The sequence below is a fragment of the Panthera tigris genome, chromosome F2, assembly GCF_018350195.1.
Source record: "Panthera tigris isolate Pti1 chromosome F2, P.tigris_Pti1_mat1.1, whole genome shotgun sequence".
In the NCBI taxonomy this organism is placed as follows: Eukaryota; Metazoa; Chordata; class Mammalia; order Carnivora; family Felidae; genus Panthera; species Panthera tigris.
Window position 1 is genome coordinate 53,890,233 of NC_056676.1, and position 214,048 is coordinate 54,104,280.

The following is a 214,048-nucleotide window of genomic DNA, read 5'->3' on the forward strand; positions in this document are numbered from 1 at the left end:
GGCTCTGCACTGTCAGCACAGAGTCCAATCGATGCAGGGCTCAAACGGTCAAACCATGAGATCATAACCTGAACTGAAACCAAAGGTCGGATACTTAACCAACTGATCCACCCAGGTGCCCCCTAGAGAGATATTTGTCTTTAAAGCGATGTGACAGTCTTATTAAACAAAATTATAAAGAATATTATTAGGACACTTGGTAATTTTTAAACATGGGCTATAATATCAGTATTTTAAATTTCCTGAATGTTACATTTGTATTAGGAGGAATGACTTTGTCCCATGTTGTAGTATTTAGGGATGAAGTGTTACATCATAACAAACTTTCAAAGCATTCAACAACAAAAACAAAAGTATATATACTTAATATGGAGAGAATGATAGACACTGTTAATCTAAGAGAAGGATATACTTATCACAAACAGCCTTGAAATTTTTCAAAATAATATTTTTAAAAGAAATAATGGTCACAATTCTCAAATGAACACTTTTCGCTGCCCCCAAAATTCTACTATACTTCCCTAGCCTACACTTCCCACTCCCCCAAATGCCTGTTTCACACTCCTCTCCCACAGTAACAACACTACTTCCTGCTTTACCAACAAACAGCAGCAATCAGACAAAAACCCAGCATCATCATATCACCAAATCTGTCAGCCTTCCTGAATCTGAATCCACTTTCCCCACTTTCCTCCACTTGTGCTCTGGATCCCAGCACTCTCTCTTTCTTGATAATTTATTTCCTGAGGTTACTCCTCTCCAAAATTTTCCAACAGAAGTTTCTCCCTCTATTTCATCAACGCTTACAGCAGAAATTTGGCCTGGTAACTTGCATCTTTTACAAAAAGCCATGTCTTGGTCACAAATCTCCCTCAAGGAACAGCCTCATTTCTTTGCTCACATTCAAAGCAAGGAAGACTTCTTAAAGAAATTTTTTTGTTGTTTAATATTGAGAGAGAGAGAAAAAGAGAATGTGAGAGGGGAAGGGACACAGAGAGAATCCCGAGCAGGCTCGGTGCAGGGCTCGAACCCACAAACTGTGAGATCATTACCTGAGCTGAAATTAGGAGCTGAATGTTTAACCAGCTGAACTACCCAGGCACTACTGTAGGAAGGCTTCTTAATTGAGTTGTCTATACCTCCACTTACTTCCCACTCACTCACTCAATTTGGGGTTATGGAAATTGTCATTTCACTGAAGCTATTCATGTCAAGGTCAAGAGAAACATCTACCTTAATAACCTCTTAGCAATAATGGTAACAGATGACCACTCTCCTTGTTAGACACATTCCTCTCTTCTTTCCCATGTTGCAAAACTCTCCTACTTTTCTCTTAACTCATGGCTGCTGTCTCTCAGTCTTTGCTAACTTCTCAAACCCCAATTATATGGCCTAAGTTCTTCTCTGTCTCAGGGTCCTTACTGCTTTGTGTTATTTTGGCACTCAAGTGAAGCCTATCAATTCTTTCTCATAATAATATATTAAAATGCACAAAATAAAATTCTTAGAGTTACACAGGAAACTATATTAAAGTATAATTATAAATATCTTTCAAAATAAATGCACAATATTCATCTTTATTAACACAAAAATAATGCCTTATTCAAATATAATTCAAATTATAATTCAAATATAATTCAAAAATAATGCATTTCAAATATAGGTAGGCTTAAAATCACATCTTATTTTTAAAATACCAATTTAAAGGCTATTTATTTCTTAGCTTTTATAAGAACATTAAGTTATGAGGTGGTGTTTAACCAAGCATATATATTACATATGATATTTATATGATATATTGGACATTCCATCAATTTCAAATTTTTGTTTTAATGGTTATAAGTACGGAAAATATTGATTACTTAAGAGACATTTTTTCCTTTTTTTTTGCAAATGGAATGAAAGCTTCTTCAGCTCACTTTGCAAAGCCAGGAAATCTTGTCTCAAAGAACACCAGGATTCTTTTTGAGTTACATTTCAACTATAATAAGATTTGGTCCTAAGATCAAAGATCACAGGCTAGGACAATATCTTCAATAGAGTTTATTGAAAAGAAAAGGATTATGGATCTCTGGTTCAGCTTTAGTATTATCAAGATAAAAGTAACTTCTGAAAGAATCAATAGTTTCCCATTGTCCCTAGATTTCTCTTTTTGAAGAAACTGACAGCCATCTGAGGACGAAGCACCTTCTCTAACATTTCAAGGTTTGGAGGGTGTCAGCCTTGCTTCTGGTTGCCTTGCTTCCTGATCAGTTGCTAATCCTAGTCACCTTATGATTTTTTTTTTAAGTAGAAGGCACAATAGTCTTGAAATGAAAGTTTTATCTCATTCATATGGTTAAAAATAACTGCCAGGGGAGCCAACTCATGGATAAATCATTTTTTTTCAAAGTGTTCCAAATGTGGAGTGTTTTGGCTTTTAGAGAAATTAAAGCCAATGGTCTTTAATTCAGATAAGCATTTAAGTCTTGTTCTCTGGGAATGCCAATGAACTATTTGGTAAAGGTGTCCTTCTTAGTCTGATCCTCTCTCTTGACCAATTTTTTTTTTTTTTTTTTTTGTTAACGTTTTATTTATTTTTGAGACAGGGAGAGACAGAGCATGAACAGGGGAGGGTCAGAGAGAGGGAGACACAGAATCTGAAACAGGCTCCAGGCTCTGAGCTGTCAGTACAGAGCCCAACGCGGGGCTCGAACTCATGGACCGCGAGATCATGACCTGAGCCGAAGTCAGCCACTTAACTGACTGAGCCACCCAGGTGCCCCATCTCTTGACCAATTCTTAAATGCAGTTAATTATTCAGAGTAATTATCAGAGGATAGTGTTGATAACTTTTACAGTTGTTGGCAAAGGATTTTAGGAATAGTCTTAATTCTTAGTGCATGTCTATGTTAAAAAACAAAAAGTGATGACATCACAAGGTTCTTCCTTTCCCATTAAGGTAAGAATATTGGATATATTACCAAGTATCGCTGCAATCAGGAAGGAAAATAATGCTTTTTTTTTTCCAATTGAAGTTTTGTTTGGAGAAATAATGTTTACAAAAAACAGAGCGATAAAACTTTTCACAACTTCAAACCTGTCAACAACCTTGCCCATTTCCAAAAGAGACTCACAGAATAAGAATTCTTCCAGCCACATACTCAAGGGGAACAGGGAGGCTGTCAATTTCTCCATTTCTTGTTTCAAGATGTTAAGATATTTTTATAATTCTACCCTGAATGAGAACATTTGACATGAGAACCTCTCCTAGATTTCTGCTGGTTTGGGAGCTTCTGGGTAAAACCTGAAACTAGCCCCTGTACATGGAGGGCACTTAGAGACGGAAGAAAGAAGCAGGCCACTTCAGACAGAAGTTTTAATAAGCGGGGAACTTACATATGAGGCTTGCCTTGGGCAGCAGAAAAACAAGCTGATTTCTGCACTACCTGCCATAATCTTAAAAGTTCACATAGAGATCTTAACTTGGTTCAGTGATATATTACACAGTCCAGATGGTCTCAACAGTAACTCACTCTCTCAAGGCTGCGTTCCTGAAAATAGTTCCCACTGTTGGAAATGGTGGGCAGAGTGTGCATTCCAAGCCTCTGATTGCCTGGGTTTAAATTGTGGGTCAACTGGTGGTCACATCCCCTCTACCCACCTACTCCAACAATTTCCTCTGTTCCAGTCCAAAAACCAACTTGAACATTTTCAGTGAATATGGCTGAACCAGAGTCTCTCCAATTTTATAGGATGTTAGAAACAAGAATTTTGTTAAATGGAAATTCCAAATTTCAGAAGTATCCTAGCTTTCATCTTGAGATTTTCTTGCATGAAAAAAAATAATCCCTCTTAAGAATTTTTACAAATAAAAAGTCTGGTGGCATGATCCATGAAAGAACTAATCAATAAACATGACTTCATTCAAAATTTAAATTTCTGCTCTCCAAAAGGCACTGTCAAAAATTGAAAAGACAAACTACAGACTGGGAAAAAATATTTGCCAAAGGTTTATCTGATTAAGGACTGTTATCCAAAATATAACAAAGAATTTCTTAAACTCAACAAGAAAACAAAAAAACAAAACATGGGCCAGAGACCCCACCAAAGAAGATCTACAAATAGCAACTAAGCATGTGACAAGATGATCCACATCATATATCATCAGGGACATGCAAATTAAAACAATAAAGAGATGCCATTATACACTTATTAGAGTGGCCAAAACCCAGAACGCATTGAATGCTGAGGAAGATGTACAACAGGAACCCTCCTCATTCTATTCCTGGTAGGAATGCAAAATGGTACAGCCACTTTGGAAGACAGTTTGATGTTTTTTTACAAAACTTACTGTACTCTAAACCATGCAATCCAGCAATCACACTCTTTGGTATTCACCCAAACGAGATGAAAATATCTACATAAAATATCTACATAAAATCTACATAAAAACCTGCACATGGATATTTATAGCAACTTTATTCATAACTGCCCAAACTTGGAAGCAACCAAGTTGTCCTTCAGTAGGTGGGATGGATAAATAACCTGTGGTACATCTAGACAATGGAATATTATTCAGCACTAAAAAGAAATGAGCTATTTAGTTCATTAAAACTTAAAGGTATACTACTAAGTGAAACTTAAATGCATACTACTAAGTGAAAGAAACCAATCTGAAACCCAAAGAATACAAGGTCAAGAGTGAACCCTAAATTACAGACTTTGGGTGATAATGTATCAGTGTAGGTATATCACTAGTAACAAATGTACCACTCTGGTGGGGGATGTTGACAATGGGGGAGTCTCTGCATATGTGATGGCAGGAGGTATATGGGAAGTCTTCATACCTTTTGCTCTACTTTGTGAAACTAAAGGGCTCTAAAAAATAGTCTGTTAAAAAACAACTACACTGTAGCCTTTGTGTCCCTTACATGAGGTAATAAATACACAACTAATACACTAGCATCTGAGATGGGAAGAGTATACTTATGTTGTTATGGGTCCAATAATTCCTTTAAGTAGTGATGAGCATAAATGATGTTTCAAGATACCTCCAACAATTGTTAATATTATAGAAGAATATCTATGATTTCCAGTGATATCACAGACACCAACGACACTACTGTGGTTTGCTGTCTACGTTAATAATTGAAGGGAATGCAAAATAAAGCTGTAATATTTTTCCCCATCAAAGTTCACAGCTATCTGCCCTCTGAGATCTTAGCCACTCTTGTGGCTTCCAATTCCATCTATGTGCTGCTGAATAAGTCCCAGGTTTTATTTGTTTACTTAACTAGGCATTTACACTTGGTCTATAAGAATAGTTACCATTGTTGAGGGCTTCCTATATGTTAAGCACTATTATAAGCATTTTACATTTACTAAGTCATTTACTTCCCAAAGTAATACTATCAGTAAGTTCTATTCTCATTTTACATAACAAGAGACTTGAGGACAAAGATGTTAAGTAGTTTGTCCTGGCTACTGAGTAGCAGAGTGAAGCATAGAGCCCTGGAGGGCTGCCTTCAAAGCCTGTGCTCCCAGCCTGTAAGCCAACCCTTCTCCTAATCAGTACTTCAAACTCAAGTTGGAGAAAACAGGGGTGTGGCTCACTGACCTCAGAATGCAACTCCTCCAGCCTTTCGATAACAAAGTATCGAACAAATGATCCACCATCCACCTAGGCATTAATGCCCCAAACTTAAGACATCATAGGTTTCCCTTGCTCCACCAATGCATTCCAAAATATAATTCCAAACGTAAATAACAATGCTATCTTTAACCTATACCCAGGCATCTGTCCATTTCTTAACAATTCCAATACTTCCTTTCTTTTTAAAAAAAATGTTTAATGTTTATTTATTTTGAGAGAGAGAGAGAGAGAGAGAGAGAGCAAGCAAGCAGGTGAGGGGTAGAGAGAGGGAGACAGAGAATCCCAAGCAGGCTGCACACCGTCAACACAGAGCCCGATGCAGGGCTCAAACTCACGAACTTTGAGATCATGACCTGAGCCAAAATCAAAAGTCAGACACTTAATCGACTGAGCCACATCCAGGAGCCCCTCCAATACTTTTTTTCTAATTTCATCCTCATTATCTCTAGTCAAGAACACTACAATAACATACTAACCAGTCTTATGTCCATTCTTGTCCCCAATTTAATCCCTTACTGCAAAGCAGGTATAGTGCATTTTCTGAAACATAAATTAAGGTTTAAAACTTGAACAACTGCTTCCTTAGGTTTTAAAAGCCTACTTTATCTTGCCCTCATATCGCTTTCCAAACTTACCTCATGCTTCCTTCCCCCTCATTTGCTATCTCCAGTTGCACTGGCTTTTTGTTCCTTCCCAGTTATTTATTTAATTGTTTGTTTATTTGTTTTTAGTTTATCCTTATTTGCCATTATTTTGAAAGGGAGAGAAGAGGGAAATAGAAATAAAATCCAAGCCATCACTTAAAAATGTGGCCATAGGCACTGTTATTTATGTGTCATTGCATCATGGCATTTGATAAAAATGTTTCCTGATTTTCTTGAGATATGATGAACATATAACATTGTGTTAGTTTAAGGTGTACAACATGATAATTTGATATATGTATATATCACAAATTGATTACCACAATAAGATTAGTTAACACGGTCATCTCTTCATATTATTATAATTTCCACAAAAATCAGGAACAAGACAAGGATCCCACTCTCACCATTCCTATTCAACATAGTACTAGGCGGCACCAGGATGGCTCAGTTGGTTAAGGATCCAACTCTTGGTTTCAGCTCAGGTCATGATCTCACCATTAGAGAGACTGAGCCCCATGTCGGGCTCTGCGCTGAGAGCATAGAGCCTGTTTGGGATTTTCTCTTACTCCCTTTCTCTCTGCCCTTCCCCCACTCATATGCATGCATGTGCGCGCGCTCTCTCTCTCTCTCTCTCTCTCTCAAAATAAATGAATAAACTCAAAACAACAACATAGTACTAGAAGTCCTAGCCAGAGCAATTGAGCAAGAAAAAGAAGAAAAAAAGGCATCAAAATCAGAAAGGAAGAAATAAAGCTGTCACTATTTGCAGATGACAAGATGTTATATATAGAAAACCCTAAATATTCCACCAAAAAAAAAAAAAAGCCTATTAGAACTAATAAGCAGATTCAGTAAAGTTTAGGAAAAAAATCAACATATAAAAATCAGTTACATTTCTGTAAACAAATAATGAAATATCTTAAAGAGTAATAAAGAAAATAATCCCATTTACAATGGCTTCAAAGACAATAAAATACCTAAGAATAAAGTTAGCCAAGGAGGTGAAAGATCTGTACACTGAAAATTATAAGACATTGATTAAAGAAACTGAAGACACAAATAAATGGAATTTTGTTTTGGTCTCATAAACTGCAAGAATTAATATTGTTAAAATGTACATACTACCTAAAGTCATCTTTAGGATGACATCTTTAGGGATTCAAAGCAATCCCTATCAAAATCCCAAAAGCATTTTTCACAGAACTAGAAAAAGCAATCTTACAATTTGTATAAACTACAGAAGACCCCAAATAGCCAAAAGCAATCTTGAGAATTAACAGAGTTGGAAACATCACACTTTCTGATTTCAAACTATATTACAAAGTTATAGTAATCAAAAAACAGTATGGTAATGGCATGAAAACAGACACATAGATCAATGGAACAGAGACCCCTGAAATAAACCACTGAATATACAGTCAACTAATATTGGAAGAGGGAATCAAGACTACTCAATGGGGAAAGAATGATTTCTTCAATAAATGGTGTTGGGAAAACTGGATAACCACATGCAAAAGAATGAAATTGGACCTCTTACATCTTTCCAGTTCTTACTCATTCTATGTTTGTTCCTTATTTAAGATAATTGCTCTAGATGTTACCTCAGTTGAAACTTTCTTACTTGACTGTAAGCTCCATGAGGGCAAGGACTTTGTATGTCTTCCTCATTGACACATTTCTATTACCTAGAACTATTTTTGATGATCAAGCATCCTTAATAAATATTTGTTGAATAAATGCATGAATATATATATATATATATATGAATATATATATATATATGCTTCTTAGTGAAAATATAAATTAAAACAATATTTTATTTGAGTTTATTGGAGTTTAATACACTTAACAGAATGCTGGGCAAATAGTAAGTGCACAATAAATACTTTTTTGATGAACTGAATATGACCATTATATTGTTAACCTACTTTCAAAGTAATACAAATTGCTAATTATCAGCAATACTTGGCCAGGAAATACTGTGGAGTGTTTCAAAATATAAAGTCAAGATTGAAAGCTTTTTGTTTACTTCAAAACAAATAACAAATGGTTATTACCATTTGCCAAGGGCATATAAGATGTTGATTTGTTCTCAGTTCTGTCTAGGAAATGTCTTCTCAACTAGGATTATCCTAGCATGTAGATAGCTATTTGGGGAAGGGAGGCTTAATAACGTTGTGTCTAAAAAAAATTGGGGTCAATACAGTTTCCATATTTAAATCTCCTATATAAGGTTTTGGGAAAATAAGAATTGCCAAATGACTCAGCCCTCTGAGAACACTGCCCCACTGGTCCTTCACCTTCACCTTATTAAATATTATACCCAGTGAGGCATTTTTCAAATTGGCCTGTATCATTTTCCAGGGCTTTGCCCTTGACACAAAAGTATGATTTACTAATAAAAATGTTTTCTTAATTAGAATTTGGAGGGGGGGGGTTGCAAACAAAAGTAACTAACTGGAAAACTTAAGCAAAAGGAAATTTATATAAAGAATAATGGAAGCTCCATATTCTCACAGGAAACGTGGCAAATCAAAACATGGAAACAGGTAGGAACCAAGCCACTTTCTTTCTTTTTTTTTTCAATGTTCATTAAATTATTAATGTTTATTCACTTTTGAGAGAGAGACAGAGTGTGAGCAGGAGAGGAGTGGAGAGAGAGGGAGACACAGAATCCGAAGCAGCTCCAGGCTCTGAGCTGTCAGCACAGAGCCCAACGTGAGGCCCAAACCCACGAATCAGGAGATCATGACCTGAGCCAAAGTCAGACTCCCAAGGGACTGAGCCACCCAGGCGCCCCTGTACCAAGCCACTTTCTAAGCCTTGGAGGAAGGAACCTCAGAACAGTCCTGTGTGAACAGACCAGTCAGGGCACCTCTGAGGCAATGAATGAATTCCAGCATTTACTCTCTCAAGGCTCCTCTGCCCAAGGTTCAAGCTCCAAGGAGAATCTGATACTCTGGGTTCCCCCCACCACACATATACACACCTTGGGTCACCAGACTACATTTAATTGGGAAAGAGATTATTCCACAAAGGAGAAATTGGGATGATGTTTAAAAGGGAGAAAAGATAGTGCTCCCCACATAAAAACTGTCTACTTCAAACAACAGAAACAAAATTCTCAAGGCATTAAAAAACAAAATAAAACCCACATGCTTGCCTGAGAACAAAGGTTTGTTCTATCAGTAGGTTTTAGTCTCTTTACCCCTTTACATTTTTCTAGTTTCCTGACTTTTTATTAGAGAATGCTGCCAACAGTGTCACCTAGTGCCGGCAAGTGCCTTAAAGATAAGTGAGTAAAACTACTAGCTTTCCCAAATTGCCCACTCTCATGCCTGCACATGCACACCTCCAAGTAACTGGAGAAAAGACACCATTCTTGTTGATTTCACTTTAATTCAAGACTGCTATGACCACTAGTCTGATTGGCTGCCTGCAGGGAGTATTTTCCGCTGACCTTTTGACTCTCCAACTCTTCTATCTTGTGGTGGATAGAGTCTAAGATGGTCACCAAGTAGCCCTATTTTTTCAGGAATCTGCTCCAATCAGGATTTCACTCCTGCCATTTTACTATAACTGTTCTTAGAGTTTCCAATAAGCTCCACATTGTTAAATCCCAGGGTAATTGATAGCCATTACTTCTTCCTCCTTGAATACTTCTCCACGTGGCTTCCCAGGCAATACTCTTGCCTGATGTCTCTGCCATTTTTTGGACCACCCTTTCTCAGTCAGTTTTGCTTGTTTTTCCTCATCTTTCCTACTACTCAATATTGGAGTTTCCCAAGGCTCTGTCTTTAGATCTTTTCGTCTATATTCCATTCACTAGATGATCACATTCGGCCTCATTATTTTTAAAATACATGCTCATGTTTATCAGATTAATATTTCCAACCTGAAGTTTTCCCTGAGCTTCAGATTCAAAAACCAAACTGCCTATTTTACATCTCACTTGGAAATCTAATAGATCTTAAACTTGATATTTACAAAGGTGAGCTCTTGATACACTCTTCAAATATACTCTTCCCACATTCTTCACCGCCTCTTAATGACCTCCATACTTCTAGATGTTGTGGACCAAACCTTGAAGTCATGTTTGCCCCTCCTTTTTTCTCTTACCCTACATATTCCTTGTCAGCAAATCCTATTGACTCGGTTCTCAAATATACCCACAACCTGACCACTTTTCACTACCAACACTGTTACCATCCTTTTCCAAGATACCATTATTCTTGCCTGGATTATTTGCATTCATCTCTGAATTGATGTCCCATCTCTGAATTGATGCATCTGCTCTTGCCCTAGTGCAACTAAATAGTATCTGAGTGCTTCTTTGAAAACATAAGTTTAAATCATGTCATATTTTAGCTCAGTATTCTATGGGGGTTCCCATCTAACTCAGAGTCAAATACATGATCCTGCATGATCTGTCCCACCTCCCATTACTTCTCGGTCTTCATATCTTATATACTTTGACTTCCCTGTTCCTTACACATCAAAACACACTCCCTCCTCATGGCATTGGCATTTGTTCTAAAATGACTGGAATGCTCTTCTCCCAGATGTCCACATGGCTAAGCAAATTCCCTTTAGACCTTCAGATCTTTACTCGAAATTCACCTTCTCTGTGACAATTTCCTGGTCCTTCTATTTAAAACTTCATCATACTCAATCCACCCCCCTCCCCGCAATACACATGTGATATACTTCCCTCCTTATTTTTCTCTCTCCAGCATGTATCACTTTCTAACATACTATATATTTTACTCACTTATCTTGTCTATTGGCTATCTCCATTAAGAATGCAAGTTATGTGAAGACAGAGCTTAAAAACAAAACAAAACTAGTGCCCTATTCCTACTGCCTACAATACTGAATATTTGTTGAAAGCATACTAAGAGAACCACCCTATTTTTGTAGGTACCTCATTTTGTTCATCTCTCATAATTAGTTCTATATTCAAAATCAGGCTCTCACACACAGCTCATTTTCCAAGTAAGGTGAATTCATAGTGAACCCTTTATTCCTTGTAGCTCTGCAAGAGTTCTTACTAACTCCCTATACTTTCTCATTGCTTTCAAATTGAAGGATAAACAAGTTTATAATCTGTCTCTTTTTCACCATCAAGGCAGGTAGGACCAGGCAAAATGAAAATGAGGATTCCCTCATTCCAAAATTATTTAGGACTTCACAATGGTGACAGCATGGATTAAATGCATGGGACCTATGAGACTGCACGAGTCATATGCCCATGATGCTGGCCCTATTAGTGGGGCTTTCTTAGAGCTGGAATTTTTTTTAACTTAAAAAAGCAGCATGGGATTTAGTGATCAGAAGTCACCTTCCCCTGTCAATGGTCCATGATGAATCTGTATTACAAAGGTTTAAATATTCTAAAGATAAATACAATTTAAATCATTAGTTATGGAATCTACATAGTCATTTTTTCTGGTTCTAAGTTGACTTTTCATTACATAAATTTTCATCTAGTTATAATTATTTATTGTCACATTATCCTATCCACTTATATTAATATTTTAAGATAAAAGTATCACTGGTGAGGGGCGCCTGGGTGGCTCAGTTGGTTGAGCGTCTGACTCTTGATTTCGGCTCAGGTCATGATCTCACAGTTCGTGGGTTCGAGTCCTGTGTATGGCTTCATGCTGGGCGTGTGGAACCTGCTTGGGATTCTCTCTCTACCTCTCTTTCTGCCCTTCCTCCCTCTATCTCAAAATAAATAAATAAAAAAAAATCACTGGTGAGATCTTTTGCAAGACATTGATTTATCATCTAAATAAGAACTTTTAGTTATTTATTTATTTTTATTTTAAGTAGGCTCCACAGCCAACATGGGGCTTGAACTCACAACCCTGTGATCAAGAGTCACATGCTCTACTGACTGAGTCAGGCAGGTACCCCATAAATAGGCACTTTTAAAGTGAGAAATGTTAAAGATGCTCATTTATTCAACAAGAGTTGAGTATAAAATCTATATATGCAAATTACAGTGCTTGGCTTTTCAAGAAATTTAGGCATTATGTGGCAGAAAATCAGGCTTTTTGTTGAAATATCAATTTTCCTAAAACAAATTAGCCAAATGATCAATTTGCTAAATGACCAATATGCCAAATTTACCAAACTAAATGAATGCAATTTAACATAAATAATTAGCAGCTTGAACAAATTGATTTTGGTTACTGATGGTGAAATATATAGAAAAATTATACACACATTTTTGAGTCTCACAACTGGGTTATGAATTATATATGGATATGTGTATTTTATATTTATATATACTTGTTTCATACATACATGCACTTTTCCCTATTCACTTTATTGATATCCAAAACATAGAACAGTATTCCTCCTTGTTATAAACAATATGGATTCCTTCTATAGGAGGACTTTCTATAGAAAAGTCTGCCTATTTCAATGGTTCCTGGTTATAAACTATTCTAGTATAGGATATGGGACAAAGTTTTTCATTAACTTCTGATTTATTTGTTAACACTTTTGAATGACATTTACTACCTTTTTAATACTAAAACCACTTAAAATATTTTAGTATTATTTCACCTATTCCTCATATTCTTTTTTAATATATAAATTCAGAAGCATCTGAAAAAAATAAAAATTTTGAATTAAATTGTATTTAAATTACTTTTTAATGAAATCATCTAAAGTTTAATTTAGGTTAACTTAATCTAATTCTAATTTAAAAGCAGCAGAAAGAAATCAAAATTAACCAAGCAATTCCAACTTTTATTCCCACAGTATATTTTATTTTGGTTTTTGATATTGAAATATATATACACTTCTACACATTTCACAGCTAATAATTTAAAGTGAGTATTTTTGAAAATGCTGCTAAGCAATTCTTGATAAAGCTGGTAATTATTGCTATATGACATTGCAGTCTTCAAATTTAGTAAGTTTGGCAAATAATTAATCAGCAAATTGGCATTCAATGAGCTGATTTTCTGCTAATTGACCAACTTCCAGATAGAGGAGGGAAGGGTGAGTAAAACCTGCAGAAACATCAATTTTCAGGAAGAAGAAGTAAGAGAAAAATAGAAGATGGAAATGATTGGAGAGGTAGGAAGAAACCCAAGACTCTTCAGAGGAATGGAATTTCAAGAAAGATGTTACCAGTGTCACATGCTACAAAGAGTTCCCAGAGGCAGTGGTACCTTGCAGGCACTAGTTTCTGTGGGATGGTGACATGGGGAGTCAGTTTGCAGAACATTATGAGATGAATGTAATTAACCGGATCTAACAACAACAAAAACATTCAACCCCCGATGAGCTAGGTATAAACTCTTGAAGAGCAAGGGCCTAATATTATTATTTTTCATATTTTAGAGTTCTCGCTTCTATTTCTTCTCTCTTCCCTCCCAGCTAGAGTAGTCAGGTTTAGTAAACACAGGATACTGAGTTAAATGTGAATTTCAGATAGATAATGAATAATTTTTAGGATGAGTATGTCCTAGGCATTGCAAACCCTCACTAGAGGTGTGCTAAACTGGGGGGCAGTGGAGGGGTTAAGTGCATTGGTTCTGGAGTCACTGCTTGGGTCCTCACTGCACTTAGCTACGTGGCCTTGGGCAAGTCACTCAAAGTTTGGTGCCTCAGTCCACAGCTTGGAACAATGGGGATAACAATAGTAATTGTCATTAATAGTAATCGTAAGAGTCCTTTGGGGATTATTGTGAGTTGAAGTCTCTAAAGCACTGGGCATGGCGTTTGGGACATGCAGAGAAATCGATACATATTAGTATGATTGCCAATTAAAGGATCAGCACTAATTTATATGAATGTGAAGGGGGAAAAACGTGTGGGGTTTGTGCATTAGGTGGACTTTTAGGCCCACCTGGTGATAATAATTAAAGCAGACTGGCAAATGAAAGTGTGTAGGCCTAGAATTGAAGGGGGGTGGGGAGTGGGGCAGGATTCATGGAAAACTTGCCCATTGATCTCTGTTGCCAGATGAAGTGGAGTCATTACACTCATGGGGACAGCCTTCAGACGTCAGCACCCAGGTTTGCCTGTGGAGGTCTGATCACCACAGACCGGTCGGGGCGGGATCAGTTCTCCCGCGCAGGGGAGTGTATCTGCGTGCAAATCCCAGAGGTGCGGCGGGACGGCCCGGGGCGGGGCGGGCCTCGGGTGGCTGAGTTCGTCTGCGTGCGTGGGAAGAGCGTGGCGCGCGAGCGCGTCTCCGCCCGGACCCGAGCCCGACACTGGCTGCAGCTGCGAGTGAGCGGCGCGCGCGGACTCTGCGGGGCTGGCGCGGCGATGGGACACCTGTGGCTCTTGGGAACCTGGGGCCTCTGGGGGCTGCTCTTGTGCGCCGCGGACCCCCGCACAGGTAACTCATCCCGGGCACGGTCCGTGCAGACGCAACCCCTGATCCCAGGGGTGGCGTGGGAGAGGCGGGACTGCCTGCCACCAGCCCTGCGCCAAGGCTGCTGCATGGCGATCCTGCGGACCTGGGACCTGCAGGGCAGGCCTAACAGAGAGACAGAGACAGAAGAGAAGAGGGATTGCTCTGAAGTCTTAAGAGTTCCTGCGTGAATTATGGAACCTCACCGCCCCCACCCCCAAGTGACTCCATTGAAAAAGACACTGAAACTTGGCTGGGGGTGGGGATGGGGGACACAGTCTGAGTCCTCTCTCTTCTCACTCTTTTTGGGTCCCTTTTCCCCAAGGTATGGAGAGCAGTCCCCCCCCCCCCCCCCCCCCTTAGGACAGGAATGGATCTCTGTGACTGGTGTCAGTCACTTTCAGGGGCAGCTGCCCTGTGCCTTCAAAGTAATACTCAGGAGAGAGTTGGAAGAGATGATAAGATAAGAAATTGGAGTTGTCCGTGGAGATAACAGGAGGATGAACCTGAGATAGGTGAGGAGCAGCACGGTCTTGGAGATAGGGTTCAGAGTCCTTACTGGAGTTTCCTACTCTTGGCTGTGAGCTGGTGGGAGTTATAAATGTGCCTGAAGCAGGATCAGTCTTGGAGCTCTTGGCAAAGTCAGACCTAAAGTACAGACACATCTGAAGTCCATACTAAACTTTTTGCATGCAAGAATGGACTATACGATTATAATTTCTTTAACCTTTTCTCATATATCCATTTTAAACAGTAATTTGTGTGGCCTTTCTTTTTGGTCTCCGCTTAAATTTTTCCACCTACTTTGAGAATTGTTACTGAATCTTATAAGTACCAGATTTGTATAGTTTAAGCAGAAAACGAACTCTTGTAGCCAATGTGTATCTTTGAGTTGTTTTAAAGCATACTTCCAGTTCTCCAAAGAAGCAGTCCACTCAGTGACCTTGTGTATGCAGAGGCCCCTCCCTGTTTCTAGACCTCTTTATCTTTCCCAAACTTGGTCCAGGCCAGCTATTCACATTGGCCCTGCAAGATGCAGCCGGGGTGCCCCTTCTTTCAAGAAGCCAGTATGACCCAAGCAGTGTGGATGAAGTGCCCCTTCTTAGTCACCCATGGCCCCTGTGCTGTCTTCTGTGTGCCGTCACTCTGTGCTGTCTATCCTAACTTTTGGAAAGTTGGGACTGTCAATACATTTGTATATCCCCAGGAACCTTACACCATTCATTGAATGAGTTAGGGACCATTAGAGTAAGAACTTACTATCATCAGGAGGCTGAAAAGATCCCAGAAATTATCTTCCCTAAAGTCTTACACTGTCACAGAAAACAATTTCTTCTTAAGACATATCATTACCTTTTGTACCTGGACTATTCTTTCAATTGACCCAGCTTTGCACTTCTTCTGTGCTCTTATAACGAACAACCCGTTTCTCCACAGTATTATTTCTGCAGCATTGTCTGCTGCTGTGTGGGCTGCTAACTGTAGTTATGGAACTGTAGTTAGTGAGCACTACATGAAATTAAGGGTTGGAATAAATCTTTTGTAATATGATAGGTAAGAGTGATGAGAATGATCATGTATTATTCCCACTCTTTGTGGCACCTAAGATAGTACTTTGCATAAAGCCAATGGGTATTAATTAAGTTAATGACTTAGTTTCTGTCAAATCATTGGTTAGTAGTAGAGCCACAAATAGAATATGGGTGTATTTACTTTCAGTCCTGTATCTTCATGATGTTTTTCTTTTAACATTGTAATATGTGGTACCATTTGATGCTTGAAATGAGTACTTGATGCTTTTACTTCTGCACTGTAATATCTTTCAGGTGGCTCCAAAATTATTCCCAAAGTCACAGAAATAATACCTAAATATGGCAGCATAAATGGAGCGACAAGGCTGACTATCAAAGGAGAAGGTAAGGTTGCCTCTTTTTTTCTTTTTTTTTTTGGCCAAGGTTGAAGCATTTTAAAGACTATATCACATTTAGAGATTTGTGGTTTAAAAAAAAATCCATAAGAGTTGTTTCTCCATTTGGCCAGAATATTAACTCTACCCCTTTGACAAGTAACAAAATCCCCAACAATCTCTACCATCCTGATCATCTGAATTCATATTATAATTACTTGCTTAATTTAACTTCCAAGATCTGGATTATAATGACTGAACTGAAAGGAACATTTTTTAAAAAATGTTTATTCATTTTTGAGAAAGCATGAGCAGGGGAAGGGCAGAGAGAGAGAGGGGAACAGAAGATCCAAAGCAGGCTCCTCACTGACAGCAGAGAGCCCAATGTGGGGCTCCAACTCAGGAATGGTGAGATCGCTACCTGAGCAAAAGTTGGACGCTCAGCTGACTGAGCCACCCAGGTGCCCCCAAAAGGAAAATCTTGAATCCACCTTTGCAGTTATTTGCTTTGTTCTTCATGGGTCTAATAACATTTATCTTTATCAAATATAACATTTGGAGGGCTTGGGAAGTAGAATGTTTAATAAGAGGCTGTGATGGATAACTAGAATGTTAATGAAGGCAGAAAGGCAATTAAAAGCAAAACTTTGGATGGCTTCTCCTGCCACCCAATCCTTCATATACTTCATCAAAGCATGGGTTATGTATGATTTTCTCCTTGCCTGGTCATGGGTGGAAATATAGTAGGCAATCGGTGAACTTCTTTAATGAACAACTGTTCCTAAGATTAAATATATGGTTCTTTTAGTCCTAAGGCCTTTGCATTCTAAATAATAGTAATATTCTGTTCATGGATTTTTGAAGGATAGGAAAGAAAAGCATTTTTGAAAATACAAAAAGCTATTATTTAGTCTTTAAAATAAAAAGACAAATGAGAACCTTTGGGAGTTAGAATGGACAGAGCAACACATTTAATTATTCTGTCATACATACTGAAATGTCTTTCGATACTTCTAAGTAACATTTCTGCAGAATTCGATCTCTCAATGACATATTTAAAATGGTTTATGCCTCTAAATTGTGAAGAATATATTTTGGACTAACGTTTGATTGTTGTTGTTTAGAGCTAAACACCTAAAGCCAATGTATTTGCTGAAGACTAATTTAAAAGAGGCTTTATCCATAGTTTCCTTGTATTGTAAATTGCTGTTAAGATGTGCTTGAAAGCTATTTGGTTCTTAACAGAGTTTTCAAAGCCATAAAGAAATGCCCAGACTAAAACAAAGCAAAACACAACAAAATAAAACAGAACAGAACACCACTCAACTATTTCTTTCTGCCTTGAGACCTAAACTTTTTCTGATCTAAAAACCATTCTTTGAGATTAAGGACGTAGACCCAGATGGCCCTTAGTTATAAATACAAAACAAAACATTCTATTCTTAAGGTGTTTTGGAAGAACATCTTTATGAATTTAGCTGTAACCTTTGCTCTTACATGGACTTTCTGAGTCACAGTGTATTGTGTGCCACTCGTGTCATGGTGAATTTCTAGTTTTCCCATCTGTCTCCATTGCTGGATGCTCTTGCTAGAGATAGAGGATCATGGGATAGTGAAATCCTATTTGAGCTGCAGATACCTGCATCCCCACCTTGATTTGTCTTCCCTCTTCTTACTTTACCCACGTACTGCAGGTGACTAAAAATGTGTTAGCATATATCTTTCTCAGAGGCTGAGTCCAAATACTGTTTTATGTAGGTTTTCAGGGCCCATGATATATACAGAATGTGTATAGAGCAATGTAATGAATTTACAAAACACACCAGACTTCCAAAGCTAAGTGAATGTGCTACTTGAACAAACTTTTTTGAAGAACTACATACACATACTCCATCAGTGCTCTCTAGCCCATATTTCATGTTTAGAATTGCATGCAGACCTAATTTATTAATCACACAAGAACACTTTCTAAATGGAATTGTCACTGCTAGATGATTACCTAAATGTTGGTCCCATATGACTATATAAATACTTTATTTTTGTAAAAGTCATGGTGAGAAAATTAAATGTTATAGAAATGTTCGACTTAGAAAGTGAATTCCTGAAATTCCACCATCTAGAAAGGTCTACTGTTAATATTTTGGTGTATCCATGTGACTTACGGCTATTTCCACATATCATATTCACCACTGCAGGCAGAAATTTGCTGCTGCATTACTTTGTTCTAAAGGCTAGGCTTCAGGAGCCAAAGATATAATTTTACAATTATGTGGCCTAAGTAAAAGTGTTTTAAATATTTTTGAAATATTTATTTATTTGTGAAAGAGAGAGAGAGTGAGACAGAGTGCTAGTGGGGGAGGGGCAGAGAGACAGGGAGACAGAATCCGAAGCAGGCTCCAGGCTCTGAGCTGTCAGCACAGAGCCCAACGTGGGGCTTGAACCCACGAACCACGAGATCATGACCTGAGCTGAAGTCTGGTGCTTAAAAACCCCTAAGTAAAAGTGTCTTGAGCAATGGCATGATCATGGAAATAATTGTGTCTCTGTCTAGGAGGCCTACTTTGATGAGGAGTGTTATCATTTTGATTAGTTCTGGAGTGTTTCTAACTTTCTTGGCCTTGTTACTTTATATTCATACCTTGTATTTCTCAAACGTCTTTTTTTAATATTTCTCTTAAGAAAGTGAGTAAGATGGAAGGAGTAGTATTTTACTTTTGGCTTTTTTTTTCTAGAGATTTCCCTATTACATATATTTTTGTCTAACCGAAGTATTGAATTATATAGTTTTTATAATGTTATGAAAACACAGGGACTTTTTGGTCCAGTCTGACTGGCTTTTGTCCCATCTCTGCCCCTTCCCACTGTGTGACTGGGGCTGGTTACTCCTCTAAGCCTCAGCTTCCTCATCAGTAACATGGGATATTAATTCCTACCTGTTGGGGCTGTTGTAAATATTGAAAAGGATGATGTATCTAAGGTACCCATAGATACTATCAGTTCCGTAAATTAGAGCTATTTTATTTTTATTATTTTTATTTTATTTTTGCATTTATGTTATAGGTTTGGTTCCATTCTTTAGGAATCATCCTTCATCACACTGCACCTTTCCTTCTCATTGTTTTGAATGTTACAACTTTGGAGTAGGTTTATATGCTTTCAACTCTGCTTTGTTTTTAACTAGAGAAACCCAAATAGCCTGCATTGTGCAAAACGACTACTGGCCTTAACAACACTGACATTTTCCATGATAGCAGCACAGGCTGCTATCAGGAGAACCAGGTTTGTGTGCCTGGCAAGTCTTATCTCCAGTTTTTCTGCAAAAGAAAAAAATACATCAACATGCCAGGAATTTCCATCTGAAGCTTCAACGTTTTCTGTTTCCAGGGTACACCCAACCCTTCCTGTAATCTTTGTGCTTTGGAGTACTTCCAGAGGTATCTTCTTCATACTCAATTATTTTTTAGAATTATACTTTTATACTGAAATTCTTTCCAGAGGGGATTCTTTTTAACTCTTTGGAGTTAGCTAAAACATTAGAAATATTTCTATAGTTTTTTTAAGGAGAATTTATGAGGATATTTACAAATCTTACAGATTTGGCCTATGCTTTCCTATAGATTTTACTCCTGGGAGATATGTCTATATATGTGACATAAATACTGTATAAAATTTATGTATGACATATATGACATTAAAAATAAATGTGACATTAAGCATATAGATGACATTAAAACAACTCCGAAGCAAAAAAAACAAACAATATCTTCTTTTGTCGGTTTTATTTTTTACAATTGTATTTGCCTTAAGAATGCTTATGAACAGATCTGTGTTACCATATCAATTATGTGACATGTGCCTAATAGGAAAATAAATACATGCATCACATCCTGAACCACACCACTAGTAAAACTTTCCATGCTTTAGTTAGTTTCCAGCAGCCCTTCTGTGTATTTCAAACTCAACAGGAACTCCAAAGATAAGCATTAGCTGGCAAAAGGAAAGAACACGTTTTCAAGTAGCTAGCTTTCCTCTGTTTTCATGTATCTTTTCAAAATTCCATTTTAGCAGTAACTGCCATCCTAGAATCAAAGCTTCAGATTCAATGCAGATATCTTTTACATGTTAAATTGATACTTATATTTGTACTTTAGCCTATGTTGGATAAGTTCTGTTTGTTTACGGTTTATGCTTAGAGGAAGAAAGCGGTATTTATTGAAATCCCTCCCCTTTGTTGAGTTCTGCTTATGTTTTCTATGTTTAAAGGACAGGAGAAGAGCTAAGAACATAGAGTCTGGAGGAAGTTATGTATGGTAATGGGTAATAGCTTTGTAATGAACATTTTTTAATGTTATTTTTCTCCCAATATCATGTGTGCCAGGTTGCAATCTACAATTAGATTCAAATCCTAACCACCCACTTATTAGTTCTGTGTTATTTATAAAAAGGAATATTAATACTGAACTTAAACTTCAGGATTTTTGTGACCAATAATAAGAGCAAATATCATCTGAGCTCTTAACATGTGAGCCAAGCACCAAGCTAAGCAATATATACAATCCTTGGTTAGTCTTCCTACAATCTAATAAGTATGTTATTATGTTCATTTTTCTGATGAGGAGACTTAAGAATGAGAGAGTTTATGTCTAAAATTCTAATGCCCAAAGTCATACAACAAGGACATGTGGAGCTGGGATTTTACCCAGGATGTCAGGGTTCCTTTAAAAGCGCTATCTCCTGGGGCAGCTGGGTGGCTCAGTAGGTTAAACCCCAACTCTTGATCTCAGCTCGGGTCCTGATTTCACTGTTCATGGGTTTGAGCCCCGCATCGGACTCTGCGCTGACATTGCGAAGTGTGCTTGGAATTCTCTTTTCTCTGTCTGCCCTTATCCTGCTCGTTCTCTCTCTCTGTCTCTCTGTCTCTGTCTCTGTCTCTCTCTCTCTCTCTCTCTCTCTGCAAATAAATAAACTTAAAAAAATAAAATAAAATAAAAATAAAAGCACTATAGTCTAACATGTAGCTTTACCAGAGCTGGGGCTTTGGGGCTTTGGCATTTGATGAACCTCTGGAACAGTGTAGTCCTACTTCCAGTCCTACCTTAGACAAGGCAATATTCATATTTTCTCATGGACTTTTTAGAACACCGAAAATGTTCAATACTTTAAAAAGAAGTCACGCCACAGATATCTGTCAACCCCAATTCAGCCACTTAAACTATTAAAGGTTGTTAATTGTGAGCACTTGTGGTAGTAGTGATTGTTTTCTGAAACAAGCTGCAAAACTACTGACAATTTAAAGCAAGTACTTAATATTTATTTTTTCTAACATTAGTAATATATACACAGGATTTAGAGTTAAATCTACATCTTTGGGTTTAATATTTTTCGTGGCTTGCAGATTTTAAGTTTATTATGGTACTGTGGGACAATATGCTATGTAGGTGATTAGGTTCTGAAATTCAGATAACTTATAAATTTACATTAATGACATGTATGCAAAGGAAAAAAATTCATAATTAAAAAATATTAGTCATCAATTTGGCAATAGTGCTGTTTTAATGTTAAGCACTTGTGATAGAAAAAAAAATAACATTTAAAAACGCACATACTTTTTAAAACTAAGAATTTAGGAATTTTAGATTTTGAAGTGGTCAACTACTGCTCATTTACTAACTTAACTTTATTCCAGAAAATATTATAACATTAACAAATTCATAGATTCACTCTGCATGTTAGAATACTAAGTATCTTTTAAACATTTTTATTAGAAGAATATTTAATTATAGGACTTAATCAATAGAACATTATCCAATTAATCTTAACCAAAGATATTATTTCTTGGGTTATTTTCAAAATTGAATGTTATTCCAACTATATAAAATACTTACCTGTGGCATAAAATTACTTAATGGATATTTAACTACTTCCAGATCTAGTCTGGAATTTTCATATTTATAGTAAGATTAAAATAATTTTCATCAATTAAAAAATAATTTTCTACTCTGTTTCACATCATCTATTTCTCTGGTTCTATTGAATCACACCCATTAGCATGCAAACATACTGTTATTTCACCAACCTAAAAAAAAACAAGAGCAAAATCATCAAGTTTCCTCTTGCCCCACAACCCCCTTCTGGCTACCACCCACGTCTCTGCTTCTGTGTACCGTAAAACACCCCCGAAAGGTATAAGTTTCTCTTCACTGATTGTCCTCCAATATTCTCTTGACCCCATGCCAATTATTTATCCATTGATCACTGAAATAGCATCTTCACTGCTGCCCCTCGTCTATATTCTCAGAATAGAAGCTAGTGAATCTTAGAAAATGTAAGTCACATCACGCCCCTCCTCTGCTATGAAGCCTCTAGTGCTTTCTCACTCATAAAAATAATCTAAATGCCTCAACTTCTGGTCCCATGTCCTGCCACTCTTCTCACACATACTTCTCCAACCGTGCTTGCTAATTCTTGAGTCCAGAAACATGTTCCCAGTATAGGACCCTGAACATCATGTTCCCTCTATCTAAAATGCATGCGCCATAGATAGTCTCCTGGCTTACTCCTTCCAAAAAGCTTTCTTGACCATTTATGTCACATGCCTCCTATATCCCAGAAACAGGGTTTGAAATCAGAAACAAGAAGGTCTTGGAAACAGGCACGTGAAGGGGCTCATGGTATGAGCACAAAGTATGCAAATCTGTATGTCTCAAGTTAGTTCCTGCAAGAGAGGATCCCCCACAGAGGAAACAGAGCAACCACGTTGATGGAGTGACTCATTCAGGAACTTCTCTCTTTGTCCACCTCAGTGCTTGTGCAATGGGCCCATGAACAGAGGGGCCATGAGGTGAAGGCCATGGGCCAATACCATGGACTCCCTTTTCCCGAGGCTAAGCTGCTCGCTGCAGTTGCTGAATACCTGACCTGCCAGTAGCAGAGACCAATACTAAGCCCTCAATAGGGTCCATCCCTCAAGAAGTCCACCACCTATTTAGTCACAAGTTGATTGCATTACTCCCCTTCTTTCATGGAAAGAACAACGATCATTATTGCAGGAACAGACACTTCGGATATAGATTTTGCCTTCTCTATCCACAGTGCCTCTGCCAGTTCCATCTTAGAGCTTCCAGAGTCTGAGTTATTGCCATGAAATTCCACAGAATAGTGCCTCATAACAAAGAAAACATTTTATAGTGAAAAAGTTGTAATTATTGGCACATGACCACAAAACCTGTGTTACCCTGAAAGATGTGGCCTAGTAGAATGATGGAATGGTCTATAAAAGATAAGTCAGCTATAAAAGGGGTCTATAAAAGATCCCAGCTAGGAAACAACGTTCTGTGGGGTGAGATGCTAGCCTCCATCATATGCCATATGCATGGAGCCATGGCAGATAACATGCTGCTGTTTCCCAAGAGACAGAATACTTGGAGCTGGGAAAAAATGGTTACTCTCTGTCAGTATTGCTTCCAGTGATCTGGAAACTGAATCTGTGCTTTCTGTCCCTACAGTTTTAGATTCTGCTGGATTATAGAATGCTTTTTCTTTCTTTTTCTTTTTTTCTTTTTTTAAGAGAGAGAGAGTGTGTGCACATGAGCTGGTGGGGTAGGAACAGGGAGAGAGGGAAACAGAAGATCTGAAGTGAGCTCCATGCTGAAAGCAGAGAGCCCAATGAGGGGCTCAAATTTACGAACTGTGAGATCATGACTTAAGCCAAAGTTGGACACTTAACTGACTGAGCCATCCAGGCACCCCTAGAGAATGCTTTTGCCAGGGATCCCTGTATGGCTTCCACTGAACTGAAACGACCACTACTACTTGATCTGTTTGAATTCATCAAACATAATTAGCAGACTACTAGAGATAATCAGTACTGATGATCATGGAGAGGTAGGGTTGCTTTCCCTAATGGAGATAGGGAGGAATATGTCTGGAATTCAGGGTATTAATGGAGTATCTCTTGGCTTGTGTCCAGTGATAACTGTGAATAGGCGATCGTGGTAACCATAGCCTAAGAAGGGCAAGGCAATTAAGGGCTCAGACCCTCAGTATGAAGGATAGTGTCACTCCATTAGTTGAAGTACTGGTTAAGGGTAAGGAAATCTATGTGTGGTAAAAAAAATAAAATGGGTATGGTGAGTATTCATTATAGCCTCAGGAACCATTGTGTTAGTGTGGCGTGTATCTTGCCCCACTAACCTTCTGGTATTAAATCTTTAACAGAGCTCTTGGCTTGAAAATGGATTGTACTTAAAATGTGGGGCATAAGCATGTCTATATGTTGTGAAGAGTTGACTGTAAGAGGTGTCTTTTACACTGAGCTTCACATCCTCTTGTTCTCACCTCTAATGCTAGCCACAGCCATGGCAAATAGTCCCTCATATACTTTGACAAAGTCTATGCTTGTAGCTCTTGCCTTCTGTGCCCATAGCATGTCTTTGTCTATTGTCCCAGGGCTTCACTGATGCAATGACTTGGGACATTGGAATCCATATGGCATGTGGACATATGTGCAGCCCGAAAGTGCAGGAAAAACCCTTTTCCCCCAGGGAGAACTCTCAACTAATGCGGACAGGATTTGATGAAGTGATGTTTCTTGCCATTGATTCTTTGATTCCGAGAGGTAGTCTGTAGTTTCCTTGGAAGTTTCCAGCAAGATTGAACCCCAGCTGTGCTTTTGGCTCAGGTTTTCTTTCTTCAGGTTTTATTCTTTTGTCCCAAAGGGGTCATCACTTGAATAAACCATTTGCTTGCAAGTTCTCACCTCAGACTTTGCTTTTTAGGAACTCAAAGTAAAGATTCCATCCCTTATAAAATAGTGTTCGCCTCATCTACTCTTCCTACCCCATCAGGCCTGCTTGGTTTCATAGCAGTTATCCCCAGCAGATATAGCAATTGGTGCACGTCTGTTTTCTCCAGCCTTTCACACCCTACCACTGGAATCTAAGCTATTTAATTCCATGCCTAACAAATAATACGTTCTCAAGCATTAGTTTTGTGGAGAAATGAATTGAAAGCAATTTTTTATGCTTCCAAGGAGGATTATAATCTTGGGATAAATACAAAATAGGTTAACTGCTTACTTTAGTACTATTCCTTATTATTTATTGATGATTCAGTACTGAATGACAATTGTTAGATCTTTGAAAACAGAATTCCATTAATAATAATTCAGTGTTTTTACCTTTCCAGGTTTTGCTCAAGCAAACCAGTTTAACTATGGAGCTGATAATGCTGAGTTGGGTAACAGTGTGCAATTAGTTTCCTCTTTCCAATCATTTTCTTGTGATGTAGAAAAGGATTCAAGTCATTCAACTCAAATTACATGCTATACTAGGTATGTTTTATACTACCTTTAATAAGAATATCTTTCTCATATACATATTAGTTTTATATAGTTTTTTATATAATCTGGATATTAATAGTATTTTCTGATGATCAGCTGTCTTTATTTCATGTAGTTTAGACTATTTTATAACTTTATTATATTGAGTTGTAATGCTCTTTCCACGTATTGGCACAATAAAATATATTCTAAATCTTCTCCCAGGTTATTATAGCTATTATCTTATCATTGTTGATCCCTTTTAGAAGATAAATGGCTACTATTAAATCATAATGATGCTCCTCAAAATATCAAAATTATGCTTTCCTGTCTGATTTGGTTAATTTTGTTCCAAGTCTTGACATAATCATTAAGATTAAAGATGATCCTTTTGTAGAGTGACATTTCAAGTTCTTTACTATCAGCCCAAAATGATGTTTGTTATTAGCAACTTAGAGGAAAAAATTAATCATTATAAATGGCAACTTTTACTAATAAGACAGGTAGCATGTATTCTAGAGGATTTCATCTACATTGAGCTTGTTGGCTATTTTTCAGCAGCAAAAACTTTCTTAGAAATTTGATCAAACTTTTTAAAAAGCAAATCATAGCATAACTGTACCAAGGTGACAATGATAGCGTTTCAAGTTATTATTCTTACATTTGTTAATACACTTGTTTTCCTCCTCAGTAAGCACCAGTGCACTTAGAATAAGCATTTGCCTGAGGTCCATGATGCTAGAATCTGCAGTACAGAGTTCAGGATGGACCTCTATCCATAATATAGAATGGAATTCTAATAATATAGAATGAAATTTAGCTGTACGTCAATTAGAATTTTTGACACTTTGTTTTCAAAAATGACTTGTAGTCTGGGGCAGTATTTTTTATTGATGGTATACATGAAATAAAAGGGTCATTGCATTCCTTATATGTTCTTCATTTGCTTTGCAGAGCAATGCCAGAAGGTTCCTACACTGTGAGAGTCAGTGTGGATGGGGTTCCTGTTACAGAAAGTAATACCTGCAGAGGTCGCCTTGACAGCTGGGCATGCACCTTCAATGTACATGGGATCTCCTCTTTAGCTTAACGGATAATCGATCTCGTGCTTGCTCTCTTGCAGAACTGGGCTTTTATTTTTTAATTTTACAGATTGTTATCTTTTCCACATTTAAAAAATATACTAGCAGGTAGCTAAGGATAACTTCACTCAGTTTTAATTATCTTCTATAGTAGTGGAATCTCTTTTATCATTTATTTGTTTCCCTCTTTAATTTTACTATTGAATTAAACTTTTAAACTTTAAATTGTTTCCTCACTCATACTCTGTTTTCTCTTTCTCCATTTCTACTCTTAGTTTGATTTTCCTTTTCTTATTGTCATTGGATTCACCTTCATTTTAAATAGCCTGTTTTTCCTTTCTTTATAATTTCTAATGTAAAGAGATGAAATATAACTGCACGTACCATAGAAGTCATGCAAAATGTAATTACCCTATATAGAGCTATTTACAATAATACATCTCTTCTAAGGATAATCCATATATTTTTAAAAATTATGTGTGTCTATCAAAAGTATTAGAGTTTCCATCACCCTTGTGGGCTCCCTGGACTTCTGCTCTCTCCCAATTCCAATCATGTTTGTCACAATTCTTAAGAATTATACCTGCATTGCTCTAGAAAGTTATCATTAGCTTAGTTACTAAAGCTTACTTTGATGGACTTTTGCCAGGTTTTGCTTCTGTTTATGAAATATGCTTTGTTATTTTTTCTCCATTGGCTTAAATAAAAGGAGGCTTTCTGTAATTTTATTTCACCAAATTCCTAAAAGTTGTTACCAGAGAACCTTATTACTAGGGTTTGACTTACACTGATAACGAAGGATGATTGAATATGAAAATTCCAAGCTAAAAACATTTTGAAATGAAAGAAGATTTTTAGTGGCTAAGGAAAAGATCTTGAATCATCAGAATAATATTCTAAACTTTATTTTCTTATATGTAAAAAGATATATTTTGTCAGTCATATTATGGATATTGTTTAAATGTAAATAATGTAAGGAGCAGAGATATTAGCTTATTGACAGTATTATTTTACAGGCAAAAAGTTTCAGAACCCCAACAATAAAGAGCATCACACCTTTATCTGGAACTCCAGGTCTGTTATAAGACAGCCGAAATATTTTTTTTGGTTTGTGGTCTTTAATTTTTAGTATATAAAATTATTATATCTGATAATTTATAAGTAATATCTTTTTTATTAAAGTATTTATTTATTTTGAGAGAGAGAGAGTGCACATGTGTGAGTGCGGGAGGGGCCGAGAGAAAGGAAGAGGGAGAATCCTAAGCAGGCTTCTCACTGTCAGTGCAGAGCCCAGCGCGTGGCTCAGACTCACAAACCGTGAGATCACGACTTGAGCCAATACCAAGTTGAACGCCAAACCGACTAAGCTATCCAGGTGCCCTAAATAACACATTTCTGATTGTACAATAGCTCTCAATATTGTCTCAAAAATGATTTTCAGTGGGTGCATATGAATCTGCTATAAAGTATTTAACTATACCCCTATAGGACATTTAGCTGGCTTCCACTTCATTATAGTTATAATTATACCAGTGTATAATCCCAACAGGAATATGTGAAAATACCCTTTTCTATACTCTTGACAATTTTAAGTACTAATTTTTTTCAAGTATTTATATGAAAAATATAGTAGCTTATTTCTAATTTTTCCAGTTCTTGATTTATGCAGTTAAATTTACTCATTTATGGGGCGCCTGGATGGCTCAGTCAGTTGGACGTCCAACTTCGGCTCAGGTCATGATCTCTCAGTTTGTGAGTTCAAGCCCCACGTCGGGCTCTGTGCTGACAGCTCGGAGCCTGGAGCCTGCTTCGGATTCTGTGTCTCCTCTCTCTGCCCCTCCCCAACTGTGCTCTGTCTCTCTATGTCTCTCAAAAAATAAATAAATGTAAAACAAAAATAAAAAAAAAATTACTCATTTATGTATATTTATTGACCATTTGTATTTCTTCTTTTATAAATTACTTGTTCATCACATTGGTTTAATTTAATGCTAGTCAATTTTTCCATATTAAGTTACAAAAATTCTTTATATTTTAAAGATATATATATCTTTATGTGGAAAGTATTTTTTTTAATTTACCATTTACTTTTAAATTTCATTAATGGTTTTTCCTGTCATTAAGACATTTTTTATTTTCTAAATTAAATCTATAGCTCTTAACCATTGTCATTTCTTCATTCATTTTATGCTGTTGAAGGCTGTACCACCCCAAATTATATAGATATTTTATAAATTTATACTTATTTTTCAAGAGTTTTTATGGTTTTAGTTTTATATTTAATTTTTATTTCTCTTAGGATTTATTTTTTTTTTTTGGTAGAGATCTTATTTATTTTTTCAAATATGTCACTCATGACCCAGGCAGTATTTATTGAATAATTCATTCTGTTTTTCATGAAAAACTGCTTTAATAAATACTTTAATAAATAGTATCTATAAATACTTACAGATAGTGCTTTAATACCATAAATACTCATGTTTTATTGTATTTGCTAGAACTTTCAGAACAATGGTAAACAATAGTGATGAACATGGGATATAAGTATCTGGATGCCTGTTTTATTGGGAATACCTCTGATGTTGGGTATTAAGTGTATGGGTGTATGGATAGATAATCTTACACAGATTTTTTTGTTTGTTTGTTTTAGGCACACTAATAACTATCCAAGGCAGAATCTTCACTGATGTCTACGGAAGTAATACTGCATTAAGCTCAAATGGGAAAAATGTTAGGATTTTGAGGTGAACTTTTGATATGGAAACATATGCTTATCATGGTATTTCATGATGTGATATTCCAAAATTAATGGGTCCAATGATATTAAAATCACTACAATGTGATGGGATTAAGCAGTGTATTTTCAGCCATATTATAGGAAGAAAAGTAGATTATTAGGTGATTCATCCATCAGCATGGAAGCAAAGGGCCAATATGCCATTCTTTTTTGGTTTGATGTAACTCTTTTTTTTTCTTTGATGGATATTATTAATGGAAGGAACATGGAGGCAAGTTCAATAGTAATTGAGTTAGTCATAGAACTTTATTACTGGATAACTTGTTACCTAATCTAACTGCCTCAATTTGTGTATATATGTAGCTGTGTTGCTTGGAGGTTTATAGCTTAGTCAAGATCAGCGGGATGGGGGAAGACGGGGGGAACCGAAGCCTCCTAACATGCAGTTTGGCCCTTTTTCTTCTACACCATGGTGCATGGGAAAGTGCTGAAACTGAAAATAGTTAATAACTTATAAGTGACAGTGTAGGATTTGAACACTGGTTCCTCTGTTTACCAGCTATGGACCAGATGGTAATATTGGCTACTTACCTAATATCAAGAAATAATTGTCCACATTTTGGACCAGAAACTAGCATTATCTTTCTGTAGCATAGGTGTGCTACACCTATTTCAGTCCTGCCTTGGAAGACATAAAGCCCTCTTCATTTGCTATAGAAGGAAGTACAGAATCAGTACTATGGCTTTGAAGAGGCTCCATGCTTATCGAATACATGTATAAAATGGATAAATAAATTAGATAACAGTTCATACAGCAATTAGAGGTTTTTTTAAATACTGAAAAGGTGATATATATGTATACACACATATGAGTATATAACTGTGTAAAGCAAGTAATTTGAAAGGTTTTACTAAATGAAACAAAGGTAATTTAGGTAGCATTCTGTGAGGTAGAACTCAAATCACATTTGTGTGTATGTGTAATACTCTGAAAATGTTTATATTGTTTCCTTACATATAATAAAATAAGTACTAAATAGAGAAAAAAGTACTTAACATTTTATATAGATAGTTTAGCATAAAGATTTTGTTTGCTTCCATATAGTTGAATGCATGAATGGCTTATATTCTAATTCTTAGATGGTATTTTCTAAGTCATCCTTTCGTATAATAATGCCAGGAAATAGAAAGCTTAACCTTCAAGAAGATTCCTTTTTTCGCAATTGTAGCTGAAATTTCTTGTGTTTAGTACAGGGGAATGGATAGAAATTATTTCATGAAATCACAGGACTGCAGTCAGCAGCGACCTAGAGATCAGGCTACCTAGTCTTTATATTCTGGAGACCCTGAGATACTATATATAAATGTAGAAAAACTTTTCACACATCTATTGATGTGAGAGGTGAAGAAGGTCTTAGAACTGCATCTATCTCATTTCTACCATCTTAATTGTGACACCAAGTACCCCCAAAGCAGTTTACTGGGCTTGATTCCCTTAGCAGAGAGCAGTGGCCATGTTCTGAGCAGGAAGTCAAGACACCAAGGTGTTTAAGCTGCTTCTGCTTCTCACAGGTCTTGTCAATTCAGCCTAATCTCCAAACTCAGACGAGGTACAAATTATAGAGGACACACAAATAACTAACGGACTTGGTACCCACTAAGGAGATTTTGGTATAAAAGATAAGATGGAACAAATTTTATATATTTAAGGCCAAATAGGGTAGTAATCCCACTGATAGGCAAATCCAGATCACTGTGGGAATCACTGGGCATGGTTAAGAGCACCTGCTGGAGTCCAACTGCCTGGGTTTGAATCCCGAATCTATTCCTTATGGCTGTACGCTTAAGCAAGCTACTTAACCTTCCTGCCTCAGTTTTTTCATCTATAAAATGGAAGAGTAATAGTTACTAACCCATAAGATGGTTGTAAGGATTAAACATAGTAAGTGCCTATAGGTGTTCGCTGCTAAATTTATTATTTAGATGCAATAAAGTGGGAGGTTAGAAGGAGAATATGAATCCATAAATCTCATACTGGGTACAGTAATTCAGTGTACTTGTATTACAAACCTAATGTAATGATAAAAGATTAGTGTGTAAGAGTATATTAAAAAGTGTAAAGTTCTCTGCAAACTCAAGTCCTAACTTTAAGAGTTCATGTTTGTATCTGCACTTACTTTGAATTTGGGATTTGTTGGCACGGAAGCTGGGTGGTTTGTTCTGAGTGCAGCAAAGAATACAGTACCAGTCATGCCTGCAGGCTTCCAATAGCATCGGGGTCTGTCATCCTTAAAGCAGTAGGTTGACCTGGTCATCTAGGGAAATGCACAGGCAGATGTTTCCCTCAAGCCTAACCCTGCCTCTTCTCAGCTTTTTTTTTCCATTCCAGTGGCATTGAGGATGTTAGTTCTTCTTTTAATCCTGATTACTCTGTGGGGTTTCTGCTGTGGACCTTGTGTAATTCCTACCTGTAGGAATTAAAGGAACATACTTTGTATTACAAAACACAAAATTCTGTTTTGTATTTGACTTAATTGAACTTCTGATGGAAGAGTTCCCATTATCTGTTTCCACATTTTCTGTTCCTGTGGTATTATAACTTTCTAACACACCAAATGTATTATGATTATCATGTTTGTTATCAGGTCTTTCCCAGTTAGAATGTCAGTCCCACAAGGGCAAGATTTTTGTTTTATTCCCTGATGTGTGCCAGTATCTACAGCAGAGACTGCAACATAATAGATGTACAATAGGTGTTTGTTGAATGAATGAGCGATGGATAATAATAAGTGATTGTGAGAAAAATATAAGGTGTCAGCGAGCTTAGTCGGAGGAGAGCATTTTGAAATGACTTACTAAACATAACTTGATCTTTTCCAATAAAATATTTATACAGAGTTTATATTGGAGGAATGCCCTGTGAGCTTCTCATACCACAATCTGATAATTTGTAAGTAATTCAAATAATTTTATTTAGAATATGAATAGTAGGTATAAACATGCCAGTGTAAATAGTAATATCTAGCAATACTGTATAGTTGAATACTCTAAAATACAGTTAAAATTATAATATTTTGTATGGTAAATCAGCAGTCATTTATATAGTTAGATGTAACCTGATATCCCCTATTGTCTCCAGTACAGTATGATATGAACGACTATTTAGATTAGTATGTTTTAGGATATTTTGAGAAATATCTGTGTCAAATGACTATTTCATTTGGTAGTATTTAAAAATATTTAAAAGGAATATCAATGGGGATAGCCAAGTTAACTACAAAATAATTATAAACTGAAGCTCTATTCAAGTATCTTCAACCAAGGCTGGGAAATATTTTCATTTTACAGAAATTTTTGTTGTAGCAACAGTTTCTGTCCTGAGATATTCTAAAGTCCATAAGATGTTTTCAAGGAAACACAGTTATTTTATTTTATTTTACTTTATTTTATTTTATTATTTATTTGGCAATAAATGGATCTTTATTATATAGATACTTAAGGGAAATACAGTATTTAAGAACTCTATTCTCAATCTAAACTTTGTAATTAACATATATATTTTATTAGGTATGGTCTAAAACTAGATCATCCAAATGGAGACATGGGTTCTATGATTTGTAAGACGACTGGAACCTATATTGGTAAATGTTGATCATCATTCTTCATAATTCTCAGAAATGCCTGACTGACTCTGTTTCCTTGTTTCATATTCTCTTAGACCTCCCCTGCCCCTTCATCCCTTTCTTTTCAACATTTCCTCTTTACCTTGGCTTCTTTTCAGTTTCATGTAGGCATGTATAAATTACCTTTTTCCTAAGGTTTACATTGAGGGTAAACTTCTTCAGATTTCTTTTTTTTTATTCTTCTGTCATCCAGAAAATTCCATTACTAATTTAGCTGTTTTCCCTTTAGCCTTAATTTTTATGTTGTTTTTTTTCCCCCTTGGTCTATGTACTCCAGGCACATAAATCTTTCAGTTCTTTTTTTCCAGTTTTATATCGACATAGATCACTATGTAAGTTTAAGGCATACAACTTGATGGCTTGATACTCACATATTGTGAAATGATTGCCACAGTAGGTTCAGCTAGCATCCATTATAATCTTTAGTTCTAGAATGAGCTTTACTTCATTCTGTCTCAGAGCCTTAACAAGCCTCCTCCCATCTTGAGAATTTCCGATAAAATGTCATGTCTTCAAAACAGCCTTCACTGATGCCCTGCCTTCCACTCTCAAAGTTCACTCTCCTTCTCTTTGATAGCTTTATCACAATTTTTAGCTCTCTGTGTCATTGCGCTTGGCTCTTTCCTCTACTGCACAATATGCTCAGTTTGGAGAACCGAGAGCTCACCCTGCGTCTCTCATCTCCCTAGCAGAGTGTCTCCCCCAAATAAATAGCTGTTGAATGAATCAAGGAAATTTGAGGGGTATATGGTTATGCATATGTTCTTTTATCATCCTTCATTCATTATTATATTTCGTCAGGTTTTTCTAGTTATATTTTTAAAAAAATTAAGTTTATTTATTTTTAAGAGAGAGAAAGTGTGTGAGTGGGGCACAGGCAGAGAGAGAGGGGGACAGAAGATCTGAAGCAGGCTCTGTGCTGACAGCAGAGAGCCTGATGTGGGGCTCGAACTCACGAACCATGAGATCATGACCTGAACTGAGGACAGACACTTAACCGACTGAGCCTCTCAGGCACCCCTCTAGTTACAATTTTGAGACATCTTAGTGTGTATATTTTAAAATACTTCTTTCAGATAATGTCTTTGAGGATTAATAAATGGTTGTGTAATTACAGTTTTAATTTTAAATGTCTTTACTTTGGTTTTAAATCAGCTTTATAATGTATAGTTATTGTTCTCCTGTGATTGGGAATTTAATTGATTGTGTATTTTAATTAATTCCAGGTCATCACAATGTCAGCTTCATCTTGGATAGTGATTATGGAAGGTAGGTCATTTTGTAAATAATAATTTTCATAATTGAGTCAACTGGGTAAATAAAATAAAAGTATATATTTACTTTGTGCTATAGATCCAGAGATTAAAGAACGGCTAATCACTTTCTTCTCCCAAATTAATGTTTAAGGGGTCCGTAACTCCCTTTCTCCAGTTTGTATCTCAGACACAGCCTTTCAACTGTTGGGAAATCTGGCATTACCTAAAACAACAAAATAAATCTTTGTTTGTGATATTGAAAAGGGTTCTTTTATGTCTTACGGCTTTTCTGACTTAATTGTAATTCTTTTGATAACTGAATAGTTCAGTTTTGATGTGAACTAATGTAAGAGTAAATAAAATCCCACAGTTAATATTATCGCATAAAGGTATTCATTTAAAGCATCAAGACATACAGAGTGATGAAAGATGGCAGTTACAGCTCTCAATTGTCCATCTTAGCACCAATGTTAATCACTTATAATCATGATTTTTTATAAAGCTAGAAGTCATCTTGGAATCAATCAAGATTTTGTTTACTCTTAACATTAGTTCACATCAAAACTGAACTATTCGGTTATCAAAAGAATTACAATTAAGTCAGAAAAGCTGTAAGACCTAAAAGAACCCTTTTCAGTATCACAGTCAAAGATTTGCTTGTTGTTTTAGGTAATGCTAGATTTCCCAACAGCTGAAAGGCTGTGTCTGAGGCACAAATTGGAGAAAGGGAGTTATATGTAGATATCCTACATCCTAATTTCACTAAGAAAGACTACCATATGTTTATAGAAATATCAGAATATGCAAATCTCAACACATGTTGCAAACCTCATATTACAGATAATAAAGAACATTTAGTCGCAGGCATGGTACTAAGCACTTTACATATATTGTCTAGTTGAATTCTCCCAAAGAACCTATGAAATTGAGTGTTACCATCTCCCCTGTGTTGCACACTGGGAACAATGAGGCTCAGGAATGTGGAGTAATTTGCCCACGGATATTCAGCCAGTTGGAAGGAGTGCTGGAATGTGAACCCACACAGCTTAACTCCAGCCTCTGAGCATTCCGTTCCAGTGCTCTGCAAAGAGTGGTGGAGGGTTACAGCCATAGAACCACCATTGGATCACTACGTAACATCCTGATCCAGAATTCTTTGACCATGGCAGGATTACCCCACCTCTCTGTGCATTTGTAAATGTGTGGGACATTTGTTGGCTGTCACACTAACTGGGGCATGCTAATGGCCTTTTATGGGCAGGACCAAGATGTGCCAAACCTAAATGAATTATTCTGCCCAATGTATCATAGTGTCTTCCAATGAGAAAATGAGCCAGTTAACAGAAATCCAAATAAATCATACTATCAAGCCATCCAATACTAACATAGCTGTAGTAGATCAATAATAGGATAAGTCTTTTGATTTCTTTTTTGTTTCTGAAGAGAGATGAATGATTAGAAAAGATTGAAAAAAGATGAAAAAGATTGAAAAGAATGGCAATATTACAATCAAAGTAGGTGTTATTCCTCACAGACTGCAAAATAAGGATGATGTTTGATCCTTTCATGCATAGAACCGTAATTGAGTTGGTGAGACCAAATCCATAATCATTGTATTTGAGGATCATCTGGTTCCAGACATCCAGAAGGAATAGGTTTATAACAAAGTGATGATTGGATTGCATACTTTATTATAGACCAATATAGACTGGACCAAAACCATGAAGAATATTATTCAAGGGCAGACCATAGTGGATGGCATGTAAATGGTACTATGACTCACTGTTGTGATTTCCATGGGGCAAATGACATAGTGTCCCATGATTTACCAGCTTTTTTTTTCAGCAGGGACAGTACCTACATATGTATATAGGCAATAGGATTTTATTGAAAAAATTAGAAAATCATGTTAGAAGCAGTAATTACGGAGTTTTAAATGATTTCTTGAAACGTATTTGCTTTTTTTTAATGCCACTGTCATTCTTCTTCAGGTGAAAAAGATGAATTCTTAGTTCTGAGTCTGTGTGAAAGGTATTAATTACCAAATCCATCATAGATTTCTCAGAGAAATAATTATCTAAAAATAGGTTTGAGTGATCAAGCTTGAATGTGATTGATAAGTATATATAAATCAGCATGTTGCATTAACATGCCCTGAAACTTTCAATTTTAAAAAGCCAGCAAATTTGCACATAATATAGGCAAAAATATTGCTTAAAATAGTTGATTCTGTGATCTTGGTGTATAATTCCTTTTTTTTTTTTAAAGCCAGTAGCTTTTCTTTTGCATTAATGTCTCAGAATTGAGGAAACTGTGTTTCTATATAAAACAATCTTAGGACTTTAAGATAACTGGTAAAAATATGGCATATACTTTTTAAAAGCCCAGTTTTATGATTACATGGCATTAAAAAGTTAAATCATTTTATAAATTAAAAAATCCATATTTTACAAATTTCAGGAGTCTTCCTGAATATCAAATGAACCAATTAAAGACCATCGTGGCTTCCATTCTCTATTTCTTTTAATAGTTCACCTTCTCTCCTCTATTACCCCAAGTTCAAACAACAGCTGTTCCAAACTGATAAGGTTCAGATGAGGCTGCCTTAATTGAGAAATGCCTAGTCATTATCAATGAATTAGTGAAAATCACCTCAGTGTCATACCAAATAAATTACATTCAAATTTTATTTCAGGAGGCAATTTTCCCACCAACTTAAGAAGCAGGGTTAATTTTTCAGATGCAGGATCTGGCCACAGACAATATTTTTGGAGCTGGCATCATTTCAGATCTTTGAGAAATCAATTGAAAGGCTTATAGCATACAAACATGAATCCAGTATGAACTTCTTAAATAACTAATTTAGCATTCAGTATTTGCAGAGACCCTTTAGTCTTGCAAATGTGGATCATAGTGCTTGGGTCAGATTTGTAGTTCACTGCTGGTCTCAACCACAAGATTTGCCTTATCCTTTTAGATTCTAGTTTGGTGTGTTAGAAATATAATGAATGGGCTTTCAGTCTTAATACTTGAATTTCTTAACTTCTCTAATTATGAATTACATTGAGGTAATTAAGGGAACAGCATTTAATTTCTAGGATCAGATTCCTTACCGTCCATGCTCTCCAGGCTATGAAAGTGCAAATCTTATGTCTGTCAAAAAATGTGAATAAGTTCTATGTTTGTGAAGGGTGACTTAACTCTGGTGCGTTACTGTTAACCTGCTTTCATTCATTGTGCTTTCATGCAGATTAGTGAGTGGCAGGAGAAGAGAACTGTGTAGGATACAGGATAGGAGCCAGAGGTCAGGACTCAACTTGCCTGACTTCAAATTCTATTTCTACCACTTACTCCCCATGTGATTTTGAGTAACAGAAGTAGATTCTCTGACTTGTACCTACCTCATGGGGTTAATGTAAGGATAAAATGGCATAATAAGTTTAAAGCTTAAAAAATCTTAGATTAAAAGCTTAAAAACCTTAGCATGATATCTGATAAGTGTTCAGTAATGTTAGTTACTCTGTTGTCAAATGGGTTATAAGAGAGGAGAGACAAGGGCCGTCAACACAAGAGCCTGCATGAAGGGTGATCCTATTTTTTTACATTAATATGAATTCTTTACTGAGGTATAATTTGCATATAATAAAATGTACATAATTTAAGTGTGCAGTTTAGTAAGTTCTGGCAGATGACTACTTGATTTGTATACTGTTATATTTATGTAACCAATAAGTACATCAAGATATAGAACAATTTTTATCTTCCCAAAATGTTCTGTCCAGCTCTTTTGCAAATTATGACATGATTTATATCACTAAAAAAATAACATTTTCCTAAAGTAAAGTTTATTTTAAAGTAAGGATTTTTACTTTTTTTTTTTACACAGGAGTTTCCCACAAAAAATGGCATATTTTGTTTCTTCTCTAAATAAAATTTCAATGTTTCAAACATATGCAGGTATGTGACCTGTGTGTGTGTGTGTGTGTGTGTATGTGTGTGTGTGACAGAGAGAAAGAATGAGAGAGACAGAAGGGGGATATGTGTGCTTTCATCAAATCGAAGATAATAATGATTTAAGGGTACTATATTAATTTATGTATTGCTAAGAAAGGAAAAGCACACAAGATGGGGAGCCTAATAGGAAGCCCTGACATTAAGCTAAGTCCCTGAAAACTATATTTTAATATTTATTTATTTTTGAGGCAGGGAGAGAGAATGTGAGTGGAGGAGGAGGGTCAGAGAGAGATGGAGACACAGAATCTGAAGCAGGCTTCAGGCTCAGCACAGAGCCAACGTGGGGCTTGAACTCACGAACCGTGAGATCATGACCTGAGCTGAAATTGGACGGTTAATGGACTAAGCTACCCAGGCACCCCTGAAAACTATATTTTAAATAGAAGGTTGAAAAACCAAGGGAAAGACAGAAGAGAAATTTGCATGTCTCTGCTTGGGCTGTGGGTTGAGGGAGGAAAAAAAATTCTCCACTGTCAGTTTAATCTACGAGGCAGTACTCTCAGATTTATGGTCTCGGTATGGTCCAAAAGAATCCTCAAGCAGATTATAATTTATTGTAATTTACAGAAATCTCAGGTTGGTAGACTCCTAGGAGAGTGTCAAAAGCAAACACAAACCCTCCTGGAAGAATTACACTTCATTCCAGGTCAGGAGTGATTGATGGAATGGCACATTCAGATTTCAGAGATGTTCAAACGTGAAGAAAAGTGTCTTGGAATCAATCACATATGACATATCCTGGACTTTTCTATTTAATGTGAAACTCACATGTAAAAATACAAAGAACTTTGATAGATAGAACTAATAAGAATAAATTTCAATAAGAATCTACCATATATCATGCACTGGCTGTTTTACTAATGTACCTAAAATTTTTATATATGAAGCCAGAAGACTTCCAATCATAGTTAATGCATTACCATATAAGAAAAATACAAATATAAGATGTTGGCCCAGAAATAGAAGAAAAACTTATTATTTAAGAGCATAGGGGTAAAGAGGCTGTTCTCTCGCCTTCCTGTGTTTTTTCTTTGTTTGAATCAAACAACTCTGCTCAGCCCAGGTTTTCCTTAATTTCTGCATCCTCCATTACCAGTATCTCTTTAGTACCAGTCAGCACTAAAGACTGGTTCCCACGAGATGTAGGTCTCTGTGAGAGCCATATTAATTGTCCTTTTTGCAGGGTTGCACCAGAGACCAAATTGAAACATTTAATTCATTCATTTAGTAATTCAGTGCCTGTGCTGTGCTATGTGCCAAGGCTAGGTAATCTAGAAAATTTATAAAACTCAAGCATTTGGGTTTATGTGTAATGTTCATGAAATTTTATTTAATGTGTTTCTCCTCCCTCTCTCCAGAGGTCACTATGATTTCCCCATCACGAGGAAGCATTCAAGGTGGCACCATGCTAACAATAAGTGGACGATTCTTTGATCAGACAGATTTCCCAGTCAGAGTTCTAGTTGGAGGTATTTTTTATGACTTTTAATATATTACATTATAAGAATAGATCCTGGCTTTTAAATAATTTGTAAGCAGAATAATAGTCTTTTTTCAATTAATGTCTTACATTTATTTAAGTTTATTTATTTATTTTGAGAGAGAGCGCGAGCTTGAGCCAGGGAGGGGGAGAGAGAGAGAAAGAATCCCAAGCAGGCTCTGCGTTGTCAGCAGAACTGTGACATCATGACCTGAGTAGAAACCCAGAGTTGGACACTTAACTGACTGGGCTGCCCAGGCACCCCCTTAATGTCTTACTTTTAAAGCTGAGTATTTTCACATGGGCATTTGGTTTTGGGGCTTGATACTTTTCCCATTGCTACTTTTCAGTGAGGGCTATTTCTTGCAGCCTTACCTGACCAGGACTTGGGCTCTGAGTTCATCACCAAAGGACATTGTGTGGGAGCATCGTAGTTGCCATCCACAAATTCCCCACCATACTTTGAGACACATATACCCTCTATTTAGCAAACTTTTAAATGCCTTTCTTGAACTGTTGTATAATTCTCAGGGGGTTGGTTATGGGGAAATGTAAAGTACATGGGGATACTCTTCTCATTCCCTTTTCACTGACTGTGTTTTATCTGGACATCAGGAATCACTGATGATGTTGGCTCTGGAAAGAGCATGAATGTGTTCTATCTTTACAAATGTACATAGGGCTTGGTTCTCTCGTTATACATCATTTTTATGTGTCTGTCTGGTTGAGACCAGTTCAAGGCAGGGAGCTGTGTAGCTCAAAAGGAGATAGAGGATGAATGTAATAGAGGGGATCTGCCCACTTGGTCATAATGATCTTACCTACCTTGATGAGCAGAGGACTACATGTCTGCCCATGCAATTGGGTACATACTTTTTCTGATACAGCCCTCTGCCATGGTACTTTCTACTTGTAAGGAATATACCCATGAGCCAACCAAAATGTGATTTGAAGAAAAGAAATTAATATAAAATAACCTCATCTAACATTTATATCTCTATCTCTATGAATCCTTACTGGTCACCTGCATAAATATTAAAACTGAGGCAATAAGATTTTTAAATATCATGTATGTTATTTTGAAGTTTATATATAAATGTTTCAAATATTAAAACCAAGAACATAAAATATTTTTAATTTATATACTGTGTTTTAGGATCTGATATTGTGATACAGTTGACATACAAATATAACTATAGCATGCTAAATTTTTATGGTACTTCATTGCCATTAATGTGGCAACCAGGTTTAAGATTTTAAATCCTCAGTAATTCCTTTTTCTTTTAACTTGTTACTTTTTTTAAAAGGTGGGGTTTTTTTGCATTTTTTTAAATATAATTTATTGTCAAATTGGTTTCCATACAACACCCAGTGCTCATTCCAACAAGTGCATGCCTTAATCCCCATCAACTATTTAATCCATCCCCCATCCACCTCTCCTCTGGTAACCATCAGCTTGTTTTCAATAGTTAAGAGTCTGTTTCTTGGTTTGCCTCTCTCTCTCTCTCTCTCTCTCTCTCTCTCTCTCTCTCTCTCTCTCTGTTTTCCCTTTGCTTGGTGGTTTTTCTCTTAAATTCCACATATGAGTGAAATTATATGGTATTTGTTTTTCTCTGACTTATTTTGCTTAGCATAATACTCTCTAGCTTCATCCGCGTCATTCCAAATGACAAGATTTCATTCTTTTTATGGCTGGGTAATATTCCATTGTGTGTGTGTGTGTGTGTGCGTGTGTGTGTGTGTGTGTATACCATCTCTACTTTATCTTTTCATCACTTGATGGACACTTGGTCTGTTTCCATAATTTGGCTATTGTAGATAATGCTGATATAAACATTGGGGTGCATGTATCCCTTTGAATTAGTATTTTTGTATTCTTTGGGTAAGTACCTAGTAGTGCAATTGCTGGATCATAGGATAATTTTTTTTTAACATTTTGAGGAATCTTGTTCTGTTTTCCAGAGTAGCTGCATCAATTTGCATTCCCACCAACAGTGCAAGAGGTTTCCCCTTTCTCCACATCCTTGCCAATAGCTGTTTCTTGTGTTGTTGATTTTAGCCATTTGACAGGTGTGAGGTGATATTTCATTGTAGTTTTGATTTGTATTTCGCTGCTGATGAATGATGTTGAGCATCTTTTCATTGGTCTTTTGGCCATTTGTGTGTCTTCTTTGGAAAAGTGTCTATTTGTGTCTTCTGCCCACTTTTTAATTGGATTGTTCATTTTTTGGGTGTTGAGAAATCGTCAGTAATTTCTTGAAAATAATGATTTGTTTATGTATCTTTCCCTTGCTCCAAACAAAATGGGCTAAGTTGGTTTAATATACTGTTCAAATGCACTGTTTTCTAGTTCAATTACCTTGCATTCACAGAGCGTTCAAAATCATGACAGGTAGTGTTGAAGTATGTTTTCCGGGCCACCAGGCAAGACTTGGAAAAGATACCTTCCTCCATTTGCTAACCCTTGCCTCACTTTTCATGGGCTGTGATTCCCATGTCAGTAAATACTTAATGGACTCACCTTACATTAGGCTCTGACTGTGAGGGACACTTGGAAGTCTAAACCATAGACTCTTTGTTCAATTCAAATTGTGCTTTTGTATAAGTATAATCATCCTCATTTAGACCCTGTCTGTTTTGGTTTCAGTCTGCCTGTGAAAATACCATTTACAAATTATTATCTCTGTTGTTTTCATTTGGAGAACTTGGACTATAGGGCCATTTTATTTATTTATCTTACCTAAGAGGGCTGGGATCATCTGCTATTGCAGATTCTGAACATCATGAGTTTATTCAGCACCTTTTCTGTAGGAGACAAAATAGAAAGCTTCACTTTGGACTCAGAGTGAAATCTCTTACAGTGACATAGTTTTATCATTTTTTAAAAATTTGTTTCTCAGAAATTACAAAATTTTCTAACTCGGGCTTGTGATGTTTTGCCAGGAAAACATTACCATGTAAAAGTATGACAATTAATGAGTGATAAGCTTTCATGGAGAACATATAAAGGAAATGAAGAACCCCAGCTTTGTTTCTTTGCTTATGCAACTTGGTTTTTATCAAAAAAGTATTTCAAGATAAGCTGATTGTGATTTACATTATGGAGCTCTGTAGTAATAGCTTTACACCTTGCTTCTTTCTAGGCCAAGCCTGTGATATTTTGAATGTCACAGAAAATAGCATATGCTGCAAGACACCCCCTAAACCTGATGTTCTCAGAACTGTATATCCAGGTAAGTTACCAGAAGAGAGAACAGCCATTTCTGCATTTATGTAAGAAGACATATATCATTAGGGCTTTAGTACATTCAGGCTGCTAAAACAGAACACCATAGACCAGGTAGCATATAAACAACCAACATGTGTATCTTACAGCTCTGGAGGCTGGGAAGTCCCAGATCATGGTACCAGCAGATTGGATGAAGGCCTGCCTCCTCATAGATGGCACCTTCCTGGGTCTAGAGAGCTCTGTGGGGCCTCTGTTATAAGGACTCTAATCCCATTTATGAGATTAGGTCCAATCTCATGACCTAAACAACCTCCCAAAGGCCCCCCCTGCTAATAACATCACATTGGGCATTAGGTTTCATTATACAAGTTTTGGAAGGGATACAAATATTCAGCCCATAACAATTAGTAACAAAAAATATTTGAACTATTTAGAATTTGTGGTGAGAATTATAATAAATTTCTTCCTAGTTTTTGGATCAGGAAATATTTGCATTAAAATAGCTGCATCAAAGCTGCACCATGCCTAAATTCCTCAGACACCCTACTGAAAACAATACATCTCTATTGAATGAGTTCAGTGGTGAGTTTATTTAAAATTAAATGAGATTACTAAATGTTGGTTCAGGCTACATGGAGATTGTATAAATGCCTTTCTGTGGTTAAAAAATAAATGGGAGAGGTTAAATCCTTACTTGTCTGGAATGTTTTAAGAGTGATAATGGGATGGGAGAAAGGGGACTCAAAATTCTTTCCAGACTTTGGCCTGTGACCAAAGTGACATCTGCAGTGATAGCACTGAGAGGCTGTGCCTGGATCTGAGGGTGTGTTTCTCATATCTTGTGCACAAAGTGAAATTGGTTTATAATTGTATCACTGGTTGGTATTTGGAGCCAAGAAAATTACATTTATCAGCCTCTTAAATTTCCTTGTTTTGGATGACATTAGAAAAAAATGACCAGTTTCAGAAGAGAATTTTGATAATCACAGTTGGTAACTTTAAAGAGAGTTGTGTATATCAGAGCACACTGCTGGTGCAGAAGTTTCAGACGCACAAACTTCTCTCTGAACAAACTCCGCTGAAGAGGAGGAGCCTTTGTTTTCTAGATCCAGCCGCTCCAGAACAGCTTAAGGCTGCTGAAAGAAGGCATGTGTCTGATTGTTGTGTTTCAAGGAAGAGAAAAAAAAAAAAAAGTGAGATGGCTCCCTTATGATTAGGAAAAAACTTTTAATTACAGAGTTTACATTGGCAAGTGTAGGTTAACTTTAATGATAATTCTCTCTGATTCTGTCCAAGAAGGAGATGAATTCATAGCAGATGTAATGTCAAAAAGAAGAACAAATAATGACAAATCTTAAAGCCAACACTGTCTGTTCCTTGATTACTTGTAAACCATTAGTAGAGTAACTTTTGTTAGAGTAATCAGGCAAAGGTTTTGAAATCAAATGGTCTGAACCGTGAAGTTTTGAGATTTAACTATATAAAACAACATGAGTCATGTCATAGGTAATAATTATTATATTATTATCTTAAGTAAAGCACTAATATCTAATCCCCATAGCAACCACACAAATAGTAATATCACTCCTATTTTACATATGTAGAATCTGAGGTGCAAATATATGAAGTAATCATAAATAAATTGTAGACTATCTTAACAGCACTCTAAACTGTGGATACAGGTATATGTACAGGTATGTGCAATTGTTTCGTTAACATGCATGCTCTAAAAATGTGAATAACAGTAGAATAATCTATAACTACCACCCACATAGAGGGCCATTGAGACACCACATCAAAATTCTGATGAGAATACTTTTTTGTTACATTCAGGTGGGAGAGGCCTAAAGCTTGAGCTCTGGAATAATAGTAGGCCAGTACATCTTGAAGAGATACTTGAATACAATGAGAAAACACCAGGGTACATGGGTGCCAGTTGGGTAGATTCAGCTTCCTATATCTGGCCTATGGAGCAAGATACATTTGTCGCACGCTTCAGTGGATTTTTGGTGGCTCCAGAATCTGATGTCTATAGATTCTACATTAAAGGTGATGACCGTTATGCCATTTATTTCAGCCAAACTGGACATCCAAAAGATAAGGTAAGGAGGCCACAGAATACTATTCAACATTACAAAAGCGATATGGCAACCTTTACATGTATCTCATCTATTCTAATCCAAACCAATGCATATATTAAAAAGTTTATGAGAGATATTTTCATGTGATTGGGTTCTTGGCTGTTTTAACATGTGTTACATGAACTATAAAGTCATCATAGAAAACCCATGGCCTAAAAAAAAATGCTTTCCTGTATCTAAATTTGCTCTAGGAAGGGAAAAACATGCATATTTCCTTTAAATATCATTTTAATTATGGAAGAATTATAACCATACTTAGGCAATTTGGGAAAGAGTGAAAATATTTCACTATTCTACTACATCTATTTCACTGTTACTTGGTCATGACATTAAAGTCTATCATTTCTTTTTGTGTCTATTTTGGTTTTTTTTCAATAAAAAAATTTTTTAGCATTTATTTATTATTGAGAGACAGAGAGAGAACATGAGCATGGGAGGAAGAGACAGAAAGAGGAGGAGACACAGAATCTGAAGCAGGCTGCAGGCTCTGAGCTGTTAGCACAGAGCCTGATGCGGGGCTCGAACTCACAAACCGCAAGATCATGACCTGAGCTGAAGTCAGACACTCAACTGACTGAGCCACCCAGGCACCCCAACTTTGTTTTTTATATACATAAGATCACACATCCAATTTCATAGTCATTTTTGTCACATATAAATATTTTCACATTTTATTAAATAATTTACACAACACAATTTTTAATGACTGAAAAGTGTTTTATTGCATGGGTTTACTAAACCTGTATAACTTTGTGCATGTGGATAAAGTTTTTAGTTTACTTCTGACTTTTCATGACCACAAATAATACTACGTTGAACATTAGTGTTCATTAAATTATTCTGCATTTTTAAAAAATTTTTTTTCAACGTTTATTTATTTTTGAGACAGAAAGAGAGCATGAACAGGGGAGGGGCAGAGACAGAGGGAGACACAGAATCTGAAACAGGCTGCAGGCTCTGAGCGGTCAGCACAGAGCCCGACGCAGGGCTCGAACTCACGGGCTGTGAGATCATGACCTGAGCCGAAGTCGGACGCTTAACCGACCAAGCCACCCAGGCGCCCCAAATTAGTCTGCATTTTAATTATTTCTTTAGGAGTTTTCATAAATGTGAAACTAATGAACCAAATCAAAAGAACATTTTATGACTCCATGTACATGGCAAGATTGCCCCCCAACCTGGAGGAACAAATTTAAATTGTTGCCTGTAATATATGACTTCTAATTTTACCATAGCTTTTCAGCACGTTTCCTCCAAAGATAGTATAATCTTTCCTGATGGGAAGCCCAGAATTTTCTCAATCTGGCATGCAGACCCATTTAGTGACCTTGGCATCTTTCAGACCTACTTTTGGTGATCTCTTGTAGATTAAACCCCTAAAACTTCTCCACAGAGCAAGAGGATGTTTTATTTAACAATATCAACCTTCCTCCTGGTATATATCTTTCTATTTTCCATCGCAGTACTAATTGTGGAAAAGCTGTGGTTTGTGTGTATTTATGGTATAGTGGTTCTGATGTTAGGGTGGAAAGTATGAAGTGAACTTTGATAATTTTTAAACACTGGATTTCACCATGGATAACAGATCTTAGAAGAAAAATATGTAGTTTCACATTTTCTGTTCATGAAAGTTCTAGGACTGACAGAAATAATAAATGATAAACAAATGCTGAAAAGTTTATTAATAAGTTCTCCTCTCTCTCTCTCTCTCTCTCTCTCTCTCTCTCTCTCTCTCTCTCTCTCTCTCTCTGGGATAAGGTGAAGATTGCGTATCATTCTTCCAATGCCAACAATTATTTTTCCAGTCCAACACAAAGTTCAGATGACATTCATCTTCAGAAAGGAAAAGAGTAAGGTTTTTTTAATTTTCATTAAACTGTTATGTGGTATTTAAAAACTGTAAGTTTATATCTAAAAACATTGTCAATTTGTTTTATTGGTAGAAATGATGTTATTTCATTGGCTTAATTTATAATTGGTCATTCTCTATAATTTTATTAAAAATTGCTTCTGTAGTTCCAAGAATATTGACATTCATTTAACCAGGGAAATTTGAAATCTAAATATTTCTGTTGCAGAAATTATAATTTTGTGAAATTTACTTGATCCTGTTCTTAGTTTCTTACTAGGACCTTTCAGTCAATTCAGCCATCTAAGCTGAGCTCTTGAATATTTCTAGAGAAGAAACATAAAACCACATGAATTATTAACACAGCTAACATATATTTAATATTCACTGATTTAGATATTGGGCCAGGAAATTTAATACAAAAATATTCAAATCTACTCCCTACCCTTAAGGAGTATATCACTTAGTGCTGAAAGGCCAAGTCCAGGGAGAAAATGAGAGTTTCATTCAAATATGAGATACCATTCAAAAAGGCATACAGGATTCCTGGAAATCAAGAGGTAAAAGACATGATAAATTCAAAGTAGCTAAGTTACACGGAGATCTAAAGACTCCGTGATATCATCTTCCATTTATCATTTGTATGTGTTAGGTTTTGGTGCATAAGATACCACCCCGCCCCCCCAAATTTTGTAACTTAAGCAACTCAATTTTGTGATTGGCCAGGCAGTTCTTTTGGTTCTGTCTACTCTAGTTGGTGATGGATGGCCTAGGATGGCCTCACTTATATATCAGGAGCCTCAGTTGGCATGGCTGGAACTTAGATATTTGGGATGTCCCACTCCACATGGTCTCTCGCCTCCCAAGAGCTACCCCAGGCTTGTCAAATTTGTGAATGGGTTTCCAGCAGTGAAGAAAGAAATTCCTACTGTACATAATCTTTTTAAAGACTCTGCTTGTATCACTTTTGCTAATATCCTATTGGCCAAAGCAAATGGCCAAATCTAGATTCAAGGGGGGTGAAGAAATAGACTTCACTTCTAGATGGAAGGATATTGTTGTTTTTTTCCCCCTTCATTCTATCACACCATCTTTCCAGATATTGACAGCACCATGAAGATCTGTTGGAACTAGACAGAGAGGGTTGGGATTAAAGGTACCTGAAAGCAATTACGCTCAGTGTTCTCACTGAAATCTTAGTAATAATGACATGGGGAAAGTGTTCCATTCTTTCTATCCTCCTCCTTCTACTATCACTTCTTTATGTACTTAAACACTTGCTTTTTTAACCAGGATCAGTGGGCCAATTCAGGGTAAACGGAACACCTAATTAATCCCTACTGCTATTAAGTGTTAATACACTTTCAGGCTTTGCCTTGGCCGTGGAAAATGCATTTAGTTTACCTGCTTGGCAGGAGCGTAGAGCTTACATGAAAGTGAGCCCTAATACATCTGCTGTCTGCTTTCTGCAAGGCAGCTTGGAATTTACACACTGATACTTATAATGATGGCTGTGAATTTTGAAACTGAGGCCACTGTACTGGGCTTATTGCACAGTGGTCCCTAGACCTTTCCAAAGGTAGCTGCTCATTTGCCAAATTCATCCTACTCAGATAATATAGCCCCATCTCTAAGTGAATTTCTTTTTCATTACCCTGTTCTACTTTGAATCAGTTACTAATTTTTAATAATCCTTTAATCTTTAAAACTCTCTTGGTCTCTGTTATTCATATGAACAAAGAGAATTATATTTTTTACAGGATTTTGTGAAGATTAAATATGATGTCTATAAAGTGCTCAGTTTAGTGTGTGATACATAGAAAGTGCCTAATTAATATTTTTAAGCTGCTAACAGGGTACAGAATTTAATGGTTCTTCTTTGAGCCCTACTTCTTTTTTTTTTTTTTTATTTTTTTTTTAATTTTTATTTTATTTTTGAGACAGAGAGAGACAGAGCATGAATGGGGGAGGGTCAGAGAGAGAGGGAGACACAGAATCGGAAGCAGGCTCCAGGCTCTGAGCCATCAGCCCAGAGCCCGACGCGGGGCTCGAACTCACAGACTGCGAGATCGTGACCTGAGCCGAAGTCAGACGCTCAACCGACTGAGCCACCCAGGCGCCCCTGAGCCCTACTTCTTAGTATTGCCCACATTCATTTGGTAGAGCTGGCAAACAGATTCTCAGAGCAGCCAAGAGCCTGATGGAATCCTCCTGTATCAGTTCTATGAGGAGGATGACCCAGAGCCTCATCATCCTAGAAAGATGAGAGGTGATAAATGTCCCTCATTCAGTCTTTCATGAATTGTGAATATTTATTCTTCATATACAAAAGGGTATCTGTTAAACGATGTGAGGCAATTTAGAGGAACTCCCAGCTGGCCTCTCCAAAGATGGGAGCAATGGTGACATTGATTGAGATTTAAGTAGGTAACCAGTAGCTTTTCACTCACCTGTAACAGCCAGTCAGCAAATGCCTTATCCTGGACATGCAATTAGATGATCCAGCTTGTTGGAGAGGCCATGATCAATCTAATCAGTAATAGTTTCCTGAAGCAGTGTTTTATTTCCCCAGTTATAACTGGAGTCATTATTCAAGGAACTAGAAAGGAACTTCCATCCCTGACAACATTTAACCACTCAGATACAAAACATGATATGTCTAAGTTTGCCTGTTATTTTCTTATACACATTAGAGTATTTAAACTCTGTATGCCTTCTGTGTTTTATGCCAGGGAGTTTGCATTATAATCTACAATGTAATTTTGTTTTAAGCTCCTTGAGGATAGGATAGGGGAATGTATCTTTTTTCAATAAATATTTATTGACAAAACTGAATGAATTAGTCACGAATGGGGACAACTCTGTATCTCTAGTGCAGATACCCTACATAATTCATTTTATTTTAAAAAACTGCCATGAAAGTTTAATATTTAAAATCAGGGATACTACAACATAAATCATTTAATAGGCAGGTATTTTATATAGTGTTGAAATTTTATTCATTGGAAAAAATTTCATATTTTTCAGGTACTACATTGAAATCTTGCTGCAGGAGTATAGACTGAGTGCCTTTGTTGATGTTGGCTTGTACCAGTATAGAAATGTCTATACTGAGCAACAAACAGAAGATGCAGTAAATGAAGAACAAGTTATCAGATCCCAGTCGACAATTGTCCAGGAAATACAGGTTTGCTGTGAAGATAGATCTGCTTTGTAGAAAGTTAACGTTCCAAGATAGCTCTATTCAGTTATTAATTTTACTGTGGAAGATACTACTTGAGGGGAAAGCAGTCATGGAAAATTATTGACTTGTGGTTAGAAGTATCTGTATTATAAATGAAAGAGGCTGTTATTTGATAAGACTGAAACTTTAAAATATTTTATCAGTTGCAGTAAAATAGAGCAATAAAGAAGCATTGAATAATTGACTATCATGCTTTTTAAATGTGCTTTTCTATACAGTGAAGGTTTTTTCTTTAACTGGGAAATAGGTTATAACATTGGAAAACTGGGAAAGAACTACTGCAAGGAGTGAAGTTCAAAAGATAACAGTAACCAGCCCATGTGTGGAAGCTAATTCATGTTCCCACTACCATTATAGATTAATCTATAACATGGAAAGAACTGGTAAGTTGCAAATAATAAAGGAGATTTCATGTCTCTTCATTTAGAGATGAAATTATAAAAATTTAGTCTAGTCTAGTTCTTTATGGAAAATATTGTTTTAATAGTGTGCTAGACAAAGAAGCTAAAAATGTATTATGAAGAAAAACCTTTGGACTGGGATAAAAAATGGTATCAGTAAAAACAACTTCCTGGTATATACTATCATTTTCTTTTGTAATGATCACAATAAATGTATATCTAAGTGCATAGAAGGATTTTATGTATCTGTGACTCACAGGGATAAGTTAAGATAATAAGAATTAAATTCATCATTACAGAGAAGTAAATATTCCAATTTCTCAAAAAAAAGCTATGAGATACTAATTTATCTGTTAACAAAAACATTGAGTCTCTATATTTTATAATAAACCTGAAAATATAAGTTTTCTATTTCTGTTAATTGTTTCAATAAGTAAATATTAATGGGTGATTACTGTTTTCCAAATAGCTTATATAACAATAATAACAATGGTAATAACAATGCTTATTACCATGGGAATATTAAAACAATAAAATACGATCCTGATCTTTAGGAAATTACAATCCAATGAAGTAGTCACTATTATTGAACTCAAATTACTTTCAAAACACAATTTTATTAAATGATAATATATGATACAGACTACGGGTGCTTTAAAAATTCAAATATAAGACATCAGTGCTGGCTGTGGTTAGTGCAGAAAGATTGCAACTCTTTTCTTTTTTTTTTTAAATTAAGGCCCCTAATCATTTGCCTTTTTATTTTTATTTTTTTTTTTAATTCATCCAAGTCTTGGTACCTGGTGATGCTTCTGACTTCATACTGCAATCAGCTTTAAATGACCTCTGGTCTATAAAACCAGATACAGTTCAAGTAATAAGAACACAAAACTCCCAAAGCTATGTTTACATGGTAACGTTTATATCAACTAGAGGTAAGCATGTATCTCATTTTGTACTTCTGTAAATTTTTCTCTAAGAAACAAATTTATATTCTCTAAAGCTCCACTGAAAAAATTAAAAACTCCATACTACGTGGCAATGAGAAAGAATGAAATATGGCCCTTTGTAGCAACGTGGATGGAACTGGAGAGTGTTATGCTAAGTGAAATAAGCCATACAGAGAAAGACAAATACCATATGTTTTTACTCTTATGTGGATCCTGAGAAACTTAACAGAAACCCATGGGGGAGGGGAAGGAAAAAAAAGAAAAAAAAAGAGGTTAGATTGGGAGACAGAATCAAAGCATAAGAGACTCTTAAAAACTGAGAACAAACTGAGGGTTGATGGGGGGTGGGAGGGAGAGGAGGGTAGGTGATGGGCATTGAAGAGGGCATCTTTTGGGATGAGTACTGGGTGTTGTATGGAGACTAATTTGACAATAAATTTCATATAATAAAACATTAAAAAAAGTAAAAAAAAAAGTAAAAATTCCATAAAATGGCAGAGAAAGAAGTGGATTCATAGCCTTGATCACTTTTAGGAGAAATAGAAAATAAATGGTCAATTTTTTTTTCTATTGTAATTAAAATTTTAGTCCTATTTCAAGGAATGTACAGCTTCAATGCATGAGAAACACTATATATACCATAAATGCACTATCTGTATAATAGGCTACTTCATATTTAGAAAAAATAAGCAAAGATATGAATTCTGGAAATGAGCTTTAAGTAGTTAGCATGTCTTGGGAGACACTAGTCTAACCAGATCTTGCCTGATGAAAGGATTCTGTGGTCAAATCCACATGGGAAACTGCATAACCCAGCTTATCCTTGAAGATTGACAGGTCTCATTAGAATAATAAAATCCCTGAGAATTCCTACAGTGAGAAAAAAAAAAAAAACATACAAAAACAAAAACTGAAAGAAAACATTTCACCTGTGTTTAAGACACCATTTACCAAAATTATTTTTACCTCTCTGTCCTTTTCAAGCAATAGCTATTAACTTCCTATTAATGTTTTGCATTTTCAAGTCTTAAAGTCAAGTTTAACGACCAAATTTAGTATTTGGGCTATGTAGTTCAAAAATAGGTCCCTGAATATGTATGTGTTTACTTTTCTTTGGGCAATAATTATGTTCCAATTCATTGTTTATTTCTCATTTTATAAAATTGTTTAATTTGCTTGTTGGATGGAGGGCAAAGAATTTCATTTAACATGAATTGAAATTCTAAAAATTTCCCAAAGTTTAGATTGTCAAAAATGCTGTATAAATGAAGATATGGTGATCCTTGTTCTCCAAGGAATACATCTATAGTTCAGAGAGAAATTTTACAGCTTCAGCAGCCTTAAGAAATATAGTACCAAAATCATAAGTACCAAATCAAATTCTAGGACTCTACCCACCAGAGGTCAGTGGGTTTCCAATGGTGAAGCATCTTCCCAAAGCAGAGATAAATCTGAGGACAAGCCCTTATTTCTCTTAAAGTGAGATTGTATTAACAGGCCTCCCAGGCCTCGGGCTATTTCCTGGAATTCAGTTTTGTACTGTATTCATGTTTAAAAAAAATAGCAATATCCCAACCTAGCCCTCTATACTATGATAATGGTACTGGGACAAAACGAAAAGAAGTTTTGGAATATCCCACTGGTCGTTGATCTTTACCTCATGGTCCCAATACCTCCTTTTGTTTATCCCGTAATACTTTATTTTAAGCCATGGATATCAAACCTTAAATGAATAGCACTTTACCTGCTATTTTGCTGTTTCTGCTACGGCTAAATCTTTAGCTCAAATTCAAGGATCCACATCTTCCCCATTCATCCCCCCTTTTTTTGTGATAATACAATAAAACCAATTTTGTTACTCATGGATATATTGGTATTTTATTAAATTAACATCTTCAAATCCTATTTGGTACTTCATCACAGGAGACTTTGATCTGCTTGGTTATGAAATGATTGAAGGGAACAATGTCACCCTGGATATTACAGAACAAATCAAAGGAAAACCCAGTTTGGACACATTCACACTAAACTGGGATGGAATCACTTCGAAACCTCTGACCCCATGGTCATCAGAAGCTGAAGTATGCTCTTAGCTAATTTATTAAATAGAAAGCTATTTAAATATCACCTTTCTAGTAAAACAAAAGAAAACAAAATAAACCCCACACTTTAAGGAGCGGTAATATACTCTTTTACTTGACATGATGTGTCGGAGCCAACCCATAGAGAGTGGAGAAGGGAGGAAACATCACAGAGACACAGGGGATGAAAGGGGGGGTTCTTAGATCTGTGCCAACAGGATCCATTGTATCTCTGTGTGGGGCAGCTGTTTTTGTAGAAAGAATGTTTGCTTGGGAGTTATTGAATTTTGACAACTATCTACACAATGAGTTTAGGTTAATATTTGTTTGATGATTAACATCTTACTTTATCTCCTTAATTCTAAATGCTAATTATATCTGTGCTTTGCAAGAGAAGTAGATGTGGAAATTACAGGAAAACTTGTGAATAAATGTGTACCAATTCCTGTGTAATCCAAGATCATTTATTATTTTTAAAATAACCATCAATACAGTCTTATAGTATCTGAATCTCTTCTTTTGAAAAACAGAATACATTGTATATTTTGTATATTGTATTTGCATATTTTGAAAAACAGAATACAGTGTATAGTTTTTTCCAGTTAATTTTGAGCTAATGGGGAAAACTATTCACTTGGAACCTGTTTAATTGAGTGCTAATTCATTTAGGTTTGCCTCATTGCCCTCTTTAAAAAAAACTACTAAACAAGTATGTCTACCTTACATAACAACGGTGTAAGCTAATGTTACCCAATTGGGTGTAACTATTGTGATTCTAAAATAAAACTCTTGAAAAAGTCACTAGACACTAAAATTATTACATATTAACTTAAAATTATTTAGGAAATGATCTCATAATGATGGCTGAAGTATGGGAATTATGCAAATGTTCAATTATAACTAATTAGTGGAATGAGTAGTAATAGTATAAATGCTCTAACTCTTCATGAAAAAGAAGTTACTAAAGCTCATATTTTTAATTTAGTTTCAGGCAGCCATAGAAGAAATGGTTACTGCCAAGTGTCCACTGCAAATTGCAAATTTTGAAGAAGGATTTGTTGTGAAATACTTTAGAGATTATGAGTCTGATTTTAACCTGGTATGGAATGTAAATGAACAGTGAAACTGACCAAATAAGAATTTGTATAAATGCTTGGAATCTTGTGATTCTCTTTGGACTAACATTAATTCCTATTGTCAAATTGCAAAAATAATTTGTTACACATTTATTGGTAAGGTCTGCTTTATCATCTCCTTGCATTATAATGTGATTCATTTGTGAAATTCACCACATATGAATTTTCTCGATCAAGGGAAAGTAAGAAAGATGATGGACAATATAAGATCTATAGGGTGTTTTACTTGTTTACTTGGACGCAGAGTATATCCTGTTTCCTCATTGGCTTCTGAGCATATAATTTGTAGTAGAGCTTCCCTTGATTTTTGAGATTACCCTCTGGTCAATTAGTAAAATACTTGTCCTTATTTCTCTCTTGGTGAGGTATAAGAACTTTTCTTTGATGTACAGTAAAGAAAATTTCAGAATACTCTTATCTTCCTAATTCTTATTTTGAAAATCCGAGGAAGCCAGATATTCACCATTTCCAAATGAATACCATAAGAATAAGGACTATATAGGCTAGTGATTTGATTCAGATCAATACCTTAGAAATAAAAATGAATCCTTAAAGATATTTATCACATGCTTTAAATCACATGCTTTAAATCTGTTTAAATGAGCAGATTTATTAGTGAAAAAACAAGGAAAATCTTTCCATTTAATTGGCTCTCATTTCAAATTAATTTAATAAACATGCATGTACTTGGGTTCTCCTATCCTGAATGTAGTGCTAGCAGCCTTGGGAATTGCACAGTAATTTACACTATGCTCTTTCCTTTCTTCATTTCCCATCATCATCCTGGCACACATTCTTTGCTCTATCTTACTTTGATTATTTGCATTTCCCAGCACCATCTTCTTACATCCCTGCTTATTTCACTTATTTTACCCTCTCCCTGAAGCTCCTTAGTCCACCTTTCCTTTGAAATGAGTCTTGTTTATCTTTAAAGACAACTCATGTAATGCTTCCTCTGAGTTATCTTTCTTGATGCTTTATATGTGAGTTAGAGGCCTCTCTTCAACCTCATAATTATATAATATATGTATAATACTTCAACATCAGTATTATAATCCTTAGTTCCTTTGTCCCAAACTTCATGGGATAGGAAATATCCCATATAGGGATAGTGTTCTTCACCACTTGAACCTTGAAGATTCAACAAAAAACAAATTAACAAACAATAACCTGGCACATAGTGAACACTGAATGAATATTTGTGGAGGGGTGCCTGGGTAGCTCAGTCGGTTGAGCATCCGACTTCCGCTCAGGTCGTGATCTTGGGAGTTTGTGAGTGTGAGCCCTGCATTGGGCTCTCTGCTGTCAGCACAGAGCCTGCTTCAGATCCTCTGTCCCTGCCTTTCTTTCTGTACCTCCCTCCCTCACTCTCTCTTCGTCTCCCTCAAAATAAATTAACTTTAAAAAAATTATAAAAAAATATTTGTGGAAGGAATGAATAAATATCCCTAAGAGTTCATGATATAAGGAGAAATAGGGGCGCCTGGGTGGTGCAGTCGGTTAAGCGTCTGACTTCGGCTCAGGTCATGATCTCACGGTCCGTGAGTTCGAGCCCCGCATCAGGCTCTGTGCTGACAGCTCAGAGCCTGAAGCCTGTTTCCGATTCTGTGTCTCCCTCTCTCTCTGCCCCTCCCCCGTTCATGCTCTGTCTCTCTCTGTCTCAAAAATAAATAAACGTTAAAAAAAATGATATAAGGAGAAATATAAGATTTAGGAAATAGCCAAATACAGGTACAAGGGATTATATGATTGTGGAGCCAAAGGAGTGATACGGGATGAGAGCATTAGACTTTCAAAGAAGAGAGAGAATATTTCAAGTTAAAGTGGTGTGGGAAGCAATGGATCCAAGTTGGAACTTGAACAAATTGGGTGGAGATGTGGGGGAATAAAGCAGGACAATAAGTCATGTTTTCATTTGAAATATTACTGTTTCTGTAGGAACATATTAACAGAGGGCAGAAGACAGCGGAAACTGATGCTTACTGTGGTCGTTATTCCCTGAAAAACCCAGCTGTTCTCTTTGACTCCACAGATGTTAAACCAAACAGACTACCATATGGAGACATTTTATTATTTCCTTATAATCAGGTGAACTCAACAAAATGATATGCTAATTTAATCTGTAAAATACCTTGATAATAAAATTTCCTGAAATATAAGACAGGGAAAACTGCTTGTCATGTGAAATCATGTCACATTAGACAGATACTGTGGTTCACATTCTGGGGGCTTGTGATTTCCTCTTCTGTTGGTTTTCAAAAAAAAAAAATGAAAAAAATATGTAATATCATGCACACTTATTCTGCTTTATTTTATAATTTCAGAGAAAATTACTTGCACATGAATTTAAATATTAAAACAATTAAAAATGTATAATCTCCTCAATATGTTTTATTTATTAAGAAGAAACAAAAATGGATAGCCATCATAGAGTGATCTTGGGTATCCAGTCAAGGAGAAGTGAAGGGAAAGCATGAGTAGAGATGGGAGTTTTAGGATAGGTATTTAAGATTAGCAATCATAGTCTTGTTTACCCTTTCTCTGGTTTCAAAATTCTCAAGTTGTGATATACATCCTCAAGTTCTAAGTTCTAAATATATTTGGTATGCTTAAGGTGTTGTAGACCATTAAGATTGGTATTTAACTACCATTTTACAGTGACATGCATCTTTACCTCTAAATGCTTAGCTGCATTCACATCCCAATTAATCCACTTCAGTGTTTATCTCCTCTTTGTGTGTTTGGGCTTTTACATCCACTGTAGAGTTCACTTAGAGCTGGATTTAAATTTTACATTGCTACATGACTAAAGGGAGTGAATTATTTTCATTTTTTAAGGAAACCATATCTAAGAAAACAATAAGGAATTAATCCTTAATTGTAAGGTCGTTCAACTCCACTTCCTCTTCTAGAAAATCTTTCACAATTCTTCTATACCTAATTGGCTGAAATTAATTATCTCTGTCTCTGTGTTCTGAAATATTTTGTATGGAAAATTATCAATATTTATTTACTGGATTAGGTTGAGTTAACTTGAATTGCTATAAAACAACTTAAAGCTAAGATATTATTACTGATTTCTTTTTTAATTTTCTGTGTAGTTATGTTTAGCATACAAAGGATTCCTGGCAAATTATATTGCTCTAAAATTCCAATACCAAGACAGAAGCAAGATTACTAGAAGCAATGATATACAATTTACATATAACTTTACTAATGGAAACAAGTAAGTTACATTCTGTGAATGTAAAATGGAAGTTATAGTACAGTATATAACCTGAACATAAAACAAACCCACTCTTTGTTAACTTTTTAAATTTTTTTTCCACTTTTTGTTAGTTTGGGTTTTTTTGTTTTGTTTTCGAGAGAGAGTATGTACGCACACGAGCAGGAGAGGGGCAAAGAAAGAGAGGGAGAGAGAGAGTCTTAAGCAGGCTCCACACCCAACATGGAGCCTAACACAGGGCTCAATGTCACAACTATGAGGTTATGACTTGAGCCAAAAATCAAGATTTGGACGTTTAACTGACTGAGCCACCCAGATGCCCCACTTTTTGTTAGTTTTTGACAAATGCTGTGCAGCATAGATCTGACTGCCGTTTTCATGCCCTCTACATTAGCATCCTAACAGAAATAATTGTGGCAAAAATAAATAGATTATGAAAATAAGAATTGGTCTAGTGTTATCATCACCCATGACCATTGGAAAGGTAAAACAATGGTAAACCTTATAATTTAAATCATGTATTATTAAATCTAATAATGTTCCCACTTACTGAAGGCAGGTAGAAAGAGACTCCTTTATCACAATATTGTCATTAAGCTTTGATCACTGAAAACAAGGTGCTTTCTAGGTGTGAGCAGAGCAAATAAAATATTTCTTTTTTTTTTTAATTTTTTTTTTTAACGTTTATTTATTTTTGAGACAGAGAGAGACAGAGAGTGAACAGGGGAGGGGCAGAGAGAGAGGGAGACACAGAATCTGAAACAGGCTCCAGGCTCTGAACTGTCAGCACAGAGCCTGACGCGGGGCTCGAACTCACGGACCGTGAGATCATGACCTGAGCCGAAGTCAGACGCTTAACCAACTGAGCCACCCAGGCGCCCCTCAATGAATATTTCAAAATTAATGGAGAAGAGACACTTTTTAATGCTTGGTTTGCCAAAAGTTAGACACATAGAAATGCAAGCAGAGAAATATAAGGGAAGAAGGTAGATGTCTAAGAAAGCTATCTAATGACTATAATTGCCACACCCTCAAGCACAAGTTAGTTCTGCATAATTACGTTTTGTTTTTTATTATTATATCTTCTGAAATTTGTGTCAATCCACTTTTGTATTTCCACATAGAACACACATACAAATTTCACACACAATAGAGTCATAATGAAGACATACACATGCACATATACACCTTTTTTATTTGAAAACGTGTTCTCCAGGTACATTTTGCTATAAACATTCCCTGCATTCCTGAATTGAACAGATTAGATTGACAATTTTAGTTTTGGTGAGCATCACCTGCATGCGTTTGACTCATTCACTGTGACGAGATTTTGGAACATTTTACAGATCTCGGTTCTTTCATATTCGTCAAAGCATCACTCACCATACTGCTAAATAGGTCTTTCCTTTTAACCTGCAATTTATCTGCTGTAAAATACATTTGATAAGACTGATGGGCTTCCTTTACCCTAAATGCTATGATATCTTTAAACAAGAATGTCATGATTTTCAGAGGAATAGGGTTCACTGGGTAAAATTATTGCCAGTCAAGGCAAAGTAAACTCCCCTGCTCCTATTGTGTATTTCTAAATTTGCTTTGATTTAGGTTAGACAGGCCACCATCAAGTAGATGTGTTAGAGTTAGATTATTTTTAGTACAATGTTAGTGTTAGAAGTGCCATTGCCCCCCAAGAATTATGGTATAACCTTTCCAAAACAGTGATTTTTGTAGCTATAAATCGGGTTTCAAAATCTGAAAAGTGAAATATGATTTTCTTTTAGAAAACACTGTTATCTAGGGATGCCTGCATGGCTCAGTCGGTTAAGCGTCAGACTTCTGCTCAGGTAATTTCACAGGTTGTGAATTCAAGCCCCGTGTCAGCTCAGAGCCTGGAGCCCACTTTGGATTCTGTGTCCTTCTCTCTCTTTGCCCCTCCCCCGCTCATGCTCTGTCTCTCTGTCTCAAAAATAAATAAATGTTAAAGAAATAATAATAATAAAACACTGTTATGTAGCCACAAAGACAGTGTGCTGTTCGCTTAAGTTTTGATAGCATTTGTAGTCTCTTTTTGTCTGATAAAGGGTCCTGTTCAGTATACTAAATTTTCTAAGTAGTTTCTTAAACTTTAGAATTATATAATTAGGGTAGAATTCTCCTGAGACCCTAAGTGTTTTTTTTTTCATATTTATTTAAAGAGCACTTTATCTTGCTGTAGTTCCACACACAGTTTTCTAAAAATATGTTAGCTTAAGCTAAGCTTTGAGGCACTGAGGTGGATCCCATGATGAGTTTGGGAACCATGAAGGAAATTAAAATAGTAGGTGCTCAAACAAACTAGTCAGTTAATAATTACAGCAGTAGCTGATATAAAGATTATTGTTAAATTGTGTTTAGTTATTTTGATGGCAATATTTTTCTCTTTGTTGCAAACGCTCATAGCTGAATTGCTTAACTATAACTCATAGAATTCCAATGCAGTTAATATCAAGTGCAAAATCTGAATCTAAATTACACATTTAAGGGGTAATGTGCTTTACGTAAATCACTTACCACTTTTGTCTCATATTAGGAGACAGTGCAACTCTAGGGAGCTCTTTTGGGAGTAATAACAAGTTCCAGTTTTGCTTCTTGGTATTGAACTGAATTTACTGTTCTATCCTTGACATTTTTTACTAAAATAGTTTACTTTATTCTTGTGTCTCGTTTTTATTTATATGCTTGCTCTACACCAAGGCGCATACTCCTTAATTTCCTTACCTACCACTACAGAATATTTCACCTTCCTGTGGCTATTGCCAAGGCTACAAATAAAAGAAAACCTATATTTACAGTATACAACATTAAGTCTATTACTACCAGTTCAAATTTCTGTCTGCTGTTTCTTGTTATGGCTGCACCTCTGCGCTAATAAAGTGTGTTTAATGGTCATCTTGTGGGAAAAAAAACACTTTTACTCTTTAAGAATTTAGTGCTTTTTTATAGTGTATTGGTTTACATTAATCAACCATATTTCAGCTGGACCTACACTTGCATAGACCTTCTGGACCTCATACAAGCCAAATACACTGGGACAAATTTTTCTCTTCAGAGGATTGGTTTACAGAAGGCATCAGAATCACAGGTTTTCTATGTAGATACAGTATACATTGGACAGACATCTACAGTGTCTGCGTGGGATGGTATGTTGTATCATTTCATATCGATTCAAAACCTCTAAATCTATCTTGTAGAAAAATCTTACCATGGGAATTATTCTTTACTTTACATAGAAACATTAATCTCTAAATATTTGACTCATTTTTTATCTGAATATTATTTAAATAATATTATTTTTTATTCTAAGGATAAATGTATCCTTAATGAAAACTTTGTCATTATGGCAAGAATTAGTCTTTCTAGTCCTGGATTCTGTTTATAGATATATAAACTGTGACAAATATTTTCATTTTGCTTTGTTTGATTTTTGAGAAACTAATCACAAAGATATGTGTTCCTAAAAGGCAGCTATTGACATTGGCATCTGTTTGGTAGGATTAAACTGAATATTTTCATGGACATCATGGTGATAATTAATAATACTATAAATGAAAAATTTATTTCTGGTAGTCTAAGCATTGTTTTATAGTCATGTCAGTAGACTCCTACATATGAGCTGTGATAATAAAATAATTAAAATTAAACTGTGATCTTTAAAAAAATCAACCTAATTCTAAACAGTCACCTTTAACAGTGACTGCTCACATTTTTCAGAGAAATTTTAAAATCCTTTCCTTTGGAACTACTTTCAAGTACAAGGTCACGAGTCAACTGGTTAAAATTAAATGTACTACTTTAGAGTCACTTCTTTTGAATCTGCTCTCACCAGAATTTACATTCTGATCAGTGGAGCACATATATAAGACAGCTCACTTGGGCTCAGATGGATGTTGTAGTTCAACAGATAGCATGCATTTAGTACCTACTGTGTGCCAGGCACTGTACTAGCTACTAAAGAAATTGCTGTGGACAAGACAGCCCGAGTCCTGTCCTCATGCAGTGCACGTCTTAGCACTACGTTCAGGAACCTAGGACAGAGCAGAGCTAACAGGCCCACAGAAGGCTACATGAAACCCAGGGTTTGGTGGCTTTTAAATATTTTCCTTTACCTGATAAAGCTCATATGTTGACAGACTTTAAAGCTTTATATTCTAGAAGTAAAAGTTTGCCAAGCTCCAAAAACTACTTGTCTTAAGATCTTCTTTCTAAAATTTGATTCTAAACAGCTATTCCTATTCCATGACATGGATATTATTTGATGATTTTCTTTTTTAGCAGCAGAAGCTATGAAATTTTATTTTCCATTTATTCCATGTTCTTTAGAAATGCCAAAGAGAAGACTTCCAGCATTAGCAAATAAAGGGATATTTTTAAAGAACTTTCAGGTGAATCAGACCAAAATTAATGGATCAAGTATTACCAACCAATATTCTGTCACCATGACTTCATATAATTGCAGTTATAATATACCCATGATGGCTGTGAGCTTTGCACAGGTAAGCTTAGAATGTTGCAACTTACTGTTTTCAATTTATGGAAAATTAGCTTTGATCTAATAACCTTTTTTAAAAATTTTTATAAATGGCTGACATTCAGATGGAATATCTTTTAATAGGACAAGATAATTATTCTAAGCATAAATGAAGAGTTAGAGGCTTGTTAGACTTGAGCATGAAAATTCACTTTAAGCATTAAAGTCTTTAAGAAATATATCTATGGGAAAAAACAAGGGGAAACTGTCTTAAGAAACAGATTTAACTAGAATTTTCTCTGTTGACTTAAAAGGAAACGCTATGGGCTCTTTCAGTAAAAGTTTTGAACAGAGATTATTGAAAGAAAATTTGAAATTCTGCAATATGTTCTTAAATTGTTTCTGTTAGAAACACCACTTTTTGCTTGTATCAAAATTGGTACTGGGAGGAAAAAGATAGCTTTCCAGAATTCCAAAAGGACCTGAATAATTTTTGTACTGCTTGAGTTATTTATAGTAAGATCAGTATTAAATACTATAAATGTAAGTATTTTAAAATGTAACGTCCTCCAAAACTATCCAAGGAATTAATATAATTTTCCACAGTGAATCAAAAACAAGTATAATAAGCTCTAGATTGGAGTTAAATAGTAATTAAATATTTTTGTGAAAGTCTCAAAGAGTGTTTTGCTTAATGATAGTCTGATTCTGTGATTAAAAATACAGGAAAACTCTTAAGTATTCCGCAAAATTTGCTTTACCCTATGCTGGCGCAATGTTGTAATCTTAGTATCTTCAAGATGAAATGTCTTGTAAATATGTTTCAGTCGTTTACTCTTAGCTGCACAACAGAATGTAGTATCAGGGGTTTGTGTTGTTAAATAATCAGTGACATCAGCTCCCATTTTTCAAGATTCCTCATTAAAATTGGTAATTGTATCCTCTAGCTTTTGTTATTCAGTCAAAGTTAAATTAAGGAATATGGGACATATGTTTGTGACCTTTTTTAAAAAATTCCAGTGAAAGATACACGCAGTAATATGCACATCTGTTAAATGTTATTTGTACTGATAAATAATCCAGTATGTGCTCTTTTGCATCTAGCTGCTTCTGTTTGATATTATGAGATTTGTGTGTTACATGTAGCTGTAGTTCATTCTTTGTCATTGCTTTACCGTATTCCGTGGTGTGAATATACCACAATTTAACCATCCTGTTGAAGGGCTTTTGTCTTATTTCCAGTTTGGGGCTATTATGAATAAAGCTGCTGTGAACTTACGTCTTTTGGCAATTATGTTTACTCTTTTCTGTGGGCAGTGAGGCTTAAAGTTTTAAATTCCACAAGATTCACAGACAACCGTGAGGGATCTGAAGCAGGAGGATGTTATCATTTTCACTAGCACAGTCACTGTGTATGAATTTTTATAGCATGTGTCGCTTTTGTCAATTGATTGGCACTCAACGTTAGGCAGGTTTTTCTTGAGTCTGGATCAGAATCTGTGCTGATTATATACTTTGGTATATTGTTAGTTTTCTAGTCCCCATATGTTATTTCTCCAAAGAGATTTCCAGTTTTTTGATAGCGAAGACTTCATCTTATGTTTCTTTGCCTCCCCACAGTGATTAGCACTGTACCTTGAACGGGATGCCTGTTCAATAAATATTTGTTCGTTGAGTGATGGAGGGTACACTCTGAATTAATGAGGTATTACTAAGGTTCCAGCTGATTGCTGCACAGATGACTGAGTTGACTTTGGCCTCATTATTGCAGCTTTGTAGGTATGGCCTGTGTTGATTTATGTGTCTCTCCTTAATGTTCTGAGGAATCCTGAATACCTGAGGCTCATTTATGTCATGTCACAGGATTATACGATGGTGAAATAGAAATCATGTTAGCTGTTGTTATGTTTAATCATTTTATCAATATTTATTTTGGAAATTAGATAATCACAAATGAGACAGAGAATGAGTCTGTTTACAGAGGAAATAATTGGCCAGGGGAGTCAAAGATTCGTATTCAGAGAATTCAAGCCGCGTCTCCACCTCTAAGTGGCAGCTTTGACATTCAAGCTTATGGACACATTCTCAAAGGTATATGACAAAAGTTCAGAACGGTTGGACAATGCCAATCTAGGCAGCCATAATAAAAATTTTGGTGTATTTCTTTCTAATATGATTTCCCTACATAATTTATATCCTTGAGATTATGTTAGTGACATAAAGCTAAATTATCCAGAACAAATTATATTTTCACTTTTTCTTTATTGCCTCACCAGATATACCAGGTTACATTCCCAAAAGTTTGTTTTTCTTTTATGTCCCCAGCTTACAGGTTCTCTATAAAGTTAATCAATAATCAAAAACAAAAGTTTTTGAGCCAGAGCTATCATCTGAGGTACGTTACTCATGTAATTTTTGCTTCCAAGAGATTCATAAATTCTTGGCCTAAATAAGACACAAATTTCATTTTTACTGTATTGGAGGAGGACAGTTGGCTTACAATATGTAGCACACACTTCATGGATTTTAAGGGTGAAATTGGTTTGTGAATTTTTGACCCCTGCTATTTGCTGTCCCTCTGTTGAATGCAGGCCTTCCTGCCACTGTGTCGGCTGCAGATTTACAGTTTGCTCTCCAGAGTGTGGAAGAAGTGGGACGAGTCTCAGTAACACGGGAGGGAACGTGTGCTGGATACTCATGGAACATCCAGTGGAGAAGCACACGTGGAAGGCAGAATCTTCTACAGGTTCCCTCCTCTGGCTTGGCTTTTGTTTGTTTGTTTGTTTTCCATGTGTTGCTGGCTTATTGCATCTTGCCTCATTTTTTTTAAAGAATTGGAGACTGTCTATATTTAAAAAATGCAAACTATAGACTAAACATTAAAAAAAGAGAAATTGAGGGAAGATTGTTCTAAGTTAAGTTGATTCGATGTTCTCTTTCATGGGGAATTGCTGTTGGTACTTTATTTGCTGTCCCCTCTGGAAAGAGACCAGGGATATGTGTTAGAAGACCCTTGATAGGGGCAGGAGGAGCCCAGGCAGGGCTTATAGGTTATCCTGTGTACCCCCAGGTAGCTCCTGTGGTAAGCTGTTATCTAATTACCTTTGCTTAGTTAGAGTGTGAAGGGGGTCAGAGGAGAGGAGTTGGACCCAGAGTATGTGAAGGAGAGGAATCTAGAGGAGTCTGGGAGCTCAGACTGTCAAAAACATTAAAAAGATGATGCTTTTGAGTGATAGTAAGAGTGTGAGGGAGGAAACGGTCTGTCTCATGCACTATTGGCGAGAAAGTTGATTCGTATGATCATTTTAGGGGATTATATAGTAGAATCTGAATATAGATACCTTCTGATTTAGCAATCTCAGCTATATAACTGTATAATACTGAAATAATAACACAAATATGAAATGATGTAGGCACAAAAGTAGTCACTGTGATAGTATTTGTAATAGTAAAAACCTAGCAACCTGGCCCCATACAGAAATCTACTTATGGGACCATTTTGAGAAAAGAAAAAAAAATGAGGAGAGAGGGGAAAGAGGAGACCAAAAAAAAAAAAAAAAAAACCCGTATATAAATGTAACATATGATGTACCTTACATAGACTATGGGTGTGCAGAATAGTAACAGTCATAAAGATATGGAGGTAATTTAAGAAAACACATGGTCTGGAACTAGAATTAGCAGATTCTGTAGCTGAGTGGCTCTCGTGACTGGTCTTCCTCTTGGTATCATTGCTGATGTCTGTGCATTTACCCCCTTGTCTCTTTTCTGACCAGTCCTTCCCTGCTTGCTCATCACTTCTGCTTCTTATCACCACTTTAGCACACACAGGGCCCAGCGTGGAGACTCCTGTCTCTTTGCTAGCCACTGTATATATGAGAAGGCTGCCATATTGGCAGAGGGATTTTGAAATAACCAAGTTGTATGTATTGATTTGATTTGATTCATTTTTATCATTGGCAAAAAATATAATTCCACAAATGGATGAAAAACCAGGATAATCAGGGGTGAAAAATGCTGAAGGGGAAAAGTTGACTCTCAGGTGGAAAGAGGTATAACTCATTCAACTATTCAAAAATCGTTTATCATAATGGTCACATTTAGGACAATCATAGAACATTTTGAGAAAATAAAATTTAGTAAATTGATTTTCCTTAGACATGCTTTATTCTAACAATTCAGTTGATTTTAGTCATTCAGTTCAACTTGTAATTGATGTAATATATTATAATGCAATCATGTTAGCCCTTTTTTGGGGGGGGGTAGATTATGCTCACTTTGAAAGAGGCTCCTTTTTCAAAAAATGTGACTAAAGTGCTTTTTTGAATGATTTTTTTCATCTTTGACTTTTATTCACTTTCAACCTTGCTTAATTAAAAAAAAACTAGTACAGTCATATTTATCATAGCCTTTCTAGTAAAATAATTCTGTGTAAAAATAGATTAATGATTCCAATATTATTGGAGAAAAAGCTAATATGACAGTTACGAAGATAAAAGATGGTGGCTTATTCAGACGGCGCATACTTGGAGACCTACTTCGTACACCCAACCGACAGCCACAGGTATTTCTGAAACTTTTCTCATGACCTGTAACATAATTTTAAATATGTACCAAGTTTGTAATACATTAAAGACCTGTTGAAACAGCAGGAATGATGTCTTTATTTTCATCTGAATATTAACTCGATAATATTATTATGACTTTTGGGAAAATTACCTTCCTTATGATAAAAGTGTGGATTTCTAAGCTTGACTACTACATGTTAGAATTTGAAAATATGCTTTTTAATTTAATCTTTAGTTATTCTGTGAAATAATTATTAACATTCCTACTTTAATGATGAGGAAATTAATATGTAAAGAATGTAGGTGACTTTCACAAGAGCATCCTTTATTGTCCTTCATAGCACTAATCACTGCTAGGACGTAATATGCATTTACTTCTTTTTCTTTATGCTTATTTATTTATTTTGAGAGAGAGAGAGAGAGAGAGAGAGACTGAGAAGGGAAAGCACATGTATGTGTGCACAAGCACAGGAGGGACAGAGAAAGAGGGAGGGAGAATCCCAGGCAGGCTCTGTGCTGTCAGCGCAGAGCCCAATGTCGGGGCTCCATTGCACAAACCAGTAGATCATGACCTGAGCTGAAATCAAAAGTCAGACACTTAACTGACTTAGCCACCCAGGCACCTTGCATTTACTTAAAAAAAAATGTATAGTGCAACTCTCTGTCTCCCCCCCCCCCACTAGAATATAAATTGAGTGACAGCAGGGATGTTGTGTTTAATGTTGTCTTAATGCATTTTAACACTTAGAACTGTGCCTTTGCATACGAGGCACATGTGCTGAATGAATGGTCAAAGCAGAGAGTATAAACAGAATAGACTAATTTTTTAAAACAAACAAGCAAACAAACAAAACCCAATCATTTGTTTAAATCTTATGTATATTCTCCATAGCTGTGCTACCCGTTCTCTGTTTCTGTGTTTCATTATTTGAAGGTTGAAGTCTATGTCAACGGAGGTCCAGCTAAGTGTTCAGGTGACTGTGGGTTTACGTGGGATTTCATGGCGACTCCAGTAGTCCGGGCCATAAACCCATCTCAAGGTAATCTCCCGCTTTTTAACTTGGAGTAGAGTGTGGAAGACGAGTAGCAAAATTGTAAACTAATAATGATTTTTAAATATACTGGTTTCACCACCTCAGGCATGCAGACATTGCTACATAGTTTAAAAAAAAATCTATCAGAAAGCTGTGGAAAGAGCATTAATTACTTACTTTTGAAAAACAAATGACACTTGAAGTTGGACTCGCCAGTCTACTTCTCTAGTTTCACCATGTTAGAGTCGGGTCTCTAAAATTTCACTCTGACGAGGCATTTTTGTGAAATTCTGCTTGCTAGGGTATTAACAGGAATCTTTCGTCAGATGAGACCACTTTTAGGAGATTTAGTACTAAAAAGCTGGTAATGAGACAGCTGCTGTTGAGTAAAAGAAAATAACTAGGTCCTAGACTTGAGAATTAAAGGAAAAACACATTGCCAAGAACTCAGTCTTGGATGACACATTGTACCATATCTTCATATTATGTAATTACTTTAAAAACGTGATTACTCTTTGTGTCTGAACTCCCCAGCACGGAAGTAAACAGCAGGGGCTAAAGATTGTAAGGAGTGGCTTTTCTTTTCAGTCAGAATGCTAAACTCAGATGGTATAATCACAGATTTAATCTTGGTAGCTAGTAGGAAAATTCATTTGCTAATTATATATAACCAAAAAAAAAAAAAAGAAAATTTAAAAAATAACTCATCTTTGTGTTGAAAGAATATGTTCTTCAGACTTCTTTACAGTAATGATATTACTTTGGGATAATTCATGTTACATGGGATCAAAACTATAAAGTATAAAAATTTGAACTTTAATTTGGTTGTGGTCCCTTGATATTTATATTTTTACATCTATCCTTGTATCTTATAATGAATTTCCACTTTTATATGTACTTCCTGAAAAAAAACTGTTTCTTACTCAAAATAATTAACAATCTAAATTGTTTTTTTGCCATATTTTGATAAATTTTAAAATAATGAAAAGATAAGTATAAATAATGCTGTAAAAAACACCTATCTTCTCTTCACTGAAAATTAATGCATTTAACAGTTTGTCATATTTACTTCCAATTATCAATTTAAGAAAGAAAATTTTATAGGAACAGCTAAAGTCCTCTTGAAACACAATCTCTGGTTCTAGTTCCTAAAGATCTCCCCAGAGACAGTCACAATAATTAATTTTGTGTGTATTCTTCCATGCCATTGTTAATACCTTTTGTAAAGAACACACACACATAAGGTAATTTTAGTGTTTTTAAGCTTGTGAAAGAGATGTTAAAATGTAAACATCAGAGAAATTACACTGTAAATATTATTTGCATCTGACTTTTGTCATTCAGCATTCCTTTTGAGAAATATATGTATGTTTTTATGCATATCTAATTTGTCATTTTAAAATACTTCATGAATATACCAACTTATTTTTGTCTCTGTTGATGGACATCTAGACTGTTTACAAACTTTTGTTTTTACATATAATTGCATTGAGCTTTGTTGTACAAATCTCCTAAGGTGTACATGCTAGAGCTTATTTAGGGTACATGCCCAGAGATAGAATTGCTGGATAATAATTGAGTATGTGTGTATTCAGCTTATTAGATGGCCAAATTTCTCTCCAACATGCCTGTACTTCCAGCATATGTGAGAGCACTGTATTCCTCACATCGATGTCAATACTTAGATTTATCAGCCTCCTAATTCTGGTCAATCTGATGGGTGAAAGAAATTGTCTCATCATTGTTTTAATTTGTCTTTTCTCTGATGAGTAATGCATGTAAGAATCTTCTTATTGGTTCTTGGACATTTAGAGTGTTTCTTCTGCAAATTACTTGTTAACATCCTTTATTTATCAGATTGTCTTTTTTCGACTGACTTGTAGCTGTGTATTTTATATTATGTTTACTGATCCTCTAGCACATCTTCTCCCAGTATGTCACCTGCACGTTGTTTTAGTATCTTGTTTATGGGAACAGTCAAATCACTGATTTATTCCAGTTTACTTATCTTTTCCTTTATGGTTAACCATGATTTTTCAATGTTATTTAAGAAAACCATCTGTACATTAAAGTTAAGATGTTTGATTATGTTTTCTTCTAAAATTCAAGAGGTTGACATTTTTCATTCTTAGCTATTAAAATCCATGTGGAATCCATCTTGTATGTGATGTTATATAAGTAGGGTGACTATACCACTTATCGCCCAAATCTGGACACACTTTTTTTTTTTTTATAATATGTGAAGTTTATTGTCAAATTGGTTTCCATACAACATCCAGTGCTCATCCCAAAAGATGCCCTCTTCAATACCCATCACCCACCCCCCCATCAACCCTCAGTTTGTTCTCAGTTTTTAAGTCTCTTATGCTTTGGCTCTCTCCCACTCTAAACTCTTTTTCTTTTTCCTTCCCCTCCCCCATGAGTTTCTGTTAAATTTCTCAGGATCCACATAGGAGTGAAAACATATGGTAGCTGTCTTTCTCTGTATGGCTTATTTCACTTAGCATAACAGTCTCCAGTTCCATCCACGTTGCTACAAAGGGCCATATTTCATTCTTTCTCATTGCCACGTAGTACTCCATTGTGTATATAAACCACAATTTCTTTATCCATTCATCAGTTGATGGACATTTAGGCTCTTTCCACAATTTGGCTATTGTTGAGAGTGCTGCTATAAACATTGGGGTACAAGTGCCCCTATGCATCAGTACTCCTGTATCCCTTGGGTAAATTCCTAGCAGTGCTATTGCTGGGTCATAGGGTAGGTCTATTTTTAATTTTTTGAGGAACCTCCACACTGTTTTCCAGAGTGGCTGCACCAGTTTGCATTCCCACCAACAGTGCAGGAGGGTTCCTGTTTCTCCACATCCTCTCCAGCATCTATAGTTGGACACTCTTAAGAATGAATGGAAAAAACAGTTATGAGTAAAATGCTGAGACAGAGGGTGTACCCTGGAAATATCTCAGCCACTTGAGGATGCATATTACCCCAGACAGAGGAAGCTTATTTTATCACAAGTGGAAAGTGCCCACAAGTATTGTGCAGTTCATCTTTTTTCTCGTGAATTTGTGATGGCAGTTCTGTCATACGATAAGTTATCATATAGGGATGCCTGTTTAATTTGTCATAATGATAATTTTCCTTATATCATTCCATACTTCAGACAGATATTCTGCTGCTAATCTCTATCAACACAGATTTACAATATGAACAAAATATAGAGCAATTCAATGGGAAAAAATTTACCATTGGTAAATATGTGTCTGTTTTCCCTGCTTATTTACCAGCTTATTGTTTATAGCCTTTAGATGAAAATAGGCTTATTTGTCTCTGCAAAACATTTGAATTCATAACAACAGATTCTTTGGTTTTTTTCTTTTTCATATTGTTATTTAAATTGATCATTTTCAGGATCCTTTGAAGAAAGCACAATTCTAACCATAGTAGGCTCTGGATTTTCCCCCAGTTCAGCTGTATTGGTCTCTGTTGGACCAGTGGGTTGCTCTCTTCTTTCTGTGGATGGTAGGTCCTTTGTAAAATTATTATTATTACATTTAATTGTTTTTCTCATAAGAGAAATTAGAGTCAAAGAGCAGTATTAAAATAGTCCTTCTGTAGAGTACCTCTGGGGACATGTAATTGGCAAACTTCTCTGGATAAATGCATTATGGTTTTTTTTTTAATTTTTTAAATGTTTATTTATTTTTGAGAGAGAGACAGAGTGTGAGCAGGGGAGGAGCAGAGAGAGAGGGAGGCCGAAGCAGAATCTGAAGCAGGCTCCAGTCTCTGAGTTGTCAGCACAGAGCCCAATGTGGGGCTCAAACCCAGGAACCACAAGATCTGACCTGAGCTGAAGTTGGACGCTTAACCAACATACCCAGGCACCCCAAATGCATTATCTTTTTAATCTTTGGTTATGACCACAAACTAGTTCTTTCAGTGTTGGACAGTGTGTTTTATCCCTTAACTGTTGATTTTTGTTCTTTTTCCCTCATAAAGTGATTATATAAAAGCTTTCCTTCTTGAGGTGCCTGGGCGGCTAAGTCAGTTGAGCGTCTGACTTTTGATTTTGGCTCAGGTCACGAACCCAGGGTCATGGGAGCCGCATGTTGGGCCCTGTGCCTAGCGTGGAGTCTGCTTAAGATTCTGTCTCTCAATCTCTCTCTCTCTCTCTCTCTCTCTCTTTTCCTCTGACCCTCCCCTACTCACATGCACATAAGTGCACAAACTCTCTCAAATTTAAAAAAAAAAAAAAGCTTTTTTTGGTGTGTCTCTGGGACACAAAAATATAAGAGACACCACTCTGGTATTCGATGGTGCCCATGCTTTGACAGTGTCACATTAATAATGCAGCAAAGAGACATGGTCATCCTCCCTGACTTCGAGTCCAACAAAATCTCTATCTGTTAACATAAAATTTCAAAATTATTCACATTTTTTACTCTTGAAAAAGTGAGAGCCATGATTGTGTATTTCCCTAAATATTACCTTTCATAATTAATCCTAGGTGTTTTCCTTAATTTTAATAGGATTATATAAGCAAATGTGTCTTTCATATAATTTGTTTTTAATTCAGATACTCTATGCATTCTTGAGATCTAAGTCAGTAATGCATCTGTATTACAAATGTGCATATATTGTTCTAAATGAAGTGTGAAGGATAGATTTTCATTTAGTTTTTGATCACCTTTCTTGATGAAACCTGATATTTTACTTAACATAAATCACATATTTGACCAACAATTTTAGAATTATTGATATAAATGATTTTCCAGATTAGGATTTTAAAATTACTAGTACAATAATCCCCTCCCCACTTTTGGGGGGCCACAGTAGAAATCAGGAGTAAATTGTTCACTTTGCTTTTATTATTATTTCACCTACCTTTTTCTAACAGTGTCTGAATCATAACATCAGGTAGTTGGTAAAAACTTTCACCCCATTCGTATATGAGTAGTTTTCCTCAGATATATTTCTTGGGATGTAAAAATGAAGCCCACTATTTATATTTGCAAATGTAAACTTTCAGTAATTTTATCTTACAAAAACATTTGTTTTATCATGTTTTTCTTTTGTTTCACGAGAAAATGAGATCAAGTGCCGGATTCTGAATGGCAGTGCTGGACATTTCCCAGTTGCTGTGTCCATAGCCGATGTTGGACTAGCACGGAACATAGAGGGTGAGGTACTCTACTTCATTTATCAGAATCAGATCTCACACATCTGGCCTGCTTCTGGGAGCCTAGCAGGTAATAGTTAATTGTTCTAAACAAAGAAAATTGCATACATTTCCATCATTTCGTTGTACTGTTTCTAGAACAGGGTGGAGGGAGAGGAACCCAAAGCCCCCTCATATAGAACAAAGGAGACTCCCCTTTTGGAAAGCACAGTAATTAAATGGCTGACCAATTCTTTTGTTTCTTATGAAGCACAAGTCAGGGTGACTGCTTATACTTACATCTTAGGTTATTGAATTAATATCATCAATTATTACATGTTTCTATAACAAGCTCATCAATTATGTCAAGATAAGATTTATTAGTTATTATTCTGCTTACCAGCTGCTCCATTTGTAACCACAGTCTCAATGGAGCTACTTGACCCAGAAAAAGTTCCAGGAACAAATCGGGTAAAGGAAGCCTGACGCAGAAGATGAAAAAAAAATAACACATTTTTCCTGTCCTGCTTCATTTCCCTTAGTTTGGGATTTTTGCCTTGGTCTTGATTCTTTTGGTGTGTTTTGTGTTTTTATTTCACTGTATTTTTATTTTGTTGGGATTATTTCTGAGTTTCCCTTTTACTTAGCGATAATAAAATTTGGGATTTGGTAAGAGTCTTAGTTGACTTTAATTTCATTGAGAGTCTTAATTCACTTTCAGAACACAAAATGGTTGAGCATATAAAACCAGCATAATTTCTCTTTAGAATGAAGAAGACACTATAGAAAATAGCAGTTGATAGTAATGCCCCAAAACAGATGTTGGTTTGCAAATCTGTTATTTCATTAAATCACTTAGCCTAGTTTCCTTTATGGTTCCGGACTTCAGAGCTCAGGCTATACTATGTGGCAGTGATTACACACACTGAGCCTAGTCCTTGATCTATTTGACGACCCATCCATTGGATGATAAGAAAATTCTTGAAGGATGAGTTAGATTCTTCCCAAAGTTTCCTTTTGGTATTGTTGACCTGTTATTGTTGTTGTCATTTCCTTATGAAGGTGGTACTCTTTTGACTCTGTCTGGATTTGGTTTTAATGAAAATTCAAAGGTGTTAGTTGGAAATGAAACCTGCAATGTGATTGAAGGGGATTTGAATAAGATAACCTGCAGAACACCAAAAGTAAGACATCTGATTTTAGTTGTTTTTTTTTTTTTCTGAAAACTAATGAATTAAGGGACATCTCAGGAGAAGTTTAAACAAGTGACATATTTACCTAGGAACTGCAGCATTATAGTAACGTTCCTTCACAATTATTTCTTCAGCATCTTTCTGCTAAGATCCAAATAGGTAGTATTATATCCACATTCTAGATACCTAACATTTAGAAAGACAGACATAGAAACCAATACTAAACAGTGTGTTCGATTTGAAATAATAGAAGTAGAAACAAACTGGGGGCGCCTGGATGGCTCAGTCCGTTAAGCGTCCGACTTCGGCTTGCAGTTTGTGTGTTCAAGTCCCACATCAGGCTCTGTGCTGACAGCTCAGAGCCTGGAGCCTGCTTCAGATTCTGTGTCTCCATCTCTCTGGCCCTCCCCCACTTGCACTCTGTTTGTCTCTCAAAAATGAATAAATGTCAAAAAAAAATTTTTTAAAAAGAAGTAAAACAAAGTAAAAATAAAATAGAGCGAGGAGAGGCTGTCAGAAGAGTTTCACAGAAAAATAGATGGCCTATCAGAGCTTGAAGGATGAAAGAGAGTTGATCAGGTAAATCTAAGTATGAAAGAACCTTAGCACTAACAGTCTAAAAAAATTCAGAGAAGCAAATCTTTTGGTTTTTTTAAGGACTATATATTTTAAATGTGTTAAAGTTTCAGTTTGTTGATAATAAATAAATACATAAATCTAATACCAAAAAAACACCCCCATGTGAAGTTCCTTGTGGAATATTGCATCTTAGCACTAAATTGTTGTTCTTTCTCTTAAAAAATAGTGTTTAAATTTAAACCAAGACTCTTGTTTGTTTATTATGTGCACAAAGATGCTGGATACGGTAATTAACATTAAAAAAATTTAGCAGACTAAGTGGGGGTATTATGTAGTTGAAATCTATAGGAAGAGTAAATTAGAGCATGTGTTGGACCGAATGATGATGAGAATCTGGAGGATAGGGTAAGTGAAAACATTGTTTAGATTTTGTGTTTCAGCTAAAGGCTGAGTGTGCATTAAGCAAATACTACGTGCTGGAAAAACTGTTTTTCCTAATTGGGAAATCTGTAGGTCCTCTATCAGTGAGAACACCAAACGTTTTTCTTAGGGGTCCAAGTATTCGTCTTGCATTGTGAATCCAAGTCAGCAAAAGATATAATAATGTGATTTGTCAATGAAGAGGAATAGATTACATGAGTGTATTTTAAGAGCAAAATGTCAAAACTTTTAGTATCTTATGCTTTATTAATTTAAAAGAGTCACTTGTCCAGAGCATCTTAACTATATTGCAGAGCCCTTAGGAATCCAGTAATATAGATACATTTAAGTTGGTCATAACCTCCCTCAAAACCAGTACATCATATACCTTTATCTAAAACATTAAAACACGTAGCCTGCATTTGACACCACAGCTTTCTAAATATCTGAAAATTGATTCTGATTCACAACTTTGAAACAAAACATCTTCAGCAGTTTATTTTGAATGGTTCTAGTTGTTTTTAGCCATCAGATTTCTTCATCTCAACATTGAATATTTTCTAATTTTTTTCTTCTTATTTCAGAGAACTGAGGGTACAGTTGATATTTCAGTTATTACCAATGGATTTCAAGCCTCAGCAAAGGATGCTTATAGTTATAACTGTTTGCAGACCCCGGTTATAACTGATTTTAGTCCAAAAGTACGAACAATACTAGGTAAGGAAAATTTTAATGAGATCAGTCATTTGACATGTGCATGAAAGATATATATGTATATGTAAGATGCATGTTTGTAAGATATATATACATACGTCATCACACATACATATACATCACATATATAAATGTAAACTATTTCTAGAAAGGTTTTTGAAGTATAGTTTCTCCTGCAGTTTTTTTTATTGTTTATTTGTTTTCAAGAGAGAGAGAGGGAAATCGAGCATACATGGGGGTGGGGTAGAGAGAGGGGGATACAGAGGATCCAAAGAAGACTCTGTGCTGACAGCAAAAAGCCCAATGCAGGGCTCAAACTCAGGAACTGCAAGATCATGACCTCAGCTGAAGTCGGACACTTAACCAACCAACTGGGCCACCCAGTTCTTTCTTAAAGCAAAACCAGCCACAAGTTCTATTAGTCTATTATTATTTCACTTTGAACATGTGTGATAAGGAGAAAAATATTAAGTTTTTTAGAAAGTACTTTGCCATCTTTTTTTCCTCTGTGAAACAATTAGATATGAATTTTATCTCCATATGGCAGATATCAATTCTTGCACTGATTTTTCTTTTGCCCCTGCAAGCGTTAGGATTTCCTAAATCTGATGAAAGATAAGAAATTAGTTCATTTACTTAATATGCAAATTTTATGCCACATAATAAGTGGAATCTTCTTCTAAAACTTCTGTTCTCTTTTAAAATAATAGGAGAAGTTAATTTAACAGTTAAGGGTTATAACTTTGGCAATGAACTCGCACAAAACGTGGAGGTGTATGTTGGAGGAAGACCCTGCCAGATTTTTCACTGGAATTTCACAGATATTAGATGTCTTTTGCCCAAGTTGTCTCCTGGAAAACATGATATCTATGTAGAAGTCAGAAACTGGGGTTTTGCATCAACAAGGTATAGTAATGACCATAAACTCATGGGGTTGTGGGACACATGGGGCTAACAGCTTTGGGATAAGAAAAGAAGTAGCCATTCATCTTCTAATATTTGCAGTTGCTTTCTTCACCCATCTCTATCTCCTTTTGCAAAAGATTCTGAAAATATAAAGTGCAATACGTGCTTAGTTTTGAGAACAATTCAGATTATGTTGTAGGATTCTCTGTAGAACTAGATTTGTGTATATATCACATATTTTCATTCATTCTGGAAATACTTACCGAGCAGTTAGTTACTTGTTCACTGCTGAATTCATAGTGCAGAATAAGAGGGACATGTCCTCTGCCATTAATAATACCCACAATTTTGTTGGGGAGGCAGATTTCAAACACATTACATCAATAACTTAATTATAAGTATGAAAGAGGCTATGAATAAGAGGTTGCAGATCTGTAAGAGCATATAGTAGAAGCACTGACTTTTCCTGAGGGACAGGAAAGCATTCTCTAGAAGGTGACAGTTAAGCCAAGAAATGGGTAGGAGCTGGCCATCTGAAGGAGAGGATGGAGAGAATCTTTCTCCAGCTTTTTCCTGTAGGTAACTTCTCACTATTTTCTTCCTGGAAGCTGTTTGTTAAAATTTTGAAGTAAAATTTCAGTGCTGGCCTAAGGAAAGTACTGGTTTAGATACTTAGAAAAAGAGAAAACTAAAATTTAGGAATTAAGAAAAAAGCAGGTAAAGCTGAAGTCAGAATAGGAGGAGAGATTATCGCAGCAGAATCTTGAGGTGAAGGAAGATGAGCAAGAGCAACCACGAACGAACCCCAGAACTACATCCCCCCTTTGATTAACAGGGCAGCTGGTTTGTGCTTTTGGCGTGATGGAGATAATGAATAGAATTGATAGCATACACAGCTGGGTGTTTCACTGGCAGTTTAAGAAATACCAATCCAGGGGCACCTGGATGGCTCAGTGGGTTGAGCATCCCACTCTTGATTTCAGCTCAGGTCATGATCCCAGGGTTGCGGGATTGAGCCCCATGTTGGCCTCTGCACTGGGCATGGACCTGCTTAAGATTCTTTCTCTTGCCCTTTGCACCTCTCCCCCAACCTCTTACTCAAATAAAAAAATAAAAATAAAAAAATAAATAGCAATTCAGTTGCATAGAGGAAGTGAAATAAAAGTTAATACAAAGACTCATTTTACTTATGGTGAGAGCTAGGATGTAGGAGTCTACTTCTGTGTATCAGGTCAGAACAGCATGACCTCCTCGGAGACACATCGTCTGTAACAACGCAAAACAAATTTAAAACTCTCTCATTGAAATAGTGGGAAGGGAGATCATGACAAGTTTCCAACATATATAGAATAATAAATTCAAATTAGTTGCATACAACTTTTATTTCTTTTTAAAAATTTTTTTATATGTTTAATTTTTGAGAGAGAGAGAGCATGAGCAGGAGAGGGGCAGAGAGAGAGGAGACAGAATATGAAGCAGGCACTGTGCTGACAGCTCAGAGCCTGACATAGGGCTCAAACCCACGAATGGTGAGATCATGACCTGAGCCAAAGTCGATGCTTAACCAATTGAGCCACTCAGGCGTCCTATTTCTTAAATGAAATGTATGGAATTTCATTTCTATACTCTTACAGATCATGAATGCTGCCTTTATGTTTTACTGTAATGAATATGTAAAATATTTTAAACGATAGCATATATTTCTTGTGACCTCAGTTCTCATAACCATATTTATTTCACAATATTTTAAGTTCCTCCATCTGAAATTATTCTGCCATGGGGTTTTCAGAAAACTAATTTTCATTGTTAGGGAAAACCTATTATTATATACATTATGATTATATATATAGTATGTTGTTACATATGTTATATGATTATATTATTATATATATACACACATACATACAAACCATCCAACCAAATTAAAGCCATGATAATTATCAGATTATCTAGTTTGAAAAAGTAATGTCTAATTAAATATTCAACTTCTTCCTCCTTTGAAATGAGTCCTATTCTAATAAGAGTTTAGCAACAGGGCGCCATGGAAAAGTCACTGAAACATCTACCAATTTTTCTTTTGCAGAGATAAGTTAAATGCTTCTATACAGTATATTTTGGAAGTGACCACTATGTTTCCACAGAGAGGCTCTTTATATGGTGGAACTGAAGTCACTATTATGGGCGTGGGGTTCAGCACAATACCGACTGAGAACACTGTGCTCTTAGGTAAGAGTTTCATCCTCACCAAAGAGTGTTATCCCTTTTTCTCACTGTAAAGGATGTGCTTATAGGTGCTGAGTTATTACACAAATACTGTTCAATCATGGAAACGTTATTTTTCTATTAGTGTATAAAAAGTTAAGTGTGGTTAAGGTAGTAAAGAGAAATTGAGTAACTTTTTTAATTTTAATAAATATTTTACATTTGATGCATATAAAACACTTTAAAAAGCTAAGGTCTCTGTTGTAAAAATAATCAGTACACAAACATGATAACTATCAGAAAAATATCAAAGATCCTGCTACATAATGTGGAGTTTTTGTGGCTCCTTTACTGTTTACTACTTATACTTCATTTCTATATTTTACAAAAAACATTTGAGAAAAAATTTCCCCCATCTTTTTTCTTTCTAGGGTCCTTCCATTGCAGTGTGATTTCATCATCAGAAAATGTCATAAAATGTATTCTTCATTCAACAGGGAATACATTTAGGATTACCAACAGTGGAGAAGATTCAGGTATCAGCCAACATTTGTATATTGTAAATAATGGAAGCACTTTACCCTGATATTGATTTTATTTTCATTTATTTAATACTTCAAAGTATTCAGAGAATAAATATTGCTATTTCTTTCTATAATTGGTCAGTAATTTGTCTATACTTTATCTCTTTGACATAGGGGGCTACATATAGAATGAGCCAGTGGTAGACTTGAGTCTAAAACGCTAGACTACAATTGCCAAGATGAGGAATCGCCATTCGATTTTATTGCAGTCCCAAACCTACTGAGTGTCTGTTGTTTGTTATTGGTCATAGGTCCCTAAATAAATATTCAAATTGACGTTATATAGATTTTCGCATGCCTCTATGCCTGAGAAAATTATGTTTAAAAAATTGACCATAGCTTTAAAAAAACATTCCATGTGACATTTCTGAACAACTTGTTATTGACTTTCTGATTTTTTTCAAACTGTTTCTTGATCATCAGTTTTGGAGGTGAGTGGCTTATTTTTTTCCTTAGCTTCTCATGATCATACTTTCCATTATTTCTGTTTATTTTTGTTACATGTTTAAATTATGCACATAAAAAATTTAGGATGTTAGCCTAAAAGAGTTTTTTGCTAGTAGCTGTACAAAAATGCAATATTTGCAAAGATAATTATTGAGAATTTTTACTCCTTTTCCTTTTTTCTTTTAAAAATGTGTCTCAATTCTTGCTCCTAGTACATGGATTAGGTTATGCCTGGTCACCATCAGTCTTAAATGTATCTGTGGGAGACACAGTGACATGGCATTGGCAAACACATCCATTTCTCAGGGGAATAGGATACAGGGTTTTCTCTGTATCCAGTCCTGGAAGTGTAATTTATGATGGCAAAGGATTTATGAATGGAAGAGAAAAGTCTGCATCAGGTATGTTTCCACTTTGTTGAATTTTGTGTTATGTTTCTTTTTCCTAGATATAATAAAAGGATATTGTTTATATTTAAAATACTTTTGTATAAATAATATGTATAAATACACAAATGATTTATTTGACATTGTATTGCTATAGTAAAAACATTAAAAATTTATAAACCTATTATAAGTGAATGTAAGCAATGTATTTTGTATATCAGAGATGATTTCTGATATCAGAAATGTCTTTCTTCATTCTGGAATAACCAACCAATTGAAAAAGTATTGAGATAAGCAAAATACAAAGAAAACTGGAGTATGTTTTAATCACACCAAACTAGTAGCAAGTAACAAACTTCTGTCGATTGGAATCAGCCTTAAAATCAGTATTTCTCCTAGAACAATTCAGTGTAAAGTGTACTGTTAGACTGCCTGTTTTGTTTTATATATATATATATATATATATATATATATATATATATATATAATCACTTTGAACTTTTTCTCATGAACACAAAGTATTGTTTATTTTTCACTGCATGTTGAGTTTTTCTTTAAAATTTGGTAAGTTATGCCATACTTAACGTGGTTTTCTAGAAAAATTAATGCTGGCTCTTGTCTTCCTGGAATGTAATTTCATTATACAAGATGGTTCTTTTATAACCAGTGAATCATTTTTTTACTACTTCCTGTTGAAATGTCATGTGCATGAAAAATAATAAACCTGTCATCTGCATGTGTGTTTGAATGATCATTTGAAATTTCTTTTTGAGGATGCATTAATTGCTTGTATTTATTACATACAATCTTATTTTATGGCAGGTTCATTTTCTTACCAATTTACTTCACCTGGAATCCATTATTATAGCAGCGGGTATGTTGATGAGTCTCGCTCTATTTTTCTCCAAGGAGTCATTAATGTTTTACCAGCTGAAACCAGGCACATTCCCCTGCACCTGTTTGTGGGTAGCACTGAAGCTACATACGCTCCAGGTAAGAGGGTTAAAGATGGAAACTCTGTTACTCCAGTGACCCAGGGTGTATGTGACCTTTCTGGAGGAGGAGGCTGATGACTAGGTCTAACACTGCTTCTGTCTCTGACCAACCACACGACCTTGAATAAATCTGGACTGTTCTAAGACTGGAATTTGTTCTATAAAATGAGGCCCATGTTAATGTTGTCCTACCATTCTCCCAGAATCCTTGTGTGCCTCAAATGAGATGTAGTGTGAAGAAGTTATGACACTCTGAGGGCACCTGGATGGCTCAGTTGGTTGAGTGTTGGCTCATGTCATGATCCCAGAGTCAAAGTCTCCAGCCCTGCATTGGGTTTCACACTGAGTATGGAGCCTGCTTGAGATTCACTCTCTCTCTTTCTCTCTCTCTCTCTCTCTCTGCTTGTCTTCCTCAGTCCGTCTGCCCCAATCATGCTCTCTCTTTCTCTCTCTCTCTCTCTAATAAAAAAAAAAAATGGGCCACCTGAGTGCCTCAGTCGGTTAAGCATCCAACTCTTGATTTCGGTTCAGGTCATGATCTAACAGTTTGTGGTTCCAGCTCCATGTCAGGCTCCGTGCTGACAGTGCAGAGTATTCTTGGGTTCCCTCTCTCTCTCTTTTCTCTCTCTCTCTGCCTCTCTGCCACCCACCCCCACTCACACTTTCTCTTAAAAATAAATAAACTTAAATAAAAAATAAGGTTCTGACCCTCTGTATGTGCCCCAAAATATATTAAGATGTGAAATGATGTTAGTGTTTTATTTTCCCTATAGAATCTGGCTTTAGAAACATTGAAAAGGAAATTATTTTTATATTCACTTTTCTCTCTTTACTGCACCATCCTTGTCCAGGTCTTTAGTTTAACTTTGTATTTCCTGAGCCCGTCTTGTCATTAAAACAAAAGAAAAGAAAAAGTTTTAATGGAGTATAAGCCACCACCATTAAAATAAAGAGTAATGCATTCTGAGAACGGTTCTTGTTTTAGAATATTTATACATGACTTACAGGTAGTTCTTTTTATCTAAAGGACCTGTGAGTTTGCACTTGGGAAGCTCTGGGACAGACTGCCTAGCAACAGAACCCCAGTGTGGCCTGAACAATACTGGGGTTAAAAATTCAGATAGATTGGTCTTTGAGCTTTCAAGTTGTTTTTCACCATCTATAAGCAACATTAGTCCATCCGCTGGAACACTACATGAATTGATAACAATTACTGGATGTGGCTTCAGTAATCTCACATGTGCTAATAAGGTAAGAATATAATGATCTCCTTTTTACTACTGTGTACTCAATAAAAGGAAAATGTTTCATCCATAACCTCATAACGTAATTCCTAACAGCTTTATTGCAATATAATTCATATACCATACAATTCACCCATTGAAAGTGCATAATTCAATAGCTTTTAGTATATTCACAGAATTGTGTATCTATCCCCACACTCAATTTTAGAACATTTTACCTTAACCCTTAGACATTATCCCCAACCTCTCCAACCCTTCTAGCCCCAAACAACCATTATCTATTTTCTGTCTTTATGGATTTCCCTATTCTCGACCTTTCTTATAAATAATTGAGTAATGTATAAATAATAGAATGATAATAATAATAAAATAGAATGTATAAATAATAATGTGGTCATTTGTGACCAGCTTTATTCACTTAGTGTAATGTTTTCAAGGTTCTTCAATGTTATATACTATGTTTATCAGTGCTTCATTCCTTTTTATGGCTGAATAATATCCCATTATATAGTATACACATTGTATTTATCCATTTATCATTTATGGGCATTTAGATTGTTTTCACCTTTTTGGCTATTATGAATAATGTAGCTATGACCATTCATGTATGGTCATAATTTAGTTTTAAGATTGATCCAAGAGATGCTTTAATCAGCCCCCCAAATCAGTTTTATGAGGAAAAAAGTTTGCACATGATTAAATTTTTAAAATTCAGTTGCTGTTAATATAAAATTTAAGTTCACTCCAGAGTAATGTATTGACTTGTTTCCATATTCATCTTATTTTCAGGTTACGATTGGTAGCTACCCCTGTATTGTAGAAGAAAGTAGTGATAATTCCATTATTTGTCATATCGACCCTCAAAACTCAATGGACGTTGGCATCAGGGAAATTGTCACATTAACTGTCTACAACCTGGGCACTGCTCTCAATATGCTGTCCAGTGAATCTGATGGGCGTTTTGTACTTTTGCCAAACATCGACATGGTGCTGCCAAATGCAGGATCAACTAGCGGAATGACCAGAGTGACCATAAAAGGCTCTGGATTTGCGGTTTCTTCTGCAGGTGCAGAAGTCTTTATGGGTCATTTGCCATGTAAAGTTCTGTCCGTAAATTACACAGCCATTGAGTGTGAAACATCTCCCGCTCCCCAACAGCTGGTGAAAGTGGATCTTCTAATACATGGAGTGCCTGCCCAGTGTCAGGGAAACTGCAGCTTTTCATACTCAGAAAGTATCACTGCTTTCATAACAAGAATCCTCCCAAACTCCATCAAAGGACCTGGAGAAGTTCTTATTGAAGGAGACGGTTTTGGCACTGCCTTGGAAGACATTGCTGTTTTCATTGGAAACCAACAGGTCAGAGCAATAGATGTTAATGACAATAACATCACCGTGCTGGTGAGTCCTCTCCCAGCTGGACTTCATCCTCTTAGTGTTGTGGTGGGAAGTAAAGGTGTGGCTCTGGGGAACCTTACTGTTAGCAGCCCAGCAGTTGCATCTGTCACACCCATTTCTGGAAGCATTGCTGGTGGAACTCCTTTGGTGATCACAGGAAATGGCTTCTATCCAGGCAACACCACAGTCACTGTTGGGGATGAACCTTGTGAAATTATTTCTGTCAACTCCAGTGAAGTCTCCTGCAGTACCCCAGCAGGGATGGTTGGGAGGGTCGATGTGAAGATCTCCGTTAATACAGTTGCTTATCCAGCTCTGTCATTTACATACACCTTGGAGGATACTCCGCTTCTCAGAGAAATTGATCCAAGGACAGGTACTCCAATGCCTTCCTTTTATTGTCTTGATATGATATTATCAGTAATATTTACTAGTGTAGAAATGGAATAATGTTTATCTGTGATTATTAAGATGTGTTCTTAGACAATCCACTTAACTCAATTAATACATGGGATTTGAGTTCTGTGTAGTTTCCGTTTTGTGATTATTTTTTGCACATTCTTACGATGAAATTTTTAGTCAAATTCCAACTTCTATTTTGAAACAAAATCCCCATTAACATGACCTGAATTTCAAAATAAGGAAGAAATAGATGGGTATCTAGGAGTTGAATTGATAATTTATGTCATTAATGCTGGTATGGCACAGGAAACAACTGTTAAAATTCAGGGGTAGGTGATCTTACTAAACATTGAGACTTTTTCTATGTATCTTGTTTCCATGAAGCTACAATTGAATACTAACTTATTAACTCAACAGAGTACTTTTTAAGAAGGTAATTGGCCCATTCAGATGGAAAAAATATTATGAAATAAGATTTGCATAAGGATTTAGCATAACTCATTTTTCTAAGCTAAGAATAGATTGAGATGTCTTCTTAATTTTTTTTTGTCATTATTCTATGCTGTTTCTGATAATCAAGGTGTTGGAATGCTTATCATCTACATAATGAATTCTGGAGAGGCAGCTATAGTGTAAAGGTGAGAACATGGCCTTGATGCCTAGGTTCAAATCTTGGTTCTTCTAATTTATAGTAATACAACTTTGGACAAATTTTTTTTAAATATTAGTTTCCTTATACATGCAAGTACCTACCTGATAAGGTTAAATAAATTCATTCATAAAATGTAACTTAGAATGGCAACTTTAATAAGAAAATAATTAAATGTTAGCCTTAAAAAAATTTTTTTTTACATTTATTTATTTTTGAGAGACAGAGACAGAGCATGAGCAGGGGAGGGGCAGAGAGAGAGGGAGACACAGAATCTGAAGCAGGCTCCAGGCTCTGGGTTGTCAGCACAGAGCCCGACACGGGGCTCGAACTCACAAACCGCGAGATCATGACCTGAGCCAAAGTTGGACGCTCAACTGACTGAGCCGCCCAGGCACCCCTAAATGTTACCCTTTTAAAAGGCTATTTAAAAATAATCTTTTTAAGTTTATATTACCAGAAAATGTGCCAGGTTTGGGTAAGATGTATTCTCTCCCTTCGAGAAGTTTGCTAGTGAAATTTTCTTTGATACATTAAGTTTTCTCATTTAGGAATTTTTTTTTAAAGCGAACATTAATATAGCAATAACATACATTTCCCCATGTATTTGTAATCATTGCAAATGATGAATTGGATATTGGCATGTGTTTGTATTTCTGTGAGCCATTTCTGTTCCATCTTTTTGCCTGAGTGTATCCTTCTTTAAAAAAAAAAAAAAAAAAAAAAAAAAAAGGTTTATTTAGGGACACCTGCCGGGCTCAGTCGGTTGAGTCTGACTTTGGCTCAGGTCATGATCTCATGGTTCGTGAATTGAAGCCCTGCATCAGACTCTCTGTGGTCAGTGCACAGCCTGCTTAGAATCCTCTGTCTTTCTCTCTCTGTCCCTCCCCCAGTTGTGCTCTCTCAAAAATAAATAAAACATAAAATAAAAATTAAAAAATTAAAAATAAAGTTTATTGATTTTGAGAGAGAGAGAGAGAGAGAAGGAGAGAGGCAGAGAGAGAGGGAGAGAGAGAATCCCAAGCAGCACAGGCTCAAACTCTTGGAACCGTGAGATCATGACCTGAGTCAAAATCAAGAGTCAGACTCTTAACATACTGACCCACCCAGACACCCCTGAATGTCTCTTTCAAGCAATGTATTTGAAGTTATGGAACTTGCAGACAAGGGAGAACTGAGCTGCTTTATTTACCAAAGAGATAGGCAATAGATCAAACTTAGAACAACACTTCCATTTGAAAGGTGAAAATGCTAGACAAAATTAAAAATTTAAGACTAAAAAATCATTTTTTTGGCTTGTATCTTAAAACTGTTCCTAACATGAAAGATCTTATTAATTTCTGTGGTCTTTAAAATGACCATTTAAATGTCAGTGGTCTTTACTACGGTCAGTTATATGGCCATTTTTACCATTACTACTTGAATTAAAATCAGCCTACTATTTGATGACTCTATGTGTAACAAGTTATGTTGGTTAATATCTATTCACTTATTCTTTAAATATGAAGGCATTCATTTGGATGAACTATGAAAAATTCCATGTGTTTAATGCCCTTAATGCATTTTTGTGAAAAGGAAGAAGGATTGAAGTACTTTGTTCTTTGTGCATTTATTCAAGGCATCAACATTCATCTATAATTCTTTAAATTAATTCCTTGTTTCTGTATTTACTATCTTACCTATCATAATTTGTTTATCAAGTATATATATTGAAAATATTTAAATTAAGAAAAATAATCCATCCTCAAAAGAGTTGCCAATATCAGGAAAGTACTAAAAATAAAAAATTCTAAGCCTCATTCATAAGATATACTCCAACTCACCACCCTGCTCAGACATTCATACTTTTTTTTTTATTTTGAGAGAGAGAGAGAAAGAGAGAGAGAGAGAAAGCATGATCAGGGGAGGGACAGAGAGAAAGGGAGAGAGAGAGAATTCCAAGCAGGTTCCACACTGTCAGTGCAAAGCCTGACGTGGTTCTTGAATCCATGAAGCACAAGATCATGGCCTAAGCCGAAATCAAGAGTCAGACACTTAACCCACTGAGCCACCCAGGTGCCCCAGGCATTCATACTTCTTAATTCTAAATCTTTTTCTTCTCTCTTCCCCTCTTCTGCAGTAGCCTGAATTAACATTAACAATAGCAGAATAACAATGTGCTGGAAAATAATGAATGTTGAGATAATTTATAGTAAATATACTATAGATTATAATATATGGTATAGCAAAACTTTGTATTTTGTTAATATTTTTTAAGCTTTAAAATACTGGATATTATTTTGTTTATGGAAGTAATTAAGTATATCTTTCAATGCATATATAAGTACTGGATATATTGTTTTCTTTTTTTTTTTTTAAAGGTCCACCAGGAACCCAAATTCAAATCACTGGATCTAATTTTGGTATTGATATCTTGGAAATTTCCGTGATGATAAACAACATCCAGTGTAATGTAACCATGGTCAATGATAGTGTATTGCAGTGCATCATTGGAGATCATGCTGGTGGCACCTATCCTGTCATGATGCATCATAAGACAAAAGGCTTTGCTGTGTCCACAGTTGTATTTGAGTACCCACTTACTATTCAGAATATTCATCCAAGCCAAGGTAGCCATGAATGTGTAGGAACCTAAAAATATTTTATATTGTTTCAGTAAACACTTAATCTTATTTAAAAAAATATTCTTTAAACACTGCTAAGATTCGTAGTTCCTATAACGCATTGAAGATAGTTTGGTTTATCCATCAAATAAACATGTGCATGTATCAATGAATCACTTCAAAATATTCATTTACTGCCTATATTTCTCTTAGTGTTAACATAATTTTATAAAATCATATTTAGACGTCACTGACCTATAATTACGAATACATAAATATTTTTTTCTATTTGAAAATTATTTTAGTGGTTATAGAAAGTATAATCAAGGTACTCTTAATTAAATAGTAATTTTGCATTTATGTTTTGACTACTCTGAAATTCCTTTTGACATCTCTGGTAAATAAAATTTTAGTTCCTAGAAGTAGTTGAAATAAATGACAGGATGTAATGTTTACTCAGTAAAGGTTTTAAATTAATACCATCAAAAGGAATTCTGTTGCATTAATATAATATATACTATATAATTTCAGTTCTAAGAATCATTTCATTTATTATAATTTACTTCCATTTCAGGTTTTGAAATATGTACACAGAGGAGGTTTTCATTTCATTAGCTGTGTTTTTCCCTTTTATTTTTCTTTATTAGGGAGCTTTGGTGGTGGTCAGACCATGACTGTGACAGGCACTGGGTTTAATCCACAGACCTCAACTATATTAGTGTGTGGCTCAGAATGTGCAGTTGACAGGCTTAAATCCAATTACACAACACTATTATGTAAAACTCCACGTAATAATGGTAAGTAGTCAGAAAAAAGAGTGGCAGTCTCTGAGAAATGGCTAATGTTAAAGAAATCAGAGTCTAAATTTCTTCTTCTAAGATTTGGAGGCAATTGAATCACCTTTATGACTGTCCTCATTTAAAAAATTTCTTTAAAAAATTTTTTTAACATTTATTCATTTTTGAGAGACAGAGAGAGACAGAGCATGAGTGGGGAAGGGACAGAGAGAGAAGGAGACACAGAATTCGAAGCAGACTCCAGGCTCCGAGCTGTCAGCACAGAGCTCGACGTGGGGCTCAAACTCACAAACTGTGAGATCATGACCTGAGCCGAAGTTGGACGCTCAACCAACTGAGCCACCCAGGCGCCTCTGACTGTCCTCATTTTAAACAATTTCTGTAGAACTTTGTTTTCTAGGTTTATATGTCTTTCAAGACTCATGACCTTTGGGCTAGATTAAATTGTTTATAATAAATTGTGGTTTTTCAGTTTATCAGGTAAACTGAGCATGCCTAATGGAGAACACATTTTTAATTCCTATTGAACTGTTAGATTTCCGTTAAAGATAGGAAAGTATAATGGTTATGAGTGTAAACCGTGATAATGCATTGCCGAGATTCAAACCCAAGCTGTGTCTTTGGGCAGGTTATTCAACTACTCTGTGCCTCAGCTTCCTCATCTATAAACTGAGAATAATCACATTTTCCTACTTTATTATTGTAAGGTTTAATAAGTTAATGTATGTAAAGTGGATGGAATGATATCTGAAACATGAGATGTGATTTGCTGTTGTTATTATTATTACTCTTATTTATTTTTATTTGGTGGTTAAGAGCCCGGGCTCCCAGGAGCCCCTGAATTTCATTTTTCCACTTACTGTGTCACCTCAGTTAAGTAACTGAACTCTATTTCAGTTCATGCATCTATTAAGTGGAAATATTATTAACCCTAATTCTTGGGTTATCGTATTATTGTGAAGTTTAAACATCTGGTATTTTAAGTACACAACACATTTTAATTATCCAGTGAAATTTAAGATGAAACAAAAGGAATGCTCTAGGTGAATAAAAAATATGGTTTATACACATTTAAAAAAAATTAACAAAATTTGAGGAAGTCTTTATAAACATTTTTACTTCTTCTCTGACTTTTTAAAAAATGTTTATTTTCGAGAGACAGAGGGAGACAGAGTCAGACAGAGTCCAAGTGGGGGAGGGGCAAAGAGAGAGGGAGACACAGAATCCGAAGCAGGCTTCAGGCTCTGAGCTGTCAGCACAGAGACAGACATGGGGCTCAAACCCACGAAACATGAGATCATGACCTGAGCCGAAGTTGGACACTTAACCAACTGAGCCACCCAGGCACCCCTGACTTCTTAAACAAAGAATATTGAAGAAAATATAACACTTTTATGAATGAGCTTATTTATCATTTCAACATCAGTTTATATGCTGATTTTTTTTTAATGCAACAGTGCTGTCAAGATTTGTCGAGGTTTTTGGGGCTGTCTTGATGCCAGCTCTGCTTCTTTGTACACTTTCGTACCAGGTGTCTGTGTTCTTTCTGTCTCTTAGCTCACTTCCAGCTGTCAGTCCTTGCTGCTCTCAGCCTGTGTGTCTTACCAGTTCTCCCTCCCTTCCTGCTCTGATTTGTGGTGTCGCATCCTCTAGGGCTGGAAACCACAGGGAGGTTTGTACCATCATCTACAGTAAGAGTCTCCAGTAAAGGGTCTAAGGGGTTTTCTCTTTGACTACATGCATGAATTTTGACATTTTTTGGCTATTGCTAGAGATCCTTATTAATTGAAAAATAGCCTGTGTATATTGGAAGTGATTACAGGGAAAGGAAGATGTTATTGAAAATGGGAGTTTTGGAAATGAATAAGGGCCTGATGGCAGAGCTGTCCTCAGTTTGATCCTCTTCTCATAGGCAGAGGACCTGAGCAAGCCTGTGAAGTGAGTGTGGTCAATGGGAAGGATTTGTCACAGTCCACGACCCCTTTTACGTATGCCATGTCACTGACTCCACTCATCACGGAACTATCTCCCAAGAGAGGCAGTACAGCAGGGGGCACCACACTTACCATCATGGGATCAGGCTTCAGGTACTGTCTTCACACACACATACATCGGTGTGTATAAGCTCAAGGCATCACTCTTCCTTTCTCCTATGCAAGGACAGTGCTTAAAATACTCACGTAATGTGTACCCATCTGCTCAGAAGTCATGCTTGAGGCACATCCTAGTACTAATAGCCAACATTTATCAACTACTTACTCCATGTCAGTCACCTTCCTACCCCACAGAAACTTCCTGCCTTACCATCTTAGATATTTTTATCCCATTTTATGGCTAGGAGACTGAAATTAGGTTAAATAACTTGCCCTAAATCCTAGTCAGACCCCAAGTATAAATCACATCTTGTTATGTTTCCCCCACTATCTCATCACCAACCATGATCTGCTTCACTGAGTTGATGAAACATGTCTTCCATCATGTCCATTTCATTGTAAGTGGCCGGATTCCTTCTTCCTAAACATATTCATTATTTGGCTCAAATTTATATACTGCACTGTCATTATTCTTCAAGTGGATAAGGCTGACTTCAAAACCGCAGATCATTTACATCATAGAAGGCAATTTTAATTTCTCAAGTACTTAATTTCTCAAGACCTTGGACTTGAATTTTTACATGGATATTAAATTCTGAAGTCTTTGAATTTAGTGAAAATAATCACATAAACAGAAGGATCCCTGAAAGTCTCTACCAAAAGTGGCTCTTTAGAGACCAACATGGATTCTTTCAATAAATTGAACCCAGGCAGTTTTTCTCCCAGCACTGGAATGCCTGCTAATTTGTACAGCTTTATGTCCTGTCTTCTTAATCTCTGTTTACTTTTTTTCTTAACACATAGTTTGAAGACTTGCTATTGAAAAAAGTGTCAGTCTGCACTTTGATGGATCATAGAGTATTTGCATTATTTTTGCAGTAGTGCATATCATTAATAGGGTTTGAAAATGTCACCTAGAAATTTGAGGGAAGAAAGTCAGTGTTTTGTTTGTCCCCTTTTTTATTTACAGTGAAAATATGCAGGATGTTCACATCACCATAGCTGAAGCCAAATGTGATGTTGAGTATTCCAACAAGACGTATATCATCTGTGTGACAAATGCCCACACCCCTTCAGGGTGGGCTCCAGTTAACGTCAACATCAGGAGCAATGGCATGGCCAAACTGGTAAAGGTGCTGTTGAGTATAGTACTAATGACAGTAATAGAAAAGTAGAAGAGAAAGGAGAAATAGAAAACATTATGGGAGATGACATAATTGTTAATGGACTTTGTACTCTGTTAATGTCTCCAAAAAATAACTGAAATGTAACTATGCTAAATTTAAAGTAACATGTTTTTGTTGCTTGTTATTAATATTTTATGATTTCAGGTTTTTACTTATTCTGGATTGTAGGCTAATTGGTAATTGATTTTTCACTTTATAATTATTGTGAAATAAACCTACAGACAGCTGTGACATATTTAAAGTAGATTAAACTTGGGGCACTTGAGTGTCTCAGTCAGTTAAGTGTCTGACTTCAGCTCATGATCTCACAGTCTGTTAGTTTAAGCCCCGCACTGGGCTCTGTGCTGACAGCTCAGAGCCTGGAGCCTGCTTCAGATTCTGTGTCTCCTCTCTCTGCCCCTTCCCTGCTTGCGCTCTGTCTCTGTCTCTCTCTCAAAAATAAATAAACACTTAAAACTTTAAAAAAAAAAATCAGGTAGGGGCGCCTGGGTGGCTCAGTCAGTTAAGCGTCCGACTTTGGCTCAGGTCATGATCTCGCGGTCCGTGAGTTCGAGCCCTGCGTCAGGCTCTGTGCTGACAGCTCAGAGCCTGGAGCCTGTTTCAGATTCTGTGTCTCCCTCTCTCTCTGACCCTCCCCCCCGTTCATGCTCTGTCTCTCTCTGTCTCAAAAATAAATAAACGTTAAAAAAAATTAAAAAAACAAAAAATAAAAAAAAATCAGGTAGATTATACTTTGTTACTAATGAAAATGTTTCCTGGTTTAGGTTCCTTCTTGTTTGAGAAGTTGAATGAATCATTCTGATAAAACGTCTGTATTTAAAAGCTTCTCGTATTTTATTACAGGATGATGCTGACTTCCTGTATGTCGATGCCTGGTCTTCCAACTTCTCATGGGGAGGAAAATCTCCCCCCGAGGAAGGGTCTCTAGTTGTTATTACAAAAGGACAGACAATTTTGCTGGATCAAAATACACCTATTCTGAAAATGTTGCTTATTCAGGGTAAATTTCTGACAACCTGCTTATTAGATTCTGTCTATGGAATATTTCTGTGAATAAAATTTAATTAAAACTCATGATTATGAATATTTATAGTGGTATGATGTTTTTAATACAATATGGAATACTGTGTTCTTTAAATTGAACATTATAATCCATTTGTGGTATGCTGTTATTTAGTGTGTTGTAACCATAATCTTTTGATGAAATGGAATGGAAAATATCAGAGTGTCTTGCCTTCTTATGGGTAAGCACCTTCTAAAGTTAAATGTTGTTTTGTGAAACTTTTGTTTCAATAATAATGTATGTGCATGTGCCTATGCCTCTCCACATGTGGTGAATCACAATAGTAAAAGGTATTTCCCATTCAGAAAAGGACTGGTATAGTGGGCCCCAGGGGTTATAAAATCAGAGAGATTTGCTAAATTCTATGCTAAATGACCACCCCAACTCCCATTGGGTGCCAGGTTGTGACTCTCACCTTTGTCTTTCAAACTACTTTCGTTGTACTTGGGCTTTTCTCTGCTTCTTGATATTCCATTAGTACAGAGGAGGAAATAACCAGAACTGTTACAACTGCATGTAAAAGCAACAATGTTTGGTGAAAGTAAAATGTTTTGGGCTTTCAGGTATCAACTTTGCCATAATGGCTTTAGCTGCTCAAAAACCTTTGTATTTTGTTTTTGTTTTAACTTCCAGGATAATAGTGTGTTTCAAGTATTTGAAGTTATTAACTCTTGGACCTTTGGACAAGTAAAGTTTACTGTTCACAAATTTACATCAGTCTCATAAAAATATATCTCAGCACATTCTTTCATAATGCTAGTCAGGCTCTAGGTGTTGCTGGTGCAAATTAGTGGATAGGAGTTCAGAGCTAATGTCAGCATTGTAATGATTTCTATAAAAAGTGCTTTTCTTTAATTTTTAGTTTAATTTAATTTGACTTTTTCTTTTCTTTTTCTTTTCTTTTCTTTTCTTTTCTTTTCTTTTCTTTTCTTTTTTTTTTTTTTTTTAGAGAAAGAGAACACAAGCAGAAGAGAGGGGCAGAGGGAGAGAGAAGGAGAATCTTAAGCAGAATACATGCTCAGCATGGAGCCCAGTGCAGGGCTCAATCCCATGACCCTGGGATCATGACCTGAGCTGAAATCAAGAGCTGGGCGCTCGACTGACTGAGCCACCCATGTACCCCTAATTTTAATTGTTTTTGGCCTTAATTTATATTTTGAAGACTTGTGTTTATAGAACATGTAGCTGCACTATTTAAAAGCGTAGAAAATAACAGTGGTCAAAGGAAAATAATCTGTCTAGGGATTTAATTTTCCATCAACTCTTGGGTCTTGTCTGAAATTTTTGTATTTTATATTGCTAAAAAGCTGAAGTGAAAGTGACATGCATAGTGATAGCGGATAAGAATAAGAAATTAGGGCTGGCTCAGTCCGTTAAGTGTCTGACTTTGGCTCCGGTCATGATGTCACGGTTTGTGAGTTTGAGCCCTGCATTGGGCTCTCTGCTATCAGCACAGAGCCTGCTTCCTCTGCTCCTTGTCTCTCTGTCCTTGCCCCACTCACGCACATGCCCGCTCTTTCTCTCAAAAATAAATAAACATTAAAAAAAGAATAAGAAATTAAAATTTTATGTGTAATTTGATAAATAGCTTTTAATAATTCCTTTGTTATATTTCAAAATTGTATGGTTCACAGGTGGAACTCTAATATTTGATGAAGCTGACATTGAACTCCAGGCAGAAAATATTCTAATTACAGATGGAGGCATTCTTCAGGTATACGAGAGAAACTGATATGGAATCCTTGCTAACCTCTTTCCATCTCTTTGTAAAATACCACTTGTAAAATGGATGGTTAATTATAACAAGCCCTCACAAGTTTATCTTTATGTAGGTCTCCATTACTAGTGTAAAATCCCCTTTTTGGGAAAATGTCTTCCAGAGTGTTCTTGTGCTTTTAATGGGAAGAGAATAGCATACTATCATAGAGCCAAATTTTAAATAGAACAGAAAAAAATAATAGCTCTGAAATGTGGCTAAAGTCAATCAGTATACTTTCCAAAGATCTGACTAGAAAATGTAAGGTTTATCTTCTGGAAGAAAGATACTAACAACCGAGCAATCAATTTCTCAAAAGAAAGGGTTACTTTTTAAGTGGTTAAAACTGTGGATATTGACTTAACTTTCCAAATGATGCCTGTGAAATCCCTTGCAGATTGGGACAGAAGCATCCCCGTTTCAACACAGGGCGGTCATTACCTTGCATGGGCACCTGCGATCTCCTGAGCTCCCAGTATATGGCACCAAAACTCTGGCTGTGCGAGAGGGAATCCTGGATCTGCATGGTAGGGCAGCCAAAAGGGCTCAGGGAATTGGTCCAGGAGATACTAGGCAGGAAACAAGGGATAACCCTCCTGACAACTCTCTAAAGGAAAACTTGCCAAGCTTCTCCTGTCTTTACATGTCCCCTCTTTGTTCCTCTTTATCTCTGCCCTCCCCTTATCCAGGGCAGGTCAGCCCTTCCTACTACCAAAACTCACAACCCAAGTCACTCCTGGGGACACCATTCTGGATCTTCTCTACACCGTTCTGCTTCTTCCTTTGTATGTGTTCCCACAACACCTTTTGCCTATTTCAGCACCTACCAGAGTACATAGTGATTATTACTGCTTTCATTTGTCTATATACAAAGGCATTAAGTCTGGAAGCAGAAGATTGTAACTTCTAATGTTTGTATTTTAAAATGGGCTCTTTCTAAAATATAAGTTTATAGTTGTACTTCTATATGACTATATTCTGGAAAATTACCAGCAAATAAAAATGATTATGATCATGTTTGAGGTATCAGGCTTACTTATTTAAAGGAAGCATGGTGTGAATCCTTTTTATGTTAAAGTCTTCTATGTTGCAATAATCTGTTTCTTTCATAAATTTAGAATGTATAAACACAATCCCTATTATGATAATAACTGTCACCCTGCATTGTGCTAAATAAATAATGTAATTTTCAGAACTTTACACATTTCATTTGTCTCTAGATTATCAATATAAGCAATTTATATCAACAATGGCAAAGGTAATAGGCTGCTGCCTGTTTTAACAATAGTATCAAATCACATTTATATTGTGTTTTTATAAAGATGATTGTTTTAAATGGAGTATATCATTGCAGAAGGATGATTTTTAGTTTTATAGACCCACACATGTTATCATAATGTAATTGTTACTTTTATAAAGCAAGCATTCCAAATATTTCTTTTTCTTTTTTGAGAAAGGTATAAAATGCCAAGGTAAAATGAACCTTTCCAAAGTTGATTCAATCCAGGCAAATATGAAAAATACATAAAGCTCTCACTATGCAAGAAAACACGTCTTTAGACATACTCAGTCTGGGGGCACCTGGGTGCCTCAGTTGGTTGAGCATCTGACTTCAACTCAGGTCATGATCTCATGGTCCGTGAGTTCAAGCCCCATGTCAGGCTCTGTGCTGACAGCTCAGAGCCTGGAACCTGCTTTGGATTCTATGTCTCCCTCTTTCTCTGCCCCTCCCCTGCTTGCGCTTTGTGAATCTTTCTCTCTCTCAAAAATAAACACTGATTTAAAAATTAAAAAAAAAAAGAAAGAAAGACTCAGTTTGTCTGTTGGCTCCAGGTCTGCCTGTTTCTGTGATCTGGACTCGTCTGGCTCATACAGCAAAGGCGGGGGAAAGGACTTTGGTTTTACAAGAAGCAGTAACTTGGAAACCAGGCGATAAGATTGTAATCGCAAGCACAGGTCACAGGTATGATGTCTTCTGGGCATGATAACTTTGATTTAGAATAGAGATTTTTTTTAACTCTGCAAAAGAGGGATGATCCAGAAGGTCTACAACTATTTGATTTAAATTTGAAACCTCTAATAAAGAAATATAAATAGCCAAGTACGTATTTGCTAAATGTTAGCATCAGGTTGAACACCACTGTGTTGTTTTAATTGGTTAATTTCTAATAGGAAAAAGTATAAATTTGAACCTATAAAATGTATACTAATGAAATATTTTAGTTGTTTTTCACAGATAGATTCCCATGTAAGATTTTGCTTGAAAAAAGCATTCTGCTATTAAGTCATTTAAAACCTCTGACTTAGAGCTTTAGCTAAATACATTAATGAATGCAAAAATGTAAACGAGCTGCTTTATTTGGGGTCACCAGAGAACACGTTGTCAGGCTGCTGGGGAACTCTTTCATATGTTACAGTCTTAGCAGTGGTTCCCATGGAGCAAGGTTGTTAGTAATGATTGAAACAAAGAGAAGAAATTATTACAGATTGAGTGATGATTAACACGACCTTTTACATGTATGACATTTTACAATTGAAACGGCCTATGACCCTGAATTTCTGCTTAATTATATGTATTAGCAAACGAGAAATAAAAAGAATAAAAATAATACAGCTACACCAAGAATATTGGTGGGGAAAGGGAGCAGAAAGAGCTTTATTTTTGCTTTATTGTACAAATTATGGGTAATAGCAAAATTGGGTATGGTCATGCTTATCAGGTAACAAGTAGTAATTTATGGTAAGAAACAGCTAAATTATGTTAAGGTCGTGACTCAATTTAGAATTAAAATTCAAGATGGCATTTTGATTTTGCCATTTTCCAAGTTAAAAATAGACTTGCAGATGTTAGGAAGAGTTAAGTATATACTTAGCTTTATAAGTGCCCTTTTTTTTCCTGCCTTTGGAAGAAATTTTCATTACATAATGGCAAAATAAAAAGCAGCAAAATGAGAGGGCTTCCGAGTAGAATAGAAGGTTCTTGTTTATAGCTTTTCTGTGTGAAATAACAGGGTAAATTTAGAATTTAGCTTAGAGGTATTTAATTTTAAGGAACAAGAATTAAGAAGTTTCCCACCAAACTGAACTCATTGTTTACTATTTCATTCATACGTTGTATTTAAGAATTTGTAAAAGCAAGTGGTTGAGAAAACTACTAAAATTAGTCAGCCTGGACCCATTTCCCAGCAATACCACTTGCCAGGTCTGCAGCCATAGTATTTCATCTCTGTACTTCAGGAAAACTAGAATGCTAATAGTGTCTATGTCAGAGTTATTGTAAGAATTAAATGAGTTAGTATGTGTAGGCACTCAGAGTGAAACTGGCTCAAAGTAAGTGCTGTATAAATGTTAGAGATTATTACAAAGGCATAAAAATTGTGTTCAGGTGCACATAACATATTAAAATGCTTTGTAGAACCTTCTTTTCTAAAGAAATCTGTGTATCATCTGAATCCAAGAGAATTTGGGAGAGGCCATCCTAAATCCCTTTCCTATATCGCCTAAGGGATCTTACGCTCTTGGTATACCCTTAGCTCAAGCATCATTAATCCTCACCTCCCCATGGCTTCCTTTGCCCACAGTTCCTTCTCTGAGTCTTTTGTACTTTGGCTTTCTCCAACCACTCACTGTCTTGAAAAATAACTTTATTCTCTTATCTTTTCTAGCTGCTTCCATTTTGCTTAAAAAAATGATTAATTTGCTTAAATATTATGCCCATTTTTTTCATTGCATTGTTGTTATCCTTTTTTTCCCCTTAAGCCCTTACAGTCTAGTTTTGATCTTCACAAAAACTTTCCCAGTGACTTTCTGACTATCAGTATCTGTCACTTCCTGCACATCACCACGTTCTTTGGGTCCTGCCCTTGAAATGTCTCTTCCATCAGCTTTCCCTGCCCTTAGTTTAATTTAGACTCTGTCCCTCACACCTGGAATATTAGATCACCTTCCGATGTGGGCTCCACTCCTCTATTTTCCTCCCCTCACTAATTCGTTCTGCATTAATTTATTAAATCAATCAAACACTGTTCCTGAGTTGTGACAGGCACTGTACTAAGCGCTCAGCACACAAAATGACTTAACCTCTGGGTGCCTTACCTGCAGGAGCAGCCAGGTGGTGGAAAGGACGAAGAAGCAGATAGGAGAGCCACAGCAGACATGATGGGCCGGCAGTGTGGCAATAGTGGGCACTGACAGGGCATGAGGTAGAGTGTGTTGGGAATCCAGAAGAAGGGCTGGGAAAGTTGAGAGAGGTGTCTTTTTACCCAGTTTGCATGTGACGTTGTCATTTGAACTAGTATTTAAAAGAGGAAAAAGATTTGCCAAGGGAGAGATGAGTCAAAAGGGAAGGTCAGGAAGACACAGAAATAACTCCCCTAACCTTACCTCTGTTGAAAACACCAGTCACACACTTCAGTAGATAATACACAATCAGGCACGGGCACACACGTCTCTGTAAAGTCAGGGGTACTTTCTACTTGGCATCCTTCGCTCTGTGCCTAGAAAACCAGCTAGACACTCAATAAATGTTTGCTGAATGACTGAATACATGAGTGAGTATATTATAGAATCGAGAGGTCCTTTCGCTGTGGCTGGAATTGGAGGTGTTTTGAAGAAGTGGTAGAAATAAGACTTCATATACTTCCCCTCAGTCTTGTCTTTCCCCTACTCAGAAACTTCCAATGGCTTATCAACCTCAGCACTGTTGACACTTTGGGCCTGACAAGTCTTTCTTGTGTGGGGTAGCCCCTTGTGTTATAGGATGTTTAGAAATATCCATAGCCACTCCCCACTAGATGCTAGTCGGACCCCCATTTGTGACAGCCGAAAATGTGTCCAGGCATTGCCAAATGTCTCATGGGCAGATATAATCATTCGCAGTGGAGGACCACTGAGTGTGATCTTCAAAGTTTTAAGTGAATGGCTTATTTGAATACTTTATAGGAATTAGTCCAGTTCTCTCTAAACAACTGCAGCACTGGGAACATATTTATTTAATTGAAATGCATTTATAAAATTTGCTCACTCTAAGAAAGAGTTAAACACCATTTTCGAATTCCTCTTCAGAATATTGTAAGACATTTAAAAATTTCCTAGTTTATAGATGGAGTGTTCAGAGAGCATAAAACAAATGCACTGAAACAAGATTATGTTGATTTAGATTAATCTGGAAGGGTTTTTGTTGAAATTTTTACAGACACGGTCAACGAGAGAATGAAAAACGCACCATTGCATCCGTATCTGCTGATGGCACAAACGTAGTGCTCACTGACCCGCTGAATTACACACACTTAGGAATCACTGTCACACTCCCTGATGGAACTCTGTTTGAAGCAAGAGCGGAAGTTGGAATTCTCACAAGGAATATTTTAATAAGAGGATCTGATACTATGGAGTGGAATCACAAAATTCCAGCATGTCCTGATGGATTTGACACTGGTAATTTTAGCAACCTGAGTGTGTCAGCTTGTAAATTGTTTCCAGACATTGTAAAAGTGCTCCCTGGGAGAAAAATCACCCCCAGTTAAAAACTGCTATTGAAAGAGCATACTAGGTTATGCTCTAGTACTAAATAAACCTCAAATGGCATTTCTCTTTAAAATGAGAAAGGTTTATTTCTCACTCATGTGCACGTGTCCAATATGCTCATTGTTATGATTCTAGGATATAGGCTGATGGAGACTCCACCTCAACATAGGCCTCTGTGATCTCGGGGACAGGGCAATGGGATGGCCAGGGAGTCAAGCAATAGCAGTTAATCACTTTGGTCCTGAAGAGACGTGTCTCTTCCACTCAAGTGTCATTAGACAAGAAATGATTCCACAGCTTACCTCAGTTCTTATATGTGTGCCTGTGTGTGTATGCGTGTATATATAGATAGAGAGATAATAGATAGATGCTTTTATGTAATAAAAATACCATTACAATATGATGTATAGTTAAATATTAAGAAATATGGTTTAAAGATAGACTTTTCTTCAGTGGGTTATATTAGAAAAGGTTCTCTGGATTCAGTGTCACATAACCTACATTCTGATTCCAGTTCATGAAACCTAATATCATCCTGTTTAAAATAAGAATGTTTCCTGTTCTGCCTACTTACTGTAGTTATAGGAATTAAGTGGCAATATGCATATTCTAGTGCTATACAAATATAGGATTTGCATTATGTTAATCTCCAAATATTGGGGCAAAGCTTCAGAGATAGTAAGAAAAAAATGTCTTTATTAGTGTTAATTTAACCAGTCAAATATTTATTTAGTATCTTTGAAAAATGCTGAAATATGTACCTTAGGGAATGCAAAGGTGAACGAGATAAGGTACTTACCTTTCTTACTCTCTAGAGGAGGAAATGATGTGAATGCAAATAATATCCCAGGATGAGATTAAAATTATGTATGAATAAAAAGGTATAATTAGGTATGGGGGATCTATATAATTAGAGGATTTTGCCATGGTTTTTCTTTATGATATCTTAAAAAATATTTTTCAAGGTGAATTTGCTACACAGACATGCTTCCAGGGAAAGTTTGGAGAAGAGATAGGAAGTGACCAGTTTGGAGGCTGCATTATGTTTCATGCTCCTGTCCCTGGTGCTAGCATGGTAACTGGAAGAATAGAATATGTAGAGGTAAGACGCATTATTAGTAAATCACAGTGGTTTGCCAAAAGTTATCCATGGCAGTGACTAAGCACTGAACTCCTGCTGTTGACCAGATGCTGCTTATGATCTGGTAGAGGAGACAGAGAAGTAAACAGACAATTTTGATATACCCAATTATTCACCCATTTAAATCATGCCAAAATTTTGTTTATTTTTCTCACACCCCACATAAAATTCATCAGCAAGTTCTACCCACACAGCCTACAAAATATAATGACCTGCATCCACTCTCCCTCCACTACTGCCACCCAGTCCCTCACCCAAGCCGTCGCCTCTCACCTGGACTACTATGATTCCCTCCTAACTAATCACCATGCTTCCACCCTTTCTCCAATAGAATCTCCATGCCACAGCCAAATAAACTTTTTAAAGTATAAATCAGATCTTGCTGCACCCTGTTCCAATGGCTTTATATTACACCTAAAACAAAAAGCCCAAGTCCTTCCCATAGGACCCACACGATCTGTCCCCCAGCTCGCCTCTGACTTTCTCTCCTGTGACTCTACCCTGGCTCATGCCATACTAGCTGCATGGGCCTCCTTGTCAAGCACATTTCTGTCTCAGGTTCTTTGCATTTGCTCTTCTTTTTGCTTGGAATGCTCCTCCAGCAAATGCTTGTATGGCTCACATTCATTTCGGTCAGGTGTCTTTCTCAAATGTCCTCCCTTAAGAGAGGCCTTTCCTTACTGTCTTTATTTGAAATAACTGCCCAAACCTGTTTTCCTTCATTTACTCATAGCTCCTGACATATATATATCTATTTTCAATCTCTCTCCCTAGAACATAAACTCAGTTAGTTCAGAGATTTTGTCTTTCTGGTTTTCTACTGATTGTCCTGTAGCTGAAACTGTGCTTGGCATACAGCAGGTTCTCAACTGATTGTTAATGTAACCAATATGTGAAAAAATGAATACGCAAGTTATCCCCAGGAGATTAGGAGCCCCTCTGTAACTTACTCATATTCATTCTATATAATCAAAATTTAGCACAGTTTTTATCAGATGTTCAGTAAAAGGGAGGAGGATAGGAAGGATGAAATGATGAAAGGAAGGAAGGGAGGGAGGGAGGGTGTGTGTGAGAGAGAGAGGAATAGTAAAATCCATAAATCTATTAAACTGGAGACACCCAGACTGCAAACAACGTATTGAGGGTGGTAGAGGCAACACCTGTATCTCCCTCTTTCTAGGATATGTTACACATATGTGACATCTGAGATATGGACTAAATAAGGTCAGGGTCAATCTGTGTATTGATTGTTAGTAATAGTTTTTTATTTTTAGATGAAAAATGAAAATAAATAGATGCCCTAATATTTTTTCTAACATTATGGGATCATATTACACCTGCACACTTGCACACACACTCCCACACACTGGTATCCTCTGTATTAAATTAATGGATTATAGACCTACTGAAAGAAAGCACAGCACAGTGGTTAATAAAAGCACCAACCTAGAATCAGACCACCTTTAATGGAGTTTAAATGGAGTTTTATGACCATGAAAAAGATTCTTAGCCATCGTAAACTTCATCTGTAAAGTGAAGTTGGTGACAAATGGCTACCTTGTAGGACTGTGGTAAAGATTGATCATGCATATAGGACACAGCACAATATCTGGCAATCGGTAAACATTCAAGAAATATTTGTTATTATTATATAAGAATCAGAGTGAAGGAGAAAAATAAGTCTTTGAAAGGTTTTATATTGCCAAACATGGAAGTTTAGTAATAGATTGAGGTGAAAAACAAGATTCAAAGATGGCTTTTGTTCATTCATTCATTTGGTAACAAGTATGGGCTGTTATATATTGAATAAAACAATGTGGATTGAAGGTCAAATAACAGATTTGAAGGATAAACATGAATAATATGGCAGATATAAATGTATCGATAATAATTAATGTAAAATTAGAGATTGTTATGAAACAAGAAAATATAAGCCAGGCAAATTATGAGTCTTTGTGTATCACTAAATAGCTATGATTTCTGGGCTTGACAGATATTCCATGCTGGCCAGGCTTTCCGCTTGGGGCGATATCCAATTCATTGGCACCTGCTCGGAGATTTGCAATTTACATCTTATGTAAGAGGCTGTGCAATTCACCAGGCCTATAACAGAGCGGTTACTATCCATAACACACATCACCTGCTGGTTGAGTGGAATATTATATATGATATCAAGGGAGGAGCATTTTTTATAGAAGATGGTATTGAACATGGCAATATTTTGCAATATAACTTGGCAGTCTTTGTGCAGCAAAGTACTAGTCTTTTGAATGATGATGTGACCCCAGCTGCATTTTGGGTAACCAACCCAAACAACACCATACGACACAATGCAGCTGCTGGAGGCACTCACTTTGGCTTTTGGTACCGAATGAACAACCATCCTGATGGGCCATCCTATGACCGAAACATTTGCCAAAAAAGAGTTCCTCTTGGAGAATTCTTTAACAACACTGTTCATTCTCAAGGCTGGTTTGGACTATGGATATTTGAAGAATATTTCCCCATGCAAACAGGATCTTGTACTTCTACAGTGCCAGTGCCTGCGATATTTAATTCACTTACTACTTGGAACTGTGAAAAAGGAGCTGAATGGGTCAATGGAGGAGCCCTTCAGTTCCATAACTTTGTGATGGTAAATAATTATGAGGCTGGAATCGAGACCAAGAGGATTCTGGCTCCATATGTTGGGGGATGGGGTGAAACCAATGGAGCAGTGATTAAAAATGCAAAAATAGTTGGGCATCTTGATGAGCTGGAAATGGGGTCTGCATTTTGCACAAGGAAAGGCCTGGTTCTCCCATTTAGTGAAGGCTTGACTGTATCTTCTGTACACTTTATGAACTTTGACCGTCCCAACTGTGCAGCTTTGGGAGTGACATCCATCACTGGAGTTTGTAATGAAAAATGTGGAGGTTGGAGTGCAAAATTTGTTGACATCCAGTATTTTCACACACCAAACAAGGCTGGCTTTCGATGGGAACATGAAGTGGTACTGATTGATGTTGATGGTTCACTTACAGGTAATGTTATATTCTAATTTCTGATAATATACATTGGAAATATGTTTATGTTTACACAGAGAGTTGAACTGTCAAAGCAGACTCACATGAGTCACAGATCTTACCCAGCATCAAACTTTGGCAATGATTTAAAGATATAGGTCAGCACTAGGCACAGATGAGACACTCTTTTTGTGGAAGAAGCCCAAATTGTCAGGTGTAGCCTTTAAAAATATCCTTTATCCTTTTTTTTTCCTCTTGCATTTGCACTTTGGTTTGGATTAACAGCAAATTTTGAGGAATATTTATGGGAACTTTGACCACAAAGGGAAATTTTTTGCTTATTCATTTTATATTCAGTTAATTATACAGATAAGAAACTGTTTACATGATTACCCAAATTCTCTAAGGTAATCATGCCCCATCAATGTATATATTCCAGGTTTATTTACATAAGCAATGTAAGCAAACTAGAAATATCCTGCTAAAATACTGTAAAAGAAAGGAATAAGTTACAGGGCTACTGTTAACTCTTTCCTCTTTTTTTTTTTTATTTTTTAACGTTTATTTATTTTTGAGAGAGAGAGACAGAGTGCGAACAGGGGAGGGGCAGAGAGAGAGGGAGACACAGAATTTGAAGCAGGCTCCAGGCTCTAAGCTGTCAGCACAGAGCAGGATGTGGGGCTCAAACTCAAAAACCATAAGATCGTGACCTGAGCCAAAGTCAGACACTTAACTGACTGAACCACCCAGGCGCCCCAGTCCTTTTCTTACCACTCTAAATTCTGAATTTGAAATTAGTTCAAAGAATATGTTAACTGTAGTACAAAATTCAACATAGAGCATGCCACATTTTCTGTAACTATTCATAATTTCTACAGTTTAGTATCTGTACACATTTTAATGATATATTTGTCTAAATAAGATCACAAGGATTATGTGTGGGATTCTGCATAATTCTTTAAGAGATCATTGACAAGTAAATCTACAGATATTAACAATTTACTTTTGAAAGACTTTGTAAGATGGAAAAAGATTCATCTCAGTATTCAAATAGACTTAGTTCTCAACTATAGTTGTTGACTTTTGACTGTTGTTCTAAATGTGGCTTTTAGAGGGAGAACATTTGGGTGATTCTCATTTATAAAAATTTGTATAACCTTTATTAGTTTATCGAATTCATTCAGCTTGGGTATTTAATGGTAGTTGGCAGTCCATTGGTTAAGAGTACAGGCTCTATGGTCAGACTGCCTGGATTTGAATCCTTCTGTGTATCCTTGAGTAAGTTACTTATCCTATTTCCCATCCTTATTTGGCTCTCATGGATTCTTCAGATCCTGTGTTTCATCTACATCTACAATAATCTCCCTAACCAAAGAATCCACTGCAAAGCTTCCATATGAGGTCCTATTCCCCCATGCCAAAAAAATAAATTACCAGGACTTTTAGATTTTGTTACTGGTACTATGGGTCACAGTAGCTATATGTTGTAGACAGTTTGGGGTTTTGTTGGTTTTTTTAGTTTTCTAACATGATACAGGAAACATGCTGTTTATGTCCATCTCCTAGGTCACAGAGGACACACTGTCATTCCATACAGCTCATTGCTGGACCCTTCCCACTGCACACAAGAAGCCGAGTGGAGCATCGGGTTCCCTGGGGCTGTCTGTGACGCCTCAGTCAGCTTCCACCGTTTGGCATTCAACAAGCCTTCTCCAGTATCTCTGCTTGAAAAGGATGTGGTTCTCTCAGACTCTTTTGGTAAGTGAAATACAATAGTTTAAACTAGTAACTTAAATATTTTTCTATTTTCATCATCATCTTTTTGAGTTGTCACTCACTATTTGGAACATGGAAAAATTATAATATTTTTATTAGTCATTATCAGGCAGGAAACAAAAAACCACCCAAAATGGGCATGTGAGGATATGGAATAAATGCATGGACCAGCATGATGTTCTGCTGCTCAAGGAACCTCCAGATAATATTACTACAGAGAGTAGGAAAGTTGACATAGTCCTTGGAGCAAGACGGTAAAAATACACTGTTGTCCCTGCTAGTGAAGGCAGAGCCTTTTGATTATATTTGTTGATTGAAATGGGTTGGAGGGGCATTTGCTAGGTCAATAGCTGTACACCCAGGTGCCAGGGATTATTGGTTCACCGATTTGTTTTAGTAATGATATCATACCTGGAATATCAGATGAGCTTGACATCATTACCTGACTAGGTTGAATTAATTTGCTGTCATTATTCATGATCCCTCTGGCATTTGCACCAGCCAAACAAGTTAAATGAGAATGTGCCCTTTGGTCGAAAGATGCAGGAGCCCACCGAGAACCCCTTACTTCCTCACAGGGAGAGAGTCAGGGGACTAATGAGCTCATTACACGTTCCTCTCTGCCTCTCTTCTTCCTCTGCTCCCCACTGTCCAAACTCATGAAGAATAGTGGACAGTAGATCTGCAGGGGAAACAGTAAGTACGAAGCAATTCTTTTATAATTTATTACGATGTTATCAGCTATTATATTTAACTTTTAAAACATTCCTACTAGAGTTTCTTCCTCCTATGAATTGAAAAGGTCATACAGCAACTCTCTGGGTAATGGTTATACCCACTATCTCAGTGGCTTAAAGACATGAACCCAGCAGCCATTCCTTTTCTTGTGATTACCAGATGTCTGGGATGGAGCAACATCACTTAAACTTTTAGAGACTGTGGTACAATAAACAATATTTTAAGCAAAGTATCTATGAATGTTTTCTTCTGATTAAAAACTGAGAAGCTAAAACAAAAAGGAACCAAACACCAAAAGCAAATGAAGCTATTTTGTCTGATGAGATAACACATTAATATTTCCCATTATTATGTTATCAAATAGTTACTTATGATAAAAGTTTTAATCATATCTTCAAATACTTTATGACTGAACATTGGCTTTTTATAAAACGTGGTCTAAGATAATTTTCCAGAGGACTCAGAGATGTACAAACCACCCTGAGGAAATTATTTTAAATATACAGCATAATAAAAAATATATATGCCTTTAACAATTTTTCAGTAGTAATATTTAAACATTTTGAGTCTGTAGTTTAGGGTTTGTTTTTTGTCATTGTTGGTTTTTTGGTCGTGGTGGTGGCGGTAGCGATGATTTTAGAAGTTTTTATTTGTGTTATTATTCATTTTTTAAAAGTTTATTTATTTTGAGAGAGGAAGAGAGTGGGGGAGGGGCAGAGAAGGAGAGAGAGGCTCCCAAGCAGGTTCCATGCTGTGAGCATGGAGCCCAACTTGGGCTCAAATCCACAAACAGTGAGATCATGACCTGAGCCGAAACCAAGAGCAGGACGCTTAACCAACAGAACCACCCAGGTGCCCTGTTTGTTTTTATTTTTGATTTAAGAAGTCTAATATTTCTGAATTTATGAGACTATAGCTTTCTTGTGAAGTCTCTCTGTGCCTTTTTGTCTGATCCTTTCAGGAATAAAGATTTTTATTTAATTACTAAACTGAACACCTTGGTGGCAAGATCTATAAATTTATCTTTCTGTCACCCACATAGCTCAACACAAGACATTGCGATAGTGGAGACTCAGTAAGCATTGAATTACAATGGAATTAGTTGTAGTACCCAGACCAAATTACAGAGTAGAGAAAACATCATGCCAGGTATTTTCCTTTATAATGTGACATAAAAAATAAATCAATTTTCATAGTCAAGCAAATTTGACTATTTTTATTTTATCTCCATTAAATCCAGATAAAATTACTTAGTACTAAGAATTAAAAACAAAAAAAAGATCACTTGTTCTCATTTTATATATATACTAAACGAATCAAAAGTTCAACAAATATACTAGAAAAGTGGGAAATAAGATTTGATATAACTTTACATATATCTTTAGATATCTTTATCAAAGGGTCTTATACATGGTGATGTGTGTATCTTTATGTATATATGTATGAATATACATATCTTTATGAATTCATATGTAAAGTTAGACCAGATGGCAAATTAATTTTTGACACTGTTAGTGATACTATAGACCAGATGGCAAATTAATCTGAGACACTTACTTTTAATGATACTATTTTTTTAAATATCAATTTCAAATTTCAGTCCAAGATGCTTAAAATCAACATGCTGAAAATGAATGCATCTGAAAAAAAATTAAGAAAACAAAAATAACTATTAAAAATGATAATTAGTTTTATTTACAAAACAATCATGAAGGAAGTTCAGCTTAAAGTATAATTCCATGCATCAGAAAAACTTTGGTGGAGGTTGGTTCTGCCAAACATAGAGCAAATTCTAGGGGTTGTGGATGATTTTCATGAACTCTTATCTAAGTCAGCTATTGCTTCCTGACAGACTGTCCCCAAACTTAATAGCTTAAATCTACAATCATTTGTTTTCACTCTCGTGTCTGAGGACTGGGGGTTGGGTGGTCTTGGCTGTGCTCGGCTAGGATGCTTTGCCTGAAGGTGAGGAACCAGTGGGCTCTGCTCCTCCCCAACAGTTGAATTCAGGTTGTTCCATGTGTGTTTATTCCAGAGCACATGCTGAAAGGAGAGCCAGCTCCCTGGGGCAGGATCTCTGCATTGCAACCAGAGGCTCAAGATGGCAAGGCTCACTCAGCTAGCACTTTTCAAATGGTTATGAGTGTCTGGTCCCCCAACATCAATAGGCCTGAGGAGTCTACACTGCACTTAAGGAAGAGAGAGGAATAAATACTCACTGAATAAAATTGAAATCATCATAGTTCTTCTCATACATTGGAGGTCATTTGGAACTGTATGTTTTCAGGGTCTCTGCTCATGACCTTTTTAAATGCAGTGCTAATTAACAAGCTTAAGAATTAATGAATTTGTTCCTCCTTAATATTGGAACTTTTTTGCCTCATTCTCCAAAGAAAAAGGATGAGAGTTTATTTTATAGTCTTTCTTGTAGCTTCCTCTTCCTAAATTTATAAGGGAAGAGTTTGCAAATTTAGCATAAAGTTCAATCAGAGATGACAAGAGAGAGGGAAGGGAATGGAAAAAATAGAATGTAAGCAATTAATCATAGATCTCTTCTTTACATTGTAAGAATTCTTTTCAAATCTTTAGCTGAAGTTGTCAGGCACTCTCTCATGAACAAGAATTACCAAATTAAATATTTTTTTCTCATAACAGGTAGTTTAGGTCCCAAGTTTGTTGTTCACAAAATTTAGGGTATCATGGCCACTGTTCATGGTAAGTCTGGTGGCAACCTAGATCCTTAAGAGCTTTAAATCAAATCTTTCCATTAGTACTTGTTACTCAGATTTTGTTAACTCAACAAATACAGGAAATCTAATAAAGAATTAGAACTTATATTGACATGCCCTGCAAATGAAGCATCCTGAAGAATTAAGTTCTTAAAAGAATAGCAACACAGTACATATTTTTAAAAAATTTTTATGTATTTATTTATTTTGAGAGAGAGAGAGAATGCACGCACAGCGCAGGCACAGAGAGAGAGGGAAAGAGAGAATCCCAAGTAGGCTCCACGCTGTAAGCACAGAGCCTGGCACAGGGCTCAATCCCACGAACCATGAGATCATGACCTGAACCAAAATCTAGAGTCAGACATTTAACCAACTGAGCCACCTAGGGACTCCTCAAAAGAATTATATTTTAGACCAATAATACTTAAAGAACTGTGTTAATATATTTAAACACTTTTGCCATAGTGGTCATAATCATCATCATGTTTGAATTTTATCTTTCCCTAAGGAATAATGATGTCATCTCAGTTCAGAATTCTAAGTGAGAAAGCATTTTGTATTTTAGTTAAGTGGAATATTAAACATTGGGGCCTTCAGTTAACAAAGACATTTAGAATATAAGTAATGAAATGCTATGTTGACTTCTTCAGAGACTTCCGTTGACTTGTCTAATATTTGACATTTGCACTTCTTGGTAAAAATAGGAATTTTCTAGAGATAGAGATCACTATTATTTGTTTGTTTTGCATTCTGCTATAGGCACAAGCATTGTTCCATTTCAGAAGAAACGACTGACTCATATGTCTGGATGGATGGCTCTGATTCCAAATGCAAAGCACATTAACTGGTATTTTAAAGATGTAGGTCACATAACCAACATATCCTATACATCAACATTCTATGGATTTAAGGTAAAGAGCTATAAAATTCATCTTCTAATAATTATGATTGCATATAACACGAATGCAGCATGGAAGGTGCTTGCCTCACATGCTGACCTGCACACACTTCATGACCCACCCTGAATCTAAGCAGCCAAAAAAAAGGAACCTTGTGTAGGAATCGAAGTCAACAATCTCTGCCATATTCCCATAATACTAAGCTGGTGTCCTTTTATTATCACCGTAATAATAACTAGCATTTATTGAGTGCTTATGATGTTCCAGGTACCAGTCAAAGGCTTTATAATTTGTATTATTAAAAATTTTTTTAATGTTTATTTATTTTTGAGAGAAGAGAGAGACAGAGCACGAGTGGGGGAGGGACAGAGAGAGAGGGAGACACAGAATCCAAAGCAGGCTCCAGGCCCTGAGCTATCAGCATAGAGCCTGACACCAGGCTCCAATCCATGAACTGCGAGATCATGACCTGAGCTGAAGGTGAACACTTAACCGACTGAGCCATCCAGGTGCTCCTATAATTTGTATTTTCATGTATCAAACACAAAAAACAACAGGCCAAGTCCTCTATGCCTACCACCTAGATCTATCTGAATCTAACATTCTGTGTATATTTACTTTTGATTTTTTTTAAAAAAAATAAATATTTTTAGATAAAATGGAAGTCCCCTGTTTGGCTTACCCTAATCTTATTCCCCCACTTTCCACCTCTGGTGGTAAACAGTATCCTGAATTGGGATTCATATTCTTCTACTTATACTACAGACGTGTAGCCAAAAACAATACCTATCATTGTTTTAAATGTTTCAAACATTATAGAAATAAAATATTCTCTAGATATGTGTGTATGTGTATGCATATACAGAGAGAGAGAGAGAGAAAGAGAGAGAGAGAGAGAGAGAGAGAGAGAGAAAGACTTTTGTTGCCTTAGGATATAGTTAGCATTATTTCCATAAATGTGTAAATGTTACTAAACAAAATATGAATGCAAAATGACAAACTAAAACCACAACTTAGGTCTTAATATAAGCTGTATCTATATGTCATCAAAATTAATGTATATTATGTAGGATATTACCATATAAAAGAAATTATATTTGGGGGAAAACTTTTATAGGAAGAAGACTATGTAATCATATCTCATAACTTCACTCAAAATCCTGATATGTTTAATGTTCTTGATATGAGGAATGGCTCTTCAAATCCGTTGAGTTGGAATACTAGCAAGAATGGAGACTGGCACCTTGAAGCAAACACAAGTACTCTGTATTACTTGGGTATGTGTTCATTGGGCAGAAGTGATTCTTTTATCTAATGCTTTGTCTAAAGGAAGAGAAAAATAGCTTAATGAGCAAATATGCCATACAGTGTCCTGCATATAGCAGGAATCAAGAAATGTTTGCTGAGTGAAAGGATTAGAGACTGAATTTATGTTGAAAAGGGCCTTGACAAAATGAACAAATCAGGAGACTATAGATGCTGGAGAGGATGTGCAGAAACAGGAACCCTCTTGCACTGTTGGTGGGAATGCAAATTGGTGCAGCCACTCTGGAAAACAGTGTGGAGGTTCCTCAAAAAATTAAAATAGACCTACCCTATGACCCAGCAATAGCACTGCTAGGAATTTACCCAAGGGATACAGGAGTACTGATGCATAGGGGCACTTGTACCCCAATGTTTATAGCAGCACTCTCAACAATAGCCAAATTATGGAAAGAGCCTAAATGTCCATCAACTGATGAATGGATAAAGAAATTGTGGTTTATATACACAATGGAATACTACGTGGCAATGAGAAAGAATGAAATATGGCCTTTTGTAGCAACGTGGATGGAACTGGAGAGTGTGATGCTAAGTGAAATAAGCCATACAGAGAAAGACAGATACCATATGGTTTCACTCTTATGTGGATCCTGAGAAACTTAACAGAAACCCATGGGGGAGGGGAAGGAAAAAAAAAAAAAAAAAAGAGAGGTTAGAGTGGAAGAGAGCCAAAGCATAAGAGACTCTTAAAAACTGAGAACAAACTGAGGGTTGATGGGGGGTGGGAGGGAGGGGAGGGTGGGTGATGGGTATTGAGGAGGGCACCTTTTGGGATGAGCACTGGGTGTTGTATGGAAACCAATTTGACAATAAACTTCATATATTGAAAAAGAAAAGAAAAGAAAAGAAAAGAGCCTTGAGTTGAATTAAGAACTTACATTTTATTTTTTACAAGAATTTTTTAACGATTTTATTTATGTATGTATGTATGTATGTATGTATGTATTTATTTATTTATTTATTTAAGAAAGTGAGCTGGTGGGGGGAGGGGCAGAGGGGGAAAGAGAGAGAGAGAGAGGGAGGGAGAATCTCAGGCAGACTTCATGCTCAGTGCAGAGTCTTACACTGGGCTCAATTCCACAACCCTGAGATCATGACCTGAGCTGAAATTAAGAGTTAGACGCTGATGGGGCGCCTGGGTGGCGCAGTCGGTTAAGTGTCCGACTTCAGCCAGGTCACGATCTCGCGGTCCGTGAGTTCGAGCCCCGCGTCAGGCTCTGGGCTGATGGCTCGGAGCCTGGAGCCTGTTTCCGATTCTGTGTCCCCCTCTGTCTCTGCCCCTCCCCAGTTCATGCTCTGTCTCTCTCTGTCCCAAAAAAAAAAAAAAAAAAAAACGTTGAAAAAAAAAAAGAGTTAGAAGCTGAGCTGGCTTAGCCACCCGGGTGTCCCAGAACTTACATTTTATGTTTGAGATAACACCAACACTGTTACACATGGCCCTGACATTTATTTCACAAAATTAGAGGAAATGAGTACAAAGGAAGCTGTCAAATATTTCGTTTCCATTTTTATTATTTTATTATTTGGGGCAATTATAAATATTTAAGAATACATTTTGAGTTCCAGAATACTTGTTTTGTCAAGACAGTTTGCTTCTCAATAAGACATGTGCATTTCATCAGAATTTTTCCATATGTATTGCATACGTTTGAGCTCTACCAAGCTACTATCTAAAGAATATTTTCAAGTTGCCATGGCTTTGTCTACATTCAAGTTCTTTAGTCATCTTATGAATTTACTGTTTTTAAATTTTTTTTAAATGTTTATTTATTTTTGAGAGAGAGCACAAATGGGAGGAGGAGCAGAGAGAGAGGGAGACAGATGATCTGAAGCAGGCTCCACACTGACAGCAGACAGCCTGATGTGGGGCTCAAACTCATGAACCCTGAGATCAGGAACTGAGCTGAAGCCAGACACTTAACCACTAGAGCCACCCAGGTGCCCTGATCATCATACTAATTTAAAATACTTTCCTTCACCTCCAGTGTCAGGAAGAAATGAACTTCAGCAGAGCCAGCCCATTTCTGGGACCCTGGATCCTGATGTGAAAGATGTTATTATTAATTTCCAAGCTTACTGCTGCATTCTCCAGGATTGCTTTCCTGTACATCCCCCATCAAGAAAACCAAATCCCAGGAAGCGACCAGCCACATATAAGTATACAGGCCTTTTGTTTGTTAATACCTTTGATAGCACTTGATGGTTTTCACACCCCACTCTTGGTTGAGAAAATAATGCCCTGGACCTGCACAATGCCTTGTAAGTCACCAGGCATGTCCACACTCATTACTTCACTTGGGCCTTATAACCACCCTGATGAGAAAATGGAAACGTCTCACAAAAATTATGTGTGAATGTTACTGGTAATCTCAAACTTGCAGAATGTTAGATATGGATTGCTAGGCCAACTCACTTATTATATATGTGAGAAAGCGGGCACCAATGACCTTTAGTGAATTATGCGACTTCACAAAACTTTTGATGACACTTTCAGAATAGCACCAGAAACTAAGTCTCCTCATTAATCCAATGCTTTCTTAGCAGGTCATGTCTTCTTTGTCTAGAATAACTATCATGGCCAAATCTTGTAATACAACTTATTTTAGTTCAAATGTTTGATTCCCTAATGTATGTTAATTCTCCTAGTTAAAAATGATTTTTCTGTCTTTGAAACTTACATAGACCTTTACCTTTATGTCTCATGTGAAATGTCATCTCTACCTTGTATTATAGCAATTACCATACATCATGGAACTAGTATGTGATGACTGTACTAGCCTTTAAGACCCTTAAAGGTATGATCCTGATTTTATGTTATTTTTGTCCTTTATGGACAAGTAATCATAAAAATAATGTTAGTGATGATAAAAGCTAACATTTAGTGGGCACTTAAGAGCCTACTACTATGCATCAAGTATGCCTCAATATTTCTTATTAGGTGAATTACATTTCAAAATAGAGACATACTACAGTAGCTACTATACAAAAAGAATAATTGAATTTGTTTATATATTAACCCAATCATTAAAAAAAATGTGCTGAGCACCTGCTATGCCCCAGACACTGTGCTGAGCATTGGGGAGTCCATTGTAAACAACAAAGATGTGGTCCCTGCCCTCATTGCACTCACATTCTATCCAAAGAGATAGATGCCAACAAAAGAAAGCAAAGAAACAAAAAAGTAAAGAGAAAATAAAGCACATGAGTGTAAGTTGTAATAAAGGTTATAAGGGCAATGGTTAGGGGCTGGGACAGAGAGCAACATGGCAGGGACCTCCTTTGGGTGGAATGGTTAGAAAGGATGGGAAATTCCAGCTGAGAGCCAAAGGGTGAGGAAGAGAAGACCATGGGAAGGGTGGGAGTGGAGTGTTCTAAGCCAAGGAAGCATCTTGGCCCTGAAGTGGGAAAGAGTGTGGTATATCTAGAAACAGAGAGAAAATCAGCATGGCTGGACCCTGGTGAGCAGAGGAGAGTAGCCTGGAAATATTGTTGGAAACAGGTAGACATCAGACCATTCAGCTCAGGCAGGCAGTTAGTATTAAGAAGTAGAAGCTTTTAAATGATTTTCAGCTGAGAAGTAACATACTCCAAATTGCATTTTGGAAAGACCACTTTTGCTACTCTGTCAGCATTACAGAGGGACAGTGAAGAAAGGCTCATGAAAAGACTCTAGAGAGCTTTGTAAGAGACATGGGCCATCAGGGTTATTGACCAAAAAGCCCTTATGTAGTCTAGGGTAGAAAAAATAGTTGAAAATTTAATTAATATTCATTATGACTCACATAATAGGTTTAGATTGGTCTAGACCAGAATGTGATAGAGGAATATGTTGTTATGCTACGTGAATAGGTCTTAGAATAGGGTTTTTCCCTTTCATAGTATGAGTTCTGCTCTCTAGAAATGGCTATAATTGGATTTGTTAATTAGTATTATGCAGATAATGCTATCAGTAAAAACAAACAGAATCTTGATCCAGAGCTGGTACCTCAAGATTAGGATGTAAAGCTCTAGCTATTCAACACACATGTGCTTAGTTTAAGAAGTATTAGGCTTCATTTCATTGATTATAACGATGGGCAGTAAGAAGAAGAATGTATAAAATGCATGGTATAGTGCTGGTAGGGGTAAGAATGAAAGGCTATTAATCTTGAGAAGAGCTAGATAAAATCAATTATCCAATCTGTACAATGCTGGCCAGGTTATTTAGTTAGAAAGATACAACCTTAAACAAACCTTCCCTAAAATTGCTTCTTGAAAAATAATGTATTATTGTCAGTCTAACTGCTAACCTCACTTTTAAAACTATTAAAACAAATTTTTGTAACAGAATTTTTGATTAACACATTTCTTAATGATAAAATTAGTAATTCAAATGTATACTACAAGTACACTTTTAACCAAACTGTATATTGACCCTTTTTTAGAATTCCAGAATTAGTATCATAGAATTTTTAAAGTTTTTACTAGTTAAGGAAGCAACCACTGATTGTGAATGTTTTCCAGTAGGAAAATATCATCAACTTTATAATAATATTCTTTACAACAATTTGGACTTGAGGTGGTTTCTGGAAAGTATAGTGATGAAAAGAGGAGACTGCCTCTCCCCCAAAGCACTTTTTATATCTATTTCAGTTTAACATAACCCTCACTCTGGTTGTACACCTACCATCCCTGACTCCAGCCCAGGAGCTTAACCTCATTGACTCATCGTTGCCAATTCACATCGCAAATTCCATCCCTCCCTTCACAGAATCTAACTGACCATATCCTATTTCCCCTTTCCCCATGCAGTAGCACCACATGTAAGGGTCTTTAAATGGACAAAGGATGCATTCCTTTTCTTTTTAAAAAAAAATATTTTATTTTATTTTTTGAGAGAAAGAGAGAGAGTGAGCCAGAGACGGTCAGAGAGAGAGAGAGAGAGAGAGAGAGAGAGAGAGAGAGAGAGAGAGAGAATCCCAAGCAGGCTCCATGCTGACACAGAGCCCAGTTGCAGGGCTCAAACTCATGAATTGCAAGATCATGACCTGGGCTGAAATCAAGAGTTGGGTGCTTAACTGACTAAGCTACCCAGGTGCCCCAGGATACATTTCTTTTCACTTTCTGTCATGTGAAATCTTATAAGGAAATTAAGTAATTTACATCTTAGCCAAAATGAGGGTATTACAATGAGGATTTAGTGGGAGAAAAAGTGATTCAGATTGTAGATGGAAAGGAAGTTTTCTTCAATGGAGAAAAAAAAAAGCTGTATATGTAGTCATATGTGTTAAGTGTCCTACCAATTGCACCTATCAGCTCGCCTGCTTAGTGACAATGTATAAATTCTCTAATTTACATTCTGTCATCCCCGAAACATCTAGTATAGTGGTACACCCTAAGGAGATGGTCATTAAGTATATAGAGATAGTACTTAATGGAATCATTTCTCTTCTCTTTTCAGCTTATGGTCAAATGATTCTTTTTGGCAATCATCTCGAGAAAATAATTATACCATACCTCACCCAGGGGCAAATGTGGTTATTCCTGAAGGTAAGTATATAAATGTAAGTAAATGAAATGCCTATATTTATGTGACGTTAGGATAGATACGACAATAGTTACATTCCACCTTTAAGCAGCACACCTTGGGGAAAGAGCAAATGTGAAGAGATGGATTCTATTATTGTGTCCTGGGTACCAGACCTAGCCTTCTGGGTTTTATGTGGATTTCAACCTGAAGATTAAGGATAACAGATTTCCTGGGAGAGATAAGAATAAGTCATTGTGTGGAAAAAGGGTTGCAAACTTCAAAACCAGGGCTCACTGATAAGGTTGTCATTGTTTTTATCTACAGGCAATAGTTTATGGATTATGTTATATTTCTCATAATAAAGCATTGTTTTATAGGAACATGGATTGTAGCAGACACAGATATTCCGCCAATGGAAAGTCTCATTATTTGGGGAGTTCTAGAACTGGAAGATAAACACAGTGTGGGAGCTGCAGAGTCTTCTTACAGAAAAGTTGTTCTAAATGCTACCTACATATTGCTTCAGGTAGGAGGAAGGGTCTTACAATTTATACCTTTATTAGTCTAATTCTAGGATGTTGGAGATTTACTGAAAAAATTATAGGGGTGCCTGGGTGGCTCAGTCGGTTAAGCGTCAGACTTCAGCTCAGGTCATGATCTCATAGTTTGTGAGTTCTAGCCTCGCGTCAGGCTCTGTGCTGACAGCTTAGAGCCTGGAGTCTGCTTCGGATTCTGTGTCTCCCTCTCTCTCTGCTCTTTCCCCATTCGCTTTCTGTCTCTCTCTCTCTCTCTCTCTCTCTCTCAAATAAGTTAACATTAAAAAAATTATAAGAACATATGTTCCATCGATGTGAATAAAAAACACAACTGGCTCTAACCTATGATATAAGTCCAATATATTTCTGCTGCCCTTTAAACTGGTGGCCACACATTCCTTAGGGAGTAATTATGCTACTTTTTACTGTGAAGTTTGCCCATTTTTAATCCTACGTAGAATATTTGTATTATTGTTAGGTAAAGCTAAACCCACAACTTGCTCCAACAACCAGAGAATCCGATTCCAGGAGTTGTGGAAAAAAAATAAAAAATTTAAACCTTTTCTTTTTTTTTTGTTTTTTTTTTATTTTTTTAACATTAATGTTTATTTTATTTTTGAGACAGAGAGAGACAGAGCGTGAATGGGGGAGGGGCAGAGAGAGAGGGAGACACAGAATTGGAAGCAGGCTCCAGGCTCTGAGCCATCAGCCCAGAGCCCGACATGGGGCTCAAACTCACGGACCGCGAGATCGTGACCTGAGCTGAAGTCGGACGCTTAACCAACTGAGCCACCCAGGCGCCCCATAAACCTTTTCTTTTTTTAAGAAAACAGTGTTTCTTAAAATGAATGGACATAGATGGAATTATGACAACAGGAGAAGATTACTAAAAATATTTCAGTTGTTTGGAACAATCACCTCATTCTCTCATAAAGCTCAGACTGTCTTGAATATGTAACAGTATAATTGGTTGAATTGTTCTGTCAGTTTTTATTGTTAATTAAAAACAATGGCCTAGCCAAAAAGCTGTTAAGTGTCCTAAGAAAATAAAAGTAGTAGTAACTTTTCTTTGCTAAAACTAGGCCTTTACTGCTTTAAAGATATGCAGTATTTTAGTATTTAGATGCATGAGCTTTGAGGTAAATTAAAGGTACGACTGAGTCCTTACCTCAGTTGGGAACCTTGGGTAATGACCGCTTTTAGCAACAGTTTTCTCCCCTATCAAGTGAGAATAATAACAGCAATTCATGGGCTTAGTGTAAAGGTCAAATGATATAATGTATGTAAAGCCTTACACATTATGCCTGGCAGAGAATCAGCAAGCATTTAGTAGTAGCTATTATTATCAACAAAGAGGGCTCCTTAAGAAACGAAATAGATGAACATAGGGGAAAGGGGGAAAAAAAAAGAGGGAGAGAGGGAAACAAACCATTAAGAGAACAAACAGGGTTGACAGAGGGAGATGGGTGGGGGGTAGGCTAAATGGATGATGGGCATTAAGGAGGGCACTTGTAGTAGATATTGTATGTAAGTGATGAATCGCTAAATTCTACTACTTAAACCAGTATTACACTATATGTTAACTAAAATTTAAATAAAAATTTGAAAAAACAAAACAATGAGGCCTCCTAATGGGCACAGCTTGGAATTGTGAGGAGTGTACTTCATATATGTCATATTGTGCTAAAATAAAACGTCATCTGTCCAGTAGCACTAGTTTAGGTCTAAGCAGGTCTCAGCTTTAAGACAGTGCTGACAATAAGTAGCTAGTAAGTCCGACTTTGAAAAATCATTTAAGCAGCCTATCCCAAAGTGACAGGGTTAAATCAAGGTCGCTTCCAGATACAATACTGTTCTTTGTATAACAAATTTCATTCATTTTTACTAGAGGAGGCTACCAGTATCTTTCTAATTCCATTTTTATGGGTGAAATTTTTTTCTGCCCAATTTTTAAGTATTAACAATTTTCTGCTTCACTGCAGGGAGGTAGATTGATTGGTGGCTGGGAAGATAACCCTTTTAAAGGAGAATTACAGATTGTTCTTAGAGGAAATCATTCTACTCCAGACTGGGCACTTCCAGAAGGACCAAATCAAGGATCAAAGGTCTTAGGTATGTGTTTCCAGATACCAAAAGTATCATGTCAGTTTTGAGAATCTATTTTTTTTAATTTTTTTAATGTTTATTCTTTTTTTTTTAATTTTTTTTTTTAATGTTTATTTATTTTTGAGACAGAGAGAGACAGAGCATGAACGGGGGAGGGTCACAGAGAGAGGGAGACACAGAATCTGAAACGGGCTCCAGGCTCTGAGCTGTCAGCTCAGAGCCCGACGCGGGGCTAGAACCCACAGACCGTAAGATCATGACCTGAGCCGAAGTCGGACGCTTAACCGACCGAGCCACCCAGGCGCCCCTAATGTTTATTTATTCTTGAGAGAGAGAGAGAGACAGAGACAGAGTATGAGCGGGGCAGGGTCAGAGAGAGGGAGACACAGAATCTGAAGCAGGCCCTAGGCTCTGAGCTGTCAGCACAGAGCCTGATGCGGGGCTCGAACTCACAAACCACAAGACCATGACCTGAGCTGAAGTCAGACGCTCAACCAACTGAGCCACCCAGGTGCCCTGAGAATCTATTTTAAGACATATGGCACTGAAATACTTACCAGTTCATGATGTTATGGTATCAGAAGACTTTACAGACATTTATTTATAGTAAAGCATTATAAAAATAAATTTTAAAATGTTTAAATAAATCATGTCACACTAAAATAGGTATAGATGTGCGTATCTGAAACCAAAATATAATTCATTGCAAAACTAACATTAATCTCTCCATATGTGTATTATTTCTCCAATCTGGTTTTCTTTATAACTGTCTCTTTTTATAAATAATCATACTTTCTCATATCTTAGTGCTTTTCCCTTAAAAGGTAACTTTTCTACACATTATTCTACTTATAGTGTTAATAATCTGTGAATCAGTTGACTGCCATCAGTTATCCTGTCACAACTGTTGCTGAACTTTATACTTTCCTGTTGGATGTGTATGGCTGTACGTATTCCTATCTGAGCCTGGAAAGTAAAGGAACTGAGAGGGTTTATTTGGTCATGATTAATAACCAAGTTTATTAACACTGCTGCATATCTGTTGGAAAGATACATACAAGCATGTGCTGCAGTCGCTTTGCCATACAATTTCTAAACAGTGACCATCAGTAAATAGGGGCATAAAAAATGGCTTTGACTGAAGGAGTCAGCTCTCCACTGGTAAGTGTTCCAAGGCAGACAAATTCCATCTTAAAAAGAACTTGCTTTTATGTGTTTATTTTTTTGTTTCAAAAGTAACATTTCAAACAACATAAACGATATCAATAAAAAATATTAAGAAAAAGTATACATCTTTCCAATACTACCCCATCATGAGGAAACTAGTATCTAGTATCATGTAAAAAATTAGCAGTTTTTATATGTCTTCTCATGTTCTTTATATATGTGTACATTCATATTGCATATATTGATTTGTGGTTATAGTATTGTGCCTTTTACAAAAACATGGTCAAACTAAATATATTCCTATGCAGTTTTCTTTCTCAGTTAACATGTTATGGATATCTTTCTACGTCAATATTTACAGATAACACTCTTTCTTTTTATAGCATATTACCCTAATGTATTAGTATATTATAATTTATTCCATCATTCTCTTATTGATGTACATTTAGATTTATTCCATTTTTCCAATATTTTATAGGATTATGGTGGGCATTCTCATTCATGTATCCTTGTGCGCTGGCTTTAATTTCTATGGACCAGATTCCTAGAAGTGGCTCAAAGAGCCAAAGCCATCTTGTATAACCCTGAGCAGATATCCAACTTCATTCCATTCATTCTAAAATATCCAATCATTTATTAAAATGAATGGTTTCATTTTATCTTAGCACCTAACTCAGTACTATGTGGTGAATAAATAGAAGCTTTTCTATTTCAGGGGTGTTTGGTGAGCTGGATCTTCATGGATTTCCACGTTCAATATATAAAACTAAGCTCTCAGAAACTGCAGAGGCTGGTTCCAAAGTCCTATCTCTAATGGATGCTGTGGATTGGCAGGTACAGGAAATATTATGTGGTGGGAACTGAATACACACAGTGGGTCAACTTACAAAGGTTTCTTTTTTATTCTCATGCACATTTTTTTTCCATAGGATTGATCAGATAAGAAACATATATTTTGCATTAACTTGCACTCAGAAGCTGACCTGATAGTAGGCATTTAAAAATTGGGATTTTAAAGGTCCTTCAGAATATATAAAGAACACTATTTATCTTTAGTTATGAAAGGAAAATATGAAAGTTTTTGAATGGAAAAAAATTTTTTATGTGTGTCTTTCCCATATTTCAGGAATATCAAGTAATAGTTAATTATATTAAAAAAACTGGCAAAATTTAAGAATATTGTACTGACCAGTTTTTAATATAAATATGAATATATTTGCTTTGATCTATTTAATTTCTTAAAAGTATATTGCCTGTGATTTTATTTAGTGACTGAATTAAATTTGAGGAGATGTTGAGATAAATCATAATTTAGAATTCTTAATATCAAACACAAGCATATTTATTTTTAGAGACCTCAATGTATGTTTGTTCTTTCCGATAATACCATGTTGCTAATCAGATATAAATTAAATTAGAATTTTAAAAGTTATTATTAAGAAATAGAAACCTATTTTGAAAATTGTTCTTGAATTTGGCACTTGAATTTTTCTAAGGAGGGAGAAGAGATTGTGATAACAACTACAAGCTATGATTTCCACCAGACAGAAACTAGAAGTATCATTAAAGTCCTGCATGACCAGAAAATTCTGATTCTCAATGATACCCTTTCCTACACTCACCTTGGTAAGTAGCTGTTCTTTAAATAGATATGTAATTAACATGCCTTGAAATGTCCACATTTTTAGTGATCTCCTTTGTAATTACAACTATTTGATTTAAAAATCTAACATTTTTGAGGAACATTTCACTCTGATTGGTACTAGTACCCAAGGGGCACTACTGTATTGGCTTCCAATAGTCCCTGCTATATGCATTCATTCATTCAGCAAATATTCAGCAAAGACTAACATGTAACGTCCCATGGGGGTAAAGTTAGCACTTTCTGTTTTAAGCAAGCTTCTAGGTGATTCTCATCCACGTGAATTTTGAGAACCCTTGAGCCAAGAGAATCTTTGTCCCAATTTGTTTTGTTAACACATTTCTCACCTATAACTGCATTTAGAAAAGCTACAACAAAATGGTAGAACCATAATTCTCAAGGATAGAAGGAATTCATCAGAATCATCTGAAGATGATCTTTCAACTTACAGGATCAGGGCTATCCCAGCACCCACTCTTTCCCCATTTGACATTCTACTTTCATCTGAATCTAAGAAAGTGGTAGCAGACAGGGGTGTTATGTTAGAAAAGCCATACAGATGCTTCTGGTACTCATGAGAACTTCAGCTATAATGTGGCATGATTGATAGGCAGATGTTTGACGTTCATGGAAAAGAAACTTCAAAGAAATTTTAATGCCAGTATTTTGATGGAAGCATATGTATCTATCATTCTATGTCACACATTTTTTTAAATCAAAAGGAAAAAGCTTGTTGACCAACACTGTAATTATAAAACAAGTTGTTTTTATAAGTTTGACATTATAGATTCTTTCATTTAAACTACCAAACATTTATTTCTGTTGAAATACACCTGCTTGCCTTAAAATTTTGAGTAAGAGTTCTAGAAGTGTAGAATGTAATTTAGATTATATTTTACAAATCATTAAGATATAAGTGTATAGACTGCGCTTGATATGCTACTACACATTTGTAAAAAAATGTGATCAGTATAAAATATGCTATAGGAAAATTGGAACAAACCAAAGTTCAGGCATCATAAAAGATAATATCTGTGTGCTTCTGATTATCCATATGACCTTGGACAAATTATTTTACTTCTCTACTTCATTTTCTCAACTTGGCCTTACAACAGTGATTTAATTTATAATTTGAAGTTATTGTTATTGTTACTACAATATTGGTATTGTTACTACCAAGTAAACAATAACTTCATAATTGCTGATTATAGTCATACTTTTGGTGTAAACAGAAGAAATGCTTTTTATTTATTTCATTTTATAAATTAAAAAGTATTATGGGGGGATCTAAGATGGCAACGTAATAGGAAGATGCTATAGACTCATCGTGTCCCTTGAACACAACTAGATAACTGTCAAATCATTCTGAATACCCAAGAAATCAACCTGAAGACTGACAGAACAAACTCTACAACTAGACAGAGAGGCCACATGGAGAAAGAAAGTAGGAGGTGCAGAGACATGGGTTAGAAGAGAAACGAATCACTGTGGAGGTGCTGTGGAGAGGAGGGAGCCCTGGTCATGGAGAAAGGCAAGAGAGAGCATAGCACACAGGGGTAAGCACAAGGAGAACACTTCCTCAAAGTTATTGCCTAGGAAAACAGAGGGGCTGATTTTCGTGAGTTTTTGCAACCAGCAGGTCTGGAAGACTAGAGTTTTAAAGGTATGTGGGCATGGCTTGTATAAAGCCCTGAAGGTTCTACCCTGCTCCTGGAAAGAAGGCAGGCAAACAACCTGGGAGGCAGCTGGCAGAATCTGAGGAATGCCTAAAACACAGGGAGAGACTGTTCCCTCTTCTTGGAGCAGTTCTGTGAAAGGTAGAATTCATGGAGATGCGTCTCTGTCTCAGCCATCCAGGGGCCTCGTTTCCCTTCCCTGTCCCTCAGCATAGCTGCAGAGCCACATACAGCTGGTCTCTGACACTGGCTGCCTGGCCTGCCTCTTCCGAGTCCCACACCCCTGTGCTCTGGCGGGACTGCCCTTCTTGGTCAAGCCAGCCTCAGTCACAGGGCGGTGGGCCTCTCCCTCAGAAGACCAGTGCAGGTCCCCATCACACCATGTTCCTAAAGCCTGGAGTTTTAAAAGTCAGCAGGCTTGCCTGGGATAGAGCCCTGAGGGCACTACCCTGCTCCTGAAGTGAAGGCAGGCAGACAACCGGGGGGTGGGGGTGGGGGACAGACAGTGTGGAAACAACAATCTGAAAAATGTCTGGGACATACAGCAGGGAGATTATTTGCTGTTTTGGGAGTGCTTCCCTGAGAGGGATTGTGCCTGGAGACTCCTCTCTGGGGACAAAGGAGCTGCCTAGCACCATTTCCCACCCCTGTCCCTCAGCATAAACACAGAACCACCTTCAGTAAACAGCACAGCACCAACACTGGTTGCCTAGTCTACTTACACCAGCTCCCACACTGCTGTGCTCTACCAGTATGGCCCTTCTCAGTCAAGTGTGCCCCAATCCCAGCATGGTGGGCCCCTTCCTTAAAAGACCAGCAGAAATTCCTGCCCATACTATGTCTCCTGACCAGAGACTTCTGCAGGGCTTCAGTTCTAGTGGAAGTAGCATCAGGTCTCACTTAACAGGCAGACCAGAGCAAACCTACTTAAAACCCGGCACACTATGGCCAAGTACCAAACACTGCCCACTGCAGGCAAGGACAACTAGCCTGAAGGATAGCAGCCAAAACACTATAGCAGTGTACATCCAGCAGACACTAGAGACATGATCTTTTCCTCATAAAACCATCTAAGGAGCAGGACACATAACAGACTTTTCTAACACAAAGAAGAAGACAGAAATTTAGACAAAATGCCAAGATGGAGGAATTCATCCCACATGAAAGAAAAAGATAAGGTCACATCCAGAGATCTAAGTGAAACTGATATAAATAACATATCTGATGGAGAATTTAAAGCAACAATCATAAGGATACTCACTGGGATTAGGAAAAGAATGGAAGATGTCAGGAAGGGACTTACCACAGATATAAAATAGTTAAAAAAAAAATTGAAATGAAACATGCAATAACTGAAATTTGCAACTGACTGGAAGCAATGAACACAAGAATAGAAGGAGAAGAGGAATGAATAAGTGATATAGAAGCTAGAATAATGGAAAATAAAGCTGAACAAAAGAGAGAAAGAACTATGGATCACAAGAATAGATTTAGGGAACTCAGTGACTCCCATCAAATGTAACAACATTTATATTATAGAAGTCCCAGATAAAGAAGAGAGAGAAAAGAAGGAAGAAAATTTATTTGGGGAAATAATAGAAAATTTCCCTAATCTGGAGAAGGAAACAGATATCCAGATCCAGGAGGCACAGAGAATTCCCATCAAAATCAACAAAGCAGGCCAACACCAAGACATATTGTAATTATATTTGCAAAATATAGTGATAAAGGAAAAAATTCTAAGAGCAGTAAGACAAAAGTGGTCCCTAACTTACAAGGGAGAGTTCATAAGGCTAGCTGCAGATCTCTCAACAGGAACCTGGCAGGCCAAAAGGGAGTGGCATAATATATTCAACATGCTGAATGGGAAAAATCTGCAGCCAAGAATACTCTATGACAGCAAGGCTTTCATTCAGAATAGAAAAAGACACAAAGAGTTTCCCAGACTAACAAAATCTAAAGAACTTTATGACCATTAAACTAGCCCTCCAAGAAATAGTAAAAGGGACTCTATGTGGAAAGGAAAGACCAAAAGTGACAAAGACAAGAAAGGAACAGAGAAATCTCCAGAAACAAAACAAAACAAGTAATAAAATGACACTGAATACATACCTATCAATAATTACTCTGAAGGTAAATGGATTAAACAGTCAAATCAAAAGACATAGGGTGTCAGAATGAATTTAAAAAAAAAAGACCCATTTATATGCTGCCTACAAGAGTCTCATTTTAGAACTAAAGACACTTGCAGATTGAAAGTGAGGGGATGGAGAAACATTTATCACACAAATGGATGTCAAAAGAAAGGCAGAGTAGCAATACTTATATCAGACAAACTAGATTTAAAAACAAAGACTGTAACAAGAGATGAAGAAGAGCACTATATCATAATAAAGGGAACACTCCAACGAGATCTAATAATTGTAAGTATTTGTGCCCCCAACATGAAAGAACCCAAATATATAAAACAAGAACAAACATAAAGAACTAATTGATAATAATACAGTAATAGTAGGGGCTTTAACACCCCACTTACAACAATGAACAGATCATCTAAGCAGAAAGTCAACAAGGAAACAATAGCTTTGAATGACACACTGGACCAGATGGACTTAACAGATATATTCAGAACATTTCATCCTAAAATAGCAGAATGCACATTCTTTTCAGGTGCACATGGAACTCCAGAATAGACCATATACTGGGTCACCAATCAGGCCTCAATAAGTACAAAAAGATTGAAATCATACCATGTATATTTTCAGATCACAATGCTATGAAACTTGAAGTCAACCACAAGAAAAACTTTGGAAAGACCAAAAATATATGGAGGTTAAAGAACATCCTGGTAAAAATGAATGGATCAATACAGAAATTAAAAAAGATATTAAAAATACATGGAAACAAATGAAAATGAAAACACGATGGTCCAAAACCCTTGGGATGCAACAAAAGCAGTCATTAGATGGAAGTATATAGCAATACAGGCCTACTTTAAGAAGCAAGAAAAATCTCCAATAAATAACCTAACCTCGTACTAAAAGGAGCTAGAAAAAGAACAATTGAAGCCAAAATCCAACAGAAGGAAAATAATTGAGATTAAAGCAGATATAAATGATATAGAAACTAAAAAAATAGACCAGATCAATGAAGCCAGGAGCTGGTTCTTTGAAAAAATTGATAAAATTGATAACCCCTAACCAGACATATCAAAAGGAAAAGAGGAAAGGGCCCAAATATATAAAATCACAAATGAGAGGATAAATTAACAACCAGTACTACAGAAATACAAACAACTGTAAGAGAATATTATGGAAAATTATATGCCAACAAATTGGACAACCTAGAAGAAATGGATAAATTATTAGAAACATATGTACTACCAAAACTGAAACAGGAAGAAATAGAAAGCTTGAACAAACTGATAACTAGCAAAGTAGTTGAATCAGTAGTGAAAAATCTCCCAATAAATAAATCTCCCATCCTGAGCCAGATGGCTTTATAGTTTAATTCTGCCAAACATTTAGCGAGTTAATAACTATTCTTCTCAAACTATTCCAAGGAAACAGAAATAGAAGGAAAACTTACAAACTCATTCTACAAGGCCAGCTTTACCCTGATCCCAAAACCAGACCAAGACTCCACTAAAAAAGAGAACTACAGGCTAATATCCCTGATGAAGATAGATGCAAAAGTCAACATACAGAAATCTTTTGCATTTCTATACGCCAATAATGAAGCAGCAGAAAGAGAAATCAAGGAATCAGTTCCATTTACAATTGCACCAAAAACCATAAGATACCTAAGAATAAACATAACTAAAGGGGTGAAGATCTGTACTCTGAAGTATAAAACACTGATGAAAGAAATTGAAGAAGACACAAAGAAATGGAAAAACAGTCCATGCTTGTGCAATGGAATAGCAAATATTGTTAAAATGTCTATATTACCCAAAGCAATCTATACTTTTAATCCAATCCCTATCAAAATACCACCAGCATTTTTCACAAAGCTAAAATAAACAATCCCAAAATTTGTATGGAACCACAAAAGACCCTGAATAGGCAAAGCAGTCTTGGAAAAGAAAAGTAATGCCAGATGCATCATAATTCTGGACTTCAAGCTATATTACAAAGCTATAATTATTAAGACAGTATGGTATTGGCACACATACAGACACATAGATTAATGGAATAGAATAGAAAATCCAGAAATGAACCCATAACTCTGTGGTCAACTAATCTTCAACAAAGCGGGAAAGAATATCCAATGGGAAAAAGTCTCTTCAACAAATTATGTTAGGAAAACTGGAAGCACCATGCAAAAGAATGAAAGAGGACCTCTTTCTTATACCATATACAAAAACAAATTCAAAATGGATTAAAAACCTGAATGTGAGACAGTAAACCATTAAAATCCTAGAGGAGAACACAGGCAGTAAGTGCTTTGACATAGGCCGTAGCAACTTCTTACTAGATATATCTCCTGAGGCAAGGAAAACAAAAGTAAAAATAAACTATTGGGACTTCATCAGAATAAAAAGCTTCTGCACAGTGAAGGAAACAATCAACAAAACTAAAAGGCATCCTGCACAATGGGGGAATAATGGCATATCTGATAAAGGGTTAGTATCCAAAATATATAAAGAATTTATACAACTCAACACCTAAAAAACAAATAATCCAATTAAAGCATAGGCAGAAAACATGAAAAGACATTTTTCCAAAGAAGACATCCAGATGGCTAAAAGACACATCAAAAGATGCTCAACATCACTCATCATCAAATCAAAACTACAACTGGTGTGATATCACCTCACACAAGTCAGAATGGCTAAAATTAACAATACAGGAAATAATAGGTGTTGAAGAAAATGTGGGGAAAGGGGAATTCTCTTGCACTGTTGGTAGGAATGCAAATTGCTGCAACAACTCTGGAGAACACTATGGAGGTTCCTCAGAAAGTTAAAAATAGAACCATCTATGATCTAGCAATTGCACTACCTGGTATTGACCCAAAGGATACAAAAATAGTAATTCAAAGGGATACATGTACCCTGATGTTTCTAGCAACATTATCTACAATAGTCAAATTATGGAAAGAGCCCAAATATCCATTGACTGATGAATGGATAAAGAAGATGTGGTATATATGTATATACATACGTACATATATACACAGTGAAGTATTATTCAACCATAAAGGAGAGTGAAATCTTGCCATTTGCAACAACGTGGATGGAGCTAGGGGGTATTAAGCTAAGTGAAACAAGTAAGTGTGAGAAAAACAAATACCATGTGATTTTACTCATACGTGGAATTTAAGAAACAAAACAAATGAATATGGGGGGGGAAGAAAGACAGGAAAAGCAAGAAACAGACTCTTAAGTATAGAGGACAAGCTGATGGTTACGAGAGGGCAGGTGTGGGGGGGGATCGGTTAAATAGGTGAGAGAGATTAAGGAGGGCACTTGGGATGAGCACCGGGTGTTGTACGTAAGTGTTGTATAACCAAATTCCACACTTGAAACCAATATTATGCTATATGTTAACTGGAATTTAAATAAAAACTTGGAAAGAAAAAAATTAAAACTATCATAATTTCAGTCTGCCATCTATGTATGTTTAAGCATGCAAATCTAATTAATTCACACATTTGTGTTGACTTTTGGCATATTAGAAATTTATGTGGCCTGTGAATTACAAAGGAACTGATAAACACAGGTATTTCTCAGCATTGGTAATAATCTAGCTGTCCTTTCTGTTGTAGCTGAAAGATACCATGTTCCTGGAACAGGTCAGAGCTACACGTTAGCAGCTGATGTTGGGATACTGAGTAGGAACATCAAAATATTTGGTGAAGATTACCCAGGTTGGTTCAAGGAATCTTTTGGTGCACGTGTCCTGGTCAGCTCATTCACTGAAAATATGATGACATTTAAAGGTTGGTACAAATTTGAAAGATAACATGGTCTCTTCTATGTTTAGTCATTTCTTAAACAATTGTCACTTCTTTTTAGGATCACACGTGTTTAAAAAATTCAAGTGAGTACATTTTAAAGATCTTACTGGCTTTAATCAATGGGTTGTGAATCAGGCAGTGTCTGATCTAGCGGATAGAAAGGAGCTCCACAGAGCTGTGCAAAATGAAATACTTTTACAGGCAGAAGGGAGCAGGTTACTTGCCTCTAGGGGACGTCAGGGGCTAATCAGGGAGATTACCTAACCAGTGCTGATCAGGTGATTCCTGACTGACTGGTTTAAGATTCCATTTCTGGGAGTGGAACTGTAATTAAGTTCAGTCTCAGTTTGGTGACATGGGGCCGAGCATAAGCAACTCCCAATTTGGGCCTGTTGTCTTGTTTTTAACACATGGGAGAATGAAGCCTTGAGAGGGATTATGTAAACCCAGGTGCTACCCTCAACAACCAAATCCCTAACATTTTTCTACTTATTTTATCTTCATAGACAATAAGAATTATTAAATTAATAATGACCTTAGGTAACAGCCCAGCTTCTCACCCAAACAGAAATCATTTGATAACAAGCACAATAGATCTGTTAATTTTGTTTGAAGGAAAATTTCAAATATATACAAAATTTTCAAACATAGAGAAATGTGTAATGAACCCCAGTGTACCCATCACTAGGTACCACAATGGTCAACTTTGGTCATTCTTGTTTCAACTATACGACCACCCACTCTCTTCAAGCCCCTGGGTTATTTTGAAGCAACCACATACATTTTTTTATTGAGATATAATTGACATAACATTGTATAAGTTTAAGGTGTACACTGTATTTATGTTGATACATTTATATATCCCAATATGATTACCATTGTAGTGTCAGCTAACATCTCTTTCATGCACATAATATGTCTTTTGTGTGGCGAGAGCAATAAAGATCTAGTCCCTTAGCAATTCTGAAGTTACAATACAATGTGTTGTTGACTGTAATCACTACGTTGTACATTAGATCTCCAGAATTTATTTAGCCGCAGGCTGCAAGTTTATACCCTTAAACAACATCTTCCTAATTCCCCACCACTACCACCCCAGCTCCTGGTAACCACCATTCTACTCTGTTTTTATGAATATGGCTTTTTTAGATTCCACATATGAGTTTCATACAGTATTTGTCTTTCTCTGACTTACCCCACTTAGCATAATGCCCTCAAGGTCTGTCTGTGTTGTGGCAAATGGTAGCAAATGGTAAGAGTTCCTCTTTTCTTAAATGGCTTAATAATGTTCCATTGTTCATATATGCCCCATCTTCTTTATCCATTCATCCATTGGTGGACACTTAGGTTGTTCCCATATCTTGGGTATTGTAAATGAAGCAATCACATATTATTTCATCTAAAAATATTTCAGCATGTAACTTTAAAAGACTTTAAAAATGTTTGTAAGAGGGGCGCCTGGGTGGCTCAGTCGGTTGAGCGGCCGACTTCGGCTCAGGTCATGATCTTGCGGTCCGTGAGTTCGAGCCCCGCGTCGGGCTCTGTGCTGACAGCTCAGAGCCTGGAGCCTGTTTCGGATTCTGTGTCTCCCACTCTCTGACCCTCCTCCGTTCATGCTCTGTCTCTCTCTGTCTCAAAAATAAATAAACGTTAAAAAATAAATAAATAAAAATAAATAAAAATGTTTGTAAGTATCAGATGCTAAAATATTAATGTAATTCCTTATATCAAATGATTATTCAGACTCCCCCAATTTATTCTTTCTCTTTCCTTCCTTCCTTCCTTCCTTCTGCTTGCATTCCCTTTGTTCAAATCAGGATCTAAATAAGACCATGCTGCAATTGGTTGTGAATTTTATAATTTTTTTAAACATTTATTTATTTTTGAGACAGAGAGAGAGACAGAGTATGAATGGGGGAGGGTCAGAGAGAGAGGGAGACACAGAATCTGAAACAGGCTCCAGGCTCTGAGCTGTCAGCACAGAGTCCGACGCGGGGCTCGAACTCACAGACGTGAGATCATGACCTGAGCCGAAGTCGGACGCTTAACCAACTGAGCCACCCAGGTGCCCCTGTGAATTTTAAATCTCTGATTCATGTATCTCTTCTTGCAGTTTATGTACAAAAGAACCTAGATCACCTGTTCAGTAGTATTTCCAACAGTCTAGAATTTAGTAATTCATCCCTAGAACTTCACTTGTTCCTGTATCCTTTGTATTTTCTATCATAGGTAGTTTAGAGCTAAAAAATTGATCATACTCAGACCCAATTTTTAGGCAAGAATTCTTCATGGTTGACGGTGTACTTTTCCACTAAGTAGACATGTAATGTATGATTATTCCGTTTGTGTCTGATAAGCTTCTTTTGTGAAGTTAGCAGCTATTAATGATCATTGCCTGGATCTGTTAAATCACTGAGGTTTAAAGTGGTGATATTTTAATTCTACCACTCCCTTCTTATTTGTAATCTAGAATATTTCTGTAAAGAGAAGCTTCCCCAGACAACTATTTGACTACCCTGAGAAATAGTTTATATACGAAGTGTAGGAAAAATGCCTGATTCTTTCCTATTATTACCTAGTTCTGAAGTAGTAAGTTGGTGCCCAACCATTCTCCAAAGGTGACAAAGCATCTTTAATTTTTGTTTGTTATTAGTGTCATTATGAGCTCTGTGGATTTAAACATATTTGGTGTTTTCTTTTTTTTTTTTTTTTTTTTTTTTTTTCAACGTTTTTTTAATTTATTTTTGGGACAGAGAGAGACAGAGCATGAACGGGGGAGGGGCAGAGAGAGAGGGAGACACAGAATCGGAAACAGGCTCCAGGCTCCGAGCCATCAGCCCAGAGCCTGACGCGGGGCTCGAACTCACGGACCGCGAGATCGTGACCTGGCTGAAGTCGGACGCTTAACCGACTGCGCCACCCAGGCGCCCCAGGTGTTTTCTAATCCATATATGGATTGTGATTGTTAATCTTACTGATATTACAAATGCCCAGTTGCCATTGACAAATGAAAATGGCCCATCACTGACCTTCAAAACATTTTCATGTTGATGCCTAAGTCCTTTTGATTTAGGTTTCGTTAGCTTCTTCAGTTTCTGATGTGACAAACGCATGTCTTTTGTTTTGTTCTTCCGAGCCTGAGACTAAGTCATTCCTCCAAGTAATGCTGATTCTTTTATTTGGAAACTGATATTTTGATCCCACAATCTGGGTTCCAGGATTCACTCATTTATTCTTGACTTGAAATGTTTAGCAGGTCTTCACTTGTTCATAATTCTGCCTATTATGTTTTGCAACAGTTCTAATTTTAGAAAGCTTTTAAACTGAGCAAGAAGTCATCCCAGTATAGCTTCTACCTGTTGGCTATAATGTCAACAGGAGCTTAACTGATGGTAACAGTAATGATGATCATGGCACAATATTCCAGGCACTGTGCTAAACATTTAACATATATTATCTCATTTAATCCCCATAGTGCTATGCATAAATATTGTCCCCTTTTAAAGACAGATAAATAGATTATTAGAGGGATGAAATTGCTCTGACCATGGATACTAATCCACACCTGCCTCACTTCAAATCCATGATGGATCCAATACTCATGACAATTTTTCCTTGCTCCTATAAATTGTTTTGTGATGTTATACACATCTATGGCTTTTATAGGCCCAGATGATCTGTAGTAACCATTTCTTCTCTGTCTCTAGCTTATGATTATGTTCTTCATCGTACATCCAATTGCTGGCTCATGGGTTTTGAGACAGGCTTTTCCCTTGCAGTACAAAGTAACTCTTCTCCACTGCATTTTATTAAATATCAGTTTTTGAAACAGGAAATATCCTCTACTGTTGCTTATGAGCCATGATTCTCTGTGGCTCTATTTTCTTATATAGAATATAAGAATAATAAAACTTCCTAACTCATAGGATTTGAATTAAACCACAAATTGTCTTTTAAGCCCTTAGTGCAGCACTTGGCAGAGTAATCTCTCATGGATTGCTATTGCTGTTATTACTAATCTGTGAAATTGTCTCTTGTCACCTCAATGGTACTTATGACAAACTGATGAGCAGATACTTACAATGCTTATTCTGGAAGGGATTATGTAAAGATAATGCCCTTAAAATCTCTTTAGAGCATCAAAATTGAACTGTTGGGTAAATTATATCTTGTGCTTTATGTCATGCGTTCTCAAAAGGGACAATATCACTACCAAGGGGATGAAAAATGGCTCTTAACAGGACCAAAAAACTTACATGAGCAATGGTTTGTGGCCCCCAAAGAGCCACCATATATTAACAGATATATAGTATATCTGAGGTATTGAAATTTCATGGGGAGGGGAGGCTATTAGAAAAAAGTCCAAAAAGGCCCTTGTGGAGGGCAGTGAAAAAAAGTCCAGAAATACTGCCTTATTTAGATTAAAGGAACAAAGAAGAACAAATGAAATTTCAATGAAAAAGTTAAAAACAAATTTGTTATTTGGAAAATTACAATTCTTATAGCTTACAAAAACACAAATTTTATTATTTCAAGAAAAAAAAATGTAACTCTTTCTTCCCTACCCTGCCAGGAAATGCAAGGATAAGCAATGTGGAATTTTATCACTGTGGTCAAGAAGGCTTCAGGGATAGCACAGATCCAAGATATGCAGTAACATTTCTTAACTTAGAACAGGTTTGTACTTGAATTTTTGTGTATATTCAAAATGAAACATTTTGATTTTGATTTGATTTTCATTTAACTTTACTAAAAATGCCATATCTTAGAATTGCTAAAACTATGATCTAATGTAACTTCCTTAGATACATTTCGCACCAACTTTTTTAGACTCATAGCATTTGATTTACCCACGTCACGTATTTAAAGTCAGTAAAAAAAAAGGCAGAAAGAAAACACAGAAAAAAGGAGCACAAAGGTGAAAGAATTAAAGATCTGTGATATTATTTCATATCTCCACTTTATATTGCAGTGACCAAAAATACTTCCAAATAGTTTCTATTAAACATAGCAGGGTTTGCTTGTATTTCCCAAGTGAAAAGTATGTGTGCATATCCAAGCCTCTGTCAAAATAGATGTGCTTAGAAGGCTGGTGATTGAAGAAAAAATGAGAGAGAACATGTTTCTTCTGGAAATGAAAAATAATGTTGCAGGTTTGAGGTTGCAGCCCCAGTCCTACTCATTGACTGGTTCCTACAGACATTTGACTGTAACCCCCTGCCTAGAGCATCACCTTTTTTAATTAAAAGAAGTCCCTGCTTAATCATATAATAAATTATTCTGAAAAATACTTTTTAGTTCCTTAACATTTTATAGGTAATGATAGAAAATAAATGCATAGAAAAGTACTTCAGAATTTTTATCTACATTTAAATATGCATTTTTGCTTTACTTAATCATAATTTGAAGACATGGAAATTTCCAGGATTAAAAGATATACAGGGAAATCATCTTCTTTCATGGAAAGTAAATTGAGTATTTTATTTATGAGCATTTATTCCCTGAAAATCACTTACTTCAAATTTTTTCTTCAAATATATTTAATTTTATTTGTAAAATTTTCACTGAATCCTGATGTTTCATAGATTCAAGATCATGGCTCATCTTATATTCGAGGCTGTGCCTTTCATAATGGCTTTTCCCCAGCAATCGGTGTGTTTGGAACAGATGGAGTGGACATAGATGACAACATCATTCACTTTACAGTGGGGGAAGGTAGTGTGATAATATTTTTGTCCAAATAACATGCTTCCTGAGACAATCTTATCTGAAGACTCTAGAGCCATGCTGTTTAATTGATCTTCTTGTGAGCATGGAAATGGCCTATATCTATGCTAATACGGTAATTACTAAACCACATGTGGCTACTGAGCACTTAAAATGTGGCTACTGTGATTGAATAACTGGATTTTTAATTTTAATTGTACTTTTTATTTTTTTTTATAGTGAGAGAGAGAGTGCGAGTCAGGGAGAGGGCAGAGGGAGAATTCCAAGCAGGCGTGGAGCCTGTCATGGAACTCACTCCATGATCCCGGGATCACGATCCCAGCCAAAATCGAGAGTCACATGCTCAACTGACTGAGCCACCCAGGCACCCCTAATTGCACTTAACTTGAATTGTACTTACTTTATATTGAAGTAGTTGCATGTGGCTATGGCTATCATAGCCATAGCAGTACAACTCTAGAATTATTTACCAGACCATGATATCGTGTGAATCATCTAATCACCAATAGTTTAAATTACTATGACTCTTAAAATACTCCTCACATATCAATCAAAAAGATTATTCACAAATAAAGGTTACTATTTTTTAAAAATTGGACTTGGTTTTAGGGGGTTATACTTTCTTGAATATCAATATAAAGCACAATACAAACTCATTAATGTGTATAAAATTGATGTGTTTGGTAAAATCTGAGGCAGAGCCTGTCAACCCACATATTTAATAGGCACCCCAGAAGATTTTAATGCAGGTAGTCTATTAAAGAGGTAGAGTTCAAAAGGTGTACTCTAGAATTTAGGAGGTTGATTTGTCAGGCTCAAACTAGAAAATGAATTTCATGGAAACATGAAAGACATTCCCCATAGGACTCATTGCAAATTTTTACGTATTTGAGGGGATTTTATTAATTTTTTGCAGGAATAAGAATATGGGGGGATGCCAACAGAGTTCGAGGAAACTTGGTGGCACTTTCAGTTTGGCCGGGAACCTATCAAAACAGAAAGGATTTAAGTTCAACTCTCTGGCATGCAGCAATTGAGGTAGAGTGATCAGATTTATAGTTATACAAAGGTATACAAAATTATAATTTGTAATTTCTTCACTGAAGATTATAAATTCTGTAGAAACTGTAATTCTCAAAATACTGAAAACTATTTCTTCCTTAAAGATTGGTGAACTAATAAAATAAGCTAAAGAAAGGAGAGAATAAACTTTCTTAAAAGATGTGGAAAGCTCCCACAGCCATTGGATTTTTCTTTGTGTTGATGTCCAGTGGTTTAAATATTCTCTTATTTCCTTGTTTCTCCAACATTAGTTATCACTTTGAAGTTCTGGTACAGGGTCTCTCTGCTGTTAATTGACTGAGTGCCCTGTCGATATTACTACTTTGAATTTAGTTTTCTTCTTCGTAAGGAAAATTAGAGTAATAGACTACAGAATCTTTAAAATCTCTTTCTCATCTAAAACTCTAATGATTCTCTATGCAAAGTTATTTAGTCTAATCGGTATTCTTAGCTGAACCCTTCTTGTTGCTCATAAAGTTTCTTCAATCACTGTAGGTTGTTAGGGGTAGGATGAGAAGGCAGGCAAGCAAATAGAAAGTACAGAGGAAGGGTTTGGAGGAAATAAAGCTCCATCTTGTTTTTATTTTACTTACCTATGCCATAGGAACCAAAAGGAATTTTAAAAATAGCTCTCTTCGGAATATGGGGTAAGGATTGAGTTTTGTTTTTGTGCAACTATTAACAATTACCTTAAAGTAAAACCTAAAATCCTGAAACATATACATTTATGATAATGTTCTCTTTCATCTATTTATAGATGTGAAAATGTCATCCAATGGCAATTCTAAATCTTTAAAGTTTTCTGTACCTTTTGAAAGAAAAGACACTAATTTTACTTTTATGGATTTCACTTGACTCTGTTCTCTTATCATAATATTTAAAAATAAAAGTGCTTAATATACTTTAAATAGTTGAAGTTTTGGCTGTTTCACTGACACCAGAGGCGAAAACTAAATCTTCTGTACTATATGCATTTCATTTTTTGCCACTTTGGTCTCATAAAATAAAATTGTTCAGTGACTGCCTAACCAGTTTTTATTATAGCAGATTTTATTTAAACTAGTGAGTGCTTCTATTGAATCTTATGGTCTACTGTAATTGCCTTAGTTGTTTTTTTCTTAATAAGTTAAATTGGTAATATAATATAACCAAAGAGTGATAAAATCCTACTAACCTTGCTGTAGTACTGAATTTGGCCCTTGGCTTATAATTATTGAGTGATACCCAGTGGATTTTGTGACTGAAATAAAAAAAAATATCTTTCATGTAGTTTTCTAATGAAATCTAAGGCATAGTATCTAGTGATGATTTTATACCAAGAACCTAAGGTAATTTCAATACTTCATTTATAATGTAAATTTGGACAGGGTGAATAATGAAACACATTTTTCCTCCTGAAGAGTAGTCATAATTAGTTTTCCTATATATGTTGATACTTGATCTCTTTGTATAGTTGTATAAGAGCCTGACCCATGGCATTTTCTTTATCACTGTGCTAGGTAAACAGAGGGACCAATACAGTCTTACAAAATAATGTCGTGGCTGGATTTGGAAGGGTGGGATACCGTATTGATGGTGAACCTTGCTCAAGTAAGTCTTTTGGCACAGAGCCACTAAAACTAGGAAATACCGTGTTCAAATTGGTTAGAAAGAAATAATTATTGTTTGTTAGTTCAATATATAGTATCTCCTTCTCCAGGACACTAAAAGAAGTCAACAAGCTAAATTATTTGAAGATACCATTGGGTCTAAAGAAAAAAGGAATAGACTTTTAAGGATAATTACTCTTCCATGTTTATGATTGAAAAACTCTAGCAGTCACTTCAATTCTTGATGTGGCTGGTGTTGGACCAGTGAGTGCCTCATCCCACTACTACTTTCACAAAAGTAACACTTTCAAGCATAGAGATACATATCTCTAGGGATATGACACTGTTTCATGCTTCTTCTTTAGAGGAATTAATGTTCACTTTTCCTGTGTTTAAACCTACAAGCATGAAAAAGTCAAAGGGCATAAACAGTTCTCGGATACATTTCTATTAGATGAGTAAAAGTCCAAAATTAACCAAACAACTACTCTTTTGGCAAGGCTGTAGGAAAGCTAGGACATCTACACATTGCTGGTTGAATGACAAATATAACCAACTCCTATAAAGGGGACCAGGGCAGTAGCTGCCAAAATTATAGGAGCATTTGCCTTTGGCTCAACATTTCCACTTCTGGCAATCTAACATTTGCCTCTACAACACTTAGAAAATGACTTATGAACAAAGTGATTCATCACAGCATTGTCTGCTAGCAGGAAACTGGGCCCTGCCTCGTGTACAATAACAGTGGACTAGTTTTATGAAGCCAGACATTGGAACACTAGGGACCTCTCAAAAAGAAGGAAGAAGATACATATTGATGTACTGATATGGAGAGAGAAATCCCCAAAGATATTCTTAAGTGATAAATGGAGATTGCAGAACAATATATATACAATATGGTTTTGTTTGTGATATGCTTTATGGAAGAAAGGAAAGAAAATATGAATATGTAGGGTATTTGTGTTTAAAGAGACACAAAGTGTAAAAACAAACAAAGAAAAAAACAAGGTGAGTAAGATCAGGGTGACTGGTGACTTATTATTGTATAATTTTTTATAACCTTTTGGTTTTTCAGTTAGTTAATGAATTATCAGATCAAAATAAAATAAATACTAGAACTGCAGGGTTCACCTCTTGAGAAACTTAGGGGAAATGGGACTTTCTCTGAAGACTTTATATCCCTTGTACATCTGGTTTTTATATCTCAGTATGGTTGTTTTTAAGATTGTTTGAGTCAGTATTTTTTCTGTAAATTCAAAAATCATTGGGCTTAAGCTAATATTATTCTTATGCAAAATACATTTTGAAGGAATAAAACAACTTCCAACAAATTCCTTATTATATGCTCTTATTAAATATTTTAATTCCCAACAACTTAAAGGTTTTCTTTGACTAAAATTTTACAATATGTAGTTCTTCTGCAACTTGTTTGAAGTAGTCCTGGATTTTTTTAAATCAAAATACTACCTGTGAATATGAACATTTACTAATATGTGTGTTTTACCAACTAATTAAATATTTAGGAATATTTAATTAGTGATATTCCTAAATAATTGAGAGTGTTTACAAGGAAGTTTGGGATTTAGAGAAATTGAAATAGGAGACATTACTGAGGAATTGAGGGTTTATGCTCATGGAATGGGACACCAACCTATCCAGTCCACCTCCCAGGCAAGTAGGAGGCTGGCACCAAGAGGCCCACAGTGAGAGGCCAGGAGGTGGGGAGGGGAACCCTGACCCACACTGGGTCCCAGGGGCAACACTGCGTGGGACCAAGGGAGAGACATGTGAACAGCTTCTTATGGAGAAAACAAAACAGAATCCAGGCAGTTGATAAGTAAAATGTCAATCCCAAAGCATTAGGAGGAAAGGAAAGTCAATAGAAGATAGGAAGAAGTCAAACACCAGGAGATTTGGACAAGAGAACTGGTACTAAGTAAAGTTCAGGAGGTGATGCTGCTGTATATAAGGAATCCTTCAATGTATGTATGCATGGTTGGGAGGGAGTTATTAAGGTTGCTGATCTGACTTGGACATAAATAAAGTTTCATAAATATCCACCTCAATTATCCTATATATTTAAAACAAATTTTTTTAATGTTTATTTATTTTTGAGAGAGAAATAGAGCACAAGCAGGGGAGGGGAAGGGAGAGGGGGAGACACAGAATCCAAAACAGTGTCCAGGCTCTGAGCTGTCAGCACAGAGCCCAGCGTGGGGCTCAAACCCATGAACTGTGAGCTCATGACCTGAGCCAAAGTCAGACACTCAACCGACAGAGCCACCCAGGTGCCCCATAATTATCTTATATATTAATAATGAGTATAGCGTCCATTTATTGAGGCACTTTATGTGGGTTATTTAATTTCAGTTTGAAACTACTCTCAGGCATTAAAACATTTTTTAAGTTTATTTATTTATTTGGAGAAAGAGGAAGAGGCAGAGAGAAAGAGAGAGAATCCCAAGTAGGCTCTGCACTATTGGTTCACAGTCCGACATGGGGCTTAATCTCACAAACCATGAGATCATGGCCTGAATCAAAATCAAGAGTCATATGAACACTCAACTGACTGAGCCACCCAGGTGCCCCCAAAGTTTTTATATATGAAGACACTGAGGTTCTAAAAGGTTAAACAATGTTTCCAAGGTCATACATACATTAATTCAACAGGTAGTTAAATGAGCACCTATCTCTGCATTACCCTCTAGACTCTGGGAATACGGTGATCAATGAGGTAGACAGACACAGTGTATTCTCTCATGAAGCTTACATTCTAATAGGACAGAGGAGATGGACAATTCATGAATAAGTAATAATAAAATAATTTTAATTGCCATGTGGAGAAACTGAGGTGCTACTTTGAATCAGATAGTCAAGAGAAAGCCTTCTAAGGAAGTGACACTTAACTTGAAAATGGGGTGACCGGAAGGAACCAGCAACAAAAAGGTGTGTAGGGGAAGCATTTTATAAACAGCATGTGGTATCACTTGTGTTTCAAAATTAGCCTTCTTTGAATCCAAACTTCATGTACTTTCTCATGAAATTCATGTTTGGTTTAGTCAGATATGGTAAATTCAGTGTGCTAGCAACTAAACCAAACTTATGCAAATGAGTATACAATCATTCTACTGGTAAAGGGACAAGTTAAATAAGATTAAATACTGAGTAGAGTAAGCCATAAATGGCCAAGCCATAAAAATATTTGATCATGTTTAAATTTGCATAAGAATTATATATAGTAAAACCTTGGTTTGCAAGCATAATTCATTCCAGAAACATGCTTGTAATCCAAAGCACCTGTATATCAAAGCAAATTTCAAGAACCATGGGCTGAGTCGTAATCACGTGACATTTGGCATCATGTACTACTCATATTGCAAAACATCACTCATTTATCAAGTTAAAGTTTATTAGAAATGTTTATTCCTCTTGCAGAACACTTGCAGAACAAGTTAATCGCAATCCAGGGTTTTATTGTATTTAATTTTTAAAAAATTTAACTTTAACCTGTACTGTTCATAAAGCTCTAGGACATGACTTATAATATTCTCCGTTTTCATATTTCCTTCCAAGGTCAGTCTAATCCCATGGAAAAGTGGTTTGACAATGAAGCGCATGGAGGTTTATATGGTATTTATATGAACCAAGATGGCCTTCCTGGATGTTCTCTTATACAAGGATTTACCATTTGGACATGCTGGGATTATGGAATTTATTTTCAGGTAAATGTGATCCAATATGGTGCTTGTTTATCTTGTTTTATGATTGTATTTTGTGCTATGTGACCTACAAGTTGTTTTACAGACCACAGAGAGTATGCATATCTATAATGTGACTCTGGTTGACAATGGAATGGCCATTTTTTCAATGATTTACACACCAGCTGCTGTATCTCACAAAATTTCCAGTAAAACAGTGCAAATTAAGGTAAGAAATGAATACAGCCACAATAAGAAGAAAAGGTGAACGTTTCGAAGTTCCAATAAGAACAATCTCCTTGATGGGGCACCTGGGTGGCTCAGTTGGTTAAGCATCTGACTTTGGCTCAGGTTATGATCTCATGGTTTGTGGGTTCAAGCCCCACGTTGGCCTCTGCACTGAAAGCTCAGAGCCTGGAGCTTGCTTCAGATTCTGTGTCTCCCTCTATCTCTCTGTCCCTCCCCCATTCACAGACACTCTCTCTCTCTCAAAAATAAATAAATGTTAAAAAAAAATTTTTTTTTAAAGAATGATCTCTATGACTTCATAGCTTGGCTAGTCCAAACATCCTCCCCTTGTTCTCATTGTCTTCTGCCAGGAAATGCTGTATCCTTCCCTCTCCTCCATGTTCTCTTCACCCCTTCTTGCTTGCCACCTGCTAATATTGCCATAGTTAAATTTTCATTTCCTTTGTGAAACCTTTCCTGAATTTGCTTAGATAGTATTGACACTTTCTCCTCTTTTTGTTTCTACTTTTTCCCTGGGCATATTTCTGTCACAGAAATATGTCATTATATATAAAAATTTATCTGCCTGTCTTCCCCCTTCCAATTTGACTGTAATTCTATTCAGGGCATAAAATCACATCCTTTCATCTTGGTTTTATGAATGATCCATTCCTCAAACTGAAAGGCTGTGTTTTGCTACAGTGGAATTTAGAATTACCCATTATAATGTTTTTCTTGAAGAAAAGCTATTATTTAAGCTGTACTGTTTGAATTTTTTTAATAGAGCTCATTAATTGTTGGAAGTAGCCCTGGATTTAATTGCTCTGATGTCCTAACTAACGATGATCCAAATATCGAACTTTCTGCTGCCCATCGGAGCACCAGACCTCCATCAGGTGAAAATTTTAGAAATTTAATTTTGGTGTTCATATGAATGCATATTTGAATTTTATTAACTTTCTTTCTTTTATAACAGGTGGGAGAAGTGGGATTTGCTGGCCTACCTTTGCTTCAGCACATAACATGGCACCCCGGAAGCCCCATGCGGGGATCATGAGTTACAATGCCATTAGTGGCCTTTTGGATATCTCAGGCAAGTTTAAACATAGTCTTGAAAAATCTACTTAATCAAGTTCTATAAAGAATATGTAGAATATATCTCATAATGTTTCACTGTAAATAAAAAAAAATAATGATTAAATAAACTTATATATGAATCTGCTCAGTATGAGAAGCAAAGAAATCAGATTATCAGTCAATTTGAAGAGTGGTCCCCTGCCAAATTTGTATATGTTAAAGAAGTCCCATTTATTTTACCTTCTAAAACAACAGAAATAACACTGGTATAGTGATTTAACATTAATTAGTTTCTATCAATTATAAAAGCCCTTTTATGTAAGTAGGGTTATATATTATTATCTCTCTTTAGAACTGAAGAAATTTAAGCTTATAAAACCTAAGAGCATAGTAACATCTACTGGCTATATTATTCTGTTCCCTTATTTCTTCAGTGCTTCTTCCATAGTTGATACTGCTTTGTGATCATTTATATGCTTACTCCCATTGACCCATACCCTTGCTTTTCCCTCAGGCTTCCTTTTACCCAATCATCCAGTCTTATTCCTTCCAGGCCCCTGACTAACTAGCTGTGTCATTTACCACTGCCTGTAGTCCATGTTTATCCTTACCTCAGACCACTCCACTCTTCACACGAAGTGGATCACCCTGTGTACTACCCAAATTTCTATCCCATAGCAGAATCCACCCACACCATACTCTTTCAAGGCCATCCCCAGTTTGAGCTGAAATGCACAGGCATTATATAATAGAGTGATTCCAATATTGTCCATTGCTCAGAATCTTTTGAATCCTTCTTCTACAGTCTGCCATGACAATTCTTACCATTCTACTTCATTTAAGGTGGAACATTATTTTTCCCAAACTTGGAAAAGCCATGGCAGCAACATGGGAGAATACCCTCATCCATATTGACACTCTCCCTTGTCTAGCTTTATATTCTTTACCCCTGATCTAACACCATCACAGTTTACTCTCCAATATATACTCCTAATTCCTGCCAGTACATGTTACTCAGCTTGTGCAGTTCCTTTGGTATATAACTCCTCTCATCCCATAGCATGCTTAGAGCTTTCCCAGTGAGGCCATGTTGAGACTTGACCAGGCTTACTGCTCTGTTTTCTAGAAGGGGAGGCAGAGACAGATCCTGAAAAAGGCAAGATTTTCCTTATAAACAACTACCTCTTTTGAAGTCTTGTCAGGATTTCAAACAAGTAGGGCAGGGCAGCTAAGCTCTAATAAGGAAGAAGTGGACCACTTGCACAGATCTGGACATTCAAGGGGAACCCAGAGTTTCAAGGTTGAAGTTCATCTTCTTCTATATTCCCATCCTAACTCAGGGTTCCATTTCTTTTCTATTAGAGCCATGACTTTGAAGTAGGAGACTTGCCAGTCTGAAATTCCACCTTCTAGGAACGTTCTGCTGGTTTTGTGATTAGATCCTGAGGTTTGCTTTGAATTTGTGATTGATCACCACAACTTACATTTTCTTTCTTCAAAGCATCAGTGAGGGTCAACAGTTGACTTCTTCTAGTTTCCTTGTAATTACTATTTCCCCTCTTCCACTCAAATGCCAAAGTTACTGTACAAGCCAGAGCAATTCTTTCCACTTTGATATTATCCCAGTTTACCACAGGTGAAATCTTAACAATTGCACTGTTACAGCATTCCAGAGACTGTCAGTACTACACCTGCCACCAGTAAGGGTGTCCTCATTCCCATCTAGACAGCAAGTGAACTAGATTCATCATTGCATCATTACACTATATGGTTCCAGGACCACTTATGGTTCCAGCTGTCTAAATCAGGTGGTCTAAAAGTAAAGCCAGAGATAGGATTCTTGTGCAGGTGGTTTATGAATGATACACGTTCACAAGAAAGGGAGTGAGGGAAGTAGGACAGGGCAGAGGAAGGAGTAAGCAAGGATATGGTCCCAGCTGGAGTCTAGCTCCTTCTTGAAACCTCGCAGGGCTGTGCAGTGTGAGCTGTACCACTTAGTTTCCCCCTCTTGAGGCAAGGGAGCCTTCTGTATCACTTGCCAATCAGGCATGGTAACCTTTTGGTGGTGGTGCTAGGAGTGCATAATCTCTTAAGAGACAGAGCTGTCATCTGATCTGATCGAAGGCAATTCTCCAGAGAAGGGGGCAGCTGTGAGTAGTTAGCAGCCAACACAGGAACTAAGGGGCAGTGCACTGGGCCAGGAAAGCAGATCTATACAGCTTACAAACAGTATCCACTACTTTGCTATTTCATTAATATTCATCTACAGGCTCATATTCATGTATATACAATATCATCTTAGGAAAAAAGTATCAGGAAGAGTAGTAGATAGCACGTAACTGATTTAAGAATTCTGGAGTCACCTTTTTTTTTCTCCTATTTTTGAGTTATTGGATTTTAAGTACAATGGAGATTAAGTTTTGGATTCAATAAATGTTATCTTCTGGTCACACAATATATGAAATAAGGCCAAAAAAACCCAAAAAACAATGTGTCCGTTAGTCTTTGCTGCATAACAAATTACCACCCAAAGTTAGAGTCTTTAAACAACCATTTATTATCTCATAATTCTGTGGATTGGCAGTTTGGGCTCTGTTCAGCTGATAGTTGTCTGCTGGTCTCATCTTGGATTATTCCATAGGCTGCCATCAGTTTACAGGATGGATAGGGAGTAGTTGTCTAAGACAGTCTCACTTCCATGTCTGGTGGTTGGTGCTTGCTAATGGTTGGGCTGGTCTTTGACCAGAGTAATTGGGCCACATTTCTCCTAGTCTCATTCACATTCTGGAAATCACAAGATTCCCCAAGAACACCAAAAGAGAGCAAGCCCTAATACACAAGACTTTTCAGATCTACTTAAATCACAGTTGCGCTTGTCCCATTAGTCACAGCAAATCACATATCAAAGCTCAGAGAAAATATGAGAGGACTATTCAATGGTATTGATATAGGGAAGCAACAATCTAACATAACTAGTGGAGGACTAGCTACCACATAAGGAAAGAGCTCCCTGTTCAAGGTGGTGTTAAATGATGCGTTTGCTGGAATGTACATGAAATGAAACTGATTCTATTACTTTCTTCATAAAAAATTATTTATTATTTTTTTGTTATTTATGTTTTAGGTTCAACATTTGTTGGATTTAAGAATGTTTGTTCAGGTGAAACTAATGTGATATTCATTACTAACCCTTTAAATGAAGATTTACAGCATCCCATCCATGTGAAGAACATACACCTGGTTGATACCACTGAACAATCAAAAATATTCATACACAGGCCTGATATAAGGTATAATATATGAAATCCCAGTTTTTTTTCTTTCCTGTATTTATAGCTTTGCCTTGTCTTTTTCCCCCATCATAGATCTGAGAAAGTTGCTATATTAAAGTAAATATTAATTTCTATAAAATTTTAATCAGCATCATGAAAATTAAGGCTAATGCATCTGTATTTTCAGTTAAATTGAAAAAGTAGGCTTTGATGTGTATATTTTCTCACTATGTTTTTTCCATGCATGATAATACCATCATTCAACATAAAATATTGAGACCAGGTTAGGAGCGTGTTGTACATTAATATCTCTCCATAAATAATCATTAGGAATGAGAGACATCTCTATCATTTCTTCCCTTTTCCTTACCTCTTTTGTTTCCCGTTGCTTTCCAAATATCTTATCATGTTCACTCCATCATGCACTTTGAAATTAAATGTCAGTCATTATAATCACTGTGACTGAGAATATGCAAAAACTTAGCCCAGTGACTTTTTAATCACAAAAGTCAGTGTCAGACTATTTCTAGAAGCTGAGCCACTTAGATTCTAAATCTTAAAAGAAGATAGCCGATAACTGCTACACTTTGTAGGAGATGCAAATCAGGAATTTAGATGTAAGACAAGATTGGAGGAAAGAAATATTTTATGAGAGATCTTTGACCATTTTCAGTATAGGAAGAAGACAAGGAATACTGCTAATTAGATAGACATCTCTTCACAGAAATGCAGTGTTTTCATAAATAGTTTGACTTCATCTGATTTTGTGGGGTTTTTTTTTAATTTTTAATTTTATTTTAGAGAGAACACACGAGTTGGGGAGAGGGGCAGAGGGGGAGAGAGAATCTTAAGCACTTAATCTTAATTTCCATGCTGAGCGTGGAGCCTGACACAGGGCTCGATTCCACAACACTTTCATGACCTGAGCTGAAATCAAGAGTCAGATGCTCCAAAGACTGAGCCACCCAGGTGCTTATCATCTAATTTTGTTTTGATGATAACTGCACACCTCTTCATTTAGTAATTAATTATTGAACTGTAGTATTTTTGGCTCAATAGAGCCTCCCCCCACTAGCAGATTATTAGCTCCTATTTAGTTATCATTGAATCTTTCAGATGTAATATATAATTTTAATAACTAGGTCATGAAGAAAATACATTTTAAAATAGTCTTTGAGCTCTGTGCTTTTATTAGGATGCTATTGATGTTCTCTCAGATCCCCTTTACAAGGCCCTAGTGCTTTAAATGTTGGCCAATAATAACCTACAGTTGCCCACTTTTCCAGAAAATTGCTGTTAGCCAAACAGGAATAGCCTTGGGGGGCTAAAACCCTCCCTAACACCACCTTTTTGCAATCCATGGAAAATGACTAGTTTATACAGGAGTTCAAAAGGGCAGCCTCCTTATCTCCAGGTGGAAGCAACTCTCAGTACAGTTAATGATCCAGAGGTACCCCTGAGATAAGATTGAAACTAGCCCACAGACCACAGTCACCTTGTTTTCTTTCCCTTTCCCTATGTGGCTTCTCTCCTTCTTTTTTGATGGTACTCCTTCAATAAATCATTTGAACAAAAATCTATATTTCAGCCTCTGTTTCTTTGCGATACGAAGTAAAGACAGAGCCCTAATCCATAATATAAGTGTGCCACTGGGTACTCTTCCCACAGACTTGCTCACAAAAGCACTCTTCTCATACTTGAATACAGAGAACACATGAACTATGTATTCACGTCATCTCCAAAACTGTTATAGTACAGTAGTATAGTATAGTAACTTACCCCACATGTCCCCCTTACAGCAAAAAGGGAGCAAGATGCTAAACACTATCTAATAGACCTGAGCTTTCCATTATTATTTTGTTGTTATAACTCTGGAATAAGATGTATTTCCCCATACCATGTAGCACGACATAGTGTAACTACACAATATACCATGTATACTATGCAGTGTGCAGTATTTTGCAAATTAAGCACCTATTTTACTATTAGAAACAGCTAACAATCAACACTCCAGGTAGCTCAAGTTGAAGGCAGAATGCCATGTATGGTTGAACTGCATAATGAATGACTTTATAGTATTTCATCTCTTACAGTTTGGGTATTTACATAACGGTTACTGAAATATATAGCATAACAATTATAATCCAAGTATATCTGTTTCTATCTACATAAATAAAAGTCTATAGGAATATATACTAATCTGCAATTGGTAATGGCCTAAGAGCTTGAGATAGGAAAGTGAAGGAGACTGAACTTTTATTAAGTATTTGCATTATTTTATACTAAGCATAGAATACTTATAAATGTTAAAGACCCATGAAAAAAAAATAGGAAGGGAAAAATAATAAAGACTTCCCTGCCAGCACAGGGATTTTGTATGTCCTGCACAACAGAGTAACTGTTCACCTGCTTGATGGGACAGTGTCAGTACACTGTGAGCAATGTAGAAAGATGAAATCTTCCCAACAAAATATGGAATAGCAAAATGGAATTCTAATTTTATATCCTACAGGTATAACTTGTACTTTTGAAATTCCAGTGAATTAATAATAATACCAACAGAATGGAAAAGCAGACCTCATTACAATACTAATTATATATGCTACTTGGTCCTACTTTGAATCCTTTCTGAAATGATAAGATTCAATCAATCAAAAATTCTTTTGGATACTCTTTTTTTTTTAATTTTTTTAATGTTTATTTATTTGTGAGACAGACAGAGACAGAATGCAAGTAGGTTAGGGGCAGAGAGAGAGGGAGACACAGAAGCCGAAGCAGGCCCCAGGCTCTGAAATGTCAGCACAGAGCCCAACACGGGGCTCAAACTCACGAGCTGTGAGATCATGACCTGAGCCAAAGTCGGACGCTCAACCAACTGAGCCACCCAGGCACTCCTGGATACTCTCTTATCCAACACTCAATTGAGTGTTCCCCTAGAAACAGGGGAAGGATACTTAATCTAAATATTCATCTGTCTTACTTTTTCTCCACAGTAAGGTGAATCCATCTGATTGTGTAGACATGGTTTGTGATGCCAAAAGGAAATCTTTTCTCAGAGACATGGATGGCTCCTTTCTGGGAAATTCTGGTTCAGTGATACCTCAAGCAGAATACGAATGGAATGGAAATAGTCAATTTGGAATTGGAGACTACAGAATTCCTAAGGTGATGCTCACATTCCCAAATGGAAGTAGAATTCCTGTCACTGAGAAAGCGCCTTACAAAGGTTCGTTGGATATTATTCTGTTAGTCCTCAAGTTTGTGAAACAAAGTACATATGTTTTTATGTTTACTAATTGGGGTACTCAATCAATAACATATTTTCTACTTACTAATCTTACGTAAATGAAAAATATAGTCTGTTGATGCTTTTGCAAAGAGATTGCTTTTCCTTACTAAAATGTATATATCTGTTTTTCTAGGAATTATTAGAGATTCAACCTGTAAATACATCCCACGATGGCAGGGCTATCGGTGCTATGGGATGGAATATGCAATGATGGTTATTGAAAGCCTGGATTCTGACACAGAAACTCGAAGACTCTCACCAGTGGCTGTCGTGAGCAATGGTTATGTTGATCTCATTAATGGTAGGTATTCAGTGTAAACAAATTAGAGTTACTCAAACATTTGCTATTTATTACATGCATGGAGACATCACATATAAAACTAGCAAACATCAGGATTGCTTTACTTTCTGTTTGTAAGAAAAGATACGTGTGCAGGAGAGATGCTTGACACCTAAACAGTTTCCCATATTAGAAAGCAAGGACAGTTATTGCAAATTGACCATCAGAAGAAGAGGAAAGTTATTCCTTGAGTGATCTTCATACCTGTATTAATAAGGTGGCATAAATATTTGAAGGAAAAATTGGCCTGTCTCCAAAAAGACATTTTGCCTTACATAAATTAAAAAACAGACAGTGTGAAAAAACAACAACAACAACAACAGATAATGTGTTATTTGGAATACTTGAGAACAGGTATTTCCAGCCCACTTGTTTTTCATTTTCATGAATCTTTATAAGGCTTAATCTTGAAACAATGTGTTTTGGGTTTTTTTTTCTTTTCTTAATTCCTTTGACTGTCAAGAATATCTTGACAAGCTCCAGAGTTTAGGCTCCTTACATTCTGGTCATGGGTGGCTCTAGTACAGAGGGACGGCAGTGGCCTCCATAAGAATTCAGATCAACTCAGAAGTCCAGGACTTTTTGAATACCTAAGATGAACTTCTAACATCTGCAGAAAACAGAGGGCAGAAACTCGTTGTATTACCCTGAAATAGTCAGGGGCCCAAAGATTAGTCCCTAAGAAGGCTTAAGAGTCTTTTAAGTGCCGAAGGGGCCTGTAACCTGCCTGAGAAAGATTTCTGTGCCCTGGCACTGTCAAAACATGTACTGAAATATCCCACGATTCAACAAAGTGGCCAGTACGCCACAAAAATACTCATTTTTCAAAATGAGTCGAAGAGAATACAATGAGCTAAATCAGGGGTGTCCCAAAGTTACATGATTTCAAGTCTTTCCCCACTTCTGTGGCATCAACAATTTGCCTGGTTTCTCTGGCCTGCAATCAACCCAGTTACAAGTGTTGCCTTTAAATCTTACAAAGCAGAGAGCTTGTGGGAAGAATTTTAGACCAGTCAGTGAATAATGGAGATGTTTTCTAATTACTCTTTTTAAATGGTGGAGAAAGATTTTATTCTATTTATTTTTACATTTTTCTTTTCTGAAAGACAATACAAGCTTTCTACTTACAATAGTGACATGACATTTCTCTTAAAAATAAATTTAAATTTTCATTAAAAAATTTTTTTTTAATGTCAGTTTATTTTTGAGTGGGGGAGGGGCCGAGGGAGAGGAAGACACAGAATCTGAAACAGGTTCCAAGCTCCAAGCTGACAGCACAGATGCGTCACATAATGTGGGGCTCGAACCCATAAACCGTGAGATCATGATCTGGGCTGAAGTAGGAACCATAACCGACTGAGCCACCTAGACACCCCAAAAATAAATTTAAATTTTTAAAAGTGACTGTCAATTTGAAGAAGTCTTAATTGATAGTAACATTGCAAAAATTATGATGATATTGAAAGAATCACGGAATCATGAGATACACTACATTAGATTGGAAAAAAAATTTCCAAAGATAAAAGTTACTGGATACCACTAAAGTTTCCTTTAAAATTTTAATACTCAATTTCATCTATTTTTAAAATATGGCTTTTGCTACTCTAAATTTTTCATTTAATACATAGAAATTTCTTTCTGTTCGTTTTCAAAACCCACAAAGAAGGTTTGTTTAAAAGTAGAATTTATATTTTGGATGCTAAGAGAAAGTTCATATTCTACATGAGATTCAGAAGTTTATACTGATTCAAAATTTGATTGAAGTTCAGTTATAAATATTGATTAGAATTCCAAGTAAGCCAGGAAATTGAGCAAAGCTATTGAATAAATACATCAAGAAAATTTATCATTCCGTATCTCACTCAACGTTTTGTAACCCAGCTGAAGTGAAATAGTTTGCTACAAAGGTCATATTATGCCTGTTCTGGAAATGTCTGGATTCCACTGTCTTTTGGCTTTCTAGAAGGATTATTGAAGTATTATTTCTCAGATCATTAATGATGTTGACCCCCCAATGGTGCTTATAATCCCAGTCTTTAATAAAAAATGTATTAAAACAACAATGCAGGAAGATTAAAGACTTCATAAAAAACATACTTAAGAGTGTGTCAAATGCACAAATTAACTGATGAAGATGAGTGACTGAAGGAAAAAGTTAATGAATCCATGGGTTAGCCATGTTTCCAGGTACAAGCTCTGTTTTTAACAAATTAATGGTTAACAGCATATTTCTCACTAAAGAGGCTCCCCACCTGAATTCACATTTAATAAGTAGGAGAAAAGATCAAGCACTTTCTTACCATGTGGCCTTGACTTTAATATGATTATTAAAGTAGAGATTCATAGAAACCTGTTTCCTTCAAAGACCTTCCAGTGCAAACTCAACACACTAACTTACCTTTTTTCACCCTGTGCAGTATAAAAGTATGGGTAGTAGGGAGAAGTGGCTTCCCTGCCTTCCTTTTTTTTTTTTTTTTTTTAATTTTAATGTTTATTTTTGAGAGAGAGAGAGAGAGACAGAGCATGAGCAGGGGAGGGGCAGAGAGAAAGGGAGACACAGAATCTGAAGCAGGCTCCAGGCTCTGAGCTGTCATCATGAGATCCATGAGAGCGTGACCTGAGCTGAAGTCAGAGGCTTAACTGACTGAGCCACCCAGGCGCCCCTCTTGCCTTCCTTTTTTTAAGCTAAGGTTTGAGAAATGGCTTAGATCGCTGAATAGATGGGTGGATGGATAATGGATGTAAATGCTGAACCTGACCACTGCAATTTGTTTTTAATACAATTAGTCTTCAGACTTTGCACTAAATATATTCATAATATGGAACATGAACGTTTACTTATGTGGCTTTAGGCCCACAGGATCATGGCTGGTGTGCCGGATACACATGCCAGAGAAGATTGTCCCTGTTTCATAGCATTGTGGCTCTGAACAAATCTTATGAAGTTTACTTCACTGGCACCAGTCCTCAGAATCTTCGACTGATGTTGCTTAATGTTGACCATAAAAAGGTAACACGAGATAGAAATAATTTCTTGAGTTATTGGTGTTGCCTATTGACATACATTCTATGTGCTAAGGACTTTCTGTCCTCCCCTGTTCTCTTGAACATTGTCAGCCCTACAGCTCATTTTCAAGGGTCATCAGCGTACTACTAAAAATCCTGTCAATCCAGAAGGTTTCATCAGCCTGAGAGCATAGATGCACACCAAACACCCTTCCCCCATATACACTTGATTTTCTGCTCTACGTCTGAGGCATGACAGTGAGGCCTACGATTTGTGTGATGGGCAAGCAAACCTGAAATTTCACATAAAAATAGTGCACATCCAGAATTGGTCACTGGAATTATATATTTATTTTTCCAGGCTGCTATTTATATATTTCAGAAATACACCTTTGGAATTTACCTGAGAGATCACAGCATGTTGTTTTACATATCTTCAATCATATCAAATCTTGGCTATAAACTGAATTCAGGTGGGATGATTACATTTATATATATATACCGTGTCAGTGGAAAAGAGTATGAGGTTAAGCAATAGTCTCATAGTTGAGATTTTCTTTTCTCAGAGTACAAGACTCGAACATCCCAAAGTATTAGGAATGTGAAGAAGGGATGTAGATAAGATAAAGCAGAGGAGTAACAAAGAGAGACACCTGCCTCTTCTCAGATGATACCAACCTCATCCTTTCAGTTGCTGGAGATAAAACCTTGGACCCATTCTTGATTCCTCTCTTTGGGTCATATTCCTCATGCAGTCCATCTGCAAGTCCTGTTGAGTCTCCCTTCAAAATATCCAGAATCTGGACAACTTCTCATCACCATCACTGCTACCACCCACTTTGAGCCACCATTATTTCTTCCCTGGATTAAGGCAGTTGGCTCCCCACGCCTGCTGCTGCTCTGTCCCTGCCTGCTCTAGTGTCTATACTCACCTCAGCAGCCACAGAGGTACCTCCAAAATATAAGTCAGACCAGGTCACTCCTTGCCCCAAGCCCTGCAATAATTTCCCCATTGGGCTTTGTACAAGAGCCAGAGTCCTCTGACTTCTCCTCCAGCCACACTGGACTCCTAGGTGTTCCTGCTACCTACCACCACCTGGGCCTGTGTTCCAGATGTTGAGTCTGCCTGGAACATTCTACCCCAGGTGGCTAACTTCCCCTCTCTACAGACCCCCTCCAATCCCCCAATGGGCCTAGCCTGTTCACCCCTCCCCAGCTGGCTCTCCCAATTATCCATACTCTGATCTCCCTTTCCTTTTCCCATAGCACTTACTGCCTTCTAACATGCTTCATATTTTACTTTTTATTATTTCTACTGTTTATTTGTCTCTCTCCTCACACTAGAAGGTAAGCTCAAAGAGGGCAGGGACTTTTGACAGCTCCTAGAATAGGGCCTGGCTTAGAAAGGCATTCAAGTTTTGAATGAAAGAGAGTATTTTTAATTTTAAAAGTAACTGCAAAGTAATGTGACTGTTAATGTTCTGAGATGTTGAAGATAATTTCAAAAGAAGATTCCCAAACTATGTATAGCTTATTATATTCCTTATTAATTTCTCCCTGCCCTTGTGAAAGCTAGTCTCCTTACTTTATGATTACATCTGATATTATGAGATGTGAAGAATATAAACATGGAAAATGAACAAAATTGAATCAGAGAGTATAGTTATGTTGACTAATTTTTTAGTCTTACTACCAAATTTGTCTCAGAGGTAAGCATTTTTTTTCAATGTTAACTAAATTTGTTTGGTTGCATTATAGAGCACTGCTAAATTCCCTATTTCCCCCTGCCCCTGAAGCTCAAAGCCTATATTGAACTTTTTTACCTTTGAAAGGAAATGTTTCTTTTAGAGATACTCCTTTACTAATTCTTTCTTACATTATACTTTTCTACTGAGAATCATCAATTAAGAGTTAAGCTATAATGTCAGTATGAATGGTTGAATATAAGACCATTTACAAATTTTAACTCAGTATTTATCATCAATTCATAAAACTTAGTTTTAGTATTTTACAGAAGATATATATAGTTGAAGGACATTTTAAGTGCTAAATTCTAAATATTGTTTCCTTGTTTTCTTAAGAAATAAAAATGTTGTTTATTTTTAACAGGCTGTCATGGTAGGGATTTTTTTTCACACACTTCAGCGTTTGGATGTCTATGTGAACAATACATTGGTTTGCCCCCAAAATACAATATGGAACCCTAAAAAGAAACACTGTGAACTTAAAAGACATCTGCACACAGGTATTTCCTCAGAAAAATATTTAATTATGTATAAAATTCTTTGTAATGTCTCATTATTAATATTTCTAGTTCCTTAGCCATTGACAAATGAAAAGAGAAAATATTTTTTGCCACGGTCCACCAAATTCTAAGATGTATTCATTTATAGCATATGTGTCCTGAAAGATTATTCCTGATGGAACTCTTATCTATCTGTACACATGTGGATTTTGTGTATGAGGCACATTCGTTGGCCCCCCTGAGAACATTTACATTCTACACGTAGTTCAGTTAATCCTATATACAGAAGAGATTTTGCTTAGAATGTTTACCCTATTTCTGCTTTACTTCTATTTCATAGAGGTCAGAGCCAAAATTAATTGGCAGTCACCAGAAATATTGCCAAGAAAGCTAGTATAACATCAACCAAACACCATGAAGTCAATATAATAAACTGGATTTAAATGAAATATAGGGAAAAGGCTAAACGTCCCTTTATCAGTATTTTCAAGGCCAGGATTTATATCTTCTCATTGAAGTCTTTTTGTTAAACAAGGTACTTATAAATCCAATACCTTCCATTCCACATGTGCTACTTATCATTTTTAGATGTGCCCCATAATGTTGGTTAACAATTCCTCAAGTGCATGCTGTAGGTCATAACATCACCTAGACTTCAGAGTATGAATGGATAACCCATATCTATTACTGTCTATGGAGCAAGTCCTGTTTCTACTAATAGTCTGAATAGCTAATGTTTCCAGAAATGTTCCTGTGTGCCAGGCACTGTTATAAGTGCTTTGTGTATAATACCTCATTGTTAAATATTCTAATAATAATCCTGTGAGGTAGGCAGAGATGAGTAAACTGAGACAACAGGAGGTGTCTTTGCCACAGTCTCTGTCATAGCTCTGGCTGCCATAACAAAATGCCACGAACTGGGTGGCTTAAAGACAAATTCATTTTCTCTGAAGGCTGCAAGTATGAGGTCAGGGTGCCAGGAGGGTTAGGTTCTGGTGAAAGCTCTCCTTCTGGCTTGCAGATGGCTGCCTACTCACTGTATCTTCACAGCAACAGCAGACGTTGGGATCTCCTCTTATGAGGGCACTAATCCATCATGAAGTCTCCACCCTCATCTAAAGCTAATTACCCCATCTCCAAATTCCCTTACACTAGGGGTTAGGGCTCTAACATGTGAATCTGGGCAGGGGGCGGGGGGCACAGTTCAGTCCATGGTAATGTCAGAGATGGTAAGGGCAGAGCAAGGACTTGAACACAGACAGTCTAGCTCTAGAAGCCATGCACTTAACCATTAGGCCATATTGCCTCCTTGTAAGCTAAAAGAGTCTGTGTTATCACTTTCTATATGTAAACAGCTACTCATATTTGCAGCTTCATTTCATTATTTTTAACTCTTTTGAAAAACAACACTTTGGGTACCAAGTACTCTATCATTCAAGTTGGGGAAATAGAAATGATCTCAACAAGGACTATTTAATATAGGGAATTGATTATACAGGTGTTGAAGGGCTGAAAAACAGTATTACCACTGCCTTCTTACAAGATTTTTTTTCTGATATAGCATTGTTTATAAATGAACATTTTTCCTTTGGCACTTAGAATGCAAAATAATTTCCCTGTATTGTGAATCTATACATATTGTTTTAGATTACCCAAAATGTTTCATTATGTATGTCTCTGCTTCCTTCCATTACTGTGAAGACATGAGGAAGTTACCTGAGATAAATGGTGTATGCACCTCTAAATGTAGTTTGAGAGAAGTTTCAATTTATAATACAAAAGCATATTCTTCATATTCATAGAATGTTTAAACCAAATTGTATCTAGAACTTACACTAGTAGCTCTGAAAGAGATACATAGTGATAATGAAGTGGCTTCTTAATACCAACTGCTATGAATGTCTATTACATTCATAAGAAATATCTTCTTCTTTCTAAAACTTTATTTTTTTATTAAGCCTCACTATGAATGTGGTAAGAAGCTACATGTCTCATTCTAGTACTATTATATAATTCCTTTGGGCTCTGTTAGTGGATTTATTAGCTTAGACAGTTTTGACGCTCTGCCATAAATATATGTGTGTGTGTATATATATATATATATATATATATACACACACACACACATACACACATATACATAAACACATATGTGTATATATATATATATATATATATATATTCACTCATTTTATATATATAAAAATCTCAGTCACTTTTCCAAAAGTCATTTCCGAAGTAGAATTTGTTTTGCATTAAGCAAAGATTTTTCAGGCTGAAATGTAAACCTGTTTCATTGGTATAAAATCCTTCTGAGATATTTTTGTATATACTTCATTTGTATTATATACTTTTCTCCTTAGTAAAAATAGAAGCACTGAGTTGTAAAAGCTCCTTAAGAGTTGATATATAGCACTGCATAAACTAGATAGCTATTAAAGTTAAATTTACATTTTTAAATTACCAAATGCCTTTGGTAAAGCCTTTAAAATTCTGAACATGTAAATAGTGTTCCAGGTACAATATAGGCTCTTGGGTTCATAATTGAATTTTATTTCTCAATTATACTGTATCTATGGCTAATTGTTTTTAAAATAAATTTAATGTATAATGATGATTAACGGTATTGTTTAAAGTGTTGACTTTAACTTTGCATGTCAGTTCTAGAAGTGTTTTTTTAAAGGTGTTACTGTTTTTAATATGCATACTTTCCTATGGAAGAATAATGTTGAACTTTTTCAGAATTTCCTAAATTTAACAAATATTAAATACTACTAAATACATGGTTATTATGATAATATAAAGATTTTTACTGTGCTGTTTTGGCTTTTTTCCTTCATAGAGCAATTCCTTCCTCACCTGAATTCCACTGTCCTTGGTGAAAACTACTTTGATAGAACCTACCAGATGCTTTACCTTTTGGTTAAAGGAACTATACCAGTTGAAATCCACACCACCGCGGTCATATTTGTTTCTTTCCAATTGCCTGCTGTTACAGAAGATGACTTCTATAGCTCTCATAACCTGGTTAGAAATCTTGCCTTGTTCCTAAAGATACCAAGTGACAAAATCCGCGTCAGCAAAATAATACAAGGGAAGAATCTGCGGAGGAAGAGATCCACGGGACTCACAGTTGAATTGGAGATTGGAGATGCTCCTCCTCAGTTCATAAACAATGATACCACAGGTATGAAGAGTAGGTGTTTGAGAGAGAAGAATGTAATGCTAGACCCACGATGACCCTACCAGGGCCTGGTAAACCTGCCCTCAGGAAATCCCACCAACCCCACATCCTGAACCCTGTAAGGGCCTAGAGACCCTTTTCCTACTCTACCCCTGTAATCCCAAACTGTTTTGGAATTATGAAGGAACTGTAGCCTCTATTTTGTTATTGTAGCAATTAGTAAATTCAACAAAAGGATTTGAGCTAACACAGAAGATTTGAGAGGTGACATAAGGAAGTGACTTTATAGCTGAGAGATTAAGCATAAAAAGAATCAGTCTATGAAAAGAGAAAGGTAAGAATGTTCAAGTGTAAGGAAATGGGAAACCAAAAGAAGCTCTCCTCTTCATAAGCTGAAAGGACTGTGGATGTTTCCTTAAGAAGAGTAGATCTTTGGAGATGCTGAGCTGTAGTAAAGTCACAGATTTACCCTAGCAAATGCAAAGGTGCGAGAATATGTTCTGTCTTTAATTCCTGTGACTGATCCAATCAGTGTCCCTAGCCGTCACCCTTTTCCCTGTCCCTTACTCTCCATACCCCCATTTTCTAGGTATCAGATGAAAATCAGCTCAGCTGTCACATCAGAGGTATCTTTGCTGCTTTAAATTATGTCCTTAGAGTGACTCAGTTTGGGCATTTGGGTAAATGTTCAACCCTTCAGATTTTTTCCTTTCTATCTGTTTAATTTGGTATCTGAATACCAAGGGGACTTTCCTGTCTTCAGACCCCCATGTGGCCTCTTGCTTTCATAGTCGCTGCTATAGGGTAGGTGGTCGCAAGCCTCTCTTGAGGTGCAACTGTACCGTCCTGGCCTCTTGGCATGCTTCTCCGGCATGTATCCCCAACCATGCCATTGCCTCCAGTAATCAAGCACAAGTCTCAACTAGGCACACTCATCTCCAAAAAGATGAGATGTAGATCCCTGTCAGAGGAAGATTAGCATCGAGCTAATGAAGCTTAAGCTTCCAGGCCTTTCAATTGTACAAGTCATGGGAGGGACTTGAACTTTTAAGACTGGGAGAAGGGTCCATTTAATAATGTGGTCTAATCATTGTTATTATAAAAGTTGCAAAAGTAAGCACTTTCCTTATTCTTTTTCTTAAAGAGAGCCTCCAAACTATATAAATTTTAGACCCAGAAAATCTGGATCTATCTGATCTCTGTCCAGCATCTTTTTCATACACACCTGGACTCTATCATGTATAAACCTGGGTACTGGGTAAAGTTCTCACCTCTGTCTCTAGGGGACATGACTCATGGCTCAAGGAAAGCCCTACAACTTGGCAAAGAGGAATTTCACAGCAAAATATTGGGAAGTGGCAAGAAAGATGTGCACGTAGTAAGACTCCTGGCTCTCCATGTCCTTCACATAGTGTCAGGATATCCAGGAATTCCCAGGTGTCTAGAAAGGGGTCCCTCAAGGGATCCCTACAGAGGGGACCTCTCGACAGACAGATTGGTCAGGAATAAAAGCTCTTCAGGTTAAGGACTTTGGTTTCTTAAGGTGGCAGTTAGCAGAAATGGGTGCCTTCATGTGTCAAGCAGCCAGAGAAAATGTGTAAACAGTGCAGGCAGGTCGGACCTGCCACGCTGCACCAAAAACCAGCGAGGACGAGTGGTAATAGTAGTCTGTGGATATGAAGCACCTTTGTACTGCTACCCCTGGGTCACATGAGCCCTCATGCCTGGGAAGCCATCTTGGAGGAGAGTATATGGAGGGAATGGGGGGGAAGAAGGAGTCTGAAAGACTGAGCATTTATTCAGAGGGTCTAAGTCAACCAAAAGAGACCTGTTAAACTGACAGGACTGAAATTCCCTAGGACCACGATTTTGAAAGTGTTCTGTGAGATCAGCTGTCTCCTTCTTCGTGAGCACACTGAGCTTCATGGTTCAGCCTTAATGGAAGAAATGCAGTGCTCCTCGTCCTCAAGGCAGGACTCTGGATCTAGAAGGCACTGGATACCTAAGCACGAGGTGTTGTCAAGATTCAGAGTACACCAAAAATATCCTGCATAGAGTTGTTTTTTAAAAGATCACCCTGACTACAGTGTATAGAATGGAGTGGAAGAAGGAGAGAATGGATACAAGAAGCCAGTTTAAAAGTTGTTTTAGTAACCCCCTTCCCCCAATGATGGCTTTGACTACGATTTTGACAGTGGGGACAGAGAGACTGAGAAATCGGTAACTGATTATACGGTATGGGGGAGAAATGAAGTAGAAGAAGGGATCAAGCCAAAGTAGCAGGCTCTGACAAATGGGTATGATGAATAGAGGTGCCCCTTCTTAGGTAAGGAGCTCTGTGGGGGCAGCAGGTCTACGAGGACCCGCCAAGCTAGACAAAGACAATAGAAACTACCTGTAGTGTTAAAATTAAACTTGAAAATCAAGGTCCAAAGCAAGTAACAATTTGTGGGTAATGTAGTGTTAATTTCAGAACTTACTAGCAGACATTGTATAGATTCAATGACGCTAATTATCCTTACATTAGAATTCTATTTTAATGGGGCGCCTGGGTGGCTCAGTCAGTTGAGTGTCCGACTTCGACTCGGGTCACGGTCTCGCAGTCTGTGAGTTCGAGCCCCGCGTCGGGCTCTGGGCTGATGGCTTGGAGCCTGGAGCCTGCTTCCGATTCTGTGTCTCCCTCTCTCTCTGACCCTCCCCCATTCATGCTCTGTCTCTCTCTGTCTCAAAAATAAATAAACGTTAAAAAAAATTAAAAAAAAAAAAAGAATTCTATTTTAAAAAAATGCTATGTGGCAATAAACTTGCATGACAGTGCTTCACTTCTTAACAAAGAAGGACATGGGAACGTATTAAATTAAGAAACATATTTCCCACTATTCTGTCATTCATTTTTCTTGTGTCTATTTTATCTACCTTTGGTTTTTCTTTAATTGCAGCTTAAAAACATATTCTCCAGAGTTCTCCATTTTCCTAAGCTCATTCATATGACTTTGTCATGTTGAGCTCATGTGCAGAGAAAAAGCTAAAGCATTCCATAATTTGGATGGAGGAGTGCAAACAAAAACTAAAGTGAAAAACTCTCATAATTCTATATTCTTAGATCCCATATGACATATTACTGTTTCCCCATAGGTCAGATGCAGTTATCTGAACTCCAAAAAATTGTTGGTTCTCTTGGACAAGCTGTAATTTCAGGAAAAACCAGTAGTATCCTTGGATTTAATATTTCTTCCATGTCTATCACCAATCCCATCCCCAGCCCAAGTGACTCTGCCTGGATTAAGGTAAGAAAGGGCAACTAGAAAAATATATCTTAGGTATTTAAAACATTGCTGCTTATTTCTTATTTTAACTCTTTATATTTCAATGCAATAATTTAGAGAGCATGTCTTTCTAATTAACGTTGGCTATTTTTAATGGTATACTAAAATGATAAAGTAGTTGAAAAAGGAGCATATCTTCTAAAAAATTATTTATTGGTATAAAATGTGATTTTCTTTGAATATTTATAACAGTGCTTCATGAATTTGATCAGGGGGAAATATTTTAAGAAAATTAATTTCACATATTAAGCATATTTTTACGCTTATTACATATTACACTTGGCTTAAGATGAATTTGCTACTGACTGTAATTTATCATGTGAAAACCACTTCATCACTCATGACCGTTAATTTACAGGTGACTGCCCAACCAGTTGAAAGGTTTGCATTTCCTGTTCATCATGTGGCCTTTGTGTCCTCGCTCTCAGTGATCACTCAGCCCGTGGCAGCACAGCCAGGACAGCCATTTTCTCAGCAACCTGCAGTAAAGGCAGTAGATTCAGATGTAAGTTATAACCCAGAGCTTTAACTGAGTGAAGGAATTAAGCTATAAATTCTGGAAGGTGAGCCAACTTCTGTAATCCTGGTATGCTGGCAACCTGAGGATTTCACTACCCCTTGAAAACTGGACTAAAACCTGTGGATATCATATTTTACTGTTTTAAAAGTGTTCCTTTTCAATGAACTTGTTCCACTGCCCACCCATATTTGTGAACTCCTTGTACAGGAGAAGCTTCTACAGATTTCAAATTTGTATTGAGGCATTTTAAATAATATAGTTTGGCATATCTTAAAAAAAAGCATGGGAACAGGACAATTATAATTCTCTATTACTTTTTTATTTAGGGTGATTGTGTATCAGTTGGGATTACTTCACTGACTTTGAAGGCCATACTAAAGGACTCCAATAATAACCACATCACTGGTCTTAGTGGAAATACAACAATTCCATTCAGCAGCTGCTGGGCCAACTACACAGACCTTACTCTTCTTAGAACAGGTGAGTGTACTATTTTGGATCTTCACATATACATCCACAAATAGGGATAATTATAATTGAACAAAGCATTCTATAATATTCTGATCAATAAATTATAGAAATTGGAACACTATACCTGCCTTGTTTCAGAGAACATTTCAGATAACATCTAGCTTACAAAAGTATCCAAAACAAAATAGAAATTAAAATAGGTAATTAAGGAAATTAAACAGATAATCTGAGGCTGTGCATCAAAATTATATCATGATTCATATTTTTATCCATTTGTTGATTTTTCTAAATTTTCACTAAATATGCATTACATTTATAATAAAAACAAGCAATACATAGATTTTCAAATTGAAGAAAAGGGAGGATAAGATAGGCTAATATAACTTTAATGCCCCATGCAGGGGTTCAGAGTTGGACTGAAAAGTGGGTTCTAAGCTTTCTGAAAGCCATTACAAAGGAGAAAACATAAGCATTATGATTCCACAGTGCCCATCAGGAAAAACCAGTAAACAAACCAGTTGTTGCAGAGAATTATAACTTGCTCTGAGATCAGAACAAATGTGTCCTATGAATTTTCATAAAGTATACCAAATGAATCTGTATGAAGTGATATCTTCAATATTACAATAAATAGTTATAACTTCCACTGTGATGTTTCTTATATTATCGTTATACGGGTTGATGGCATAACTCCAATTGGTAAAAGCCTTCCTACTGAGGCCAAAACAGATTGTAGACTATCTACTGGTGATAGATTGTAGAGTATCTAAAAAAGAGAAATAGATAAATTACTTATACTTGAGACAGGCTTCTGTTAATCTGTTTACCATTAGTCTAGGCCCATTTAAGAACTTTATAGGCCCTAACTTCTGAAAAGTTATATTGGTACTCCCTTCTTACCACTGTTCTCTCACACATATATACATACTAAAGGTGAGAATAAAGGTAAAAAGTGAAGAGTAAAATAAGTAAAAGAAATTCCAATAATAGTCTGATTTTTTTCATATCAACCAAATATCAAAGACAAAACTCATTCCCCCTAATATCTTTTTTCTTATTTTTTACTTCTTCTTGCTTTGATGGTACCCTAAACCAGACAAGCTTGGTGTGCCTACTAGGCAGCAGTATCTCAACCCAGTGTTCGGTGGGACTCAAATGAAAATGAGTTGTGATCCTAGACAGGTACTTAGAATGCCCTATACACTTGCTGGTTAAGGGCAGAGCCTAAGTCTTTCTGAGTCAGTGTAAATGGTAGTAGAACTGGGATCCTCTTCTGGGAAGTGAGGCACTTAACAAGAACCCAGGTGAAGAGAAGGTTGCCCACTGCCTCATGAAGGTGGACCCAAATGGTACCCAGTGGCAAAAACCCAACCTGGATGTTATATTCTTCAAAGTGCCACTTCCAAATAGCAATGTTCCAAAATAACCAGTATCACTGGAATGCTGAAACAATAATATAAGTTTTGGTGTTTTATTGTGATAACAAAATATCATTCCCCTTTTATACACTAAATTTTCCTTCCTAGTGCAAAGCTTCCCTCGAAGTATTTATCTGACTGCTATGGAGAACAGCCATTGATTGCTTCTAATCTCTTTCTTGCTTGCTTACCTGCTGTCCTACTTTCTTACTTTCATCAAGTGTACGATCTCAGTTCTCTGGTTGTATATAGTAAGGAACACCAACGACAGTCATCTCTTCATTATCTTTAGATCAGTTATCTAGTTTGTAGATTAACCACTATAAAATTGTAATAACAACAAAGCACATGAGAAAAAAATAACAAAGCATCGTTTTTGTAACTCTTTCTGGTAGGCAACCCCCATAGGTACTGGAAGTGGGAAATCCCCTTGCAGATCAGCCGAGAGCCTGACAGTGTGGCCCCACACCCTCTTCTACTTTTAGCTCAATAAGAAGCAAAGCAGGGGCCAAGATAGAGAGGAGGTATGGGTTGTGGTTTCTCACACAGAAAATGGGGATGTGAGAATTAAGTGAGAAAAGGGTGGAAGAAGAATAAAGTAAACAGTTGAATCTGCATCTTTGAGCAATCTGGATAAAAAATAGTATTCCTAGTGGATAACAACATTTGGGACATGTTTACCTGGCAACCTATATGATATAAAGTGCTTGTTTCTGTTCTTATTGCTACATAACACACCAGCCCCAGATCTAATGGCTCAAACAACAACCATTTCACTTGCTCACAACAGTGTGGGCCAGGAATTTGGACAGGGATGGCTTATATCTGCTCAGTGATGTCTGGAGCTTTAGCTGGGATAGCTTGACTGAAATCATATCCCTAAGGTTTTGATTCTGGATTTTAGCTAGGTTCTTCAGTTCTCCTGCAGGGAGTGGCCTCTCCACAAGGCTCTCTTGGGCTTCCTCACAGTATATATAAAACATACTGAAAATACAGTACATTTTAAGAAAAAAATACGCCTGGGGCGCCTGGGTGGCACAGTCGGTTAAGCGTCCGACTTCAGCCAGGTCACGATCTCGCGGTCCGTGAGTTCGAGCCCCGCGTCAGGCTCTGGGCTGATGGCTCGGAGCCTGGAGCCTGTTTCCGATTCTGTGTCTCCCTCTCTCTCTGCGCCTCCCCCGTTCATGCTCTGTCTCTCTCTGTCCCAAAAATAAATAAAAAAAAAACGTTGAAAAAAAAATTAAAAAAAAGAAAAAAATACGCCTGCCACGAAACTTCAGTTTTTTTCAAACTGAAAAAAGGAAAGACTTAAATACACCATTGTCATGGATTGTAATGGTGGCAGAAAATTCTATAGAACAAGGACCGTCTGTCTTGAAAGTTACAGAATGCACTGGCATTGTTTGTGAAAGCACAATGAGGTCAAGATCTAACTATACTCTGAAAGAAAGGAAAGGAAAGGGAAGGGAAGGGAAAGGAAGGGAAGGAGAGGAAAGGAGATGGAAGGGAAGGGAAGGGAAGAAAGAAGGAGGGGGAGGGAGGGATGAAGGGACAGAGAGGAAAAGAAAGAAAACAGAAATGATTTTTTTAAAAAAAGATAATAGAAGGAGAGGAATGAAAACTTCAGGGTTGGACAAGAATTGCAAACTCGGTGTGGTAGCCATTATTAATGACAGCAGGAGTTGTAGAAGCAATTATGTCAAGGAAAAATATATTGGTTATCTCATGTTCAAAACCGGGGAGATTTAACATATGGATTAAAAAATATTTGGATAAGCTTTTTATGTTCCACATTCTAAAAATATCTAAAAAGTTTCCTTAAGCTTGTCTGCATGGAAGTAAGAAGAAAGGGTCACAATCGTGCAACACAAAAATAGCATCTGACTTAAAGGAAGTGTGAAAAACAGTAAAATTGTTGAATCAAAATGGAGGGCATATGGTTTTTGTTGTACTATTCTTCCAACTCTTCTGTGATTGAAACTTTTCAAAATAAAAAAGTTTAGTATTTCGGTATCCACCCCCATCTCCCCCAGCTGAGGCTGAGGCTTCTCTACTGCAGGCCAAGTATCCAGGGATGGAACAGAGGCTCAGTATTTTTACTTCCTTTCCCTACTGTCCCTCATTTTAAGCAGCCTCTCTCTAGTCCTGAGCACTAGGAAGATACCCCTAAGAAGCAAGTACTGATGCTACAGAAAGAAAATCTAGCCAGATTTCCCCTGCCCACAGTTGATGGGCAGTTGGAACTCTGACTCTGAGACCTCCTCTATGCGTGTTTATACTTCAATGAATCTATTTGGCTCAATTTCCAAAAATACTTCATTAGGAATTATACAGTACGTTTAAGTCAATGAAAACTTAACTGGGTCTGTGTGAAAACAAACAAATTATAAAAGGAAGTCAATTCTATAATGATGTTTCTTCCTAGGAAAAAATTATAAGATTGACTTTATACTGGATGATATCGCCCGGGTGGAATCTGGGACTCTGAGCCTACCAGCACAGTCTATCGCTAGTGGTGTTGGCACCAATGGTGGCAGCAGCAGCAGTGGCAGCAGTGACAGCAGCAGCGGCAAAGCATCGACTGTGGGCACAGCTGCGCAGACAGTGATTGTAGTAATTAGCTGTCTGATGGGAAGAGTGTTGCTCTTGGAAACATTTATGGCCACAGTCTTGATTTTGAACATAAATCTAGGTAAGCATAGTTCAGTTCTTATGTAATGTATGTATATGTCTCCACATACTGAGGTTCCAGTAAATGGTTACTAAACAGAGATCAAGGGCACAACCATTGTGCATGACACCACTGGGAACACAGAGACATGGTCTTGGCCATTGAGAAAGTAATAGCTTCAGTGGTGGAGATAAAGACAACCTTACAGGAAATGTTATTCACATTACATGACGGCATATGGGAATGTGGGGAATGAGAAGATAATGGTGGGCTCTCTTTCAGTTACAAGGGGCAGAAGCTCAGCTTGAATTGGTTTAGGCAGTAAAATGAACTCACTTAACTGAGAAGTCCAGTTGTGATTTCTGCTATAACTAGACCTAAGCACTCACATGATGTCATCCAAAAATTATGTCTCTCCATCTCTGGGGTCCATGCTCCTTGATGGTAGTAGATTCACTCTCGGGCAGACTGACCACCCCCAAACCTCATGGCAGGGGTACCACCTGTGTCTTCATGTATGTTCTACCAGCCCGGCAGCTAATGCAGAAAGAGCAAACGTCTTTCTCGACACTTTCAGCAAAATCCCAAAGCAGTATCATTGACCTAGTTTGGGTCACACATCCATTCTTGAACCAATCACTAGGGCCACCGGGTGCTGTGTACCCCATCCCAGCTAATGCCAAGGTCATTTTTCTCATCTCTCAGGCTGATACTTCTTAGGCTTCTTTCCTTCAAGCTCCATGTCCCTTCAAGTTGCCCTATGTCCATCCATAATGTTACAGATCTGTTCCTCCTTTAAAGTCTTGGGGCTCCACTTACAACTTCTTCTTTTTTATTACTTCTTTCTTGACCTTTTATAATAGCCTCCTGAATTCCCTGCTTCCGAACTCCTCACTTTCAGCCTATCCTCCATATAGCTGTCAGATTTATGTCATGTAGTGATTTGTCATGTCAGATCCTCAAAGATTCCTCACTACATGCAAATTGTAATCAACACCAAAGGTCCTGAAGTCAGTTTTGAAGATTTCCTCCTGTAACAAATCATTCCTAGAAAAGATTCTTACCATCCTACGTATTCCCTCCCTTTGGGCTTTCTCTGCTCATGGCATCCTGCCAGGCCTTGCTGAAGATCCAGCTCCTCCACCAGGTTTCCCTTCTTTCTTCCCACTCACTAATACATGTAATTCTCTTCTCCCTTGTTCTCCAGTTATGCTTTGTTTCTACCATTATTATAGCCTTTCCTGTGGTATACTTGTATTAAACTTACACAAATTCAAATCTACCTTCCTTCACTAAATAAACTGTGAGTACTCAGAAGATAAGACCACATACCGTATTTATCATAGGTGCTAAAAATGTGATTTAGTTGATTTTAAATATTAAAAGGGGGACAAGTCCTGCCTGCCAACATAGGAGGAAATGTTGAGTTGGGGTAATATAGGCAAACAGTAAAAAGCTTAGATTGGCAGGTATTAATCAGTTTGCAGTTGATCTAATAGGGGAATGATGAAGAGTTTCTGACAGATTAATGAGATGAAAGTATCACATAAAGAATACTGATAAGATTTAAGAAGATGAAAACGGTTCTAGAGATTGGTTGCACAGCAGTGTGAACATACCTAATGCTACTTGTCCACTTTAAAAATGGTTAAAATTTGGGGTGCCTGGGTGGCTCAGTTGGTTAAATGCCCGACTTCGGCTCAGGTCATGGCCTCACGGTTTGTGAGTTTGAGCCCCATGTTGGGCTCTGTGCTGACAGCTCAGAGCCTGGAGTCTGCTTTAGATTCTGTGTCTCCCTCTCTTTCTCTGCCCCTCCCTCACTCTCTCTCTCTCTCTCTCTCTCAAAAATAAACATTTAAAAAATTTTTAAATAAATAAAAATGGTTAAAATTTTGTTATATGGATTTCACCCTGATTAAAAATAAAATTTAAAAAATCAGGGTTGATCTATACAGAACCAATACAGATCTCCAAATATCAAAAGATGATAAATATTCTAAGTTTTAAGATACCGAATTAGATTCTTATATTTGAGTAATAATCAAAATCCAAAGAAAGATTTAAGAAGAATTTGAGATGGGGTAATAATTTAAAAGGATACTGAAGAATTTCAAGCAAGAAAAGCCAAGACCAGAATTTAAATTTAAACATAGATAAGGTCAGGATGAAGGGACACATTGAGGCTGGTTCTGGGAGTAGCAGAACTGGAGGCTGGGGTTTCAAGAACAATGATCAAACAGGAATTATCTGTTCTTTCCTCTTAATGGCAGAAATTAATTAGGAGACAGCTGTCAAGGGAGAAGTGTGGTTTGAAGAGACTCAGTCCTGGCCTCTTATAGCTGAATAAGGGTGGGTTTAGAACTAAGGGAGAAGAGGGAAACGATCAGCACACAAGTTATTGTATTTTTATGCCAGAATTCTAAAAGAAGCAAAACCAGATGTCCATTTTACAATAGCATGACAGGTACTGCTTGAATTTGTTTCTTCTCAGAAGCATTAAACTATAAGGTATAAGTACTGCTTAGTATATCTTTGTGCATTTTGTATTTACTCACTAAATGCATTGTTTTCTTATTATCCTCACTGACTTTCAGCCTGCTTGTTCCCAAAAACTTTGGAATTATATAAAATTCAGAAAATTCTATTTTCAAGTCATTAGTAAATAATATTGTTCCTGGCATTTTCTCCTCCCCCCTCTTCCCCTCCTCCTCTCCCTCCTCCCCCTCCTCCCCCTCCCCTTCCTCCTTCCTCTTTTGAATGTTTATTTATTTTGAGAGCAAGACAACATGAGCAGAGGAGGGACAGAAAGACACAGAATCCAAAGCAGGCTCCCGGCTCTGAGCTGTCAGCACAGAGCCCAATGCAGGGCTCAAACCCATGAACCTCAAGGTCATGACCTGAGCCAAAGTCAGTCGCTTAACTGACTGAGCCACCCAAGTGCCCCTATTCTTGGCATTTTCTTTAGGACTTTTTTTCTCCAGATAGAAAAATTAATCAACATCTTCTCCCTTGCTACTAAATAATTGCTCAGTAATCTATCCTTCAATTAAAACATAAAATGATTTCAACACCACTGTCCTAGTCTTGGGTTACTATAACAAAATACCACAGACTAAGTGGCTTTCTCATGGTTCTGGAGGCTGGAAATTTATTTCTCATGGTTCTGGAGGCTGGAAGTCTGAGATCACAGTGCCAGCATGGTGAGGTGAGGGCCCACTGCTAGGTCACTGATGGCGCCCTCACAGGATAGAAGGGCCTCAGGAGCTCTGGGGGTCTCTTTTATAAGAACACTAATCCCATCATGATGGTTCCACTCTCAGGACTTAAACACCTCCCAAAGGCCCCACATGCAAATACTATCTCATTGGGTGTTAGGTTTTCAATGTAGGAATTTGGGGGTGGGGTGCATTCACACCATACCAACTATTAATGAAATGAAATGCTGGGATTTTTATAACTTTGCATTCTGAATTAACACTTCTATTTGTAAGAAAGTCATGAAGTTCCACTAAATAAAATGACATCTTGAATGTGAAAAATACAAAATTTAAGCACCATTATTGTCTCTCCCCAGTTCCACAAAAAGAGTCATTATTGATTCTAACAATACATGGTCAACTTTGAAATACTACTTTTTTAGTACTGCTTTTGCCCTATTAACCATACCATGAAATATTAGAAATGTTAAATGAATGAAACATATTTTAAACCACACTAGATGTTACTGCTACTTAAAAAAATACTTGTATTGTTTTCACGTTTCAGGATGCAACTAAAAGTGTGCTGTTCCGAAGAACAGGCTGAAAACAAAAACACAAGAGCTGCTTTTTACGAGCTATTTTATTGCGCAACAAGAAAAAGCCTATAGCGTTTTCAAGAAAATAAGCGAAAAATATTTTTATAATATATAAAATGTACTAATTAGCTTTCATGACAAAAATCAAATTTCTTCAAAATATAAGTCTTTTGATTCCTTATATTCATATGTTCTTATTTCATTTAAAAAAAAAACTTTAAGAAATCTTTGATTTGGAAGCAGATATGCCACCTCCAAGTTGCTATACCTACAAATCATAGAGTCCTTTATGTGTGCAAGAGCTTGTCTAGTTTTGACTTACCCACTTTTAGATCAGATTGGAAGCATTTTGAATTTGTGTATGTACTGGGGGATCTGACTTCCTTTATCCATTCATGATGCTCTGATTTCCAATGATCTAAACCATTCTAATTTCTTAGGATTTTGGAGAAATGAGATTTGTGTTATACCTTTTTCAGACAAAGTTGCTGATTTTCAGATCTATAGTAATCCTGTAAATTCTAGATTGCCCTGGATTTCTGGGCCTGCCAAACCCTGGCTACCATTCTAAGAGTTTTTGTTGTTGTCTCTGGAGCAAACTTTTGGAAAAAGCCCAAATTATCTCTGCTTACGTTCTTCCCACTCAAAAATGCCTCAGCTATGAGTGTAGCTTCCTACAACCCCATGCTATAGCACAAGAAATACGTATTTTTAAGAGAATAAAATAAGGGAATGCAAAAAAAATCATAATTAATGTAGATAAGTTAACCAAAAGCTCTCATACTATGAAAATTGTACTTTTTACTCAGAAAATTCTTTTTTTTTTAATTTTTTTTTAATTTTTTTTTTCAACGTTTTTTATTTATTTTTTTTGGGACAGAGAGAGACAGAGCATGAACGGGGGAGGGGCAGAGAGAGAGGGAGACACAGAATCGGAAACAGGCTCCAGGCTCCGAGCCATCAGCCCAGAGCCCGACGCGGGGCTCGAACTCACGGACCGCGAGATCGTGACCTGGCTGAAGTTGGACGCTTAACCGACTGCGCCAGCCAGGAGCCCCTTAATTTTTTTTTTTTTTTAACATTTATTTATTTTTGAGACAGAGAGAGACAGAGCATGAACGGGGGAGGGGCAGAGAGAGAGGGAGACACAGAATCGGAAGAAGGCTCCAGGCTCTGAGCCATCAGCCCAGAGCCCGATGCAGGGCTCGAACTCACGGACCGCGAGATCGTGACCTGGCTGAAGTCGGACGCTTAACCGACTGCGCCACCCAGGCGCCCCTTAATTTTTTTTTGTTTTAACATTTATTTATTTTTGAGACAGAGAGAGACAGAGCATGAACGGGGGAGGGGCAGAGAGAGAGGGAGACACAGAATCGGAAGCAGGCTCCAGGCTCTGAGCCATCAGCCCAGAGCCCGATGCAGGGCTCGAACTCACGGACCGCGAGATCGTGACCTGAGCTGACGTCGGACGCCCAACCGACTGAGCCAGCCAGGCGCCCCATACTCAGAAAATTCTAAAGTAAATGCTTAATTTTGAGGAAGAACTATCAGTAAAGGCATTGTAGCTATGTCCAGAGCAAGAAAAGCTGATACTCAGAAACGTTACCTTCCAGCAAGTAACAACACTAAGGAAGCATTGGGAACAGCTGCGAACATTCAACAAATTTCAGACCTTTCTCTTCTGTCTGACATTTCCTGGTATATTCACCCCACATCATTGTTAATCTTGGTTAAGAAAAATAGTAAACATTTACCAGGTAGCAAATCCAAATATCTTTGTATAAATCTGGCATTTTGTTCAGTCAAACTGAACAAATCTATTTAATCAAATCTATCTATCTAGTCAAATCTATTTAGCATTTACTAGATACGAGACATTATAGTGAGAAGACTACAGGGAATAAGATGCTGTCTCTACTTTCTACCAGCTCACAAAGTAGTTGGGGAAATAGTCCTGGAAAAAGGTAACACTGATGCAGTACAGTATGTGAGGACCACAGCTCAAGGGTGATGCCTGAGATGAGTGTTGAGGAATAAAGCATGAGATGAACCAAGGAAGGAAGAGAGTCCTGGCAGAGGTGTGGTGGCAAGAACGAAGGCTGAACACCAGTAGATGGTGAGTTCCTTGAAGGCAGGGCACTCCTTATGCAGCACATCTTCCTGCCATGTAACAAAACATCCAGCACTAGTAGATCCTGATTCGCTGTTTAGTGGACAAATGAAGCATGTAATGTGGGGAAATCAGCAAGCAGTCAGATGTTACTGGAACACCAATCTGACATAAGGAACGGCACCAAGCAAGGCTGGAAGGAGAGACAACAGTCTTCTGTGCCATGCCATCAGAGGAGCTTGGATTTATTTTGTAGGTCCTAGGGATGCAGTTTTAACTAGGTATTAAAATAGAAGTTTTGGCTAGGACAGGGTGTACCAAACAAAGATGTACAACCTTTTTAAGTAGGTAGCCCAGAAGAGTAGATTGGAGGATTTTTGGAGAGCAGTTTTTTGGAAATAGGTATGCTGAGAGACCCTTTGCAAAGGGGAAGGATTGGATGTACTAGCTTGCAATGCCAAAGCAAGAGACAAGGATTTTAATTAGGCTTATGGAAGCTCAGAGGTTTGAGGCACGCAATGGATTGGTGTCGGACTCATTGCTGTTAAGAATCCTAGACAAAAGGTTTTAAATAGCCTTCATTCATAAGCTGGCCACCTTTTAAAAAAAATGTTTCTTTGAACAATGCTGTCTTAGAAATTCATTTTTAATTTTTTAGAAATACTTTTTAATGTTAGAAGTGGCTATTTACTGGTATATTAGGATTGTTCTATCCACGATGTGAAAAATTCATAAAAATAAATATAATGCTTCCACTTTGCTCAATGTAAGAAACAGGATAAGTTAGTAAGAAAGAAAAAAAAAGAATGTCTTCCTGTATTTCTGATAAGTAAAACATTTATGTCTTGTACTACTGTTTCTACTCTTTTCTAGGCTCTATCACTTTTGATCATTGCAGTGACTCCCAGACGGTGCATCTACTACTACCACTGCGGTGCCTGAGTGGCTCAGTCGGTTGTGCGTCCGACTTTGGCTCAGGACATAATCTCATGCGGTCAAAGCCCCTCATGGGGCTCTATAATGACAGCTCAGAGCCTGGAGCCTGCTTCAGATTCTGTGTCTCCCTCTCTCTCTGCCCCTCCCCCACTCAGGCTCGGTCTCTCTCTCAATAAACATTAAAAAAATTAGAATACTACTACTAACAATAACAATAAATAAAGATTCACCACATGCTTACTATGTGTCAGACATATGCTGAGTGTTCTATGTGGACTCTTTCCTTACAATAACCCTGTGAAGTCATTGTCCCCTTTTCCAGATGAGGACACTGTTGAAACCTAAAAAGATTTAATAAAATGCCCCAGTTCACAGAGCTTCCAATGGTAAAGCTAGGATTCGATCTACCTCCAGAACCAAGTGGCAACATTTCACTGCTTCTCACTTTTCTTCAAGCACTGGAAAGTGTTTCATTCTGAAGAAGTTTTTCATAAAACGTATTTATGTCTAAGACACAAATTCTAGGTTTATACTTTATGACCTCTATGGCCTCAGGCATGTTCTTAGTTTTTCTCATTCTCGGTTTCTTCACACGTAAAATGTGGAAAATATCTACCTTGCAGTGTGGTATTTGAGGACTGATGATAGCATGTATATGAAATTCAATAACAGTGCCTAACAGGTGGTAAGTGGTAAATGGTAGCCACTCTTGCTATTTTTAGTACCATAATGTTGCCTATATCATGTCAATCCCTGGCCCAATAAATCATTAGACTTCTTATTACACCAGAACAAGGTGTAGCATGTAATAAACACTGTGAGTGTTAATTAAATAGACTCTTAGGCTGGGCACAGGCCACCTAGAATAAAGACTAGTTCCCCATCTCCCTTGCCATTAGGAATGACCAACTTTTGTGTAGTAAGTTATAAAACTGGAAATAATCTTGTGGAATATTGTAGGAAGTTAAAAACTGGCTGTTAGGCATCGCTTTGCCTTTTCTTCATCCTTTTCTGCCGTGTGGAACAAGATGTGTCCTTGGGCCAGGGAGACAAAGGCCAGCCCCTGAGTGCTCAGTTGCAAGGAGCCTGAGTCCCCGACAATGTGGTGCCCTATACCAGCCCTTGCTCTTGCACGGTTTCCTTGTTACTTGGCAGAAATACTAAACCTAAATGATATATCTCCTGGTTTCAGAAGATTCTTGAAAGAAACAAGAGAACAGGGAATTAATCCTTCCCATCCAGGGATGTGGGCAGGGATAATATCAGGGCAAGAGAATAATTTTAAATATCACGTATATCTTTGAGGTTTTTGCCTGTATCCTCCAAAACAGAAGTGCTTAAACCTTGATCTGAATCCATTGCATATTTGGTTTAGGAAGCCTACCTGAAACAGGTGAACCATCACACTTTTCTTCCATGTTCATCAGTGGGCATTTTCAGCTTCCTCAGGCCAGTACCAGCTGCCAAGAAGTGTTCAACTTCCAATGAAGGAAATACTCACCTCTCCAGAGAGTAGCTACAAACACATTTGTAAGACCAAAAGGAAAAGTACCTGCTGTAGGGGTTACAATAGGTATTTGAATACTTATGGGCAATCTGACCAGCTGTAACAAGCCTCTAGCTGTCTTACTTACAGGTCCTAATAGACTACTCTAATTATGATGATCAGATTATTCTAAAATTAGATAACTCCCTATGAAAAAACTGTTCTTTCAGGCATTCTGTTTACCCATGACAAGCTGATTTTATTAGAGAAGTTCCTCCAGGTTAAGTGTTCTTTATGTTTTTCACTTCTCTAACATGCTTAGCACACGCTGTGCCGATGGTCAATGTTGAATAAACTGTTTCATTAAACAAATGAGTAGGCTGCACAATGAAACTTTTCCTCTACAAGATTTTTGAGATAAACAAGTCCTTCCAAATATTATAGAAATTGCACTTTATCTTCACTTACTGCCTTAACATTTCAAATAACAGTGTATAAAATTCACATCCAGTTAGACAACACAAGTTGTGGTTGCTATGGTAATGGGCTCAGAGCCTATGAGCAGAAAAAAATAATTCCTTTTGAACAAGATATTTATTTGTGTGTCCAGTTACGTGGCAAGAGTATTTTCCTTTGGCTTTTCTTTACAGTAATTTATTCAGGCAGATGACCTTTTATGCATATAAGTTCTCCTGAGGAAGAGAGAAAATAAATATATTAAGTTTTTATATTGAAGCAGTATATACAGAGAAATGTTTTTAATAAGAATTGATGGTATGTCTCACATTTTAAAGGGCCAGACATGGTCACAGGGGGATCCAGGAGCAGCAATTTGAAATGAAGAGACTAAAAAGCAACAATCAAGACACATGTCCTTCCAAGTGAATTTGAATTGATGGACAACAGCAAATCTCTATTTTGAACCGGACCTTTATTGTGAAGAAGCTTTAAAAATATTTATATTAATCATACAGCAAAGTACCAAGCTAATTTGGAGGAAAGAAAAAAATAAAATACAAAAGACTAGTTAGAGATGATTATGAGAATTCTGGTGTGCTAAAATGATAGATACTGAGAAGAAAGAATGGACAAAACTTGGTAACAGATACTATTAGAAGCACAATATCCCAGAAGTAGTGAGAAAAAGCATGGAGAAGGTAGGGTTGTAGGTGCTTTCCTTGTAACAGCTGTTTTCACGTTCTTTTTTTTTTTTTAAGTTTTCATTTATTTATTTTGAGAGAGAGAACGAGAACGAGTGGGGGAGGGGCAGAGAGAGAGAGAGGGAGAGAGAGAGAATCCCAACAGGCCCTGTACTGTCAGCCCGGAGCCTGTTGTGGGGCTCAAACCCATGAACTGTGAGATCATGACCTGAGCTGAAATCAAGAGTCAGATGCTTAACCAACTGAGCCATCCAGGCACCCCTCCCCTTCTGTTTTTAAAATCAAAAGGGCAAAGGAGTTGAGGGATGTACTTTAAAATTTAGCATTCCTTCTTCTTTCCCCCTTTTTATATGTTACTAGCAAACATGTCTATTTCTGGCTGCTGGTAACAGAAAATTCACTCCTCTTTTTCCTGGAAGCACTATGCCCTGCTGTGAGCTGAAAGAAGATTCTGCTAGACTTGAAGATGATAAAACTTTCGTTGACCTTATTGCTTTGTTTCCAACACATTTCCACATACATTATGCCACTTAGTTTGCAAATTAAACCTATAAGGCAGGAATTATTAATCTAATTTTGCAGATGAGAAAACTAAGCTCAAATGTGTTTAAGGCTGAAGCCACAATGTCCATCATGCTACAGCTGAATGAATTAGGCTTTCATTGTTCATTCAGTGTTGTTTCATTTTTAAGTTTTCAATTCACATACGAAACAGATTGTGTTATAAACTGTTACTTTATATTGGTTGTCGGCATCTTAACACATTTACCCTTAGAAATAATAAATGGCCTTACATTTCCAGATCTCAGATCATATCTACTTAACTCATAATATAGCTGAACTATATTACAGCTCTAATAACAACATGGACATTAGCCAAAGAGGTATTATGTTGTTGAACCTCACTACTGGAACACAGAAGTGAAGAGTTAAGGGTATCTTTTTATTTGAATCCATTTTCTTTCCTTCCTTCCTTCCTTCCTTCCTTCCTTCCTTCCTTCCTTCCTTCCTTCCTTCCTTCCTTCCTTCCTTTTAGAGAGAGAGCACAAGTGGGAGAGAAGGGCAGAGGGGGAGAGGCAGAGAGAGAGAGAGAGAGAGAGAGAGAGAGAGAGAGAGAGAAATCTTAATCAGGCTCCACGCTCAATGCAGAGCCCAATGCAGGGCTCAATCTCACAACCACGAGATCATGACCTGAGCCAAAATCAAGAGTGGGGTTGCTTAACTGAGCCACCCAGGTGCCCCTGAATCCATTTCTAATAAAAGACATGGATTATTTTTCTCTATTCCTATCCAGGCCTCTTCTAAAGGTTAAGTTGTTTAACCCTAAATTATTCTTAAACCTTGGGTCTTCCTGTATTTAGCAATAAAAATTACTACCAATTGAATATACTATAGTAATATTTGTGATGGAAAATATTTAAATCCTTCACAGAAAGTCAGTTTTCCTTTAACAGAAAATAAGAAAGCTGCTTCAGACTTTCTGTCTTCTCTATTAAGCAACTGATATTATGTATTAAATGGTGATGATGGATATTAAAAAATAAGTTATAATTTTCCAGAACATTAAAATGTATTATTTTGAAAGCAAGCACGATTCTCTAGAATAGAAAGATCAATAAAACAATCCATTAAGATTATCATCAGAAAATCCTTTGCTTTCAAACGTATCTATTCAAAACTGTCACTCTGTGAGCCGCAAGGCTTTGTTTTGCTTGATCGAGAAATGAATGTGACTTTATAATCTGTATTCAACCACGAACAGCTGCTCATTAATAAAAGGCCATTAAAGTCCAAGTCAGAACAGCAGGTCTAAAATTATGCTTGAGGAAAAAACCATCCCTTTAGTGAAAAGACAGAGAATTGGGTTGGGGAGATCTGGAAACACTGGGCTGTGTTTGCAAGGTCTGCCCTAACTACTGGGCAGGGATGGGAGGACAGTTGACAAAACACTACTCAGACCCACATGGAGAGCTCAGAACAACAAAGCCCATATAGGCTTTGAACTGGGAGATTAAATGGTGAGCTGGAAGTTGATAAAAGTGAATAAATCAAGTTGGTGATTAGGGATTGGGCAGGGGCAAATCAGAAGCCTCAAAATGGGCAAAGTGTCTGAACACAGAGCAGGTAGAATTAACTGCAACCCATGGAAGACAGGCAATTCAGAAAATTTTTCATATACCAAGTCTATGCCTTATCCTCCTCCCACTTGACATTTGGTGGTCCCTATTCCCACCCCACCCAAGCCTTGGGCGGAAGACTGGACCTCAAATTGCACACTCCCAAAGGATGGTCCCCATGTAAGATCCCAAGTTATTGGCAGCTGTGATTCCCAATTACAGAATTACTAGTCAACGACTGAAGATGATTTTAAATGTGATTTCATAGGTATTTTCAAAGTAAACCAAGTCTGCAATCTTTAACAAGTTTTGTTTTGTTATTGTGTTGGAAAAGAAATATTCAGTAACTAGTTGTTTCTAGAAAAATATATACCTTTTGTTTTGTTTCATTTGCAAATGGCAAATTTAATTTAAAAAACCCTTAAGAATAAAAAATATCATAGGGGTATGATAGTTTGAAGCAAAGATATGTGTCTAAGAAAAAACATTTTGAAAATATGTTTTTGTCAAGATGTAGGCTATTTTGGATTATTGATTAGGGGAATCCAAAAAAAAAAAAATTGAGGGATTTTGCATTGTTAGGATATAGGCATGTGAAGAGATTAAGGTTAGAATAGGTGTTTAAAAGACTGCAGAGGATTTAGTGGGTTTACGGAGGTACAGTAACTGGGAATGATGATGGAATAGTGTACTAGTAGTATAACAGCAGCAGCTGCAGTAATAGCTATTGTGTATGTATGCTTGCCACGTGCCAGGCTCTGCCCTAAGAGCTTTGAACCGGTTAGCCATCCTAGGAAGTAGGGACTATTATGTGCACAGGCTGCTTTCAAGCAAACAGGCTTGAGCAATGGAGTAGAAGAAGGGCCCACAGAGACCCCCTGGCTGAATACAGACAGGCCCATCAGGGGTTCCACCTCAAAATATCCATAGGCCCTAACTGACCAATGGGCTTACAAATAGGCACAATTACCAAAAAAGGGAGAATTCAGTACTTCACCATACCTTCTTATCTTCCCCCTTTAAAAACAGTCCCAGGGACACGTGAGAGGCTCAGTTGGTTGAGCATCTGCCTCTTGACTTTGGCTCAAGTTATGATCCCAGGGTCCTGGGATGGAACCCCATGTCAGACTCCATGCTGGGCTTGGAGGCTGCTGAAAATTTTCTCTCCCTCTGCCTCTCCTCTGCTGTGCTGTGTTGTCCCCTGGCTCCCCTGTGGTGTATTTGAGAAAGTTCTATCTCCTTTGTTCTGCCTCATACACATTTTTTCACCTCCAGGGCCATTGTCCACCTGATCGTGTCTCCACATTTGGGGGCTCCCATCCAGTGGAGAGACACCCCATTATGGTCATGTTACTGATGAGGAAACTGTGAAATAATGTATCCAAAGTTACATAGAATCATTCTAGAGCAAAAGTTATAAACATACAGTTCATCTCTTGGGGATAAACAAGTTAAATTACAAGAAATGTGGTACAGATTGGAGTGGGAAGGGTACTTACAAAGTAAGTGGGTAGGTGAGTGCTGGTTAGGTGACTTAAATGATTGTAGTAAAAAAGAGATAAAAAAAACAAAACATAACACGAACTGCTTTCAGCCTCTGACCACATAAACTATTGCTTTGCGACAGTGGAGCAGATAGTTTTCTGACGGCCCCTCGCCCACAACAAGCAAAGAATCCCGGCCTTTTAATAGCATACAGGACAAAAACGGACTTGAAAGAGAGAACCATAGAAAGAAAGAAAATCTTAGTTTGGCAAAATGGCTAGTCTACGCTGCAAGCGACGAAAAAATGCAGGAACAAGGTTAAGTGCCACTTTTTAACTCCTAATTAAAGGAAATTCAATAACTTGGAGGAGGCCAAGTCCTGAATTAAACTAAATGTTTCGCACCCCTAAAGTGGAGGAATGATTGAGACCTGGCTTACCGACAGCCAAATTACCCTGAGACAGCCGCAATTCCCCCATTTTGCAATCTAAATACTGCTCTCCCTTGATCCCATCTGGTAGGGGGATTCTGTAGGTTGAACGAAAAAGGGGCTTGGTTGGAGCGGAGGAACTCTGCACAGAAAGTAGAGCAACACGGAAGGAACCCAGTCGTTCTGAGACGGAACAGTCCGTACTGCCAGCAACAGACACAGAAACCCTACCCGTAACCTAGCCTCTGCCACAGACACGCCGGCCACCGCTCTCCCCGCCCCGCCGGCGCTCATTGGCTTAGCCCGGTCGCCGGACTCGCAGTCTCTTGTCTATTGGGCCAGACAGGACCTGGGCGGGGTGCGGAAGTGAGGGCCCGGAGACCACCGAGAACCGCCTTCCAGGAGGGCGAAGTGGGAGGGGCTGGGGGAGTGTTTCCCGAGGAGGGGGCGGCCATGGCAGCTGCGCGGCGGCAACGGCGGCTGCGACGGAGCGCGCGCCCGGCTTTGAATGAGCGGGGCTGGGACTGAACGGGCGGAGCGCGAGCTCGGGGAAGCGACCGGCAGCGCGCGTGCGCGCGCCTTGTGTGCGCGCGCGGCCCGCGGCAGCTCGGAGCCTCCGCCGGGCGGGCGGGGAGGGGGAGGGGCAGGTGAGTGTGTGCGGCTCGCGCGTGCCCGCGAGGGGCTTCCCTCCGCCACTGCCCCCCGATCCCAACCTGGGGCTGGGAGGGGGGTCTTCTGCCTTTCCCTGGTCAGCCTTCTTCTTCGTCCCGCACTTCCTGCCCTCCCACCTTCCTTTTCGCCCCTCCACCCGGTTTCTCCCCTCTACGGCCGACTGCCACTCTGGGGTACTGTTTCCGGGTCGGGGTGACCTCTGGGGTGAAGGAACTGCGACTGGGAGCAGGCCCTGGGCGTGCAGCCCTCACCACGCCGCGCTCACGCGTGGAAGGCACGCCTGCGGGACGCAGGCGCGGAAGCCCTCGAGTGTCCGAATGGGCCCCCGCAGGTCCTTCCTGCCCTTCTTCTGCAGGCCTTGCTCCTTCCCAGATTTTTCCAAAATCCAAATCCCAACCTACCCCTGCACCCACTTCTAGCGATTTAGAGCGTTTCTCTGAGCGCCGTTTGCATGGCGTTGGGTTGTGTAACCTGAAAATGCTCTTGTTTTTCTCATCTGTACAGTGGGTATGATTTTTTTTTTTTTCATCAGCCAGTTTCAGGTGGGTGACCATAAGTGAAAGCATTTTAGTCATGAAACTCCTACCTTTTGAGTCATTCTGGAGATCTTAACTCTATCAGCCCTCCTTGTTAAGAGTTCGGGTGTCACATATTTGAGGGCCTTTAAGTGGCAGAGATGGTACCTTCAGCGTTCCACTGTACAACCCACTCCCACGTTCCACTTCTAGTTCCCTTTCTCTTTGGTTTTTCACATGTGAGTTCAGGTAAATTTTATTTTTGCAGTCTTGTGATATTCCTTAACCAACTTGAGACTTACCAACTTAATTTGAGGCTGCTCCGTACTATACTAGATCGTATGTATTTTTTAAATTTTATTTTGGTATTGAAAAATTTCAAAAATATGTTTTTAGAATTACAGCAATTGAAGACTTAATTTATTCTGGTGTGTACTAACATAGATTTTGGCTTGGCTTGTTTGACAAATTGTGATCTAGTGACTCTGCTGAAAGGGTCTCGCCGGCACTTTAAGGGTTACAAGGAAGGAAGATACATTTAATCTTGTAGTTTCTAATGCAGTGTCTTTTCACAAGTGTAGATGAATCTTTCTCTTGACTGAGTGGAGTTCTCATTCCTGTTGATTTCCTAGAGATGTTCATTTCTCCAAAAGCCCTGAGGATAGGTTGCTTCAGAATTCTGATTCTTTTCCTGCTGTATCTTAATTTTTTGCATTTTCTTACTAATTTTAAAGGAAATTTTAATTTAAAAATCAGGTTTTATTAGCATTTTCAGTTTTGAAAGTATTTTGAAGTAACCAAACTGCAAAGTAGCCTAAGATGCATACTTAACAAGTTGATGAACTTTCAAAAATTAAACTGAGACAATAAGTACAAAATTAAAAGCTTTGTCAAATGCTCTATGCTGTGGGGAGAGCCTGGGCTTTGGGGTCAGTCTCTAAATCCTGAGTGAATGAATCTGAGCTTCACTGTCAGCCTCATCTGTTAAATGGGTATAGTGGAACTTAGCCTCCTTTGTCCTTAGGAGTCCAGCAACGTGATAGAACATAGATTGTCTACAAATATGTCTTGAACATACTGAATACTCAAGGAATGTTAATTTTCCTTCATTCAACAAATATTTGAGTACCTGCTATGTGCTTATCTATTGGATAAGATCTAGAAATACCAACCTGAGCAAGACTGATGAGTCCCTGTCTCTTTGGTCCCTTACATTGTCACTAGCCTGTGACAGTTGAGAGCAAACTAAGGGTTTCTCTGTACTGGGTCAATAGTTTTTCCCATCACCCAGGGTAGCATCTGTTAGATAGTAGGTGCTAAACATATATATTCGTTGAATTGAGTGGGCACATTAAGCAACTGTGGGTCTCAACAATATTCCTGCCTGCAAATGAGTGTAATTTATAAAATCAGAAGTATAGTTAACTTGAGTGCATTTTCCCGTTTCATTGCAACTGGTTAGAAAATTTAACCTGGAAATTATAAGATCATCACTGTGTTACTAAGAATGTGCATTGTTAGTGAGGTGTTCTTGGCCTTGGAATTAAATAGACCTCCGTTTGAATCCGAGTCATTGGGTGTAGGAACAGGGAAACATGGGCTTACTCTTAGTGCTTCAGTTATATGAAATGAGAACAATATTATCTATCTCATAAGATGCTTTTATGGGTTAAGAGATAATTTTTAGATAATGCTTAGCATATAGTAGCTGGTCAACAAATATTCGTTCCTCTCTTTTGATAATCACAAAAGCAAATTTTCCATAGAATGAAGATATTCTTCATTGCTGGGGAGAGAATTCTATTGTCAGTAATAGCCCCACTTTCTGTTTTTCTGTTGAACAAAACTTTATTTTTATTTTAGAGAGTGAGAGGGGGAGAGGGGGAGAGAGACAGAGAGAGAGAGGGAGGGATGGAGGGAGGGAGAGAGAGCGAGAGAGAGAGAAAGAGAGAGAATCTTAAGCAGGCTCCACGCTCAGCAAGGAGCCCACCTAGGGCTTGATCTCTCAATGTTGGGATCATAACCTGAGATGAAATCAAGAGTCAGACATTCAACTGAGTGAGCCACCTAGGTGTACCTGTTGAACAAAACTTTAAATTTTAATTTCAGTTACCATTGAAATCGGCCAAGTTGACAAATACTGAACAATGACACACAACAATATTTGTGGCAAGGTGATGACAGTGGTTGCAAAGGTTATATATGAAATTTATTTTCAACTGTGCGTGCATGTATATATCCAGAGACCCACACCTTTCCCCAGTCCTTAGATATTAAATGTCTTCTCCCTGATAGAGTATTTCCTCAGTTCTCTTCCCTTTTCCCCCAAGTGCCACATTCCATACAGTCTCTTTTCTAGTTATCTTTTTTTGTTATAATTTTTCTGAAATTTTAGCCTAAATTTTTATTTAGGGAAATTTGCTTTCTTTTGGTTGAGAGTTTTATTTTTGACAAATCAGCTTTAAAGTGAAGCTTTTGTTCATCTTAACTAGTCAGGTCATTCTGTTCATAATAAAGCAGTTAAACCTTTCAGGTCTGTCTTTGCAGCTGATAACTGAAGGTACTAGGTAAACAAGATTCCCTCGGGAAAGATGGTACAGGGCAGATAAGGTATATAGAAAAAACTCTAGTACAAAATATAGAATATAAGTACTGTAAGAGAAATATACTGGAATTAAGAAAACTTGATAACAGCCCAGCAAGAAATAAAAAAGGCTTATGCCAGGGAGATTGCAGTGGAAATAGAGAAGAATATGGGCAGTACTAGGAAATGGAATAAGGCCTTTTGACAGTTTGGACATCAGAGACTAAGAGAAAGGAGCAGTCAAAATTATTGCATTTTTTGAAATCCAGTAAACCAGTAATTGAGGGTTTTGTTGACAGAAATATTTAAGTTACTTGAATAGTGAACTTCTTAATTTTTTTTTTTTTTTTTGGTTCATACTCTTTGAGTCACTATTTTTCCGTCCTCTCAATTAGTAAGCCAACTCTGAATACAGGCATTCAGTAAATCATTCCATTCATGTGGAGATAAGGCCTCCGGTTGTACAAAAATGTATGAGCATTGCTAAGGGAGCCTTTTGGAACTCTGTTACTATAGGGTCTACTTGGCCTTTCTGCCTTTTTAATTGTAGAAATGAAAGGAGCTAGCTGTGTGTTTTGCCCTTCTTTGAAGGGACTGGCAGTAGTGGCTCTATAGAGCAGTTAGGTCAGGTACCATAAGAGTTGACTTGTATTTCCTTGTTTGCTTGTGTTTCTTTTTTTAATAGTTTATTTATCCTGAGAGAGAGAGAGATAGAGAGAGAGAGACCAAGAATCCCAAGCAGGCTCCATGCTACCAGCCTAGAGCCTGATGAGGGGTGGGGCGGGGTGGGGCAGGGTGAGGTGGTAGGGAGGGCTCAAACTCCTGAAACTTTGAGATCATGACTTAAGCTGAAACCAAGTCTGAGGCTTAACCTACTGAGCCACCCAGGTGCCCCCTTGCTTTCTGTTTTTGTTTTGTTTTTATTTGTTTTGAACTTTTATATTAAGGCATAACATACAAACAGTATATATAGTATACTGGTGTTGTTACCACTCAGATTGAAATGTAGATCTTAGTTCCCTTATGCTTCCATACAACTCCTCCACTAGAGGTGACCACTATTTTTTACTATGTTCTTTTTAATTTAATATAATATCTTACTAGTTGAGAAAACGGTTACATGCTGTTTTCAAGACTTTAGGAGGTTATTACTCATATCTGGTAATTAAAAACAAAGAGTACTGTCTGCTTTAATCCATACATGAATGAAATATATTTTAAAACATCAGGTTATTCATAGAGGGATGGTGTATTTATCTAGGAAGATTTGAAACTTATATTTATAAGTTTTATTGCCTATCTTTAAAAAAAATTTTTTTTTAACATTTATAATTGAGAGACAGAGTGAGACAGAGCATGAGCATGGGAGGGGCAGAGAGAGGAGGAGACACAGAATTTGAAGCAGGCTCCAGGCTCTGAGCTGTCAGCACAGAGCCCGATGTGATGCTCGAACCCACCAACTATGAGATCATGACCTGACCCAAAGTTGCACACCCAACTGACTGAGCCACCCAGGCGCCCTTTATTGCTTATCTTTATAAAAAAAAAAAAGTCAGCATTTTAATTTTGGGTAGAAGTAACATAAAGCTCTCTCTGATTCCATGATAATTATTACTTAAGTGAGGTTTCACCCTCTTTTAAGTAAATATATATAGAACTGATGTCCAAACATAGTGTTTATGCTTTTTTATTTTGGAAAAAATAATGTATCAAATTATGTTTTCATTTGTTTTATCAAACCATTCTACTCCAAATAATGGTATTAACCGACTGTAATGATTGTTTCCCAAGTTGTTACTAATGGACTCGGAGGCAGATGAGTTTTAGTTGTGTGGCTTATTGCCTCACTTTGCGCAGAAAAGTTAATTTCAGTGTATATTAGTTTGCTGATTGAGGCCATTAAGAAGTTGGATGATATACTGATATATTCAAATTATTCCAACATAGGAATCCTATTCTAAGTGCTTACTTGGTAATTTTCCTCCTGTGACAAATAAAAGGCAAGGAGCCGCTAAAACGCGAAAATTGCATTGTCAGAAACACTGCTCTGTGTGTGTGTGTGTGTGTGTGTGTGTGCGTGCAGTTGTAATTTCTTCTGATTTGATTTAATGTTATTTGCTCTACCTTCCGACAGTGGAAAAATAGTCATCTTTCATTGATTAGTGAACTGTATTTTCATTTTCTGTCTTGTATTTAGAGACTCTGAATGTGGAAATGTTTACTCATTCTCCTTGGCAATTCATTCTTCTCATCACTCCCAGTCCCATCCCAAGATACTACTGATCCACTTTCTGTCACTATAGATTTGTTTGTATTTGCTAGGGTTTTTAAAAAATATATGGAATCATCTATGTTTTCTGTCTGGCTTTTTTCATTCAGCATAATTATTTTGAGAAACAGCCATGCTGTTGCTTCCAGTAGTAGTTCATTACTTTTTATTGCTGAGTAGAAATCTACTCTATGTATATACTATGGTTTGTTTATTCATTCACCTGTTGACATATATATTTGGGTAGTTTCCAGTCTGGAGCTATTAAATATAAAGCTGCTGTTCTAGTACAAGTTTTTGTATGGGTACATGCTTCCATTTATCTTGGGCAAATTCCTAGGAGTAAAATGGCTGGGTGACCTAGTATGTGTTTGTTTAACTTTGGAAGAAACTGCCGACTATTTTCCAAAATGGCTATACCATTTTACATTCTCACTACCAGTGTATGAGAGTTAAAGTTGTTCCACATCCTCACCAGTACTTGGTATGGTCATCATTTTTTAATTTGATTAATTTTAATAGGTATAAAATGGTTTTAAACTGTGGTTTTAATTTGCATTTCTCTGATGATTAATGTTGTTGACCATTATTTCATATACTTATTTATCATTGTATATCTTTGGTGAAGTGTCTGTTTAGACCTTTTGCTCATTTTTTATTTTTAAATTTTTGTTTATTTATTTATTAATTATTTTTTTAAATTTACATCCAAATTAGTTAGCATATAGTGCAACAATGATTTCAGGAATAGATTCCTTAATGCCCCTTACCCATTTAGCCCATCCTCCCTCCCACAACCCCTCCAGTAACCTTCTGTGTGTTTTCCATATTTAAGAGTCTCTTATGTTTTGTCTCCCTCCCTGTTTTTGTATTATTTTTGCTTCCCTTCCCTTATGTTCATATGTTCTGTGTCTTAAAGTCCCCATATGAGTGAAGTCATATGATATTTGTCTTTCTCTGACTAATTTCGTTTAGCATAATACCTTCTAGTTCCATCCACATAGCTGCAAGTGGCAAGATTTCATTCTTTTTGATTGCCAAGTAATACTCCATTGTATTTATGTACCACATCTGCTTTATCCATTCATCCATCAATGGACATTTGGGCTCTTTCCATACTTTGGCCATTGTTGAGAGTGCTGCTATAAACATGAAACAGCACACCTGTATCCCTTGCATAAATGCCTAGTAGTGCAATTGCTGGGTCATAGGGTAGTTCTATTTTTAGTTTTTTGAGGAACCTCCATACTGTTTTCCAGAATGGCTGCACCAGTTTACATTCCCACCAGCAGTGCAAAAGAGATCCTCTTTCTCCACATCCTCACCAACATCTGTTGCCTGAGTTGTTAATGTTAGCCATTCTGACACGTGTGAGGTGGTATCTCGTTATGGTTTTAATTGGTATTTCCCTGATGAGTGATGTTGAGGATTTTTTCACGTGTCAGTTTGCTATCTGGATGTCTTCTTTGGAGAAGTGTCTATTCATGTCTTTTGCCCATTCTTCACTGGATTATTTGTTTTTTGGGTGTTGAGTTTGGTAAGTTCTTTATAGATTTTGGATACTAACCCTTTATCTGATATGTCGTTTGCAAGTATCTTCTCCCATCCTGTTGTTGCCTTTTAGTTTTGCTGATTGTTTCCTTCGCTGTGCAGCTTTTTATTTTGATGAGGTCCCAATAGTTCATTTTTGTTTTTGTTTCCCTTGTCTCCGGAGACATGTTGAGTAAGAAGTTGCTGCGACCAAGATCAAAGAGGTGTTTGCCTGCTTTCTTCTTGAGGATTTTGATGGCTTCCTGTCTTACACTGAGGTCCTTCATCCATTTTGAATTTATTTTTGTGTATGGTGTAAGAAAGTAGTCCAGGTTCATTCTTCTGCATGTCGCTTTCCAGTTTTCCCAGCACCACTTGCTGAAGAGACTGTCTTTATTCCATTGGATATTCTTTCCTGCTTTGTCAAAGATTAGTTGGCCATATGTTTGTGGGTCCATTTCTGGGTTCTCTATTCTGTTCCATTGATCTGAGTGTCTGTTTTTATGCCAGTACCATATTGTCTTGATGATTACAGCTTTGTAGTATAGCTTGAAGTCCAGAATTGTGATGCCTCCTGCTTTGGTTTCCTTTTTCAAGATTGCTTTGGCTATTTGGGGTCTTTTCATACAAATTTTAGGATTATTTGTTCTGGCTCTGTGTAGAATGCTGGTATTATTTTGATAGGGATTGCATTGAATATGTAGATTGCTTTGGGTAGTATTGACATTTTAACAATATTTGTTCTTTCTATCCAAGAACATGGAATCTTTTTCCATTTGTTTGTGTCTTCTTCAATTTCTTTCATAAGCTTTCTATAGTTTTCTGTTTATAGATATTTCACCTCTTTGGTTATATTTATTCCTAGGTATTTTATGGTTTTTGGTGCAGCTGTAAATGGGATCGATTCCTTAATTTCTCTTTCTGTTGCTTCATTGTTGGTGTATAGGAATGCAACCGATTTCTATGCATTGATTTTATATCCTGCAATTTTGCTGAATTTATGAATCAGTTATAACGGTTTTTTGGTGTATTATTTTGGGTTTTCTTGCTCATTTTTAATTGAGTTATTTGTTTTGTCACTGAGTTTTGAGAGGTCCTTATATATTCTGGATAACAGTCCTTTATCAGGTATATGCTTTGCAGAGATTTTCTCCTAAGCTGTGGCTTTTCATTCTCTCAACAGTGTTTTTGAATTTTGACAATTCAGTAACTTCTACAGTTATTAATTTTGATGTAACCCAAGTTATTGATATTTTCTTTGATGGATGGTGCTTTTGGTGTCCTATCTAAAAACTCTTTGCCTCACTCAGGGTCACCACAATTTTGTCCTTTTTGTTTTGTTTTGTTTGTATTTTTTCTCTTAGAAGTTTTATAGTTTTAGGTTTTGTATTTAGATTTTTATTCATTTTGAGTACTTTTTTAAGTGATGTGAGATATGGATTGAAGTTTGTTTTGTTTGTTTTTGTGTCTGGATGTCCAGTTTTCCCAGTGCTATTTGTCAAAAAGACTGCCCTTTCTCCATTGAACTGTCTTTACATCTTTGTCAAATTTCAGTTGTCCCTATATATATGGGTCTATTTCTGTACCTTTTATTCTGTCAGTCTTGACTCCAACACTACACTATTTTGGTTACTGTGGGTTTATGTAACAGGCCTTGAAATCAGGTAGTATTAGTCTTTCTACTTTGTTCTTTTTAAATGTTGTTTGGCTCCTATAGGCTTTTTGTATTCACATTTGAATTTTAGAATTGTCAGGTTTTAGAGAAAAAAAGCTTGCTGAGATTTTGTTTGGTATTGCATTGAATCTATAATTTGATTTAGGGAGACTTAATATCTTTATTTATTTATTTATTTATTTATTTATTTATTTATTTATTTAATATATGAAATTTACTGTCAAATTGGTTTCCATACAACACCCAGTGCTCATCCCAAAAGGTGCCCTCCTCAATACCCATCACCCACCCTCCCCTCCCTCCCACCCCCCATCAACCCTCAGTTTGTTCTGTTTTTAACAGTCTCTTATGCTTTGGCTCAGGGAGACTTAATATCTTAACCATGCTGAGTCTTCAAGCCCTGAAAGATCTTTTTAAGTTAATTCAGGTCTTCAGAATTTCTCTAAGCGATATTTTATAGTTTTCAGTATGTAAGTCTTTCATTACATTTGTCCTAAGTATTTCATATGTTTTGTGCTTTTATAATTTTTTTTAAATTTCAATTTGTAATTGTTTGCTGTTAACATATAAAAATATGGTTGATTGTAGATTCCATTGAATTTTCTAGATAGACACACACTGTTTTCCTTCTTCCTTTCCAATCTGGTTTCCCTTCATTTTTTTTTTTTAATTTTTTTTTAACGTTTTATTTATTTTTGATACAGAGAGAGACAGAGCATGAACAGGGGAGGGTCAGCGAGAGGGAGACACAGAATCTGAAACAGGCTCCAGGCTCTGAGCTGTCAGCACAGAGCCCGACGCGGGGCTCGAACTCACAGACCGCGAGATCATGACCTGAGCCGAAGTCGGCCGCCCAACCGACTGAGCCACCCAGGCGCCCCTCCCTTTATTTCCTTTACTTATTGGATTGCACTTGCCAGAACCTCCACTACAGTGTTGGCTAAAAGTGGTAAAAGGAGACATGCTTGTGCTATTCATAATCTTAGGTATGAAGTGTCCAGTTTTTCATCATTAAGTCTCATGTTATTATATAGGTTTTTCATAGATGTCTGTGACCGGGTTGAGAAAGTTCCCTTCTATTCCTAGGTGATAGTGAGTTTTTACTAGGAATGGATTTTGGGTTTTGTCACATTCTTTTTCTACCTCTGCTGAGATGAATATAGGGTTTTTCCTTTTTAGTTTGTTAATATAGTGAATTACATTTGATTGTCAAGTGTTAAATCAACCCTACATTCCTGGGTTATTCCCCACATGGTCTGAGATATTATCCTTTTATATATTGTTGATTTTGATTTACTGATTATTTTGTTAAGAGTTTTATATTTCTCTGCCCCTCCGCCCTTCCCTCCCTCCCTCCCCCCTGCCTCAAAAATAAATAAACATTAAAAAAAACTTTAGGAGCATCTGGGTGGCTCAGTCAGTTAAGCGTCCAACTTCGGATAAGGTCATGATCTCACAGTTCGTGAGTTCAAGTCCGTTGTTGGGCTCTGTGCTGACCACTCAGAGCCTGGAGCCTGCTTCAGATTCCATGTCTCCCTCTCTCTCTGCACACCCCCCACCCCCAATAAATAAACATTAAATTTTTTTTAATTACCAAAAAAAAAGAGTTTTGTATCTATGTTCTTAAGGTATTAACCTCTAGTTTTCCTTCCTGGTAATATCTTTGGTCTGGATTAGTATCAGTGTAATTGCTGGCCTCAAGGAATGAGTTGGAATTCATTCTCTCCCTTTCAGTTTTCTGGTAGTTTGTGTAGAGCTGGTATACTTTTTCCTTTTGGCTTGGTAGAATTCACCAGGGAAGCCATGTGGGCCTGGAAAAGTCTGAACCACAAATTCAGTCTCTTCAATAGATAGATTTTCAGGTTATCTATTTCTTCTTGTGCGTTTATAACTTGTTTCAAGGAATTTGTCCGTTTTCTCTTATATGTCCAATATAGGCATAAAGTTGTTTGTAGTAAAAGCTGTTTAATATCTGTAGACTTTCTGGTAATATCACCTCTTGTTTATGATATTGGCATCATTGTGTTATTAGGGATGTGTATATTTTGGATTGTTACGTGCTTTTGAGTAAATGACCCTTTTATCATTATGAAAGGACCATTTTTATGCCTGCTAATACTATTTTCTTTGAAATCTACTCTCTGACATTGAAATAGTCACTTCAACTTGTTTTTGATTAGTGTTAGCATGGTATATTTTCCCCCATTCTTTCACTTTTAGCCAACCATATTTTTATATTTAAAGTACATTTCTTTTTTTTTTTAATGTTTTTATTTATTTTTGAGACAGAGCATAAGTGGGAGAGGGGCAGAGAGAGAGGGAGACACAGAATCAGAAACGGGCTCCAGGCTCTGAGCTGTCAGCACAGAGCCCACCGCGGGGCTCAAACTCACGGACCATGAGATCATGACCTGAGCCAAAGTCGGACGCTTACCTGACTGAGCCACCCAGGCGCCCCTAAAGTACATTTCTTGTAGGTAGCGTACAAAGATCTTATTTTTTTAATCTAATTTAATAACCTCTGGCTTTAAATGGGATGTTAGACAATTGGCATTTAATTAGAATAGGTTTAAGTCTTTCATCTTGCTGTTGGTTTTTGACTTGTCCAATCTGTTATTTGTTCCACTTTACCCTGTTTTCTGCCACCTTTTTTTTTCTTTCCTTCTCTTCTCTCTTCTTTTCTCTTCCTTTCCTTTCTTTCCTTTCCTTTCCTTTCCTTTTCTCTTCTTTTCTTTTTTTCTTTAGAGAGAGAGTGTGCCAGCCAGCATGAATGGGGGAGAGAGCAGAGCTGGATGTGAGGCTCAGTCTCACCTAACTGTGAGATCATGACCTGAGCTGAAATCAAGAGGTGGATGCTTAACTGACTGGAGCCACCCAGGCACCCTCTGGCACCTTTTCTATTGACGATTTTTTATCTCCTTTGTAGGCTTACTAGTTTAACTGGAACTTGCCCCTTAGAAAATATGATTTAATTGATTTACTAGGGTTAGGTCCAGGTATGATTATTTCTTTAAAGAATCCCAAATACGTGAACCACTGGACTAGATCATCTCTCTGGTTACTTCCAAGTTATTAGCTATGTGACTTTGGGCTAGTTATTTGACCTCTCTTAATCAATTTCCTCATCTATATAAAGGGCATAATACAATGTATCTATCTAAAAGTTAAAAACATTTAAAAATATTTGTGAATAGTACTGTTATGTTCATGTGGTTCAGACTTCAAAAGGCACAAAAGACGGTATACTGTTTTATGGTTTTTTTTATTTTTTATTTTTTTCATAGAAAATAAAGATAATTGGAGTTGAATTAAAAAACATTCTGAGAATATTGAAAATTTAACTATTGAAAATTTAAAAACCTAGTTTCTCAAATATTGAAAATTCTCAACTATTGAAAATTTAAAAACCTAGTTTCTCAAATTGTCAATATGATTTACATTTTAATTTTAAAATTCACGGTGTTATATTTGTGGTTTCTAAAGAAAAGTAAAATGTGTCTGATTTTCACAGCTCATAACAGGATCTTTCAGCTTGACTTCAGAATGGGAATATAGCATATGAAATCAGCTTAATGTATTTATTTTTGTGCTTTTCCCACAGGTTTTGATTCCCACCATGGCTATTACACAGTTTCGGTTATTCAAAGTTTGTACCTGCCTAGCAACAGTATTCTCATTCCTAAAGAGATTAATATGCAGGTAAACAAATTTTATGTTCAAATTGATCTGTTTATCATTTTGCTGATTTTGGATACCTTCATAATTATAAAAAGACAGGGCAGACAATATTTAAGCTAAATAACTTGATTATAGTATTCATTCATTATTCTTTGATATTTTAAAAAACATTTTCTCTACTTCAGATCTAGAAAGTGGAGTTTTACTTCTTTTCATTCTTTCAGATTCTTACCTCTTCAATTAAAATCACATTCTCATTCCTACAGAATTTCAGAAAAAAGCAAACCAACTTATAATAAGAGAGTTTATATGTACATAATTATTTCATTACCAGAATGTTTTAAGGTGGTTAAGTGGAATTAGGCATAAGTATTTCTTTATATACCACAATATGAATGTTGTTTTTATAGTAAAAAAAAAAACAAAAACAAAAACAAAACTTGAACAGAAAAATCCCAAACAAAACAGTTTTGTTTTGTTTTTTTTTAATCTCTTAAATAATATTCCAGAATGTGGAATGTGGACTACTTAGTCCCAGTCAGTTAAGTCATTCTGCTTCAGTAAGTCATCCGGAGATTGGAATTCCTTCTGTTTTGTCATGCTATGTACCCTAGAGCTGCAGTGCTGTATGCTGAGGTACTTCAGGGCTTCACATTAAATTCACAGGGGTATCATCAGGATATTTTTACATTTCCAGCAGAACACACAGTGAATGTGTTTTAGTCAGCATCTGTTAACCCTGCACAAACTACTAGTTCGAGGTAGTTCACATTAGATCCTGCAGCTGTTTTGATGATATTCTTGAATGTTTGAGATAAGTTTTTGTTTACTTGTATTTTTGGTGGCCTAGCTTTGCAAAGCTAGGATTTAGGTTAGAATTAAAGCAAGTACTGAACCAGAATTAATGTGGAAGAGAAAAAGAGGATGGTAGTAGCCAATCTGATTTCAAGTTTTGAGAAATTGTGTCCAGTAGACATACACACATTGCATTAGTGATTGTGGATATTTAAGAATGAAATAAAATATTTTTCCTTAAACTTATTTATGGTGTTTTTTCAAATGGCTACTAAGTAGTTAGGACATACATAAGTATTAAATTGTTTGGTCCTAACTACTTAATTAGTAGAACTATTAGGGATTTGTTTTGGCCTAGGGGTACTATGAAAGAAAAAATACTGACACACAGAGTAGGGTAGTCAAAAGAGGAAGTAGAAGGTTGTTTGTTCCTTTTGTGGCAGACTTGATTTAGAAGTTGCACACAACGATTCTGTTCTCAGCTTATTGTCCAGAGCTTAGTCATATGGCCACCTAGCTTCAAAGGAGCCAGGAAATATATTCTCTGACGAAACGGCCATTTATAACTACTAAAACTCTGAGGATTAAGGACATTTATTGTTAGAAGTAAAGTGAATTGGGATTTTTTTAAAAAAGAGGTCCATAATATGGCAATGGAAATGAGTAGATGAAATAGAGTGAAGATGATCACTGGAGGAAGAAAGGTCAGGAAAGAATTGGAAAATTTAGGTGATTGTTGAATTCACCCAGGAAGAGAATGGGATTTGGGAAATAGGGAAAATAGTGAACTAAGTGCTGAGATCATCAGAGCATGAGGAGGAATGGCCAGAAATTCATGAGGTAAAGTAGGATAAGAATTGGCATTAATTGGGGTGCCTGGGTGGCTCAGTCGGTTAAGCGTCTGACTTCAGTTAAGCATCTACTTTGGCTCGGGTCATGATGTCATTGTTTGTGAGTTTGAGCCCCACATCGGGCTGTTTGCTCTCAGCACAGAGTCTGCTTCAGATCCTCTGTCTCTCTCTCTCTCTCTCTGCCCCCCCCACCCACAATGTCTTTTTCTTTCTCTCAAAAATAAACAAACACTTAAAAAAATAAAGCATATCTTTGAAAAAATAAATAAATAATGGGCATTAATTGCCAGAAGGCTAGAGGTTAACAGAAGATAAATTATAGGTGTTTTTCTCTTTGCATATGTATTTTCTAAAACTAAAACACTTTTAGTATAAGAAATTGCATTTGATTTTTAAAATATTAAGGATAATTGTTGCCATTATAAATTTCACTATAATTCTTAATAATAAATATATTTAGGATTGATTGTATGTTCATTCTGAAAGAAAGCTGATTCATTTTATAGAATAAGCTTTTCTTAAGTGTCAGAAGGAACCTAGATCATGTGTTATAAAATACTGGGTTTGCATTATAAATTTAGTAGTAGACTGTATTATCTGTTTATCCTTTAAATAAGATATGATTTCTAATCTTGTAGTAAAAATAGCTAACTTTACCAGTTAGCTCTAAGTAGATTTATAGATTATTTAAAATGAAGCAAGTGATTAATCATTTGTAATAGCTACCAATTTTTTAGTGTCTTATTATATACCAGGCACTGTCTGGTGTCTAGCCGCTGGAAATATGTCATTTAATTAAATCTTCACAACAACTCGACAAAAGTAGGTTTGAATACCTGCATTTTACAGATGGGGATGTTGAGGCTGAGAGGTTAGTTGATTCTAACTAGACTCATAATTAAAAGAAGTAACATTGAAAACTATGGTTTACATAGTTTCCTTAACCCATGCTCTTTTTTTTTTTTTAAGTTTATTTATTTTGAGAGAGAGACAGTGGGCAAGCAGGGATGGATCAGAGAAAGAGGGAGACAGAGAATCTCAAGCAGGTTCTAAGCTGTCAGTGCAGAGCCTGACTCAGGCCTCAATCCCAAGAACCGTGAGATTATGACCTGAGTCGAAATCAAGAGTCAGTTGTTTAACCGACTGAGCCACCCAGGCACTCTGATAACCTGTGCTCTTAACAACTGAGTTACAATACGTGTCTTGTTTAATGTAGTGCTTTTCCTACTAATCCTTAAAACTTACCAATTACAGTTTAATTCAACCCAGTGATTTTCAAACTTTTGAATAGTTTAATAGGTAATCTTACCAAAAAAAAAAATATATATATATATAAGACAAAAGCCAAGCCATCTTGTTGAAAATGGCATAGGTGTCCCAGAGCTTCACCTACAGAGCATGGTTTGAAGAGAAAGCATGGTTTGAAATCACTTGGCATTTTTGTTTTTGTATTTATATTCCTCCTGAATTTATCTATAATTTGAGTCCTAAGCCAAAAAGCGGTTTTCTCCAGTCGAAGATTTTAAAAATATTGAAAAGATACCTGATGCATGCCTTTTCTTTTCATATTTTAGTGAGCAACTGTTAATTATTAAAATAAATAATCGCAAAATTGTAAAAGATCTTTTATAAGCCTTCAGTTACTGTTTATAATTCTTTTACCAATGCTTGTTTTGGTAGTTATTAAAATAAATTATTTAATTTTCATTTTAGATCTGGTAGAGGACGGAAATTAAGTGGAGACCAAATAACTTTGCCAACTACAGTTGATTATTCATCAGTTCCTAAACAGGTAATTTTTTTTAAGGTTGAATAAGGGTTCCAGAACCATAGTTTTTAAACTGGACTGCAGACCATTAATTAGTATGTCATGAGGTTAATTTGGTAGTCAAGTCAGGACTTTTGTTATATTTTTTAATCCTAAAATCTTTTTTTGGTTCTTCATAGTATTTTCTGTTACTTTGCTGAGATTTTCTATCTTGTTTTTCCATTGATTTCAAGAGTGTTTGCTATTGCTTGTTAAAGTTTTTTTATAACTACTTTAAAGTCTTAGATAATTATAACATTTATATTATCTTTCCATGCAAGTTGAAATTTATTGATTGCTGAATAATTTTGAGTTGTTTCACAGACATTTTGAATATTACATTTGAGATTCTGTCTTCTATAAATTCTATCAAGAATGTTGATTTTTTTTTTATCAGGTAATCAACCTGGTTAAGCTTAGGATGCAAGTTTCAATATTCCTTCCATGGACTGTAGCTTTAAATGTCAGTTCAATTTTTAAAGCATTTGCTCTTGTTTTGGTTTTGGTTTTTTAATGGATAGAACTGATTAATTTCTAGTAAAAGTAAGTGTTTTTTTAAACTTTTGGTTTAGTTTTGGTATGTGTTATAAAATTTGTATTTTCCTTTTGGTCAGAAAGTTTGAAAACCAATTGTTTAGACAGCCTATAGTTTTTTTTTTCTTTTCTTTTAATGTTTATATATTTTTGAGAGAGAGGGAGACAGCGAGCAAGTGGGGTAGAGACAGAGAGTAAGGGACATGTAGAATCTGAGGTAGGCTCCAGGTTCTGAGCTGTCAGCACAGAGTCTGACAAAGGGCTTGAACTCATGAACTACAAGATCATGACCTGAACTGAAGTTGGTTGTTTAACCGACTGAGCCACCCAGGCTCCCCTAGAAAGCCTATTTTTCTAATAAATGATGAATTGAGATGTTGATTAGGTTACTCCTTTGTGACTGACAATATTTGTCAATGAAATGTAGACAGATGTTGAAGAGTGGACGTCCTGGGATGAAGATGCACCCACAAGTGTAAAGATTGAAGGAGGGAATGGGAATGTGACGACACAACAAAATGCTTTGGAACAACTGGAACCTGACTATTTTAAGGACATGACACCAACTATAAGGAAAACTCAGAAAGTATGTTAAAGATTTGTGCTTTTGGAAGTTAAACTATTAAACTGCTTTTCAGATTCCTGTAGTGAAAAATAGTATAATTGGTATTTGTCAGAAAGCCTCTTTCTGATGATCAATTTGTTATGTTTTCTGTCATATTAAACAAGTTGATATATTCAACCTGCTAGACGTAGATCTAGTAAGTTGTACCCCTACATCTGTTAAAGTTTTATAAATATTACTGAAATCCAACTGTAGACCAGATTCTAGATTCCAGTCTGTTCTGTAGAGACTAAGCTGAATAAGATAAAGTTCTGACCTTAAGAGAGTTCACAGGTAGCGATGTCTACAAACTGATCGGTATAGTTTCCATTGTTCATAACCATTGTAAAACTGATGTAAGGCTCTGAGAGCACAATAATTGTGAGCTTATGTTAATCTTCCACACTTTAATTAATCCATTTTGAGTTGGATATGGAAGATCACTTAAAGGTGGAGGGGAATTATTGGGAAAAGAACAGTGACTGATTATTTTCCTTTCTTTTTATCAAAAATAGTACATATACTTAAAAAATTAAGTTAAAGAATATAGAAGAACTTTTAATGAAAAGCAACAAACTTCTGTCCCATCATTCCCCATAGCCAGTTGTACTTCCCATAAGCAATCGCTCATAACTTTTCCTGTTTGGGTTTGTAATGTTTTTTATCATATCTATATATAATATGATTAAGTTGCTGTGTCTTGATTTACCAATCACAGACATTGTCCATTGGCTTCATACTATCCTAGATGAGGTTTGTTTCATACTACTCTTACTACTATTCCCCCTCTTCCAAATATTATGTTATTATTCCAGTCTACCTCACTAGTCACTCTGATATTTCAAAAAAATAAATAAGTAAACCTATTTAGAGTTCCATTTCTTGTTCAGTCATGCATAGAAAATATTTTTTTAAATATACTTTATAAAAAGAGGACATTATTTATTCCACTCTTCTCTAATAGGGTTTCTTACCCTCTTCTACCTCCCAACCAGTTTCAGCTGTAAATTTATTTTGACAATTTCAAGGCTGATAACATTTACATTCTGTAATCATGATTGTTTTTGTTAAGCTCTTCAAATGTCTCAGTGCTGAAAAGCATTAAGTTGTGTATTTTTCAAGGAGTTTGAGTTTCTTAGTAGATGAATATCTTATATTTTGGAAGAATACTGCTGTTCTTAATAGAAATCCAGAATATTACACTAGTACCTTAATAAATTAATTAGACTGAAAATGTTTAAGCTACACAGCTAATACTACTGCCTTGAAAGAGTTAATACATTCATCAATAACCATATGCTAAGAGAGCTTTTAGAAAGATGTAACACGTGTTCTTATTTAATACAGTGACTAAAAGTGCCAACTTCTATTTTATGGGGCTAGTGAAAGAAAAAGAGGAAGATTTATTCTTTTTAGAAAAAGTAAAATGGAATTTTTATTAATATGTAAGTGATTTGTATGACAATTGCTTAAGAATTTTGATACTCTTCAGAGATTTAAAAAAATTATATTATAAATTTTAAAAGAAGAAAGGCAGGACATATTTAAAATAATTATAAAATACTTTGGTCACTTAATTATCTTGTTTCTTTTTACATGATATGTAAAATACTCCTGTAATTCTGTTTCAATTAATCTTTCAGATAATTATTAAGAAGAGAGAACCATTAAATTTTGGCATCCCAGATGGTAGCACAGGTTTCTCTAGTAGATTAGCAGCTACACAAGATATGCCTTTTCTTCATCAATCTGTAAGTATGTAATAGTATCTAGATAAGAGTTTGTTTTTATTTGTTTTCTTGAAAAGAGAAGAAAAAAAATCAAAATGAAGTGAACATAATATTTGTATTTCTCTGCTTTGAAACAGGTTTAGCAGATTGAGAGAGATTAATCTGGAGTTTTACCAATCTTATCCTTTTATGAGATTGTAAATTTCATCAGCAACTAAGATCAGAGTCCCACTGTATACATAAAAGATCGAGACAATATGTTACTTAAAAATATGACCTTTAGGGGCGCCTGGGTGGCTCAGTTGGTTAAGCGGCCGACTTCGGCTCAGGTCATGATCTCGCGGTCCGTGAGTTTGAGCCCTGCGTCGGGTCTGTGCTGACAGCTCAGAGCCTGGAGTCTGTTTCAGATTCTGTGTCTCCCTCTCTCTGACCCTCCCCCGTTCATGCTCTGTCTCTCTCTGTCTCAAAAATAAACATTAAAAAAATATATATATATGACCTTTGAAGAGATTACCACTGAAATTTAAACTTAAAAGCAGGTAATTTTAAGTGAGTCATGAATTGTTTCCCTAGTAGAGTATATTTACATTTAAAGTGTAAGTTGACTTATAGTTGGTTTTGACTTAAATGCATCAGTTTTAAGGACAAAAGGAGTAAGGAAAATACATAACTGTTTCCCAACCTTGGAAGTATCTCAGAATCAGCTTTGAATTTTTTTTTTAATGTTTTTATTTATTTTTGAGAGAGAAAGAGAGAGTGAATAGGGGAGGGGCAGAGAGAGAGGGAGACACAGAATCCGAAGCAGGCTCCAGTCTCTGAGCTATCAGCACAGACCACAATGTGGGGCTCAAACTCATGAACCGTGAGATCATGACCTGAGCCGAAGTCAGACACTTAACTGACTCAGCTACCCAGGCATCCCTTTGAATTTTTTTTTAAAAACACTAATGTCCAGACTTCTCCCCAGATCTAAGCTTTATCATGCTTTGATTAATTATTGATTAATTTATTATATTAGTTATTGTATAACAGCCCCACACTTAGTGACTTAAAACAGTAAACATATGCTTTATCTCCTACAGTTTCTATGGATTGGGAATCCAGAAGTGACTCAACTGGTTGGTTCTGGCTCAGGGTTTCTAATGAGTTTCCAGACACATCATTAGCTCGGGCTGTAGTCATCTGAAGGCTTGACTGGAACTGGAGGCTTCATTTCAAAGGTGGCTCATTTTACATGCCTGGCAATTTAATGATGGTTGGTTGCACAAAGCCTCAGTTCCTTGTCACGGATCTCTCCACAGGGCTGCTTGAGTTTCCATATAACATAACTGCTGAGAACAAGCAGTCCTTGAGAGAGAGAGAGAGGACATGCAGAGATGAAGCCACAATGCCTGTTTGTGACTTAGTCTTATGAGGGACACACTGTCACCTCCAATTATTTTATTCATTGGAAACTAGTCAGTAAATCCGGCGTACATGCAAGGGGAGAGGAATTCAGCTCTACCACTTGAGGAAGGAATGCCAAAAAATTTGCAGACATATTTTTAAACTACCACCATCTTATTTGTTTGTTTAAACTGCACAGGTGTTTCAGAGTACCCTCTCCTTGGAGGACCCATGTTTATGTATGTTTTTAATTCATTAATCAAAATCTGTTCCTACTAATGTGAGACAATGTGTTAGGTGCTAGTAATATAGAAGAAAGTAAGCAAAACAGGCAGAGTCCTTGCTTCAAAAGAGTGCAGTCTGTGGGGGAGTTTCGGTGTTAAATAAATGATCACAAATGATCACACATAAATAATGCAGATTTTGATAACTGCTGCGCAGTTACATCATGCTATGAGAGCATAATAGTACCATAGATGTTTCTCTAAAAGAACATAGCATGTTTCTTATTTTATATTTCTAAGTTTTATACTTTATTCATATATGTTTGATCCATATTGGTAAAGTGGTTCAAATTTTTCCAGTGAATTAGTAAAACGTTTGCCACTTAATTGGAGTTATAAGTTATTATAACACTAATATAGCTCATTATGAAGTTGTAAATATGTAATTCCTTATAGAGTTGGAAAAGGTAAATAGGGTAGGTGGAGAATCTCCAGTGCTATTTCCACATATTTTCCTCCAAGCAGATGAAATAAGGGAGTATTGCTTAGGAGAGAATGGTAATCTACTGCACTTTGTTCTCTGCTCCAAAAATAACGTATCACCCATTCTACCAATTAGGCTTCTTTGAAATTCCACATTCTATTTTTTTTTAATTTAGTCATCTATATTGTTTTGATAGCTTTTTATAGTAAGGATATTAACTTTTTTCTGTCATCTTTTATAACTTTTTAGTTTGTTGTTGGCTTTATAATTTGGTTTGGATGTTTTTGATTGGCAGATATTTGTTTTTATGTAACAAATCAATCTTACCGTTTAAAACTTTTTTACTTAGAAGGCCATCTTTACTAAAGGACCAGATATCACTCTTTTTTTATGGTCTTAGGAGTTAACTTTTTAAATATCTAAATGTTTTATACATAGAAAGTCAAATATCTCAGTGGGAAAATGGATATGAAATAGACATAGCCTGATAACGAAGAAATGTTCTCAAAGAAATCCAAAGTAAAATAATAAGACACAATTTTTAAATCTTAACAAAGTAGTGAAGAAGAAAGAAGGCTGTTGGCCATATTGACAGATGACAGGAAGACAAGGCTTCACCTGCTGCTGTTGGTGGGATAAATTGGTATAACTTTTCAAGAGGGTCATTTGTATTTGGTTCAGTGGTTTTAGTTTTTTTTAAATTTGATTTAGCTATTCTAATTTTAGAGATTTATATTAAACAGATAATCAGAAATACACTAAAAAATTTTTAACAGAGGGAGTGCCTGGCTGGCCCTGCCCATAGAGCATGTGACTCTCAATCTTGGGGTTGTGAGTTCGAGCCCCACTTTGGGTGTAGAGATTATTTAAAAATAAAATATTAATTTTTTTTTTTTTTTTTTAGCAGAGGATGGTATTACATTTACAGTTAGGAGAAAACCATACAATTTACTTCATTTTTAGGTGTAAGCGCTCAAAAGAAAATATAATAAATCTATTCACAGATTGACACCAGTTATTTTATGTTCATAGTCACTTCCACACCTAAGTAAACATTCCGGAATGAGCATTTTTATTGTTTGGTGGAAGAAAAAGTGAACTTTTAGAGGTCTGGCCTGGGGAATAGTGGAAGGTAGTGGCTAGCCTACTGGTATCAGGTAAGTAGGACAGGCAGAAGGAAGCACAATGTAGAAGTACTCTGGTGAAGAGTAAATTCTGCCTGATTTATTGTGTTTGCTTTGGACCCACATAGTAAGAGCCATTGAAAAATCTGTATGTTACTTGTGCTTAAATGAAAATGCCTGTGCCGGCTTGGAAACTTCAGTTCCTCAGGTTGATCTCAGCACAGCGTAGTGAAGCACCTCTAATCCCGTCTCCAGTCAGTCTGTCTCTTCTCTTGTCCCCACCCCACCCTGTCAGCTCACTGAAAAGAGAGAAACCGAAAGAAGAAGTGTTCTATTCTTGTCCATTCCAATTTAAAGTAGGCAGAAAAAGAAAAGTCAGTATAAAAGGACTATGCTTTAAAACATAAAATAGGAAGAAAGCTGGACCTGCCCAGGACTGCTGAGTACTGAAAGTCACACATCACAGGAAACCCCTGAGTTCCAGGCAGACCAGGGGCCAAATCATCTGGGCCTTTGATAGGACATGAAGAAGACACAGAGGAGTGACAAAATCTGAGTTATGTTTTAAAAGATACCCTTCTTGGGGTGCCTGGGTGTCTCAGTCAGTTAAGTGTCCGACAGCTCATGTCATGGTCTCGTGGTTCATGAGTTCGAGCCCCACGTCGGGCTCTGTGCTGAGAGCTCGGAGCCTGGAGCCTGCTTCAGAATCTGTGTGTCGCTCTCTCTCTGCCCCTCCCCTACTCATGCTCTGTCTCCGTGTCTCAAAAAATAAATAAACGTTAAAAAAAAATTAAAAATAAAAGATACTCTTCTTGATCCCTAACGGGAGAAAGGAGAGCTCTTTACTCTCATAATTTTGTTTTGTGTTTTGTTGTAGCCTGAATTAGGTGACTTAGATACCTGGCAGGAAAATACCAATGCATGGGAAGAAGAAGAAGATGCGGCCTGGCAAGCAGAAGAAGTTTTGAGGTATTTTAGTAATATTTACACTGCAACTCGAGTAGAGGAACCAGATTTGTTCATGTTACATTCAAAGTCAAGAAAGCTTATTCTGCCAAACATTTTATTTTTCTTAAATCTTTCTCACTTGAGCTTAGATAATATGAGATTTTTTATTTCAGACTACATATACTATTTTACATGATTAGAACTTCACAGAAACCAGAAATTTAAAGCATTATAGAAACAAAAGAGTAATAATGTTATTAACGGCAAATGAGATCTTTTTCATATATACATCATTTACTATTTGCTTTATACTACCTTCCTTCTAAAACATAGTTACCTTTTGAAATGTGAGCCACCACTGTATATTCCTCTAAGTCAGCAATTCTACCTTTAATTTTGTTTCTCTGTGGCCTAGAATAGTGCCCAGCACTGCACATTTGAATGGCAATAATGTATATAGCACTCTACATTTGTATATGTATCTTATTAGTTGATGTACTCGAAAGCCCTGTGAATTGTAAATAAGTATGTCAGGTACTGCCCATTCTACAGAGAAGAGAATACTATTCTAGAGGTCTTCAGGTTTGTTTTCATTGGTGTTTATGTTCTTATCTCCGTGTTTTTGTGAGCAATAAATATAATTCTTGCTATTGCTGCATTAAAGAGTAAAGAGAAAATTTACCCTGAAAGAGTTTGTGACCATCATCGCTGATGAAAAGCTCAGATATTTAAATGTGGGTAAATTATTTTTGTGTTTTTTAAAGATATAGCAAAATACATTGATGTAAGTTAATTTTAAAAGATAGTTTTTTAATAGGGATAGAAAATAACAACTCATTTCATTGATTTCATTTTTGTATTTGTCTTTATCAATTAACTACAGTTACCTTGAACAGACAGCAGAGGGTGCAGTTAAATAAATGAGAGTTACGGCTTTTTTTTTTTTCCTTTTTTTTTGGTCTTGTCCTTCCTATTTTAAGCACTTTTTTTTTTTTTAAACAGGGATGGATCACATTTTAATAGTAAAGTTATGAGAGTTTTAAATATTTAGTTTTTACCTAATCATTTTTCACTGTAAAGGAATTATTTTTTAAATTGTAAACAGCCACATTTATGTTGCATACATCATCAAAAAAGATGTTACTTTTTTTTTTTACTCTATTTTTGGATAAATCATAGATATAGAAGTCTGAGTGTTTTAGAATAAACAGTGGTCATTAGCCACAGGATAAAGGAAAGGCCATTCATTCTGAATCCAGTAATAACGACAGCACTGTACAGTTTATGAGTTCACAAGTATCCTAACATTCACTGTACCAAAACATTTTTTTCCACCCTATCCTCTTGCAGTCTGAACAAAACAAGACAAAAAAACCAAAACCCTAAACTTAGTGTTTTATGTTATATGACAGCTTAGGAGAAGGGGCCTATCAGTCAGTAATATATATGCTTCATGCTGCAAGTTGCATAAGTTAGAGTCGGAGAGACATGAAGGAGTCATGCGGTTTATTGTCCCCAGAAGAACACTGCAAATTGTTAGTGTATTCACACTCCATGTCCTCTGACTCAGTCCATTTCCCATTGCCAATTTAATACTGCCAGTACTGTAATCAATATTGTTAAGGAAGAAGATTCCTATACTTTAGAAATTCCAGGCGTGTATCTGGAGAGGAAAAATAGGTTTTCTCTGCAGTAATCTCTAAATTGCTTCATTTTCCAGGAACATTAATTGTTGATATTTACACTTAAGCTAGTAACAAGGTGAAGGCTTATTTGTTTGGAAACAGCCGGCCCTTTATAATTCTTTTCTTATCTTCCTTTTTGCCACTGACATTTTGACTGTTTTAGGGCAGATTATCAGTTTTGCTTGAAAGGTATCAGAGCTAGTGAAATGTAGATGTTTTTTAAAACTATTCTTCCAAAACTTTGTGAAGGTCAAAGTATTGCCTAAAATAGCTCTGTACTTTCTTGACTTTTGGTCATACACCTCTCTGCTTACTCCCACTTACAAATATGATGAGACAAAGATTTCGCTTGCCAGAGTCGGCTTCGAGCTGCCCCATATATAGGTAGTCCACACTGGATTTTCCTGTTTTATAAAAGCTTGTGTTGCCTATCCCACGTACAACTGTGACCTACCAGTTCCCTCCTCAACCTTGCATGTTTCAACTTATTTTCTCATACTCTCACCCAGAACCAGCTTCGGTTCTTTTCTTTCCTCTCCATCACCCCCTGCTACTCTCACTCCCCACATGAGTCAGTCAGATGACAAAAGAGAGGCTGGTGATTCTAGGTCTGTAGAGTCAGGGAGGGGCCAGGGAAGAGGTAAGGATCTCCTAATGTATACTCAGTAAATACCCACCATTCTGCCCCTTCATCAGTAGAGCTGGCCAAGTGTTAATCTGTAAATAGATTTCTAGCTTCCAGTTGGAAGGCTGGTGTGAAGTTTCCATTTTCTTTGCGCATTGTGTTCTGCACATCTGTGTTCTTGACTTCCTTTAGCAGAGTGTTTTTAACTATTATAATAATAGAAGATTTAACCCTCAACATCAGGCTTTTCTGAATGCTATCAAAAAGAAGGTGTGGTGCAGTGGAGGTGGTGGTTTAGTGAAAATAATCTGAAGAAGAGGGATTAGAAGATGTGGGTTCTTTTACTTAAGTTTATGACTTTGGGCAAGGCACTCGGCCTTTGTTCTTCATTTTACTTATTTGTAAAATAGAGATAATACTCTTGTTTTCCAAGCTTTGTTTGAAGGATTAAAAGAAATACTAGTTTTGAAAATCTTTGAAGTTTTCAAAGCAGTGAGAAGAATGAAGATTTTTTGAACTTACATTTGATGATGGCTATTTCTTTCTGGAATTTATTTGCCATTTTAAATTTAGGACTGTGTTTCTCTTCAGGCAGCAAAAGATAGCAGACCGAGAAAAGAGAGCGGCGGAACAACAAAGGAAGAAAATGGAAAAGGAGGCACAGCGGCTGATGAAGAAGGAACAAAACAAAATTGGTGTGAAGCTTTCATAGCAAATGCTCTTCACACATCATAGTGCCAGGAGGAGAAATAGGAGTTCCACAACTCGAGCAACATTTCGAGGGATTTCAGAGTATTTTCAAGAATACAAACACATTGCTTGGTTCTATTGCATTCATCTGGCCATCTAGGACACCAGGATTCTCTCAAAGTACCTTGAGCTCTTAGTGATTGAGACTCAAAAGAAGAAAAAGACCTATGAGGCAATATTTTTTTTCAACATGCTCCAAGTGTAAGACAATTGTTTGCTGTAGAGAAATTATTACAAATGGAATATACCAGTACCTCTTCTAGCTAGTGTTTCTAGCTGAATAAATGGGTGTAAATAATTTTATGGTGGGAAAGAACTCTGCTCTCTATAATGCTTTCCTTCATTGTGCATAATGATAAAATAAATAATTTTAAATATTTTTTTGTTTCCATGATTATCTGACCTAAATCAGACAAACCGCAGGGCTTTAACTTCTTTATTTTTGTTGTCAGAAGCTGGTGTTGACATACATTTCCTCTAAATTGAACTGGTATTGTTTATGTTTAATATGACATTAAGGGATTTGATGACTTTGGTTTTCAAGAAAATCACATTAAATGCAGTACTTTTATTTATCATATATATTTTATACATCATTGTTTCTTTTAGACGGTGTTGTAATGTTATACATATTTGTAATTTATATTGCATGTATAAATTGGAAATCAGCAAAAGGACAAATTTGCATTATTATAACTTGTGAGTTTTAAAAACTAGTATTAGTAGTTTTTCCCTTTCGTTAGAGATTTTAAGATGTTACAGTGTTTTAAGTACCTTAGTCCCTTGCACAAAAGCCATTAAATTCCAAATGCAGAAAGCCTTCAGTTCTAAAATTTCAAAGCTTTTAGGTGATTTCTGTATCAATTTTATATATCTGACATAATGCAGTTCACCATGTTGTTGGCTAAGATAATATTATGGATTCATTAAATTTCAAACTGAGATAGGAATAGTATTTTTATTTTTGGGTGTTGACTGGCTCCAAAATCGTTTCAAGGAAAAAGATACATACTGTGTTTACGGGAAAGAAATAGATTTGATAGTTTAAAATTCCATTAATTTTTCTCCCCAATTAAAATACATCCAGTCTGATTTTCTATGGCTTTAGAATTTTTAAAGATTTTTACCTTCATAAAATTTGTTGCCCAAAATTAACATTCTGTGGGTTTTTTTTTTTAATGTTACAAGTACTCTAAACTATTGCTGATCTGTTAGAATTTAAAATATTTCATAGTAAAATCACAGACTATATAGTGAGATCACCCTGGGTCCTTATCCTAAGCTCCCAGACTAAATATGATTGTAGAATCAGTTGAAATTTAACTTTGGTAAAAAGCTGCTTTTTACAGTCCCAAGCCACATTTTCAATCATTAGGTTTATTTGAGTTTCTGCCAATATACTCCCAATTATATAGAATTAGACTTAAATTTTTAGTAATAAAAGTATTCTCTTCCCTTATTTGTATTTATTTATTTTTGTTCATGGGAATGCTACATGATTTCTCTAAATTTGGCGTTCATAAAGGATAACCTCTCTTTTAGCACAATAAATTTTACTGCTTTTTCCCAACAGTTGACAAGTATTGAAGTCTGCTGTGGTCATGACTTTCATGAGTGTGGGATTTTGTTTTTTGTTGGTTTTTTGATTTTTGTTTAATTAGAAGTAAAAACTGGTTAGAAATTATAGTTTGTATGATTAATTCGAGATTTTTCTTATGGAAAGAATGAATAACAATTCTGGGATTTTTTTTAAGCCTCTTTTGATATGTAAACTGAATACCTGTGTTCAGTTTGGGTATAATATGGTCCCGAAAGAAGTTGTGTTGTTAAATACATATGATAAACACTTAATGGTAACAAACTGGCTCTTTTAGCTTTGAAATTTATAGTCTCTGTTTTTGTTTGAATTTTAATTAAGAATTACCAGTTCTAGGAGCTTATTAGTAAAAGTAAAAAAGAAATATGGATAGTCATATATAGAATTAGTGAAGTGCTACCCATTATTTGAATTATGCATTTCATGTATTGAGGTACCAAGTAATGTGCAGACATGTGAAACTTTGTTTTGTGTGTGTGTGTGTACACACACACACACACACACTATATATATGTATACGAACTATGTGTGTGTGTGTGTGTGTATGGTTTCCACTTATTTTCCTCTTATTAAGCTGTAGCTAGGGATATCTTCTAGTTGACTCTTGGCTCTTTTTTAGTAGCATAATTTAACTGAGTCAACATTTGAGAACTTAAAATTCAGCATTTAAATTCCTCAGTTTTGAAGTGCACTTGCCTCTGGCCAGTATGGTGACTATTCTCAGTTGAAGATTGGTGGTTGGGAAGAAGGTGGTAGCTACAGAAACTGGTATCTGGATCAATCATCCAACACCACTCTATATGCTACCAGTATAGTGCAAATCTAACCATGGCCAGTGTTCCAAAAAGCCTAAGTTTTGTCATTAATGATGTAAGTACTAAGGGATGGTCTGGGCCTGATATATCTAACACACACCTTGTTTAATCCTGTGTAGTTCAGCTTTAAGATAACCTACTGCAACTATTTTCACAGTCTTTAGCCCCTTGTTTAAAAGAAATCTTTCATAAGGTGTGTAAGAAAATTAAGTTACTGTGGTGAGTAGTTTCGGCTGAAACCACATTGAGGGGTGGGGGTTTGCTTCTGGGAAGAAGTTTCTCCCCTCCAGTGAATTGGAGTGCTGAAGAAGATGGTGGGTCCATGAAGAGCTTATTTCAGTAGTGAATAACTTAGTAAACTTGTGTTTACCATTTACAAAGATTTTTAAAATTTGAGGTCCTCTCTCCTAATAACAAGGAGCCTTTTTTTTTCTTCATGTAATTTACTTCACTTTAACCAAAGTTGTTCCAAGGTTATAGGATCAACTTATGATTCCTTTTGTATTCAGCTGTTTTTCACTTTGCTTCCCACCTCTTATCTGCCATGCCCCTTAGTCATGACCATTGGGCATGCTCAGTAAGTAACTGAGGTAAGTTTTGAGAGTAGTAAGATGCTTTTCTTTCTTTTTTTTTTTTTTAAATGTGTATTTTTGAGAGAGAGTGCGTGAGCAGGGGAGGGGCAGAGAGAGAGAAGGAGACAGAATCCAAAGCAGGCTCCAGGCTCTGAGTCGCCAGCACAGAGCCCAACTCCCGGCCTGAACCCCGAGCTGTCAGGTCATGACTGAGCCGAAGTCAGACGTTTAACTGAGCCAACCAGGCACCCCAGAGAGTAATAAGATTCTTTTCACCAAAACTCTTGGTTTTCTAGAGGTGGAAACAGACCCTATTCTAGGAACACACTTTCCTACACACACCTGGCCCCCCAACACACACCTTTCTACCCTGACTACCTGCTACTGACCTTGCTAATCCACCAGCAGGATCTTTTGCATAGAAACTTTCGCTAGAGGGTTGCCTGGTTAAGCATCCAAATCTTGATTTTGGCTCAGGTCATGAATTCACAGTTCGTGAGTTTGAGCTTCATATTATAGTTTGGGGCTTGCTTGGAATTCTCTCCTCTTGCTGCCCCTCCCCTGCTCACTTGCTCGCTCTCTCTCTCAAAATAAATTAAAAAAAGGAAAAAAAACTTTCACCAGAAGTCTGTGGCCAACCAGTCTGTGGCCTTCCTTCCAGGAACTTCCTTTTTTGGAAGGAACACACTTTTTTGACTATTTTTTGTAATGGTAAATGAAGTAAGATGTGCATAAGGATATAGATATATTTAACTTGTTTCATTTAAGTTTAAAGCACATAAAAATACAGATGTTTTTTATTTCTTTTTGAAGCTTCACAGTGCACCTGAACCTCATAATTGCCTATCTTGATTAGAAGGAACCCTTATGGAGTAAGATAAGTACACGGGTGAGGGGTGTCTGGGTGGCTCAGTCGGTTAAGCTTCCAACTCTTTATTTTGGCTTAGGTTATGATCTCACAGTTTGTGGGATCGAGCCTCATGTCAGGTTCTGCACTGATAGCACAGAGCCTGCTTGTGATTCTCCCTCCCTCTCTCTCTGCCCCTCTTCTGCTCGCGTGCGTGCACTCTCTCTCAAAATAAATAATAAGTACATGGGTGATCATTTTAAAAAATTTTTTCTGTATACTACTTTCAGTGGGAGATGTGAACATTATTAAGATTGCTTTCGTTGTTCATTTTCTCTACATAACCAATAAGCCAGAAATAATGTACTGGTTCAGAAGAATTAAAGGTCAGTTTAAAATGCCAGTACCTATTGTTTACTGTAGAAAGTAAGGCTGGAAAACCATTTCAAACACTGTGAGCTATTTGATTGTGAGGAAGGGGAAGGAGGGCTTTACCACACCATCAAATTGGAGAAATATTGCAGTTGTTAATAGTTCTCATACTCCAGTTCATTACAGTTCTACTCAGGCAAAATTTTTCAAAGTTATTCAAAATTACTTTGACCAAAAATGACAGCTTCCGGGAATGAAAGTAAAACTATCCCTGAAGGCAGATCAGAAGATCACCATGGGGAGGAACTCTAGGGCAGTGAGGAGCAGAAGGCAGGATGCCTGCCTCTAAAAGCATTCACAAGGGGGCTGGCTGTGGGCTTTACAGCCAGAATCATTCTGCATCATCATGGTCCCAAATGTTTTTATGGCCTCGGTACTGAGAATGAGAGATCGTCTTCACAGTTAAACCAAGAGATCACTGGCAAACATGAGAAAAGATTAGAAAACATCTCCACGAGTCCTAGCTTCAGCAAACACAACACAAAGGAATAAAAGGCATCCAAATTGGCAAGGAGGAAATTAAACTTTTACTTTTCACAGAGGACATGATACTCTATATGGAAAATCTAAAAGATTGCTAGAACTGATCCAGGAATTCAGCAAAGTCACAGGATATAAAATCAATGCACAGAAATCGGTTGCATTTCTACATACCAATAAGAAGCAATAGAAAGAGAAATCAAAGAATCAGTCCCATTTACAATTGTACCAAAACCCACAAAATACCTAGGAATAAACCTAACCAAAGAGGTGAAAAATCTATAAACTGCAGGGAGCTTGTGAAAAATTGAAGAAGACACAAAAAAAAAATGGAAAAGTATTCCATGCTCATGGATTGGAAGAACAAATATTGTTAAAACGTCGATAATACCCAAAGCAATCTACATATTCAACGCAATCCCTATCAAAATAACACCAGCATTCTTCACAGATCTAGAACAAACAAACCTAAAATCTGTATGGAACCAGAAAAGACCCCAACAGCCAAAGAAATCTTGAAAAAGAAAACCAAAGCAGGAGGCATCACAATCCCGGACTTCAAGACGTATTACAAAGCTGTAATCATCAAGACAGTATGGTACTGGCACAAAAACAGACACTTAGATCAATGGAACAGAATAGAGAACCCAGAAATGGACCCACAAACGTATGGCCAACTAAACTTCGACAAAGCAGGAAAGAATATCCAATGGAATAAAGACAGTCTCTTCAGCAAATAGTGTTGGGAAAACTGGACCGTGACATGCAGAAGAATGAACCTGGACCACTTTCTTACACCATACACAAAAATAAACTCAAAATGGATGAAAGACCTCAATGTAAGACAGGAAGCCATCAAAATCCTAGATGAGAAAGCAGGCAAAAATATATTTAACCTCAGCCACAGCAACTTCTTGTGTAACATATCTCTGGGGGCAAGGGAAGCAAAAGCAAAAAACTATTTGGACCTCATCAAAATAAAAAGCTTCTGTACATCAAAGGAAACAATCAGCAGAACTAAAAGGCAACACTTTTAGTGGAATGGGAGAAGATATTTGCAGATGACATATCGGATAAAGAATTAGTATCTAAAATCTATAAAGAACTTCTCAAACTCAACACCCAAAAAACAAAGAATCCAGTGAAGAAATGGGCAAAAGACATGAATAGACA

General features: G+C 36.7%; 3 protein-coding genes across 4 annotated transcripts; all 3 read left to right on the top strand.

The window, feature by feature from the left end:
* The first annotated feature begins 14,577 nt into the window (after window positions 1-14,577).
* On the top strand, window positions 14,578-172,728 carry PKHD1L1 (PKHD1 like 1). Its single transcript, XM_042973164.1, has 78 exons — window positions 14,578-14,650; window positions 16,492-16,581; window positions 25,758-25,902; window positions 26,845-26,953; window positions 27,989-28,046; window positions 29,623-29,716; window positions 32,606-32,659; window positions 33,277-33,350; window positions 34,619-34,661; window positions 38,535-38,605; window positions 40,021-40,131; window positions 43,286-43,375; window positions 45,205-45,473; window positions 47,271-47,362; window positions 50,389-50,548; window positions 50,853-50,988; window positions 51,798-51,941; window positions 53,880-54,037; window positions 55,023-55,136; window positions 57,112-57,261; window positions 58,275-58,399; window positions 61,415-61,578; window positions 62,759-62,931; window positions 64,850-64,997; window positions 65,498-65,652; window positions 67,348-67,470; window positions 68,409-68,514; window positions 71,921-72,031; window positions 73,594-73,758; window positions 74,730-74,851; window positions 76,444-76,576; window positions 77,284-77,479; window positions 79,563-79,705; window positions 80,113-80,217; window positions 80,925-81,113; window positions 81,921-82,091; window positions 83,121-83,344; window positions 84,127-85,111; window positions 88,147-88,395; window positions 89,037-89,186; window positions 91,099-91,273; window positions 92,250-92,406; window positions 93,310-93,466; window positions 95,164-95,243; window positions 95,683-95,812; window positions 97,119-97,248; window positions 100,480-100,721; window positions 101,777-101,913; window positions 103,946-104,975; window positions 106,524-106,715; window positions 110,960-111,111; window positions 112,217-112,376; window positions 114,408-114,579; window positions 117,863-117,951; window positions 118,309-118,457; window positions 120,450-120,579; window positions 122,456-122,574; window positions 123,237-123,366; window positions 130,828-131,001; window positions 135,593-135,696; window positions 136,605-136,734; window positions 137,663-137,784; window positions 139,308-139,398; window positions 142,971-143,119; window positions 143,202-143,324; window positions 144,108-144,219; window positions 144,300-144,416; window positions 147,525-147,690; window positions 150,666-150,898; window positions 151,095-151,262; window positions 154,154-154,311; window positions 156,417-156,552; window positions 159,395-159,739; window positions 162,872-163,023; window positions 163,421-163,567; window positions 163,909-164,062; window positions 167,897-168,163; window positions 171,908-172,728. The coding sequence occupies exons 1-78, from the start codon at window positions 14,578-14,580 to the stop codon at window positions 171,916-171,918; spliced, it is 12,762 nt and encodes a 4,253-aa protein (XP_042829098.1). The 3' UTR covers window positions 171,919-172,728.
* Window positions 172,729-182,110: 9,382 nt separating this feature from the next.
* On the top strand, window positions 182,111-208,511 carry EBAG9 (estrogen receptor binding site associated antigen 9). 2 transcript variants are annotated; one of them, XM_042973237.1, is made up of 7 exons: window positions 182,111-182,309; window positions 194,509-194,606; window positions 197,945-198,023; window positions 199,000-199,158; window positions 200,820-200,927; window positions 205,002-205,093; window positions 207,974-208,511. In XM_042973237.1, exons 2-7 carry the CDS (start codon window positions 194,524-194,526, stop codon window positions 208,092-208,094), a joined length of 642 nt encoding a protein of 213 aa, XP_042829171.1. In that variant the 5' UTR covers window positions 182,111-182,309; window positions 194,509-194,523; the 3' UTR covers window positions 208,095-208,511. The 2 variants fall into 2 exon arrangements, with proteins under 2 accessions (XP_042829171.1, XP_042829170.1); XM_042973236.1 differs by lacking the exon at window positions 182,111-182,309 and adding an exon at window positions 183,123-183,188.
* On the top strand, window positions 182,171-183,170 carry LOC122234900. The gene is made up of 3 exons (XM_042972891.1): window positions 182,171-182,309; window positions 182,342-182,841; window positions 183,118-183,170. The coding sequence occupies exons 1-3, from the start codon at window positions 182,171-182,173 to the stop codon at window positions 183,133-183,135; spliced, it is 657 nt and encodes a 218-aa protein (XP_042828825.1). The 3' UTR covers window positions 183,136-183,170.
* Window positions 208,512-214,048: the final 5,537 nt, after the last annotated feature.

Coding starts and splice junctions, on each gene's coding strand:
- PKHD1L1 (XM_042973164.1), top strand. CDS start 14,578: ATGGGACACCTGTGGCTCTTGGGAACCTGGGGCCTCTGGGGGCTGCTC. Junction 144,417..147,524: donor TGGCCTTTTGGATATCTCAG/GCAAGTTTAAAC, acceptor TTTATGTTTTAG/GTTCAACATTTGTTGGATTT. Junction 150,899..151,094: donor TGAGAAAGCGCCTTACAAAG/GTTCGTTGGATA, acceptor CTGTTTTTCTAG/GAATTATTAGAGATTCAACC.
- EBAG9 (XM_042973237.1), top strand. CDS start 194,524: ATGGCTATTACACAGTTTCGGTTATTCAAAGTTTGTACCTGCCTAGCA. Junction 194,607..197,944: donor CTAAAGAGATTAATATGCAG/GTAAACAAATTT, acceptor TTTTCATTTTAG/ATCTGGTAGAGGACGGAAAT. Junction 198,024..198,999: donor ATTCATCAGTTCCTAAACAG/GTAATTTTTTTT, acceptor AATGAAATGTAG/ACAGATGTTGAAGAGTGGAC.
- LOC122234900 (XM_042972891.1), top strand. CDS start 182,171: ATGAGCGGGGCTGGGACTGAACGGGCGGAGCGCGAGCTCGGGGAAGCG. Junction 182,310..182,341: donor GCGGGGAGGGGGAGGGGCAG/GTGAGTGTGTGC, acceptor CGTGCCCGCGAG/GGGCTTCCCTCCGCCACTGC.